Source organism: Opisthocomus hoazin, chromosome 5, assembly GCF_030867145.1.
Source record: "Opisthocomus hoazin isolate bOpiHoa1 chromosome 5, bOpiHoa1.hap1, whole genome shotgun sequence".
In the NCBI taxonomy this organism is placed as follows: Eukaryota; Metazoa; Chordata; class Aves; order Opisthocomiformes; family Opisthocomidae; genus Opisthocomus; species Opisthocomus hoazin.
In genome coordinates this window covers 58,459,409-58,673,515 of record NC_134418.1, presented here as the reverse complement: position 1 = coordinate 58,673,515, position 214,107 = coordinate 58,459,409, and the positions used below count along the sequence as shown (strand labels likewise).

General features: G+C 42.4%; 9 protein-coding genes and 2 long non-coding RNA genes across 18 annotated transcripts; 2 read left to right on the top strand and 9 right to left on the bottom strand.

The window, feature by feature from the left end:
- Nucleotides 1–13,272: 13,272 nt before the first annotated feature.
- On the bottom strand, nt 13,273–36,052 carry UBE2D3 (ubiquitin conjugating enzyme E2 D3). Of its 2 annotated transcripts, XM_075421439.1 has the most exons (8): nt 35,755–36,052; nt 21,406–21,469; nt 21,289–21,320; nt 18,674–18,751; nt 17,744–17,849; nt 16,303–16,396; nt 15,786–15,835; nt 13,273–14,765 (listed from the first exon to the last, which is right to left on the bottom strand). In XM_075421439.1, exons 1-7 carry the CDS (start codon nt 35,776–35,778, stop codon nt 15,787–15,789), a joined length of 447 nt encoding a protein of 148 aa, XP_075277554.1. In that variant the 5' UTR covers nt 35,779–36,052; the 3' UTR covers nt 13,273–14,765; nt 15,786. The 2 variants fall into 2 exon arrangements, with proteins under 2 accessions (XP_075277554.1, XP_075277555.1); XM_075421440.1 differs by lacking the exon at nt 15,786–15,835.
- Nucleotides 35,985–39,531, top strand: LOC142361438 (uncharacterized). The gene is made up of 4 exons (XR_012764046.1): nt 35,985–36,105; nt 37,457–37,640; nt 38,787–38,906; nt 39,013–39,531. It is a non-coding gene; the product is annotated as an uncharacterized LOC142361438 (long non-coding RNA).
- Nucleotides 39,532–39,562: 31 nt separating this feature from the next.
- LOC142361439 (uncharacterized) lies at nt 39,563–49,456 on the bottom strand. 2 transcript variants are annotated; one of them, XR_012764047.1, is made up of 3 exons: nt 49,373–49,456; nt 43,568–43,592; nt 39,563–41,747 (listed from the first exon to the last, which is right to left on the bottom strand). It is a non-coding gene; the product is annotated as an uncharacterized LOC142361439 (long non-coding RNA). The 2 variants fall into 2 exon arrangements; XR_012764048.1 differs by having other exon boundaries at nt 49,316–49,446.
- Nucleotides 49,457–49,579: 123 nt separating this feature from the next.
- Nucleotides 49,580–58,437, top strand: CISD2 (CDGSH iron sulfur domain 2). The gene is made up of 3 exons (XM_075421438.1): nt 49,580–49,756; nt 56,851–57,062; nt 58,082–58,437. The coding sequence occupies exons 1-3, from the start codon at nt 49,654–49,656 to the stop codon at nt 58,169–58,171; spliced, it is 405 nt and encodes a 134-aa protein (XP_075277553.1). The 5' UTR covers nt 49,580–49,653; the 3' UTR covers nt 58,172–58,437.
- Nucleotides 58,438–60,880: 2,443 nt separating this feature from the next.
- LOC104331650 (sodium/hydrogen exchanger 9B2) lies at nt 60,881–83,580 on the bottom strand. The gene is made up of 12 exons (XM_075421437.1): nt 83,064–83,580; nt 79,929–80,031; nt 78,201–78,384; nt 76,563–76,733; nt 73,694–73,836; nt 71,671–71,798; nt 70,618–70,793; nt 70,021–70,127; nt 68,679–68,828; nt 66,272–66,380; nt 65,909–66,045; nt 60,881–64,939 (listed from the first exon to the last, which is right to left on the bottom strand). The coding sequence occupies exons 2-12, from the start codon at nt 80,019–80,021 to the stop codon at nt 64,700–64,702; spliced, it is 1,638 nt and encodes a 545-aa protein (XP_075277552.1). The 5' UTR covers nt 80,022–80,031; nt 83,064–83,580; the 3' UTR covers nt 60,881–64,699.
- Nucleotides 83,581–85,974: 2,394 nt separating this feature from the next.
- Nucleotides 85,975–100,226, bottom strand: BDH2 (3-hydroxybutyrate dehydrogenase 2). 5 transcript variants are annotated; one of them, XM_075421431.1, is made up of 12 exons: nt 100,022–100,226; nt 98,841–98,994; nt 96,721–96,801; nt 95,206–95,284; nt 93,560–93,595; nt 91,954–92,050; nt 91,317–91,425; nt 90,099–90,159; nt 89,350–89,463; nt 88,756–88,814; nt 88,390–88,482; nt 85,975–87,183 (listed from the first exon to the last, which is right to left on the bottom strand). In XM_075421431.1, the coding sequence occupies exons 2-12, from the start codon at nt 98,955–98,957 to the stop codon at nt 87,130–87,132; spliced, it is 900 nt and encodes a 299-aa protein (XP_075277546.1). In that variant the 5' UTR covers nt 98,958–98,994; nt 100,022–100,226; the 3' UTR covers nt 85,975–87,129. The 5 variants fall into 5 exon arrangements, with proteins under 5 accessions (XP_075277546.1, XP_075277550.1, XP_075277547.1 ...); XM_075421435.1 differs by lacking the exon at nt 98,841–98,994; XM_075421432.1 differs by lacking the exon at nt 93,560–93,595 and having other exon boundaries at nt 100,022–100,225.
- Nucleotides 100,227–100,546: 320 nt separating this feature from the next.
- CENPE (centromere protein E) lies at nt 100,547–138,903 on the bottom strand. Its single transcript, XM_075421430.1, has 44 exons — nt 138,786–138,903; nt 138,346–138,437; nt 137,387–137,476; nt 137,192–137,310; nt 135,998–136,117; nt 134,946–135,027; nt 134,680–134,747; nt 134,530–134,601; nt 133,316–133,367; nt 132,421–132,508; nt 132,108–132,234; nt 131,335–131,454; nt 129,883–130,041; nt 129,371–129,515; nt 128,032–128,126; nt 127,656–127,712; nt 127,411–127,578; nt 125,264–125,338; nt 124,893–125,012; nt 124,404–124,538; nt 123,613–123,790; nt 122,998–123,152; nt 121,643–121,957; nt 120,478–120,789; nt 120,123–120,281; nt 119,021–119,227; nt 117,822–118,106; nt 117,552–117,710; nt 116,437–116,658; nt 115,420–115,578; nt 114,976–115,197; nt 113,806–113,943; nt 111,625–111,825; nt 111,396–111,542; nt 109,672–109,884; nt 108,368–108,577; nt 107,629–107,838; nt 105,922–106,143; nt 105,081–105,284; nt 104,378–104,490; nt 103,768–103,865; nt 103,058–103,220; nt 102,343–102,605; nt 100,547–101,457 (listed from the first exon to the last, which is right to left on the bottom strand). The coding sequence occupies exons 1-44, from the start codon at nt 138,839–138,841 to the stop codon at nt 101,360–101,362; spliced, it is 6,693 nt and encodes a 2,230-aa protein (XP_075277545.1). The 5' UTR covers nt 138,842–138,903; the 3' UTR covers nt 100,547–101,359.
- A 6,114-nt stretch (nt 138,904–145,017) lies between these two features.
- On the bottom strand, nt 145,018–152,234 carry LOC142361437 (radial spoke head protein 4 homolog A-like). The gene is made up of 6 exons (XM_075421428.1): nt 151,825–152,234; nt 150,806–151,034; nt 148,209–148,961; nt 146,889–147,042; nt 145,944–146,061; nt 145,018–145,300 (listed from the first exon to the last, which is right to left on the bottom strand). Exons 1-6 carry the CDS (start codon nt 152,091–152,093, stop codon nt 145,063–145,065), a joined length of 1,761 nt encoding a protein of 586 aa, XP_075277543.1. The 5' UTR covers nt 152,094–152,234; the 3' UTR covers nt 145,018–145,062.
- Nucleotides 152,235–159,680: 7,446 nt separating this feature from the next.
- LOC142361436 (radial spoke head protein 4 homolog A-like) lies at nt 159,681–166,897 on the bottom strand. Its single transcript, XM_075421427.1, has 6 exons — nt 166,488–166,897; nt 165,469–165,697; nt 162,872–163,624; nt 161,552–161,705; nt 160,607–160,724; nt 159,681–159,963 (listed from the first exon to the last, which is right to left on the bottom strand). The coding sequence occupies exons 1-6, from the start codon at nt 166,754–166,756 to the stop codon at nt 159,726–159,728; spliced, it is 1,761 nt and encodes a 586-aa protein (XP_075277542.1). The 5' UTR covers nt 166,757–166,897; the 3' UTR covers nt 159,681–159,725.
- A 7,446-nt stretch (nt 166,898–174,343) lies between these two features.
- LOC142361435 (radial spoke head protein 4 homolog A-like) lies at nt 174,344–181,566 on the bottom strand. Its single transcript, XM_075421426.1, has 6 exons — nt 181,157–181,566; nt 180,138–180,366; nt 177,541–178,293; nt 176,215–176,368; nt 175,270–175,387; nt 174,344–174,626 (listed from the first exon to the last, which is right to left on the bottom strand). Exons 1-6 carry the CDS (start codon nt 181,423–181,425, stop codon nt 174,389–174,391), a joined length of 1,761 nt encoding a protein of 586 aa, XP_075277541.1. The 5' UTR covers nt 181,426–181,566; the 3' UTR covers nt 174,344–174,388.
- Nucleotides 181,567–189,012: 7,446 nt separating this feature from the next.
- On the bottom strand, nt 189,013–200,776 carry LOC142361434 (radial spoke head protein 4 homolog A-like). Of its 2 annotated transcripts, none has more exons than XM_075421425.1 (5): nt 199,878–200,776; nt 192,210–192,962; nt 190,884–191,037; nt 189,939–190,056; nt 189,013–189,295 (listed from the first exon to the last, which is right to left on the bottom strand). In XM_075421425.1, the coding sequence occupies exons 2-5, from the start codon at nt 192,936–192,938 to the stop codon at nt 189,058–189,060; spliced, it is 1,239 nt and encodes a 412-aa protein (XP_075277540.1). In that variant the 5' UTR covers nt 192,939–192,962; nt 199,878–200,776; the 3' UTR covers nt 189,013–189,057. The 2 variants fall into 2 exon arrangements, with proteins under 2 accessions (XP_075277540.1, XP_075277538.1); XM_075421423.1 differs by lacking the exon at nt 199,878–200,776 and adding an exon at nt 194,807–195,028.
- Between the last annotated feature and the right edge of the window lie 13,331 nt (nt 200,777–214,107).

The window sequence follows — 214,107 nt, the reverse complement described above, 5'->3', positions numbered from 1 at the left end:
ATTTGCTATCTCAGAATACACTTAAGCGAGGAGGTAAAATATGCTTAAGTAACAGAAAACCTTGCAAATTCCTTTAAAGAAGTAACACTGCCAGTAGCGTCACTTATCTTCCTGTTACTATATAATTTTTTTCTTTTTAACAGAAGAGTCAGGTCACTGCACATACAAAGAAAGCAAACTGCTAAATGCATGTAGGTGCATACACGTGATTCTGCACAGAAGTGCAACCAACCCACAGCATTCAAAGAAAACCCAATTAACTGCAGGACTTTATTCAGTTTTTCCATGTCTGTCCTTATGTTTTCTTATTGTCTATAATTATAGACTGTAAAATTAGAGGAGGAAAGAATACATAAAGCACCTTGGGATGCCAAAGAGTTAATTACTTTTAACAACATATATACAATTCATACACCAAATCACATAAGAATAAAACGTGACTGACACAAAAAACATCCTGCTGCTCCTGGTATGCAGCACAGAGTGCAAGAGTGAACTGCAGACAAGAATAAGGATACCAGAGTTTTATTTTAGCTCCTCGCTTTCACACACCTAATTCAGCACACCATAAGAATCCACCCTAGATATGTCGTTAAAACATTACTGAACACGGTCAACATGCCTTTGTATTTTTGATCAAAATCCTTTTGAACTGACAACCCTTCAACACAACATAAAAATGCCAGTCCTTCCATTCATCTACCATATAAAGAAAAAGTACATGATATAATCAGAGGTATCTTTTTCCACCTGTGAGAGCACAGGGGGGCACAGTTCTGAGAAATACTGATCCAAGGAGAGAAACAGTAGCTGATTTTCTTTTTGTCACTGAAAAAATCTCTGCTACCATCTTCAAAAAGGCACGGCTGGGACCCATACGGTTTGGCAGCAGAAGTCTGTGCAGAAATGTAGCTGTTGGAACAGTTACTGTGTGTGTATTTTTAAGACTGAGCAACCCACATTCAATATATTGACTATCAGTTCAACTCCCAGGTATCTTTTAGTGAGGCTGGCAAAAAAAAAAGACTACCATCGTAGAAGACCGAGTTACCCCAACTGGCTTTCCATGTTGTAGAATTCAGTCAAAATTAGTATCTTCTCACCTTTAGAAGTTCAGACTATAAAATCGTTAATAGTAAAAAGCCTTGTTTCTGCCTGTTTCTGCCTTCATCTGTCAATAAGTAATGCTTTCAGGACAATCAATTCAGTGTGTTTTCCTTAAATTCACTCACACAACACTAAAAGCATTTAAACACTGTAGTGTTGCTTGAGAGATCTTGTAGGATATTATTTCTCAAGAAGCAGATTTAGAGAGAATTAAGTTTTAATGCTACCAAAGGACAACTGCAAGCTGGCCTTTTTTTTTTTTTTAATAAATCTTTTTCAGCAAGTCATGTGGTAGCTTCCCAGTAAGAAGGAAACTGCATTTCAATATGTTTACTGTACTTCCGTGTTTTCTTTGCCTTTTATTCTTTCTGCTGAAGGCTGACTGGAGCAACACACACAAAAAAACCTCAACCTAAAAACAATGCTGTAATTAAGTATTCTGAGAACACGCTGTTTCCTTGTTCAAGGCTTATAATTAAGTTAAATCATGTCTCATTTTCATGTCCCAGTTTTACGGTTTGTTTTTTGTTTGTTTGAGGGTATTTTTAAACAAATGACATTTTTGCTGTTTAAAGATACTAGAGTCTTAAAGGCTGTGGTTTTATCTTTTAAAATCTTAAGACAGAGAAAGATCTTTTGTGTGGCTTTCTTTTACTGTGTAGCATACTGAATTTCTTTCTGAAATGCCACAAATTTAGGAGGTTACTACAATTCTTACTTTGCGATACTGCAAGCAGATATTATTTATCAACTAAGACAAAAAGCTGAAGGCAAACCCATGCCTTTGGCTGTATTAGAATTCAGAGTAGTTCCATTGAAGCTGCCCAAATTCTGCCGTGTTAGTCCAGAAGTCTTTTGTTTCCAATTACTATGCAATCTCTATCATCACGACAGGCTGCTGCTGCTTTCTCTTTCAAATTCATGTTCCATGAGTTCACGAAAAGGTTTTAAAGGAACATGTTCTCACAGATTTGGCTGCAGTAGTTTAAGAGATTACTGCCCCCACCTGTCCACCCTGGACCATTCTTCTGCTGAAGGTTACCACCTCTGAAGCAGAACAGGACTCGTGTTCACAGCAGTCCATATCAGGGCTTGCCATCTCTTTTTGGAACCGTACAACCTTGCAGGTACCACCACCACAGACCACTTGTCAAAGATGCAACATAACTAAAGGATCATCTGCTTTGGGGAGTTTTTGTATAGATGCAGCAGTATCAATGCAGACGTGTTGGATAAATGCTGGTGTAAAACTGGACTGGTGTTTGCACGACTATAAGTACCTTAGAACAGCACGGCATGTCTGTGTGAAAGCCCTGCAGCTCCTCAGCATAGCGCCTGTCCTCTGTTTCATGCCTGTCTCTGCAAAACATAGAACTGCCATGGAAAATAGTTACTCTCTGGGCTGGAGTAAAGGTAGTATGGTGGACGGAGCCCTCCAGCTATGGATTGGTATAGGACAGAGAGAAAAAACACATTTCAGGCATTATTCTGTATTCATCTTGAATTTCATCCAAAAAAGATGTTAAAAATAAATTGAGGAAATAAATTAACATTGCTTTTAGATGAGGACACTATTAATACATCACTAGAAGAGAATGTTGTACTGGGCTATCATGAGCAAAATACAAAATGACAATCTAAGTGGTAGGCCTAATGTTTCTTTCATAATTGTTGTAAAGTCTGTAGGTCATTGCAAGGGGATTTCCTTAGCAAACAAAATTATTCAACACTAACAATCATGAGTAATTAGAAATACGTATGTGGAAGGGAAGCTACTGCTCCAGGCAAATCCTATATGGAGGGGAAAAAGCAAGAAATAGGTAAGAATAATTTTAAAATTGCATAAGCAGAAAGGCAGGTGATACCTTGAGTATACCCTTAAACTTCACCAGGTATGCCAGGGGCAAAAGCCTGTATTTATACCTCTACGTCACATCTTGTTTTGAGATGGGCTCAAACCACAGGATTTGGGTTTCTGGTCCCCACCTTCCATAGCACAGACACAAAAAGCACAAGGATCTTAAAAGCCAGCATGACAAGATTTCTAAAGACAAGTTCTTTAGAAGGTGGAATTCCCATAGCTTTTATTCTCTTCAATTTATACACAATTTTGAAACAATCCTAGTCGCTATATTAGATTATGTAACACTGACCATTGCCATTTACCCTTTGCCTGACAAGCAGCAAAGTCACTGTCTTAACACTAAGTATGGTGCTGTCCAAGCTCCCCGTAAACTATCATTAAAACAAATCTAGAATCAAAACTGATTCTCTGGCACTTACAGGAAATCAGTAGTGCGTATGGGGAGATTACAAAACAGCTTGCTTAGCCTTTCTTAAAGGTCTAAAACTAGACAGTCATCTGTGACCACAATACAACGTATGACTCGTCTCTAAATGCCTCCCTGAAAACGTGGGTATCGCAGGCAACAAACTGTTTCTCCCACGACGGAAGTTTGGGAGGCTTCACCGAGTCAAATGCACGCTGTGTACTTCTTGTGGCATCCTGCCAGCTGAGTGCAGGACATACCAAACGGATTACGATAAAGATGAAACATATACCCAGCCTGCTGTCTTAATGACTGCCTTCCGTGCAGGTGAGTATTATGAGAATGTCAACAAAAATTTATAGCTGATAAACTGGATGAGTAAACTTAAGTGGGTTTGGAGGTGCACTTCTTTTTCTAGCTCAGTCGCTCCAGACAAACCAGAGGGGCAGGTCAGAACCTCTGCTTCTCAGACCTTCAGTGGGGGTAACACACCTGGTTTCAGTGCTAGGACAAATTCTGTCCCTTCATCTCTGCAAAAGTGACCCTACTGCACGCATCAGCAAATACTCAAAGTAACTTTATGGAAAACAGGATACTCAAGAGATACTTTTTCCCCCCTCCTGAAAGATTAATGATTATTTCAGCACTTACAAGAACTCTTATCAATGAAGCCCCCACTGAATCGACTCAAGCCCCACAGATGCAACACCATAAGCCAAGAGCCTGCTGAGATATGACAAGATCTTCACTTGTCTAAACAGTTCCAGCGTGATCCCCTTAGTAACGGAATGGCATCCTCATGCAGCCCAGGATGCTACACGCTGTACAAACATCTCAGGAGTAAGCGTTAGAGACTGACTCATGCAGGTGCATCAGCCAGACATACTTTAATATGGACTCTATTTTTTTCTCCTGAAGGACTTAGTACATCAATGGCACTAAAAATACTGCTTTATACATACCCATCTGTAAAAAGAGCATTACATGCTCGATTCTTATTGTAACAAAAAGGAAAGACTACTGCAGAAAAAGAGAATAAGGAGTACTAGAAGGATCACAGAATATCTCAAGTTGGAAGGGACTCATAAGGATCATAAAGTCCAACTCCCTGCTCCCGACAGGACTACCTAAAACTAAACCACATGACTAGAAGTGTCATCCAGATGCTCCCTGAACTGACAGGCTCAGTGCTGCAACTACTTCCTTGGGGAGTCTGTTCCAGTGACCAACCACCCTCTCAGTGAAGAACCTTTTCCTGATGTCCAATCTGAACCTCTCCTGATGCAGCTTCATTCTATCTCCTCGTGTCCTGTCATACTCTTGTACTGTCCAACTACAAATTGGTACTAGCCAAAATTTTAGTATTTTGATACTTGCACTGGAAATGGGGAAGGCAGAAAATAGTTTTTTGGCTAGAAACTACATAATAAAGAGCCTCAGGAATCTGAGAAGAACCTTGTCTCTTCAGCTCAGTCCTTGGTGAAAGAAGGGCCCTGATCTCTTCAAGATGTAGCTACCTTAAGATACTACTCACACTCATTTTGTTTACAGCTAAATTCTCAGCCCAGTAGACCCAAATAATCTGGTGCTCAAATTATTGCCTGTACCTTTGATAGCTGCTAAGAGTGTCACAGTTCCATGGAAGAGCTCTGTTTCCTCACCGCTAGGACTGCAGATAGGCACAACGGCAGCGGCAGCATGTAAGAAAGGATCTAAAAACCACAAGAGATCACTGCCTGCAAGCCTCCAAGATTGTTTTGGCAAGTGCAAAGATCTTCAGCTAGTCTAAACTGGGACAGATCTACCGGAAGAAGGAAAGGTACACTGTAACTTCAATTAACCCTTTGCATATCAATATTCAGCGTGCATTCTGATGTTTATACAGTATTTCCCAAAAGTGCCACAATATTCTGAAAGTATTTAAAGTTTTAATTATTAGTGAGTTAAAGAGCAAACAGCCACCTAAGTTTCTGGCACTTTTTATATACTAGCAAAATAAAGAGCATTCAGCATACAATCATTTCCCAAGGTACGGTTCTCTGTTAGAAGGGCTTCTTCACCACAGGAAGCTATCATGACTCCAAAAAGTGATTAAGCACTTACAAGGTTTAAGATGCAAAATCATCTTGAAAACTTATCTGTCGATAAACATTCCATTATGTTGATTCAGCATTTTTTCAATACAGTTCGTCAGCAGTGGTCATATTGACAAATACAGTTTTATAGGCCTGGAGCTATGCCCTCAGGAATTCCACTCACACAAAAAGATACTTTATAAAAAAAAAGAAAATTAGGCAATTTAGTCTAATTAAGTAATTTACTATGCCTAGCAAGCTGACAAATAACAATTTTTCCTCAATATTCACCCCAGAGTCCTCCACACTTGGTCACAGCTGTGAAGGTTTAGCTGGAGGACAGAAGGGTACAACTGAGCTTCCTTCTGCCACCTCCTGCTTTGACAGTTAACAGCGGACAGCTCAACACCGACATGAGAAAGCCACTGCGTGGCTGGAGTCACACATTGTTCAGCAAACATCTTGGTGGCAATTTGGAGACTTTTCAAGACCTCTTGTTTTTTTATTCTGTTAATGCCAAGGATGCTGATCCGCTGTTTATCCTTTCAGCTTCCCGGCAATGACCCACAATCTTGTAACCACAAACTATGATTACTGCTACTTCCTCCTAGCACAACTCTTCTAGCAGAGCTTATCAGTTGGCTGCAGCTGGCTCAGAAGGTACAGCTGCCTGCCCCCTCCACTGTCCACACCCTAAATTATTCACCATGTATGTGTCAGCATATGCTACATGGTAACTCCTCTTTAAAAATTCAGTGAGACTGACAACATTGAGCTCTTCCCCTTCAACTCTCTGCCCCCCCTTATCTGCACTCCGGATTCCTAATTGTAATACATGGCAGTTGTTTCACCTATACTCATCTAACCTAAAGAATTAAGAAAGTTTAACCCCTTTTTTTCCTGTGTTTTTACAAGCTTTGCTCCCAACCAAAACCACTGCAGCAATTAATGGGGTAAGATTCTTTTCTAAGCTGCCCCTTCCCCCTTTCTTCCTGCTTTGCACCTCAAGAGGCATTACTTGCCCTAGCAATTGCATAAAATACTGGTTCATAATTCAGAAGCACTCGGAGTCCCCAGGCACTGCCTAGCTAAGTTACATGAAAAAGATTCCTCAGCGGGTACGGGAAGGCAGCAAACAGAAGCCCTGTCTGGCAGGGTAGGTGTATGTGCGAGAAAGGGGAAAAAAAGTTCAGGTCTCTAAAGGGTGGAGACAAACATTGCAGGGTAGCTGTGGGAAGGAAAACAAGGTTAGGAGGGCTGACTGGTCAACTACAGCCTACTTCTGTTTCGGGTCTCCTGCCCTGTGAACCAGAGATGTTTTAGCTTCAGTTAAGCAGCAAAAACGGCAACTTCTCTTTTCATCTTCCTTTTTTTCCTGCCTCCCCCCGTAAAGCACAGCATACTGCGTGTGTGGCCAGTACAATGCCACATCAGCCACGTTAAAAAAAAAAAAAAAAAAGCTGTTTCAAGGATATAGTTTTGCATCCAGAAGTTTCAAGGCAATTGGTCAATGGCTTTCCACAGGCCTGTCTTTTTATGTTTTCATTCTGAAAAGTTGGAATGTTTTTCTACATCAGTCGCATCAATATCGGAAGGAGTATTATGTGCAAAAATATTCTTCAGGGTTACCTGCGTTTTCTTAAAGCTTGAGTTTTCTCATATCATTTATGGTTATGCAAACACAATGCTTTTTCACTTCTTTCCCAATTTATAAAGTTAAGGCTATGAGAATTCAGATCCTTTGCACCAAAACAGTAATTCTGAGTGTGAAGTGCAGCACATATGAAGTAAGAGGGGAAAAAAAGCCTAGCTAAATTAAGTAACAGCCACCTAGCTACCTCGGCTCTAATTCAATTGCTTGTGATTGCATGATACCTTGAAGTGCAGCTTTCAGTGAATTTGGAACGGATTCTCAGGCAACGTAAATCATTATGTAAACCAGACTTAGAGATAGCCTCACGAAATACAACTCAAACTGTAAACCCATTAAAAGAGCAGCTAGTACAGTCAACAACAGAAACAGGGATCATGATTCACCGACACAAGGAAGTTCTACCTCTTAACGGTGGTTAGACTCACTGCCAGCACTTGTCCCATGGCAGCTTGTTACTAAGCTTAGAACTCTCTCCCAGGCAAACCATAAACTCCCAAACCAAAGGATTTTTATACCACAAAAATTGGGGTCAAAGGAGGCTTACACTAGTATACGTTGTACGTGCTTCACTGCACACTTTGACTTACACATTTCAGTTAACTTCGGCCTGCTTTTTATAGCACTACTACTCACCAATGGAACACTTTCGTCTTCTAAATGTATGAAACCCCCTTCATTATTTATGCAAAGCTAACTGTATTAAGCACCTCAACTACACAGAAATAATTATATCCCAAAGATTTTATAGTATTACTACTACTTTAACAAAATGCCATGACAGTTTGCAAAATAAGCTTATGCAAAGCCACGCTCGTTCTCTTTTGGGGGGCTTGCATTTATTTCTGAGACTTGCAGAATCACACAGAGGCTTAATACACACGAATGGCATGCTGCCTTTATAAGCTTATGCGGTAAGGTTTTCTATTCATTATAGCATCACTGAAGCAAGAAAGCCTTATCCAAACATCATGCACCTCAATTGCACCTATTTTAATTGAACTGGCTGATGTATTTCTATATGGTTTGACCTCTGGCCTCTCAAAAAAAAATAAAATCCCAAACTTCTCAGAGGTCACCACTGTGGGTTCTAATAGCAGTCCCCTGAAACTCTAAGGAATGAAATCCTCGCTGGGCTTCACAATAAGGAGAAAAACTAAGAAAGGGTGCAGTGGAAGAACCGAGGTATACAAAAGTTGAGCAAAACATGCAAACAAAAAACCGGCAGAATTTGTACTTCTAAGTTTGTCAAGGCACACACATCAACTAGAACAGTTAGATGTGCTTAAGAGGTGCAAGACTTTAAGAGACTTCACAGACATCGAGACTGAACACCACTCAGTCCCAAACACTAAATTCAGTTCTCCAGCCAACACTAATCCATTCTATAAAAGGATGTATCAGTGCCACGTTCCAGAAGCTGCCTTGTTCTCCACTAATTTGTTACCTGAGAACTCGTACACTCATACAGTCACTAACAGTGATCCTTTCCTCAACGCTCACCCGAGTACACAGACAAAATCTAGTACCTCATGAAGAGATCGGGACCTCTTGCTCTAGTAAGAGCATCCCAAACCTTGCAATAGGAAAAATAATAAAATAATGGTTATATTGAATAGATCCTTCAATTTCTAAGGCATCTGTGAATTAATTAACTTTTCTGCATTCGCTGTCTGAACAGGATTAATACCACGGCAAAGAATCTGTAAACCTTGTTTTAGCAAGAGTATCCTTCGCCAAAGAATGAACAGCTTCATACTGCATAGTGGTGTTTGCCAAAGCTATGACACATCTTCGCTATTCACCTTCACAAATTTGTCAGGAGGAAGGGTTTACAGACTCATGCTAAACTCTGTACATAAGGTTGCAAACTGCAGTTCCCAGCTGACGCCAAGATGATCTCAGTTGCATGTTCAGTAAAAAGTTGTGTTCCAGAAAATTCCCTTAAAAAAGACAGGACTCATGACTATATGAATGCAGTTTCGTTTCAGACTTGCATCTAACACTGTCAGGTAAGCAATGCTGTGGCTTAACTGGCCAGAGGGGAAAAAAATAGGCTTGATTTAGAAACAAGCACAGGCTTCTCTATTCCTCAGCACAGATGAAACTATCACATTCTCTGTCTATCAATGTTTTCCAAGATAAGAACATCAACAGTTAGGCAGCTCTTCAAGAACGCAGGGAACAGCTTAATTTCTCCATTCCCTCTAAGGAATCATGACATCACATCTCTCAGAGACTAAACTCAACTCACAATTCCCATCCCAGATAAATGTAAAGGCATTTCCAAATTCTGTCCCCGCAACCCTAGGACGCCAAAGCAGCTGGAAAAAAACCTGCCACCCAGCTCTGCAGCTACTGTTCTTCCCATGGGGACAAAGCAGTGTCATCATCATCTGAGCAACCGATCACTCTCTGGACAGGTTAAGTCTGCAACGGGACAACGTACAGTTAATACGATGATGAATGAAGTCCCGGCAGAAGCCACAATTGCCTGGATGATTGGCAAAGCCTACGATGCTTGAGTATTTCTGCTTGAAGCTCCTGAAGGGGCACCAATCTCAACAGCAGTCATTTAAAGAAAGCAGCCCACTCCCAGAGTCAGTCAGGTACAAACCCAGATCAAAGATCAGATAAAAGCTGTTGAAAACCAAAATATTCTGATCAACTTTTTACATCTCCTGATGAAGCTTCCTCCCCTCACAACCTAAAAGCCTTCACTGTTTGAAGAAGATACTGAATTCTCACAAACATTTCCAATGGACAGACAAAAAACGCTATTTTGGCCAAACAGAAAACCTGCCAAGTATTACTTTTCGCAGAGCTGTCCTATCACATTCACTTTCATTTCTGGCGTTTACCTCTAAAGATTACGCTTGTCACCTCTTCTAACCCAAAAGAGACAGACCGCTGCTCTAGCAATCGTTGCAGCAGTTACTGCTGCTCGCCTGGAAGCTAAACTGTTCCCCACAACTGAGTCGCATTAAACAAAGCACGTGTCACCTCACGGCAGCACAGAAAAAGTTGACAACTTCAAACTACCTCTGCAGAAGACAAAGTGCTTGCTTCTGGACGACACAGGAGACCAAAGTTACTGCAGCATTACCTAAGCAGAACGGTTCAGTCACAATTTATGGGCACTGGCTCAACAATCACACTGTCCTATACACACCTGCGCAAGCTCATCTCTACACTCTAAATCGCTCTTTCTAAGGCTATGTCTGAAATGCTACTCTTCAACAGGCTAACCTGAACACTTAAAATTACAATTTAATCAGCTATCTTATTCTGGATTATTTTGAAACCAGCTGGCTTTAGACAACAACACATTTGCACTTCACAGTAATATGGGCTGCTGGTCTTTACCTTCTGTACTTTCTCTTTACATCACCTATCTACCCAATTTTTGTTTCGTTCCCTGCATTGTTCCTGCACTGTTGCCAGTACATAAGCCCTCAGCCTTATACTGAAAATATTTTAGCCATAATTCCAACTATCTTTTAAATATGCAACAATTGCCTATCAATATCAGAATCCAACCGTTCTCCAGTTTATGTCCATTTTATATTTCTGTTGAAGGCACAGGGTTAAACAGCATGCTTTCAATGACACCAAGAGCTGAACGGCATAAAGCAAATTATTAGCAGTTTTTTGGTTTTCAGGCCTTAAGGAATTGGTGTAGTGTGCGTTCTAGTGAAATAACCTTTACACCTTATGATCGTTCATTGACCGTGGATTATTTCTCTCATTCCTGGGCTAATTTATTTCATTTAACTCCGAGACGATTGTCTAAGCCTAGTTTTCATGTATAAAATTACACACAAACCAGGGAAAGGAACTGAATTTAGATATTTCGGACACCTATAAGCACAGCAAGAAATCTTCAGCTAAACTCCAACTTATACTATGCATTTAAGTTTTTTTTGGGACTTGCGGGCTGAAGATGTCTTCTGAATCACTAGCCACATCTGATGGACCTATGGTATCTGCTTCAGATGATAATGCCTATAAAAACTATCTTTGATAACAATGAAGGATCTGAAATAAAATGGCTACAGAAAGCAGCTGAGGGGAGGCTGCAGGAAAGAATACAATAAAAAAGTTATTTGGAACATTTCTGGCTGTGAATGTTTAAACCATTAAGTTATGTTAATTAATGCTAATTCCTTTTTGCGTAAGCAACTGTCAGATCTACTAGGACTGGTGTAGTACATCTGCACACCTGTATACCAGACCGCAGTACAACGCCTCCATACCTATCAGACCTTACTGTTGAGGTCTGCTTAAAGCCAGACTTTTCAGAGTTAGCATTGATAATCTTTATACAAAAATTATGTACAGTGCAACTGAGCAGAATGGTTTCACACACACATATAAAAATGTGTTTTACTCATTTTTCAACCAATACAGAAGATGCTGTGTGCATCAGCAGACAGAGAAAGAAAAAAAAAAAACACTAATATCCCTAACCAATGCTACAGATCAAGTTTTTTCTGCATCCTGAAAAGATTTAAAAACCTGCTTAAATGCACTGGAAGTTTTTTCAAGTGAAATTTAAATATGCTGACTGGAATCATGTTGTCAAATTCAAACCCTGTTTAAACACAGTGAGAAAACTTTAAAAAAATACTCCAGAAACAGCACTGATGTGTAAGTTTCTTTCCTTGTTACATGTTTGTTAAAGTGCCTTAGCTTGACACTTTGTTCTTGATAAATACTCTCAAATAAAAGCCACTGGAAAAAAAAAAAAATATTTTGTTCAATCCAAGACTTTTAGGATGGAGTTGGCCCCTGTGTTCTAAAGCTATTCTTGCATTTACCAGCCTGAAGTAAGTCTTTTAGCAGAGCTGGACAGGACGACTCATTTCAGTGTTTTCCAAAGTCTTCATTTTTCACACGAAGTTCAAATTGAAAGTCTTTTTTCCCTTCCATGTGTTTCATAATCAACGTCTACTGTATACTTTTTAGACTATCTGTGGGTTTGGTAGGCAGATTACTCACTAAGGTAATCACTAATTAGGCTTCTTGTTTTGGTAAAAGTTCTTGCATCTTCCATAGTCTCCTTCTTAGTCCATGTTAACCAGCTCCTCCCATCATCCCCTGCTTGAACAGCAAGCCCAAATGTCACTGCTGCAGGAAGCCCGCGCGAGACACTACTGAGGCTGCTTCAAGGAGAAGACACCTGCCATTCCCCACTTCACAAAGATCAGTCTCGGCATGAGCTCTGGCACGCATATGTAACAGCTACAATTCACTCATCATTCTTTCATAAAAATAGACTTTCTAATTACAGAAAATTATCACAGAAGGACCATTACTGATGTACAAAAGAAATACAGGGGTCCCACAACATTTCCATTTTCCATGTAGTTTTTTTTACTCTCCTCTTCTTCCCTGACCTGGCCTCATCCACATCCCCTTGAGTTTTACAAAGCCTAGTGCCTTACATCTCACTAAACATCTTTCTCCTTGATCACATAACTAATTTCAGTGGCTATGACTCCCAAGACCAAGTAACAGAGCATCAAATTAACACAATTACCAAAAACGTGAGAATACACATTTGTAAGATTATCAATATAAACTTTTACCTCAGTTGTAATGCTACTGGCAGCTGTATTTTAAGTATATCCAACTTTCTGTCAAAATGGTGTAAGCAAAAATCTTTGGTTAGCAAAGCAGAAATACTGCATGAACTGCAGCTTCACCAACAAATTTCAGAACGTCATTTCAGCGAGGCATGCGCTGTTAAAGAGAGCCCAGGTTTTTACATTTCAAGCCAGCTAGACTTTAAAGTAAGTTCACTCTCATAGTTTAGAACCAGAACAAACCATGTCCAAACTACATATTCAAATTTTTATAAAAATTAAGGTTTAACATTTATTTTACATCTAGCTTTCCACATCCATGTGCGGACAAGGAATCAGAATGTACATAACTATAAGCAGTGCAAAAGTGGTGCCAGTGCGAAGTCACAGATGCACAATAAAGGGATAGTACAAGACTAGAGAAAATGAAGCTATGGATGTTAAGAATGGAGACCAAAAAAATCAAACAAGGAAAAATATGAAGGAAGAGGGCAGGAAGGAGGAGAGCTGGATGTTTAATAATGCCCTTGTTGCTGCAAAGAAACTAATGGCACAAGACAATGTTTCTTGTAGAACAAAAATCCAATAGCAATGAGTCTTTATTCACGTTTAGTCACCTGACATGAGGAAAGTGTCTGTTGCATTAAAATAGTCATCAATGTAAATGGCAGCATGGCTGAACAAGTCCTTTTCAATGGTAACGAACATCCCACATAAAGTCACTTCAACACAGCCTCATGACAATTCCCACATCAAAACAGTACTTTATTTTATATTTTTTTGCCTCATCATTACTCCCACATTAAGATCTTTCAGCTGTCAAGCGTACAAGGTGAAGAAAAAGGTTCTCAGCCAGCAAACGCAGGTGCATCAGGAAGTTATCTCCGCAATACACCACTTCAGGTCTGCTGGGTCCCAAGTCCATCCTTGAACGCTGGGCTCCCAGCACCACGTGTAGCACACCGCTAAGGCTACACTACTCTGTTAGCTTATTAATTCTGCATACATCAGGCCGAACAATGTGTCAACCTGCAACAGACTGAGCATTATAACTGAAAATTGCAAAAGATTCACTCTATAGAACTTTACATCATTATTTGATGTTAAACAATGAGGCAAATCCCAACAGTATATACAAAAACCAGCTTTGCTTTTACAAAAGATTTTGTTTCCCATATTGATTAATCCAGGCAGCTAACTCATTGGTTTATGCAACTTTATTGAAGAAAATAAATCAATTACTAGTAGAGCTATTAGTTGATCACTCATCCATTGACAACTTGCATCATTTATTCAGTGCTATATTAAACAGTGTTTTGGAAGACAGATTAACTAATAGCTCCAAGCCTCCTAACAAAATTTAAATGAATTACAAAAATGTTCTTAGACCCTATTTTGGAATACAAGGGATGTTTGACTTCCAATTTCCATTCTCTGTAAAACAAGAACTGGTCATTCCTTTATTGACATGCATAAGATACATCACATTTTCTGTTCTGCTGATGCTATAGATTCAGTACCAATTCTCCAGACACATCAGTTATGAGCAAAAGCATATAATAAAACCTCAGTTCTCTAACACTGGAAGGTTTGGAACAAGATGGATGTTGCTACAGCAATGTTACTTCTTTGATGGCAGAAAACTGAACATCCATCTCCCCTCCCCCCTTCAGGTGATATCTTCAGTATCTGTTAGAGCAGTGAGGAATGTTTGTTTTTAATCTCATAACCAAGTTAGAATGAAGACATTGGCCACATAATACACATGCTCCATTAAAAAAAATTCTGAATCTTGGGCAATTGTTCTTGTGTAACTACTTTACAGATTCTAAAAGCAGTTATTGTCCAAAGCTGGAAGAACTAAAGTCTTCTCAGATGAGCATGTGCATGAATGGAAGGAGGTAAACAAAAAAAAATAAAAAAGATGAGGTCTGATAGGGGAGCAGCCGGATAAGAAAATCAAAAAAGGAACAGTAATTTAAAGTTTATTCCAGCTATAATGCAGGTTATTCTGACTTTAAGGTAGCATCACATGGCATACTTCTGAGTCCATTCCCGAGATATTCTGTTGTACCTGCAAACAAAAACAGGAATTGAATTGGTGTCAGCATGAAAATGACAATTTCCTAAACAGGCAACGATTAAGTATCACTTTATCCCCATCTCCCTATTCTCACACTAAGAGAAGTCTCTTTCTATGCTAAGATACACTTGAACTGAAAAAACTGAGCAAATCTCTCCCTCGGCTAACTAAGATATTCTCTAATTTCTATGAAGCACTTCAAGACAAGCAGATTTGCTAAAAGTCTGTTGTGAAGAACTACTGAAGGGAAAGGAATAGGGACCACCTGGGTTTGGGAGAAGCAGGGGAGCATTCTGTTTAAATATTGTCCTTAGGCAAAGATTACAGAGTATAACATGCCATAAGTAAAGAGTACTTGGTTAATAATATCATTGGATCCGGAGTGTCAAATTTTCCACTTTAGAGTAAAACAACAGTAAGAATTTCTGCACACTTAGTCTTTTCTTTCCACATGAATATACTGCTCAAACAATTTTTAAAAAGGACATTAAAAGAATACTTAAGTACACTACTTCCACAGTAATTGAGCTGACAATTAGTTTTACTTAACGCCATGCTTGTCAGTAAGAAGTTAATTTTCAACTATACAAGCAGAACACAATCCCCATACATTTTCCTAGTTCATATGTAGAAGACAGACATTGCTGAATAACAGATCATCTAAATTCACTCACGTCTATGCATGAGGTCTCACTACAGGGCATCACTTTCAACAAAATTCTGACTAAATCTGGGTAAATACTTACCAGAACAAGCTGACAAGCTGGCTCAAAACTCAATAATTATTTCATACTATCTTTTTTTTTTGGCCATGCAAGAGCGGTATCTGTGAGAAATAGTGACTAGCCAATACATTTCACACTAACCACAGATCAAGCTGTTAAATATCCAGGTTCAGTAACTGGCGCATCCATTATCTGTTAGTTAATCCAGTGCCTTAGAGCATGCAGCACCCAAGTGCTGACAAGTTTCTATGTTGTTAAATGCACCATAATGTGCAGATATTCTTACCCTACAGCATAGCGTATTTCTCTGTCCACTCTCTTGCTAACCTATTGTACCTAATTGGACAAGTATATTCAGCATTAATATATATATAAACCAAAGTCTACTTCATATAATTCTATCTGTGCAAAATGTTAACACACACAAAAAATTGTTTGAACATGGACAGGAAAAGAGTTATGACTCCTTTTGTCAAGGGAAGCACCAAAATTAAAGGCCAAGCTGCTACCAAAAGAAACCACCAAAATAACAAAGCTATCTTTTCCTCAATATGAAGATCTAACTATATTCTATTTATGCAAGGAAAGAAAAAACTGGGCAATACATACTTTAAAGCACTGCCACCCATGTGAGAAGAAGAGAGTCTGCTTCACCCACAACTTTAAAGATACTAAGCCCTTTGTTTTTACATTATGCACTACCAAGAATAGGTGCTTCTTTGACTCACTCAACACAACTGCTGTCTGACAAAGCACTCTTCACAAAGTTTGTTAAAATATTAGTGTTACGCAACTGTACTTACTTGTCTCTGTCTGTTTTATAGATACGTGCAATCTCTGGCACTAGTGGGTCATCTGGATTTGGATCACATAACAGTGAACAAATGGATAAGAGAACTGCAAAAAACAAAGTCTCAATAGCAAAACAGGAGCAACTGTATCAGAAACAACGGAACACAGATCTTTGCATTAGTACAATGCCGGCACAGGAGAGAACCTAAAAAGCCTTTTCCTGCTGTATGCATAAAATAAATTTGTAACCCACTCTAAATAAAAAGCCCAGAATGACTTCAAAGTTTGTAACAACTATGTGTTGCCTATTTCCCAATACTTACAGCTGCCAGCAAGCATACACTAGAACAGCAGTGTTGTCCCCCCGCACTATGACACAATGTAGCAGCCAACAAAAGCGCATTATTATGTATTCAGATGACCAGCACATTCCATGGTTTTAATCACTCAAACTAGAACTTCTTCAAATCGTTAAAAAAAAAAAAAAAATCACACCAAATTCTTTCTCTGTTGTATGTAAGGTAGCAATAACCTGGTCTGCACTGATAGAACTACGCATATGTTCTAAAATAAAGGAGTAACACTGTGGTAGGCAGCTATGAGGACTTCATCCTCTACTCTCACAACAGCTTTGAAAGAAAAATAATAGTGACAGCATTAAAACATAGGGAATCCACATTTGAATCAAACTCCTCGGACAGACAGGAATTACAAGTTCTATAGACAAAGGAGCACTCTGATGGATCTTTTGAAGCTACATTCACCAGTGGCTTTGACACAAAACAAAATTTAATCATTGCTAAAATATTTGAAAATTAGCTGTTATTTACTATAGTAAAATGAGGAAAATCACAAAGCTTCTCTTGCAGCACAACATCAATTTATCCTGAAATAGAATCAGTAAGTTTAGTTCATGAAGTAATGTAATACAATGCCAGTGCGCAGTGGCAGAAAGCAACATGTATCAGTAACGGTTTTCTTTTATCCATCTACCACGCAGATATGCCAGTAAAACTCTGCATGCATTTCTAGACAGACTCAGTCAAAAAAATATGCAGATTTCATTATTAAAAACTGACTTTAAATTAATGCAAGTGTGTATCTACATGCACAGCTGCAAACAAGCCGTTTCTCACCCTTAGCTCAAACACCCTGCCAGAGGCCTGTTCCAGTCTGAACGCTGGCAGATTTCTCTGGGACCAAGCTAGTAAGCTCTGCTAAGAATACTGAAGCAAGTAAGTGGCCAGGCAAGGCTTTAAACAGCCATGTACCAGAAGGTGTTAGAAAAAACAAATATCCACTAAAAATGCAGGAAGATAACATTATCAAATTAGCAAAACACAGCCTAGAATGAGTAAGGGAAATCAAGAGACAGTAAGAACTCAAGACAATCAACGCTAGAAGCACTATATTCAACACAAGATGGAAACGTTTCTCCTTCACGAAAGTTACCTTTAGAAATAGTTAAAGCAGGAGACCACTGTGATCTTAGAATATCAAGACAAATGCTGCCATTACTGTTAATATTTGGATGATAGATTCTTGTTGTAAATGCAACCTGCAACAGAAAAAAAATATGCAGAGTGTGTTTTGGTCTATGACGGCAATGACGTCAGCCTTTCTTCTCAGTCAAGCTATTAGTCAACGCAATTTACTCCAAAAGAAAAGGATTAAGCAGTTAAACTGCATCAAATTCATGGAAATGCACCCAAGCTGCAACCTCTCAGCTTCCAGTTACCAGGCACTCTGTTTCAGAGAGGGCAAGTATGAGGCTGTGTTTTAACCACAGGTGCCTGCATCACGAAGACACTGAACAGAAGTGGCTGAACCACGGTAACACTGTTATTACAGAGCTAAAGAACTTCAAACATTGTGGTCACTCCAAGTCTGCACTTGCCTATTGACTGACAATTGGAAGAAAACGCTAGCAGCTGAGAAAGCTACCAAAAAAGCATATTTCAAAATTACTGCCAAATTCTAACAGATACCACCTTCACCATTTTAGGCACTCAGCAAGTTGATCCCTATCCATTGTGTCACATTCCTGTAGACCAACCCAAACAGCTACACTGTAATACCTAACAGTCCCCTCAGCAAGAATGCTAAAGCTAATGAGTTTTCCTATCAATTAAGCAAAACAGAAGTAAAACCAAACATCATTCCAACACAATCAGAATTCACATATACAAATTCGCTCCTAAAATATATGCTAGCACACCCATTCTTGTGGTAGTCAGAGGGACCTAGCCATCTAATATACTGTGAGAATGCATGAAAATAAGTGAGAACTTCACAGTATTACAACACAGGTGTTGACAATTTCTGTCCTGTACTAGTTTCTTTGAAGAGCACTAATTTCACAAACGAGAAAGCACTACTTACCTTAGGTGGTTTGAAAGGGTAGTCTGTAGGAAAGTGAATTGTCAAGAAGAATACACCACCCTGATATGGACTGTCATTCTGTCAAGGCAAACAAATAATTCTCCCATTATGATCTTTAGGACTAAATGTCACTGAAGGTGTTGTTTATAAATAAACAAATGGAGAGGAAATTTGTTTAAACAACTGAACTCTTTAATCCACCAATACAACAGAGATGCAGTCAGAATTCAGTAACTACTTCCTACGGTAAGCAATACAGAACAGATACAGGTCACTTTCTGTATGGACCTCTCTGAGCTAACGCTTCATAGAAAACAGCTTCTCTGGCAACCCACTCAGGAAAACTTGACTGAAGTATCCAAATGCCTCTGAGACAGCTCCAAGAAGTAATGTTAACAGAGCTGGGGTCCCGTCAGGTTCAAAATCCTCAAGTTCTGTGTTGGGAGCTCATTTGTTACAACCACCCAAGTTTACAGGCGGCCGTGGACAGCTCTAAGGGCCTCCCATTCCCTCCTAAGTTCTGCCCTTGGCTTAGGCATTGCTGAGCCCTGCAGAAAGCCTATGAATACACAGCTGACTCCTTGTTCCTTGCAAAAAAAAACCCAAACAAAACCAAAACCCCCTGCCAGCACCACCAAACAAACAAAAATAAAATCCATCAAGATTAAAATGAATTCTTCCTCCCTTTCTGTATTAGAAATTCACTGTAATCTAGTATGGAAGAGTATTTTACACTTCCCTGCTCCAAGGCAACAATTATGGGTGTAATTCATTCAGGCGTTAACTACCAGTAGTAAAGCAACGTGGAAGTAAAAAAGCTGACAGTAAGGAGAGAATAAATGGAGTGACTAAATAGGGCTTGCGTAAGTTACTAGTTACCAGGAGAAAGATCAAGGAAGTTTTTACTTGAAACTACAACTAAGTTTCTGAAGAGCTAACAATTTCATTGTTTAACCTTACCTAATTAATCAGGGCTAGCGAAAATGAACTTGAGACAGAGTACACTTCTCAATTATTTGTCAATTAAATTTTCATATTAATTGCAAGAACATTTCACCAATATAAAGAAATAACTACATCTCACTTAGTTCAATACCAGAAAATTAGATTCTGCAACACAAGACAAGGTACTCAAACCTGAAAACATGCAGGTTATACTCTAACCCAACCTTTGCTGAACACCTAGCAATCAAGCTGCCACCTCTTGTCAACAGATACTACGTGAGGCCTCGAGGAGCCAGAAAGCAACCCTGTTACCGCGTATATTCTGGAAATGTATTTTAGCAATTACAGAAACCCCTCTTAGAATGTGTTAAACCAATGCAAACTCTCTTAACATCTATCTAAGAAAATCACAGCCTGTATAATATCCTGTTGCAGAGGTGGAAGGCCAGATGATTGGTTCTACAATCCTCATCTGCTATTAAAGGCACTAAGCAACACCACAGTATCACTAGAACTACTAACACCACACTTCCGTCAGGATACTGCCCAATCTGGAAACAGGAATGCAGACCTTCTGACACTACAAAAACCATTCGGGGAAAAAGGAGCTGTACATTATTACATCAGAAGAGGAAGATAAACATCACAATCCCGATCTACATTCAACTGATACTTAATACCTTATGACCATGCAGACACCAGCCACATAAAATCTTACTCAGTGTAGTGCAGAACATTCTTTGCCATTTAAGAACAAATACAGCTATTAAACAACTTTATCTTTTTTGAGGCACCTAGTTACAATCAATGACGACCAGGGCTTTGGAATAGAGAGCCACTTTTCCAGTCAGGTGAACCTCTAATAAGCACATTTTCCGTAGCGATCTCCTCAAACCACACTTGTAGCTATACATAAAGTCAGCGTAATTCAGCATCACCGATATTCAGTTCCTACTCTGTAGCCTCACCAGAAGCATCATGTTGTGGCTGCAGGTCTATTGGCATCCAATATCTGTCTGAAGTTACAGAAGGTTTTGTTTTCTAAATATACATAACCAGCCCTGAGAACTCCAGATGTCAAGTATTTGCAGGTTATGTTTTCAGTAAAGACAAACATTTGCCTTCTCTAACAAGGCAAAAGTCACACTCAGGTTTCAGATGCTTATGGAATATCTAGCATAGACTTTTTTCCTCCAGTCGTAACTGGAACCTCACATGTCAGTGACTTTTTCCCTTCTATTCCTAAAAGAATTAAACATCTCAGTACAGGACACTAGACCAAATAAAGATTCCCTCTTCTGTTCCAAGATCCACACAAAAGCATCCCAACTAACTCCTGACACTGGGACCAGCTCCTAGTAGAAAGTTCTTGCCAGATTCAAGGTTTAGAAAACATTAAATGCATACAAAGTTTCTACATATTAATTGACAATGCGTAACATTGCTCTAGGGATCCTTTCAGCTGAAATACCTGTCCTCATACCAGATTCCAGCAATAAAATAATCATCATCAGACTTTTTTTTTCCCCCCTCCTTCATTTTGTTACTGTGAGGGCTACTACTTCTAGAACTAAAGCCTGATAAGGGGAGTTAAAACAAAAAACCCCACAGTTTCCTCCTGAGTAAGAACTACTAGTTTAATATTACATCACAAGAATTAGAATACTTACAGGTCCCATAATTGTGGCTTGCCAATGAAACACTACAAAAGAAAAACTCCGCATTATTATCTATGCATGATATGCTTTGAGTTAGCAGAGCAAAATATAAAACATAAGATTACTTACTGTCATCTCCAACGGGACCTGCTGAACACTGTGCTGGAGGATCACGGGCTAAGTCACTAAGTTCCTTTAGGAAAAAAAAAGAACAAAAAAAAAAAAAAAACAAAACAAAACCTGTTCAGAGAAGGAACACTAACGAACTCTATCATTTTCACTTCATTTCCAGCAAAAACCGTTCACAGTTTTTCCATATAAAAGCACAAAAGAATGTGCGGTAACCACCAGTAGAACCAATAGTTCAACACCAAAAACGTCTTCATAAAAGACAATGACCACTAACACCGGCTACGAAGGTAAACAGCTGCAATGACCATGCTTTTTCAAGTAAATATCACTACTGTAAAGACACTCCGGGCTGAAGCAGGGAGAGAAAGGTGAGCAGGACACAGAACCTAAAGTGGGCAAAAGTCTAACCACGTTCTGATCAGGACTGTCAAGGATTCAGTCTTAGCTAGAGAAGCCTGAAGTGGGAAGAGAGAAAGCTGCTGGTGAGTCTCCCAAGAAACAGAAAGCACTATGTATGTAACATCTGATATTAAAACTCAGAACAGAAAGAAAAAATAACCCAACACAGAAACTCAGTTTCATTTTGCCCACTACCTGCAGCAGATATATATCTTGCATAGTTTAAAGTAGACATTAAAATTAAAGAGGCTGACAAGCTTCGGAAACAGGCAAAATATCTGTATTTTTTATGTTCATCTTCACATTTAAGACAATTATGCCTTTAAAATTCTGAATAACTGAGCTGGACAAACATTTCCCTCCCTTCCCCATGAAAACAGTAACTTCAGATGGAGGATTCCTTGTGTAATATCAAGAACGCTGCGATTAATCAAAGAAGCTCAGCATTAATTTGTTTAAATGCTCCACAAGTTACTTGTTTGGACAGTGTCTTTTATACTCTCAGCTGAAGTATGTAACAGATACTTTCCCTCTTCCCTGCTCTCTTTTGAATCTAAAAACAGCTTCGGGAGCTTCTATAAACCTGCACTTTTCAAGGCATCTGAACATCATGAGAAACAGGAAACCTTCAGTCCCTCTCCCATCTATTAACACTCACACACAAGTTATTTTGCTACAAGTCTATACAAGCCATTAAAACAAGAACTTGCCATTACTTTGTCAGACATTAAGAAATCCAGGCATACCTATTATGCCAGAAACACACACATATTTGGACCGGACAGCTAACTGTTTTGTATACATCAGGGAAAGTCCTGATGTATATCCCTTGTAAGTTTCACAAATTCTGCACCTGCTAAACCTTTAGTAAGTGTAAGCCAACACAAAATTAGGAAAAAAAGAAGCTGAACACCTTATTCTTTGGTAAGAGCATAGCTCCTGCACACACAGAAAGACTAACACTACTTCACCAAGTAGAAGTCCATACATTAAAAAAACCCCAAAACAAAGCCCACACCAAAAAAACTCCCTCCCACAAACCCAAGAAAACTTAGTCCCACATCTCCCCTTCCTACATGTGCTAATTTTGATGAATTTTCCAATTAACCAGATTTCAGTTTTGCACTGGAATCACGCTGTTCTGTGAAACAGAATTGTATCAGTTTTGATAAGCAATGGCACAATGAAGTTAATATTGCAGATCATTTCACTGCTGCTGTTATTTAGAAGGGTGGACAACAGCTCTTTCCAGATCATCACAATAAACCCATTTACAGTGCACTTCTCTACACTCCCCAGTTTTCACTGGGGGTCCCTGTGACAGACTTATTTCTGCCCTGAAATAGCACTTATTAGGTTCATATGTTTTTCAGTACCCTCCAGAAAAAATTGCAGTTAGATTTATATTATCCATGTAAAGGCAAACAAGAAGTGTAGAAGAACCTTCAGAGAGAAGGCTTTTTAAAAACTATCACAGGGACTAATAACTATGAAAAGGCTCTTCATGCAGTTTATGAAAATTATAAAAATGAGTAGCAAGGACAAGAAAGATCAGCATAAAGTGGACTGTCAGAGGTACGTGCATAAGACGAGAGCTCTTCAAATGGTACTGCTACTCTCAGAGAAACAAGAAATCAGTACTCAGGATAAAAATAAGGTATTTTAACACAGCAGAAAAAATAGAGTATATCAATAATTCAACTAGGGAAAGCACATACAAGTAGGATTGCAAATGTAAGACAAGTACTAAATGTAATAAGTCCTGGTGGAAAATTTGCGCAAAAACCCCCTTCAGTAATACTAAGCGTAATTTACACGCTGAAACACATGAGCTTTAATACTGCAGTCTCCAGTCGTTTCAAAATACAAGTCCATACAGAGTTACCCCTTTTAACCACTTCAACTGTTCTAGAGCACAAACAAGCAGTGATTTTCATAAGCTAAAGGACCAAAGTTTTCTCTAGCCCAAAACACTTCAGTTAAAAAAAAAAAAAAAAAAACAACCAAAACCAAAAAAACCAACCAAAACCATAACACAGGAATTCGAGTAAACAAAGCAGTTCAAAATACAGATCAGGTTAGGAACACATGCTACATCACTTAGCATTTCAACCACAGAGCAGGTAATTCACCCACCAAATTCAGAGGGGAAGAAAAAAAAGCTGAGGTAGCACACATTCTTGTATTTGCTTCTCCTGGGTACTATGGTCAGAAGAGTAAAGTTTGTAGTAAAGCTGTTTGCTTCAGCAGAGCGTGAAGCGTTGTGGAAGAGCTGGGGCGAACCCGACGCACTGACAAGCTTTGCCTGCTCAGAGTCCCGCCGGGCCGACCTTGCCTCCCTGTCCAGAGTGCAGCCCTGCACACCTACCCGGAACGAGGGAGGCTTCTGGCAACAAGGGAGCAGAAAGTTCTCTAAAAAGTGCCTCCTGCTGAAAGCTACAACTCTGCCGAATCCAACAGGCAAACTGGAATAACTGGAAACTGAACAAGCGGGGGCACATGGGCTGTGACATTTGGAGCACAGCTGAAGCATTTCATTCAAGGAAAGGGAGGAGCTTTTTTTTTTTTTTAAAAGCTTCCCACTCAGCAGCAGAAACACAAAGTGACCTTCCTTCTCAGCTTAGCAATCAATTATTCTATAACAGCAAAAAATATTTAATCTGAAAAATATTTCTGACAGCATAAGTAAGCCAATCCATGAGCCAATCCAATTTAATTATTTTTTTTTAAATCAGCTCATAATTGTTCCCCTGCTTTGCCCCATTTCCCACCAAGAAGGTAAAGAACACATTAAGTTTCATGTTACAAAGCAGAGTTTAACTAGTATTTTAGAACTAAAAAAATGTTCCCAAGCATTGCTCTGTAAAATGTCTACGTATAAGGGCTTCACGCTTCTAACATTCCTTCTGCTGCAGGACTTACTACCTTCGACTTTGCTTCTTTTTGTTTACATTGTTTCAGTAGTGCTCTCCTTGGTCAAGAGGAGAGCACCAAGCTACACCGCAATCTTTCTTAAAAATCCCCAAAGGAGAACCCACATTTTCCTGGACTCAGCTGCTATAGTTTTTCACTTTACAGGCAGCTTAAGGGAAAAAAAAAAAGTTTCCCAATAAGCAAATTCCATATACTTTACATTAAAACAATAAGTCAAATTTGGTCCAGAGTGATGTGTGACATGCCTATCGGAAAGGATTAGTCTTGAATTACAACCATGACTAGTAGCTTCTGGCACTGCCAGAGGTTTCCGGTGTAGCTCCAGCGTATCACCATTTCTGTGTCCCAGTTTCCAAATATAAAGTTGTGACAGTTCCTACCTCTCCACAGGGATGATTAGTCACTTAGCATTTTACAGATTTAAACACTGTTTAAGGAGCAAGAGCCAGTGCTACTGTTGGAGGACAACGCAATGTAGCCTATACGAGAAGCAATACATCTACAATTTTGCAACAGTTTTGAAAAACTGAGAGATAACTGGAAACACAGCAACAGTACCCATCCCTGCAACAGACCCACCTGCTTTAACACAAATGCAGCACCACTGCCTTCTGCCAGTTTCACATTAAGTCTGTAGCAAGATGCAGTTTTATAGGCCCCATTCTCAATATTCTCTCTCTGCCCTTTCTCTATAAATTCATCAAGCAGCTAACCAAAAAGTAAGCTACTATTTTCAAGAAAAAAATGCTTATAAAAGCTAACTAATCTGCTTGTTTTGCACAAATATAATCTAAACTAACATAGAAAATACGGCTTATGCTTCAAGCGACGACCCAAAACATTGACATATGAGTTAATCCAGGACTACGATCCTACTATAAACCACAAAAGTGTCCTTATTTTTTTGACAGAAAAGCTGCTAAAAAACCCTCAAACAACTCTTCTTTACCAGCTATTTAAAAGATCATGGAAGTCATTTAAAGGATGAAGAAAATTTAAAGAGTGACAAAGAATACCTCATCCAAATACAGGTAAGCAAGACAGTGAAGAAAACACTTCAGGGAAATAGTTGCTTTCCTCACAGAATTTCAGGTCTTGGCATATTCAGAAAGAAATGTCAGTCTGACACCTACCAAGCTACCTTCTTGCAAGGTACCAAGTAGAGCAGCATCAGCAGCGGCTCCTTTTCTTCCCCTTTGTCAGAATTCATACTCCCTGTGGCACAACTGCTACATTTTTCTAGTTTAAGCTGGAAATAGCCAGAGCTTATTTTTAATGATAGAAGCAGCTGACTTAAATACAGAGTGGCAGAAGACCACTCCCACCAGTGTGACAGAAGATCACCCATTTTCCTTCACAGGCATAAACTCACAGTTAAGATTTAATATTGATTTGTAACACAATTATTTGTTAAAATAATATGTTGACGCTTTCTGGTTTGTAGTCAAGAAAGCATAATAGAAAAAGTGGGGTCAATTTGCTTTAAGTTCCCAGAGAATAACTTGTTCTACGTTGGCGGGCATGAAAGGTGATACGCAGTTATACCAGAAGTTCAAATAAAAAAAAAAAAAAAAAAGAAAAAGAACACTTAAGCCAAACAAAAAAAAAAAAATCAACATTTATTAATTTGAGTGCTTGTGTAACGTTGTCTGTGTCAAACAGGATATTTCACTCTTAAGCATCCAAAAATTCATCACTGCATTAGTCTTACTCAGTCACTCACAGCTGAAAACAGCTTTAAAAAAGCAGGAAGGATTGGAAGCAGCTATAAAGGGAGGGGAAGAACATTTAAGCCTGTTTGAAGATTAAGAAGTGTCAACCAGCAAAGAACTACTGCCTCATCCCACACACCTGCATTTGCAACATTCGTTTCAGCATGAAAATTAATTACCCCTGGAAGCAGAAAATAACAGTTTGGAAGAACACTGAACATGGACTTCGAAGCTGAATAAGCAAGCAATGGCACAATACACATCACAAGACAAGTGTAACCAGCAGAAAATTATCAGTTTCAAACAAGCCGGCCTTTTGGCTAACACTTAATAAATGGAAAAAACCCAATGTATAATGACAGTGCATAATACAGAAAGATGTAGGTTCCTCTTGTTAAAGAAAAGACATCAGAGCACATATGCAAAGAAAGCACAAGAAGAACAGCCACAGAAAACAGTGAGGGCCAAAGAGCACAGTTTGTAAGAAACCCAAAACCTTACCAGGAACGTAAGTTGTGATTGCCCCTATCTTGACTATTCTGCTTGTTCTATTTTTCACGGTTCTCCTTTCTCAAGCCTACAGCACTATATTTCTCAGACTACACACTGTATATTGTTTTTACAATGTCCAGCAACAATATCGTAATGGTATAGTAAAAGATAGAAATACTCATGTTTTAAGCCTCACACTCAAGGAACCAAACGCCAAACTGCTGTGCAACTGTAATTAAGTCACTTTGTGTGCTTGGACTGCGATACAAACTACTCGGATGACTACACGCTATCTTTTCAAAGAACCTACCTTTCTCAGTAGACCAGCCCTTTGTGAATGAGACTATTGTCTACAGTTCTTCTCATCTGTTCTGAAATTTGGAAGGTGTACAACGCAGGTAATGGTTTTCAGCACAACTCAGAGCTACCGCAGCCGAACTGGCTCTCCATTGTACTCCAACCTTTTGCAGAGCTGACCTTTAGCTGGACAGATCTGACTGGAAAAGGAGCTCAGTTACCAGCTTTGCTTCTCTGGTCACTCACTAAAGGCATTCAGAACAAACTTAGAAAAAAGGTGGCAACTACACACCTGTAAGTTGTGCTTAGAACTCAAAGGTATGGCTTGTTTCCCCTGACCTAACCAAAACCCACCGCAGCTGTCTTACGGTGAAGAAAATCTGACTGCTTCACACACGTCAATTCTGAGGTATTACAACAATTCATTCCCTGAAAATAAGAGAGCTATTAAAGCACATGCTCAGTGTAGGATCAGGGCTGCGTACGTTGACTGCAGTACGTTGAAGGGAAAAGTGTGAAGTGAAGCACTGGTTAATCACCTATCCATTCACTGATAACCGGGTATTTTAATTCTGGCATATCCAAGCTTTTGAACACCAGACCCTGAAACTTCGCATACTTTTCACTTGGGAGGTTTTTCCTGCAGGAACCATGCTGATCTTTGGTTCTGTAACGCCAGACTACAATGCAGACCTCAAAGAAGGTGGCAAGTAGTGTAAACGGGCCACAAAAGAAGCAGCAAGATTCACCTAGCTACATTAAACAGAACGACCAGGAGACAAAGGGACAGATTAAATTCAATATAGACAAATGCGAAGCGAAGCACTTGGAAAAAAGTTTGTATTCAAAGTAAGGCACTCTGGCCTGATGGTACCACTCAGGAATGGGATTTTGGCACTGTGGTAGACAATTTCACACAAACGTTAGCTTAACCCTCTCCTTAGATGCTGGGGTTTGGCAGCGTTACGGGAGGGCCTTCCAACACGGGGCACTGCAGCTTGTCGAGGACGCAGTAACATGCGGCACAGCCTCAGCCACCAGCGCTCCACACATCAACCAGAAGCAGCATCTGCACGTGCACTGCCCTGGACTCGATGCCACAGATGGCTCCTAGAGTCTGCCAAGCCTACGCAGACAACAACTTTGGGGACTGGTAGTCTACAGGACAAGGTTTTGTAGAAATCACAAGCAGCCTTAACTGGGTACTTCACCTAGGGAAGTCTACACTTTGTGAATAAAGGTACAAGAATCCTCCACATTCTCAAGGAAATCCATGGAAAGGTGGATTGTGTAACAGAAAGTTATCCAACTAATATTCTAACAAGTAACACCACATCTGTAATCAGTGTGGTGAATTCATTGTTTAGACGTAGTCCGATATATTATTCTAAAATTTAATTAACCTAATGAACTCTGAAAATCAGCTCTCCTTTCAAAAAGCTGTCTTGACTTTTACCAGTCCATGTTTTGTACAAATCCAAAGAAAAAGCTATTGCAATATAGGGGTATATTCTATGAACACAGCTATGTGGGGATGATTACACTAACTCATGTATGGCTGTACCATCACCCTATCATATTATGCTACTGCGTGTAACTACCCTTCATAATGGTTCTGTGTTTTGAACAGCTAATGGTAGAGATGTAAAGCTAAGGGCCGGTCTATAGGACTAGGTAAAGTTACACATGGAATCAGCTCACACTGAGTCAACAGAGCATTAAAAAAAAAGAAAATCAAAACCTGTTTCTGGAGCGCAGCTGCTCTTACAGTTGAATTCCACCTCAGCTATCTAGAAAACACTGATGTCTACAAGGGTCTTTAAAAAGCTCAAAAAAAAGGGGGGAGCGGGGGGGGGGGGGGATGAAGGGAAAACTGTTTAAAAGCACATTTATGAACAGACTGCAACCTGAATTCGGGGAATGGAAGAGGGCCATTGCTCATCTGGTAAATCATCATTCAGGAGATTCTCCTACATTATTTAAGGCAAGAAGAAATTAAAACTAAGGCTAAAAGGAAAAACAAAAGTTTTCAGTTATCTGATGTAGAGAATTATCTGGCATTATTACTGAAACAGGCCAGCAAAGGTTGGGAAATACTGCCTTGGAGCAGGACATTCACATTTACTAGATACCTAAAAGAGCTCTTGGAAGAGTTCACAGAATTGATGAGCACCTGGCCAACCTAACTCCAGGTTACAGAGGAAGCTCTCTATAAAGTCAACACAATCCTCCTGCCCTCCATCAGGAAGACCTCAAGCACTTCAGCATCTGCACTCAGTTCAGCTTGCAACTCTGGTGTCCAGATGCCTGTGGAAAGGATTAAACATTTGTCTCCTCCTTTTTTTTACTGGGCCCTAACATTTGCAAAGCATTCAGCAATCCTCCCATCTCGCCTTCTTAAAACCAGAATAAAAGACCATCACAATTACACTGGAAAAAACTGCAGGAGATCTTGATGATGTCTAGCACATCACACATCTCAAAGGGACGAGGTTCAGAACAAAGGCTTCCTTTACACAAAATTTTAATACTGAAGTTTACTGTTGCTAAGAAGGCTCTGGACAATGTTTAAATAACATACACAAAAAAATTCCCTCTATCTATTTCGCTTTCAGTCCTGAATCCTGCAATGCTCTATTTGGCTCATTTTTCAGTATTAAACCTTGCCTACATCCAAGTGTTTTATGAAGAGCTGCCAAAGGCATAAACGCCAATTTAAACGGATGAATGTAACTTTAACTGGTTTGGTGGTGTTTTTTTTTTGCAAGGCTTCCCCAACACAACCTACCGCATTTAACATATCAGGTAAGTACCACAGAAAAAGCCCCCTGAACAGAACATTTTTCTTTTTAAAAAAAGCTGCAGTACTTCCCATTTTAGAATTTGAGGTATTAAATTTAGATTCAAGAAGTTTACAGAACTGTCCAGCATGTGCAACTCTACACAATTTTAAGACCCTTCTGATAAAGCCAACAAAAGCAACTGCATACTGGCAGGTTACTACATCACATCAGTCACAGGGGAAAATGCATGCCTGTAACTCAGTCTTTTCAACGTAAGCTACAGCATCTTAGCCTAACTAAGCCTAACTTAAACTATCAACAAAAGTCAGCTTACATTGAGATATCAGACCTAATGCTGAAGTGCAAACCACACGTTCCCATCTGCCAGCTCTGATGCACAGAGCAGGAACCCATACAAGAACAGAGGGCAGACAGTTAAAGTGGCAAAACCTTAATACCTGCAACAGAAAGATTTATTGGAGATCACACACCAATGCCCTAATCTGAACTACACAAAAGCTCTACCCTTTTCCACTCCTCCTTACCAGCTGTCACTTGATGTCTCAAGACAAGGTTAAGAACCTCCATCCTCTCTCTCCTTCAACAATTCAACCCAGGGGGTGCATCAAAAAACATCCGCGGGTAGGGGATAATGCCAGGCTAGAGGTGGCCTCCACGAGGAACAGAGATGCCTTTGGCAAGAGGCAGTTTACTGCTCTGTATTCAACAGCTGCTACTTACAGCTGTTTACATCCTTCCCCCCCTCCTTCACCCATGAATGTGTGAGCGCAAAGACAGGCACGAGTGCTTTGGAGCTGGTTACAGACTGGGGAGGCAGTTGAAGGGAGCTCATTCTGTGGAGTTCTACATCAGCTCTTCTGTAGAAGAAACTCACACAGGGAATAATAGCAAAAGCACTGGCTTACTTTCAAAAGCTGATCTTTAGAAGCTGGAATGATCGTAAAGAAAATGTTGGCTGGACAACCTTTTTGCTCTGTACATTATCCCACCCAAACCCTTAACATACTGGAGAACTCTGTCTTTAAGGTATGCAAGAAGTACCTATCTAATGGAATATTGATCCCTGCAGCTCTGCACATTACCTAAGTGAAATTACGATCCCCTTCTCCCCCCATTCCAACACACACATTCAAAGATCTATGCTAACTGGGAACTTGTTTCACAAGCACAGTGCCCAATTAACAGGAGAAATCTTTTAAGTTACTGCAGTCCAAGCTTTCTAGCAAAGGAAGTATCAACTTCCCTCTCATAAAAAATGACCAGTTCTTAAAACATGTCCAAGACCTTAATAGTAAATGCTGGACTTGAATACACGTATCAAACCTACCCAATTAAGAAGCATTATTTCCATTTTAATGATATTCCTTTCACAGTATAAATGTCATTTCTGACTATTCATATAAGCTAAATCTTAAACAGAATGTAAGGGATGACAGCTTTCAACTGACGCTGAATAATTTTATTCCTACTTTTAAAAAACACCGAAGTTCTTTGATACCAATGCTTCCCAAACTCCATTACCAAAACCTCACGATTTAAAATCAACCACTGCCTTCTGACTCAACATGACCCTTCTAACCACCGAGTGCCACAGTTCTACTGTGTTACCTACTCAAGGCAGGACTGAAGTCTATCCCTGGATACTCAAAATAGTTGAAGTGAATTAACTAAAGTAAAAAAAGGCAATTTAATACATAGAGAGCATTCACAAAGGTTTAGAGCATTTTAAGTAAGCTTGTATCAACTACATTTCATTATCTAATTAATCTTAACTTTCAGAGCCCCTGGACAGACAAATCCAGACTTATTTCAAAGCGTAAGATCAATCATGTAACTTCAAGTTATTCAACTATTTTGAGTAAGCCAGCAAACTAAATCCAAGACTGCCAGCAAAAATATTGTAAATTTCATCCAGAGAAGAAAACTTGATTCCAAACAGCTTCTCCTAGTCAAGCCAATTTTTAAAAATCTCATACTAAGTTCAAAAGAAGAGAGTAGCAGTTTAAAACAAAAGTAATAAGCAGGCTTTGTAACACTAACTGAATCACCCCTACAAAACCTACAACTTTGGTTAAACTTATGCAGATCTCCATGCTGGCTTCATTGCTGCATATTACATTCAATCTCTGAAAAATATTACAGGTATCTCCAGGGTTAGCAGCATTTCTTATTGTGAACATTTGGAGGAGTGGGGTTAAAGTTGCAATTAATTATACATCTAGGAATAGTGCTGGAGGCTATAGCCTTGAGGAAAATAGTCATTTAGACTCCACCACTGGCAATGGAAGCCTTCTATCTGTACTTAAGTAGCAACAAACGGTTTTGCCACCCTCAGCTTTCAGCTTCCAGGATGCCAACTCCACTTACAATTTTCTAATAAAATACTCCAACGTAACGATGCTGGCTTGTGCTATGCTTTACCAAACGGACATAAGACACAGCAGGCACAAGTTTTCTTAAGAATTTCACAGACAAGACATTTCATGCATACATCTCCTGTATTAATTCTATTTTTAGCCTACCAAGATCACTACTTCGGCCTTCCATACTACCTCGCTTCAATGGATGTGTATAGCAGTGATAAAATGGATATATATCAATGATGTAACATTCCCAAGTTTTCTCAATTTTACACATTCCCACTTCCCTACTCCTACATAAATGTTTCCCTACTACCAGGTCATCACCATTTGCACCGGAAGCGCCAACATGCTGCAGCAATTACAGGATGTTCGTTAAACAGGTACCACTTAACACTTCAGACCAAGACAACATGCCACAAGCACGTATCAAGCATTTAGATACAAGCTCATAAATCAACATGAACTTGTCGAAAACTGGAGGGGGGAGAGGGAATTCAGGAAAAACGTCATCCTCAGGAAAGGAGTAGTTAAAATTAAGATGTAGGTTCACATTACTCCACGGCAAAAGCACGTGCTTGTTACAGTAAAACAACTGCGACTCTTGTGCAAAGCAAGCCGTATCAATAAAAACAGTTTTGCCAATCGAATGCAGTCTACCCTCAGGGCAGATGGCGCAGATGCGATGATGAGTTCCAGCACAACACAATCTTTCTGGGACTGGCTATGTACCTGGCAACTACCTCAGTTTGGAAAGCACTTTATAAAGGGTGTTCCAGAAGTAGAGAACCCAACACATAACACATGAATACTCATGTGTTTTCATTTCCAAGTCCAAAACAGAACTTGCCAGCTACGTTTTCAGTAGGGGTTTTTGTATTCTGAAGGTGTAACACACTTCGGATTAAATTTACACACACTAACACAGTCTGAAAGTCTGATCTCACCCCTATAATAAAGTATTTTATTTTGCTGGATACGTCCAAGTCCACAAAGAGAGAGTCAGCCAAACAGACTGAAAATACCTTTGCTGGTGCATCTGGGATGTCATCCGCTGCGGGAGACAATGAATTCCAGCCCTGACAGGTAATATCACAAGTCAGACTAAATCAGCTATACGTGATTACAATGTTCTGAGGTCCTGGTCTCTCTTTAGCCTGTTCTGATCTAGTGCCAACAACATACTACAAGGAAGCAGAGAGTTTCAAGGTCTGATCTACGACCTTACGACTGGAAGACAGGGGATTCCAGCCCACCAGTGACAGTGCCATTCTCTGGCTTTACCAGTAGGCCAGATGAAAATCTAAATTCACAACCACCTTACTACAAAATTGGCCCTGCTATTTTTGGATTTCAGCCTCAATCCCAGTAAACATTCGTACTGGAAACCATGCTTGGGAAAAAAAGCAACTTGCAAGCAACAGTTTCAGTGTAGCGAAACATCGCTTTCCAGGTTGGCAAATACAAAATCAAAACTGTAAACCCTAAGTGAATTTGGAAGTGTACCTTGTAGCACGGTGTGACTAAATTGATTAAAGACAGAACCTCAAAAAAAACCAAACAACAAAGAAACAAAAAACAAAAGAACCCTAACCCAACCATCTCACCAATCCTAAACTCCAGCACTGGGCAAAGGAAGAAGCTTGCTACTACACAGTGCCATGGATCGTAAGGACCAATACAGGGCAAGAGACTGCATACAACAGGCCAAAACCTTGAAGTCAGAGAGGTGACTTGTTGACTCCACAGTCACGCCGAATCATTTTCAGCTTCTGAACACTAGGTTACTATGTAAGTGGGGGTTCGCCTCGGTTTATATTTGACAATAAATTCTTACCTGCAGTGCCTGAACGTGTTTCATAAGCATGAGTTGATGACAAAGCACACCAGGACTATCCTAGCTGTGTTTCAACTCAAGTGATACCATCCACAAACACAGGAAAACAAGTTGTGATGGCAATTCAAAAAGAACTGTTTTAAAACTCTTGTGAGAGCGTAGCTGCAATTTGAAGACAATTAATTTCACCAGCACTAATCCGGAACAGATTTCAAATTTTCAGGGACAACAGAACTACCAGTAAAAAACCATACACAACCTCATTTTGATTAAAATTTGCCCACAAGCACTGCCAAAGAGACGTGAAATTACAGCCAGGCTAATAGGTGGCAAACTTCACACGCCGTCTATGAAAGGGGTTTTGTGTGCCGAAGCTCAGTCCGCCGATCCCAGGACGTGCTGACTTTCTGCCATCTTGGCAGGCTACGAGATGACCAAGAAACTCCTCTCCGCTCTCGATACGTAAACGCTCCACGTCGCCCGCGTAGGAGCGCAGGGATCGACAGCGACTTCCCGGTACCGCCACGGCGCTCCCGACCCCGTCCCACCCGCCCCCACGCCCCACAGCTGCCCCGGCCTCCTCACCCGGGAGAGCTTAGAAAGAAGGGAAAAATAAAGAAAGAAAGAAAGAGAGGGGAAAAAAAAAAGGGAAAATAAACGAACACCCTCACCCCCCGCCTTTCATCACCTCGGCATTTTTTCCGAGTTAGCCGCGAAGTTACTCCACCCGGCTCCGATTGTGCAACGGGGGGGCGGCGGCGGCGCGGTGCGCGCTCCCGCCCGGCGGTCCCCGGACGGCGGGAGGGCCCAGCCGGCCCCCCGAGGGGGGTGGGGGGGGAGGACGGCACCGCGGCAGCTGCTCCGGAGCCGGCGGCAGCGCGGACGTGCGTGTGTGCGTGTGTCATGTTATTGCAGAAAGCGAGGGATCCCGGAAAGAGCCCGAACTAGGCGAACCCGCCGCCATCTTACAATGCGGGAAAGAAGTTGCACGCCAGAGGGGAGAGGCCGGCCCGGGAGGCCGGCTGCCCGCCCCGGGGAGGGCGGCGATCGCACCGAAAGCTCCCCCCCGGCACACACACACCGGCGCCATCCGGGCCGGCCGGCGGCGGAGGGGCAGCGGCGGCGACACGACGGCCGCGCCGGGGCGGCTCCGGCTGGCGCTGACATTCGAGCGTCCCCGGGAGCTGCCGCTCCCCGCCCGTCAGAGCGGCGCCGCCCGCGCCCCGGCCCCAACCGAGCCCCCCGCCCCGGAGCCCCGGCCGACCTCCGAGGCCCCGGGCCTAGGTCCGGGAAGAGCCGCCTCACCGCCCCGGCCGGGCCGCGGCCTCGCCGGAAGGAGCCGGCCGCCGCCCGGCCTCGCTCCGCCGGCCTCCCTCCTCCCCGCCGAGCCCGGCCGGCGCGGCCCTCTCCGCCCGGGGCGGGGGCGAGGGGGGAAGGAAAGCATAAAAATAAAAAACGACCGGAGCGGGGACGGGCGGGGGGGCGGGCGGAGGAGGAGCCGCGGCGCTCACCTTGTTGATGCGTTTCAGCGCCATTGTGTGCGAGTGCCGCCGCCGCCGGGCCCGTCTGCGCGCCGCGGTGACTCCGCGCTCCGCTCGCACCGAGGGGGGGCCGGGAGGGAGGGAGCAAGCGAGGAGGAGGAGGGGGAGGAAGGCGGAGAGGGGGGAGGGGGCAGCTGCGCTTCTTCCTCCGGAAACAGCCGGGGGGGGCGCCCGACCGGAGCGCGGCGGCCGCCCAGAGCCCTGCCTGCCTGCGGGCAGCGGGGCCGTGCGCCGGGGAGGCTGCCGGGGGAGCGCTCCGCCCGCCGCGCCGCGCCGCTTCGCCGCCTCCCGTCACCGCCGGACGGAGGAAGAGTGTGTGGGGTAGGGGCGGGGGGAAGCCGAGAGGCGCGGCCCGCCCGAGAGAAAGGCCGAGACAGCCCCGCACCGCCGCTGGCCGGGCCCAGATGCGGCGGGAGGGCGAGGCGGGGAGGGGCGGGGCGAGAGACACGGCCGGCGCCAGCGCCCCGCCCCGAGGGCGATGAGGAAAAGGGGCGGGACAAGGGCCGCGGGGCTCAGGCGCTGCGCGTGCGTGCTGTGGCCCCGCCCCGCTGAAGCCGGGGGACGATCTCGCGAGCGGCCGCGCCGGCTCGCGGGGAGGGAGGTGCTGGAGCTGCCCGCGGGCTCACTGGCCAGGCCAGACCAGACCAGGCCAGGGCAGGGCAGGGCAGCGCCCCGCGGTGCCGCCGCACCGCTTCCCGCCGGCCCCGCCCGAGCAGCGCTGCCCGGCAGTGGCGCGGCGGGCGCAGGCCCGCGGCGGCGCGCACCGCTGACGACAAACCCCCGCCCGGCCGCCGCCCTCCCGCGAAATGGCGGCGGTGGCCGGGTCTACATCTGTGCGCTGACGCGGCGGCGCGGTATCCCTCCGCGCGTTCACCGACCCTCCCAGCTGTCTTGTCACCGGCGGACCGGCATCGCCCGCCCCCATGCTCGGCCGCCGTTCCCTCGTCCGGCCGGGTGCCCTGTGGCTGCGTGGCGGGCGGCCGGGCCGGGGCCATCGGATGGCGTCGTAACTGGCGGCGGTCGGTTCCGCGACGCTTCCAGCTCCGGGGGAGCTGCTCCTCCTGCGCCGCGCCGGTCGGCCGGCGGCTCCGGGCTGGGCTCCGTTTGGCCGCGGTGACACGCGAGCCCTGCCGCCGGGAAGGAGCAGCGGGGCCGGGCGGGCAGGCTGCCCGGGGTACGAGGGCCTGCGTCCCGCCAGCGGACACGGCGTTCGCTGCCCGGGGAGCGCGGGTACCCGATTAGCTAAACCCATTGCTGGCCTTCGTGATGGTGCCGTTACCGCACTGCTGCCGGTTTTCTTGCTATCTAATATGCTCATAATTACTTCTCTGGAGAAGGCGGCATATTCGAAAACCTGATGGTGTAACGGAGTTTTCAGTTTGAAGCTTGAGAACAGCCAGCGGTGAATGAAGGGAGCAATGCTCTTTTTTTATTTTAAAAATGGTACTGTAGTAGGACTGCCGTAGTTTTTTAGCATTCGTGTCATGTACGGGCTAGAGAAAAAAGAATGCCTTGGAAAGTCCAGTTACCTTTCAGCGATCGCCTAAACCATTCCCAGCAGCTTCCTTGCATGGTCTTCATTTTCTGTTTATTATTTTAATTGTACTCAACAGCATGTTCAGGAAGTGTAGTCCCAAACTGTTTCATTAATGTTCTTACCATCTTCATCAAGGATGTTGCTGAAAACCACCTTGCTGCTGTTCCTTGCCTGCTTTGGATTACGGGTGCTGTTCAGCTGCTCCAAATCACCAGCGTGTCTGTCTGTCTGTCCATCACAGACATCTTCCTCTGCCTTGTAAACTGCTTACAGACCTCCTGAACTTTTCCGTTACTGTTTGTCATCTCGGGAGATTTAGGTACTTAACAGTATTCTAGTTCTACATTTTTAATTATTATTTGAGATTAATGATCTCTAGTATCACCTTATATTAAGAGTTTTGATCTGGCTTGCGATTCACATTTTGTTGTATAACGAAAGGAATGAAGAACGGCACAAACGTACTGCTGACAGTGCGTATTTTCATAATTTTCCCTGCTAATTTAAGACAACTGGAATTGTTAATCTGGTAAATTCAAGTTTTGTTTGCCTGCCTTTCAACAGTTCCATGTTAAAATCAATAACTCTATCAGCATTTGACCCCAAATAGAATTCAAAATGTATTGGATAGTTCTTGTTTGCAGCCATTACTCAGGAACAGGTTTGCGTATTTTGTTTTAGTATACCTGTTTAGATAAATGCTTTATTACACTCACGGGTCATCTTTTTTTAAACAAATACATCAATTTAAATACACTTGGGAAAAAGAATAAAAAATAATGACTTGTGTAGGAATGAAAACCAAGATGCGTGCTCACAGTCCTGTGGCCATTTCTGCAAGTCACAGCACACAGTCCTGCTTGGAGAGCGTTACACTTCTCACCGTCATCTTTTTTTCCTCACACGATTTTAGCTCACAATTTATTTTCCCCTCAGCATCTGGAAATAAATGGGTTTTTTTACTTCAGTAGGAATACTCGGGCAGGTAAGGCCACGTAACCTTAATATATTGATGTGCCATACAAACAGTTTCTCACCTTTACCATACGCAGCAGGTGTACTATAATGCTGCTTGCACAGATGCCTCCTGTAGCGACAAGAGGCACAGATGATGGTTACTGAATATGGGCGTTGTAACTTGTGGAACTGCCCAGTCTGTTTGGGTTTGCTTCATTTTAATTTGGTTTTTGAAGCTGATCCTCAGAAGTGGGTGAAAGGCGGTATTACCATGTCTAATCCTTGTACGGTAGGGGAGTTGGATTAGATTTTCAGAGGTTTATTATGAAAAATAGCTCCGTAGATGTGGCACGGCAATAAACAGTTTGCACAAAAATACTGAGAAGAGACCAGCTCGCTTGAACTCCATCTTTGAACTTTGTTTGCTTTTTCAAGTATGGCATTGGAGAGCCCTGTGCAGCCAAGTGGGCAATACCCTTCAAAGGCTGAATTTGCCACTCTGTTTCAGGTGCTTTGTGGTGGTCTAGCAGCGCAAATATGAATAGAGATTGCCTTGATACGTTGTTGTAGTGCTTCCCCTCAGCATAGAGGGGACTGGAGGGAAAAGCAGCCCAGCCTTAGTTTAAAGGTTAGTGTCGCTTGCTTGCACATCAGTGTCGTTTTTTCACTTCTGCTTTCCTGAGACTAGCCATTTTTACCTTTTGAGCATGCTATTCTACCTGTCTTCAAAACAGATGGAGCAACTGAGCACCCTGGACACCAAGCAGCATTCCACACAGGATGCTTCATGTATCTGAGAGGAAAGGGGGAAACAAAATGCCAAATGTTTCCAAAAAGATCTTCCTTTCTAAGAAAGAAAGAAAACACTACTTCAACAAAAAGCAAGACATTCTTCTTATTAGTCCATCTGGTACATCATTAGTAGTTCCTGTCTGAAGGAGACGAAACACAACAGCTTCTGCTGCTGGAAAACAAAGCACTAAGAAGATGAACACACCAGCTTCTCCCTGTTTGCATGTACTACCAGGCCTCAATTTTCTCTTCAGTGTCCTGTCCAACTTGTTTTTCCTTTAATTATCATAAAGCAAGCTTGCAGTCAAATCCCTCTTTAATCTGAGCAAAACTCACCTTATCAGGGACCCTTGTGATTCAGTGGAGACCACAAAGAATAAGATCACAGAAGAAAGCTGATGAAATAAGATTGTTCCATCGGCTTTTTTTAACACAACAAATAAAAAGGCTGCATTTGCCAACCCCAGTGTGATTACATGACACTGGAAGAAAAACAGGCTTGGGGATGCCAGTGGGTTCCACCTGATCCGTGTTTTAAATACCAAAGACCAGCAGCCCTTCTTGTGTAGCTGGGGGCTTCTCCCCTTCAAGAAGCACGGCAAGGTCATAGTTACAGCCTTTGTGCTGCCTGCTCAGTTCCCTGGCTGTTACATCTGTTACCATTATGTCTCCTCCTGTTAGGAAGAAGAGGCAGCAAAACCCTTTCACATCCAGAGTCCAGCCCAAGGTCAATGTGTTAGGCAGCAGTTAGCTTTCTAAGGAATATTAGGTAAAAGGTAACTTTTGGTCTCATATTCCAGCTTGGCAGTTCTTCATCTCCCATTATTTCTTCGACAGCTTCTCTGACATTCTAACTGAAACAATTTCCCAGCTATTCCACCTTTCCTTTGTATAGTCGTTCTTTTTGTCTTATTGCTAGGTCATGGGGCAAAACACTGAGTTCCTACATTATCCATTTAAGTTGTTGCTGCTCAGTGTAGGGAGTTGTAAGGTCTAACTTTTTAAGTCCACATACAAGTCCCAGTGAAAAGCCCGAGTGCTTTGTTGAATAATGGCATGCTAAGGTTTCATGGCTTGTACGAGGTCGTGTGGGATTCACAAGAATATAAAATATTTCAGTAACTTACACTGAGATCAGCAGACCAAAGTTCGGCATAAAATCTTCCGGTGTTCAGGAGTTTGTTTAGCACTTGATTGTTTAGCACTTTTTTTAGCCTTGTAGTGACAAGATAGTTTTCTTTCAGTTAATGACTTTTCTCTTCTCTTGAAATCCTTACAGAAAGTGAGAGCTATTTTACAAGATGAAAGTTTTGACAACACAAAATTAATTATGTGATTTTCACAGACCTAAACAATGAAATCTCTGAAAATTGCTACAGGATATTTATTAGTATTCATACAGAGTATTCATTTTTTTCTAGCAAAAATACCATTTGATCTAAATGAAAAAGGTACTCCTTTCAAGTCAGCATCAGTTTGTGTCAACAAGAACATTCATTTTCTGTGCTGATTCATCCCTATGGATATTGAAGCCTGAAACTCAGATGAGCACGTGCACAGCCGTAATTACGATGCCAATTTTGAAAAACAAAAAGTTTTGTTGTCATGCAGTTACTAACTAACCTTTGTTTTCTTCTTTCGTATGAATTCTTTACATTCCTGAATAAACATAGATAATATATATATATATGTCAAAACAGCATCTTAAAATAGGGGTGCAAAGGGCTGAGCAATTAGTCATAGTTGCTAAAATAAGGTAACACAGGCTGAATTCAGCAGAAACCCCTCTCTGGAGCAATCAGAGTTTTAGCAACTTCAGTAGGCCAGGATACATCAGTTGGACATCTCTTCAAAAAAGGTGTTTAATGGTGACCTACTTTACCCCATCCCTTTGGAGGTGGTTGCTTTTCCTTGTTCTACCTGTTTTTTGACCCCTCAGGCTGTCTTCAGACTGCATGCTAAATCTGTAGGAGTTACATTGTTACCGAAAATGACCAACCTCTTAGAGCAGTTTTCAGCAATACTTAACTTGGCCTACCGTGTTTACTAAAGCAGACATCAGAGGACTCTCTGAAGCACTGTCAAGATATGTCTATTTTTTATGACTTTGACGTAATTGATTACTAGTCAGGTTTGGACCATCCTGATTTGGTTGCTGCTCCAGGATGCAAATGTACTAAGCAAACCACAACCTTTGAGGAGTGTCTGGGTTTAACAAATTATTTGACTACTGTACTTAATACACTGTAAAAGCTGCTAATGCAGATAAAATGTGAAGGATTAAAGTTAACTGTTCAAAGAGGCTAGCTAACATATTTCATAGGCTCCCTACTATAGGCAAAGGTGTTCAGACTTCGCAACATGTAGGCTTCCATTCACCTGGCTTGCGACATGCTAAGTACATTTTTAATTGTTTGATTAGAGTTACAGGGAATTAGGTAGCTTGAGATAATCAGGACACTGATGGTGTATATACTGAAGTATAAACTGCTTTTTATCTCAGGATGTTTCCACACAGAGATCAGCCAGTGTTTCCAGAAGACCTGGGGCAGGGACCCTCTGAGTTAGGAGCCCTAGTACCATTGACTTCCCAAATGGACTGCAGCAAACTACCTTTCTTGGTCATTCCCCATTCCGCTCAGGCAGTTCTGCCGGTGAATCCTTCAGATATTCGTACCTAAATAAACATTACACTTCAGCAGAGGTAGCAGGTTGACTTTCTGTCTCTCTTCATTTAGAGGCTTTTTTCCCTTGTACAACATTCTCTCCCCTCCCCCTTCTGTTTTATACAAAATAATGCTATGTTTCCCTGGGGAAATTATTACATAGTCTTGTAGATTGCAGTGTTTTAATTGTTTGATGCTGTATTGACTTAATTTAAAATAATGATTTAAGTAAATAAGAAAGTCCACAGAAATACTTCAGGGCTTTTTTTGTTTGTTTTGTCTTTGAGCTAACAGGAGTGTATGCTATGTATTTAGACAACAGATTTAACTAGCCAACTATCATGTGGTACTAGGAGTCATTTCACTTTTCTTTTTGTCCATTGGAGCAACGTCATCTTTAAAGATTTGGCTGATGTTTTCAGTTTTTGGTATGTCCCAGTTAACCATAAGATGTCCAAGAGCTTGCTTAGACCTCAGACATCCAGGTAATTACAGCAAAATGTATCTCTTAGAAGGAAGGAATATTATTCTTGTTTGCTGTCACACTGTAATTCAAGAAATACTGTGATGACTCGAAATCACCAATACTGAAATTAGCCACTCATTACACTGTTCACCATTATGGTTAGGGGGATGGATCAGGGCAGCATTTCTGAGAGGGTGGGTTGTGACACACACAGTAGTCATGAAACATGGTCAGGTGTTGGCAAGTTGTTGAAAATTTTGCAAATTATAAAGCAAAGCCAACCTAGCTTCTGCACTCTTGGCGACTTTTATTTTTCAAGGTCAAGCATGTTTTTCAGCCTTACAAGAAATATAACATAGATTTGTCACTTTTACAAGCAATAGATGTTAATTTGTTTCTATAAAGACAATTAATTTTTCCTTTGGATAATGGGACGTCATCTTAAAAAAAAAATCACTGAAAAATACTGGCTTAAGGGGTTGGTAGTAGGATCCAAGAAAATAATTTTTACAGTCTTAGTGACTTAAATTCAAGTTAACATGGAAAAAGATAATTTCTTAGTTGTTTTGACTATTTAGTGGACTATGTTAAATGATTTTATGATCTCTGTTTAGCTCCCATATTAGAAAAATAAACACTGCTGCAGTGAGGCATGGAGGACTCAGGTACTTCAAAACTAAATGATACGCTTACTCTTACATCATTCAGGACATTTGACAGTCTCAGACTGTTTTGGACATGTGAGGGACTGTGTGTGGCACCCATTTCTACCATACCCATTTTCTGAATAATTGTAACATTTCTAACCCTGAAGCTGTCAAAATAACTCACATAAAAGTGTAAAAAAAACCTGAATAAAAATAATTTAATTCCTGTTGGGGAAGCAGTTTAAAATGTTCTCAAGTATCTTAATAAACTAACTATAGACACCTATGACAAGACTAATTTTCAAGGAAAGACTTTCTGCTCTAAAAAAAAGGGGCACTAGCATCTTTTCCTAGTTTCCAACAACACTCTCCTAGCATGTTGTTCAAGATGAATGCCTCTTAGTTACCATGTATTTATTTTTCAGTTACTTTTTACCTTTCACAGTCATTAGGCTTACATTTCCTGTAAAGTAAGTTTTGTAAACTTTGAGGTGATATGTTTATATCCTACTTTTTGTGTTGATTCAAAGGGAAAAAAGAAACCGTTTTAAAAATATATATATATTTACAGACCTTACAGCTCCTTGTACGGGGGTGAAGTACAGAATTTATATAAAATTCTGGCAATATCTTGAAAAGTCAGTGAGGAATTAACTTACACATCTTCTAGGGAACAGCCAACTACCTAGATCTGGAAGCACACTGTGCTATAGCTCACCTGCAATCCAGAGGACAGGGAGTGCCTGGAAAAAACAGAAAAGAAAAAGCATTACTAAGATAGGCATAAAAGAGTCTACATTAATCTTACTTACCTGCTGTAGTACTATTCAATGTCATTGCCTTGGAATTAAGATAGCCACTTTTTCCCCACTTTCATCTCCATCTGTTATAGCTGTATTTGTTGTCTGAAACTGAAGAGGCTGGTGTTTTGGGTTTGGTTTTTTTGGGGTTTTTTTGCTCCTCTTTATTCTTGTGAGATGACAGAGAAGGGGTATGGGTTACTGTCAATGCCAGACCTCCATAACCTTGAAAAGGGGAGACAGGCTCAGAAATCTCCACAGCGCTGTTGTTACACAGCAGCCTGAGAAGAAATGATAAAATGCTGTTTCACTGCAATGTCAGGGGACATCGTGACACCGGAAGAACTTAAGAGCAGAGTGCAGTCATTGCAGAGATCGTGTACTCTGTCCTCAGCATGGGAAGCTAGTAGTTTTTCTGTGCTATAATTAGCCACTGCCAAGGAATGCACATTGCGTCACAGGAATTAGTCTTATGGCATTCTCACCTTTGCCTTCCAAAATGAAGGAAATATCTTTCAGTGACAGCTATTACACCAAGGAGTAGAGTACTAAGGGAACTAATACACCCTGAGTTGCCTGGTCAAGGATCTACAGTCTTCACTGATATCAAAGGTCAACGCAGTTTAAAAAGGAATGGTGAGTGGTCCCCTGCTGTGAATATATATTGACACATATATAGCTTCTTTCCCATGGAATTCCCATCATAAGAGAGAGGCTTGTAGTATTTTGATAGTGGTTTTACTTCACATCTGTTCATTTAGCAGTGTGTACTTCTGAGAGCATGTCGGCTTTGTCTAGTGTCGGTCCTTTAGCGTACGGGAGGATGTATCTGTTTTCCATCACTGCCGCTTCCTCCCACGGGACAATCTCGGGATTTTGCAGCCTGGTTTATTGCAACAAACCAGGCAGAACCTGCCACAAATCAGCAACATATCTGGTCTTTTATGAACATATTAGTGAATCCTAAGGATACTTGTGCTGATTTAAGTAAAACTGTTGTGAATTAGCAACTCGTTGGAAGCCAATAAAGTTCCAAATCTGTGCAAGTCTGTATGCGACCAGCGATCAGATCAGTCTGGATCCTCATGAGCAGTACGTACCGGATCAGCTACCTAATGTGGATGGAAGGGCTGGATGATTCATGTAATGGGTAATTTAAAAATCATTGCAATATTACATTTACTGTGTACTTTCTTGTGCATCATTACTGTTACTTGACAGAGGTTACTTACAATAGTTTCATGTCATGAAACTTGTTACTTTCTATACTTTAAATAAGGGCAGTTGAAATCAGTGACTTACTGTAACCAAGTGGATAGTCATAGTGTCTTTTTGTGCTATTTCTGCAAGTATTATAGTAGCTATAGAAACCACTACTGTGGACCAGTGCTAAACACTAGATTAAAAGACAGTTCCAGCTTGGAAAAAACATACAATGTAAGGAGAAAGTATCTGAACTTTATCTGGGGATAACTAGGAAGTTAGCACTGAATACACCTATTCTTTCTTGAGTTGAGGTTTTCTTCACCTTTTTTTTTTCATACCCAACTCATGGCTAACATTTCACACTCCCTAGCAGCAGTAGTCAGAAGAAATTAAAACGTTAAACCTGTGGCTGAGAGATCAGAGCATGGTATTTTTCTTGAATAAATAAAACCAGTGTCTACTGTCCTCCCATGCACAAAGTTGCCACATTGGAACTTGATCCAATTCTTAGAAATCTCGCCATTTTTCTTTACATTCCTGTTTTCATTCTTTTCACAAATTAATTTGCTAGAATCTGCAACAATAAATAGCATTCTAAGCCACAGGGAATTTAAAAATTCAACAGTAATTCATGCTATTAGTAAGGCACTACAGTTACTTACACAATTACAATAGCACCTGCTTTCAAAACTTAAAAGTTGCATTGTAAAATTCTTGGACATTAGTTAGATTAGAAAGTAGTATCATGCTAATGTAGTAGTAATTTCATAATATGAAAATTATGCTATCACAATATTACCTTACGGATTCTATTATAAATGTGATTTGTTTCCTTAATGCATTTTTCTCTCGAACATTTTGCCCACCACAGAATAGTAGATATTTTCAATAAACACCAGCAGAAGCCACTTAAGGTGCCAGTTCTCAGAGTCAAGTGGAAGCACAACAATCTCAGCTTTTCTCTAAGGACAATTAAGCCTCTGGATGTAAACATAAGAAATGAAAACCTAACCTGCATGCAATTGCAACCTGCTTGCAATGTTCGTAAGCATAAAATAGAGGAAGGTAACCTTACATATGTGGTCTTACGGTTTACGTTTTTAAGCCAGTCTCCTTATTTTTTGAGATTCAGTTATTTAATAGTCGGGTGTTGACAGTGCTGCGTAACATCACATGAAATGAATCACAGTTCCTACAGCCCTTCTGGGCTGTAATGATGTTGCTTGCTTTTGGGGAAGTGGAAGAGAGAGAGATGTTTGCATACAGCAAAAGCAGGAGCTAATCAAACCCCACTGTGAAATGATTCAAACACAAAGGGAGAGATCTAGCTTCCTCCTAGACAGAGGCTTGTGTTTGCTGATCACAGAAGCCAGCCCTTTGGTGACAGGATAGCTTTTAGTTGACAACAGTACTTTCACCTGCTGCAGAGATTATTCCAGGTGCTCAGTATGGAAAATGGCAATGCCAATTCCAAGCAAATGGTTTTAACAGCATAAGACATCCTGTTGATAGAAAAGCTCGTTACCATGAAACGGTGCTGTGCAAATTACTGTGCTACTTAGGCTTGTTTTAGAGATGGAAGGACAGCGTCTTTGCTACCTCAGAACCTTTCATCTTTTATCCTTACTGGTGTGTACTTTGTAAAATAAAATAAAAAAAAAAATTATAAAGGTTCTTTTCCTTTGCAAATCTTAGTATTCTATACAGACCAGTAAGTATTACCTCATTTTACAGCTGAATTAAAGGCACAGGGAAATTAAGCAATTTTTGAAAGGTAACAAGAGGAGGAACACAACCAGCTTCTCTGCACCTATGCTCAGTCTGTTGGACCAGGACCGACCATCTTGTGGATGCTGAAGGCAACTCTTATTTCTACTGCGAGCTGGACCAATGCAGCTATGTTGTAGTGACATTATGCTTGGCAGAATAAATTCTGCCAAATACAATCTGCATCTGCACCACAAACTTTTCTGCCATTCTCATCAAAGCACATATAGTAGTAAGTTAATTGGGCTGGTTCTCTTTTGGTCTGTGTTTTGGTAATTCCAAGTAAAAGACCTGAGCTAGCACTAACTATGTAGATCTCTTCATGTGGACTCCATGCTCCATCTTATCTGTAATGTTGTTGCTAGAGGAAAGATCCCAGTGATAGAGGATACCTACTGCTGAAAGCAATAATCATATTTCAGTATTGGTGCCCTACATATTTATGCTTGGGCTTTTTGTGCTGTTATTATTACAGCAACTCCTATCTAGCCGACCCAATACCAGAGTTTCAGTGGCCAAATTCAGCATGAAACAAGTAAGCAGAGGAGATCTCTACTTTTTAACAGTTCACTCAAGCTAAATATGCAGGAATGAATTGTTGCATAATACTCTCCCCAAAAAAGCTAGAAAATTTTCCAAATACCCAACAGTATTGAGATTTGAGGTAGGGTTGAAAAAGATGCTGATACAATCCTGAAGAAGCAATCTGCCTGTGGAATAAGAATGTCCACGTAGCATGTTAAACGTGTGTAACAGAAGGAAGATGTCACACCTGTCTGGTAAACCTCCTGAAGTTTACTGATCTTAAGTTATGACCCCATAACGTGATCCCTCAAGATGGACTACTGCATAAAACCCTGTCCTCTTCTGCAAAGATGGAGCAAGCCTGCAGCTTACATTTTCCCCCTTAGGTCAAACAAGAAGTCTGCAGCCAACTTGGAGAGTGACCACGCATCTCCTGTGCCCCAGTTCATACTGGATTTCTAATGACCATATTTTGCCTCCTCTGCTGTTAAGAATCTCATTCAGGCTTCATTTTCTTTATAGCTTTTCCATCATCTATGACTTCAGCCTTTCATATACCAAAACCGTTCATCACTCATGTCAACTGATGCCTATGCAGACACGAGAGGTGCAGTGAGAATGGCTCCTCTCTGCAACATGTGCAGATTGTCTAGCAGTGTGCCGAGTGGAGCGCTGATCAAAGGCAGCACTGTGGGGCTCCGGAGCTTCAGTGAAATGTCAGCTGTGCTCCCAGTATCACAGCTAGCATCTGGAGAAAGCTGGAAGAGCAAAAGAAAAGGAGGAGGAGGGAAAGTCAGAGACTCCTAACTTCAGTGTGAAGTCCTTTGATTCAGAACTGGAGGATTTACCTTACGTATCTTCAGCCTTATGTATTATTCCCTCTGAAAGTTTCACAAACAAGGTTACATCATGACATCTGATGTGTGATCTTTACGGAATAATCAAGCATTTTGCTCTTTCATTATCTTGTCTAATAGCAAGCATTTGCCTACACAAGAAGGAATCATCTTAGGACATCAGACATAGTCATTACCAGGATAAGCTTAGGTGAGGTAGGGAACTAAGATACTCTGAGATCACAGCAATATTTTCACTAGCTAAAGGTGATTCATCAGGAAATGTTAATGTAGGGTCACAGGTAGAAAAGTGATACTCAGGCCAGAAGCATAAACAAGCTGGATTTGTCTTAAACCCAGCTTTTTTTCTTTGGTTGGTTTTTTTGCCTTAGTTCTTTATGGTGATCTTAGCTTTTGGTTAAGATTGTCCTGAATCAATCATTAAAGCAAACTAATGAAAGAGAACTAGCACTAGCCTTGTATATCCTAGTCAGTACAAGGCAAAGATGACTGCTGAGTAGATTCAGCCGAAAACAGACCAGCAGGCTCATCTAACTCAATAAATACCTATAATTACTCTTTCATGGCTTTGCTCAACCCTGTTAACTTACCACAAACCTTCTTAATTACCAATTCTGGGCTGGCAGGAAAATGCACAGTTGATATGGGCAGATACAGTGTGGTTTCCGTACATCAAGGGAGGAGAGAGAACTGTGCTCTGGTCAAGATCACGTAAGGAAGGAGATCTGTCTTCTAGAAGGACTGTGCTGCTTCAGCTTTCCTGAAGATGCTCGTGCCCTGTGCTATATGCTATTAGCACTCGATGGATTCAGTCACAGCAGCACAGCATCTTGAACCAAGTGGTGCTGGACTCATGACCAAGGGATAAATGCAAGAGTTTTCAGGTCTCGGTTGGATTGTCTAAAATGAGCCGGAATGGCTGCATACTTCCCATTTTTCCATCTGGCTACACAGGGGCAATTTTCTATGACAAAATGACCAGTCTCATTGACATACAGTGAAATAAATACCGTGCTCAGAGATAAAGCTTGTTCTGCACAAACTACTGCCACACATGCGGCCGATGGGCCTCTCCCCGTAACATTAAACCTCTCGGCACTCACGTTACCCCACCTCAGAAGACATGTGATACCACATGAAAAACTTCATTCATATTAAGAAAAATTTTCAGCCTTTTACTTCAGTCTTCTTACGACTGTTGACACGAAATGCAACTTTAACGTGGCAGGGTGACGACGGGCCATATATATAGCCTATAAATCACAAGCAATGCGTTATTAAACCCGTACTCCCTAACCCCCCTCGCTGTACCTTCAAGCGAGGCCTGCCTTGGCCTGGGCAGGCCCCAGGGACCATCCGGGCACCCACCTCGCGTCAGGAGAGCCGCTGCCTCAGGCCCCGCCCCGCTGCCCACCGGCCTCCGCTCGCGGCGCCGCTCCTTCCCGCCCGAGACGGCCGGCGCCGCCCCCGCGCCGCCTCGCGGCGGCGGCGCCCCCCGAGCGGAGGGGATCCGGCCGTACGACTGAGCGCATGCGCGCGCCGGGCCCGCACCGGCGTCGCCCCGCCCCGCGGCGCGTGCGCGGCGGGAGTAGCCCGAGGAGGCGCGCGGTTAGGCGCGTTCCGCTCCCACTCTAACGACCTCCGCCGCCATGGTGCTGGAGACTCTGGCCCGCATTGTCAAGGTGCAGCTGCCCGCGTACCTCAGGCGCCTGCCGCTGCCCGAGAGCGTCGGCGGCTTCATCCGCCTCACAGGTAGGTGGGGGGGCGGCGGCGGCCTGGACCCCCGTGTCGCCCCTCTCCACCGCCCCTCCGGCGGCCCCGGGCGGTGTGAGGGGAGCGGCGGGGCCGGGCCAGGCCGGGCCGAGCGCCGCGCTTCTGCCTGGACTCCGGCACGTCCCCCGGGCCTGCCTCGCGTCGGGCTGCGGCTTCCCCTCCTGGCTCCGGGCATCGCTCGCTTGCTCTCGGCTGGGCTGAACAAGTTGTCTGTCATGGAGGAGGGGAACCCAACCGTTAAATCGCCGTTAAAGTGTTTCAGCAGGGAAATTGTCCGACCAGACGTTTAAGGTGCCCTGTGAGGTAGATGGTAACAGGCGGAGTACAACGTAGCGGTAGAATAAACCGTAGCAGGCGGGCTCATCAGCCCCAGCCCGGTTGTACTGTACTGAAGATTCCTCCCTGTGCGAGTACCAGCAAGTCAGAGGCCGCGCACATACACAAAATGGGATTTTAGCTGAAGGCTTTAAACGCTGCCTCTTCATTTGCTTAAAAGGTTAAAGAGGGCGTCTCTGCTGAATAAAAAATATCTGTTTCTGGGAGCTGGCTATGTACACAAATTAGGTGGGGTTTTTTATTTAATCATTTTTATAAGTATTTTCTGGGTGAGAGAGTGAAAATACTTATTCATTAGTCACAGCCCTTTCACAGGGCAAACAAGAAGAAAAACTAAATGCTAGCAAATTCTTCAGGTGATCAGTGTATTTCAGTGCAAACTGGAACTATCCGAGCCCAGGCTCAGCTGTGGTAGTACAGGCAGAACCTCAAGTAGTGTCAAATGACAAGATTCGTTTGGCAATAATAAATAAGAGGAATGCTCTAACAGAAACTCTGGAAATAGAGAAAGTCTTCAAAGTGTAGAATCAACCTTAAATGTTTGTCTTGCAGCACTAAGCTATATGGTTTTAACAGTGCTGGAAAATGATTTAATTTAGAACAGGCACAATTTATTTAAAACCAGGTTTGAGTACTTTTTTCCCAGCATGTTTATGCTGCTTGTAAACTTGAAGTCCCACTATCTTTCCCATGACAGGGAAACCAGTTTTAAATGAACCGTTCTTCTTTCCCCACATCTACTCTCTCATCTGAAAGTGCTGTTAATTTTATTTACCGAATGGAGAAATTCAGCAGCTACAAAGTTGGGAGGAAGGGGATGCAATCAGCTACCGAACAGTGCAGGTGCTCATATTCCTAGCATTTGGCAGTTTCCTATTGAAGTCATTGCCCTTTTAACCAGAAGTTGTACTTAAAATTTGTTAAGGTTGGTAATGCTTGAATTTAATCTGTTCTTGCTTCACTTGTCCAAACGCACATTTCTGTAACAGGATTATTTGTGCATTTCTTCTCTATTTATTCATACTACATAGTAGTAATATAATTTGTTCTGAAGACCTCTGTTCAGACCTTTTTTTTTTTTTTTTTTTTAATAGAATGATCAGTGGGGGAGAGCTCGTGTGCTGTCGTGTTATTTACCCCACTGACAGGTACTTCCTTGCATTTGGGGGGGAGAGCAAGAAACAAATAACTGAAACCTGAAGTGGAGACCAAACATGTGAAATGTCAGTCCCAAAAACATTAAACTAAGGTGAAAGAAGGAAACAAGCCAGAAATTGCATTGAGACCTGGTAGGATTTAATGAGCGTACCTGCAAAAAGTCCACTGTCTCTAGTTCTTAGTGATTTTGTTGACTGGTCTTGTGCCAAACACTCTAAAGAGGGGAAACAGAGGTATAATTAAAAATACATAGCTATAAAGACAACATTTTTACACTTTTCTCATTTTTTTTCAACAGTCAGCTAGACTAGACCAATATCTGTTGTCATGCGTATATATCTTCCCCTTAGGGTGGATGTGAATGGAAATGGAGGAAAAAACAGCAAAACTGTACAAAGTGCTTAACGTTATAGCATAGGGTAAATACAACATGGTGAGCCTTTTTAAAAGGAAATCATAGGATGCCGCATCCTAGGCACCTACATTAAAAAATGATCCTCTCTTAGAGCTTAAAAGTTATTGAAAGTCATTGAAGCCTCATTGCTCACTGAAGAGTCCTGTACTTCTCTGCACTCAGAGCTGCTGTCAGTCTGAAGTTTCATCTGAGAAAGCTAGGTTGCTTCAGCAAGTGCTGCCTCTTCTGTACTGTTGTTGTGGTCTTAATCTGTTATGTCCTAAAGTCAGAAGCCTCTAAGAGCAGGGGATTCCCAGTGCTGGGAGTTACTTTGCACCAGCAGCTTACAGGATCATATCCATTGAATTACAGTTAGTGAAAGACTATTAGATAATAGAGACAATTAGATTAATATTCTCTTTTGTGTTTACTGCTACTACAAATTACAGAGGAACATGTTCTTTGGTGAAGGACATATCAAACATGTCAAGCATTTTTCTTTGCTTCTTTTTGGAAAGTGAGAAATAGTATTGACCTTAAAATATCTAAAGTGCATTAGTAGTTGTCCTTTGGTGGCATCTGCTGAACTTAGTCAGGGACCAGCACTATAAAACACTCGCTAGCATAGGCCTTGTTCGCAAAGGCAGGCCAGAACCCAATTCTGGAACAGTGCAGTCCTTTGCTTGTTAGCTCTTGTATTGCTTCTGTAAACCTTCATTAGCTTCCAGGCGGATGCAGCTTCGGTTCCTGTAGTGCATCAGTTGTAGAAACAACAGACCGTAAGTATAGTGAGGATCCTTTTGTATAACATGTTGTAGAGTGTGCTGATTAAAAGTCTTGAGACACCCGTTGTCTGTTGTGACCTCACCAAATCACAACGAAAAACTGCTTGCTTGGAAAGAGGAAAACTGTTAACATCCAATGCAAAACTCCTGAAGGTAAAAGCAACAGGGAGGAAGGAAAGAATGTTTGACCTTGGGTTTGACAGTGGATATCTAAAGTGTGGTGCCACTGCTGCTCGGAAGCCTCTTTCAGTTTCTTGTCACAGCTACCTTACCCTTCTCTTCTCAAGTTTGCTGAAGAGTGTTGTCTCATGCCGGCATTGCTTTTTATCCTGCTATATGTCATTAAGACTGTATAGGCATTCACCTCAAAATAGCACGTGGTCACAATTTCAAGGTTTATGTAAGAATCTAGGTGGTAGACTTTCCATAACATAACACAGCCATGTGTGGGCTGTCTTACGCTTGGCCTGCATGTTAAGAGGAACTTTAATGTAACAGGCAGGAAGAGGACAGGTCTGTGGATCATCTTTTACAGTACTAAGGGACAGAAGGATGATAATGTGATAACAGAGTCTTCAGAACGCATCCGAACCATGAATTTTTCATTTGCAGAGTGGCTTGTTAACTTACCCATAGCTTTGCCTTTTAATTTATTTAAAGTGTGCTGTGTCACTAAAACGACTGTCATTTCTCTACTTTCGTAAACTAGTAGACATATTAAAGTGGTGTGTGCAGTCCTTTGTGTTTGTGTCGCAGTGAGAACACCCTTGAGAGACCAAAGCAAACAACAGAAAACACTTAGAACTGCTTATTAGTTCTGAAGAGAATGTAACTGAGTGCTCTGGTTTGGGCTGCGGCCGGCAACAAAAGCGCCACGCGGCCGCCCCTCCCCCTGCCGGGGTGGGGAGGAGAATGGGAAGAAAAAGGCAGAAACTGGTGGGTCGGGATAAGGGCAGTTTAACAGAACAGCAAACAAAGGGACCAGGAACAACAACGATACGGATAAGGGGAAAACACGACACAAACCGCACAACGTTCTCCCGGACTGCACTGCCGCTGTGCCCTCCCGAGCTGCGAGTGAGTTCCTGCCGTGCCGCTCCCCCCACGGGAACCCAGCGTGACGGCACATGGTATGGAATACCCGGCTCTGTTTGGCCAGGTGGGGTTGGGTCAGCCCGCCTGGCTGTGCCCCTTCCTGTATTCTGGTGAAAATTAATCCTGTCCTGGCCAAACCCAGGACACTTGAGTAATTTGAATTTGCATGAAGAATTTCATCAGTTTAGAGAATGTACAATCACAGTTCCAATCCTGACTTCGACTGGTAGCTAATACTTGTTAAAATTTTGGCTTGCAGTTGAGCTGTTACTGTAGGAAGCTGCTTTTGTGTCTGCACAGGTTCATTTCCACAGAAATTAGCTAAAACATAAATCAGAGTGAAAGGTATCAAAGGATTAGTGGGTGAAGGACAAGCAGGGACCACTTGCTTTGATTTGACCCTAGGTGGCTGGCCAGTCCATTTCTGTTCACAGTGTCTATGTTTGGGGTTTTTTTGGACTTGTTACTGTTGGATTAAAAGTTCAGACAACCTCTCCTCGAAAATGTAGCTGTGGCCTATGGTCTGTGGCCTCAGCTGCTTGGAATTCTTTGGGCATTCCTGTTTCAGTGATGTTGCTGATACTTTTCAGGACTTCTCTTTGGGATTGGTGTCTGACTAACACAAGTCAAGTTCGAAGACTAACCTCTCTGATAACTCTGCTCTCCATTTCTGGCTCCAAAGACTGCCTCTTCCCATGCAGCAGAACTGATAAAGAATCTTCAGAATCCATGTAATTGCTGAATTCTGAGTTAATTGCTCTGAAAACAGTCTTGTGAATTGCCTTACATCAGCTTCAGAAAGGTCTGAATGGCTTCAGAAACACAGAGCAGCTTGCAGTTGTAGGATTAGTTTGGGTGAAGCTTTTCTCCCATCCCTGCCCACTCAGTCCAAATATCTGTGACTTTTACTTTGTGACAGTATCTTGTCTCTCAGGCCCTAGAAGCATGGTCATGTTGATTTTTCAGTCTAAAAGTATGAGCTTCTGGCAGTCTTTTGGCAATAACAAGTCAGTTTATGATTAGTGTATGCATTGGTGTAATTGGGGGCTTTCCAGAGACTCCCAGATTAGATATATGTAAAGAAATAATTGGCTAGTGAGGACAAAACTATTTATCAGCAGTTAGCATGGTACAAATATTAGATAACAACCATGATAAATAATATCTTTGTACTTCCTGTTCCTGTTTGTTTCTGATTTCCTTTCTCAAAGGTTACAGCTGTCATGTTCCTGTTTCATTTGGATGAACCCAACTGGTTGTGCATCTCCCATAGACATGACTGCTGTTCCGATTTTGATGTTGTATCAGGGAGTTTGAAGCTGTATTGAGATGCCACTTGCTGTTTAGTTGCCAGTCTCTTTGAATGGCATTTAATTCTCATGTGAGACATTTCCTTTTTGTGTGTCAATCTTAGCCAGATTGCATTCCTCACCCACGATAGGTGCCCTGCTGCTGGTTATGGCACCTGTTGGAAAATATGCTTTGTCATAGAGTTCAGAGTAGCTTTGCAGAGATCTACCTCTTTACCAACAGTCAGGTTAGATACTCAATTTGGAAATCTTTTTCAGTGACCAAATATTTTTCCTCTCTTCTAAAGTATGTTCCAAGTCAGTCTTTCAGGTAAGGTCAGAAAGTGCATTTGGATTCCTATTCACGGAGTGTTCTGGAACAGCAACGACAGAAAGGACAAACAGGTACTGCTGTCCAGGAAACTCGGTATTTTCTGTAACTGAAAGTGTTTAAGTATCTCAGTGTTAATTGTTATTCTTTAGGCCCTACAGCTTGTTAGGGGAACTGAGAAAAGAGCAACAGAGACTAGTCTATTGCAGTGACTCTTAGCAAATTTTGTCAATTGCTGTGCAGAGGGACCATTGCAAGTGCAGGTATGGAAAGGCTACTGAAAGTTCTTGCAGTGCCTTTAGGATTTGTACAGTTGTGGTGCATTCCCAGATAAATGCAGTAAGTGTGGTTTTCATGTCAAAGGCTATAGAAAGCTCAAAGAACATAAAATTAGTCCCACAAAGTATTTTCATTACATGGTGTACTTTCAGAAAATTCAAATTATTAAGAAGCAGCCACTGTGTGCTAACTAGAAAAGTATTAGCATGAACATGTGCTCTATTATTACAAGTAAAATCAAGCTACACAGAATAATGTAATATCTGGGAGCTACAACCTACCTAGCATCCTTACCCTGGTCTATTGCATTTCTTTTCTTGTACATCTGAATCTCAAAAAACAAACTGTAGAACAACATTTTGCTGTGTTCTGATCCTAAATCATTTAACAAAGGAACTTGATTACAGTGTCTTGTCTCACAAAGTGCTTGTGCAGCTTTTTGTACTCCAGCTCATTACACTTCTTTGCTTCTCATTTTGAAATATTTTTAAACTCTCTTCCACTTCTTGGTGAGCATTTAGATTTAATGTATTGTCCAGAAATGTAGAAAAATGTTCTCTCCTTTATTGCACCATGGTACTTAAATTACACTGGAGCATCGTCACAGCTTGTTTTGCTGGAAAAGTGGATCCACCTTCAACATATATAGAACTTATGCCAGATGTTGATGAATTTCTTAAAAAGCCCAGTAAGTCTTTCTCTCACCAGTACGTGTAGATTTATAATGATGTAGCAAGGCAGCTAAGTCTGCAGAGGATACTTGAATCTCCTACCTGTACTGAAAAGAAGTTCCTCAGCCTGGTAAAAACCAATTTTCTGTGGCTTGACTTACCTGATCTCAGGACTTCTTCTGTGTTGCAGATCCCTGAGCAAACAGAGCTCTGAAAAATAAATAAAAACAAATAAAAGGAGGAAAACTTCAAGAAGCTAAAAATAATGAAATAAGCAATTAAAAACTGAATTATAAAACTTACTGAATGGTTCTTCATATACAGAATGTTAAGATACTGGCATTGAATATACTTACCGCATGTAATCACGCCCAGTTTGCTAGTACGCAGTGCTGGTGTACCTCCAGTGAGCAGAAACCCTGTAATTTTAGGGTTCCTTGCTTCAGTACGCCTTTCTTTTTGGATTTATTCTCTTCCATTGATTCGTCTTCTGGAGTGTTGACATGAAACTTCAGATGAAATTCTAGGAGTCAAACTTTTACCTTGGCTACAGTAAAACCCAGGTTTTAATCTGGGTCATCTTTCTTCTTAAGACTTACTCACAGAGTCTTGTTTGCCCTCAGAGCCTTGCTGACTGAGCAACCCCGATCCCTACCCTAAGTCATTTGAGAGTGGCTGATGCTGCACCATACTGAAGTGGTGTCAGGAGCCAATCTAAATTCCACCTGTCTTCAGTTTCAGAATGGCTGCGGTTATTGCCTTTCCTGGGCGTGCTGGCCTTGCTCGGTTACCTCGCTGTTCGTCCGTTCCTCCCCAAGAAGAAACAGCAAAAGGATAGCTTGATTAACCTCAAGATCCAGAAGGAAAATCCAAAAGTAGTGAATGAAATAAACATTGAAGATCTGTGCCTCACTAAAGCTTACTGCAGATGTTGGCGTTCCAAGACGGTAAGATGCTTTGTGCTACTGTAGGATTAGAGGTTGAAACTTGCATATTTTTATCAGTGCTTTGGTGGTGAATTGCTACATGTTGACCTGTTGCTTTTTTCTGAAGTTGGAACATGTTCTTGATTTTTGAGAGTGGCACAGTTCTTATTTTTCTCTACTGTAAACTTATCTAAATGCAGAAAGAAACTGTAGAAACTTGTAAGAAACATGGTAGGGTTTTTCTAGAAACACTTAGAGAGTGACTACCTGTGAGTAGATTAAAACCAAGCAAGCCTTGTTTAATATTTGGAAATATATTGCAACTAACTAGAAGATAACTATTTTACAAAAATGCTTAGAAGATGGTTCGTATTAGAATGAAAGTAAGGCCGCACCTGTGTTGGTGAGGGAGAGCGTATCCCCATCTGGTGCAAAGCAGCCAGTAGATGACTGGTTTGGGTAGTGCGTATCCCCCAAATCAATTAGATGTACATGAGTGTTTTTTGTTTACCCTCAATTTCTTTTGAATGTCCCAAGTGCACTCTGGTTTGTCCTTGCTGGACCGAATGCTTTCCTGTTTTAACAAAAAAATCTGCCCTGGACCTCACCCTCTCAATGATTCTCCCTTCAGAATAATCACTTCAGGAAAGTATTTCATCTTTTCTTAAACAGTACTTTGTGGCTGTAAATTATTAAATCTATTAAGAGCACTTTCACTAGTTCCGCAATAGACCTTAAACCACTCGTTGTGATGACTGCTTTGCTTGGTCTTCTTTCATGGGAAAGGCTTTGTCCCTAACTTTGTGTCTAAGAACAGCTATTGTAGGACCTCACAAACTTAGTTACCTGTTAGCAGTGTTTTTTTTCCAGTAGTAACATGTGTCCTGTGTCTGATAGGAGATGGGGAGTTTCATGCTGAAATGGGACACAGTAGGTGGAACTAGCGACATTACCAAAGTACTCTTGGCATAGGAAGAAGTAGAAAAATCACCATGCAGTTACTGTAGTTATACTAATTCCTCGTGTATGCTTTCTTCTAGTTCCCTGTCTGTGATGGCTCCCACAACAAGCACAATGAATTAACAGGGGATAATGTAGGTCCACTAATACTCAAGAAGAAAGAAGTGTAGCAGATGCTTAATCCACTAGATCATGACCGACAAAAAGTCTTTTTATACTGTAGTAGTTGCAAGGGACAGCATTTTATTATGTGATTGGTATGATTTAGTCTAATGATTGCTGTAGATTTCTTTTTGGAATAAACTGCATTTAGACAGTGTTAAATCTGTCGCTGTTTTCATACTTTATTCTGAGAAGAATTATGTCTGCTTTGTAAAGCTGTAAAGTAACTATCTTTGTAAATAAGTTATTTCAACAATAAAATTACTTCCTACAAGTAAGCCTTTTTTGTATGAACATGCAATTATAAAACTGTCACTATTTCCAAGTGACAAAGTGCATCATTCTGTTGATTCTGTTCTGCTGAGAGACACCATGTTTTATTCTGCTTTTCAGGAACAAATTTAAGTGCACTTAAGTGGGGGGAAAAATACACTAAGGTCATCCATTGCGAGTATACCTAAGCATACAACTGAGGGCAGGCAGCATCGTGATGTGAAGTTAACTCTGGGTGCGGGTCTGGGCTGTGTGGTGCGTGGGTGGGTGGGTTGGTAGCCTCACGCAGAACAGCCTGGCTCAGACAGACCCTGCGCAGCTGGGAAGTCGTATAGAGCGTCCTAGGTGGAGTGCTGCAGTCCCAGGGCAAATAAGCAAAACTATTGAGCAGGTCAGTTGCTGACATTGTCCCTTTATTTCAGGCCCCTGTGTTGATCATTTGTGAGCTCTTGTAAGAAAAGACAAACTTGCTTCTTACAAGTGAACTTGCACTTAGTTGCTACTTTTTGTAGCTGGAATTTTCATGGGAGGAACTGCTTAAGTGACAGAACCAAGAAAGCAGAGCTGAGCTGTATTCTTGACTTGTTACCTGTTCAGAATGATTATTTGGGCAAGTCAGAACTTTGCTGAGGCTTAATTTCAGATGCAGGTAAATAACTGCTACTGGTCTAACTGCTCGACTTCTAATTAATTCTTCTGAAGTGCTTTATTCTCTAATGAAAGACTCTATCTGTCAGTTGAAAAATGAAAATTTGATCCATGATACAATTTTAGACAATTGTACTGAGGCAGATTTCAGCTGTTCCTTAGCAGTGTTCCACCTGACCCGTTGTTAGGCAGGCAGGAAGCCCCAGAGCAGTCGGCCGTTGCCAAAGCTGGGCACCACAGTGCTGAAACAGAAAGCAAGGCGGAAGGCAGTTCTCACATAATGGCTCTCACAGCAGCAGTGGAACTACGGTAGACTGTTCCTCCTGCATTTCTAGGTACCTAAACCTCTTGCCTTGCAGCGAAAGACGGCAGATTAGGATACGATACTGTATTTTAAATGCCCACTTTCACAAAGCGTGCAGTAGAACCATGGTACAATCTCTAAATGCTTCACGATGGTCTTACCTTAATGGATAAGCAAAGCGCAAAACATCATATTAGGATGTAACATTTATAATAGAGGACAATCCATAATGTTACTAAGTGTCTTACACTCAGCCCTCACTTACAGATGCGGTATATTGAACACAGAGCCCCAGTTTTTGGGTTTGGTGAAGAAATTACTGTAAGAAATGTAAAAGCCCATCCTTAGATTTTTTTTTTTTTTTTCAGGCTTTAAAATCCACAGATTGTTGTAGCAGGCTGGTTTTATATACAAGTCTCTATGTGCTTCCAGCTTTTATCAGGATACTTTTGCATTCAAATAGTTTGATTTCCTCCGAAGTCTGAGAAGTAAACTAGATACATCAATCCTGTTCTCGCTTCCATTGCTCTACTCGGACAAACCCTGATAAGAGTAAGTAATACAGCAAATTTGGTTTTGTTTCTCCCACAGAGCTCTAAAAGGAGAACAACAGTGTAAGCTTTAACCTCTTGACTCCGTCTCTAGCACGGTTTGATTATGTAATTAATTTTTTCTCCCTGCTTGCTGTTAGATGAGATTGCTGCTAAATGATCTACAAATGTGGCTATGGAACAAATGGGTGGTGTTTTGCTTATGTCTAAAGGGGAATGGAACTCATTTGTAGTACGGGCCTGCAATAGCAGCACTCAGTCACGGTTCCTTTGTAGAAAGGACGTTTTAGTAATTTCCACAAGATAATAATAAAATGAAGATCACAAGCAAGACGAATGACTGTTTCCTTGCATTTCAAAATCTGTCAAGGTAATACCGTCTTTCATGGCCACGGAATTTTCTGTAGAAAATCTCAAAGAATTTACTAACTGGTTCAAAATACTTACCGAAAGTCTGCGGGGACAGATAGCTACAAGTGTCTGCAGAGCCCTGCATCTCACCAGCCATTGAGAGAGCTGAACCAGTTACCTGCTGGGATGTACCTGCCACGGGGTGATTTTTCTAACCTCATTTGGAAGCTCCACACAGAGAGATAAATTTGCCCCTAATGTTAATAAAGACCAGGACTGAGGCAATAGACCAGGTCTTCACAGTCTTGATGCAAAATCAGGGAAGTTGAACTTGACATGTCATGACATGTCTTTTTACTTTACAAGAACAGTAATGTCTATCTTTCTTTTGATTATGAATTTGAACAATAGTTATGATGGACTACAAACAAACTTGTAAAACAAATACTTTTAGAGAAAGGTATCTGACGTGGCAACTGCTAGGCAAAGTAAATGTAATTGAAGTGCAGCTGGCACAAAATTTGATCTCTTTCACTCCATTTATTTAAAAAGCAAAATGCAAATACTGTATCATTCACTGTTTTGTGGCTGTTGTACATGATCAGTCTTTCACCGTAAATTTTAGACTTCAGTCTAAATTCCCTAAAATGCCCAGTTTGGCTGAAAAAGAGAAAGAAAAGAGTGATGATGATTATGTTATTACTGCATCTTTGGCCTGTGCAACTCCCTGCTTCCAGATGGCCGATTTCTGTCTTTCCCCATATGCTGCCCCCTGTAATTCTCCCCACTGCTTGCCGCCAGGAACGCGCTGTGCCGTCAGGCCCTTCTGCTGCAGAGGTTCTCGTGAACCTTCTGGAACTGCACATACATACTGTGCTCAGTACTCTCCCACTTTACGCCTGTGATGATGTCTGCATGACAGTGGGACTCCTCTGGTTATAGTTTACTGCACATTGTGCTCTAATTTTATTTCCTGCAAATAAGAGACTGGCATGGCATAAAGATTTCATTGGCTTGAATTTATGCGTTATTCATGAATGATTTCATGGCATTTTGTTAAAAGGGAGGTGGTCTTAAATGTCATGACTTCACCTGCACAAATTCTGCTAAGAAGTAAAATTGTATCTCTCAAAGTTAACTGCTATTTAAAATCAGCTGAAATTGTCATGATACTTATTAAAAAACCCCAGTTTCATAGGTTCTTAGCCCCAACGTAACATATTTCTTTTCATGACAAGATGTAAGTGTTTCATACCTTTCCGGAAGGCAAGGAGCGGACCATTATCAAGCATTAATGCTGTTCATTTTAGATCTGCAGGTCTATGTAATAGTTTCAGCTTGATTCTTGTTGAAGATTTAATAACAGCAGAGGGAAAGGAGTCTTGTGAGAAACATATAGTGGCGAGGAAAGGAAAATTAATTCAATTTCATTTAGATTAGAGAACAAGATGACACTTTTCATTGGTATAGCTATTCAAGCGCTCAGAATGGTGGGAGTGAGCTAATGAATAAATTGAGAGTGCACTGAGGTTAAGGGAACACGATAAATCCAATTTATGAGATGCTGTTATGACGGTGAGCAAGTATTAGAGGCTATAAGCTTGCATGCTTAAGGTTGAGTTCAATTTTAAAGGGCTATAATCCTTATACGTCACACTTCTGGTATTGAACAGACTTCAAATTTGTCAGTGATCCCTCCCTGCAGGAGGATTCTACTTTCTATAAAACTTTATGAAAAAGTGAACTATATAAAGCTTCTACTCCTGTTTTATTCAAGCAGAATTATTTTACAGACAGTCACTGAGGAACTGAACACCATGTTCCCTCATCAGTTAGGTTTACAGACATTACAATTTCCAAATACAATAACCTGCTATTAAAACTACCCCTATTTAAGTAACAGAGTGCCTCCATTAGCCATGCAAAGTAGGCTGAACAGGCACAGAAGTCAGCGGCTGACACAATAACCGCCAGGCACAGCACCCTAACCATTCATCAGCACGCAGTTCAAAAGCATCTTCCTTTCTGGTCAGGGCACAGACACGAACCGAACTAAAGATTGTACATTCCCCATGGAAGTGGAGAGAACAGCAGTGCGTATAGTAGGAAAAATGTCAATGTGCTTGGCAACTGTTAGGGGAAAACTTACCAAAGAATTTCCTGGTATTTTTATGACTCTGCTGGAATTGCAGGCTGTGAACCTCCAGTATTTCTCAGGAAGCTTTCTTTTTGGCTTGGAGAGGAGGTCACACATACTGAGCTGTAATTAATTTGTATACAGAGGCATACGCGGACACTCTGCAAATAATAGTTTCAAACAGTTTTCTTTTAAAAGTATTCTGTACATTTTTGTGTAGCATACTAAAAGTGTAAAAGCTAAAATAGAATTGTTTAATTCTTACTTACTAATGCCAAAAACATCTATACACATCAAATATATTCTATACAGTATCCTGCAAAATGAGTTCAGTGAACTGCAGCATAGAAATCTGCAGGGAGGCATCGTCCACCTCAATTACAGGCATAATCTAACATCCTCACTAAAAAATAACAACAAATCCTTCCAGTTTCTGAGGGATGCTGTACTGACTCAGTGCCTCAGAACGGAGCTGGGAATGACCTACTTGGACCTAGTTACTTGTACAAAACGTAGCAGAATAGGAAAGATTTGCTGCTATCTGTCAATACAAAACCCTAACTGATACCGAAGCTAAAGGCAAGAGCAGGATTTTGCTCAACAGAGGAGGTTTACTCCTGGCTTTAGGACAGTCAAGGAGAAGAGAAAGGAAACTCTTCAGGAATGGGAAAATCAAACGTCAACTATGTTGCAACTGACTGTGCAGGAGGCAGCTATACTAAGCAAAATGAAGAAAACCACACTTGATCTTTTTGCTCCCCCTGGTGAAATGTTTTGGCAAACTATTCAACACCAGCATTGCCAGTCATTACCATGATCCACAGCCACACACAACCTGATTGTCTGGAGAGACCCACAGGATCTGTGCATATATGCTGAGGGTGCTAGCACTGTCCCCTGAACGCTGCTTCCTCGTGACATCTGCCTTCACACCACAGCCTTTCCAAAGGCAGGTGAGATGCCGCTCCTTTCGCTTTGTACCATCCCCCTCAGCACTGCATTTTCAAGGCTGTTCATTTAAAGTGTATTAGTTTTCTGCATCAGTCAGAGGTAAAAAATGCCCTGGCAAATCTGAGACCTCCACTCTCCACAGTCAATCCAGCCAGCCACCTCCTGGAAAAATGAGCACTAACTGTCCACATTTTTAGCAAATACCTGGTTTTCTTTGCTGCAGTTATCCAAAAGCAGAGATGAGAAGGGCCTGATCATGGCATTTTCTCAGCCAGATGAGTATTAACTTAGGACAAAGCAACAGGAGATCCTGGCTGACCCATGAATCTTGATTTGAGGTCTGCTGCTTTTGCCAGGTTCCCCAAAAGGAGCTGAGGAAGAAAGGCACAACTCATTGCCACCTTGGCTTTGCCCTGTCAGCAAACCCCACCTGAGAAGCGCTCTCCCCTCTGTCCTACAGTGGCCAGCACCAGAACATAGCCACTCTCAGTGGCCGGAGAGCTGGCTTTCCCTTCCTTGAGATGATGTTGTGCAAAGGCTGAGCTACACAGGTGAAGCAGCCGCCATCCCAATCCCACACAACCCTCTCCCAGTCATTATAGCCTCCCCACGACCCTCATCCCATTTTCAGGCTCAGTCCTTTTTTCTACCAGCACCAGTAGCCCCTGTATTACCACAGTCCCTGATGGACCCAACTGTCTCTTTCAGCACATCTGTTCAAACATCACTTGCTGTTTCTTGCTACGACCAGAGCCGACAGTCCCTTGAAGGCACAAAGCAGTGCACAAGCTGTGAGGAAGAACAGCGGCAGGGAAAGGCAAGCTTTGGAACCCGAATGATGAAGGAGAGGGAATCTCCAACCTGTGGCAGGACTCATTCACTGTGTGTCAGCAGTCCCTTATTCAGAAGTTGCATTCTTTGAGCTGTTGAACTTGTCATCTCACAGCCCAGTTTCAACCATCAAGAAGTTTTCCACGTTAGTCTCCATCTTCTTCTGATTATATTCAACCTCATCACTCCATGCCTGAACAATTCTGATCCTATCCCTGGCCTCACACCCACACATTTCAAGTAACCGTTGACTGCTAACTTCTCAGTAACTCACTGCCTGGTCAGCCTATTCACTGTATGTTTAGCTATTTCATCTCTTAAGGCACCATCAACACATAAAAATATTTTATAAAACGCCACCAGGGCTGCTTTAAAAATAGCAGACATAACTGACACTTGTTTTGGTTTCCTCCAGAAAGATTACAGATATGCTGTGTTTACTCAACAGAAATGTAAGGGCTGAAGGACCATATTCCTGTAGGTGTTTGTCTTACGCAGGTTCACAGGCCTCTGCCTCTTCTCCAACCTCAGCACCTTCCTCATCCTCCTTGCTATTTGTCTGAGCCTTCTGCAGAAGTCTGGGCCCTGCCAAGCCAATAACCAGGGCTCCAATGGGAGCGGTGATCAAGATAGCCAAGAAAGCTACTGTCAGTACATCCATTCCATACTTTTCCAGTTGCTCATCCTGATGACTTCTCGCTGTATCCAGGGCAAGGGAACCTATTGCAGCCTGCAGGAAAGAAAACATTGCTGAGATGGAGCAAGTCACTTTTAGCACTGAAAGAGGGGAAAAAGGGACTTATCATCAGTCAACATTTAACATAAATTTGACATTTTTAGTACATTGAACCTATTTGATTCTAGGCAGTACATAGAAAAGTAAATGTATTACACCTATGAGAAAAATTTTCGCTTGGCTACACTTTGAATTCCCTAAGTGAATGAGTTTACCTGGGTGGTTCCCTCCTGTGAAGAACATTGCTTAGCTGCCATCTTACCCACATTTCTGTAGAATGTGTGATTAATGAAATGGGTCAGTATATTGCTTCTTGCAGTTGTTAAAATGCCACACCTTGAGAATGTGTCCTGACAGCGGTCAACTAGTAGCAGCTTCTGAAAAATTAGTTCACAAATCTTGCAATAATCCTGGCCTGTTCTGATTATTAACTTTTGTTTGCAGATGGTATTGAGGCGAAGTCTAAATGACTAAATGATCACTAAAGGAGCAGGAATGCAGCCAGCCTGAGGCTTCTCTAGCAATATGGCGGTCAGACCACCCCTTACCAAAATGACTACAAACTGAAGACCCATTCTGAGTCTCTGCTGTGACCGTCCCTGCAGACACTTCATGTGGCATAAGAGGGAAACACTTTTGCCTTTGTTTTGAGAGTTCTCTGAATCTGTACGTAAAGGCACAACAACCTGCAATAGCTGAGAAATAGTTAAACCTCCTGTGCTATATGTACAGTTCTCTGTCACTATTACGAGTACAACCCTGGATGCAAGCAAAAGGCCTTCACACAAGAAGGCTCTCCATGCACTTTTCAAGCAGGCTTAGAGCAGTTTACAGTATGAACTGTCGACATACTACACTCTGCTGCTATTGAGCCTGATCCTGTTTACTGCCATGCTAGTTACGAGGAGCTTTGCCAAGGACAATAGATTTAGCCTGGAATGAAAGTGATGTTTAACTGTTTACCTGGACAGTGGCTTTGGGAATCCACGCCAATGAGACAAATACTTTCTCCTTGAAATTAAACCCAGCAAAACACACCATCAGGAACGTTGCTATGATTCGCACAATGAGGGCAATGCCTAATGTAGCAATGCAGAGCCCTGCAACAAAGACAAACACTTCTCAGTACTTTTGCGCATAGGTGCCTGAAGGGAATAAGCCTCCTAAAACTGTAGCTTTACAGTGGTGTTGGGTTTTGGTTGTTTTTTGGTTTGTTTTTTTTTGGGGGGGGCGGATATCAGCCGTAGTCTTCTTTGCTTTAGATTTCTTTATAGAGATTCTTTGGAAGGCAGAAATGAAAACTGGATAGTTAGCAAATGATCTTACCAACAGTTTCAGGCCTAAGAGATGCAACAGATACTTCTGCTCCAATCAGGCCAAAAAGAAAAGGCTGAAAGATATTCCATGCAACTGCGACAATTTTTTCTACTTCTTTCTGTAATGAATACAAAAATAATCTGTAAATTCACAAAAATATGGCCAAGTAGACACAACATCTAAGTAATCAGAGGACAAAGAGAAAACGTATCATAAAGATTGTCCAGAATGCTCCTCCTTCTTTGACCTAATACTAAGATTCAAAATCAGTCGCGCACCTTTTGAAGGTCAGAGTGTGTCTAGCTCTGCTAGTAAAGAAACGCTTGCTGTCTCCAGAAGAGAAAAATCACTGGTGTTTGAACAGTAACAGAGCAGTTTGCAGACAACAGAAGGAAAACAAAGCATAGTCGATTTTCAGCATTTAGGAAGACAATTTGAAGAGCTCTGCCATCAAGTTTCTGAGCCTTTAGGAACTGCATGCTTAAATGTGTTCTTCCATTTGTATCCGAGCAGTCAGACCTTCAGGATTCAGTCATGACCTACCTCTACTTGCACTGCACTCAGCCAGAGGCCTGTCTCCATGTGAGTGGGAGCAAAGTCAGACTGTGCAAGTCTGAAATGCTGTACTAGTAAAAAGTGTTGAACTTCCCAGTGTGATGTCCTGTACAGGGCAAAGCTACCTTTTCTCCTTGTGTTTGAACTTACCCAACAATCTTCCTAAAACAACTGCTTCCAGGATAAAGAGGAAACTTCCACTTATGTGAAAAAGTATACATAGCATATCTAGTGGCACTTCTTTTTTAATTAAGTAGGTTCTACAATAGCAAATGAACCTTCAGGCTGGAGCATGTGGAAAAATGCAGTGCTCTGTCACTTAATAATCAATCCAGGGTCTAGATATGTCCTGTCCTTGGTGTTCTCTCTGGGACTGATCCTGCAACAATCTTGCTCTTCAGTCAATGGAAAGGTAGATGACTGCAATACAAAAACTTCTGTAACCGTAGATAGAACAAGGTAGAAATACACAGGCTTCTAAACATTTTTCTTTATTTGCATCATTTCTCCTTGTTATCTCACCCTTTTCTTTTTTGGCAAAAGAATTAATCCTCTTTAAAGATGTCAGCATTATTTCAGTCTGTTTACTGCCCATTTAACTGCTCCAGCAATAGGTACAATGTTCCTTGTTCTCTGTGGACAGTATTTGCCAAGTGACTTCCACCAGGGACAGCATGAGACAGTGGTCTTTGAGAAGCTCAGCAGGAAAACCTTGGTAATATATTGAGTATACAGTATGCAGACATCTCTGACTGTATCTGATAAAAAAGAGGTAAGGCATTTGAAATCAACATCCTTAAGCCCAAGAAGCTTCATTCACTGATCAAAAGAATTTAAACCAAGCATTTACAGGCTGCACATAATGTTTTAAGGTCCTTCTTTCTGAAATGGTCTAAAAGCTTTTCAACAGAGCGCTTTATCAGTTGTACTGTCCTTAAGTAGTTAAGTCCCAAGATGAGTTTTTCTTCTCTTAAAATTGGATGACAATCTAATACTTTTAAATAGAAACCATGGTTTCTTTTTCATTGTTTTAACCAACCTTGAGATCTTACTGAAGTCAGGATCTAGATGGGGATAATAACATGAACTCTGCTATATCTGATCCCCTTTCTTTTCTCTTCTCCTACTGCATGTGGCAAGGCTACAGCTGTGGAGAGAAAGATGCCCTGAAAACACTGAGTGTAGATGGTATCAAGCAAAAGAGGCAGTGAGGCATGCCAAGGTACAAAAATGCAGCGGGGCAGCAACAGTAGGAGAAAGCAGTCTTAGCAGCTAAGAGAAAGTGACTAAAAACCGGTCTTTTGTATGGTTTTTGTATGGCCTTATATCACCATTTATTGTGGACACCCTGATCTCTAATTTATCCAGAATATGCTGGCTGGGATTTGGGAAAGATGAGAGAGGATGGTTAATTACTGTTTTCTACTTCATCCCCTAAAACCACCGGGAACAACAGCTCGGGGTATTCAGGCCATGCGTATTGTATTTGGACACTTGTTTGTAAATCTTACAATAAAGTGACTGTGTAAGGTTACAGACACTCACAGAGCTGGGACATACAGCTTTGGATTCCTAGTCAAATGCCTTGACAACTAAATCTCCTTTACAAGGCTTAAGATGTCTAAGAAAAGCTTGTGAGCATTTCTCTGCCAGCATGTTAGGCTCTGCATTGATATATATTCCCATACATGGTAACTTTCGATCATGCTGAATGTTAAAGACTTCCAAAATAAATGCAGAATGTGGGGGTTTTTTTAATCCATACAACTGCTAAACCTTCATAAAAGCATCATTACCACTCCTAACAAGCTGTACATTCAAAGGAGTTTTGATATGGTGTGCTTCTTATGTAAACATTCACCTTTTCATCAGACCATCCCACACCTGCAACAAAAGCTAAGACTAGTGTGCAGAGCCCTCCGGATCCAGGGAAGCCAAAGTAGATGCTTCCAAAAACAGCAAACATGGACAGCCCAAGTACAAAATATGTCCTTTTCCATGCCAGAGATGCCTGCAGCCAGGGAAAGAGACAAACAAACAAGCAAATTTCTTTTAGAAATGGAGGAGAAAAGTTACTTCTGTTGACGTTGAAAATAGCAATTTTAAAATAATAATTACCATTAACCATTGTGAAAGAATCAAAGCTTTCAAGTGAGACTTGAACTATTCAGTTGAGAGTTTTTTTGGACATCAACTCCTAAGAAAGTAAAATTCTGGAAAAGTAGTATTTTCTTTCTTCTGCCCATCCAAAATCGTATTGTCAAAAGGCTTCTTGTATCACAAGGAACAGGATGCTCTATTCTAACAGCCCTGCTTCAGCTCTGTGATAACAGGATTTTCTACCTGTACAGTCAAGTACTGGAACAGTTTATCCATGGAGAGGTGAAATCCTTGCCACTAGGTGTTTTTAAGGACAAGTCAAACAAACGTTTGACAGGGACAGTCTAATTTTATTTGCTCTCACAGCACAGTTATATCTCTGCCACTGTTCCCCATTTCTATTTATCTCTTTGGCTCCTGTACTGCACTGCTCATGTTATTTAATAAGAGGAAAATTTCACCCCACTGAGGACAACAGATGCTTTGCAAATTAACTTCAGTAGTTCAGAATGTATCTACTCTCTTCCATAATTTTCTGTTCACTTAATTGCCCCTTGATAGTAAATTCGTCTACCACTTTATGTATGTTTAATTTTTATTGAAAGTAACACATTCTAATTAGCATTAATGATATGCCCAATCACTTAAAGTCCACGATCTGTCTGCTTAACTTGTTTTTAATCTTAGGCTTACTGGAAACATCTTATACAATTAAATGTGTTGCACATCAATCCAACTGATGATTACTTTACCAACTGAAACAGGCATCAGACCTTTTCTGCTTTATGTGTGGACATTTCCACCGCCTTCAGTGAGAGCAGGATGGGTTCCAAACTTTGTATGAGGAAGGACTATGAGATCATACATTGTTATTGTTGCAGTAAACAAGTAATCGCCTATAAACCACACCATCACTTCACAGGCTTTGCAACTTGGAAGCTATTACTGCTGTACACAGCTTTCCCCAAAAGCAGCTTCATGTGAAGCTTGGAAATGAAGAACTTAAGAACACAATCCCTTAGCAAAGAATCTCTATTTTATAAGAAGGTTGTTTTTTGTTTTTTGGTGTTGTTTTTTTTTTTTTTTTTTAACTGGGTTTTTACCTGATCATGGCTTGGGAAATATCGAACAAACATTCCCAGAATCCCACCAGCTGCTATGCCAACAGCAACCTCCAGCACTCCACGGAGCACATTGTACAGAGCAGAACCTATTTGGCAAAAGAAAAACAGGTTCAGTAAGCCATACACAGATCCTTCATGCACACTGTAAGACCTGTAAGGACGATTCCAGGACAGTGTCTGCTTTAAATTACTTGCAGGTAAAGGGGTTCAGGAGGGAATCTATGACCCTGAAACAACTGGATATTGCAAGCTCATGCCAAGAAAGTGTGCCAAAGAAGCCACTGCGAGAACACTGCCAAACCCATGGAAATTTGAAAGCATTGTATGTTGGGCATATAGGGACCAGACTTGGCAGCTGAGGGAGCAGACAGGGAAAAATGTTCTCTGAAAGCTGATGTGACCCACAACTCAGAGCAGACAATGTTACACCAAGACTTTTAATCATAGGTAATTTCTCTCTCAATATTCAAGTCCACACATGAGCTTTATAAGGAGATGTCATTAAGTTACAAACCAGTCAGTCATAACAAAATATCACTGTTCTGTATTTCACCACGTACAGATTAACCAGCATACCAGAAGAGAAAGCCATCCCAAGGCAAGTGTTGAAGCCTGTAATAGCCAGAATGTCATCAATGCTGCCAGCTGCCATGAGCAAAGTTGGGACACCTTTCTCCACCCCATATCCCCCAGCTTGTAAAATCAGCATTGAGGGAACCACCACAGCAGGGGAGACTGCACCTAGAACAAAACTGAAAACACAGAGGTTCAGCCTCCCTTTAAAAGAAAGCACTGAACCAAAAAACTTCAAAATGTTCTGATCCCAATTTTTTTAAAGCATAAACAAACCTTTACCTGGGGTATTTTCCTCATCTTTCCCTGCTAAGTACAAGCAGGGCTATTTTCATGCAGATCTGCAAACAGCTTTTACTTCCTGCCCAACTCAATAGTATTAAAAGTAAAGGGCTCCACACTGCAGGCCAGTTATGCTCCCTGATGCATGCCTTGATTGTCCAATTCAGGAACCTGGTCTAGACATGCTTATGACTCAGTAGCCCAGTTCCTTCTCATAAAAATCAGTGCGTGGCAGAGAAGTTCATCCATCTTGCTCCAGTATGTGGGTCTGGACCAAGTCCCCCAGTTTAGATAGAAACAGATGGAGAAGGTTTCCTCTTCAAGAATATTACTGCAGAATATAACGTGCCATATCCTTATTTTTGACTTGTGACAGGAAAACTGTCCTGCATGCATCTCTCTGTGGGGAAATTCTGAATTCCAGCATGAAGATTCACCAAACTGTGGTATCATTTTCTGTCCCTAAAAGCCCCCTGTGTTGTGGCTAAGACTCAGGGATTGCACCATCCTTGTTCCTTCTTCAAGTGCCCAGATCACAAACACAGAAGAGTAATGATGCAAGTACTCCTCCACAGCTTGGAAATATGACCTTTAAATTAGCCACAGAGCCAGACATGAATGGTAAGCAAACAACCACAGGGGCTAAGTACAGCTTCCTAACTGGCATTAAACTGAGGTCTCTGCTTGGTGCTGAGTGCTAACTGCAGTTGGATCATTTAACTGTAGCATGAAAAGAGGCACCCTTGTCATACAGGAGAAGAGAGAGTACATTACCCTAGTATAAATCCCCATTGCCATGGCAAATGCATGAACAAGTAGGCAAGAACAGCAGCCGTGCATGTTTCTGAGATGCATGGTCCAAAAGAAAGCCGTAAACAGACTGCTTTGAGTTTCTTAAGAGCCTGCAATATAAAAGCACATTCAGACATCAGCATCAGTGCCCTTGGCTTTATAGAGAAGAAATATATTTACGATCTGATATGGTTTATTAAAATAATCCCTTCTGAGCTGCAGTACAGGATATGACAGCTTTACATGGCCTAAGCCAGAGACAGACTCAAGCACAACTGCATTTGGATACAGGATTCCAAGTGTGGCAGTGAAACCCACTGAACCTAGGTCTGACAAGGTTCCTGCACATAGTAGGAAGGAGTGGCAAAGAATTCTGTTTAGCTTCTTGTGCAGAGTAAAGTAAATGTGAGAGGCTGGACTGGCTGGGATCCATTTAAAAAGTGCACCCTCAACACAGCTGACTTACCCACAGTTACTTGAGGTCATTTGGTCCATCCACAAAAGATTTTGCTATAATCCTACAAGTTGCACGACCACCCCAAAAAAATTATCTCAAAACCCATGAACAAATCATGAAAAGTTGTAGACCTACATAAACTTGGTGCACGGAGCCAAGCATCTCTTTCAGCTGTCTCTCACTTGATATCCAGAGCAGATTAAGTTCCATCTGGCTCAGCAACTTCTATTAAAAAATTCTCTAAAACAAAGTATTTACTTGTAACAGCTGCCTTTAATAGTTAGTCACAAACACGACTCTGCTAGGACAGGTCCCTAATTTTGACATGAAAAAAAACCAAAAAAAAAAATGCGTTGCCCTATCTATCAGCACAGTTTATCCCAGCATAATTAGCGCTGAGAATCACCAAAGCAACCGACGTCTTTGTCTTCACAGCTTCAGCTACATGAGGAACAATTATAACTGCATCAAAGCTTTGCTACATAGAGTCCAAACGACAGTTTTGATTGCCACATGGGAGAAAAATTAGTCAAATTTAAGTTCTTTTGGCAAAAAAAGTTGTAATGGAAAAGAAAGAAGAGCAATCTCACAGAACTGGGCATCCAAGCTGTGTGTAACAACATACAGTCCGTGTTCATACAAGCTTCAATGTCTTGGAAAAAAGGATGATAGTAATCTAGGAAACCAGGCATTTTTCAAGAACAGCAAAACTATTTTCCTAAACACCTGAAGCATTGGCAACTCCCTAGTTTTCATCCTGGTTAAGAAAAATCAGGTTAGGCATTCTGAACTAGGTATACTTGACCCAAGTTTTATATAAACTTTATATAAACTTTCAGCAGCTCCTTAAATAGATAGGGACTTTATTTCAGCCAGCTGATTTTGATCAAGCAAAACCTTGCCTTCATTAATTTATGGAACATCATGATTCATAGTGTGTGGAGGAAGACTATTTTTTTGTTCATAGGAGCATTAGGGGCTGTGAAGCATTGTTTCTGTAGTGCAGCAGGACTCATCTTTGCAATTAATGTATTTGCATTAAAATGGCAGTGATTAAAAAAAAATAAAAGAAAAAAGTAAAAAAGACACACAGGTTTGGATTTTTCGGTTGGTTGGGTTTTTTTTTGACTGGTGTCAACACAAGCAACGCTCTCTTTCAAGGATTGGGGATCCCTTCCATTACTTTAGTTTGTCAATGTAAACTGACAAGGAGTTTGCCAGGGAGCATAAACTCTTCCTGACAGACCCTGATGGAGCACGTGTCCTCAAGATGTTCTGCTCACAACATTCAGGAAATTTCTTTAAGCCAAGGGTGAAAATATTCACAAAAGCAGTTTTCTTCAGGTATTTTTCAGATGGTTTGCCTACTCTACAAATCCAACTGCCAGTATTAATATATGATTATACAATAGAAATTACGCTTTCTGTAATGCTCTAGTCTGCAGATCCTCTAAGACTGAACAGTTCAATATTTATAACAGAACCAATTATTCTTTTTTTTTGAGGGCTGCTGTATAATTTGCCTCACACAAACGGCTGGTGACATACCTTTGGATCCAGGCCGAGTCCTGCTCGGGTCAAGATAATTGAAAGAGCAATATTCCTCAGTGCTGCAGACCAGCGTAGGTTTATCTGGACGATGTCACTAATGAACGGGGTATTTCGGATTAAGAAACTGGCAAGTAGCATCCCTTAAATGAAAGAGAACAAGCTCCCGTCAAATGATTTGCTTTTACTGCATTAAAAGCTTGCATAGAATTCTTAAAAATAGACACCATATTATGCATCTATGAGAGACAAAGAAACAACTCATGTTCTGAACCACTAGCTATGTTTTAACAACGGGGACTCAGGCATGGAAAGAGACAGACGTGTTTAAAGCAATGAAAAGTGGCCTAAGAACACACCAGGCCACCAATGAATAAATCTGCAGGATGCTGACACAGCTTTACTCTGAGTCAACACAATTTGGCTTTGTTCACCAGGTGCAGATCATACTTACCATAAGCAAAGACACTTCTGCATCCTTAAAGATATTTTTCTTGTTAGTTTATTTTAATATGAAAAGAGGAAGATCATCTAATATTGTGTTATTTATCTCAGAAGTTGGAAATTGTTAAAAATCCTCTTAGGTGTAAGAAATGCAGGTATCACAGGAACCATAATGCCGAGTTCATTGGGAAATATAATCTAAAACAGCTAATTGTGGACTAACTTAGACATTTTGAACTGCTCTGACAATATGACTCTTATGCAAAGAGGGGGAAAAAAGGGGGGAAAAAAATCAGGAACTTGCTCTTATGCTCTATTTGAGCTACTTGCAAGATCCAGCCTTTGCAAATATTAGCAAAACTCTCTATTCAGAGACTTCCTGCAAGGCTATCGGAACTGTAGTTCTGGAAGGATACAGAAAAGTACAGGAAAGGGCGACTTTAAATGTAGATCTGCAGAGATTCACTGTAGGTCCTGATGATTCAAAGATACATTTTTGGAGCATAATTTTGTATTAGCCATGTTAAGAAACAGGAAGACAAAAAAGACAAAAAGTAAACAAATACTGTGCTTAGGTTGGTCCCAGCTTGGTCTGAGCCTTGGCTGTGGACTTCATTTGCCCTGGAACATACTAAACTTTCAGTCATTGTTCTTCCCACCACCTCCCGAAAAAAAACAAACAGTGGCATAATTAATCTGCGGTACCTCAAGACAATTCTATCAGGCTAGCATAACAATCACGTGCTCTTTGCAATGCTTGCTTGAAGTCCAAGTCACTAGAGCTACCTTGATGTAGAAATCTACTTAATGCAAAAAACACCACCACAAAGGATATCTTCACGGTTCTGCTCCATGTTGCCTGCTGCAGAAACCTCTCTGCAACGTATACCGAAAATGTACTGTGTGACTATTGCAATAGCAATTTCACTCCTTTTTTCCTCAGACAGAGGCTCACTATAAGGTGCATAAGCGCTCAGCCAGCCACATTACACTCAACTGCACCTAGCACAAGCAGATTAAAGGCATGTAAGAGTACAAGATTTGTACTTTTAGTGTAAAGAAGAATATTCAAAGACATTGTCTATTTCTTCTTCTGACTCATGGATTTCTCCAGTTTTCCTCGAAGACTGGGGATCTGAGCAGTGAACTCTGTCCTAAGCAACTCTACAGACATGTGCTGTCATGCTTAAGTTTCTGTTGTTCAATATTACCTGTCTGGCAAGCAGTTTTATACTCAACTCGTAACTTTTAGATATGGACGTAATTAAAAAAAGCAGAATCCAAATGGTCATAAACTTTTTTTTTTTAAGCAGGGGTGTTTACTTAGAAAGGGCAGACTGCCTGTACATTACATTATTGCAAGCATGCATGCTATATGCAAACTCCCCTCCCTCGCATTTGAATTTTTTCTTGCTTGTGAAACTAAGCGGTGCAAGAACATGCGTGCTGCCTGGACAGAGCTGTACGTGCAGCCATCTAGCACCTCTGTAAACAGTGCTACTCCGAGGCAAAACACCAGCTAAGCAGGCTACAAAATCACATCCTTGCACTACAGGCAGGTATTTGTAGCCCACTCTGCCATGAAGTTTCATTGTGTGTCAACAGCTTTACTCATTTATGCACTAAGCATAGTAAGGGGGCAGCATACAGCTGGTGAGAAGAACCTCGAGCTTCACTTTTCAGCTTTGTTAGCGTCACGGTATTGTACTAAACTACCCAAAACCTCCTCTAAGAAAGAAGTCTGAAAAGGTTCTGATGATGTAAAAATTAACATCATTTTCATCTCCCATTTCTATTTTGCATTTTTGTGTAAAATAAAACGAGATGTCAATATGGAAAACAATGTTATGATTGATTCAAAGTGACTCTCTTTAAAAGAATTATTCCTGGTGGTAAATTTATTTTCTCAGGTTTCCATTATCTTGAGATAAAGGAAGGAGAAGAAAGAAATTGCTTTGGATTATTGGTAGTAGGGAATTCTGTAGTGTTTTCTTTGGAAAATGTTTTCATTGTGCAAGATACATGTGAAACAGCTCAGCAATAATTTCCTTGTGAATTAATTATTCTATTGTAACAGGAGGTCCAGTTTAAGACTCCTGTTTAGTAATATGAAAACCAAATTTTAAGTAATTGTGATAGAGGGTACTGAAGGACAATGACCTTTGAATCTGTAGGTACACAGCTCTCTGGCCCCCAAAGAAGTAAGAGGAGAGCCTCAGTAACATACAGGCTATGTCACTAGAGCCAGTCTGGGGAATTTTGCACCTTCTTGGAGAGAACCGATAAAAGTTACTTGCAAAAGCTACAGATTTTGAGCATGACGCAGTTTGTTTGTTCCCAGTCCGAAAATATATAGCATGCAGATATTACTTGACAGCTTAAACAACACAAATATGCAGGAAGAAAAGAAGGAAGATGATCTTACCCAGAAGAGCAGGGAGAGGAGGCAGCGTTCGTATTTTAATGAATCCAAAAATTTTACCTCCAATGACAGCAAAAAAATAAAGAAACAGAATTCCAAACAGGTTTCCACCTGGGAGACACTCAGTCCCAGTGATGGACCAAACCACAGCCCAAACCAGGACCACGATTGCAACTGGAACAAAATAAGAAATATTCATATTTAATCATCTCTCCGGGACAACTTTGTTCGCTATTAGATCACATTTGGTTTTCTACTGTGGAAAAAGGTACCAAGACTTTCAGAAATACCTTAAAAATCAGTTTAATCATAACAATGTGTTTAACCTTTGACATTCCCTAAACTAATGTTCTGATTTTATAGATACTAAGATACTTTTAAAAATGGTAACAGGAACATCATTAGGGACCAAGAAGTATGGCTGAGACTTGGGCCACCGAGGAAAGCACCTAACAGGCCCCAAACTTAAAGCAAAGACTTTCACTACCTTACCTTGCATTTCTTATCTTCCTTCAGCCACTTCAGAACTGCAGTAAGAATGTGCTGCTGTACAGCTTGGCATATCTTTTGAGCTAATGACTGCAGCTCCAGTCTAATTTTAAAATGAATTTAAGTATCATTTTTTGGCTGCATGTGCTTGTGCAATACATTGCTATCCCTGGGGAAAAAATCTGAAGAAGGTCATGTCTCTGGACAGCCTGAAGTCATACAGATACTTCCCTTGATACAGCAATCAAAGAGGAATAATACACAGGAAAAAAAAACCACACCTCTGAAAAATGGGAACATTAAGTGAAAATATTATGCTCTTCTCAGTTTCCCAAATCTGTTCCTACAGTTATCCAACAAGAACAGGAATGCATAGATATAAAAGCAGAAGACTGAAGGAGAAGCAAAAAATGTGTTGAATAAATCCCCCTTCTCATAATCCTAAGAAAGTGTATTACATTTTCAGATTGGATTTTTGTTGATCTTATTTGAACGTGACAGGTGACAAAAGGAAGACCAGTAGATTTCCAAACATAAAAGCCTAAGAATCCCAACTGAGAGAAAACAGAGGCTGTGGAAGCAGCCAACGCCACAGGAAATGTCTTTTGTTAGGAAATATCTGAAATAACTGGTTAGCCAGGCATTCTCTTCTGTGAGCCTTCAGTGCAGGGCAAATCTTCAACAGAATGGGTCAGTTTGCCTTGTAGTTAGGATTCTTGGCTTTGCAAGCTTGGGGTATTAAGAAACAAAAGAAGGTATCACTGCAAAGTCTCATACTTGTTGCCTTACGTCAACAAAAAGCCATCCAGTGTGCTAAAGATGCCACTGTGTTTATGACGTTTTCACACCAAAGCAAACTATCAAGTCAAGAATTAGGAGGTCTTTCTTCTGATGAAAACAATTTGCAATGCAAAAACGTGCCTACTATGTTAAATACAGCAGAGAGGATGGAGGAACAAAAACTATACGTTCAAATCTTTGTTTCATCTAATTCTGTTTTCTGCTAAAATATTGAAACGAAAGTGTGATGTGTAAACCACAGTTATTTCCCTTCATTATTTTCAAGGACAATGGATAGACATTATCACACCCAGAGAAACGAGCATTTTGTTTGCCATTTTTGCTTAATTAAACTCTGTCTTTCTTACATACCATTTGTCACTGTCTGGGCCAGTAAACCCTGAGGAGGACAAGTAAATATCTGCCTCCATTTTCTTGCAGGTATTGAAGACCCTGTTGTCGTTTCCGGAGGTTGCTGAGCACAATGATTCAAGAGAGCAGTTTCTTCCGTTTGTGTATTTCCATCAGTACCTTTGGCATCTACTGTTGGTCCCTCCTGAATGAAAACAGTGAGACTCCCTCAGAAGCAGCACGGTATACGTTTGAAATCAGCTGTGATGCACTAGATCCACACTTGTCTACAGATGACTACGTGAACTACACAATCACTGTAGGAATGGTCCAGCTTAGTAGTATATTTGGGATTTTTGGTTATGTGTTTCTTTTTGCATGGCACAAAGAAATGCACATGAGAGACTGTGAGACATTTGCCTTTTTACCTGCAACCAACAGGACTTCTGTCCCAATACAAACAGCACCTGTTCAGCAACAATATCAGCATATTTGACAAAGAAACATTAACAGGGCAGGTTCAGCTCGTCTTGTATATGAGCTAAATATTTATCAATATTTTGTAGTTTGATAAGGTTCTGCTTCCAGACTGCGTGTCACAATACAGTTAACGATTAGCATCGAACAGTGAGACAGTGTCTTTGATATAACTCCTAAATAACTTCTGTTGCAAAGCCTTGAACCAAAATAACAAAACCTCCTTGTGATTAGACAAAGATGAAAGAAACAGAACAGCTGGCCAGTGCAAGCGTTACTCACATGATCCATTGCTGGAAGGCTCAGGCCGGTAAGTCAAGGTAGAGATGGAGAAATACTACCCTGGGAGTTATTTCCTTGAAGAACGGTTCCCTGAAGCTGTCCTCTTATACTGACTCATCAACTTATCCGTATTCATAGCCAAAGCACTTTTTGACCATTTTTGGACATGTATCTCACTTAAATTTAGGGTCCTTATTTTTGACAAGTTAATCATCTACCTTCTGTTATGATTATTCACCTTCATGTCAGCTCATTGTCATTGTATGGACATGGAATTCTTGCCTATACTGTGGTTTGGCCCTCCTCCAGTAATACTTCCACATTTCCCATTATTTTTCTGTCTCATATCTCTCACTATATATAGATGTATATATATCTCCTTTACTCAGAGTCACAGTTGGAACACAAATCTTGTGAGCTTTTAACATGGAGTTGCATGGTTACCTACTCTGTGATTCTGTGATCACCAGCTACCCACGTGTATAAAGCTATGCCATACGGTGCTGATCTTTACAGTCAATATTATTTAGTTACTCTAAAGTGCGTTTTATACTAAGAATTTTATACTTACTTGCATTTACTGCAACTCTTTTTTATAAGCCACACTAGAAATACACACATGGAAGTTTAAAACGGCAGGGGTTTTTTATTTAAAAAAGGAAGAGATACATGAACAACTTTCAGCAAGTGCATAAATAGTCATAATTTGCAAGCAAAGAAGCAGTCTTAAGTCCGTTTAATTATATTCCATAGCTGATTGTAAAACTTACACTGATGCATTTTCCACTTCAAGCTGAAATTGCAACCAACAATTTCCAGCAATTCAACACACCACAGACTTTTAAAAACTGAACATTTGTTAATGTATGAAATTCCAGTTGAGGAGATTTCTCTTTCTGTTCCCTTCAGATGTAGGGATTTTAACAGATGTAGGAAGAAAAAGGAGGGCTCCTCTGACTAAAAGTGTACTTTGCGATCCTAATTAATTACCTCGCTTTTCTCATGCATGGGAATCATGCCATTTATCTCACATACTGATGGCTCAGAACCTTTATTGTCATTGACAATATCCTCCTTTACCATTGTTGTAAACCTAAAGAAAGCAACAAAGATAGAAAAGTTAGAAGCAAATAATATTAATTTCCTGATGCAAGACTTCTCAGTAATGTTGTTTTCTTCTGCATAGATCAGGTGAAAAAACTCTCACAGGCCAATTTAGAAGTAAATGGGTTTTGCATGCCTGTGTATGCTGTACAAAAGACAGAAACTACCAGAAGAGCAGTATTAAGCTTACCAAGTCACGCACTAAAAAAGATAAAATTAAAAAAACCTACGTTTTAGAATCATGGTGATCTGTGCTAACCTGTTGTTTCCTCTTGTCCTGGGTTTGGCCAGGACAGGGTTAATTTTCACCAGACTCCAGGAAGGGGCACAGACGGGGGGTGGGGGCTGACCCCACCTGGCCAAACAGAGCCCGGTATTCCATACCATGTGTCACGATTCCATACCATGTGTCACGATTCCATACCATATGTCACGATGGGTTCCGGTGGGGGGGGGCGGCGCGGCGGGAACGCTCTCGCGGCTCGGGAGGATGCGGCGCCGGTGTGGTCCGAGAGAGCGGGTCTGTTTTTGTCGTGTTTTCTCCTTATTTGTATCGTCGTTGTTCCTGTTTCCCTGTGTTTGCTGTTCTGTTAAACTGCCCTTATCCCGACCCACCGGTTTCTGCCTCTTTCTTTTCATTCTCCTCCGCACACCGGCGGGGGGAGGGGCGGCCGCGTGGCGCTTTTGTTGCCGGCGGCAGCCGAAACCAAAACACTTCTTTAAAAGTATGGCTGTATATATCTATCTATATCCATTTGTGGCTCCTATCAGCATGAGATAAAGGTTTATTTGCTGTCAACATCACTTACCCGGACCATTAATTCTGAAAGCGTCACAGGGCCTGTGTGCATGGCAGTGCAAGCAACAGTTTCATAAAGCTAAGAACAACAACTGTAGTTTCTAAAGCATACACACAAGGGGACACTTATCCCCTAACTGAAACCTGACCAGATCCAGCTTGATTTTTGGGGGAATTTTCAAGAATGTGGTCCTCTTAGACATCACTATTCACAAATGCATTGACTGAATATCCAAGAAACAGAAGATGCCTCTCTGAACTATGCACAACTTGCACTCTATGTTCAAGTGAGGCTGATAAAACATTGCTCTTTGTTACTGCTTATATGCCATGGAGACAGTTGTCCGAGTGGGAAACAAGGTCCAAGTTGCTTGTGGATAATTGTCACTATATTTACTCAGTCTAAGCAGCCTGCTTCTTGTCCCATAGACGCTAACAAGAGAGATGGCAGCGTACTGTTCTGTATGTCAGAATTTTTTTGTGTGCAAATATTTAATGTAGCTTTACAAGTCTGAGCCAGCAAGAGTTGTACGCACATATCTGAAGACAAGGCTTGCTAGTGTTCTTCTCTGTTACAGCAAAGGTGTGCGTACATTCTTCATCAACTACATTTCAGTGCTAACAGCATTTTCTTTAAGTCTTTTATGCTGCTCTGGCCGTATAAAACACCACTCAAGCTGAGCCAGAACTTTTGAGCTAAGAAATTCCTTCCTTGCTAAATTGCTGGGAGCAAGTCAAAGAGCCAATTCTCACAATTATCAAGCCTTCAGTTTATAATGATATGTTTGATATTTGGGAATGATTGATGCCATGAACAAAGACAGAGGCTTTTGTAACACTTAGGTCGTTTTGTCCGAGTTGTTCTGATATGAAACTGGCTTGAGACATGGCCAAGGCACAGAGGAAGAATACATTCTAAGGTAATAGTTTTGCTTTATTTCCTTTTTAAAAGTGTTAATTTACTCAAATTCCAGTAATTTTCTATATTTTTAATTACTACTTGTGGAACCAGCAAGTTGTAGTCTCAGAGTTTTTTAATTCAGTGATACTTTTGGTTTTTTTCATAGTATTGTTCATCCTTTCATTGGGGCTGGGAATCCACAAATACAAGCCTACAAACTGGAATAGCAAGTATCAGCAAGCTACCAGTGCCTCCCTCCTTCCCTTCGCCAACCACTTCCCCAGGGTATACGTACTTAATTTTGTAATTCTGAAATGGATGCATGTGGGTAAGGGACAGAAGGATATTGCTCTCCAAGGGCAACACCCTAGTTCTTGGGGTCATGCAGTTGTTGACACAAAATACGTTAATATTTCTGAGAAAGCCAGGTCCACCTCACAACAGCTTCAGCTCCTGCATGCTTTGCTCACAGTAGCGTATAGGAAAGAAAAGATCGACTCACCAAGGAGATGGGGTGTTCTGCTTAGCTGGAATGGCTTCAAGCCGTGAGTGAGGAGTCTGATAGTGTATGTGCTGCCCTTACCTGTTCTGGGACAGGTTTTCACCCTGCCAGGTTCTCGATACTGCTGCTTTCAAGCAACAGCCAGTTGGATTAACGAGACCAAAGGGGCACTTAAGTTCACTCACATCAGGGTGGGTTTTTCTGAGGGTTGGTAGTATTTGTTTGTTTAGGGTATTTTTTATTTAGGTTGTTTTTTGTAGGCTGGTTTTGTTTTTCAAGCTTCACCTCCTCTACAAACAAAATCAGCGATTGAGAAATCAGGCAGCAGAATTCATACCACAGGGTTAAGGCCTGTACCATGGAAACCAGCCAGCAACAGACTTATTTCAGTACCTCCCTGCAAAATATACTTTCCTTATTTTGAAACAAGAAAGGTTTCTATTCTGGGTTTTTATTAGACCCTCTCATTTTAATTGTTTTTAACGCGTAGGGCAGAGGAAAGCGAGGGAGAGCTGATGAGATGACTGACAGAGGCAGCCTGCATATGCCCGTATTATTAGCACTATCGCCCTGGTGACTGGCAACGTTCAGAAAAGAATATAAATAAAATACCACAACCGCCGCCAGAGAAACTAACATGGTGGGGGGAGAAAGAGACAACCCACACCTCTCATCACCATCCACACAAAGGCGCAAGGAAACCCTGACGCACCGTCCTTCCCCGCAGCTTCCCGCCGGCAAAGGCAGCTAACAGCCCCCACCTCCCCGCCCGCCGCTGCCCGCGGAGACCGAGATGAGCTAACGGGGCAGAAAGCTTACCTGGGGAGCGGCAGCACCGGGCGCGAAGGACGCGCTCCCCGTCCTTCAGCGCGGAGGCGGGAGGCGAGGACCCGCTGCCCGCGCAGCCTCCCTGTCAGGGCCGGTCCCTCAGCGCGGAGGCGCGAAGCGACGATCCGCTGCCCGCAAGCAGCCGCAGCTCGGTGCCAGCCCCGGCCCCTCCTCCCCTGCCGCCGGTACCGCGGTCCCTCCTCCGGAGCCGCAGCCTCACCAGCGCGGCAGTAAGCGGCGGGCCTGGAGCTGGGGCAGGCGCGGAGGCTTCCCGCCCTTCATCGCCTCCCGGGTGAGCGGGGCGCTGCCGGGCAGGCGGCAGGCCGGGAGGGGCGGCTGGAGCTGAGCTGTCAGACAGGCCTCGGGCTGTACCTGCACAGGAGGGAGCCGGACAGACCTCCTCTCTCCTTTTGCAAGCCGCGCTGGGGGCATGTGAAAGCAGATTCAAACGCCAGATGTTCCTACCTTGCTCCTGGCGGCATTACACAGAACTGAACTGACTAAAAAGCTGAAGGAACAAGAGCAGTTTTTTGATCAGATTAAATTTTCCAGAAGGACTTTGAATTGGGGAAGTCTCTTTTCCCCTCCTCCACAAGAGTAAAATTTGTCCTAGTCAAAAAACTCCTCTTCATATTATCACCGGAATAGAAGGAAAAGAAACAGAATTACCCAGTCCCATGAAAACAGACCAGGGAATTAGGGGGTCACAAGAGCATTAAGCAGCATTCTCTGCGCTAATAAGCTCTCTCTCTAAGCTAATAAGGCAAGAGACAGCAAGTGCCACTGGATATTTTATTCTTGGACCACTGAAAAACCCATATCTCTGTGCTTTTAGCACAACGTAAAAAGCAGACGGTATCCTCTTTTCTTGCAGGAGTGCTTTGACAAAACTGTGTGAGGAATGTCTGGATATTACAATCACCAGTCAGCTTAGAAGTGTTAACTAATAAAGTTCAATAGGCAACATGTGTAATGAATTTTTCTCTCAGATTCTTATTTTCAGAATACACAGAGCAAGCTTCCCTTGTTACTGCAGTAGGGTGATTCTCTTTCCAAGGTAAGCCTTCTACACCCAGCACAGAGGAAGGGCTTTGGCTTCCATGTATTAAACTCAAAGCATGGAAACAGGATCCTGCCAGCCTGAACTTTCAACATTTGAATTTACATCCGTGAACACTGATGAAACCATTTTGGACAACTCTGGATTTCTGCTTCAACTTGATACTTGGCTGCCAGGGTCACTTTATTGACATACCAGATATTCAAAAGTCCCATAAACAAACTACACAAGATCAGAATGTTCTAGCCATGATTAAAAGTTAAACCCATAGTGAGCCCGAGGAAGCCAAAATCCACAATACTTTCTCTTTTTAAAATTGAAAGTAAATGTAGCTTCTACAAATAAGAAGCCTGACTTTAACTAGACATTATATTTTAAACCAAATAATTTATATTATTGTTTCAGTTAATATTGAAAAGCTTAAGAATAATATTAAAAACATAGCAGTTGTTACAGAAACATGCAGAAAATATTGTACATTTTTCCCCGTGCTTCCTGTTTACCAATCAATTGTGCTTAGTGTTTATTCCTTAGTTCCTTCCCTCACATATATATGTATTTAAAATATATACGAAATTGCATACAGCTTCATTCACAACCTAGATATATGGAGCCATGTGCAATTTTTTAAGGTAATCATGTTTATAGCCAGTCAGCCCATGTCATTCATGTAAATTTTAACAACACGTTAACAAAACAAATAGTTTTGGAATTCAGATTTTTCATTGCCTTATATCTCTGGGTCAGGATCTATGCTTTTTTCCAGAGTATGAGACTTTATGAGAACAGTTTCCCCATTCATAAATCAAAAATACAATGTGCTATCATAATAAAAACATCAACACACACTCTTGTAGAGACAGTCCTTTTCAGAGAAACTTAGCCTTGTATTTTAGCATGAACTGTATTGATATTTGAGAATCAAGGAAGAGAATACCAAAGCCTAGCACCTAGCATACAGATTTGACAATATTTATCCAATATTAGTATATCTTTTTGAGGAGGAATATATTTGCTCTATCTAGAGTGGTAAAACCCACTCCTTTTGCTTGTGTGCCAGAAGTGAAGCATATTCACAAACATCCACCTGTGTATTTATAAGAATACTTCTTCCACGTACACCCCCATCCATGCCTACCCAGGGCAATGGTCTTGCATAATACCTTCTGTACACAGAAGGAAAAAAAAGATACAGTAATGATACTTCCAAGATGATTTTAGGAGTGATCTATATGATTAATGAAACAGTTCTGGCCTCTATTTCTCCCACGAGGACCTCTTTTGCACTAGTTGATGTACTCATTTTCTAACTGATTGTAAAAGTACACATGATTCTCTATGCTCGCTACATGATACAAGCTTTAGTCTTAAACATTAGAGCAAGCTCCTCTTCATCACTTTTGCTTCATGAAGACAGTGTCTAGAATTGTTATGTGCTTAAACAAAAAAAAACCCAACCCTCCCAAACTCCACAAAGTGGCCAGTCCTGCTGCTTCCAAAGGTAGCATGCTGCCCTGCGATTTGGTGCTTTTCCAGATTCTAACAACCTAACTTACCCAGGATCTGGAAAATGGACAGTGCAGTTGGAGAAGCTAGCTGTGCATGTACAGTGACTCTTTACTACACATGCAGGACATTTCATGTGCTCATACACCACGTATCTACAGTGCAGTTGTCTTGCACTGCCCGCTTTGGACCTTGTGGTGGGTTGACATTGGCTGCACACGAGATGCCCACCAAGCTGCTCTATCACTCCCGTCCTCAGCAGGACAGGCGGATGAGAAAACAAGATGGAAAAAGCCCCTCATGGCAGTTTAATAAAGCAAAAGCAAAAGCCGCACATGGAACAAAGGAAAACAAAAGCTTTATTCTCTACTTCCCATTAGCAGGCAATATCCAGCCATTTCCCAGGAAGTAGGGCTTCAGGACATGGAGTGACTCCTTCAGAACACAAATGTCTTAATAACGAGTGCCCCTTCTCCTCCTTTCTCTTAGCTTTTATTGCTGAGCAGATATCATACGGTATATGAAATATCCCTTGGGTCAGTTTGAGTCAGCTGCACTGATTGTGTCCTCTCCCAAGATCTTGCCCACCCCCCAGACTGCTAGGGAGGGGAAAATGTTGGAGAGTGCACCATGATGCTGTGCAAGCACTGCTCAGCAGTAGCCAGAACACTGCTGTGTTACCAGCACCTTTCTAGCTACCAACACAAAGCATAGCACTATGAGGGCTGCTATGGCGAAAATTAGGTCCATCTCAGCCAGACCCAATACAGATCTGTAAGTGTTGTCAGGCTTGGGATATATTCTTTTCAACAATTCAGACTGTTTTTCTATAGCTATTACAGTTATAAAACATTTTGCTAATAATATTAGAGAGCAGAAAGAACTTACTGAAGTACTTTGCAAAACAGAACATACTAGTTGCAAACTGTACTTGAAAGTATGTTCTCTAATCTATTACCAGTAAAAAAATGATTCAAACATTCAAATCTTCAAATTTTCTGTTATTTCTGCTTCCTTCTGTTTAAACCACACTTAGTTCAGGATCCGTTTGGCCGATTTAATAGTAGTAGCTCCGTTCTCTCTAGATAGCCTATCAATGCTAGTAGGAAATCTAATTGTGAATTATTAACTTCCAAATACTTTGCAGGATGAGAATAAAGGTAGTATTTAATTCATTGCACTCAGAATTTGTTACTTAGTATTTTGTCCTCTGAAATATTAAATGTTAAATTGCTATTCTTTCATGTTTTTGGAGTTATCTTTAAATAAACCCACGTGAAGTATGTTTTACTCTAGCATTTCACTACTTAAGGTAAAGTGAATCAGTAAGATCAATATAGAAAGAGATGATATAGCAGTAAAAATGCACCAAATTTGTTTTGAAAGACATCATATGAGTGAACTAAATCTTTGCAAGCTATCTTAACTGAGAAAGATGATTCTCACTTTTAGCTTTTCATAGGATGAATTTCCATTTGCAGGTAGGGTCAATCACAAGCTCCATCCTCCATCGATGATTAGTTCATTACCAGTCATGTAGGCAGACTGAAATTACATTAATAGTAACAATAATTTTAACTAATTTTTCATGGCTGTTAAGCACAAGGAAACACTTTTTTTTGAATTAGAAAAACTGCTTTCTTTTTATACAAGCACTTTTTTTTGTTTAAAGAAATAGCTGAACAAATAATATGTAAACAAATTTAGAAATGGAAGCCTTTCAGCTAACTTGGGGGAGTGTAGTATTATTAGAGGCATAAAGATGAGAATGCACCTCGAGTGTACAAATTCACATAAGCTAGACTTCAGATATCCTCACCTGCAGGAATAATACCTCACACTGTGATGTTATTAGGTCTGTTCAGCTGAGCAGGTCAGCCAATAATCTTATGGGGACTTAACTGAAAATTTAGATGGTGCAGAAAAGTGAGGTAAGCAACCGAGCTGTTGACATTCTCTGTATGCCAGTACTGAAGCGTACTGGAATATATTGGAAAACTGGAATCCTGTCTACATGTGATGAGACCGGAAAAAATCAGCAGCTTTACAGAAACACTAAAACTAAGATGAAAATGAGAAAGATTACTGACAGATAGCAATGTTAAGATTGAATTAATTCCATTAAAGTATTCTGTTACGCTCAGTAAGACCACTGGACAAGTCCAGAGGAATCCAGTCCAATTTTTGATTCATAGTAAGTTTATGGCATCTGAAATAACCTTGATGTGTGCTCATTAGCATTGGTAGTATTTGCAGTGGTCATTAAGAGTTTGGGGTCTATAACCTCAGGGGATCTGTTTCCCTTATGCCAAAAGGCTAGATTCACTCTGAGCATTAGCCCTTTTAGCTAATATTTCCAGCAGTTCTACACAAATATTTGCTCTTGAGTAGTGAAGGTAGGTGATGACATTCTACCTCCTTAAAACATGATCTAGCCATGGTGCAAACTTGGAAAAGCAGACAAGCCCACTTCTCCTGTCATTCAGGATGATCTGGGGTCAGTCAGTTTGCTCAGATGACATGAAACCACCAGGCTGTGGTATCAAATATATAACGCCTTAACAATCACTGTCAACGTTCAGAGTAATTTTTGTATTGTAGGTTGAACTCAGTAAATGATCGTTAGTTTTTATTTTTGTAATAATCCAGCTCAAAGACAATATAAATCCTCCTTAAACAAATTCACTCTAGTGTCACGCAGCAAAGGAGCACAGGATTCCGTGACAGGAAATTTTACCATTCCATACTTACTTCATCAGAGGCCAAGTACACAAAGAGATGGGCCACTTCTTCAGCAGTAGCCATCCTACCAGTCTTCTGTCTGGCTAGAAAGTCTTTCAATGCCTAGATAAACAAGACCATTTGGTATATAACAAAAATAAAGCAATTATTTTAATCTAATTAGTCTGACGTAAAAAATAATACTGGAAATAGGCCATAAGCCACAACTTCCTTTAGTACACTGGGTTATGTTATCATTGGTAATCTGAAATAAGGGACATTCTTGAGTCTGGGCAGAAATGCTGCCTTTTTTTTCTCTTTTTTTTTTTTTTTTTCTCTCCAGAGGGAGCTGAATATGTGTACACACATGACCAAACTAATAAATTGCTTTCTTACTTGTTCTGGGTTAGGCCAGGCTTTGATTCTTTGCTGTAAGGATGGTGTGTCAACAGTTCCTAAGCAAAGTTTAAAACTCAATGTTAAAAATCAACTGCATCTATTATCACGACAAAAAAATGCATTCATTGGTTCTATTTGTATGTCTTAACACTTATGTGTAACTTCATAGTATGATTCACGAGAAAGACTGCAAAACTATAAACATAGCATAGGACCAAATTTCAATAAGAAGCAAAATGTTTGAGAATTCAATGCAATACTTTTCAGATGGTCAGACAATGGCTATCCTGTCAGCTAGCCCTTGCTTGCTTCTAACTTCCAGACTACATCTTTGAAAATCAACATCAAAATATTATGTAATGCATACATTGCGTGCATGTGCTGGGTTAACAGACTAAACATACAGCTCTACAACAAAAGTAACAACTTTTAAATCTCAAATCTCAGAAGTGTTTCAAGCATGTCCTGTTCTTTTTGATTGCTAGGAACTTTAGTTGCCACTTGCAAGTCTATTCTTTGTTAATCATGTCAAACTAAATCAGGCCACTTGGCATCCCCTCCAAGTTTACAAAATGATGTAAGAAAACTTACCAGGACATATGCAGTTGCACCTGATGCCTTGTTCTATGAAATCAGCAGCCACAGACTTTGTTAGACCAATAACCGCTGCCTTTGAAGTACTATATACGCATCTGTTCACAACTCCTAAAAGAAGGTAAATGTGAAAGCAGCATAGAAACATAAAAAAGCACCAAGTTTGTTCAATATGCAGCTGCTTCTGGACTCCACCATTTCCTCCACAGTCTCTCCATAAGGGCGGGCTAACTAGAATGCTGACTGCCAGGATTCTACTCAGGCATACGCTAGGGTAAAGCGCACAATCTTTCCATAGTCTAAGTTTGGACAATAGTCTAGAAAAGTTAACAAAGCAAAGATTCAGGAGCAGCAGAGACCCATCTGTTAGTCACCACCAGGTTTCCTTGGGAAGCATAGCTACAGTGCTTATGCAATTGTCATTTCTTCATTGTTTCTCTGAAGAACATATGTAGCAACATATCACTGCAAGTAGTTCCTTTTTTTGTTAATACAAACTAGTAAAAGGGATGCTACAAAACATTCAGGACACAGATTCAAAAGCTCAAAAGGCAAGAATCTTAAATGTTTCTACAATTTTTCATCCGTGTCCTTGCACGTGTGTGCAAGTTGATGTGTTCCCTTTTTTTTAGCTGCATCCCTCCACAGGATTGGCAGTGTCCTCTAAATTTAAACTTGTGCAATATTCATGTTGTATTCCATCATCTTATAGATTTACATAAGGAACTCTCTAGCAAGCTACTGACCTTTAATGCTGGATGCCACAGAAGACATATTTATAATATTTCCAGATTTCTGTTTAAGCATCTGCAAAAGAATACTTATGTCATTCAAATGCAAACTATGTTGTCAGCTGCAGGTCCAGCAGAATAGCCCATAACAACCTGCAGGACAGCCCTACATGCAATTGATACACAGGGTAACAAAGCTTAATTGGCATGAATAGGTGCTTATCTCTTTTTGATCTATTGACTGAAGTAGTAAAGCAGAATCTGAAATTCTCACTAGGTTCTCTTAAGTCATCTCAGAGGTGAAGACTATGAGAGGAAAGGATTTTCTGCTTAGACACGTTTGAAGCATTGCCCTCTTGTCACCAAAGTTACCCTATGTAGACGTCTACTCATGCCATCTACCAATGCAGCAATTCACTGATCCCATTCACACCCTTCTTGCTTTGGAGAAGACTAAAACACAACTCTAGCGTCTTTGAATTGTAGTTACATTTCTTTAAGTTATAACCTTTTTATGCATCCCAAGATCAGAGATGCCCAAAGTTGCTACAGATAACTTTTGAAAAATGAAGATCAGCTAAGAAAAAAAACCCCAAACCAAAAAAACCCCCAAAAAACAAACAAAAAGGACTGGAACAACACTGAAAAAAGCAGCCATCATTCAGTCACAGTCACAGCTTCCATTTCTGGCCTTTGCATTCACAGGAATACAAACACCTTATTCAACCCACAGATATTTGTAGTCCTGAACCTAGTTATGTCAAACACAACAGATGTCCTCAAGCTGCTAGACTGTCTAACTGGATTGTTGTTCTGATATAACCAGCTTGTTGGCATCAGTGGCACTGAATTGCTTCACAAGATAGTTTCCAGATTTGCATAAAATTCATACAAATATACATATTTTATAAATACTTTGTAGGTGTGGTATTGTGCAGCTGTGTGCTATAGTATAACACGATAGTACTGTATTATAAGGGTTCCCTCACTGCTCTGCATATGAAGGATTTTAGTTATCTTCTCTGCCATATTCTTTATGGAGATTTTCTACTTGAAGGATTACACAATACAGAGAAAGTTTTAGAGTAGGATTGCTATAATCTAAATCACTCAAAGCAGCACACTTGCCTTTTTACCTCAAACCCCATGCTGTCACAGTGGCAACAACTTAGACCTCTCACACTTCAAACACAATGCAGCAGAGACCAAAAGTCATGGGCAACCAAGCCTTACCTTGGGAAGGAATGTCTTGATCATTAGATACATGCTGCGAACATTGAGGTTCATAGTGAAGTTCCAGTCTCGCTCTTCACACTCCAGAATTGTTCCATGATGAACAAACCTAGAACAAGTGCATGGAGTGGATCACTGCCTGTCTTTTCCATTTCTATAACTTTTTATGCATATTTTTCCCATTGCTATTTTGTAATAGCTAACCCTTCCAACCTTAAAAAGGAGGGACAAGAGCTCTTTTGAAGAAAGCAAGCAACAGTATATTTCTTCTGATGAGTATGAGGGACACAAGACAGATCAGATATGTGCAGAGATGTCTAGTAATAGGGAAATTAAAAAAGAGAGAGCACTGTCAGACCATCAGCTTTGCTCACTTGTGCCAGGAGGGCCAAAGCCATCAGTACAGGGCACCCAGAGAGTGTGGAAAACATAATGAATTCCAGAGCCATTCAGTCTTGGCCTGGGTAACACAGCTACGCACAAAAAGTTCAGAGTTGACAAAAACATAGGAAAATTTATATTAAAGATATAAAATGCTTCAAAACAAAAGAAATAAAATGCATTCAAGTAAAAGAAACTACTTCCAGAGGACAGGGAAAACTGTAAAAAGAAATAGGAACAAACAGAAGCTGGTTACCCTGCAATGTTACAGAGGACATCAACCCTTTCAATCTCCTTGGCCAGATTTTCTATCTGCTCCCTTTTGGTGACATCCAGAACCCGTATTTGAATGCCTAGAAAAACATGGTATTCATTTCAGTGTATTTGGGTAAGGATCAGCGGTTTATTTTTCTGAAGCGCTGAGGACTGAATCTACAATTCGTCAGTGCCCTGCCAGGAACAGTCCACTCTCAGTGGTTCACCACGACATGGAGACCGAGCAAGAGCTACACTCAATGATTAAGTCATTGCAATAGTTAAATCAAGACAGCAATGGAAAGCATGGCATGGTATTTAAGATTTCAGAAGGGAATGAAAAAATAGATCAGCTAATTTGATTGTCATACAGCATCACACATGCAAATAAGCTAATGTAGTTACCATAAAAACATTTCCAACAAATTTGAATTCCACTGTGCTCTTAAACTGGAGAACTACAGAGCCTGTATAATCATAACAAGCTTTCATGCCCACTATTATAGAATAACAACTACTTGAAACTAGTTACGTGTGTTAGCCACAACCACATTACATGCCATCTATCCATGCATAGTTGAGGATATGATGAACCAGCTTTATACCATTTAATTAATGAGAAAAAGTGATTTTGCATAAGCCAGTAGATTACATAACCTAGAACGATGTCATAGCCAAGACAATAGAAATGAAGATGCCGTGTAACAGATTGATGGCTTCTATCATAAAGGCTAGTTTAAAAACTTGATGCTCACGTTTTTGCAATTATTTGTTTATAATCACAGAAGAGGATTGGAAACATACTGCTTTTCACTATAAGCTTCTATGTATTTCAACCTCTGACAGCTCTCACTGTCAGCACTCACAGCACTGGCTGCGTCTGTGCTGTACCTTCAAGAAAGCCACTGATAAAGAAAAAAAAAAGGCAAAATCCCTTCTATTTTGTCCAGAGAAACTATCTCTGAAAGATCGAAAAACGTAATTACTGCAAAACAGGGTCAGGCTCAACTCTCCCGAACATTATGCGATAGAATCATCCTCTAGCAGAACTGCTTTAGGGCCACAGCCATGCCATCCCCTGGCCAGAAGCAAAAAGAACAAAGTAAAAGAACTGCTCTTCCAGATGAGCTGTAATATATGATATAATATAATCTACATGTTATTTTATCTCATTTTACTTAAGTAGCTTCCAGTAATCTAACACAACTAGCTTCGCTCACCCATGTCAAGGCTGAGTCCTTCCTATGGAATAGGGATACTTCATGGTACACTTTGCCTGCACCCTCACTCCATACTGTGTGTAGAGATTGAGCTGTGTCCCCTTCTCAAATACATAAACTTTTCACCCAAAGGAAACCTGGATGAGTGGAAAAGAAGGAATCAGGGTGTACTCCAGTAATTCACTTAGATACAATTAGGTTCCCAGGGCACTAAGCCTTGCTGCTGATCACCCTTTTGCCACAGCCTGGTCACAGCACACCCTGCATCTAGGATGAAGGGACATCCAATGCAGAACACACCTGTTCCTCAAAACTTTCTTTTTTTTTAAAACACAATTTAGTCACATGCAACTAGTGACACATAGACCAGTAAGTGTCTACAACTACCTGTTGAGAGACTGTAGAGAAGATGGAGCCAGACTCCTGAGAGGCCCACAGTGGAAGGATGAAAGGCAACAGAAAGAAGTTAGAACATGGGGAAAGTCTGACTGAACATAAGGTGTGTTTGGTTTTTGGTGGGGTTTTTGTGTTGTTTTTAAAATATCATTATTATTTTGAAACTACAAGAGTCATCACACTGGAACAGGGGCCTACAGAGGTTGAGGAAATTCCACCCTTGGCGATGTTCAGAACTTGACTCGCAGCCCTGAGCAATCTGCTCTAGCCAAACCCGCTTTGAGCAGTAGGCAGGACTAAATGGCCTCAAGAGGTTTCACCCAACATACAAGATTTTATGAAATACTGTAAAGCTGTCTGTAAAGCATCTGAGTGATCTCTGAATTATAGGAGAATTTGATTTAAAATGGATAAAAAACCTGTTTCTTTTGAAGCCAAACTGACAAATCCATGAACAGGCTTTACATGCCTTAATTAAATGATATAGACACTTTTGAAGAGATTTCTGTGTAACGATGTAATTAGACTACAGGCTGGTGATTAATATCAGCATTAGAATTACCTCTCCTGGATAAAATTCAAAGATCACAATGTGCCAAGCCTTGATGAATTATAGCTTAACTAATCACATGTCAAAAGGATGGAAATGGCTCTGAGTATATGGAAAATTACCTCTTTCCTTGTGAACACACTAGCAGAGGGAAAAAATGCACAGTTCAAAACATAACAGTTTCCTAAACACCCTCAGAACGAACCTGGAAAGTCCTGAAGTTCCTAAAGAATTACAAAGAGATTGCTTGTGGTGAACTCTAGTCAGTAGAGACCGAAGTTCACTCTAAAAGCTGTGCCAGAGAAAAATGTTTTTGCATATTTGACTGTCACCCTGTAATAGGAACTCATTAAATCGACTTCCTTCCATCAAATTAAGTTGGAAGCATTGTCAGTTGTGCAATATATCAAAGTCTTAGTTTTTATTTCAAGATTTTATTAAAAATCTATTTTTTTGAATGTCCCACACTTGTGTCACTAATGATTAAGAAATACAGCTATGTAAAACCTGGTCCTTGAAGTATGTTCCTGTGATGTCAGTAGGAAAGCAAGCATCAGGCCTGAGCATTTGTACAAACAGAACAGGCTTATCTAGTATTGGTGGAATTAGTTTCTGAAGACATGTGAATTCTACTAGACAGCTGTTCTTTCAATGCATTCCTTAGTAGGTATGGACTGTAAAAATACAAGTCACTATATCTACTTTCTGTACAGCTGGATGTTAGTTCTTGTGATCAGAGAAAAGCATCCCATGCCTTTTAGAGTGATATGTTTGACAATTTATCCTAGTGATCTCAAAAAGTAATTGAAATGGGTGCCATTCTGGGAAGCAGAAATCAACAAGAAACTCAAAGTTGTTCCACATGCCTGGAATAATACTCTGATATGCTGATGTTACAGTATTTTACATACTAAATCTCTGCCATTCCACACCACAGAATAAAGCAATGCCAACATCTAAAGAATTAGTCTGGATATTTACCATTTTTTCTGGCCTTTCGAAGTTTGCCCTATCCTCAAATTACATTTCAGCCAGTCTACAACAAAATTTGCAAGAGCTAAACTAATGCCTACTATAGGTCATTTACCTGGATACGTCACCAGTCCTTGCAGCTTAGACTCATTGATGTCTGTAGCAATAACTTTAGCTCCTTCTTTAGCAAAAGCCTGAATAATACAAGTAAGAGAAGCAGTTTATATTTAGATGTTCCAGACTGTACCAGAGAAAATCTGTTTTCCTCTCATTTCCTTTTTGGCTTGAAATAAAAGTTGGCTGAAGACAGTTGGATCTCTCACTTTTCATTCTGGACATGTCAGGAAGTAATGGGCATCAATTACTCCCGGAGACAGCTAAGTAAATATACATGACATAAGACAGGTTTAAAATCTTTTCCTTAAAGTAAGGAATCCATAAATAAAGCATGAGAACAGCAGCCACACTAAGACAACTGGTATTGTCGCCCTTATTAGCTTCATGTGTATTAGCAAGCATGTTACAAACATGTAGAACTAGAATTGTCTGCATTGTTGGATTTAAATGAAGTTATGTGATTTGACAGGTAAAGGCATGAGTCCTGAAAAAGGAATGGTGGTATATAAACTTTATGAAAATACTTTGCATCCGAATAATGGGAATAGAGCAATATTAAAAGCAGCACGACTTTTTTTTGATACTTAACCAGAGATATTCCTTCATTCTTGGTGCTCCCCTCAAAATCTGCTTTCTCTGCATTGTGATTACTGATAAATCAATAGCTAAGCTAACAAAGTAACCTCCATGTCAAAAGCATTCTGACATTGGGCATTGTAGCCCCTAATCTTCAAACTAAGTGTCTCAAGTGCAGTTTAAGAGGATAGTGGCATTAAACATGCCAGCCTTCTGTGGCCTGTTGGGTATTTACAATGTGAAATCATCAGGAAAATTACTTACTAACCAGTCTGGCAAAAATCCTCCTTACAGGAGCTTTTTCTGGCTTGTTGATTACTGAGCTAACTCTACTCGTCTCTCTATTTGCTATGGAAAAAGGAAGTAGCAAAAGAAGAACAGGTCAAAAGGAATTAAAAGTTCATCAGAAAGTTAAGACATAGGTTGAATTCTGTTCAACAGTAATTAAATAAAATTTGCAAAGGATTTCTCACAGTTGTTCACTATGAACAACATTGTAGCTGTGCTGTTAATATCATGTAGACTTGGTTATGTCAGCTATTAATGTAGATAAAACATCTTGGTTCTGCTGTAGATCTTTGCAGTATCCAGCCTTATAACAGGAAGTATTCCCCTTATCCTCCTTACCTTCTCCCAAAATAAAGCAGCAGAGATATCGGAGTAAACGTACAGACAGTACAGCCAGGTATTGTTAGAAAAGCCATTGCAGCTGTTGTCGGATCTTGCCCTTATCCTTGCCTAATATCACCCCTCAGAGCTGAAGACTTTCAGAAATTCAAACAGCACAAAGCATACATGATACAGTGAATTTTTCAGTGAGTAGTTCACTTCATCTATGGTTTATTAATTCAAGAACTTGTTTGGTGCAGGTGTCATTGGACAACCTAGCATTAGAGACCTCGCTTAGGTGCAGGAGAACAAACATTTTCCAACTTACTATAGCAGCTGCTCGTCCAATCCCCTGTGCTGCTGCAGACACCAGTATGATTTTCCCATCAAGCCGACCCATACTGCTGACCTGTGCAGACAGATGTCACAGAATCTTTAACGAAAAGGTGAGCCAACAATACTCCCTGACAATCAGATGCAAATACGTTCCAAAAACTAGACATGATTCAGAGAACCTCTGCCACCAAATCGTATCACAGATTGTCCTGTTTGGCTGCAGTGTGACCCCAAGTCATCCAGAGTTCTGAGGGGGGGACTGCCTCAACCAGATCAAAAGGCATTTGAGTTCAAAAGCCAAGCTTTATTATAACAGAAACTGGACCTTATTTTTCCTTAAACAGAAAAAGTCAAGATGAAACAGGAGTATAATAATAGTTTATAATCTAGTGTTTCCATGATCCATTGTGTTGTTAGAAAGCAGGTCTGTCTTCTACTCTGCTTAAACTACAAACTCGACAACTTCCTAGGTTGCAATAAATTCCACACGATACCCTGGCCTCGGTGTCTGCTCTGAATTATCTTGGGAATCTTCCAGCACAGCAGATTCCCAGCTCCAACAAGGCAGGATGGTGAGGAGGAATGAAGCTCTGTCCTGTCTCACCTCCCTCGTATTGCTTCCTCTCAGGGAACTGAGCATGCTTGGGGCAAGCAGCAGGGAACCTCTAGGAGGCTGAGACTATATATAGAAATACCTTACTCAATGTGTAGTAGCCAGAAGACAAAATGTAGCCCTCCTCTTCTGCCCAAGCACACGCTTGCTAATGCTGCATTATGTTTAAAGAAACACAGCATGTAGTTGCAGACAAACAAGTAAAAGCAAATGCCATCCCCTCACTTCTATGGATTCAAAAGTTTCCATCAGGGTTTTCGGTTATTTAAGGAGTAAGATACTTAATAGGATGTTTTAAATAACTGCCTAAAAAGTAAGGTCATTGTGTTCCAGTCAGAGTGTGATATCTAGTGTTTGTTAACAGGGTTCCCAATAAGCAAAACTTTTTGCACTTACATAATCCACAGAGCAAAATTTGTTTGTGTAGCTATGAGCGTATAAAGACTTCAAGTTCACACCTTTCAATACGTACGATGAATCCAACATAGAGTACTTCTCAGTGAATTTTAAGATAAGGATGCTGTTATCTCCCCTAGGTTAGCAGCCAGTGCTAGGTCCTCAAATCCACGCTGTGACTCAGATTACTGAGTCAAATTTAGTGTCCTACATCTTAAACCACATTATCTGATTTTGACAAGAAATTCTGTTTTCCCAGCAGCTTTTCCTGACAAGTTGCAGCAAAACCATTTCCCTGAAAGTTAGAGGTTCCACAAATCTTTAATTTTTAACTGAAAAATTCTTTCCATTTTAATATGAAAAACATTATCTCCTTTGTTTTAAAATCAGAATTACAGACTATGTTTCAAGACACTGAAATGTTTCACTGTAGGTTTTTCCCCCCATAACTGGGACACACATGCACACACACACAAAGAAACAAAAGCACAAACCAACCAACCAGTCTCCTAAGCAAACAGTAACTGAGATGCACCTTCCTATTTAGGGGAAAGCACAATACCTTAAAATCACCATTTAGGTTGGCTAGTAAAAAGGCGTCTCTTTGGCTGCCTCTGATAGTAGGCTATATTAGGTTGTTGTATGAGATCGGGCCTGTTTTAGCATAACCTTTTTGGATTGACAGGTGAAAAATACGAAGTTAACTGAGCAAAATGAGATTACACACACAGCTAGGTTGCACTGCCTCTCCAATGTACCAAGCTTTCCAAAATGGAACTCCTCACACATAAAATTCTGAGAAAGGTTCTATTATAGCAAGTCCCGAGTATCTCAATGATCTCAAAGTGTTCACTCAAGGCAGATGAAGCTTTTTCTTATTCTTTGTCGTCACATGTTTTCAGCGGGAAAACACCTCGATCGGTCCAAGTACTTCCCCCAATCACCTTAACACTTTAGAAGCAAAATGCACTGTAAATACATTTTTCAATCTAACAATCAGTTTTTATGATCATTTGCCACATCAATTCTATGACGCATTTAAAAATAACTATTAATACAGTCACTCACCAAGAGATCTGAAACAGCTCGTTATGTGGACTGACCTTTGTACATGAGGAAGTGTTACACTTTTTTTGATGTGCTTGTTGGGATTTGTAGTCTAACTGGTAAGTGTCTCTATATAAATGTAATTTCCTGTTGAAACATTGAGAAGCTGCCATCTAGTGAAAGTCAAGGTTTTACAAGTGTGATTTTCTCCTGCACAGGAAAGGACAAAAAAAGGGTCACCAGCATTGCTGTCCATTCCCCCTAAGGAATTCAAGAAATCAACAGGATTCCCAGCAGAAAAGGCCACAAGCATGTTTTTCTAAAGCACACTCTTTTTAATAATATAAGCTATCAAATTCCAAATTAGAATGATACTTGCATGATAAATTTTGTTGGTGTGGTTGTTTGGGTTTTTTTTGTTTTGTTTTGTTTTTTTTAAACTGGTGATTTACCAACTTATCTTCATCCGGTGGTTTAACTTATGTTTGTGAAGGCAGAGTTAATATCAGACTAGAAAATTCTAGAACAAACCAATTTAGTTATAAGCTCACACCAGACGTAAAGCTACCCTGACAGTATTCTTAAAGAATGCGGAATCCTGACTGAACTTCAGTTGGGCACATTTTCCTCAGAAAACCCATTGTTTGGATAAACTGGGACACGCACACACAAATTTCAGTAATATTATTTTGTCTTTCTGCTAAACTATGATAGCTTTTTAAGACTTTGTAAATCAGCTTCCCAGTAAACAAAATCTTTAATGACTAGGTTTTCTAAAAGCATTTATTCTTCTGTCCCTAACACCTTTTGCTTACTGAATTCAGACAGACCTCTTGCAATAGGTTCCTGTTTTTCAACTGACACCAGAAGTCTTCAAATTTGAGTCTCCAGAAATGTTCCAAACAAGCAATAATCAACAAAACACCCTTGAAATTGTATATAAAAGAAGTACATGTATACATACCTTGTTTCCCCCTTCTGTAAGGAAAAAGTCAATTTAATTCATTTATTAGAACACCAAAATGGATGAGATAAAAAAAAAAGCTGATAGCCAAAGGAAATACTGTTCAACCATAGTGGGAAATTGCAAAAAAGAAAATTCACTCCACCAAAACCACAAAACAACCCCCCCAGCCAACCCAAAAACAAACAAAATAAAACAAAATAAAAAACCCCACCACACAAAAACCAGTGCTTTGCACTTACCACTGTCAGGAAATAAATTGCTCCTACATACCTACAGCTGTGGCAGGAAAGGAGACATTGCAGTGCTGAACTCCGTAATAGTATTTAGAAGCTGTGTATTTTTGGCTAGCAATATCTTTAAAAGCTTCCCAAAACAGAGCTTTCTTCCTATAAAACAAGGATGATGCATTCAATGCAGATATCCTTGTTAGGTATGACTTTCTCATCTCATAATGATGATTTAATTCTTAACAGAGATGATCTTAGGTTTTGAATGTCAATATTCTATCTAGTTAGCAGTGGAGGGTGTGTGGGCAGGATCTATTTTCTAGACTTCAAACGTTTCCTGACAAAGATTTAGTCAGAAAGAAGAATTAATCAAAACACCGGTGACAGACTTGAGCAACAGTAAATTTCTGCATAAAGCAATTATTGCAGAAAGTTAGAGGACAGGGACAAGAAGTACAATAATGATGGAAGTGGCAAGAATACTATAGACACTGAATATTACGCTATGATGCAAGGATGTTGATTACAAGTGAAGTGACCAGCAAAAATATTTTTAAACACTTAGCACATTAACTTTTATTGTTAAAACAAACCTTCTTACACAAAACATACAAAAAAAGTCTCAGTGCAGATAAGCAGGCTAGTAAGATAGCCCGTCTTGCAGCCCTGATTGTCCAGTTTATTTTCCATTCACTAGAGTAGCAGAAAAGCATCAAGTCCATTGCTTACTACTAAAAAAATCCAATACACAACTTCAGACAGGAACTAGAAGTATATTGAAAGATGATGCAAACTGCAGTTACTCTTGGCACCGTAATTGGTTGAGCTGCAGAAATACTGTAAGGAGTTTAAGAGGAACCCTCGACTGTGTGCCCTATAAACAGAAAATGGCTAACTTCAGTTACGATGTCCAGATAGAGAGGTTAAAATTGTGGTGAAAATGCAGTTTTCTGCAGACTTAGAGAAAGCATAGTATAAAACCCCATATGCTGAGAAACAAAAAGCATAGTTCTTTCCAACTCAACAGCACTCTGAACAAATATCGACCACCCAGAAGTGGACTTGTTTAGGAATGACAGAAAAGTTTAAGACTGAGAGGTTTCACAGTAGATTAGTTTGTGATCCATTCCTTTTTCCATTTTGTTCTTCAATACATTGGCTTTTCTTTCTTTGCCATCCAAAAAACCCCACCAAAGTGGAACATCATCAGATCAGCAGGTTGTGGACAACATGACTGCTTTTCCATTTTTGCTCTTGTATTCCAGGTTTTCCAGCTGTGGGAAAAGTAGCAACTCCAAGATTTGGAGGGATTTGCACACCACTGGAGCTCCAGATTCCGGCTGCAGCCACTGCAAAGGCAGCTATAAAAAAATAGAGCACCTTATTGGGTGGTACACTCAGGGGTTTTCTCTTTCTCTGAAGTTCCACACCGGTGCTTGAGATGTTCTCCTGTGGGCTCTATTCCTGTAAGTCGTGTATCTATACAGAAGACAAGAACATTAAAGTAACACTTAAACTCTCCCAGTTAGACAAGCAGTACGAATACAGCAATTTAATCTTGACTAGTGTTTTAAATGTCACCTATCCAAGCTTGCCTCTGAGAAGCTTTGTGTTGTGAGGAAGTCTGTACTATTACCAAGCTGGCCATCACAAGAAACAGCAATGAGTCATACTCTTTCAGAAGTCTGCCATTAATACCCTGAAAACCTGCTTAACTCTTTAACATGTCTGCTGGGGCCTTCTGAGAGTTTTTAGAAGCAAGTGTAACGAGGGCAGTAGCATTAATATGCTAGCATAGAGATCACTAGAAAACTTCCCCAAAAGGCACCAGACCAGATATAAGAAATACTGAGTAGGGCTGAGGAACAGAAGTCATCAAAACAGCTATTACTGCAGCTGGAGCCAGGCGGACAGACAGATTGAATGTCAAAGACTAAAGTCTTAATAAGGAAATTCAGAACAAAGTTAACCAGCAGTTAGCTTTGAATAGTTTCGCCAGAAGTTCATGCTTAACCAATGTAAAGTTAGAAAGCAAAACATTTCAGAGCATCAGCTATGTAATAATGATATCCTGCTAATTCACTTTTTAAAGTCAGTCCTCAACACTTCCACTGCAGCAAAAGTCTGTATAACCTTCAGGGGTGAAGGACTCCTTTAAGTATTTAGGTTCTGTAAAGCATATATAAGCTTCACAGCTCCAGCTGGTCAGCCCTTCAACAGTCAGTTGACTCACCAAGAAAACTGTGTTATCGTGCAAGTTTCAGGTCTGCATACAGAAAGTACAGAGCATTTACCCTCAAGTCAGACCACCCCTTATATTTGCCTCTCCAAATCTTTATAGGACAACACCAGTGCATTACGTACCTGTTAGTGTACCCAAGCTGGAATTATCAAAGAAATTTGTTGGACAAGTCAGTGGTCGAGGCTTTGATATATCCTGAGCCACAGCCTCCTGAGAAATAGGTTCCTTGGAGGGTGAAGGCGTTTGCTCTTTAAGGGAATATGACACTGTCTTCCTTGGAGACCTTGGTACTGTCTCTTGAGTGGTTTCTCTTGAGGATCGTTCTTTCCATTTTAGTGCTCTTTCTTTCCATTTTCTAAGTTCCTCTTTCAGTTGAAGCTCATTACTGAAAAGAAAAAACAACACCCCAGTATTTAATTACGAAAAATTTAAAGCAGTGCCTTTAAATAAGAAAAAAATCCTGACAGCAGACAGTTCCTGTATCTTCAGATGACATACAACAGACACAGCAATGCAAGACCATATCTGTGTATCTTGCTTTGAGGCACAACTTTATTTTTTAAGCTAAAATTCCTTCTAACATACAAGTATATTTAAATATATCTTCTAGTCTTTACAAGATTCTTATGGAAGCAAGCAATTTAAAGTTCAAAAGCTGTAAAGATATAAACAATAAATCATTAGCTTTAAATAAGTTTTTGATGTGGAAGAATCTAGAATGTCTAAAATTAAAAATAGTTACTCACTTCTATAGGTCTCCCAGAGAGAAATGCTAATGACATGCATAATTAAATAAAACAAATGATTTGACACGTTGCTGATCAGCTTTACACTTACCTTAGTAGAAGGTCATTTTGTTTCTTCAGGTGCAAGTTCTCTTTCTGCAGCTTAGCTTGTTCAGATTTTAGAACAAGTATTTGTGTGCTCTGCACAATACCACTGCCACCACCACAAGTCAGAGGTATTTGGGATTGCTGAGGAGCTTCTTTTTCCAGCACCACTAGAAAACAGTTTCATATGGATGCACGCATTATTTGGACAATGCTTAAAGCCAAGTCAATATATTTTTTAGCCTATTGCTTCCTATGGTCTTACATGCAAAACCTCACTAGGTTCCAAGTACCTTTACAACAGCTATTCTTTTTTATACACAAACACACCTCCCAGTATTCACACTGCCAGGGAGATATTAAGAAACATAAAAGATTCTTCACTGAGCCATTTAGAGTTAAAATAGTTATAGTTTCAGGTATGTCATAATTATGATTAGAACTAGCTATTCGTATGTGAAGTCAGCCAAGGAAAAAAATGGCAACATAAGCTGCTACAGCTGCAGCTTACACAAGTGCAAACACAAAGAACTGCTGTGATTCTAATGCAGCATATGTGCAGCTAACATTTTACTTTCCATTTCATCTTCCAAAGCCCCCAATCCTCCTCCCACCCTTTGAGGTAAAAGGCCTGCATCTCAATCTGGACTTTAACCATATAACCTTAAAACGGAATGTTTAACATGAAAGAGTCCCTTAGATTTATCTTGAATTTACCAGTAACATCTTGCTCTTGCTGTGCTCTTCTAAGTTCTTCTTTTAGCTTTCTTAACTGTTGTTCTTGGTGTTCTGCAAGAGCTTTATAATTAGCAAGTCTATATTGGGCAGGAAGAGAGGAAGAAAAAAAAATTCTCAGTTTACTAGTTATTACAGTTGCAGGAGAGCTAGTTTGATTTCCAAATGAGCTATAAAACATACCCAAGTTATACAGGTAAAACTATATAAACCTGGCTGTCAGTTAGATTTCAGGTAAAATGCAGAAAACCAAAAGTTGGACTAGAATTAATCTCTGTATCTCTTCTCTCCAGTGGACTAAAGAGTGCTTTCAATTACTGCTTTCCCCTCACCTTTTTTTTTACCAGAGTAGTTATTTCACTTATGGCTGAACATGGGTTGGATGGGAAATTTTGGTGGGTGTATAGGGAAGGAGTTTTGTAATCAGCTTGAGATGTATATGGTTTTTACTTTCTCTGGAATCTAGCTACAAAAAAACGTAGGACACCTAAAGCTGAATGCTCACTTCTTATTCTGTGAAAAAAATATACAGAAAAGTAGAAGCTAAGAACTAAGTAGTTGAGAATTGTAACAAGGTAAAATTTGAACTTACTTCATATCAAAATAGTTAGATTGTTTCATTCTTTCCATATCATATTTTACCAATTGTGTTTTGAGATGATCAATTTCTTCTTTGTACAGCTCAGCACCTTTATCTAATTTTGCCTGAAAATAAAATGAAAGATTTAGTATGAAGAATGGCTTGTTGCTTAGCAATGACTTCAAGGGTTGCTTACTTTATATCTTTACTATGATGTGCTGGATTTTTCAGGACAAGACGGGGAGCAGAAGTTATTTTGGAGTAGGAATGCCCACGCTACCTACTAGCACTATAGCATTAGCTGGTATCCAAACTCTGGTGTATTACATGCAATTGTATTTTAGCAAGTTTTGCTGACTTGTTTGCAGATATAAGTCTGAGAATTTTGAACTAGTACGCAAATATATTACACAGAAAACAGCTCATGCTTCAGTTTCAAAATTTAAAAAAATTTTTTAGAATATTTCAGAAATGCATGATGTACAAGCAATAAATTTAGTTTCTAATATCAGGTATTCATTTTGGCTCTGAAGGCTACATTGGCAGAATGTGAAACTGCATGCTAAACAGGCGAGTAGAGTGTTTTACTCCAAGAATGCCATACAGAACAATAGACTGACTTTAGCGAGCTATGTTTCATCTACAGCTGTTCTCAAGCACACGCTCTCCCTCTCTCCGAGATCAGCAGGGAATGAGAAAAGTATTTCGCTCATACCTGGAGACTCTGATTCTCTGTTAAGGCAGTGCTGAGGCACTTCTCTGTCTCATTCAGTTTAGCTTGCAGTTGGGTGAGCTCACTTGTCGCTGTTTTTACTCTTATCTGTGCTTGTAACTTGTATATACAGTCATCTTTCTCTTTGACATTTTTTCCTACTTCACTTATTACATTTTCTAACTTCTGAATTTTTACTTCCATGGCCTATTGAGATACATCAACCAGTTATGAGTAGTTGTGCCAAGAGATATAACAGTAACAACACATGGTCATATTCTTAAGAAAAAACAAACAAAAACTCAAACCACACAAGAAATCCAACATTATAGGCTTTATGGCAACTTTTGGTGTCTACCTCATAGTTCTGTGTCACTTTTTAGTACTCTGGAACATTTAAGTCTAAGAAAGAAAAAGTGCTTTGAACAGGGGTAACTGCAACATAAAAAAATAGGACAGAGAAAAAGAGTCCTCAATTCTTGAGGTTAAAGACAGAATTCTTCTCCAGCTTCATAGTGAATGTGCCACATAATTAAAGGGAGCATCAGGCATATCACACAAACTCAATACTTCAAAAACAAATGGGAACATTTCACATGGATTTCTAAACTGACATCTATTTGTGTACATAAAACAGGTAGTTAAAATAATCACATTACAGGCAATAGCTCAAACTTTCACTCTGGGAATAAAAAAGCTACAAAAATAAAGTGCACTCTGGGCCAGCGTATTGTGTGGCACAGATTTACAGTTGCCATCAATCCTTATTTTCTTTTCAGTTTGAAGTATTCTCATTTAGAAGACAAGCATCAAAGAAATTTTCCTTAGAAACAAATATTGGTACCTTTATATCCTGTTCTGCACCCTTTAATTTGTTATGAAGCTTGTAGTTTTCCTCTTCTAATGCAAGACTGGCAGAGCCACCAGGGGCCAGTTGTTCTTTAAGAGTGTTTAGTTCCTGAAGCAACTCTTCACTTTTCTCTTTTTTCTGTTTCAATTCAACATCAGCATTTTTACAGTAATTGGCAGTTTTGGCATCCAGCTCTGAAGAAAGTTGAAGGAGTATCTGAAAATAAGTAGTGTCATAAAAATAAATGTTAAATATTTTTTGAATCAGTTAGAAATAAAAGTTAAAAAACAGAAAATATCTTGGCCTATATTAATTTCACATTATTGTTTCAGCATGCTATTTGAAGATGCTTGCTATCAGAAGTGGAATCACTAACCCTCAAAAGTTTGGTTTCATTTCCAAGAGAAGCGTAGGCAGAAAGGGGCACAAGAGAAGATTGCAAATTTACCAATATTTCTGCATTGACTCCAACGAGCACTAACATTACAGAAATTAAACAACTATATTGGAAGGATTTCTTGAATGTCAGTAATAAAAAAAGAACAATTATTCGCAGAAGTTTTGGCTAGAATGTATCCACTGACTAAAGTAACTGAAACCATTTGAGAGAAGACATACACATTGGACTGTTCTAGGAAGTCATACACTTACCATGCCAGATAAATAAAAACTTCATACTTGTGAGGAAATGACAACATTATACTAGATTTTTTTTTTGTTTGGTAAAAGCTTTGATCCACATAATGTGTCTGTCAGGGAGTTCTTCCAAAAAGCCTGCCAACATTGGGAAAACCTGAAGAAGCAAAGACTGGCTATTGACTTTACAGAAGAAACTTTTTAAAATAGGCTAAACTTAACAAGACAGGGCTGAGTCACAACACTGGGGGAAGGAGGGTGATGAGCTCTTCTACTTCAGATCCATACCAGTTGAAGGAATAATAGTACGAACAGATCAGGAACTTCCAGGATACACTTGTTAGGAAGACTGTTTCTAACAATGAATCAGAAGGCTAGTGGATTCCCTCCCACAATCTGTTTTTTGAGAAGTGTTCAATATATTTAATATATTTTTTCAGAGAGATGAAGTCTCATTAAATCCTGTTCATGATGCACTTAACCTTGTAAAACACTTGGTTGTCCACCTCCCCACCCCCCGCCAAGGGAGCAGGAGGTAAAAAGAGAAAGGAAGGCTGAACCACCTCTAGAATAACTTGACTTCCTAAATTCAGAAAAGGTATGAGAATATAAATTACCATTAAGCTTTTAAAATAGCTAAAGCAGATTTGATACAGTTGGCCTGAAGAGAGTAAACAATGTTGTGAGCATAAAGCATGGAGAAATTGATTGGATTGGGCTGCCAAGTTCTGCAAGCAAAGCTATATAACAATCTTGAACCTACGGTTTCCAGAATTCAGTCTAATAAAAATGCAAATAAACAACAGTGGCCCCCACTCCCCCATTTATTGGCTAGAAAGTCTTATACAAAGCAAGTTTCCAAGCTCGGATGCATGAGGAAAGAAGTCTTTAAAAGTCTTCTTTTAAGTATTCCTACATCTTACAGTTAAGTATGAATATGGTAAGCACTGATAATAATGAATAATCTTTAAATAGCCTTTTTGTGTTTTGTTTTCAATCAGATTAGAGGCATTTACAGAGTGCTTACACAGAATACATTTCTGATTAAAGAAGATTTAACTTTACCTTTGCTTTAGGAGTCCAGAAGTTAATGACTTGCAAAAGTCTTTCATTATCTTTCTTTAACTCTTCTTCAAGTTCCTCTGCATCACAGCGAGTTCCTGAACAAGCTTCCCAGAACTGTGTTGTTTCTTTTCTAGCACTTTCTTCCTGCTGCAACTCTGCCTCTATGCTGAGAAGTTCGCTTTCCATTTCTGATACATCTTTGAGAATGTTCTTTAAACAAAGATGGAATTCAAGTTTAAATATTGTTTTGATAACTGCATGTCTAAATAAACATTTTTCTCTTAGCTATCAATATTTGCAGAAAGTTTGCTTTAGCATCCAATTATCACATAAAAGGAATTTCGGTATACTTAAGTTAGACCCTACTGGGGAAAACAAGAAGACAACCTACATTCCTGGAGCAGGTGGGAAGGAGAAAAGGGAAAAAAACCATACATGTTAGTAAAAGTTTCTCATTGTTTTAGAAGCCATCTTGGTATTGAGTAGTATATATTTTACAGGGCAAATGAGTAAATAACCTTCCCACTATTTTATAAACTAATAATTTCACTTTTAGCCACTTTATAAAACAGAATCTTCATATTACAGAATTAGTAGCACTAAAAAATACTAATGTTACCCCCCTCTCCCAAGTGAATGATTAACAGATAAAAGCAATGCCATTAGATTAGCAACACCACATTACCCCATGCCTTGAAATACTCAAGTCTTTCTGCATGAAAATTGTTTCAAATGCTACCTCTGCATCCATGTGCAAATTCTGCAGAACTTCACTGATGTTTAACTCTTCTGAAGATATTTTATTCTGCTTCAAATAAAACTTCCTGAGATATTGAATCTGAGCTCGTAGCTGATCTTGTTTTCTCTTTTCCTCAAGCAATTCTATTTCATACATGTTAACAGTAGTATGATAGTCTCTTTTCTTCGAGCAAACACAACTGAACAGAAACTGTTGTAGAAGCAAAGGATATACCAGTGAGTATGATTTAAAGTGGTACCTGCATCCAGATAGAATTCCATATTTTATCATTCAATCTATTTACTCTCCTAGTCCATAGGTGTCCAGGACAACTAAAACATCAGTAAGAAAATTCAGTTCACACATGCTGTATAGTAATAGCATACAAGACTTTTTGCGGGGTCAGCATTTCTCAAGTAAACTATTTTTTTGTAGACTCCTGAAGAGGGCAAAAAGTCTAAAAGGCTCTAGACAGTGTTCCCTGAATCTAGACTTTGAAAAGTAAAGCTTTATTCTAGTCAAGATCACTACTTAAATCTTAAACATCTGCAACCATAAAGGTTGAAAGGCATCTATGGAAAAAAAGGAAAAAGATCAAAACGCCAAAACCCTAAGTGAAGTTATGAAATAAGGCTCTTTGGAATACTTGTTAAAGTTCTTAGTTAATGGATATTTATAGAAGCAACTGACTCTCAAGATCATATCCAGTATTTTTGTATACTGGACATGAACTTTGCCTTCTCCCTGGCCCTACTCCATCCTCCACAAACAAGAAAAACCCATAACATTTCATGGTAAATAAACAGAGAAAACTTTATGCAGAAATATACTAAACAATATGTTAACAGGAATTTTTTTTTCTGATAAGTGGAATCAGTTTCACCACTGAACTACAAATTGGGGAAGGTCTGCGAGGCTATAGAAGTTATAAAACTACCTGGATAGTTTTGCAGAGTAAACATGCATCTTGCATGTTTCTTTCCCCCACGCTAAAATATGTACTGAGGGACCCATAATTTGATCTATGGCGTACAGAAAGAATATTCATTTTCCCAGTTAAAATTGATTAACATTAATGAAATACGTGCAAAGCAGCTGAACTACAGTCAAAAACTAAGGTTAACTTCACTAAATAGTTCCAGTTTTCTAGGATTGTAAAGCATTTACTATTAATTTTCCACAAGATATGCATTCACAAAAATCAAAGTTATAGTATGTAGAATCCTAGCTGTTAATATTGAGAGCTTTTTAAAAAACTCAAAGTGATATGAAGCATCCACATATTCAGCATTCTAAGTTGGTACCTTCAGTTTGTTCAATAAACTCTGAAGATGACGATTTATTTTTTCATTTTCCGTTTGAAGTCTTTTGACTTGTTTACTCTGTTCTGATGAAAGCTGAGTCAGTATCACAGCTATCAGTTCTTTCCGACTATCCAGTTCATTCTTTAGTTTAAGAGACACCCTAGACAGACATTCATATCTCTTCCCCATATTTGGGAATTTCTCAAGAAGCTCCTAAATGCAAGTGAAACAAATTAATTCAGTCACAATGAAGAAAAGTGTGATTAGCTACAAACAGAAGCTTCAAACAAACCAACAGACTCCAGGACTAACCCCTACAGTATGCATTGGTTTTACAACAAAAAAGTTAATGGAACTTAGACTTCAGTTTTGACTTGCCACAGGAATATGACAAAAACACTAAGCCAGGCACAAAAGAAAAGAATTTTAGTTTTCCCAGAAAATCATATTTCATAAGCTCAAATTAGTTTAATAATTTAGACTGCCTAGCTACATTAAGGCCTGTAGATCAGGCCTGAAATGAAATCGTTGCCTGTTCACAAGTTTGCTAGCTGGACTGCCCTCAGGGTGGGCTCCAAAGTTGATCTACTTGGTCCTTTGTTGAAAGAAAGGGATCATGAAATCATTTCTAGCACTCTGCCATAAGAAAGGAGATGTGACCAAGCAGTGAGCAGGCTAAGTGCAATAGGTTTCAGGGCACTCCCAGTAAACTGCAGCTCAAGTATCACATATGAAGCTAGGTTACACATCTTTAAGTATAAAACTTCCTAGGTGAACTGCCTCCATCTTTGTTTTAGTTGAAAAAAGCAGGATTCACCAGCTTAACTCTTCACTCCACTGTAAAAGCATTGGAACTAACATATGCCCCATGTCCAACAGGAAATAAGTACAAGATACTAGAGAAAAATGCACAAGAAACAGGCAGACAAGATCTTAGCTATTACACAAGTAAAAAGGGGAGAGTGCCATTAAAAGGGATCAACTGATGCTGTTTGCTTCCCTCATTATTAGCTCTATACTGCTGACATAGGATAGAAATACAGTGTGAATGGGGAAAGCTATACATAACTGACTTTTGCAATTTGGTCCTTCGCCACTTTTTGTGTTAACTGAAGAAGCACTCGGGGTTTTTCTAGCATGTTTGTAATGACGCCCAAATCTGCTGCACAGATGTACAGACTGCAATATAATGATAGGCTTTAAAGTGTTTCATAGATATTCATAAATCCTGGTTTATTTAGGCTTTGAGTCAGTAGTACTTCTCACATCTGTGAGAAAGTGTACTCAGGACAGTTCATTAACGAAAGCTCAGAGGAATTACAGAAGCTTCCTATTTTGAGGACAGAAGCTATTTGATGAAACTAATTTATTGGAAGCCAACTTATTTTTAATGGGGAGTAATGGAAGGGAGGATTTGGGGGGGTGTTTTGCAAAAAGAAAATGGCAAAGCACTTCTACATGATTAGTTATTTTCATTGGGGTGGCTGGACAGTAATGAAATCAAGTTATATGTCTCAACTGATAAGTTCAATTTAACATTCTTGGAACAGAATGCATGGCCACTGAACAGCAACAGCAAATCAACTGATCCCATGGTTTGCAGTATCTTAGCAAGATATGCAAACAATTTTCTGGATTGTACACGGAAGCAAGATTTATGCTCCAGAAAAAATGGTATCAAGGTTTTACATGCATCTTTAAAATAAGCAGAGAAGTAAATTTACCTTAATTTTCAAGTTTTTCTCCTTCAGGCTATCATCAGCCATCTGCTCTGCATCATCTAGTGGATTCACCTGAATAGACATATCATTCAAGCTTCTCTGCTTCAGTTGGTCTAGAGCACATTCCAGTTTTGCATTTGTTTCAACACACTAAAATAAAAGCAGACATATTCAAGTACCATTGAAGAAAAGAAGTGATTAATAACTTAGGTATACAACTTGCAACACCAACCATCTCAGCATTTTTTTGCAATTCTGTCTTCAGCTGGTCCCGCTCAGAAATGACATCCTGGAGAAGTTTCTGTAACTCATCTTTTTCTTGATTAATTGATGAGATTTGTTCTTTAAGTTGGAAAGAGTGACTACTTCTTTCAGCCAATAACTGGTCTTTTTCACATGATACGCTATTTAGCGTCTCAGTTAACTGTTGAACCTATAATAAAGAGCGTAGGAAAAACAAGAACTATGATTTGGCCCTGGTCTCTACTCCTCTATGAAGTACTCAAATCAGTCGTGTCAAATACAAAGAACTCAATTTCCAATAACTCTAAAGTTCACACTATTAGCAAGAGAAGTTTAAAATAATTTCAGTGTTCTAATCATTCAAACAGAAATTAAAAGGAAGAGGAATAGCATTACACTCTGAGAACTCTACTCTAGTCAGCTTTGGTCTTCAGTAAAGCAAGAGTAAACAAACAAAAAGGCAGTCAACATATCACAGAATCACAGAATGGTAGGGGTTGGAAGGGACCTCTGTGGGTCATTAAGTCCAAACCCCCCTGCCGAAGCAGGGTCACCTACAGCAGGCTGCACAGGACCTCGTCCAGGCGGGTCTTGAATATCTCCAGAGAAGGAGACTCCACAACCTCCCTGGACAGCCTGTTCCAGTGCTCCGTCACCCTCAAAGTAAAGAAGTTCTTCCACATGTTCAGATGGAACTTCCTGTGCTTCAGTTTGTGCCCATTGCCCCTTGTTCTGTCACTAGGCACCACTGAAAAGAGTTTCGCCCCATCCTCCTGACACCCACACTTAAGATATTTATCAGCATATATTACATCCCCTCTCAGCCTTCTCTTCTCCAGGCTAAACAAGTCCAGCTCCCTCAGCCTCTCCTCGTAGGAGAGATGCTCCAGTCCCCTCACCACCCTTGTAGCCCTCTGCTGGACTCTCTCCAGTAGCTCCTCATCTTTCTTGAAGTGGAGAGCCCAGAACTGGACAGAGCACTCCAGATGAGGCCTCACTAGGGCAGTGCAGAGAGGAAGGAGAACCTCCCTTGACCTGCTGGCCACACTCCTCCTAATGCACCCCAGGGTCCCATTAGCCTTCTTGGCAGCCAGGGCACACTGCTGGCTCATGGTCAACTTGTCGTCCACCAGCACTCCCAGGTCCCTCTCCGCAGAGCTGCTCTACAGCACGTCTGCCCCAAGACTGTACTGATGCATGAGGTTGTTACTCCTCAGGTGCAGGACCCTGCACTTGCCCTTGTTGAACCTCATCAGGTTCCTCTCTGCCCAACTCTCCAGCCTGTCCAGGTCACGCTGAATGGCAGCACAGCCTTCTGGTGTATCCACCACTCCTCCCAGTTTGGTGTCGTCAGCAAACTTGCTGAGGGTACATTCTAACTCTTCATCCAGGTCATTGATGAAGAAGTTAAACAAGACTGGGCCCAGTACTGACCCCTGGGGGACACCACTAGTTACCAGCCTCCAACTAGACTCAGCGCCGCTGATGACAACCCTCTGAGTTCTGCCATTCAGCCGGTTCTCAATCCTTCTCACTGTCCATTTATCTAGCCCACGCTTCCTATATGGATATGGCCACGTCACAAGAAAGTGAAAAGAAATAGCAGATTAGCATAAGAGCTGGGCAATGGAATTGTCTTTATATCTGTTCTGATGATTAGAACAGTAACACATTTGCTAATCTGAAGCAATCTTAATTATACTCCTTGATATACAGACAAAGGAAGAGTTTGACAGGTGAAAAGTGAAGAATTGAAAACTGCAGACCGAGTTGGCAAGAGCTAAGTGCAAGACTTTCTACATAACAGATACAGTTTGAAAGTGTGAAAAGCACCATGGACTCCAAACCATCTTGGGTTCATACTGTCTATGCAGTCTGAATAAATACATGTACAGTTATGACTATTATTTTAAGACAGCACACATTGGATAAATCTGTGTCCATTCTAATGTAGTAACCAAGCCAGCTGGTTATGAGGCTGAGACACATTGAGGATGCTACATCTAAACATTACTGAAGAAACTTGTACAAAATCCTCTGCCCATGTTCACGCTTCACCCACAAAACTGATGCACCGAGAATTAAAAATTAAATAGAATTTGTCTTGCGCAAAAGTTTAGCACATCAGTGATAAAATGTCAGAAGACGGAATAGCTACTAAAACAAAAACCTTATTTGTTAGGCTGTCCTCCAAAATCTCTGACCGCCTCTGAACCTTTAACAAATGTTCTTCTCTTTCTTCAGCTTTGATCTTCTCATTGTTGAGTAGTTCCTGTTGCCACTTCAATTCCTTTTCAGTTTCCAGAATCTGGAGTAAAAACAGAGCAACAAGCAAACAATTAAGTTCTGAGATAGCATGTTAATCTACCTCTCACACACCAGAACGTTCAATAGTTCATAGGAGTCAAAATACTTGGCACAAAAAGCCTGCTTTAGTTTGAGTACAAGAAATTTCAAATTTTGTCTTTGAAAGTTTCTCCTTTCACTAAGAAAAGCATGCCAACTAGCATATTGATAAATCCTTAGTAAAGAACTAGACAAAGCATGCTACAAACACATTTGGACATTTTTTCTGCAATCCCTGTTTACACAGCCGAGTAACACACAAAGCAGAGATGTAATTTGAGTATGGTTCCCATCAAGAACTAGCTAAAAATTATTACACACAATTTTACGAGTTGGACAGTGGTCAGAGTGCTGTTAGATTATCTTTGATAATTTACTGTAGAAGAACTAGGATTCCTTTCACTAAACCTCTGAATTTCCAGTGAAGTTGAAATTTTACAGCAACACAATTGATAAAAACTGGTGAAGTGGAAGATATCGGTAGCGAGAGTAAGAGGAGTCTCCTCCCACCACAGATCTGAATTAACTACAGGTATTTGAAGCGATTACTTAATCTCTCAACAAGGACTGCTGCTCAGTGGATACCCCCCAATTCACTTGTCTTCACTGTTGCAAAGATATACCTCATCCAGAAGAGAAATAAAAGTCTCAGAATTTGTCAGCTTTAGTTTCAAAACTTTGGAGCTCAACTACGAAACATACTACTTCATCAAATTCATTAAAAATACCTGTTCAGTGTTTTGGTAATGAAACCCATGTATTTTCTGGCTCCTTTTTATTCCCACATAAAGTAGCCTCATATAACATTTTCAAAAGAATTTGCATACATCTTCAAATACCATTCCACGAAACAAAAGTACAGCATGTCAATATTCTTCAGTCTAGGTATATAACATTAATATTTATAAGAGATTTTTCAAGACAGCTTCAAGAATTAACCTTTTTCCTCTACCAAGCATTTATACTTATTATACTTTAATCAAAGATAAAGCACCTTATCAATGCTCTCCTGTAGGTTAATTTCCAGTTTGTTCTTCTCTGCTTGAATACCTTCCAGCATTTCCTGGAGCTGATCTCTCTCCTGTACTAACACATTACACTGTTTCTCCAGCTGTTGAAGTTTACTGCTTTCACTCTTAGTCTTTTCTTTCAGTTCTCCCAGCAGCTGGTGCCTTTCTTTAGTTACCAAATTTAATTCCTCATTCAACTTGACTACCTATTAAAAATATATTTTTTGAAAAGTATAAAGTCAACACATGACTTTTAGCAAAAACTCCTCTTCTGTTGCTTAATTATATTACCATGACATCATCTATTGGACCAATGCACCAGCACAAATATCACAAGTAAGTACCTGTTATTCTAATGAGTCCTTGAGGGGACATCCTCTAAATTATTTTGAAGAGTTGCTTATTACTGTACTTATTACTGTACTTGCCTTTTCTTTCAGTTTGTTTATTTCTTCATTTAGTTTTTCTTCAGTGTTTTGCAATTTCTCTTCTCCATTTGCTAGCATGTTCTTCTGGATATCAGCTTGCTCTTTCTGACACTTTAGTTCTTCCTGTAGACTTTCCATTTCTGTCAGAATTTTTAAGGACTGCAGAACAAGGTATCACATGGATGTTCACTCAGTATGACTAAGTTTTGCTTATCAGGAGTTAAGAATGATAAGTCAAAGCATTTGAATATCTATGAGAGAACTATTAGAATAATCATTCTTTTACTTCAGAAGAAAATCTCAGTTGTCATTCCCCCATGCCTAGTTTAAGAACTCCGAAGCAAGTCTTTAGAAATAGTCTTTAGCAAGGAGAGGAGAGAAAAAAGTTGAAAGAGAAAAAGAAAGATAATTAGTCAGAAGAGGAAAGGCAAAAATGTTGTGGCGAACAGATTATATAGATGACTTAAAAAAAACCCAAAACAACCCACCATGAAAGATATTCTTTACTTGTGTGGCAATTGCCACCAGTTACACGAACAATTTGTCCAACTGTTTAATATCAAGATGTAAAGCTAAAATTAAAGATTCGATAATCCCAGTTTGCTGACTTTAGTTTTTAAATTAGTCTGTCTACACATACTTAAGAGATCATTGGTCCTACTTGAGGTTTGCTAAAATTCATATGAAAGTTTTTGCTGCTTAAAATAATTTGCAGAGCTTCTCCTAGGAAAAAAACCTCAGACTTCCTTTTAACTTTAGAAATTATCAGCTTGATATTAACTGTACCTAAACATAGAGCTGCACAGTGACCAAAAGGGCAGAAAGAGGGTAGGGGGAAGACAAAAAATAGCAGAGAGTTTCCAAAATCCAGACTGGATTAGTAAACTAAATTTTTAGTACTACTGCTGTGAACAGTGAAGGGAGAGGAAAAGATACTGAATAGCAGAAGGCTTCATGACCAAAATAGAGTGGTACAACCTGCCTTCAGAACAATTATTTAAGAGATTTTATACATACTCTCTCCTTGCTTTCCTGACAGTCAGCCTTCAACTGATCTCTTTCAGCTTTACAAGTCTCTACGATTTGCTGTAGCTCATCTTTTGCCTTATTAAGTGAAGTGATTTTCTCAAGCTGCTGACAGATATGCTCCTTCATTGTTCTTTCAATTTGTTCTTTTTCTGACAGTAGTTTGCCATATTCAGAAGAGACATGAGTTAGGTTTTCAGTTACTTCAGTGAGCTGAAAGAACAAATAAGAACTAGCATTAATACTTCTGATTGACTCTAGAATGGGTAGAAGTAATTTGATAGTTAGTTTGGAAAAAATCCAGTAACATTCTAATTTAATAAATTTTGTTGTCCCAGTAATCAGGTTCTGATTTAAGAAGAGTGTTATTGGATCATATTTCACAAGCACTCTGTATATATGGGTTGTTATAATTGAATTATTGTACACCTCCATTAGTTTACTGCTATAGTAAACAAAGAAAGATATAACAACTTTGCGAAAATTCAATCAAATTTCAGTGCTTCTGTCTCATTGGTAGACAAAAATGAATGTATAAAAACCTACAGTCCACTATAATTCTATAAATGCAACTCCATTGCTGTATCCGCAGCAGATAGGCTTGATTCTAACACACATTAATGTCTTCTAAAAGCCACAATAGCTTCAGACATGAAAATAATAACTAGGTAAGAAATTTATTTATTATGCAGCAAGTTAAAGAATAAGCTAAACTGCCTTCAGTTGCTCAAATATCTTCAGAGTTATATAGCTAAAAGACATATTATTAGAATTTAAAAAAAGTTTTAAGACTTGGAAAAAGCACTGAGGTCAAAGAGCAGTATTGATTCCAAATAATATTCTGCCATTCAGCACTAAGGCACATTTAGTTATAAGTGAGGGCTGTAACTTGCAGGTCAGATAACATTTGATCATCTTTTCACTGTCTCTGTTTCTATGGAATTATTTCGAGAAGCAGAACAGAGGAAAAAAAAAAAAGAATTAAAAGTCTTCCCCTTAAGTTTCATTATGACATTTACTGAACTCTTACATACTGACGTCTGCAGAGGATATGGGTTGGCAATCCTGATAGAAGTTTTAGTTTACTTAACAAAACTGCACCTGACCTTCTGCTGCAGTTCATCAGTTGTTTCCCTCAATGCCTCTTGTGCTTTCAGGAGTTGATTTTCTTTCTCCGAAATACTTCCTTTCAGCTCCACAATAGTCTCCTGATGTTGTCCAAGGGAGTTATGAGCACATCTCAGCTCTTCCTGCATCTCTGAATTCTTTGGACACAACACAGTTAAAGCACATTAAAGCCCAATCAACACTTCCAAAATTTAAGACAGAAGTTTAGTAAAGCTGTTATCCTAAAGGAATAGGACTGTTCTTCTTGCCTTGCTAATTGTCTCCTGTACAGTTTCTCTTAGCCGGTCTCTCTCATTTCGGAGACTCTCCAGTTGCACTTTAAGATCATCATCTCCTCTTTCTGTCAGAGTGCTCACTTCCTGGCAGTTGTGCAGTTTTGGAATAAAATCCATTCTCCCCATTTTTTCACATTCCCTTTGACACTCATTGGCCTTCACTTCCTCCATTTCATGCAGTTTCCTTTGTGCCTGGCTCAGCTCTTCTCTCAGCAGAAATAATTCTTGCTCAATAGATTTTTCTTGAATCTGTAGTATCTGTTTTATACAGAGATAGAAGCCAACACATTTGGAGAAGCAGCTTTAAGAGAAACATATCTGATCTTTGACAGGTTGATTACATAAAAGAAACAGAAGTAATGCTTTAGAGAGATTTGTATTTTTTTTAGAGTAGTAAGATTAGATTGAACTCCACATGCAATTCAAGCTTCTTGAAATAAAAGATAGTAAAATTTGAAGCGAGGATTTCTGAAACAAGTTAGCGGAAGTAGAACTTCATGGCCATAGTTTAAGCCTGAGGGGGTAAAAAACCCTAAAGGAACAGGAAACTCAACAACAAGAAAACCTCCACAAATGAAACTACAGAGACCTTGTCCATATTTCTAGTCTCAATAGTAGATTATAATGCTATCAAGGCAATTATTTCCTTGAAATTTGTCCACTCTCTCCACATACATGAAAATATATGCACACACTTTACTTTTTTTGAAGTGTATATATATATACACATACACACATAAAGTGTATATACATATAACACATGTGCAATCAGCAAGTCCAGTTACAGAAAATGTTGGCAGCAATGTCCCTTAACATACACTGCCGGAAAAAAAACGTGAGTTCTATTTTTGAAAAAGCAGAACCACGCTTTTCAGATGAGCAATTTTTAGTTTAAACTACTTCAATTATAGAATCATGTCTCTGCAGATCAACTCAGAACATTGCCATCCTGCATCAAGTTAAAATTCTATGTACAGGAAAAATGTTTGTCATATCCTACTACTAGTTGTCCACATACAACAATATGGGTAAATATATTTCAGGTGAACCTGGTGTTTAATGGTCTGCAGTCAAGTAACAGGACCCTTTTCTCCAGTTTGTTTTGCAAGTTATTTTCACTTAAGTGAAAGTTTAAATAAGCATGCATTCCATTACAGCCTTAGCACAATTACCAAAGTTCCTTCCTCATACTCTTCTTTTTTCAAATGTAAACTGTCCAGCTTATCCTGCAATGAATTTCTCTCTTGCGTAAGGGAAAAGATTTGTTCCTTTAATGCTTGAAGCTGATCACTTTCTCTACAGTTATTTTCTGATTTTTCTTCAGCAAGCTGGTCTCTCTCTGATGTGACGATTTTTATTTCTTCTGTCATTTGTGTTATCTATAAAAAATGTGCAAAGACAGTATTTCCATCAATTCAAAACCAAAATTAAGTGCAAAAGTTGTTTGATTCACTCTGTTACAGTATTTTTAACATCAAACCACTGTCACCAAATTACAAAATCTCCAGAACTGACTCTTTGGCCTTTGTCACCTGTTTTATTTTAAATGGTAACCTTTTAGCAGTCTCTTCTGCAATATTGGTTGGATTTTTATCTAGAAAAAGTCTGAGAGGAAGAAGCAAAATAAGAAACACCTGCTGGATTATCTTTTACACATCTGTTCCACAATATGCAAATCCTGAACTTACAATCATTGACTTACTGGGTCTGACAGCTTATATAGTTCAAGAAAAATCCAGTCTCACATGCTACAGATTCTCCTTCTAGAGAAACTGTTCCACTGAAGGAACTGTGTAACAAACAATATTCTCAGAACCCTTCTTTGTCAGTTGTTGAACAAACAGGCACAAAACCCAGTGGATCAGTCTTCTGCTGTATGTTGGGAACTGAGCTGCCGTTTATAACCATGTGCTATACTTCTCACGTTGACTGAGTGTTATAAACCATTACTCTCCTTCCTATGTGTACGTAAGTTCTCTTATTCCATTTACCATCTAATGCCACCACTCAAATCCACAACCATGGGGCACACCAGTTAAGCAAAGGTTTGTCAGAGTGTACATTACACAGCTTGAAGCTCTACAGAACAGGTTAGCAACTGGTAAAGACTTGGATCAGACACTACTACTACTTTCTTGCCCACTGTCTACCAAAGGCCAAAAAATTTTCAAGGGACAAGCAGAAGAGACTATAATCAGAATAACTAGGCTTATTTTCAGTGTTAGAAAACACATTAAAAGCATTTTTGTTCTTAATTACTACATAATGTTTTACCCGCATTTCGAGTTCTTTAATGGTTTTCCCTAGCGCCTCTTCAACACTCAGAATCCGAGATTCTTTTTCAGAAATATTTTTTTCCAACTTCTTAACAGTGTCCTGGGATTGCTTGAGAGAACTCTGTGTATTTCTCAGTTCTTCATGTGCCAAAATATTCTTTAGAATAAGAGGAAGAAAATCCACAAAAGAAAACTCAAGTATTTTGCAGCTTTAGTAAGCACTCCTTGATTAAGAAAAAAAACTAGACCACACAAAACCCCACTCCCATGTATATTTCATTATAGTTTATAAGTGTTCTTACACTCTTCCCCTTAACACGTATGGTCCATTTCTATAAAGGCAGAATTCCTACCATTGAAACAGTGTCCTTTATATCCTCTTTGAGTTGGTCTGCCTCAGCTTGGAGACACTCCTCTTTTTGCTTCAGGTAATCTCTTTCCTGGGTTAGAATTTTTACTTCTTCCCGACATTCAGTAAGCTGCTGAAGAACTGCTTGGATCTCCGAATCCTTGGCCTCCAGTTTCAACTCCATAATCTTCTCTTGCTCTTTTAATTGCTCCATTTCATTTAACTTCTGCTGAGTCTGAATAAAATCTTCTCTTACCTCAAGAAGTTGTTTGTGCTCTGCCGTCTTTTCTTCCAGTTCTTTCATTTTGCTAGAGAGCTTTAGTTTGTAAAGAAAAAGACCAGACACTTTCATTGTAATGTAAAACTGCATAACGTGTACATGTTCTCACGGAATCTTATATTAGCTTAGAAAGCATGAGAGATGCTAGCATTCAACAAGAGAATAAGAAGTTCATAATTCCACTTTAAGTCACTGCTTATATTCTTGCCCACACTAAAAAAAGCATTCATTTATGAAACCTTCCTTGGTTTCTCCTTAGCAGCAAAGTTTTAGTGAAACATAACACCACACATGAAACTGTATCATAGCTTTGGAATTATTGAATTAGGAGTTATCAAACCCATAGCTGGAATATGACAGCCATATCAGTGCCAAAAACCTTGTCCAAAGCATGCATCTTTAGTTCTCTTCTTAAATGCTTTTTTTTTCTTTTCTAATTGCCAATTTATGCAGTGATTCTCTTTGGTTTGAAAGATCATCTGTTCTAAACAGACTCCAGTTCCTCATAAGGAAACTATGTTTCTATGACTTTAGATACAGTAAGTCATAGCAGCATATTTAAAAAAATCCTTGCACAATAAAGATATAACTGTAGAATGGGAAAAGAAGAATTAAAAGGTCAAGTACAGAAGAACATACAGCCTGGATTAAGACACACATTTCTTTGCCTATGAATAAAAAAAAGACTGTTGAGCAGCATAATTCTGTACCTTTATACACCTGGCACCAAATAAGTAATATCCACTCATGCTAGAGGAATTTCAGTGAGCATTTTAAATGTAATTTATACCTGTAAGACTACTTCTCAGAAAAAGGCTTTTTTCTTTCTTTTATATTGTGAATGAATTCCTCACGTGTTATCTGCAAAAAGGATCAAGCTGCCACTGACCTCCAATTTCACTTCATCCAAAGTTGTTTTAGATTCTTGTAGTTCTTTAGACAGAATATCTATTTGGAGCTTCATTTGTTCGTTGTTTTCTGACACAGCTGCATGTTTTTGCTCTAGTTCTTCATGGAGCTGTTTAAGTGCCACATATTCCTGATCAGACTTTACACGTTTAAGTTCTACACCTGCTAGATCGTATTTTGATTTTCCAATTTCTTCAGTCATATGCTTAAGTCTAACTTCATTATCAGCTACTTCAGAAAGCAGCTTTTCTTTTTCCAATTTTAATAAGCGTATCTCCTCACATTTTTCAAGAATCTGCCAAGAGAAAAGCAATATTAATAGTATTTTCTAACTCAGTATTTTTCATAGTTGCATAATAAAAAACATGCTCATATGCAGATATAGCAAGTGAAATACAGGCAAACACACAGCACTAGCACTGTACATTGGGTTTTGCTTTATTGGGAGGGAGCTGTCCAGCAAACAATCCTTCAGAGAGAAGCAAGACAGACAATTCCCTTCCAAAACCTTGAAACATCTCTAACACTTCAGATATTCTTTATATATTTCCTTTTTCCTATGTTTGAGCTAGGACTGGACTGATACTCCTCGCTGTAACTCCTAAACTGAATATTTAAATGTATCAATACTTTCTTCATGATTGTAAAGTTGTTAACAGCTAATTATGCTTTGTTTATTAGTGGAAGTAGACCACTGGAAGTGTTTGCAACTTCTTGCAAAGCATTCATGAGTTTGAGATTACTTGCCCTGGATGATTTTCACTGCACATACTTAGTAGCAGGTATTTAAGAATAAAGAAACCTAGAAAGTGTTTGCAAACAAACCCTTTAAGACCCATTTATAGCAAACAGTCTACTAAGCCCTGACCCGCCATGAAACAAAAGTTTCCTTACAAGTTTTTTAGAATTTGCAAGTTAGAGATTTAACTTCAAGCAGCATTTCTGCTAAGAGGTCTTGAAATTTTCTCTTTGCCCAATTAGACAAAAATTCAGTTTTAGTAATTCAGTAATTTAGTAATTCAGTAAACCAGGATCAAACACCATTATACATACACATACAGTTATCAGTGGTGACCATAGCAAATTGGCAGGCAAACGCTGGACTAGAAACTCATGTTAATTAGAGTAGGACTTTGTGACCTTAAATTTATTCCTATGTGCAAATATTAAATACCTGAGGAATCATAATTTAATGAACTTACTTGTAAAATCTCAGGTTATTTGATTCAAGACAACTTTTGGCTTTAAACTTTCATATCCAATAGGCCTCCATTAATCCTTTACCAGTCAAATACAATACAAAAACATGGAAAAAGTTAGATTTTTTTTGTTTACCTCTTTCTGCTGTATCTCAGCAGTATTTGGTAGAGACTGAAATTTTGATAGCTCATTTACTTGTTTTTGTAGAAGTGTATTCTCTTTCAACGCGTTTTCTAGTTCTCCTTTTAAGTCAGCTGTCTTCTTTTCCAGCTCCACAAAAGAGAGCAGATCTAGAGAATTAACAAGTTTAGATGTATAAGTGAGCATGAGAAAAAAATGTGTTTTAAATTGAGCAGAAGATTTACAATGCATTCTGGATGTCATATCAGTATAATTCTAGAAAAGTTTATTTTCCAGTGGACAACAATTAAAAGATGAAACTACTGGTCTGAGTTTGGTCATCACTTAGGTTAACATAGAGTTTATTTTAGATTCTCCCAAACAGCCTTCATTAACTTGACTGTCTTTGTGCAAAACACAAATCATTCCGTAAGCTGCAGTTTCCCAAATGGTTCAAGAAAGTGCTATAGCAGTTACTATGTGCCAGCAGTACCAGACACTGTAATATTTTATACTGACAGAAGCTCAAGTATTTGAGAAAACAAGAGCCAAAGTCTTCCCCATCCCGCCACCATTACAGGGAAGAGCAAGGAGAGGGGGAAAGCAAAGAAGCACCACCTGAAACAGTACCTTTTGGAACTTTACCCTCCATCAGTGCAGTTAGCCTTGTGTTTTCTTGAAATACAGACTGCAACTCTTTCTGCAAATCAGCTTGCATTTTTTTGTAACTGGCTTTTCCTGCTTCTATTTGACTTTGATAGAGTTGAACATCCTTTTCCATTTGCTTATAATTATTTAAGAGTTCATTCTTCAGAAAAACAAAACATGCAATTCACACACAAAATAAAAGTCTACTTGCTTAACATTTAAATATTGCATGTGTCACATTTCTCATTGTCACTCTGAACAACTGGGCCTCGATTAATATGGCAGAATAAATCATGGTTTAACTGCATCCATGTCAGAATCCTATAACAGAACATATCATGCCTTAGAGGTCAGGGCCATAACTACTTCCACTATTTTGTCTTTACTCCTGCAAAGCTCACATTAAGCTCCATCTCACTTCTCTGAGGTTCATGTCTCTTACTCTCTTTTGTTTACTGGTAGACTTAGGTTTGACATCTTATGATCTAGTAACTCCCGAAAGACTGATCATCTGCACGCTCTCTCTCTACTGCTAAACCTAAGACTAACCACCCACTCCTGTGGAAGAAGCCTCCATTTTTTAATCTATCTCCTGAAGACCTGTTTTCCATGAATTCCAAAATAAGAACATTACTTGGAGCATGAGTCATTAGTTTTCTGCAAGCAGCCTACCACATCTTATATTTATCGATTGCCTTCTTCACTAGTTTGGGGGCAAATAGGCCCTTAACAGCATTTTGTACAGCTATAAATGCAGTTCAACAAGTACTTGCCATCTTCTCCTTCAGCTCCAAATTTTCAGTTCTGAGGAAAGCAGATTCTTTTTTGGCATCCAAGGCTATGGTTTCACTGTCCAAGAGAGATTTATTCAGCTGCTGAATTTCCTCAATTAACTTATCAGAGTCTCCCTGAAGAGATAAGCACTCAAAGAAATCAAAATATATACAGCCAGAACAAAACAAATATGTTCATTATAATGCGGTTAAAATGTAAATACAGGTTCAGAAAACTGGGTAAGTTTAGTCTAAAAGGAACAGTAGCAAACTTGTTTGAAAGACAGGATAAAGAGCAGCATTTCCCATAGCTTTACTTCAGAGTACTGCTGTATGATAATATAAGAATTAGCATTTTAAGCTTTGTAAAAAAATTCGCTAACATTTGTAGGGAAGCAGATATCAATTACACCAAGGTTATACCACAATTTAACCCACCTCCAACAAAACCAAAACCATCTCTCAACCCAGCAGAAAATTAAAATTTACCACTGAAAAAGATGTCTCCTTTTCCGCTCCTGCTTTCTGTAATTCTTCCACACGATTCTGTAATATGTTTATTTTTTTCTCTTTCTCTGTCAGCTGTTCCAATTTGGCATTTATTTCTGCCTAAAAGTTGGAGAAAAGGGAAAAGGAAGATTCTAGTGCTCAGTTTGGTTTTTCAGGTAAGAATTGAACAAAAACCTGCTTCTCATGTAGTAAGTATTCAGGGATTTTAGGCATATCCTCCTTATAGCTGTAAAACTAACCACAGCCCAAAGATGTCTAGGTTGTCCCCAGCAGATACAGTGTTTCAAGACAAACCAACCAAGCACATTTCATACAAGTGTTATTGCATGTAAATTCATGGACAGGCTCACCTCAAGTTCCTCATTGTACACTTCAGCATTTGAAACTAGATTCTTTAAGTTGGTAATTTCATGCATTAGTTGTATCTGTGGAGCAAATTGAAGCAAAATTGCAGAGGATGTTAGAAAGCACCCACACCAGCAGCTTTAGTTGCCAACACCATGAAAATTCGCAAGGTTCATCTTGTATTTTCTTTTCTATTAGAGGGCAAACATATATACACATGCATATATATTTAAACAGCTACAAAGCAAGCTGCTACATATTCTTTCAAACTGATAGACGAGATGCAAAGCTGTTTTAGCTTCCCAGTAATTAGAAGGGATTCAAGTACAATTAAACTGCAACAGCTTGAAAAGCAAGAGCAACGTGATCAAAGCAATTAATGCAGCTACGACACTTCAAATTCTATTCAGTTTAAGCAGCTTTTTATGTCACAATGCATATATCTATTCACTAACACACCAAAACTGAGGTAAAGCGAGCCATGAACGCATTCAGTGGCATCCTCTGAAAGGAGGCACAAGACTAGAAAGAAGAGCATTTCTAAAATTGAAGAACTCTTTTTTTTTTTTCTTCAATCTTTGTAGATAAGCGCTTACTGTAAAACTTTTCGAACAAGTAGTTCTGTATAGTCACAAGCGTAGGTAAGGAGAAAATCCAATCTGCAATTTTAACATCAGTGAAAAGCTTTAAAACAAGTACTCTGCTGTGAGTATTTCTATCTAGTTAAGAGTATAGAGAGAAGAAAAACCGATTTGTAATCTTAAAATCGGAGGATGGTTGTACAACATACGGTACAATACTACTGTCAGAAGTCATTTATTGTTATTATACAGAATAATGGTTTTCCTGCATGTATCTGTGGTGATTTAAATTGTCGGATTTCAACTAATGTATTTAGTGAAGTATGTGAACTTTCAGTATTGCTGTAATGTAGCTGCTACATGGGTATCAACATATGCTTACATTTTATGGATTGTCTTCAGATACACATCTGAAAACATGAATAATTCAAAAAGCAATTCTTGTAATAGAAGCTACTTTAGAACATTGCATCTGTTATTAGATATACAAAAGCTTTGCAGGGAAAACTGTGAGGATTTTAAGTGCTGGCTGACAAGGAAGACAGTAAAATTATTCTAGCATACAAAGGGTCTTCTAAAAAGAATCTCAAATACTAGCTAAACTATAATCTACTATAGATCCATTTTGCTTGAGATCCATAAATCTTTGTAGGGAACACACCAGAAATGAGAGTTGATCTTGTTAAATTGAAACCTGAAACAATGACACACAAAGATGTAACTTCAGCTTCAACCTTAATTTCATGGTCAGAGGACATTACACAGACTAGCACGTACAAGTAATCTTACAGAGAAGGCATCAGGAAATAAATGGAAGAATACATCCACGTCTCAATATCTCAAGTTGTTGGTTTTGGAGTTTTGTTTGTTTTGTTATGGTTTTGGGGTTTGTTTGTTTTATTGTTTGGTTGGGTTTTTTCTGCACTGTGATTTATTTCACAGTCTAGCCCTTGGGCAGCTAGAGCATAATACAATAATACATATTTTAAGTTACAGAACCAGAGCATAAAACATTTGGACAAACAAGGTACATCTCCACTAACAGCACAAGGAGGTTAAGAGAACTGAAAGTCAGCATTTCTTGTATCGTAAGTTATCCAGTAGGTAGATTTACCTTTTCTGACCTCCTGGCACAAAATACAATGTTTCTGTTTTCCACAGATATTACTATTCACACTATTACTTTTAAATATTTTTTTACTGGGCTAGGTATGTTAAAAGTTAATGCTCACATAGTTCAGTAGATTACCAAAAGCCAAAGCTATTTTGGATTGTATACCAAGATGTTTTGCATAAGAAATATGTGAAATATAGTTTAGTAACCATACTTTAACTTCAATACATGTTTAATCAGACTTTAATATGCAGCTTTCCAAAAATTTAAGTCCGAATTTTACACTCAGAGTAAATGCAGTTTATATCCTGCGTTCATTCATTCTGTTGCTGAATGTAGCTTAACATGATCTGTTTGTGAATGAACATCCAACTATACGTACATTGAATAAACTCTCAAAAAAACATTTGAGCATAGAGAATTCTTATCTCTCTGTGCTTATTTCAATACACCTTACCTCATGATCTTTTTGTGTTTGTTTTTCCAGTGCTTCAAATTCATCCATTTCTATTTTTTCCTTCAGTCTCTCCTTAATTTCATTTATTTCTAGTTTCAGCTGCTCATTTTCCAGTACCAGGTTATTAAAGTTAGCTTGCAAGACATTGACCTCATTTACAGCAATATCCTGAAGAAGCACAAGAAACTTTAGAAGTTGTTGCTGCAATGTCAGATGTATTTCTAGAAAATACAGAACAGACTTACTTTTTCTAGTGCTAATGCTTCACAGAGCTGCACAGATTCTTCAAAGTCTCTCTGAGTCTAGAAAAAGAATCACTCTCAGTTAACTGATTGACAAGATCGAGCAGGTTTAGTATTATATTGCTTGTTGCTTGTCTTTTCACAGCTAGTTCTGTTTAAATGCCAAAGCTTACCGGATCATTCGCCACAAAACCCTTAGAATTATAGAACCACCCCACAAATTCAGAGAGATGACCAAGAGACTTTCTAACTAGTTATAATAATTCTTTAGACACACAGAAGAACATTGGTGTTCTACAGAAGACCAGGGCTGATCTTACCGAGAAAGATGTAATGTATACGCATGGTATTAGACAATCAAAGCAGATTATAATAATACCCAATTCATGTTAGGTCCAGCAGTCCATTCTACATCAGAAATTTGATCAGGAACCATCAGACATTGGTTGTCATGTACAGAATTCTCTAACATAGCTGAAAAGAAAGATGTATTAAAAAATAGAGTAGCAGTAGATTTTAAACTGGACTTCAAGAATTATTTTCTTATCAAAGAATTTTATCACATTGGAAACAATCATTCCATGGCAAAGATGTAGCACACCGAGTAGGACTTCTGAATCTCATTATTTTGTCTTATGAAAGGGAACAACACTGAACTCCAGTCCATATACTTATGCTGACCATCTTTTATCACAAGTTAATGAACACTAAACCAAATCCAGAATATACACTTAACTGCAGACTAGGAAAAGCGTCTAAGTGTCAGAGAAAGAACCACCCGACAGCATCCTGCAAGATTTAAAGAAAAAAGCACCCCAACGATCCACACACAAGCAAGAAAGCTTGACAGATAGGTAATAAGGCTGTAAGAAGATGCAGTTCAGCAACAATACTGTCCAATTATTCTCTTGTCTGCAGTTCAACTTTCTTTGTCCCTTGCTCCTCTAGTAAGTCCTTGATTTTTTCTGTATCTCCATCTGATCTTTGAGTAATGACTTCTCTATTCTGGTTGACATTTTTGGAAATTTCACACCCCCCTCCTCTTTAGGGGGGAAACACAGTTTGGATGGATAGTCTGTGTTCAAGAATAACTTTGGCTACTTTTACAAAAAAAAATGGGCATTGGGGTAGGCTCCACGGCAGAAGTATTTGTAGACCCTGCCTTTTACCTCACAGCTTTTACCTTTGGTTTTAACAAATTAAAAGACATGCAGTTTTGTTTGGGTTTGTTTGTTTGCTGTGGTTTTTTTTTTTTCCTTTCTTTCTTAAATTGTGCTATCAGAGTCAACTTATTCCCTTTGGAAAACTATGTAATGCTTGCAAAGTTATCCAACAGGAATTTGCTAGACGTCATTTCACCTGCCTTAGTAAGATTTATGCTTCCACTTTTAAAATAAAATGAACCTTATTTCCAGCACAAGAACAGCCAGTATTATTGTGTTAAAACTGCTTCCCTTCCAGGCAGCATTCTTTCCTGGCAGACAAATGTAATTTCCTTACAGGCTACAGGTAGTTCTTTCAAAACTGGGTTCATAGAACAATTTGAGTATTACAGTGCCAACTAAATGTAGCTTTCCTATTGTTAGCAAACTAATTTGCTTTTTAACTTCTATTTATTAAAAAGGAATTATTTCTCATGTCAAAGCTGCTTTGCAAAGTTGGTTTTTTTTTTTGTTTGTTTTTTTTTTTTTTTTTTTTTTTTTTTTAAAGTTACTTACAATCCTCCATGTCTGGTAGTGCTGACAGAGACATTTTCATTTTTTTTGTTTCAGTCAGCCTTGGTTTTTCGAACTCGTCAAAATAGCTCACATTCGTCTGGTTTATTTTACCAGGAGCCCAAGTAACTCTTCTTCTTCTCTTGGCCTTTAAAAACGTATTTACAGAAAAAGTGATACAACCAAAGCACTAAGTAGAGAGTAGATGTTGCATTAGGCTAGTTCTGTAACAGTACCAGCAGCTAACTAGACAGCGTTTTGCAGTTTCTTCAAAATTAAACTATAGCATAACAGTTTGAAAGCAAAAGACTCTGCAGCCTGTTCACTGCAAGGCAACATTGAGTTAATACTAACCCAGAAGTTATTTTAAAAGTTACCCCTTTAAAAACAGGAAAAATTATGTGAAAATTGCCTATCAAACTTTTTCTTCGTTGTCAAGATAACCCTATGTATTTAATATTGCCTTTTGCAAAGTATTTCAGAGTTAACAAATAAGATCTAGAACAGGTGCTTACTTTAGCCTTCTGATTTGAAGAAAAGGAGGCAGAAGTCACCAGCATCTCAGTTAAGTTTCGTATCCTATCTTCCTGTACTTTTTGAAGAGAATTTTTTTCTTCCAATAGCTGGGCCAATTGGTCTTTTTCCATTGCATGAATCTGAGTCTTTGAAGACACCTTCCATAAAAAGAATATTAATCAAACTGACATTTTAAGAGCACAAACTACTCCTACAGAAGAGACACAATTGCTAATATTTAAAAACAAATACACACATATATTCTTTTGAGTCTGGAAGAGCTGTCTTTAAAACTGACAATTTAGTCTACAGTTTACATGTAGACTTCGTATTTAAAGGAGTCAAAACCACCAAAAAGAATACAGCCTCAGATTTTTCTAGGGACAAAAAGAGTATTCTTTCAAGTATAACATGGTTTAAGATGATCTTCCTGTGGTGCCAGAAGCCTGAAGCTCTTTGAGAACTATGATTCAATTGTCAAATAACAGCAAGCTACTCTATTGCATCTGGTCTCTTATGTGAAGTACTGAAAATTTATGCTGTTGTAAAGCAGCTGCATTACAGTAGCTAGGTTTTTTGACAACTTTATTATAAGCTTACAATACTTTAGAGTAAGTTGAAGTTCAAATCGGATTCTCCAACAAACTATTCTGTACTTAAGTATTTTCCTTGCTACCTACTATCTCAGAAGATAGCAAACACACTTCTAGGTGCAAATTGATACTGCATATTAATTCTCTTTAAAAACAAGACATCAGATTTCTTTCCTTAAACCTCTCCCATGACTATTTTTTTCTATCTAAAAGAACAAGAAGGCATCTTTTGATGATTTAATTCACCAAAACAGTATATTCAGAATTGCGACTTTCCTGTGCTTTGCCTTTTGCTCCTCAACTCCTTAGATTTTTGGAGAAAGATGAACACATGAAAGACTACACTGCTTGGTGGGAAGTCACTATTGTTCATTTTCTAAATGTATCTTCTGCCTACACGTGATGTAAGGTTTGCCAGTGATCTTATGCAGTTGCAATTTCTTGCAACTCAAACTGAAGTTAAGCATCAGTAAGGTGGAAAATATTAAGTTGGAATCTTTAACTGCAATATAAGTTGTTGAATGTCAATTAATTATTCCTTTTGATCTGTTGCAATATTAAAGTATGCTATAAGGCACAACAAAGTTCTATTTCTTAAATACATTAACCTACATAAAGAACGCAATTCAGTTAGTTGATGTCATTTAGCGTTAGCTTTCACATAGGCATGTTGACTATCATCAGTGGTTCTAAAAATCCCACCACCTTTTCAATTTCTATTATCTCAATAGAAATGACAGATACCACTTTAAACAGTTCAACTATCCCTCCAAATTTAACTGGTTTTGGTTTAAAACAGAACATTTCCAAATAGCTATCACCACCAAGGATAGACTAATTTTAAAGTTTATTACATACTTCCTCCAGCTGCTTTTTCAAATCCAGAATTTCTTTGCGATATCTCTTCAGGAGGGCATCATCATCAAGTACTTCATTGACTTTCGGAGTATTCTTCATTCTTTTGGCTGTATTGGCAAACTAGAATAATATTCTCTCATGGGCAATAGTTAGAGAACAAATATATCATAAGACTTATGTCTCATATTTCCCAACAGAATTAAAGGGACAGTTTACTAGATAAAGAGTAACATAACAAAGGACACAAATATTTACATTTGCTTATTTCTCATGCGTTCTAAGCTTTGACAAGGCAAGTTTTCTTTGCTTAATACCTAAAAATTGAAGCCTAACATCTAAGCAAAAATATACCAAGTTATTCTTTATTTAATAAAAAGCTCACGAGATCACCAAAAAGGAAGACAATCCTACCTAAAGAATACAGTTCATGAATAGTCCAATTACTTCCCTTTCCGTAGGGCCTGTCTAACACCTTGTGTTAGCAAAGACTTGTAGTTCTGACAGTTTGGAAAAGGCAAGTGAGAAAACAGGTTCTCTACTGCCTGCAAGGTGAGAGAATGAGCTTTGCTCCAACTGCCAGAAACCTCTAGTTAGACAATCTAGTACATGATGACTGCTGCGAAAAGATAGTGTGTACAAACAAATATTCCAAGTTCCAAGTCCACAGAGAACCATTAGAAGATTCAAATGACTACAGATCCAGTAGATTACATTTTCCACTCCAACATGTCTACAATGAAGCCCTGAGTCAGAAAGCAGGTGAGAAGTTTTACCTGAAGAGTACTGAGTGTTTCATCAAAAGAAACAGGAGTAATTGTACAAATAATAACCGTCTTAGCATTTCCTCCAAGGGAGTTCTGCAGAATTCGAGTCAGCTTGCTGTCTCTGTAATTTATGAAGCTGACAAAGCGAAAGAAAAAATAGAGAAAGAATTAATATTTCTGTACAGAAAAAACAAGATATCTTCTTTTCTAGAAGTTATTCTAAATAGTTACCTACATAAAATAGGATTATCCACAAAGGATTTTAATTTCTTAGTTTATTGGTGACTTCTCTTAAAACAGGTATACAAACACAAGTGCTTACCCAGAAGGGTCATCACAAAGTTTTTTAATAACTTGACCCAGAATGAACAAGCTCCGGTTTATATTGCAGCCTTCTTTCAGTCGGACACCTAGATATCACACAGTAATTTTTTTTTTATTATTGAATTTTTAAATTTTAAACAACATTAAGATATATTTTCAATGTGTCAAGCTTCTGTGCTATGTTATGCTCAGAAGGATTATCCAAGAGTTAAATCTCAAGTGTCACAATGCACTATGACCCATCAGCAGCCAGTATCAAATCCCTTATAATAGCTGAAATGTATCAAAATAAGATAGTAATCTATAAGAAATAAACATTAATAATCTTTACATAGCAAGTAGCTGAGGCCATAGGAACTTTAATTTTGTTTCTTGTTTAAATTTTGCAAATGCCCATATTTACATGTGTTAAGTATACTAAGCCAGCTTTAGATACAACTTTTGGGTTAGTTATTCCTTGTAAGAGTGAATATTAACTTGCTTTCCTCTCTGATAACTTTTTTTTTGTTATGATAAAGGCATTTTCATGCAGCTTCATGTTGTCATTTTTAATAATCAAGTTTCCTCTGAGCTAAAGAGCGAGCCATCTATTCACTCTTCATGTTTACATGAGTCCCTGCAAGGTTCTAATGATTTCTTTGCTATACGTGAATCTTTATTGGTTCATCTTCATTCTATTAGTTCAGTGCATGACTGTTGCTGGACCCATTATTGTGGGAAAGGCATACTATCTAATTTACAGCATTTTCAGTATTTTGCTGAGTAGATTCTGCCCTACCAAGTGGAAAAGTAACACAATAGCACATAGATCAAATAATTTCCTTTCTACCATAGTCTCTCATAAGGGTTAATTAACAGAAGTGGTCATCGGGAGAGCCTCATATAACACTCACCTTCAGATCCTGTTTGACTAGCTCTTTCACTGCCTGCCAGATCTACCAAGTTCTGCAAATTCATTAAATATTTCACAGGTTAGTTCTGAGGCAATTTAGTTTTAGATCCTCTTAATTCTAGATCTCTCCTAAGAATTTCATAAGCTGAAGTTACACTTGGAAAAAAACAAGAGGTCTGTAATTATTGGAAGCAATCCACAGCTGCTACACACATACAAACCAATACTTTCAAGGTATGTAAGGACATGAAATAAGTTTGCATGAACTCTCTTAATACCACCCTGAACAGTATTTCAAACTTGCACTGCAATTCCCCTTACCTTCAGTAACAAAAAGGTGGGCTGACCCCACCTGGGCAAACAGAGCCCGGTATTCCATACCATGTGACGTCACGCTGGGTTCCGGTGGGGGTGGCGGGGTGGGGGGAACTCACTCTCGCGGCTTGGGAGCGTGCGGCGCTGGTGCGGTCCGAGAGAGTGGGTCTGTTTCTGTCGTGTTTTCTCCTTATCTGTATCGTTGTTGTTCCTGTTTCCCTCTGTTTGCTGTTCTGTTAAACTGCCCTTATCCCGACCCACCAGTTTCTGCCTCTTTCTTTTCATTCTCCTCCGCACGCCGGTGGGTGGAGGGGCGGCCGCGTGGCACTTTTGTTGCCGGCGGCAGCCGAAACCAAAGCAGTTGCTAGTATATGGAATATCCTAAGAGATGCTAAGTGGGGTTACTTCTGAAAAATTCATCTTCTGGCCATTGCAGCTGTAGCCCACACATTCTTTTAACAACTAAAGTTGAGGATAAGCGAAGCCTTAAGCTTACCCACTTTAAAAGTTATTTCACTGGGCTTGTCAGCGGTCAGGAACTGTGTGTAGGGGTCAGGAACTTGTCAGTAGAGGAAGCTGCGTTTAACAAAATGTAAGAGCACTCTGACAATAGCTCCTTATGTTCTTGACAAGGGCATAACATGCCCCAATCCAGCATGAATTGTCTAGGAATTATTCCCATGTCAGAATTCCCTTTGGTGGAAAGGTATCCTCTAGATAACATCCCAGGAATCTCCCTCTACACAGATAAGAAACACAATTTTGCTTAAGAAATATCCGATAGAAGAAGTTAACAGAGCATGCTTGTAATATCATTATAAAGTACCATTCTTCTCTCAAACAAGCAGTAACAGTAAATTCTCTAATGCCTTTTTAATAACTTCTTGGAGTACAGCTTACCAAGTGGGATACCATCACTGCTCCATCACAGTTTGCATTTGCAGGGTCACTTCGTTCTCTGCTTTCAATGATCTAGAGGAAGAGGGTGCAATAAAGTTTTTGTTACTTCAAAAAGAATAAAAACCCTCCAAATAGTGAAACAGCTTTTACCATTCTGAAGATAGTGTGAGAACGGCTGCTGTGTTCATTCATTTTTGTTTCTCCATAATGGCGATTTTCTGTAAAAAAAGCAATATTAGAATACTTCTGCTTATATTTTTATAAACTAGAGATAACAGACAAAAAGTACAATCTTAAAACTATCTGAAAAATATTGATTTCTGAATATGATCTCAAAGAGATACCCCATGATTCTAGGTATATCCAATTCATCAATGCTTTTCTAATATAGTAGCAACATTGGCTAAACAACTTACTTTCTCCTTTTCTGATCCATTCCATAACTTGTTCTGGGGCAACCACCACCTCTTCAATCAGATCTTCTACATACGTATTCCTCTTAAGAACAAGAACAGTAATAAATTTTACTGAACTCTAAAACTCACTTCAACACATTAAGTTAACATTACCAGCAATTATTATAGTGTTTTTTCCAGTTTGCTTCCTTCTTAAAATGAAGCAACATCAGTTGAATGTCTTTTTACTCTGAACACAAGGAAGGGGAAAGTTTTGACCTTTATCAGAACTGTAGCCTGAAGGCACAGGAATCAAACAAGAGAGATCTAGAAAGGTTCCTAAAAATAAAACTGGTAAAGGAAATATCCTTCTGGACATTTTCTGAGAGAATTCAGAAGCATCTTTCTCAGTAAATACTGTAAGATCATAATCATACAACTGATAAATATCCCTTCTTCCCAAGTTCCAAAAGCATTGATCATTTATGGCATTGAAAGAAAAAAAACCACCAAATGCAAATCACCAATTTTTACTATTTACTACAAAACTTGATGTAAAGAAACTGAAGATGGTATTAATATAGATTTATTTTTCCCTGCTGATCATAGTACTGAATAGTTCCAGTCTGATGGTTATTCTATGATTACAATAGAAGAAAAGTGTATCTACTTTGTAGATGATATGAAGATGGTATTAAAGTAACTCTGTATATCTGTTGAAGACTTCTAAGACATTGAGCTAGAGGCTTAATATCATGTTTGTAGAAATTTTATTAGCTAGACAGCTCCCAAATATTCACTGTCAAAGTTAAATAAAATGTACTATCCTGGAAAAGTTCAGGGATTACATCTACACTTACAAATATTTATAAAGATAAACCAGCAACAGCAAGGCCAACTTCACTGTTGTTATTCTACTACATCAAGTGTCCTTCAGTAATTCTGAAGATAACAATTACACAATTTGACACAGAAAAGTTTTCAACTAGATGCCACTGAAGGCTCCTATGTTTTTTCACTACTTCTTTTACTCCCAGCAAATACAATACTTACACTACGTAACATCCACTTACATTAACATCCTCACGAATTCCCAGAGGCTTCTTTTTCCTGATATCACAAAGCAAATCCGTAATGGTTTCATTGTAGATTTCCATGTAAGAAACCCTTAGCAAGAATTCTCTGTCCGGAATCTGATGTCCAAAAACACAAACAAACAAAATCCCACAGACTACTCAATGAACACCTTTTAATGTAAGCATTCTTAACTCAAAGTTATATGTTTAGATATCGTTCTACATATTTCTTTCCCCTCATCCTCTTTGCACATTAGCATCTACCAATACAGAATCAGTTTTCTTCTATCCCACCTCTTTCCAGCTGCATTAATGGTATATCACTTTTAGTAGGCTACAAGAGTAAGATAATTGCCCTACAGAAGCATGACAATAGTTCTCCCACTTAAATGCCTTTTCCATATCCGATTTCCTGCTGCTTAGGCTCTTTCCTCTCTCGTGTATCTAGTCTCTCTCTGCTTGCTTAGATTTACTTTGCTACTACTGCTTCTTCCCACGCCTCCCTGGTAGGGAATAGTGCGGTGAGGAAAGGCTGCACAATGGACTCAGGGACTACAGCACCACGGAAAGCTTTCTTGGCTTTAGTTACTTTTATAGACCCCCCCTAGTGTACTCTGCACCTCCTCAAAGGACCAATGACCATTTCACATAACTGACAACGATTACCTGAAATCCTCAAGGCAGAAGCAAGTGCTCTGCAGATGATGTTTTGGAAATCACTGTATTAACTTACACCTTATCCTTACTTCCTACTAGTATTGAGCAATTAGCCTATGATTCTTTTGAAAGCCTGAAATAAGTAAATTTAGTGTCATATTCTTCCCATTAGAAGAGTATTTAATACTGTTAAGTTTTTAAAGTTTTAAAATGGCAGAACAAACACAAAACTTCACATTACCTTATCTACCACATTAACGAGTGAGCATCTATTTCTACTTGTAATCAAGGTTTAGCATATTTGCAAGTTTAACAACACCCCCCAGTTTTGTTCTGATTCGATTCCAACTAATAGAGTCTGATTATCTCTTTTTAAACCATTCACCTTTGCAAGGCTAGCAAAGTAACCGCAACATATGGTCCAATACAAATTAATTTCTTTCATAAGCTCCTTGACACCAAAATTAACTTTTATGTAACAATCATGAATATTACTAGTCCTTTCAGTCACTTCAATGTAATGGAATTGCTCACCTCACAAATAATTTTGAAAACATGTTGAATTGCCTTAGGGATAACGCCCACAGAATCTTCATTTCCCATCATTGTGTATGTCTTCCCTGAAGCAGTCTGTCCATAAGCAAAAATTGTGCCTAGAAAGATCATTAAATTTTACTAATTATTTATGAAATACATTACAAGCAGGATTTAAGCAGTTTTAAAACTTACCATTATAACCTTGCACAGCTGACTGTATAATTGGAACAGCTACACCTTCATATAACTGCTGAGTGCTGTCACTCGAGTGAAAGACACGATCTTAAAAAAAAAATTACAACAAAGCATGTGAACCCATTGTATTGCAAGTCAAAAACTAGCGGTCATCTTACTTAGTATTGCTGACTTCAAATCCAATAAACGGGCATCAGATTGTTTGTAGGATAATTCAAACACAAAAAGTAATTGTGGCACTACTAATACAGGCTTTTTTTTTTTTAAAGAAATATTAAACACAGAACCAAGAAAGATACAATGACCACACAACAGACAAGTCAAAAAACTAAGAATGATGGATACAGTTAAATACTCATCCCATTTAATCCTAACAGCAGTTACAGCCAGTTTATCTATGAGGATTGTAAGCCCGACAAGACAGGCTACTTGTTAAAACTCCCAGCTTGGAGCGTGCCTTTATAGAATCTATAATTTGGGAAAAATCTTTGTAGCAGCTACATTTGTATTAACAAGTAGAGAGGATCAGGAGGAAGAGACTCAAAGTGATGCAGTTAGTTATGAGAACCTAACATCCACACTAGGCACTTTTCTAGTTTGGGTTCCCCTACCCTCTTCTCCCTAAATGCTCTGGACTAGCCCTTGTCTAGTCCATTTGTAACTGGAATACATATGAAAAGAATCCAGCTTGTGTTCCAAACCCACACTACAGCATAAGCCACAACAAAGAAAGCAATGTCCATCAGGAAACTGACTTCCAAATCACAGTCCTGGTACTGACTAAAACAGAAATCCTGCATCCCTGATTGCACTCCCTCGAAATTATAAAGTTGGGAAAAAAATTCAGGGACGTTGCAAAAAGCTAAGGTCATTAATGTTAGCTGATACATTCAAGGAGTACAGTAACGAAGGCCCACGTCAGCATCAAAATAAAATGACTGCTTGTATATTCTTACCGTAACTAAATACCTTTGTACCATTCACTTCGGAAATAGTATTATTCTCACTTTTCCAGTGGAACAACAATTTATCTTCTAGAGCATTTTCTCTATTAAAAAAAAAGGAGAGATGTTCGGTTAACTTCACTGGGTGAGGACTCAGCTCCCGTGAGGCGTGTCCGCCCCTCACCGCCAGCACCTCCATGCCCCAGGCCCTCGCCAGCCCCGGTTATCCCGACTCTCCCCTTCCTCCACGGCGACGGGCGCCGCGTTTGCGCCCCCGCCTCCCCCCCTTCGCAGGCGGCTGGCGGCGGTCCCGGGGGCCCAGCTGAAGGCGAGGGGGGCACAACACCACGCAGGGAAGCCAAGAGACGCGACAGGCCGCAGGCAGCGCCGCAGCCTCCCCTCAGGCAGGCCGGGGGCTCGGGCGCGGCCCTCCGGGCCAGACGGAGCCTCACCTGGCGATGAGCGGCCGCACACGCACGCAGACCGTCACGGCTCCCTCGTCCGCCATCCCCGCGGAGCGGCCCGGCCCAGCCCGGCCCGGCCCCGCGTCGCCCGTGACGGGGAAGCCGCTCGCTCCGTTCCCGCTCGCTCGCACCCAGGCCAGAAACGCACAGGCCCAACCGCCACCGGAGTTTGAACTTCTCCCGAGGACGCTTCCTATTGGCCCGCGCAGACCATGCGCCACGGCGGAGCGTACCACTCTCCAAGAGCTGACGGGGGGAACGGGGGTGGCAGGGAAAGTGTAGCGAGGGGCAGGTGGCTGAGGCGTCCCGCGACCCATCCCCGCCTGTCGAGAGCCCTGCGATGGTCGGCCGCTCTTCTCGGAGGAGTCCGCTTTGCGGTGCCGCCTCACGCGGCAGCAGCGGGGCGCCGGCGGCGGGGAGGGCGGCTGCCAAGGGCAGCCGGCAGAGAGCAAAAAAGGCATCATCCCTGCACGGGTCAACTAATTCATGACTTATTTATTAAAAGTACTGTTGTACTAGTATAGAAGGTATTCACTTGAGCAATAAAATGATTCTGATCGAGCACAAGATTGGGGTTCGTGAAGTCATTCACCACAAATGGCGCCCGAACGTGGGTTTTCGAACATGAAGATATTCGAACATAAAGATATGTGGATATAAAGATATTTGGATACGAAGATATTTGGAGTTGGAGATTATTACCAGTGGTGAACCACAGCTGGGACCAAGAGGAGAGACATATGCACGCATGCGCACACACAAGAGGAGACATCACCCTTCGCTGGAACGATTGAGGTGAGCAGCTGCAGATTTATAAGATGGGACAGTGAGCTACAAGGGAGCAAAACCTCCATCAAGAGATTTTACAGACAATTTTGAAAGAACAAGGGTCTGCAGTACCATTTACAAAGTTGGTTAAATTGTTAGTTTAGATAAGAGGCTATTGCTCGTGGTACCCTTCTCAGTTTCATATGATAGCTTGTTGTGGGCAAAGCTGGGGGGGGGAATTGCAGATGAAAAAAGACTTGCGGTTTGAAGTCCCTGACGAAATCATTATTACTTGGAAAACAGTGTATTCAGGTTTAAATGCTCTAAAACCTGCAGAAACTGTCTTACAAGCATCAGCTGCCCCTCCTCCGTTCTCACAAAAGCAGGAACAGACGGAGCTGCAGTCTTTTGAAACATTTAGTCCTGCGTAGGATGAAACCCCTAACTCAACACAGGGAATGCGGGGGGTAGATCCGCTAGAATCTGACGACCCTTTTGATCCCAGAGAAATCGACACCGAGGATGGACCTGATTTATACCCGCCGCTAACTCCGGTGAAGGTTACGGCAACCCCCGCCCCCTCAGCAGATGAAATTTTACAGGCACAATGACAAAAATCGATATCGCGTATGTCACTTATTAACCCCCCCCCCTTTTGCTCCTAAAACGCTCCCTTCTGCTCCTACACCCCCCTCTTTGGCTCCTACACAGCCTCTGACTCGTACGGGACCACTGAATGTTGTCAGACGGTCGAACGTATTATTAGATAAATGTAGGATTGATGCGCTCTGCAAAGGAGATGTTTCCATCCTTCAAGCTATGCCTGTAGTATATAAGCCTAACCAAGCCCCAGAGTATGCTTATTTACCATACGAGGTTATTAAAGAAGTTCAGAAATCCATACAAGAATATGGTCTCCAGGCTTCGTTACTATGAACCTTATACAGGCTATAGGAGAATCTTAACTCATGACCCCTTCTGACTGGCAATCAGTACTTAGCAAGCAAAAAAAACCTGCTATTGTGAGACAAATTGAACAAGAGGAAGCCGCTGAGATCTTGCTATTTCAGCTTGCAACCAAAAAAGGACAACAGGGTCCCTCTACAGCAGTCGGTGTACCCGACCTGAGATCAAAGCAGGGTGAATTCCAGCCTAAAACCGCGCAGTCCCTCCGACATAGCACAGCCTGCAGCGCCAGCAGTCACCACACCAGATGGGTCAGCGAACCTTACACCTGCTGGGGCACACGGCCCCCCGCGTGCCACGCCTTCCTGCCGAGCCAGTGGGCTCCCCTCGATCGGCAATCAGCGGCGCAGCCTGGCCCCCCTTCCCTGCCCCTGACGCGACCCGGAAACGGCGCGGCAAGAACCGTTTTCCTTATGTTCAAGCCCTTGGTTGGAAAAAGTGTGTACAATTCACTTACTGCAGTAGAATTCCTTGTGGACAAACAGCTGGCATTAGGTCACCTGGTACCATCTACTAGTCCATAGAACACCCCTAGATTTGTCATTCCAAAAAAAGTCTGGTAAATCTGCCCCGAGGCATGATGAATAGCCCTATGATTTGTCAGATAGTTGTGGATGCAGCACTAAAAGAAGTGCGGCAATCTTTCAATCAGATCTACTTATATCATTATATGGATGACGTCCTCCTTGCTGCTGAAACACAACATGTGCTGCTCACTGCTTTCGCTAAATTAGAATCGTCATTAAAGATCTTCGGTTACAGACAGCCCCAGAAAAGGTGCAGACAGAGCAGCCCTGGAAGTATCTGGGATGCTGAGCGAGCTGGCGGATGTCATTGCTGAGCCACCCTCCATCATCTTTGAGAGGTCCTGGAGGACAGGAGAGGTGCCCGAGGACTGGAGAAAGGCCAATGTCACTCCAATCTTCAAAAAGGGCAAGAAGGAGGACCCAGGGAACTACAGGCCAGTCAGCCTCATCTCCATCCCGGGAAAGGTGATGGAGCAGCTTATCCTGGAGCTCATTATCAAGCAAGCGGAGGAAAAGGTTATCAGGAGTAGTCAGCATGGATTCACCAAGGGGAAATCATGCCTGACCAATCTGATAGCTTTCTATGATGGCATGACTGGCTGGGTAGATGAGGGGAGAGCCGTGGATGTTGTCTACCTCGACTTCAGCAAGGCTTTTGACACGATCTCCCATAACATCCTCCTAGGGAAGCTCAGGAAGTGTGGGCTGGATGAGTGGTCAGCGAGATGGAATGAGAACTGGCTGAAAGGCAGAACTCAGAGGGTTGTCATCAGCGGCGCTGAGTCTAGTTGGAGGCCAGTAACTAGTGGTGTCCCCCAAGGGTCAGTACTGGGCCCAGTCTTGTTTAACTTCTTCATCAATGACCTGGATGAAGAGTTAGAATGTACCCTCCGCAAGTTTGCTGACGACACCAAACTGGGAGGAGTGGTGGATACACCAGAAGGCTGTGCTGCCATTCAGCGTGACCTGGACAGGCTGGAGAGTTGGGCAGAGAGGAACCTGATGAGGTTCAACAAGGGCAAGTGCAGGGTCCTGCACCTGGGGAGTAACAACCTCATGCATCAGTACAGGCTTGGAGCGGACCTGCTGGAGAGCAGCTCTGCGGAGAGGGACCTGGGTGTCCTGGTGGACGACAGGTTGACCATGAGCCAGCAGTGTGCCCTGGCTGCCAAGAAAGCTAATGGGATCCTGGGGTGCATTAGGAGGAGTGTGGCCAGTAGGTCGAGGGAGGTTCTCCTTCCCCTCTACACTGCCCTAGTAGGGTACTCTGTCCAGTTCTGGGCTCCCCACTTCAAGAAAGATGAGGAGCTGCTGGAAAGTCCAGCGGAGGGCTACGAGGATGGTGAGAGGACAGCAGCATCTCTCCTATGAGTAGAGGCTGAGGGAGCTGGGCTTGTTCAGCCTGGAGAAGGCTGAGAGGGGACCTAATAAATGTTTATAAAGATCTCAAGGGTGGGTGTCAGGAGGATGGGGCCAGTCTCTTTTCAGTGGTGCCCAGCGACAGAACAAGGGGCAATGGGCACAAATTGAAGCACAGGAAGTTCCGTCTGAACCTGAGGAAGAACTTCTTTACTTTGAGGGTGACGGAGCACTGGAACAGGCTGCCCAGGGAGGTTGTGGAGTCTCCTTCTCTGGAGATATTCAAGACCCGCCTGGACGAGGTCCTGTGCAGCCTGCTGTAGGTGACCCTGCTTCGGCAGGGGGGTTGGACTAGATGACCCACAGAGGTCCCTTCCAACCCCTACCATTCTGTGATTCTGCAAAACTTTTTACTTCACGAGTGTTCCCACAACCGTCGTGTATTGTTGACCAGGTCACCACTCTTCATGATCTACAAAAATTATTAGGAACAATTAATTGGGTGCGACCCCTTTTAGGCATCACAACTGAAGAGTTGTCCCCTCTATTTACCTTGTTGAAAGGGGACTCAGATTTGTCATCTTCCAGGAGATTGACACCACAAGTGAAAACTGTCTTGCGGAAAGATTTGGATAAAATCGCAACTTCCTTTGCCTCCAGAATCAATGTCAAGTGACCAGTAGATTTGTATAAAATTTATGCTTTTTTCCAGCCTTCTGCTCTTTTAGGTCGGTGGTGTGCTAACGAGCAGGAGTTGAAGACTCTGGAATGGATCTTTCTGTCTCATATGCCCATGAAAACATTAACCACAAAGGTAGACATGATAGTGTCCTTAACAGCACAAGGTTGGAATCGTTGTCAGCAATTGATAGGACGCGATCCTGATACTATTTACCTGCCGCTGGCTAAAGATGGCTTTGTGGTATTAAACAGGGAATCCTTATCGCTGCAAGCCGCTCTAGCTGATTATTGAAATGACGTACGCTATACCCTTCCACATCATAAGCTGTTACATTCCCTCTCTCGAATTCTGTCGCAGCCAAAGAACCGCTGTTTTCCTGTTCCTGTTAAAGGAGCACGAACAGTGTTTCTGGACGCATCAGGGAAAACACACAAAGCTGTGGTTGTGTGGAAACAAACAGATTCGTCACGTTGGCAATCATCTATTGTAATCGTTGAAGGATCCACACAAGTTGTTGCACTATCAGAGGCCTTGCACGCCTTTGAATTGCTTTCGAATGAAGCACTCAGTGCTGTCACAGATTCTGCAGATGTTGTGGGTATTGTTCAACGCATTGAAGATGCAATGATAAAAGAGGTCAATAACAAACAACTTTTTTCCTTGCTATTGAAATGAGCTACACTACTTAAAAATCGTGTACATGTATATTTCATAATGCATCTACGGTCACACACTACTCTACCAGGACCAATAACTGAAGGAAATGCTGTAGCAGACCAATTGACAATGGCAGCAGTACTGCCGCGCAGTTTTGAGCAAGCCCGATTATCTGACAACTTCTTTCATCAAAATGCCTCTTCCTTGCGTAAACAATTTGCTTTGTCTCGAGGGCAAGCCGCAGAAATTGTTTGCGTGTGCCCTGGTTGTCAATGTGTTACACCCATATCATCATATACAAGAGTGAACCCCCGTGGTTTACCAGCTAATGAGTTGTGGCAAAGTGATGTTACACATGTATCAACATGTGCTCGACTGCATTATGTACATGTTAGTGTGGATACTTTCTCAGGATTTCTGGTAGCCACTGCACGTACGGGAGAAAAGGCACGCGATGCGAAACACCACTGGCTAAGATGTTTTGCCACTATGGGCGTTCCAAAAACAATGAAAACTGATAATGGTCCAGCTATGTTTCGCAGACAATTTCTGTCTTCCTACAGGACCGGGGTACACAACATGTTACACGTATACTGCATTCTCCCACTGGACACAAGCCATTGTTGAACGTGTCCATGGGACCCTCAAAGCTATGGTAAATAAACAAAAAAGGGGGAATCCTATGGGCAGTGTTACCCCACAGGAACAGTTAGACAAAGCATTATATGTACTTCACTTTTTAAATCGTTCTGATCATCAATTATTTACAACAGCAGCTGACCACCAATTCGGGATGGTCCCTCCGTTTGTGGCTCGACCAAAAGTATGGTATAAAGAATTTGGGGAATCGCAATGGACAGGTCCTGCGGAACTAATAACGTGGGGAAGGGGGTACGTGTGTGCCACCGGAGTTTGAACTTCTCCCGAGGACGCTTCCTATTGGCCCGCGCAGACCATGCGCCACGGCGGAGCGTACCACTCTCCAAGCGCTGACGGGGGGAACGGGGGTGGCAGGGAAAGTGTAGCGAGGGGCAGGTGGCTGAGGCGTGCCGCGACCCCTCCCCGCCTGTCGAGAGCCCTGCGATGGTCGGCCGCTCTTCTCGGAGGAGTCGGCTTTGCGGTGGCGCCTCCCGCGGCAGCAGCGCGGCGCCGGCGGCGGGGAGGGCGGCTGCCAAGGGCAGCCGGCAGAGAGCAAAAAAGGCATCATCCCTGCACGGGTCAACTAATTCATGACTTATTTATTAAAAGTAGTATTCACGCTTAGATTTTTTTCTAAACAAAAATGTTCCCCCCGCTCCCCCGCCTTTTAGTCATCCTCCTCCTCTTCATCGTCCTCAGCAACGTCTTCCTCCTCTTCCTCGGCGGCAGCTGAGGCTTCTTCCCTGGCAGCCTGGAAGGCCAGCTCCTCTGCCAGAGTGGGGTCTCTCGTCTCGGTGATTTCGGGCCCGCTGGGGTACTCCGCTTGCGCTGGCGGCGGCAGGGCGGGAGTGTGGTTCTCTGGGCTGTATTTGTGACCCCAGCCAAAGTAAATGTTACCAAATTTCCTAAGAAAGAAAAGTGAAAGATCACACATTCTCCCCCTGACAAAACATCGGTGGATTCCTTACTCCGCTGTGCAAAAATTCCCTGTGGTGCAGATATCCTGCAACAGAAGTATTTAAAAGATGGCACCGTTTATTAGTATATCTTCCACTGAAAGGTCTCCAAATGCTAAAATGGTGAAGGCTGTGCTCTGTCACTGCACTACATTGCAATATGACTCCAACTTCACTCCGGTAACTTAGCGCCGCTTCTGACACCAGCTCCAGTGCCCATTTAAAAGCACGCAGCGGTAATGACTGTACCATGTGCAGTGGACACGAATGAACACTCGAACCACAGGATGTAGCTATTTTTGAAAAAAAGTACCACAGACTCAAGAATACAGGTTTTAAATCAAGGGCCGTGCCCAAATACTAACTGGACATTTACAGCCATCAACTTTATACTAGCCTTTCCAATGATTATTCATTTCCAGTCTTAAACACATATTTACTGTTGCTGTGCACGTTTAGGTGGCCCTCTCCATCAGTTTCCAGAAAAGTTAGAATTAGTGAATTAATAATAAAACAACCTTGACTTCATTAGAAAGGTATCTGTGTTTAGCATATACAGTCTGTGTTGTAACCACATCATCTAGAGACTCACTTGCCAGATGCAAAGGCGTACGCTCCGGGCCATCGGTTAGACTGGAGGACTGCGACAGCGTACTGCGGGATCAGGTTTGTAGAAGGCTGAGCTGTCCAAGCAGGGATGTTTTGAATTCCTGGAGGCAGCCAAACACACACAATCTATGAATAAATTGACTTAAGAGCCTCTACAAAATATTTAAGACTGAGCTACAAGACTTTCACAGAATTCCAGCAATGGCTGTATTAAGTTGCATGTTAGAAGAGCCTGAATTCGGAAACAATAAATGCAGGCACTGTGTTCAGACAGGTGGTTTGGATGTATGGGTAGGTATCACAGGAATGCCAATAGAGCCACGTACAGAAAAGATCATGCTCCTGAAATTCAGTAGTACTCACCGCTGTTTCCTTTGTCAAGGACTGTTTATGACTTACAGATAAATTATATAGTGATGTTTCACCTTGATCAAAGAATGGAGAGTAGGAAAATACTATTGATGTAATCTAACATTCAGGTTCCCGTATTCCCATGATTTGCTGCAGTAATATGCTACAGGATCTAAATTCTTACTTGTACATCTGTGTGTGTGTGTAAGTATATATATTTATTTATCTATGTGTGCACATGCACCTTTTTTTTTGTCCAAAACGATGATTGAAAAAGAACAACATATTTCATGTAGTGAGTTGTCCTGAACTTGCAGTAGCCTGACAAGTCTGCAGTAATTTTCCTCTTTATTCTCAACAAGATTGTTAACTAGTAAACCCAATTATTTCAGTTTTAATGTCAATACTCTTAACCATTTTGTTTTTGATCAGTTTCATGAAAGAATGTGCTGACCCTACAGGGGCAAATGATATTGCTCCATGAAGTGTCAGAGTCCTACAACTTCAAATGTTACTACCTACATGCCAACATTCCTAGTGGCTCTCTATCAAAAACTTCATATTCCATGAAGAATACCTTCATCTTCAGAGACTGGAGTGAGAAGAGGAGGTCCTGTTTCTTGCTGTAGTTCATCTGGCTTCTCTGCTTTTTCCTCCTCTTCTTCTTCTTCTTCTTCTTCTTCTTCTTCTTCCTCTGATTTTTGAAAAGGATTAAGCCAAACACAGCGACCCTATAATTGATATGGAAAAATAACAAATACATGTAACAAACACTGACAGAGTGCAAGCCAATGAAAACAACTGGCTCAGGCACACGCACACACAGTTAGGGGATGGGTGGGGGAAAGAGAAAAGAAAAATATTTATTCTGTAACTGGTATATTGTTGTCAGCATATTGTATCCTCTTGGCAGAGTGTTCCCTATATCCGTCATTCCTCCCTCATCCCTGCTTACTATTTCACAATAACCTTACACCTCTGTCATCAGCTTTTTGTTATTTCATAGTGTTCAGTTCCTTGACAGTTCAGTTTGTAACCTTGCTAGATTACCATTGTAAGAGGCTACCACTTATGGACTCTGCCCCTTCCTTTTAAAGTCTGCCTTGTTATTTAGCTACCAGTTAGAGGAACATAACAAAATGTTCTTAAGATTCTAGTGCATACAGATTTTACTTTTACAACTGTTGTTTTGCTGGTAATAATTTTAAACCTTATTTCCTACCATTTGCTGTTATTTTACATGAGCATTCTTGAATTGGTAGACTGGCCAGCAAGTCATCCAGCAATGACCATCAAATTAGTAATACCTCTTTCCACCACTAGCCTGATGCCACAAATATTTTATGCCACAATTTTACTTACAATATTTTGGTTTTGAGCTTTTTCGTTTTCATGTTTCACGGAAGAAAGTAAGCAACAAAAAATAAAGCAGAAGAAAGCATCAAATAAGTTCTCTTTAGCATACAATCATAAGCTATCTGCATTTTAGCATCCTACCAAAGAAAAGAGAATTTAAAACATTTCTTGTCAGCTAAGGACTTAAAAAAATAAAACCTAATACAGAAGATCACCAGAAATTATTGTTATCTATCATGGCCTAACTCCATACTGTTATCTACAGATAGGTTTTCACCTCAAGAACACACCACTGAAAAAAGTACTAAATCTAGAAGGTTCCTAAATATATATATATATATATATATATAAATATGTGCAGCAAATTTATGTATTATATACTATATCAAACATATTTTCTGTAGAAAAATATTCAGTCCAAAACTGTTCCTGGAGAATAGTTCAAATGTGCGGGTGGGGAGTGTCACTTACATTCTGAAACCCTACAAGTACTACAGTGTGAATGGTATCCGAGGAGCTTGTGAGCTATGCCAGAACATACCTGCCTTAGAATACTCTGTCCATGGTGTACCCACGCGGAGAGAGAATCCACCATTTCAGCCACAGAAAGAGGCTGAAAATCGGGGTTTTCTTCATATGTATCTCTTCCTCCTTCTGCCTCCTCCTCTTCGTCTCCTTCTTCCTCTGCAAACTGGTAAAATCCAATGGGAGAGATGTGGGTTCCCGCTGAGATGCGAGCTATCTGCGCACGCAGGTAATTGGCCTCATTTCCAGGGAACGGAGGAAAGCTCACAACAGGAGCATCCAGCCTACCAGTGAAGAACTTCTTGATTTTCCTGGCACAGACAATCTGGGCTGGTGTCAAGGGAGGCAACTTCACCCAGGGTTTGCCTGGTTCATTACAGACAAAGTAGACATATTTATTAGCCCCAGTCCCATTTTCTTCTTTTGGGATGACAGGTGGGGGCTTATAGGTGGACTTTGGTGGTTCATCTTCTTCTTTCTCCTCATCTTTGTCTTCGACCTCACCCATCCCTTTCCCTCCTTCCTCAGTACCTTCTTCCTCTTCTACTTCCGCGTCCTCTTCCCCCTCACGGTACTGTACTTCAGCTATAATATAGTTCATCTCTAGGCCCAAAATTTTGCCCCAGAAGCGACAGGTCTGGATTGGCTGAACACTAATAAGTTTTTTAAGGGCAAGGAATATGTGAAAGGATTCATCTTTGCTCAAGCCAATTCCAGCCTGTTCAAAATAAAAGGCTGTTTCCATCACATTAGGTAGAGGGGTCTCTCCCTGTGAAAGAAGACCTGGAGTTAGAGCTGAAGAACAGTATATTAATCTGTTTGAAAAATTAAACATGTTATCCACTGAATGTTATACTTCACTTTCCTGTAGTCCACTTGTTCTCTCAAAGTGTTTTGCACACATTGATTCACTACATCTTCCACTACCATTTACAGAAATTAAAAATGCCATTTTAAGGGTACAAAAGACAACACAGATGAACTGCAGCATTTAGAATACAGGATTTAAAAATTCAAACTCACTTTAATTGCTGAAAAATAAGGAAAGTCAGAATTCTTGCACAGGATCTCCAAAGGACTTCAGTGCTAGGGCATGTCAGCTATGTAAGAGACCTTGATGGTTGCAAACCATGTAAATGTGCTTCCTTGTATTTGTGGTAGATGCATTTGGGGAAAATATAATACATATCTTATGTGCTTAGACACCAGACCAGCAGTATTTGTCTGGAATTCATGTTTTTCTTTTGAACACCTTGGCATAAAGCTCCCTGAATTTCTTAAAATACTGGCCCCTGCTCTTACTAAAGTCCATAATAAGACTGCAGGTGGCTTCAGTGGAAGCAGAACTAGGCCAATACTGAAGATTTCATTAAATATTTCCATTCTCTATCATCCTTCTCTCATTTCACGGGGGTAGGTGATTATACCACACAGACAAAGATACTCGAAGTACACAGCAGGGTAGGGAATACGGAAGAAGTAGTGCTAATTTCATATGGAATCTCTTTGGCCCTTCCAGGTTTCTTCTATCAAAGCAAGATAGACAGGAGTACGAAAAATGCAAAATTCCTTTCTGAAATACCCTACTTTTTTCCATTTTTACCACGGTATACTGTTACTGTAAAATAAGTAATAGGATATGGAAAAGATGAAAGACTATGTCTTCTGTTGTTATTATTTGTATTCTGCAATGGCAGTTCACTTGAATATATACTGGTAACTTCATATGAAAATCAGCATCTTGTTCATTAGTTTCCCTTGGTTATTATAAGAATTCTATTTTTGTTGGATACAAATGCTTCTGCGTATAAGCAACAGAATACTGAAAAAAATCCCCTGTTTTAGTAAGTGGCTTTTCAATTCTAGTAGTTCTTCATTATATTTTTTTTCAGTTGGAGAAGGACAGTCTGGAACCACAGCTGGAGCTGGAAGGATCACAAAATTTGCCATGATCTTGTTCATTAGTTTCCCTTGGTTATTATGAGAATTCTATTTTTGTTGGATACAAATGCTTCTGCGTATAAGCAACAGAATACTGAAAAAAATCCCCTGTTTTAGTAAGTGGCTTTTCAATTCTAGTAGTTCTTCATTATATTTTTTTTCAGTTGGAGAAGGACAGTCTGGAACCACAGCTGGAGCTGGAAGGATCACAAAATTTGCCATTGTCTAATTTACAGTAGCAGCTGTGCACAATATTCTGGAACTGGTGTCCAGAATTGTGGTCACTTTAGGTAAAGAAATGTCACTTTTAGCTAAAGAAAAAAAATTTGGATGCAATATTCCATGTTGAACTGGCATGTGGGAGATACTGTAACCTTTACTTTCTGTTCATCATCTCTAGAACATCTATGATTTTAAAGGCTCAGGATATCAGATTTACTACAGGAAAAAATCCCAACTAAGTAACCAGATGGGTTTTCTTCTTCACAGCTAGACATGGGACCAAGTCGACTATGAAGAGCATACCTGGTACTGTGGCCGCAATTATTTTTAACGTCATGAGAGGCAATACTACACAAATCACAATTCCTCCCTTCCTCCTTTCCCTTCCTGCCATCCTCCCATCCATTCCCTGGTATATACAACATCTGTTTTTCTCTGGTAGTAACTCACTGTCTCTTCTTCCAGTTCTTCATCTCCTCCATCTGCCTTGAGGAACAAAGATTTACGCTTTTCTGCAGCTTCAAATGTTGGAAGAATCTCATGTTGATCTCGAAGAGTGTCCATTTTTTTCTGAAACTGAGCCCACTTGACATCCTTGCTGATATTCTCAATTATGTCTACTGCATTTGTGGGCTGCTCATCCAGGATCTTTGTTAGCATATTAGCAAGATGATCATATCTGTCATATAAATGTAAATATTATTGGCCTACTATACAAAAGTCTTAGAATATTATGTTTTTAATATCAAAAGTAGAAACTAATCACCTGTAGCTTTAGAGGAACCTCAGAGCTAGTTAGAAGAAAGGGGATCATGCAGCATTACGGGAAATTAGACTTGAAACTTGTGGATAGTTAGGGCTTGGCGGTCGGAAGATGTCGCGCTGTACGGAAAGCTAGGCCCCCCCCTCCTGTCCTGATAGCCAATAGCGTTTAGCCCATGACGTAAGCAGACAGAAGTGACGCTGTAAACCTAAGCTATATAATACTGTGCTACTTATCAATAAACGCCATTTGCTGTCCACCACATTGGTGTCTGCGAGCTGATGGCCCGAGCGGCCGGGGGGTAGGTCGCCGTGCCGTTCCTGAACCAGGTCGCCACGCCTATGAAGGCAACAGAAACTAGCCTGATTATTACATAGTTAGGGGTACTCCCATCTTCCATTTTTGGTATATACCACACCTGCCTCAGGAGCTGAAGCATTAATTTAATTTAAACTTGCTGTTAATCACATCAATGTCTCTTTGTCTCTGTAAACTGCCTTAGGAATTTTGGTTCTGAAAAATGTTGGACACACACGAGTATCACATAGCAGTGAATTATTGCCTTTATAACATGTTCACCCTTTCTATATATAACCCCTAGTATGCCTCCCGGTCTTAACATAACCCTCTGCTCATTTACTGTCACAACTTCTCCCTCCACTCGTACTTCCTACCCCTTTCAACTGTGTCCCTTTTTCAGACTTACAAGTTCAGGCCAGATGTTGTGCTGCTCTTCAGTAAATAGGCTTTTGCATTCTGAATTGCCAGCATTCGGGATTTGGGATCTGGTATCTGATCATCGTACGGACTGTATCCTGGCCGACAGAGACCATAACCTGGTTCATGTGGCTGACAGGGGCCATGCCCCCCTGCAGAGCCTTGGTAGGGATCTTGTCCTCCTGCGTATCTCTGACAGGCACTGTCTGGTTCCTGCGTTTGGTAAGGCTCTAATCCTAGTGCGTACGACTGATCCATGCTTTGCCTTGCCTCCTGCGCCCGACAAGAGCCTTGTCCCAGCGTGAACCTCTGGCTGATGTTTATTTCTGGCACCTGTAGCTTGCACGAGGCACCGAGCCGCCCCTCCGCCGCCGACCGCTCCTCCGCCCGTCGCGCAAAAACGCCTGCCGGCCGCGGGGGGGGGGCGGCCCAGGCACAGCGGGCGCGTTGCTAGGGACGCCGGCGGGGCGGGCGGGGCGAGGCCGGGGCGGGCCGCGGGGGCTTCCGTGGGGGCTCGGCGCCCCCGCCCGCTTCCCCCGCGCCGGGCTGAAGGCAGCGGCTGGGCCCGCGGCGCCGAGCACGCCCGCGGCAGCCGGGCCCTCGGGGCCGATCTCTGGTGCGCCTGGTTGGATCCTCCCCCCCCGCTGCCGGGCTGTGCGCTGTAAGCAAAAGTGGAACAAACTACCCAGGAAATACCCCCCCCCCAAAAAGACAGAGGGGAGCAGCTGTCCATTTGAGAGGGCTTTTGCTCACATCCTGCTTCATCACAGCTTCATCAAGCCTGTTTTGGGGTGGGTGCCCTGTGCAAAACGGGGATGATGCAAACCGGCATCTTCTCGGCAGAGCCAAGGTGGCAATTTGGCAATCAGATGCTTCCTACTCCCGGCCGTCTCTCGGCACCTGTTCACTCCCAGTTTTCTGGTTTAGGCACCTCGAGCTTTGCCTCCAACCGCCCCTGAGAGCGCAGCTGGCTCCCTGCTCCGCCTGGACCAACAGAGGAGCCTGTCAGAGGAAAGAAGGTAAAACCAGCTCGCTTTGGTTAAAATCAGAACTGACTCCAGCGTGTCCTGGCTTTACCTGTCTAATCCCACTGTGGCATTCAAAGATGTGCAGGCTCTCCTCAGGACACCGAAAAGCAAAGACAGCGAAAGAGAAAAGAGGCCTAGGGAGAGGAGAGGGAAAGCCAAGCAGAAAGAAAAAGGAGGAAGAGAGAAAACACTTTTGAGGATAGAAAACAGAAAAAACGCAGGAAGTTCCGGCAGGTCAGGAAGCCCAGGTGGGTACCAGGCACTGCTGCCCAGGTTTCCCAGCTCCCAGCACTGCTCTGAGTCAGTGCAAGTCGGTGGCAAGGGACGGCGAGGGATGGTGCTGCGCAGGGTGTGTAAAGAACTCCACGGCAGCTGCCCAGGTGCTCCCCATCGAGCCCTGCTGCGTGGCACAGGGGCACTGGGCATCTCTGCCTGCGCCCAGTGCTCGAAGGGCATCACCCATGGGGATCAGGCACCAGAGCCACCCCGCAGTCAGTGCCAGCAACAGCTGTGTGTTCTGGGCCTCCAACAATTCCTTGGCAAGTGTGTTCCCCAAAGAGAGGGGAACCCAGTCCTGCCTGCTGCTGCCTCTGTGGGTTTATCAGTGCTTTCTGGCTCTGTCATTGTAGGTGCCGTTTTCCTGTTTCTCGCTGAACCTGTGTGACTCCTGGGCTGCCCGCAGTCAACATTTGCAATAAAATGATCCTTTCTCTCTTCTGACTGTGTCTGCTGAACCATGTTCTGGGTGGGGAGATGTTGTTGTTTGGTGATGACTGGTAGAGGAGGAGTTTGGGATGGTCCCTTGTGCCAGCACCCTGGGGGTCAGCGGGCATCGGGGCTGAGTTCAGGGCCTTTGGGAGTCAAAGCGCAGCACAGTCCCGCAGGAGGTGGAGTCCGGACATCCCCTCTGTGTGGGAAACCGTGTCACCTGAGACAGAACAGCACTCTCTCATGACCCTGAAGGATCAGCGCATCTTTTCCCTCCCTTTGCCGTTCTCAGGAGATAAGCTGTTTTCACACATCCAGCTGCAAAAGATCCTGGAAAACAGCAACCGTGAACTGTCATTCGCAAAGCCACCAATCCAAAGCTGATTGCTCTAGTAACTATTGTACTAGTATAGAAGGTATTCACTTGAGCAATAAAATGATTCTGATCGAGCACAAGATTGGGGTTCGTGAAGTCATTCACCACAAATGGCGCCCGAACGTGGGTTTTCGAACATGAAGATATTCGAACATAAAGATATGTGGATATAAAGATATTTGGATACGAAGATATTTGGAGTTGGAGATTATTACCAGTGGTGAACCACAGCTGGGACCAAGAGGAGAGACATATGCACGCATGCGCACACACAAGAGGAGACATCACCCTTCGCTGGAACGATTGAGGTGAGCAGCTGCAGATTTATAAGATGGGACAGTGAGCTACAAGGGAGCAAAACCTCCATCAAGAGATTTTACAGACAATTTTGAAAGAACAAGGGTCTGCAGTACCATTTACAAAGTTGGTTAAATTGTTAGTTTAGATAAGAGGCTATTGCTCGTGGTACCCTTCTCAGTTTCATATGATAGCTTGTTGTGGGCAAAGCTGGGGGGGGGAATTGCAGATGAAAAAAGACTTGCGGTTTGAAGTCCCTGACGAAATCATTATTACTTGGAAAACAGTGTATTCAGGTTTAAATGCTCTAAAACCTGCAGAAACTGTCTTACAAGCATCAGCTGCCCCTCCTCCGTTCTCACAAAAGCAGGAACAGACGGAGCTGCAGTCTTTTGAAACATTTAGTCCTGCGTAGGATGAAACCCCTAACTCAACACAGGGAATGCGGGGGGTAGATCCGCTAGAATCTGACGACCCTTTTGATCCCAGAGAAATCGACACCGAGGATGGACCTGATTTATACCCGCCGCTAACTCCGGTGAAGGTTACGGCAACCCCCGCCCCCTCAGCAGATGAAATTTTACAGGCACAATGACAAAAATCGATATCGCGTATGTCACTTATTAACCCCCCCCCCTTTTGCTCCTAAAACGCTCCCTTCTGCTCCTACACCCCCCTCTTTGGCTCCTACACAGCCTCTGACTCGTACGGGACCACTGAATGTTGTCAGACGGTCGAACGTATTATTAGATAAATGTAGGATTGATGCGCTCTGCAAAGGAGATGTTTCCATCCTTCAAGCTATGCCTGTAGTATATAAGCCTAACCAAGCCCCAGAGTATGCTTATTTACCATACGAGGTTATTAAGGAAGTTCAGAAATCCATACAAGAATATGGTCTCCAGGCTTCGTTACTATGAACCTTATACAGGCTATAGGAGAATCTTAACTCATGACCCCTTCTGACTGGCAATCAGTACTTAGCAAGCAAAAAAAACCTGCTATTGTGAGACAAATTGAACAAGAGGAAGCCGCTGAGATCTTGCTATTTCAGCTTGCAACCAAAAAAGGACAACAGGGTCCCTCTACAGCAGTCGGTGTACCCGACCTGAGATCAAAGCAGGGTGAATTCCAGCCTAAAACCGCGCAGTCCCTCCGACATAGCACAGCCTGCAGCGCCAGCAGTCACCACACCAGATGGGTCAGCGAACCTTACACCTGCTGGGGCACACGGCCCCCCGCGTGCCACGCCTTCCTGCCGAGCCAGTGGGCTCCCCTCGATCGGCAATCAGCGGCGCAGCCTGGCCCCCCTTCCCTGCCCCTGACGCGACCCGGAAACAGCGCGGCAAGAACCGTTTTCCTTATGTTCAAGCCCTTGGTTGGAAAAAGTGTGTACAATTCACTTACTGCAGTAGAATTCCTTGTGGACAAACAGCTGGCATTAGGTCACCTGGTACCATCTACTAGTCCATAGAACACCCCTAGATTTGTCATTCCAAAAAAAGTCTGGTAAATCTGCCCCGAGGCATGATGAATAGCCCTATGATTTGTCAGATAGTTGTGGATGCAGCACTAAAAGAAGTGCGGCAATCTTTCAATCAGATCTACTTATATCATTATATGGATGACGTCCTCCTTGCTGCTGAAACACAACATGTGCTGCTCACTGCTTTCGCTAAATTAGAATCGTCATTAAAGATCTTCGGTTACAGACAGCCCCAGAAAAGGTGCAGACAGAGCAGCCCTGGAAGTATCTGGGATGCTGAGCGAGCTGGCGGATGTCATTGCTGAGCCACCCTCCATCATCTTTGAGAGGTCCTGGAGGACAGGAGAGGTGCCCGAGGACTGGAGAAAGGCCAATGTCACTCCAATCTTCAAAAAGGGCAAGAAGGAGGACCCAGGGAACTACAGGCCAGTCAGCCTCATCTCCATCCCGGGAAAGGTGATGGAGCAGCTTATCCTGGAGCTCATTATCAAGCAAGCGGAGGAAAAGGTTATCAGGAGTAGTCAGCATGGATTCACCAAGGGGAAATCATGCCTGACCAATCTGATAGCTTTCTATGATGGCATGACTGGCTGGGTAGATGAGGGGAGAGCCGTGGATGTTGTCTACCTCGACTTCAGCAAGGCTTTTGACACGGTCTCCCATAACATCCTCCTAGGGAAGCTCAGGAAGTGTGGGCTGGATGAGTGGTCAGCGAGATGGAATGAGAACTGGCTGAAAGGCAGAACTCAGAGGGTTGTCATCAGCGGCACTGAGTCTAGTTGGAGGCTGGTAACTAGTGGTGTCCCCCAGGGGTCAGTACTGGGCCCAGTCTTGTTTAACTTCTTCATCAATGACCTGGATGAAGAGTTAGAATGTACCCTCCGCAAGTTTGCTGACGACACCAAACTGGGAGGAGTGGTGGATACACCAGAAGGCTGTGCTGCCATTCAGCGTGACCTGGACAGGCTGGAGAGTTGGGCAGAGAGGAACCTGATGAGGTTCAACAAGGGCAAGTGCAGGGTCCTGCACCTGGGGAGTAACAACCTCATGCATCAGTACAGGCTTGGGGCGGACCTGCTGGAGAGCAGCTCTGCGGAGAGGGACCTGGGTGTCCTGGTGGACGACAGGTTGACCATGAGCCAGCAGTGTGCCCTGGCTGCCAAGAAAGCTAATGGGATCCTGGGGTGCATTAGGAGGAGTGTGGCCAGTAGGTCGAGGGAGGTTCTCCTTCCCCTCTACACTGCCCTAGTAGAGTACTCTGTCCAGTTCTGGGCTCCCCACTTCAAGAAAGATGAGGAGCTGCTGGAAAGTCCAGCGGAGGGCTACGAGGATGGTGAGAGGACAGCAGCATCTCTCCTATGAGTAGAGGCTGAGGGAGCTGGGCTTGTTCAGCCTGGAGAAGGCTGAGAGGGGACCTAATAAATGTTTATAAAGATCTCAAGGGTGGGTGTCAGGAGGATGGGGCCAGTCTCTTTTCAGTGGTGCCCAGCGACAGAACAAGGGGCAATGGGCACAAATTGAAGCACAGGAAGTTCCGTCTGAACCTGAGGAAGAACTTCTTTACTTTGAGGGTGACGGAGCACTGGAACAGGCTGCCCAGGGAGGTTGTGGAGTCTCCTTCTCTGGAGATATTCAAGACCCGCCTGGACGAGGTCCTGTGCAGCCTGCTGTAGGTGACCCTGCTTCGGCAGGGGGGTTGGACTAGATGACCCACAGAGGTCCCTTCCAACCCCTACCATTCTGTGATTCTGCAAAACTTTTTACTTCACGAGTGTTCCCACAACCGTCGTGTATTGTTGACCAGGTCACCACTCTTCATGATCTACAAAAATTATTAGGAACAATTAATTGGGTGCGACCCCTTTTAGGCATCACAACTGAAGAGTTGTCCCCTCTATTTACCTTGTTGAAAGGGGACTCAGATTTGTCATCTTCCAGGAGACTGACACCACAAGTGAAAACTGTCTTGCGGAAAGATTTGGATAAAATCGCAACTTCCTTTGCCTCCAGAATCAATGTCAAGTGACCAGTAGATTTGTATAAAATTTATGCTTTTTTCCAGCCTTCTGCTCTTTTAGGTCGGTGGTGTGCTAACGAGCAGGAGTTGAAGACTCTGGAATGGATCTTTCTGTCTCATATGCCCATGAAAACATTAACCACAAAGGTAGACATGATAGTGTCCTTAACAGCACAAGGTTGGAATCGTTGTCAGCAATTGATAGGACGCGATCCTGATACTATTTACCTGCCGCTGGCTAAAGATGGCTTTGTGGTATTAAACAGGGAATCCTTATCGCTGCAAGCCGCTCTAGCTGATTATTGAAATGACGTACGCTATACCCTTCCACATCATAAGCTGTTACATTCCCTCTCTCGAATTCTGTCGCAGCCAAAGAACCGCTGTTTTCCTGTTCCTGTTAAAGGAGCACGAACAGTGTTTCTGGACGCATCAGGGAAAACACACAAAGCTGTGGTTGTGTGGAAACAAACAGATTCGTCACGTTGGCAATCATCTATTGTAATCGTTGAAGGATCCACACAAGTTGTTGCACTATCAGAGGCCTTGCACGCCTTTGAATTGCTTTCGAATGAAGCACTCAGTGCTGTCACAGATTCTGCAGATGTTGTGGGTATTGTTCAACGCATTGAAGATGCAATGATAAAAGAGGTCAATAACAAACAACTTTTTTCCTTGCTATTGAAATGAGCTACACTACTTAAAAATCGTGTACATGTATATTTCATAATGCATCTACGGTCACACACTACTCTACCAGGACCAATAACTGAAGGAAATGCTGTAGCAGACCAATTGACAATGGCAGCAGTACTGCCGCGCAGTTTTGAGCAAGCCCGATTATCTGACAACTTCTTTCATCAAAATGCCTCTTCCTTGCGTAAACAATTTGCTTTGTCTCGAGGGCAAGCCGCAGAAATTGTTTGCGTGTGCCCTGGTTGTCAATGTGTTACACCCATATCATCATATACAAGAGTGAACCCCCGTGGTTTACCAGCTAATGAGTTGTGGCAAAGTGATGTTACACATGTATCAACATGTGCTCGACTGCATTATGTACATGTTAGTGTGGATACTTTCTCAGGATTTCTGGTAGCCACTGCACGTACGGGAGAAAAGGCACGCGATGCGAAACACCACTGGCTAAGATGTTTTGCCACTATGGGCGTTCCAAAAACAATGAAAACTGATAATGGTCCAGCTATGTTTCGCAGACAATTTCTGTCTTCCTACAGGACCGGGGTACACAACATGTTACACGTATACTGCATTCTCCCACTGGACACAAGCCATTGTTGAACGTGTCCATGGGACCCTCAAAGCTATGGTAAATAAACAAAAAAGGGGGAATCCTATGGGCAGTGTTACCCCACAGGAACAGTTAGACAAAGCATTATATGTACTTCACTTTTTAAATCGTTCTGATCATCAATTATTTACAACAGCAGCTGACCACCAATTCGGGATGGTCCCTCCGTTTGTGGCTCGACCAAAAGTATGGTATAAAGAATTTGGGGAATCGCAATGGACAGGTCCTGCGGAACTAATAACGTGGGGAAGGGGGTACGTGTGTGCCACCGGAGTTTGAACTTCTCCCGAGGACGCTTCCTATTGGCCCGCGCAGACCATGCGCCACGGCGGAGCGTACCACTCTCCAAGCGCTGACGGGGGGAACGGGGGTGGCAGGGAAAGTGTAGCGAGGGGCAGGTGGCTGAGGCGTGCCGCGACCCCTCCCCGCCTGTCGAGAGCCCTGCGATGGTCGGCCGCTCTTCTCGGAGGAGTCGGCTTTGCGGTGGCGCCTCCCGCGGCAGCAGCGCGGCGCCGGCGGCGGGGAGGGCGGCTGCCAAGGGCAGCCGGCAGAGAGCAAAAAAGGCATCATCCCTGCACGGGTCAACTAATTCATGACTTATTTATTAAAAGTAGTATTCACGCTTAGATTTTTTTCTAAACAAAAATGTTCCCCCCGCTCCCCCGCCTTTTAGTCATCCTCCTCCTCTTCATCGTCCTCAGCAACGTCTTCCTCCTCTTCCTCGGCGGCAGCTGAGGCTTCTTCCCTGGCAGCCTGGAAGGCCAGCTCCTCTGCCAGAGTGGGGTCTCTCGTCTCGGTGATTTCGGGCCCGCTGGGGTACTCCGCTTGCGCTGGCGGCGGCAGGGCGGGAGTGTGGTTCTCTGGGCTGTATTTGTGACCCCAGCCAAAGTAAATGTTACCAAATTTCCTAAGAAAGAAAAGTGAAAGATCACACATTCTCCCCCTGACAAAACATCGGTGGATTCCTTACTCCGCTGTGCAAAAATTCCCTGTGGTGCAGATATCCTGCAACAGAAGTATTTAAAAGATGGCACCGTTTATTAGTATATCTTCCACTGAAAGGTCTCCAAATGCTAAAATGGTGAAGGCTGTGCTCTGTCACTGCACTACATTGCAATATGACTCCAACTTCACTCCGGTAACTTAGCGCCGCTTCTGACACCAGCTCCAGTGCCCATTTAAAAGCACGCAGCGGTAATGACTGTACCATGTGCAGTGGACACGAATGAACACTCGAACCACAGGATGTAGCTATTTTTGAAAAAAAGTACCACAGACTCAAGAATACAGGTTTTAAATCAAGGGCCGTGCCCAAATACTAACTGGACATTTACAGCCATCAACTTTATACTAGCCTTTCCAATGATTATTCATTTCCAGTCTTAAACACATATTTACTGTTGCTGTGCACGTTTAGGTGGCCCTCTCCATCAGTTTCCAGAAAAGTTAGAATTAGTGAATTAATAATAAAACAACCTTGACTTCATTAGAAAGGTATCTGTGTTTAGCATATACAGTCTGTGTTGTAACCACATCATCTAGAGACTCACTTGCCAGATGCAAAGGCGTACGCTCCGGGCCATCGGTTAGACTGGAGGACTGCGACAGCGTACTGCGGGATCAGGTTTGTAGAAGGCTGAGCTGTCCAAGCAGGGATGTTTTGAATTCCTGGAGGCAGCCAAACACACACAATCTATGAATAAATTGACTTAAGAGCCTCTACAAAATATTTAAGACTGAGCTACAAGACTTTCACAGAATTCCAGCAATGGCTGTATTAAGTTGCATGTTAGAAGAGCCTGAATTCGGAAACAATAAATGCAGGCACTGTGTTCAGACAGGTGGTTTGGATGTATGGGTAGGTATCACAGGAATGCCAATAGAGCCACGTACAGAAAAGATCATGCTCCTGAAATTCAGTAGTACTCACCGCTGTTTCCTTTGTCAAGGACTGTTTATGACTTACAGATAAATTATATAGTGATGTTTCACCTTGATCAAAGAATGGAGAGTAGGAAAATACTATTGATGTAATCTAACATTCAGGTTCCCGTATTCCCATGATTTGCTGCAGTAATATGCTACAGGATCTAAATTCTTACTTGTACATCTGTGTGTGTGTGTAAGTATATATATTTATTTATCTATGTGTGCACATGCACCTTTTTTTTTGTCCAAAACGATGATTGAAAAAGAACAACATATTTCATGTAGTGAGTTGTCCTGAACTTGCAGTAGCCTGACAAGTCTGCAGTAATTTTCCTCTTTATTCTCAACAAGATTGTTAACTAGTAAACCCAATTATTTCAGTTTTAATGTCAATACTCTTAACCATTTTGTTTTTGATCAGTTTCATGAAAGAATGTGCTGACCCTACAGGGGCAAATGATATTGCTCCATGAAGTGTCAGAGTCCTACAACTTCAAATGTTACTACCTACATGCCAACATTCCTAGTGGCTCTCTATCAAAAACTTCATATTCCATGAAGAATACCTTCATCTTCAGAGACTGGAGTGAGAAGAGGAGGTCCTGTTTCTTGCTGTAGTTCATCTGGCTTCTCTGCTTTTTCCTCCTCTTCTTCTTCTTCTTCTTCTTCTTCTTCTTCTTCCTCTGATTTTTGAAAAGGATTAAGCCAAACACAGCGACCCTATAATTGATATGGAAAAATAACAAATACATGTAACAAACACTGACAGAGTGCAAGCCAATGAAAACAACTGGCTCAGGCACACGCACACACAGTTAGGGGATGGGTGGGGGAAAGAGAAAAGAAAAATATTTATTCTGTAACTGGTATATTGTTGTCAGCATATTGTATCCTCTTGGCAGAGTGTTCCCTATATCCGTCATTCCTCCCTCATCCCTGCTTACTATTTCACAATAACCTTACACCTCTGTCATCAGCTTTTTGTTATTTCATAGTGTTCAGTTCCTTGACAGTTCAGTTTGTAACCTTGCTAGATTACCATTGTAAGAGGCTACCACTTATGGACTCTGCCCCTTCCTTTTAAAGTCTGCCTTGTTATTTAGCTACCAGTTAGAGGAACATAACAAAATGTTCTTAAGATTCTAGTGCATACAGATTTTACTTTTACAACTGTTGTTTTGCTGGTAATAATTTTAAACCTTATTTCCTACCATTTGCTGTTATTTTACATGAGCATTCTTGAATTGGTAGACTGGCCAGCAAGTCATCCAGCAATGACCATCAAATTAGTAATACCTCTTTCCACCACTAGCCTGATGCCACAAATATTTTATGCCACAATTTTACTTACAATATTTTGGTTTTGAGCTTTTTCGTTTTCATGTTTCACGGAAGAAAGTAAGCAACAAAAAATAAAGCAGAAGAAAGCATCAAATAAGTTCTCTTTAGCATACAATCATAAGCTATCTGCATTTTAGCATCCTACCAAAGAAAAGAGAATTTAAAACATTTCTTGTCAGCTAAGGACTTAAAAAAATAAAACCTAATACAGAAGATCACCAGAAATTATTGTTATCTATCATGGCCTAACTCCATACTGTTATCTACAGATAGGTTTTCACCTCAAGAACACACCACTGAAAAAAGTACTAAATCTAGAAGGTTCCTAAATATATATATATATATATATATATAAATATGTGCAGCAAATTTATGTATTATATACTATATCAAACATATTTTCTGTAGAAAAATATTCAGTCCAAAACTGTTCCTGGAGAATAGTTCAAATGTGCGGGTGGGGAGTGTCACTTACATTCTGAAACCCTACAAGTACTACAGTGTGAATGGTATCCGAGGAGCTTGTGAGCTATGCCAGAACATACCTGCCTTAGAATACTCTGTCCATGGTGTACCCACGCGGAGAGAGAATCCACCATTTCAGCCACAGAAAGAGGCTGAAAATCGGGGTTTTCTTCATATGTATCTCTTCCTCCTTCTGCCTCCTCCTCTTCGTCTCCTTCTTCCTCTGCAAACTGGTAAAATCCAATGGGAGAGATGTGGGTTCCCGCTGAGATGCGAGCTATCTGCGCACGCAGGTAATTGGCCTCATTTCCAGGGAACGGAGGAAAGCTCACAACAGGAGCATCCAGCCTACCAGTGAAGAACTTCTTGATTTTCCTGGCACAGACAATCTGGGCTGGTGTCAAGGGAGGCAACTTCACCCAGGGTTTGCCTGGTTCATTACAGACAAAGTAGACATATTTATTAGCCCCAGTCCCATTTTCTTCTTTTGGGATGACAGGTGGGGGCTTATAGGTGGACTTTGGTGGTTCATCTTCTTCTTTCTCCTCATCTTTGTCTTCGACCTCACCCATCCCTTTCCCTCCTTCCTCAGTACCTTCTTCCTCTTCTACTTCCGCGTCCTCTTCCCCCTCACGGTACTGTACTTCAGCTATAATATAGTTCATCTCTAGGCCCAAAATTTTGCCCCAGAAGCGACAGGTCTGGATTGGCTGAACACTAATAAGTTTTTTAAGGGCAAGGAATATGTGAAAGGATTCATCTTTGCTCAAGCCAATTCCAGCCTGTTCAAAATAAAAGGCTGTTTCCATCACATTAGGTAGAGGGGTCTCTCCCTGTGAAAGAAGACCTGGAGTTAGAGCTGAAGAACAGTATATTAATCTGTTTGAAAAATTAAACATGTTATCCACTGAATGTTATACTTCACTTTCCTGTAGTCCACTTGTTCTCTCAAAGTGTTTTGCACACATTGATTCACTACATCTTCCACTACCATTTACAGAAATTAAAAATGCCATTTTAAGGGTACAAAAGACAACACAGATGAACTGCAGCATTTAGAATACAGGATTTAAAAATTCAAACTCACTTTAATTGCTGAAAAATAAGGAAAGTCAGAATTCTTGCACAGGATCTCCAAAGGACTTCAGTGCTAGGGCATGTCAGCTATGTAAGAGACCTTGATGGTTGCAAACCATGTAAATGTGCTTCCTTGTATTTGTGGTAGATGCATTTGGGGAAAATATAATACATATCTTATGTGCTTAGACACCAGACCAGCAGTATTTGTCTGGAATTCATGTTTTTCTTTTGAACACCTTGGCATAAAGCTCCCTGAATTTCTTAAAATACTGGCCCCTGCTCTTACTAAAGTCCATAATAAGACTGCAGGTGGCTTCAGTGGAAGCAGAACTAGGCCAATACTGAAGATTTCATTAAATATTTCCATTCTCTATCATCCTTCTCTCATTTCACGGGGGTAGGTGATTATACCACACAGACAAAGATACTCGAAGTACACAGCAGGGTAGGGAATACGGAAGAAGTAGTGCTAATTTCATATGGAATCTCTTTGGCCCTTCCAGGTTTCTTCTATCAAAGCAAGATAGACAGGAGTACGAAAAATGCAAAATTCCTTTCTGAAATACCCTACTTTTTTCCATTTTTACCACGGTATACTGTTACTGTAAAATAAGTAATAGGATATGGAAAAGATGAAAGACTATGTCTTCTGTTGTTATTATTTGTATTCTGCAATGGCAGTTCACTTGAATATATACTGGTAACTTCATATGAAAATCAGCATCTTGTTCATTAGTTTCCCTTGGTTATTATAAGAATTCTATTTTTGTTGGATACAAATGCTTCTGCGTATAAGCAACAGAATACTGAAAAAAATCCCCTGTTTTAGTAAGTGGCTTTTCAATTCTAGTAGTTCTTCATTATATTTTTTTTCAGTTGGAGAAGGACAGTCTGGAACCACAGCTGGAGCTGGAAGGATCACAAAATTTGCCATGATCTTGTTCATTAGTTTCCCTTGGTTATTATGAGAATTCTATTTTTGTTGGATACAAATGCTTCTGCGTATAAGCAACAGAATACTGAAAAAAATCCCCTGTTTTAGTAAGTGGCTTTTCAATTCTAGTAGTTCTTCATTATATTTTTTTTCAGTTGGAGAAGGACAGTCTGGAACCACAGCTGGAGCTGGAAGGATCACAAAATTTGCCATTGTCTAATTTACAGTAGCAGCTGTGCACAATATTCTGGAACTGGTGTCCAGAATTGTGGTCACTTTAGGTAAAGAAATGTCACTTTTAGCTAAAGAAAAAAAATTTGGATGCAATATTCCATGTTGAACTGGCATGTGGGAGATACTGTAACCTTTACTTTCTGTTCATCATCTCTAGAACATCTATGATTTTAAAGGCTCAGGATATCAGATTTACTACAGGAAAAAATCCCAACTAAGTAACCAGATGGGTTTTCTTCTTCACAGCTAGACATGGGACCAAGTCGACTATGAAGAGCATACCTGGTACTGTGGCCGCAATTATTTTTAACGTCATGAGAGGCAATACTACACAAATCACAATTCCTCCCTTCCTCCTTTCCCTTCCTGCCATCCTCCCATCCATTCCCTGGTATATACAACATCTGTTTTTCTCTGGTAGTAACTCACTGTCTCTTCTTCCAGTTCTTCATCTCCTCCATCTGCCTTGAGGAACAAAGATTTACGCTTTTCTGCAGCTTCAAATGTTGGAAGAATCTCATGTTGATCTCGAAGAGTGTCCATTTTTTTCTGAAACTGAGCCCACTTGACATCCTTGCTGATATTCTCAATTATGTCTACTGCATTTGTGGGCTGCTCATCCAGGATCTTTGTTAGCATATTAGCAAGATGATCATATCTGTCATATAAATGTAAATATTATTGGCCTACTATACAAAAGTCTTAGAATATTATGTTTTTAATATCAAAAGTAGAAACTAATCACCTGTAGCTTTAGAGGAACCTCAGAGCTAGTTAGAAGAAAGGGGATCATGCAGCATTACGGGAAATTAGACTTGAAACTTGTGGATAGTTAGGGCTTGGCGGTCGGAAGATGTCGCGCTGTACGGAAAGCTAGGCCCCCCCCTCCTGTCCTGATAGCCAATAGCGTTTAGCCCATGACGTAAGCAGACAGAAGTGACGCTGTAAACCTAAGCTATATAATACTGTGCTACTTATCAATAAACGCCATTTGCTGTCCACCACATTGGTGTCTGCGAGCTGATGGCCCGAGCGGCCGGGGGGTAGGTCGCCGTGCCGTTCCTGAACCAGGTCGCCACGCCTATGAAGGCAACAGAAACTAGCCTGATTATTACATAGTTAGGGGTACTCCCATCTTCCATTTTTGGTATATACCACACCTGCCTCAGGAGCTGAAGCATTAATTTAATTTAAACTTGCTGTTAATCACATCAATGTCTCTTTGTCTCTGTAAACTGCCTTAGGAATTTTGGTTCTGAAAAATGTTGGACACACACGAGTATCACATAGCAGTGAATTATTGCCTTTATAACATGTTCACCCTTTCTATATATAACCCCTAGTATGCCTCCCGGTCTTAACATAACCCTCTGCTCATTTACTGTCACAACTTCTCCCTCCACTCGTACTTCCTACCCCTTTCAACTGTGTCCCTTTTTCAGACTTACAAGTTCAGGCCAGATGTTGTGCTGCTCTTCAGTAAATAGGCTTTTGCATTCTGAATTGCCAGCATTCGGGATTTGGGATCTGGTATCTGATCATCGTACGGACTGTATCCTGGCCGACAGAGACCATAACCTGGTTCATGTGGCTGACAGGGGCCATGCCCCCCTGCAGAGCCTTGGTAGGGATCTTGTCCTCCTGCGTATCTCTGACAGGCACTGTCTGGTTCCTGCGTTTGGTAAGGCTCTAATCCTAGTGCGTACGACTGATCCATGCTTTGCCTTGCCTCCTGCGCCCGACAAGAGCCTTGTCCCAGCGTGAACCTCTGGCTGATGTTTATTTCTGGCACCTGTAGCTTGCACGAGGCACCGAGCCGCCCCTCCGCCGCCGACCGCTCCTCCGCCCGTCGCGCAAAAACGCCTGCCGGCCGCGGGGGGGGGGCGGCCCAGGCACAGCGGGCGCGTTGCTAGGGACGCCGGCGGGGCGGGCGGGGCGAGGCCGGGGCGGGCCGCGGGGGCTTCCGTGGGGGCTCGGCGCCCCCGCCCGCTTCCCCCGCGCCGGGCTGAAGGCAGCGGCTGGGCCCGCGGCGCCGAGCACGCCCGCGGCAGCCGGGCCCTCGGGGCCGATCTCTGGTGCGCCTGGTTGGATCCTCCCCCCCCGCTGCCGGGCTGTGCGCTGTAAGCAAAAGTGGAACAAACTACCCAGGAAATACCCCCCCCCCAAAAAGACAGAGGGGAGCAGCTGTCCATTTGAGAGGGCTTTTGCTCACATCCTGCTTCATCACAGCTTCATCAAGCCTGTTTTGGGGTGGGTGCCCTGTGCAAAACGGGGATGATGCAAACCGGCATCTTCTCGGCAGAGCCAAGGTGGCAATTTGGCAATCAGATGCTTCCTACTCCCGGCCGTCTCTCGGCACCTGTTCACTCCCAGTTTTCTGGTTTAGGCACCTCGAGCTTTGCCTCCAACCGCCCCTGAGAGCGCAGCTGGCTCCCTGCTCCGCCTGGACCAACAGAGGAGCCTGTCAGAGGAAAGAAGGTAAAACCAGCTCGCTTTGGTTAAAATCAGAACTGACTCCAGCGTGTCCTGGCTTTACCTGTCTAATCCCACTGTGGCATTCAAAGATGTGCAGGCTCTCCTCAGGACACCGAAAAGCAAAGACAGCGAAAGAGAAAAGAGGCCTAGGGAGAGGAGAGGGAAAGCCAAGCAGAAAGAAAAAGGAGGAAGAGAGAAAACACTTTTGAGGATAGAAAACAGAAAAAACGCAGGAAGTTCCGGCAGGTCAGGAAGCCCAGGTGGGTACCAGGCACTGCTGCCCAGGTTTCCCAGCTCCCAGCACTGCTCTGAGTCAGTGCAAGTCGGTGGCAAGGGACGGCGAGGGATGGTGCTGCGCAGGGTGTGTAAAGAACTCCACGGCAGCTGCCCAGGTGCTCCCCATCGAGCCCTGCTGCGTGGCACAGGGGCACTGGGCATCTCTGCCTGCGCCCAGTGCTCGAAGGGCATCACCCATGGGGATCAGGCACCAGAGCCACCCCGCAGTCAGTGCCAGCAACAGCTGTGTGTTCTGGGCCTCCAACAATTCCTTGGCAAGTGTGTTCCCCAAAGAGAGGGGAACCCAGTCCTGCCTGCTGCTGCCTCTGTGGGTTTATCAGTGCTTTCTGGCTCTGTCATTGTAGGTGCCGTTTTCCTGTTTCTCGCTGAACCTGTGTGACTCCTGGGCTGCCCGCAGTCAACATTTGCAATAAAATGATCCTTTCTCTCTTCTGACTGTGTCTGCTGAACCATGTTCTGGGTGGGGAGATGTTGTTGTTTGGTGATGACTGGTAGAGGAGGAGTTTGGGATGGTCCCTTGTGCCAGCACCCTGGGGGTCAGCGGGCATCGGGGCTGAGTTCAGGGCCTTTGGGAGTCAAAGCGCAGCACAGTCCCGCAGGAGGTGGAGTCCGGACATCCCCTCTGTGTGGGAAACCGTGTCACCTGAGACAGAACAGCACTCTCTCATGACCCTGAAGGATCAGCGCATCTTTTCCCTCCCTTTGCCGTTCTCAGGAGATAAGCTGTTTTCACACATCCAGCTGCAAAAGATCCTGGAAAACAGCAACCGTGAACTGTCATTCGCAAAGCCACCAATCCAAAGCTGATTGCTCTAGTAACTATTGTACTAGTATAGAAGGTATTCACTTGAGCAATAAAATGATTCTGATCGAGCACAAGATTGGGGTTCGTGAAGTCATTCACCACAAATGGCGCCCGAACGTGGGTTTTCGAACATGAAGATATTCGAACATAAAGATATGTGGATATAAAGATATTTGGATACGAAGATATTTGGAGTTGGAGATTATTACCAGTGGTGAACCACAGCTGGGACCAAGAGGAGAGACATATGCACGCATGCGCACACACAAGAGGAGACATCACCCTTCGCTGGAACGATTGAGGTGAGCAGCTGCAGATTTATAAGATGGGACAGTGAGCTACAAGGGAGCAAAACCTCCATCAAGAGATTTTACAGACAATTTTGAAAGAACAAGGGTCTGCAGTACCATTTACAAAGTTGGTTAAATTGTTAGTTTAGATAAGAGGCTATTGCTCGTGGTACCCTTCTCAGTTTCATATGATAGCTTGTTGTGGGCAAAGCTGGGGGGGGGAATTGCAGATGAAAAAAGACTTGCGGTTTGAAGTCCCTGACGAAATCATTATTACTTGGAAAACAGTGTATTCAGGTTTAAATGCTCTAAAACCTGCAGAAACTGTCTTACAAGCATCAGCTGCCCCTCCTCCGTTCTCACAAAAGCAGGAACAGACGGAGCTGCAGTCTTTTGAAACATTTAGTCCTGCGTAGGATGAAACCCCTAACTCAACACAGGGAATGCGGGGGGTAGATCCGCTAGAATCTGACGACCCTTTTGATCCCAGAGAAATCGACACCGAGGATGGACCTGATTTATACCCGCCGCTAACTCCGGTGAAGGTTACGGCAACCCCCGCCCCCTCAGCAGATGAAATTTTACAGGCACAATGACAAAAATCGATATCGCGTATGTCACTTATTAACCCCCCCCCCTTTTTCTCCTAAAACGCTCCCTTCTGCTCCTACACCCCCCTCTTTGGCTCCTACACAGCCTCTGACTCGTACGGGACCACTGAATGTTGTCAGACGGTCGAACGTATTATTAGATAAATGTAGGATTGATGCGCTCTGCAAAGGAGATGTTTCCATCCTTCAAGCTATGCCTGTAGTATATAAGCCTAACCAAGCCCCAGAGTATGCTTATTTACCATACGAGGTTATTAAGGAAGTTCAGAAATCCATACAAGAATATGGTCTCCAGGCTTCGTTACTATGAACCTTATACAGGCTATAGGAGAATCTTAACTCATGACCCCTTCTGACTGGCAATCAGTACTTAGCAAGCAAAAAAAACCTGCTATTGTGAGACAAATTGAACAAGAGGAAGCCGCTGAGATCTTGCTATTTCAGCTTGCAACCAAAAAAGGACAACAGGGTCCCTCTACAGCAGTCGGTGTACCCGACCTGAGATCAAAGCAGGGTGAATTCCAGCCTAAAACCGCGCAGTCCCTCCGACATAGCACAGCCTGCAGCGCCAGCAGTCACCACACCAGATGGGTCAGCGAACCTTACACCTGCTGGGGCACACGGCCCCCCGCGTGCCACGCCTTCCTGCCGAGCCAGTGGGCTCCCCTCGATCGGCAATCAGCGGCGCAGCCTGGCCCCCCTTCCCTGCCCCTGACGCGACCCGGAAACAGCGCGGCAAGAACCGTTTTCCTTATGTTCAAGCCCTTGGTTGGAAAAAGTGTGTACAATTCACTTACTGCAGTAGAATTCCTTGTGGACAAACAGCTGGCATTAGGTCACCTGGTACCATCTACTAGTCCATAGAACACCCCTAGATTTGTCATTCCAAAAAAAGTCTGGTAAATCTGCCCCGAGGCATGATGAATAGCCCTATGATTTGTCAGATAGTTGTGGATGCAGCACTAAAAGAAGTGCGGCAATCTTTCAATCAGATCTACTTATATCATTATATGGATGACGTCCTCCTTGCTGCTGAAACACAACATGTGCTGCTCACTGCTTTCGCTAAATTAGAATCGTCATTAAAGATCTTCGGTTACAGACAGCCCCAGAAAAGGTGCAGACAGAGCAGCCCTGGAAGTATCTGGGATGCTGAGCGAGCTGGCGGATGTCATTGCTGAGCCACCCTCCATCATCTTTGAGAGGTCCTGGAGGACAGGAGAGGTGCCCGAGGACTGGAGAAAGGCCAATGTCACTCCAATCTTCAAAAAGGGCAAGAAGGAGGACCCAGGGAACTACAGGCCAGTCAGCCTCATCTCCATCCCGGGAAAGGTGATGGAGCAGCTTATCCTGGAGCTCATTATCAAGCAAGCGGAGGAAAAGGTTATCAGGAGTAGTCAGCATGGATTCACCAAGGGGAAATCATGCCTGACCAATCTGATAGCTTTCTATGATGGCATGACTGGCTGGGTAGATGAGGGGAGAGCCGTGGATGTTGTCTACCTCGACTTCAGCAAGGCTTTTGACACGGTCTCCCATAACATCCTCCTAGGGAAGCTCAGGAAGTGTGGGCTGGATGAGTGGTCAGCGAGATGGAATGAGAACTGGCTGAAAGGCAGAACTCAGAGGGTTGTCATCAGCGGCACTGAGTCTAGTTGGAGGCTGGTAACTAGTGGTGTCCCCCAGGGGTCAGTACTGGGCCCAGTCTTGTTTAACTTCTTCATCAATGACCTGGATGAAGAGTTAGAATGTACCCTCCGCAAGTTTGCTGACGACACCAAACTGGGAGGAGTGGTGGATACACCAGAAGGCTGTGCTGCCATTCAGCGTGACCTGGACAGGCTGGAGAGTTGGGCAGAGAGGAACCTGATGAGGTTCAACAAGGGCAAGTGCAGGGTCCTGCACCTGGGGAGTAACAACCTCATGCATCAGTACAGGCTTGGGGCGGACCTGCTGGAGAGCAGCTCTGCGGAGAGGGACCTGGGTGTCCTGGTGGACGACAGGTTGACCATGAGCCAGCAGTGTGCCCTGGCTGCCAAGAAAGCTAATGGGATCCTGGGGTGCATTAGGAGGAGTGTGGCCAGTAGGTCGAGGGAGGTTCTCCTTCCCCTCTACACTGCCCTAGTAGAGTACTCTGTCCAGTTCTGGGCTCCCCACTTCAAGAAAGATGAGGAGCTGCTGGAAAGTCCAGCGGAGGGCTACGAGGATGGTGAGAGGACAGCAGCATCTCTCCTATGAGTAGAGGCTGAGGGAGCTGGGCTTGTTCAGCCTGGAGAAGGCTGAGAGGGGACCTAATAAATGTTTATAAAGATCTCAAGGGTGGGTGTCAGGAGGATGGGGCCAGTCTCTTTTCAGTGGTGCCCAGCGACAGAACAAGGGGCAATGGGCACAAATTGAAGCACAGGAAGTTCCGTCTGAACCTGAGGAAGAACTTCTTTACTTTGAGGGTGACGGAGCACTGGAACAGGCTGCCCAGGGAGGTTGTGGAGTCTCCTTCTCTGGAGATATTCAAGACCCGCCTGGACGAGGTCCTGTGCAGCCTGCTGTAGGTGACCCTGCTTCGGCAGGGGGGTTGGACTAGATGACCCACAGAGGTCCCTTCCAACCCCTACCATTCTGTGATTCTGCAAAACTTTTTACTTCACGAGTGTTCCCACAACCGTCGTGTATTGTTGACCAGGTCACCACTCTTCATGATCTACAAAAATTATTAGGAACAATTAATTGGGTGCGACCCCTTTTAGGCATCACAACTGAAGAGTTGTCCCCTCTATTTACCTTGTTGAAAGGGGACTCAGATTTGTCATCTTCCAGGAGACTGACACCACAAGTGAAAACTGTCTTGCGGAAAGATTTGGATAAAATCGCAACTTCCTTTGCCTCCAGAATCAATGTCAAGTGACCAGTAGATTTGTATAAAATTTATGCTTTTTTCCAGCCTTCTGCTCTTTTAGGTCGGTGGTGTGCTAACGAGCAGGAGTTGAAGACTCTGGAATGGATCTTTCTGTCTCATATGCCCATGAAAACATTAACCACAAAGGTAGACATGATAGTGTCCTTAACAGCACAAGGTTGGAATCGTTGTCAGCAATTGATAGGACGCGATCCTGATACTATTTACCTGCCGCTGGCTAAAGATGGCTTTGTGGTATTAAACAGGGAATCCTTATCGCTGCAAGCCGCTCTAGCTGATTATTGAAATGACGTACGCTATACCCTTCCACATCATAAGCTGTTACATTCCCTCTCTCGAATTCTGTCGCAGCCAAAGAACCGCTGTTTTCCTGTTCCTGTTAAAGGAGCACGAACAGTGTTTCTGGACGCATCAGGGAAAACACACAAAGCTGTGGTTGTGTGGAAACAAACAGATTCGTCACGTTGGCAATCATCTATTGTAATCGTTGAAGGATCCACACAAGTTGTTGCACTATCAGAGGCCTTGCACGCCTTTGAATTGCTTTCGAATGAAGCACTCAGTGCTGTCACAGATTCTGCAGATGTTGTGGGTATTGTTCAACGCATTGAAGATGCAATGATAAAAGAGGTCAATAACAAACAACTTTTTTCCTTGCTATTGAAATGAGCTACACTACTTAAAAATCGTGTACATGTATATTTCATAATGCATCTACGGTCACACACTACTCTACCAGGACCAATAACTGAAGGAAATGCTGTAGCAGACCAATTGACAATGGCAGCAGTACTGCCGCGCAGTTTTGAGCAAGCCCGATTATCTGACAACTTCTTTCATCAAAATGCCTCTTCCTTGCGTAAACAATTTGCTTTGTCTCGAGGGCAAGCCGCAGAAATTGTTTGCGTGTGCCCTGGTTGTCAATGTGTTACACCCATATCATCATATACAAGAGTGAACCCCCGTGGTTTACCAGCTAATGAGTTGTGGCAAAGTGATGTTACACATGTATCAACATGTGCTCGACTGCATTATGTACATGTTAGTGTGGATACTTTCTCAGGATTTCTGGTAGCCACTGCACGTACGGGAGAAAAGGCACGCGATGCGAAACACCACTGGCTAAGATGTTTTGCCACTATGGGCGTTCCAAAAACAATGAAAACTGATAATGGTCCAGCTATGTTTCGCAGACAATTTCTGTCTTCCTACAGGACCGGGGTACACAACATGTTACACGTATACTGCATTCTCCCACTGGACACAAGCCATTGTTGAACGTGTCCATGGGACCCTCAAAGCTATGGTAAATAAACAAAAAAGGGGGAATCCTATGGGCAGTGTTACCCCACAGGAACAGTTAGACAAAGCATTATATGTACTTCACTTTTTAAATCGTTCTGATCATCAATTATTTACAACAGCAGCTGACCACCAATTCGGGATGGTCCCTCCGTTTGTGGCTCGACCAAAAGTATGGTATAAAGAATTTGGGGAATCGCAATGGACAGGTCCTGCGGAACTAATAACGTGGGGAAGGGGGTACGTGTGTGCCACCGGAGTTTGAACTTCTCCCGAGGACGCTTCCTATTGGCCCGCGCAGACCATGCGCCACGGCGGAGCGTACCACTCTCCAAGCGCTGACGGGGGGAACGGGGGTGGCAGGGAAAGTGTAGCGAGGGGCAGGTGGCTGAGGCGTGCCGCGACCCCTCCCCGCCTGTCGAGAGCCCTGCGATGGTCGGCCGCTCTTCTCGGAGGAGTCGGCTTTGCGGTGGCGCCTCCCGCGGCAGCAGCGCGGCGCCGGCGGCGGGGAGGGCGGCTGCCAAGGGCAGCCGGCAGAGAGCAAAAAAGGCATCATCCCTGCACGGGTCAACTAATTCATGACTTATTTATTAAAAGTAGTATTCACGCTTAGATTTTTTTCTAAACAAAAATGTTCCCCCCGCTCCCCCGCCTTTTAGTCATCCTCCTCCTCTTCATCGTCCTCAGCAACGTCTTCCTCCTCTTCCTCGGCGGCAGCTGAGGCTTCTTCCCTGGCAGCCTGGAAGGCCAGCTCCTCTGCCAGAGTGGGGTCTCTCGTCTCGGTGATTTCGGGCCCGCTGGGGTACTCCGCTTGCGCTGGCGGCGGCAGGGCGGGAGTGTGGTTCTCTGGGCTGTATTTGTGACCCCAGCCAAAGTAAATGTTATCAAATTTCCTAAGAAAGAAAAGTGAAAGATCACACATTCTCCCCCTGACAAAACATCGGTGGATTCCTTACTCCGCTGTGCAAAAATTCCCTGTGGTGCAGATATCCTGCAACAGAAGTATTTAAAAGATGGCACCGTTTATTAGTATATCTTCCACTGAAAGGTCTCCAAATGCTAAAATGGTGAAGGCTGTGCTCTGTCACTGCACTACATTGCAATATGACTCCAACTTCACTCCGGTAACTTAGCGCCGCTTCTGACACCAGCTCCAGTGCCCATTTAAAAGCACGCAGCGGTAATGACTGTACCATGTGCAGTGGACACGAATGAACACTCGAACCACAGGATGTAGCTATTTTTGAAAAAAAGTACCACAGACTCAAGAATACAGGTTTTAAATCAAGGGCCGTGCCCAAATACTAACTGGACATTTACAGCCATCAACTTTATACTAGCCTTTCCAATGATTATTCATTTCCAGTCTTAAACACATATTTACTGTTGCTGTGCACGTTTAGGTGGCCCTCTCCATCAGTTTCCAGAAAAGTTAGAATTAGTGAATTAATAATAAAACAACCTTGACTTCATTAGAAAGGTATCTGTGTTTAGCATATACAGTCTGTGTTGTAACCACATCATCTAGAGACTCACTTGCCAGATGCAAAGGCGTACGCTCCGGGCCATCGGTTAGACTGGAGGACTGCGACAGCGTACTGCGGGATCAGGTTTGTAGAAGGCTGAGCTGTCCAAGCAGGGATGTTTTGAATTCCTGGAGGCAGCCAAACACACACAATCTATGAATAAATTGACTTAAGAGCCTCTACAAAATATTTAAGACTGAGCTACAAGACTTTCACAGAATTCCAGCAATGGCTGTATTAAGTTGCATGTTAGAAGAGCCTGAATTCGGAAACAATAAATGCAGGCACTGTGTTCAGACAGGTGGTTTGGATGTATGGGTAGGTATCACAGGAATGCCAATAGAGCCACGTACAGAAAAGATCATGCTCCTGAAATTCAGTAGTACTCACCGCTGTTTCCTTTGTCAAGGACTGTTTATGACTTACAGATAAATTATATAGTGATGTTTCACCTTGATCAAAGAATGGAGAGTAGGAAAATACTATTGATGTAATCTAACATTCAGGTTCCCGTATTCCCATGATTTGCTGCAGTAATATGCTACAGGATCTAAATTCTTACTTGTACATCTGTGTGTGTGTGTAAGTATATATATTTATTTATCTATGTGTGCACATGCACCTTTTTTTTTGTCCAAAACGATGATTGAAAAAGAACAACATATTTCATGTAGTGAGTTGTCCTGAACTTGCAGTAGCCTGACAAGTCTGCAGTAATTTTCCTCTTTATTCTCAACAAGATTGTTAACTAGTAAACCCAATTATTTCAGTTTTAATGTCAATACTCTTAACCATTTTGTTTTTGATCAGTTTCATGAAAGAATGTGCTGACCCTACAGGGGCAAATGATATTGCTCCATGAAGTGTCAGAGTCCTACAACTTCAAATGTTACTACCTACATGCCAACATTCCTAGTGGCTCTCTATCAAAAACTTCATATTCCATGAAGAATACCTTCATCTTCAGAGACTGGAGTGAGAAGAGGAGGTCCTGTTTCTTGCTGTAGTTCATCTGGCTTCTCTGCTTTTTCCTCCTCTTCTTCTTCTTCTTCTTCTTCTTCTTCTTCTTCCTCTGATTTTTGAAAAGGATTAAGCCAAACACAGCGACCCTATAATTGATATGGAAAAATAACAAATACATGTAACAAACACTGACAGAGTGCAAGCCAATGAAAACAACTGGCTCAGGCACACGCACACACAGTTAGGGGATGGGTGGGGGAAAGAGAAAAGAAAAATATTTATTCTGTAACTGGTATATTGTTGTCAGCATATTGTATCCTCTTGGCAGAGTGTTCCCTATATCCGTCATTCCTCCCTCATCCCTGCTTACTATTTCACAATAACCTTACACCTCTGTCATCAGCTTTTTGTTATTTCATAGTGTTCAGTTCCTTGACAGTTCAGTTTGTAACCTTGCTAGATTACCATTGTAAGAGGCTACCACTTATGGACTCTGCCCCTTCCTTTTAAAGTCTGCCTTGTTATTTAGCTACCAGTTAGAGGAACATAACAAAATGTTCTTAAGATTCTAGTGCATACAGATTTTACTTTTACAACTGTTGTTTTGCTGGTAATAATTTTAAACCTTATTTCCTACCATTTGCTGTTATTTTACATGAGCATTCTTGAATTGGTAGACTGGCCAGCAAGTCATCCAGCAATGACCATCAAATTAGTAATACCTCTTTCCACCACTAGCCTGATGCCACAAATATTTTATGCCACAATTTTACTTACAATATTTTGGTTTTGAGCTTTTTCGTTTTCATGTTTCACGGAAGAAAGTAAGCAACAAAAAATAAAGCAGAAGAAAGCATCAAATAAGTTCTCTTTAGCATACAATCATAAGCTATCTGCATTTTAGCATCCTACCAAAGAAAAGAGAATTTAAAACATTTCTTGTCAGCTAAGGACTTAAAAAAATAAAACCTAATACAGAAGATCACCAGAAATTATTGTTATCTATCATGGCCTAACTCCATACTGTTATCTACAGATAGGTTTTCACCTCAAGAACACACCACTGAAAAAAGTACTAAATCTAGAAGGTTCCTAAATATATATATATATATATATATATATATATAAATATGTGCAGCAAATTTATGTATTATATACTATATCAAACATATTTTCTGTAGAAAAATATTCAGTCCAAAACTGTTCCTGGAGAATAGTTCAAATGTGCGGGTGGGGAGTGTCACTTACATTCTGAAACCCTACAAGTACTACAGTGTGAATGGTATCCGAGGAGCTTGTGAGCTATGCCAGAACATACCTGCCTTAGAATACTCTGTCCATGGTGTACCCACGCGGAGAGAGAATCCACCATTTCAGCCACAGAAAGAGGCTGAAAATCGGGGTTTTCTTCATATGTATCTCTTCCTCCTTCTGCCTCCTCCTCTTCGTCTCCTTCTTCCTCTGCAAACTGGTAAAATCCAATGGGAGAGATGTGGGTTCCCGCTGAGATGCGAGCTATCTGCGCACGCAGGTAATTGGCCTCATTTCCAGGGAACGGAGGAAAGCTCACAACAGGAGCATCCAGCCTACCAGTGAAGAACTTCTTGATTTTCCTGGCACAGACAATCTGGGCTGGTGTCACTGGAGGCAACTTCACCCAGGGTTTGCCTGGCTCATTACAGACAAAGTAGACATATTTATTAGCCCCAGTCCCATTTTCTTCTTTTGGGATGACAGGTGGGGGCTTATAGGTGGACTTTGGTGGTTCATCTTCTTCTTTCTCCTCATCTTTGTCTTCGACCTCACCCATCCCTTTCCCTCCTTCCTCAGTACCTTCTTCCTCTTCTACTTCCGCGTCCTCTTCCCCCTCACGGTACTGTACTTCAGCTATAATATAGTTCATCTCTAGGCCCAAAATTTTGCCCCAGAAGCGACAGGTCTGGATTGGCTGAACACTAATAAGTTTTTTAAGGGCAAGGAATATGTGAAAGGATTCATCTTTGCTCAAGCCAATTCCAGCCTGTTCAAAATAAAAGGCTGTTTCCATCACATTAGGTAGAGGGGTCTCTCCCTGTGAAAGAAGACCTGGAGTTAGAGCTGAAGAACAGTATATTAATCTGTTTGAAAAATTAAACATGTTATCCACTGAATGTTATACTTCACTTTCCTGTAGTCCACTTGTTCTCTCAAAGTGTTTTGCACACATTGATTCACTACATCTTCCACTACCATTTACAGAAATTAAAAATGCCATTTTAAGGGTACAAAAGACAACACAGATGAACTGCAGCATTTAGAATACAGGATTTAAAAATTCAAACTCACTTTAATTGCTGAAAAATAAGGAAAGTCAGAATTCTTGCACAGGATCTCCAAAGGACTTCAGTGCTAGGGCATGTCAGCTATGTAAGAGACCTTGATGGTTGCAAACCATGTAAATGTGCTTCCTTGTATTTGTGGTAGATGCATTTGGGGAAAATATAATACATATCTTATGTGCTTAGACACCAGACCAGCAGTATTTGTCTGGAATTCATGTTTTTCTTTTGAACACCTTGGCATAAAGCTCCCTGAATTTCTTAAAATACTGGCCCCTGCTCTTACTAAAGTCCATAATAAGACTGCAGGTGGCTTCAGTGGAAGCAGAACTAGGCCAATACTGAAGATTTCATTAAATATTTCCATTCTCTATCATCCTTCTCTCATTTCACGGGGGTAGGTGATTATACCACACAGACAAAGATACTCGAAGTACACAGCAGGGTAGGGAATACGGAAGAAGTAGTGCTAATTTCATATGGAATCTCTTTGGCCCTTCCAGGTTTCTTCTATCAAAGCAAGATAGACAGGAGTACGAAAAATGCAAAATTCCTTTCTGAAATACCCTACTTTTTTCCATTTTTACCACGGTATACTGTTACTGTAAAATAAGTAATAGGATATGGAAAAGATGAAAGACTATGTCTTCTGTTGTTATTATTTGTATTCTGCAATGGCAGTTCACTTGAATATATACTGGTAACTTCATATGAAAATCAGCATCTTGTTCATTAGTTTCCCTTGGTTATTATAAGAATTCTATTTTTGTTGGATACAAATGCTTCTGCGTATAAGCAACAGAATACTGAAAAAAATCCCCTGTTTTAGTAAGTGGCTTTTCAATTCTAGTAGTTCTTCATTATATTTTTTTTCAGTTGGAGAAGGACAGTCTGGAACCACAGCTGGAGCTGGAAGGATCACAAAATTTGCCATGATCTTGTTCATTAGTTTCCCTTGGTTATTATGAGAATTCTATTTTTGTTGGATACAAATGCTTCTGCGTATAAGCAACAGAATACTGAAAAAAATCCCCTGTTTTAGTAAGTGGCTTTTCAATTCTAGTAGTTCTTCATTATATTTTTTTTCAGTTGGAGAAGGACAGTCTGGAACCACAGCTGGAGCTGGAAGGATCACAAAATTTGCCATTGTCTAATTTACAGTAGCAGCTGTGCACAATATTCTGGAACTGGTGTCCAGAATTGTGGTCACTTTAGGTAAAGAAATGTCACTTTTAGCTAAAGAAAAAAAATTTGGATGCAATATTCCATGTTGAACTGGCATGTGGGAGATACTGTAACCTTTACTTTCTGTTCATCATCTCTAGAACATCTATGATTTTAAAGGCTCAGGATATCAGATTTACTACAGGAAAAAATCCCAACTAAGTAACCAGATGGGTTTTCTTCTTCACAGCTAGACATGGGACCAAGTCGACTATGAAGAGCATACCTGGTACTGTGGCCGCAATTATTTTTAACGTCATGAGAGGCAATACTACACAAATCACAATTCCTCCCTTCCTCCTTTCCCTTCCTGCCATCCTCCCATCCATTCCCTGGTATATACAACATCTGTTTTTCTCTGGTAGTAACTCACTGTCTCTTCTTCCAGTTCTTCATCTCCTCCATCTGCCTTGAGGAACAAAGATTTACGCTTTTCTGCAGCTTCAAATGTTGGAAGAATCTCATGTTGATCTCGAAGAGTGTCCATTTTTTTCTGAAACTGAGCCCACTTGACATCCTTGCTGATATTCTCAATTATGTCTACTGCATTTGTGGGCTGCTCATCCAGGATCTTTGTTAGCATATTAGCAAGATGATCATATCTGTCATATAAATGTAAATATTATTGGCCTACTATACGAAAGTCTTAGAATATTATGTTTTTAATATCAAAAGTAGAAACTAATCACCTGTAGCTTTAGAGGAACCTCAGAGCTAGTTAGAAGAAAGGGGATCATGCAGCATTACGGGAAATTAGACTTGAAACTTGTGGATAGTTAGGGCTTGGCGGTCGGAAGATGTCGCGCTGTACGGAAAGCTAGGCCCCCCCCTCCTGTCCTGATAGCCAATAGCGTTTAGCCCATGACGTAAGCAGACAGAAGTGACGCTGTAAACCTAAGCTATATAATACTGTGCTACTTATCAATAAACGCCATTTGCTGTCCACCACATTGGTGTCTGCGAGCTGATGGCCCGAGCGGCCGGGGGGTAGGTCGCCGTGCCGTTCCTGAACCAGGTCGCCACGCCTATGAAGGCAACAGAAACTAGCCTGATTATTACATAGTTAGGGGTACTCCCATCTTCCATTTTTGGTATATACCACACCTGCCTCAGGAGCTGAAGCATTAATTTAATTTAAACTTGCTGTTAATCACATCAATGTCTCTTTGTCTCTGTAAACTGCCTTAGGAATTTTGGTTCTGAAAAATGTTGGACACACACGAGTATCACATAGCAGTGAATTATTGCCTTTATAACATGTTCACCCTTTCTATATATAACCCCTAGTATGCCTCCCGGTCTTAACATAACCCTCTGCTCATTTACTGTCACAACTTCTCCCTCCACTCGTACTTCCTACCCCTTTCAACTGTGTCCCTTTTTCAGACTTACAAGTTCAGGCCAGATGTTGTGCTGCTCTTCAGTAAATAGGCTTTTGCATTCTGAATTGCCAGCATTCGGGATTTGGGATCTGGTATCTGATCATCGTACGGACTGTATCCTGGCCGACAGAGACCATAACCTGGTTCATGTGGCTGACAGGGGCCATGCCCCCCTGCAGAGCCTTGGTAGGGATCTTGTCCTCCTGCGTATCTCTGACAGGCACTGTCTGGTTCCTGCGTTTGGTAAGGCTCTAATCCTAGTGCGTACGACTGATCCATGCTTTGCCTTGCCTCCTGCGCCCGACAAGAGCCTTGTCCCAGCGTGAACCTCTGGCTGATGTTTATTTCTGGCACCTGTAGCTTGCACGAGGCACCGAGCCGCCCCTCCGCCGCCGACCGCTCCTCCGCCCGTCGCGCAAAAACGCCTGCCGGCCGCGGGGGGGGGGCGGCCCAGGCACAGCGGGCGCGTTGCTAGGGACGCCGGCGGGGCGGGCGGGGCGAGGCCGGGGCGGGCCGCGGGGGCTTCCGTGGGGGCTCGGCGCCCCCGCCCGCTTCCCCCGCGCCGGGCTGAAGGCAGCGGCTGGGCCCGCGGCGCCGAGCACGCCCGCGGCAGCCGGGCCCTCGGGGCCGATCTCTGGTGCGCCTGGTTGGATCCTCCCCCCCCGCTGCCGGGCTGTGCGCTGTAAGCAAAAGTGGAACAAACTACCCAGGAAATACCCCCCCCCCAAAAAGACAGAGGGGAGCAGCTGTCCATTTGAGAGGGCTTTTGCTCACATCCTGCTTCATCACAGCTTCATCAAGCCTGTTTTGGGGTGGGTGCCCTGTGCAAAACGGGGATGATGCAAACCGGCATCTTCTCGGCAGAGCCAAGGTGGCAATTTGGCAATCAGATGCTTCCTACTCCCGGCCGTCTCTCGGCACCTGTTCACTCCCAGTTTTCTGGTTTAGGCACCTCGAGCTTTGCCTCCAACCGCCCCTGAGAGCGCAGCTGGCTCCCTGCTCCGCCTGGACCAACAGAGGAGCCTGTCAGAGGAAAGAAGGTAAAACCAGCTCGCTTTGGTTAAAATCAGAACTGACTCCAGCGTGTCCTGGCTTTACCTGTCTAATCCCACTGTGGCATTCAAAGATGTGCAGGCTCTCCTCAGGACACCGAAAAGCAAAGACAGCGAAAGAGAAAAGAGGCCTAGGGAGAGGAGAGGGAAAGCCAAGCAGAAAGAAAAAGGAGGAAGAGAGAAAACACTTTTGAGGATAGAAAACAGAAAAAACGCAGGAAGTTCCGGCAGGTCAGGAAGCCCAGGTGGGTACCAGGCACTGCTGCCCAGGTTTCCCAGCTCCCAGCACTGCTCTGAGTCAGTGCAAGTCGGTGGCAAGGGACGGCGAGGGATGGTGCTGCGCAGGGTGTGTAAAGAACTCCACGGCAGCTGCCCAGGTGCTCCCCATCGAGCCCTGCTGCGTGGCACAGGGGCACTGGGCATCTCTGCCTGCGCCCAGTGCTCGAAGGGCATCACCCATGGGGATCAGGCACCAGAGCCACCCCGCAGTCAGTGCCAGCAACAGCTGTGTGTTCTGGGCCTCCAACAATTCCTTGGCAAGTGTGTTCCCCAAAGAGAGGGGAACCCAGTCCTGCCTGCTGCTGCCTCTGTGGGTTTATCAGTGCTTTCTGGCTCTGTCATTGTAGGTGCCGTTTTCCTGTTTCTCGCTGAACCTGTGTGACTCCTGGGCTGCCCGCAGTCAACATTTGCAATAAAATGATCCTTTCTCTCTTCTGACTGTGTCTGCTGAACCATGTTCTGGGTGGGGAGATGTTGTTGTTTGGTGATGACTGGTAGAGGAGGAGTTTGGGATGGTCCCTTGTGCCAGCACCCTGGGGGTCAGCGGGCATTGGGGCTGAGTTCAGGGCCTTTGGGAGTCAAAGCGCAGCACAGTCCCGCAGGAGGTGGAGTCCGGACATCCCCTCTGTGTGGGAAACCATGTCACCTGAGACAGAACAGCACTCTCTCATGACCCTGAAGGATCAGCGCATCTTTTCCCTCCCTTTGCCGTTCTCAGGAGATAAGCTGTTTTCACACATCCAGCTGCAAAAGATCCTGGAAAACAGCAACCGTGAACTGTCATTCGCAAAGCCACCAATCCAAAGCTGATTGCTCTAGTAACTATTGTACTAGTATAGAAGGTATTCACTTGAGCAATAAAATGATTCTGATCGAGCACAAGATTGGGGTTCGTGAAGTCATTCACCACAAATGGCGCCCGAACGTGGGTTTTCGAACATGAAGATATTCGAACATAAAGATATGTGGATATAAAGATATTTGGATACGAAGATATTTGGAGTTGGAGATTATTACCAGTGGTGAACCACAGCTGGGACCAAGAGGAGAGACATATGCACGCATGCGCACACACAAGAGGAGACATCACCCTTCGCTGGAACGATTGAGGTGAGCAGCTGCAGATTTATAAGATGGGACAGTGAGCTACAAGGGAGCAAAACCTCCATCAAGAGATTTTACAGACAATTTTGAAAGAACAAGGGTCTGCAGTACCATTTACAAAGTTGGTTAAATTGTTAGTTTAGATAAGAGGCTATTGCTCGTGGTACCCTTCTCAGTTTCATATGATAGCTTGTTGTGGGCAAAGCTGGGGGGGGGAATTGCAGATGAAAAAAGACTTGCGGTTTGAAGTCCCTGACGAAATCATTATTACTTGGAAAACAGTGTATTCAGGTTTAAATGCTCTAAAACCTGCAGAAACTGTCTTACAAGCATCAGCTGCCCCTCCTCCGTTCTCACAAAAGCAGGAACAGACGGAGCTGCAGTCTTTTGAAACATTTAGTCCTGCGTAGGATGAAACCCCTAACTCAACACAGGGAATGCGGGGGGTAGATCCGCTAGAATCTGACGACCCTTTTGATCCCAGAGAAATCGACACCGAGGATGGACCTGATTTATACCCGCCGCTAACTCCGGTGAAGGTTACGGCAACCCCCGCCCCCTCAGCAGATGAAATTTTACAGGCACAATGACAAAAATCGATATCGCGTATGTCACTTATTAACCCCCCCCCCTTTTGCTCCTAAAACGCTCCCTTCTGCTCCTACACCCCCCTCTTTGGCTCCTACACAGCCTCTGACTCGTACGGGACCACTGAATGTTGTCAGACGGTCGAACGTATTATTAGATAAATGTAGGATTGATGCGCTCTGCAAAGGAGATGTTTCCATCCTTCAAGCTATGCCTGTAGTATATAAGCCTAACCAAGCCCCAGAGTATGCTTATTTACCATACGAGGTTATTAAGGAAGTTCAGAAATCCATACAAGAATATGGTCTCCAGGCTTCGTTACTATGAACCTTATACAGGCTATAGGAGAATCTTAACTCATGACCCCTTCTGACTGGCAATCAGTACTTAGCAAGCAAAAAAAACCTGCTATTGTGAGACAAATTGAACAAGAGGAAGCCGCTGAGATCTTGCTATTTCAGCTTGCAACCAAAAAAGGACAACAGGGTCCCTCTACAGCAGTCGGTGTACCCGACCTGAGATCAAAGCAGGGTGAATTCCAGCCTAAAACCGCGCAGTCCCTCCGACATAGCACAGCCTGCAGCGCCAGCAGTCACCACACCAGATGGGTCAGCGAACCTTACACCTGCTGGGGCACACGGCCCCCCGCGTGCCACGCCTTCCTGCCGAGCCAGTGGGCTCCCCTCGATCGGCAATCAGCGGCGCAGCCTGGCCCCCCTTCCCTGCCCCTGACGCGACCCGGAAACAGCGCGGCAAGAACCGTTTTCCTTATGTTCAAGCCCTTGGTTGGAAAAAGTGTGTACAATTCACTTACTGCAGTAGAATTCCTTGTGGACAAACAGCTGGCATTAGGTCACCTGGTACCATCTACTAGTCCATAGAACACCCCTAGATTTGTCATTCCAAAAAAAGTCTGGTAAATCTGCCCCGAGGCATGATGAATAGCCCTATGATTTGTCAGATAGTTGTGGATGCAGCACTAAAAGAAGTGCGGCAATCTTTCAATCAGATCTACTTATATCATTATATGGATGACGTCCTCCTTGCTGCTGAAACACAACATGTGCTGCTCACTGCTTTCGCTAAATTAGAATCGTCATTAAAGATCTTCGGTTACAGACAGCCCCAGAAAAGGTGCAGACAGAGCAGCCCTGGAAGTATCTGGGATGCTGAGCGAGCTGGCGGATGTCATTGCTGAGCCACCCTCCATCATCTTTGAGAGGTCCTGGAGGACAGGAGAGGTGCCCGAGGACTGGAGAAAGGCCAATGTCACTCCAATCTTCAAAAAGGGCAAGAAGGAGGACCCAGGGAACTACAGGCCAGTCAGCCTCATCTCCATCCCGGGAAAGGTGATGGAGCAGCTTATCCTGGAGCTCATTATCAAGCAAGCGGAGGAAAAGGTTATCAGGAGTAGTCAGCATGGATTCACCAAGGGGAAATCATGCCTGACCAATCTGATAGCTTTCTATGATGGCATGACTGGCTGGGTAGATGAGGGGAGAGCCGTGGATGTTGTCTACCTCGACTTCAGCAAGGCTTTTGACACGGTCTCCCATAACATCCTCCTAGGGAAGCTCAGGAAGTGTGGGCTGGATGAGTGGTCAGCGAGATGGAATGAGAACTGGCTGAAAGGCAGAACTCAGAGGGTTGTCATCAGCGGCACTGAGTCTAGTTGGAGGCTGGTAACTAGTGGTGTCCCCCAGGGGTCAGTACTGGGCCCAGTCTTGTTTAACTTCTTCATCAATGACCTGGATGAAGAGTTAGAATGTACCCTCCGCAAGTTTGCTGACGACACCAAACTGGGAGGAGTGGTGGATACACCAGAAGGCTGTGCTGCCATTCAGCGTGACCTGGACAGGCTGGAGAGTTGGGCAGAGAGGAACCTGATGAGGTTCAACAAGGGCAAGTGCAGGGTCCTGCACCTGGGGAGTAACAACCTCATGCATCAGTACAGGCTTGGGGCGGACCTGCTGGAGAGCAGCTCTGCGGAGAGGGACCTGGGTGTCCTGGTGGACGACAGGTTGACCATGAGCCAGCAGTGTGCCCTGGCTGCCAAGAAAGCTAATGGGATCCTGGGGTGCATTAGGAGGAGTGTGGCCAGTAGGTCGAGGGAGGTTCTCCTTCCCCTCTACACTGCCCTAGTAGAGTACTCTGTCCAGTTCTGGGCTCCCCACTTCAAGAAAGATGAGGAGCTGCTGGAAAGTCCAGCGGAGGGCTACGAGGATGGTGAGAGGACAGCAGCATCTCTCCTATGAGTAGAGGCTGAGGGAGCTGGGCTTGTTCAGCCTGGAGAAGGCTGAGAGGGGACCTAATAAATGTTTATAAAGATCTCAAGGGTGGGTGTCAGGAGGATGGGGCCAGTCTCTTTTCAGTGGTGCCCAGCGACAGAACAAGGGGCAATGGGCACAAATTGAAGCACAGGAAGTTCCGTCTGAACCTGAGGAAGAACTTCTTTACTTTGAGGGTGACGGAGCACTGGAACAGGCTGCCCAGGGAGGTTGTGGAGTCTCCTTCTCTGGAGATATTCAAGACCCGCCTGGACGAGGTCCTGTGCAGCCTGCTGTAGGTGACCCTGCTTCGGCAGGGGGGTTGGACTAGATGACCCACAGAGGTCCCTTCCAACCCCTACCATTCTGTGATTCTGCAAAACTTTTTACTTCACGAGTGTTCCCACAACCGTCGTGTATTGTTGACCAGGTCACCACTCTTCATGATCTACAAAAATTATTAGGAACAATTAATTGGGTGCGACCCCTTTTAGGCATCACAACTGAAGAGTTGTCCCCTCTATTTACCTTGTTGAAAGGGGACTCAGATTTGTCATCTTCCAGGAGATTGACACCACAAGTGAAAACTGTCTTGCGGAAAGATTTGGATAAAATCGCAACTTCCTTTGCCTCCAGAATCAATGTCAAGTGACCAGTAGATTTGTATAAAATTTATGCTTTTTTCCAGCCTTCTGCTCTTTTAGGTCGGTGGTGTGCTAACGAGCAGGAGTTGAAGACTCTGGAATGGATCTTTCTGTCTCATATGCCCATGAAAACATTAACCACAAAGGTAGACATGATAGTGTCCTTAACAGCACAAGGTTGGAATCGTTGTCAGCAATTGATAGGACGCGATCCTGATACTATTTACCTGCCGCTGGCTAAAGATGGCTTTGTGGTATTAAACAGGGAATCCTTATCGCTGCAAGCCGCTCTAGCTGATTATTGAAATGACGTACGCTATACCCTTCCACATCATAAGCTGTTACATTCCCTCTCTCGAATTCTGTCGCAGCCAAAGAACCGCTGTTTTCCTGTTCCTGTTAAAGGAGCACGAACAGTGTTTCTGGACGCATCAGGGAAAACACACAAAGCTGTGGTTGTGTGGAAACAAACAGATTCGTCACGTTGGCAATCATCTATTGTAATCGTTGAAGGATCCACACAAGTTGTTGCACTATCAGAGGCCTTGCACGCCTTTGAATTGCTTTCGAATGAAGCACTCAGTGCTGTCACAGATTCTGCAGATGTTGTGGGTATTGTTCAACGCATTGAAGATGCAATGATAAAAGAGGTCAATAACAAACAACTTTTTTCCTTGCTATTGAAATGAGCTACACTACTTAAAAATCGTGTACATGTATATTTCATAATGCATCTACGGTCACACACTACTCTACCAGGACCAATAACTGAAGGAAATGCTGTAGCAGACCAATTGACAATGGCAGCAGTACTGCCGCGCAGTTTTGAGCAAGCCCGATTATCTGACAACTTCTTTCATCAAAATGCCTCTTCCTTGCGTAAACAATTTGCTTTGTCTCGAGGGCAAGCCGCAGAAATTGTTTGCGTGTGCCCTGGTTGTCAATGTGTTACACCCATATCATCATATACAAGAGTGAACCCCCGTGGTTTACCAGCTAATGAGTTGTGGCAAAGTGATGTTACACATGTATCAACATGTGCTCGACTGCATTATGTACATGTTAGTGTGGATACTTTCTCAGGATTTCTGGTAGCCACTGCACGTACGGGAGAAAAGGCACGCGATGCGAAACACCACTGGCTAAGATGTTTTGCCACTATGGGCGTTCCAAAAACAATGAAAACTGATAATGGTCCAGCTATGTTTCGCAGACAATTTCTGTCTTCCTACAGGACCGGGGTACACAACATGTTACACGTATACTGCATTCTCCCACTGGACACAAGCCATTGTTGAACGTGTCCATGGGACCCTCAAAGCTATGGTAAATAAACAAAAAAGGGGGAATCCTATGGGCAGTGTTACCCCACAGGAACAGTTAGACAAAGCATTATATGTACTTCACTTTTTAAATCGTTCTGATCATCAATTATTTACAACAGCAGCTGACCACCAATTCGGGATGGTCCCTCCGTTTGTGGCTCGACCAAAAGTATGGTATAAAGAATTTGGGGAATCGCAATGGACAGGTCCTGCGGAACTAATAACGTGGGGAAGGGGGTACGTGTGTGCCACCGGAGTTTGAACTTCTCCCGAGGACGCTTCCTATTGGCCCGTGCAGACCATGCGCCACGGCGGAGCGTACCACTCTCCAAGCGCTGACGGGGGGAACGGGGGTGGCAGGGAAAGTGTAGCGAGGGGCAGGTGGCTGAGGCGTGCCGCGACCCCTCCCCGCCTGTCGAGAGCCCTGCGATGGTCGGCCGCTCTTCTCGGAGGAGTCGGCTTTGCGGTGGCGCCTCCCGCGGCAGCAGCGCGGCGCCGGCGGCGGGGAGGGCGGCTGCCAAGGGCAGCCGGCAGAGAGCAAAAAAGGCATCATCCCTGCACGGGTCAACTAATTCATGACTTATTTATTAAAAGTAGTATTCACGCTTAGATTTTTTTCTAAACAAAAATGTTCCCCCCGCTCCCCCGCCTTTTAGTCATCCTCCTCCTCTTCATCGTCCTCAGCAACGTCTTCCTCCTCTTCCTCGGCGGCAGCTGAGGCTTCTTCCCTGGCAGCCTGGAAGGCCAGCTCCTCTGCCAGAGTGGGGTCTCTCGTCTCGGTGATTTCGGGCCCGCTGGGGTACTCCGCTTGCGCTGGCGGCGGCAGGGCGGGAGTGTGGTTCTCTGGGCTGTATTTGTGACCCCAGCCAAAGTAAATGTTATCAAATTTCCTAAGAAAGAAAAGTGAAAGATCACACATTCTCCCCCTGACAAAACATCGGTGGATTCCTTACTCCGCTGTGCAAAAATTCCCTGTGGTGCAGATATCCTGCAACAGAAGTATTTAAAAGATGGCACCGTTTATTAGTATATCTTCCACTGAAAGGTCTCCAAATGCTAAAATGGTGAAGGCTGTGCTCTGTCACTGCACTACATTGCAATATGACTCCAACTTCACTCCGGTAACTTAGCGCCGCTTCTGACACCAGCTCCAGTGCCCATTTAAAAGCACGCAGCGGTAATGACTGTACCATGTGCAGTGGACACGAATGAACACTCGAACCACAGGATGTAGCTATTTTTGAAAAAAAGTACCACAGACTCAAGAATACAGGTTTTAAATCAAGGGCCGTGCCCAAATACTAACTGGACATTTACAGCCATCAACTTTATACTAGCCTTTCCAATGATTATTCATTTCCAGTCTTAAACACATATTTACTGTTGCTGTGCACGTTTAGGTGGCCCTCTCCATCAGTTTCCAGAAAAGTTAGAATTAGTGAATTAATAATAAAACAACCTTGACTTCATTAGAAAGGTATCTGTGTTTAGCATATACAGTCTGTGTTGTAACCACATCATCTAGAGACTCACTTGCCAGATGCAAAGGCGTACGCTCCGGGCCATCGGTTAGACTGGAGGACTGCGACAGCGTACTGCGGGATCAGGTTTGTAGAAGGCTGAGCTGTCCAAGCAGGGATGTTTTGAATTCCTGGAGGCAGCCAAACACACACAATCTATGAATAAATTGACTTAAGAGCCTCTACAAAATATTTAAGACTGAGCTACAAGACTTTCACAGAATTCCAGCAATGGCTGTATTAAGTTGCATGTTAGAAGAGCCTGAATTCGGAAACAATAAATGCAGGCACTGTGTTCAGACAGGTGGTTTGGATGTATGGGTAGGTATCACAGGAATGCCAATAGAGCCACGTACAGAAAAGATCATGCTCCTGAAATTCAGTAGTACTCACCGCTGTTTCCTTTGTCAAGGACTGTTTATGACTTACAGATAAATTATATAGTGATGTTTCACCTTGATCAAAGAATGGAGAGTAGGAAAATACTATTGATGTAATCTAACATTCAGGTTCCCGTATTCCCATGATTTGCTGCAGTAATATGCTACAGGATCTAAATTCTTACTTGTACATCTGTGTGTGTGTGTAAGTATATATATTTATTTATCTATGTGTGCACATGCACCTTTTTTTTTGTCCAAAACGATGATTGAAAAAGAACAACATATTTCATGTAGTGAGTTGTCCTGAACTTGCAGTAGCCTGACAAGTCTGCAGTAATTTTCCTCTTTATTCTCAACAAGATTGTTAACTAGTAAACCCAATTATTTCAGTTTTAATGTCAATACTCTTAACCATTTTGTTTTTGATCAGTTTCATGAAAGAATGTGCTGACCCTACAGGGGCAAATGATATTGCTCCATGAAGTGTCAGAGTCCTACAACTTCAAATGTTACTACCTACATGCCAACATTCCTAGTGGCTCTCTATCAAAAACTTCATATTCCATGAAGAATACCTTCATCTTCAGAGACTGGAGTGAGAAGAGGAGGTCCTGTTTCTTGCTGTAGTTCATCTGGCTTCTCTGCTTTTTCCTCCTCTTCTTCTTCTTCTTCTTCTTCTTCTTCTTCTTCCTCTGATTTTTGAAAAGGATTAAGCCAAACACAGCGACCCTATAATTGATATGGAAAAATAACAAATACATGTAACAAACACTGACAGAGTGCAAGCCAATGAAAACAACTGGCTCAGGCACACGCACACACAGTTAGGGGATGGGTGGGGGAAAGAGAAAAGAAAAATATTTATTCTGTAACTGGTATATTGTTGTCAGCATATTGTATCCTCTTGGCAGAGTGTTCCCTATATCCGTCATTCCTCCCTCATCCCTGCTTACTATTTCACAATAACCTTACACCTCTGTCATCAGCTTTTTGTTATTTCATAGTGTTCAGTTCCTTGACAGTTCAGTTTGTAACCTTGCTAGATTACCATTGTAAGAGGCTACCACTTATGGACTCTGCCCCTTCCTTTTAAAGTCTGCCTTGTTATTTAGCTACCAGTTAGAGGAACATAACAAAATGTTCTTAAGATTCTAGTGCATACAGATTTTACTTTTACAACTGTTGTTTTGCTGGTAATAATTTTAAACCTTATTTCCTACCATTTGCTGTTATTTTACATGAGCATTCTTGAATTGGTAGACTGGCCAGCAAGTCATCCAGCAATGACCATCAAATTAGTAATACCTCTTTCCACCACTAGCCTGATGCCACAAATATTTTATGCCACAATTTTACTTACAATATTTTGGTTTTGAGCTTTTTCGTTTTCATGTTTCACGGAAGAAAGTAAGCAACAAAAAATAAAGCAGAAGAAAGCATCAAATAAGTTCTCTTTAGCATACAATCATAAGCTATCTGCATTTTAGCATCCTACCAAAGAAAAGAGAATTTAAAACATTTCTTGTCAGCTAAGGACTTAAAAAAATAAAACCTAATACAGAAGATCACCAGAAATTATTGTTATCTATCATGGCCTAACTCCATACTGTTATCTACAGATAGGTTTTCACCTCAAGAACACACCACTGAAAAAAGTACTAAATCTAGAAGGTTCCTAAATATATATATATATATATATATATATATATAAATATGTGCAGCAAATTTATGTATTATATACTATATCAAACATATTTTCTGTAGAAAAATATTCAGTCCAAAACTGTTCCTGGAGAATAGTTCAAATGTGCGGGTGGGGAGTGTCACTTACATTCTGAAACCCTACAAGTACTACAGTGTGAATGGTATCCGAGGAGCTTGTGAGCTATGCCAGAACATACCTGCCTTAGAATACTCTGTCCATGGTGTACCCACGCGGAGAGAGAATCCACCATTTCAGCCACAGAAAGAGGCTGAAAATCGGGGTTTTCTTCATATGTATCTCTTCCTCCTTCTGCCTCCTCCTCTTCGTCTCCTTCTTCCTCTGCAAACTGGTAAAATCCAATGGGAGAGATGTGGGTTCCCGCTGAGATGCGAGCTATCTGCGCACGCAGGTAATTGGCCTCATTTCCAGGGAACGGAGGAAAGCTCACAACAGGAGCATCCAGCCTACCAGTGAAGAACTTCTTGATTTTCCTGGCACAGACAATCTGGGCTGGTGTCACTGGAGGCAACTTCACCCAGGGTTTGCCTGGCTCATTACAGACAAAGTAGACATATTTATTAGCCCCAGTCCCATTTTCTTCTTTTGGGATGACAGGTGGGGGCTTATAGGTGGACTTTGGTGGTTCATCTTCTTCTTTCTCCTCATCTTTGTCTTCGACCTCACCCATCCCTTTCCCTCCTTCCTCAGTACCTTCTTCCTCTTCTACTTCCGCGTCCTCTTCCCCCTCACGGTACTGTACTTCAGCTATAATATAGTTCATCTCTAGGCCCAAAATTTTGCCCCAGAAGCGACAGGTCTGGATTGGCTGAACACTAATAAGTTTTTTAAGGGCAAGGAATATGTGAAAGGATTCATCTTTGCTCAAGCCAATTCCAGCCTGTTCAAAATAAAAGGCTGTTTCCATCACATTAGGTAGAGGGGTCTCTCCCTGTGAAAGAAGACCTGGAGTTAGAGCTGAAGAACAGTATATTAATCTGTTTGAAAAATTAAACATGTTATCCACTGAATGTTATACTTCACTTTCCTGTAGTCCACTTGTTCTCTCAAAGTGTTTTGCACACATTGATTCACTACATCTTCCACTACCATTTACAGAAATTAAAAATGCCATTTTAAGGGTACAAAAGACAACACAGATGAACTGCAGCATTTAGAATACAGGATTTAAAAATTCAAACTCACTTTAATTGCTGAAAAATAAGGAAAGTCAGAATTCTTGCACAGGATCTCCAAAGGACTTCAGTGCTAGGGCATGTCAGCTATGTAAGAGACCTTGATGGTTGCAAACCATGTAAATGTGCTTCCTTGTATTTGTGGTAGATGCATTTGGGGAAAATATAATACATATCTTATGTGCTTAGACACCAGACCAGCAGTATTTGTCTGGAATTCATGTTTTTCTTTTGAACACCTTGGCATAAAGCTCCCTGAATTTCTTAAAATACTGGCCCCTGCTCTTACTAAAGTCCATAATAAGACTGCAGGTGGCTTCAGTGGAAGCAGAACTAGGCCAATACTGAAGATTTCATTAAATATTTCCATTCTCTATCATCCTTCTCTCATTTCACGGGGGTAGGTGATTATACCACACAGACAAAGATACTCGAAGTACACAGCAGGGTAGGGAATACGGAAGAAGTAGTGCTAATTTCATATGGAATCTCTTTGGCCCTTCCAGGTTTCTTCTATCAAAGCAAGATAGACAGGAGTACGAAAAATGCAAAATTCCTTTCTGAAATACCCTACTTTTTTCCATTTTTACCACGGTATACTGTTACTGTAAAATAAGTAATAGGATATGGAAAAGATGAAAGACTATGTCTTCTGTTGTTATTATTTGTATTCTGCAATGGCAGTTCACTTGAATATATACTGGTAACTTCATATGAAAATCAGCATCTTGTTCATTAGTTTCCCTTGGTTATTATAAGAATTCTATTTTTGTTGGATACAAATGCTTCTGCGTATAAGCAACAGAATACTGAAAAAAATCCCCTGTTTTAGTAAGTGGCTTTTCAATTCTAGTAGTTCTTCATTATATTTTTTTTCAGTTGGAGAAGGACAGTCTGGAACCACAGCTGGAGCTGGAAGGATCACAAAATTTGCCATGATCTTGTTCATTAGTTTCCCTTGGTTATTATGAGAATTCTATTTTTGTTGGATACAAATGCTTCTGCGTATAAGCAACAGAATACTGAAAAAAATCCCCTGTTTTAGTAAGTGGCTTTTCAATTCTAGTAGTTCTTCATTATATTTTTTTTCAGTTGGAGAAGGACAGTCTGGAACCACAGCTGGAGCTGGAAGGATCACAAAATTTGCCATTGTCTAATTTACAGTAGCAGCTGTGCACAATATTCTGGAACTGGTGTCCAGAATTGTGGTCACTTTAGGTAAAGAAATGTCACTTTTAGCTAAAGAAAAAAAATTTGGATGCAATATTCCATGTTGAACTGGCATGTGGGAGATACTGTAACCTTTACTTTCTGTTCATCATCTCTAGAACATCTATGATTTTAAAGGCTCAGGATATCAGATTTACTACAGGAAAAAATCCCAACTAAGTAACCAGATGGGTTTTCTTCTTCACAGCTAGACATGGGACCAAGTCGACTATGAAGAGCATACCTGGTACTGTGGCCGCAATTATTTTTAACGTCATGAGAGGCAATACTACACAAATCACAATTCCTCCCTTCCTCCTTTCCCTTCCTGCCATCCTCCCATCCATTCCCTGGTATATACAACATCTGTTTTTCTCTGGTAGTAACTCACTGTCTCTTCTTCCAGTTCTTCATCTCCTCCATCTGCCTTGAGGAACAAAGATTTACGCTTTTCTGCAGCTTCAAATGTTGGAAGAATCTCATGTTGATCTCGAAGAGTGTCCATTTTTTTCTGAAACTGAGCCCACTTGACATCCTTGCTGATATTCTCAATTATGTCTACTGCATTTGTGGGCTGCTCATCCAGGATCTTTGTTAGCATATTAGCAAGATGATCATATCTGTCATATAAATGTAAATATTATTGGCCTACTATACAAAAGTCTTAGAATATTACGTTTTTAATATCAAAAGTAGAAACTAATCACCTGTAGCTTTAGAGGAACCTCAGAGCTAGTTAGAAGAAAGGGGATCATGCAGCATTACGGGAAATTAGACTTGAAACTTGTGGATAGTTAGGGCTTGGCGGTCGGAAGATGTCGCGCTGTACGGAAAGCTAGGCCCCCCCCTCCTGTCCTGATAGCCAATAGCGTTTAGCCCATGACGTAAGCAGACGGAAGTGACGCTGTAAACCTAAGCTATATAATACTGTGCTACTTATCAATAAACGCCATTTGCTGTCCACCACATTGGTGTCTGCGAGCTGATGGCCCGAGCGGCCGGGGGGTAGGTCGCCGTGCCGTTCCTGAACCAGGTCGCCACGCCTATGAAGGCAACAAGTGGTGCCGAAACCCGGGAAAGACTCGCCTCGAATCGGGTGAACGGCGGCCGGAGCGGCAGGACCAGCCCGGCCGGGAGGATGCTCCCGGACCAACAAGGAGGATGGAAGCCCTTGTGAAGGTCGTATCGCAATTACATAAGCAGTGGGGTATTGATTGTAAGCCCAAAGATTTTACGCTTGCAGTTGCGAGGCTTTTGCAAATTGGGGTCATTGACCAGCCAGTGGATATTCTCCACCCTGAAGTGTGGGATAAGTGTACTAAAGCGTTAGCCGAGGAGACGATGTCCTCGGGTTGTGGGAAAAACCTTAAGTCGTGGGGGAAAGTCGTACAGGCCCTGCAGAAAGCTATACAAGAACAGGAGACCTGGAAGGCGGCAAAGAACTGTTTATTAGCTACCCCAAAATTGGGAATCGGGGCAGCCACACAGACTTTGCATCCTCCAGACGAGAACGGTTCTGCTGAGCCTAAAAATCAGCAAGAGGGCGACACGTCCCCTCAACTCCCGAACCTCGACCCGCTTACAGAGGGAGAGAAACAAGCCAAATCCTTCTGGGGCGGGTTAGCCGAGGAGGCTAGGGGCGCCGCGAAAGAAACAGAGTCTGAGGAAGTCTGGCCCACACCACCGCCCTATGCGCCCCAAGATGGCGCCGAGCACAAAGGAGAAGGGCGGGGCGAAAATTCCTTTCGCGATAACAGGGAGGAAGCGCTAAAGTTGTCAAGCGCACACAAACGGGAGGCGGAGGAGAACAGGGGGGAGAGGGGCGGTGGGAGCGCCCAAGAAGGGGAAAGGGGGGCGAGCGGGGGGCAGAGAGCCAATCAGAGCGTGCATTTCAAAAGATGCGCCTATGGGGTGGACACCCCGCCGAGCAGAGGGCGGGGCGGGTCCGGGGGGGAGGAGCAAAAGACAAAGCATTATATGTACTTCACTTTTTAAATCGTTCTGATCATCAATTATTTACAACAGCAGCTGACCACCAATTCGGGATGGTCCCTCCGTTTGTGGCTCGACCAAAAGTATGGTATAAAGAATTTGGGGAATCGCAATGGACAGGTCCTGTGGAACTAATAACGTGGGGAAGGGGGTATGTGTGTGTTCTTCTTTCAACAGGCCCTCTATGGCTACCAGCAAAATAGATGAAACCATATCATGAGGTGAAAGAACGCCACACAGAATCCGATGCCAGATATGACCACACTCACTCTCAAGGAGCAACCTCTGACGTGGAAGCGGAAGAGATCCACTGCGGATGATCCTATTACCTGGGGAAAACTGAACAAATTACAGCAAACACAAGTACTATGATGGCTGCAGTGGGTGCACCACCCACTCCGATTAATACCTTTCTTGCATATTTGGCAATTGTCTCCCACAACAGCTCTTTGTATAACGAAGCAATCTTGGAGGGCACGGTGCACGTGATTTTAGAACTGAGTTTGCGCAGAAGCAAAGGTCAACTAGCAAACACCCTGAGCAAAAGTATAAACCTTCATCTGAGGGCTCCTGACAACTGTCAGTAGACATGTACAAAGGATATTAATATATATTAAAAAAAAGGGGGGGGGGGGAAACGATAAGCACTTCTCAGAAATGTACTGATTATGTATGTTAACATGGCATAAATATCTAGTAGTAGTGTCTTTTCGGTACGCACATTTGGGTGGAACTATCCCCTGTGCGTCCAGTACTGCAGTAAAGAATGCCTGCTTTCTAGAACTCCAAAGTTAAGTTTTAGAGAGTGAATTATTTTCCGCTTTCCGGTAAGCACCCCAGATGGGACCTTGCTCCTGAACCTCAACGATCCGAGGGACCGCAGGACCTCTGGCCGGCACCGAGGTATTCTTGGGGAGAACCTCTGATCCCTAGACTGAGAAGTTCTGAGCAAGGACCATCAATAAGGTAAAGGCATTCTTCCAGTGCTCTTTCTTGTTCCCTGCCCGTTAGTTGTAGTGAAAGCTTCACAGCATTGGGCTGTATCCCTGGGGAGAAGGGAAAGTGCCCTTCCTAAAACGGAATTGAAAAGAAAGTACTCTTCCTGAAACCGAGCCTCAGGAATTTGTCTGTTAAATGTTGAATATTATTGCAAGTCTTGTCTATTTGCAATATTTGGATTTATGTTGAAAACTTGGCGTGCTTGTGCGTGTGCAGTCGCGACTATGCTTGTGTGGTTTTATGTGTTTGTTGTCACAGTCTTTGTATTTGTGTGATCTGATGGATTTATTTGGTTTCTGTGATCAAACGGATTTGTCTGGACTAAGTAACTGCTTTTGAGTCTTCCGGTTTGGTGAGTTCTGCAGGTATTGATTATTTCTGGTTTTTGACTTTGGACTGTTGCATTTGGACTCTGATTTATCGGGACTTCAGAAGCATTTGATGCAACAGGGAATAGATGTGGTGATGTTTGCAGATTTATGCTTTCATGTACATTGGTTTTAGCCTAAATAGTTAATGAGTCATGCTTCTAGATGCATTGATCTTTACCTAGGTGATTAATATAGATAGCCAATACTAAATGTTATGGACGTTTGTATGTGTGATGAGTATAGCTATAAACCAAGTGCAAATTTACTGAGCTCGTATCATTGATCCACCATTATTTCGACCCCTAACATGGGGCAATGCATCCCCTCCGATTGGCAAGAATGATATGTTGTGGTCAGGCAGTGCTTGGATCCCACCATCCAACACAGAAAGAAAATTGAATGCAAGTAAGTCAATCTATACCCATATGTGAGGTAACAGATTTGCTGTCAATATGTATCATTCTCAGGCTAATTTGATCTTTCTTCACGCCCAGCAGGTTATGGTGTGCACTTCACATCTATATGTCTTTTATTAGCATTTGGGTTCTTATGTCTGTTTTTAGTATTGTAGTTTATGTGGGCCTCTGAGAAAGTCGTAGAAAGCAGAAGGCCGAATTATGTCAGCTCTTATCATCAACAGTGTCTGGCTAAACAAAAAAGGGGCAGATGTGGGAAACCGTGTCACCTGAGACAGAACAGCACTCTCTCATGACCCTGAAGGATCAGCGCATCTTTTTCCTCCCTTTGCCGTTCTCAGGAGATAAGCTGTTTTCACACATCCAGCTGCAAAAGATCCTGGAGAACAGCAACCGTGAACTGGCATCCACAAAGCCACCAATCCAGAGCTGATTGCTCTAGTAACTATTGTACTAGTATAGAAGGTATTCACTTGAGCAATAAAATGATTCTGATCGAGCACAAGACTGGAGTCCGTGTCGTCAATCTCCTCATTGAGCAGCCTCTGGCTGCTACCCACCCGGGGCTCGTGGTAGCGCAGACACACGGGGTGCAAGTTTCAGTGTGAGGGAGAGGCACTGGAACGCCCATGGGGACCTGACAACCTCCTGCTGCTGCAGCTTGGGGAGCTCCCTACATGCAGATCCCAGCCAGGCCGGGGGCCGCTGCAGAAGCAAATCTCTCTGCGACCCTCTTGCCACCTGCGTGTGGGAGAAGAGGGCGTGACGACAGGGATCGTGAGAAATGCTAGCGCAGTAACTCTCTTTTGGTGATGTGAATTCCAGCTGGTGCCTACTGCGGGACCTCACTGCCCGTGTGGATGCTGAGGCCAAAGGAGGTGCCACAGGTCAGTGACTGTTGTGGGACGGCAAAGCCCCGCAGAGGACCACTGCTGACGGTGGTTGGGTGAATCGCCGAGTCATCCGTCTCCAAGCTGTGACCCAAAGAAGCAGCAGCAGCAGGAGCTTCTGCTGTGCTTTACTAGAGCCACTGGCCCTGTGTCGCGTTAATTTGGCAGAAAATAAACCCCCTTGCTCTCTAATGCTCTTCACCGGAGTGAGAGGCTAGGTGCGGCTAGGTTTAAATTCTGAGTGATATCCAATTTGCCACTACCAGCCCAGTCGCGTTTAATATGTATATTAAACTACCACGATTCTGGATACACTAATAGCAGTCTGCACCTTCAGTCCAGTCGTGCTCATGAACTAGCACGGCTGCATTTGGTCGCGTTCAGTGAGAAACTGTGACAACTGGCTACTTAAACAGTGCAGTTTTATTTGTGCAACAGATATATAGGTTTTTTGAATTGCCGGTGATAGTGACTGTCTGCAAGAAAGCACGTGCAAATGTAAAACGCGTGAAAAGATCATAAATAATACAGCCTGGCTATAAACATTAGGGAGAGAAAAGCGCTTAGTTTAAGTCTCACCCAAGGCGTCCCAAGGGGGGGAGAAGCAAGGCTCAGCCCGTCCGCCAATCCTGGTTGTCGGAGGCAGTCTGAGGTGGAGTTTCCCTTGACTTGCTCACGGTGTTATCTTCTTTTCCTCCGAAGATCTTCTTCTCCGAAAATCCCCCATTTCCCTGGCTATTTTTATAGCCTTTCTACCTTTAAGGTGGAGTTTGAGTGACTGTAGTCATACATACCTTTTATCATGATTGGTGTAAAATTCTCTCGCTTCACGTTTAAAGGTATAGTTTACGAAACATCGAGAGCGCAGACTCGAAGAGGGGTGGTCGCACCTCGGAGGCGGGTAGCCTTCAGGATGGAGGTGTGTTTTGGTATTAAAATGATATTAAAACGAGCAAAGTTCACGAGAGGATAGCATTTTGGCAAGGTTTCGAAAACCTGTTGGCTCAGAGGGCCAGATGAGCTGCTTATCAGTTCTAGAGAACCATTTCTTCCCGCTTTATCATCACGGAGCAGGGCCACGGAGTCTCCACTCCGTTCCGTCCTCTATGGTACATTGCAGGGAGTTGCTGTATGAGTGGATTCCTTGCATGCCTGCTGCAGCTGTGTCCCATCCTCAGAGCTCCTTTTGATTTCATGCTTTTCCTCAATGGGTGAACACTGCTACGTTTTTCATATAAACCTTAATTTTTAGATGTAAAACCTTAATTTTACTAATAATTCCACACCCTGGAAAGGCCAAAGGGCAGCTCTGGGACTCCAGCGGAGAGCCTTTCCCTTTCAGGTGCTGCTGGAGCAGTCTGCGGGCGAGCTGGAGTCTGTGTGGTAAGAGCCCTCTCCTGGCCTGCAGCTCATCTGGTGGGGTGGTGGGAGGCAGCCTGCTGCTGTTTGCGCTCCCATGCATAGCGCCCAGGGCTCATGACTTTCCCTCTGGCTTCGCCTTTTGCTAAAGCTGGCTGTGAAGGGAAGCACTCCCAAAGCAGGGAAAGAAAAGCAGGCTGGAGCACCTGTGTCTCGGGTCATCTCCGAGCTTGGAGGCTCTGGGAAGGGGCTGAGCAGCTCCCTGACAAGATCTGCTTTCCCGGCGCCTGCAGGAACTTGCTTGCTCTGCTGGACGAGCAAGCCCAGGTGGTGAAAGAGCTGAGGAAGGAGGTGGCACACCTGGCCGCGGAGATGAGCCACGTGAAGAAACTGATCCTGCGCTTTGGGAAAGAGGGCTGGGATGGGCAGGACCCCGCACAGGGTGCCAAGTTTAACTGGGCCACGCCTGGCAGCGGATGACTGCCCCAGTCCTTCTCGCGGTGCGCTGGGGACTCCGATAGTTCCGGCCTGGTCCCAGAGAGCGGTGAGACAGGAGTGCCCTCCCACGAGCAAGGTGGGCCCAGACCCACGGCCGCACTGTGGCTGTGGACACAAGCGCTCTTGCCGAGCCCTCGCTCTTCTCATCAGAAGGCTTTGAGCCTGGCAGCTGTTTGGACCAGGCTTGTCTTGCGCTTGCTGACACGGGCTCCTTGCCAGCACTCCGTGGTCACACTGAACAGCCTGCTGACACGGTGGTCTCCCGAGTTCACTCGTGACTTTCCCAGGAACTTCAGCACATGAGAATGGCAATGTCTGCGATGCCTTTGGAAGAGAGCGTCCGGATGTCTGCCTGGGTTCTGAAAAGTGCAGGTATGGATGCGGGCAGGCAGGTCTCGTTGTGCTCCTGCTTAGCACTGCCCAAAGGAGGCCGTGCTGCAGACCCTGCTCTGCGAGGGAGGGGGAGGTGAGACGAAATGCCAGTGCCCAACAGACCGCCTGTGGCAGAGCGGCTCTCCTGGGCTCACCCCAGTCCTGCCCTTGGGCCCCCCACAGGTGCCCCTGGCATGGCCCTGCCAGCACTGCTGTGCTCTCCCTCTCCACTGAGCTTTGCTTTGCTCTCCACACAGTGGGGCCTCAGCTTGGGCCCCCTGCCCTTGCCACGGGGGGTTGCAGTCTCCCAAGCGCCTGCAGACCTTCTCTCTGTGCGGCTGCGAGAGCGATGCTGCCAGTGGGCATGGGGATCCCCTCCTTTGGCCGGGGCACCTCTGAAGGAGTGGGGCCGGGCGCGGGACTGGCTGGCAGCCTTTGAAATGCCCTCCAAGCCTGGGGCCTCTGACAGTCAGCTGCTCTCTTCTCCCTTCAGGGGACACCATCGACCTGCAGCCATCGCCCAGGAGTTATGCAGGGCTCTGCAGCGTGTTCTGGTTCCTCCGTGATCTGAACCGTCTCGATACTTTTGTGCAGGTGTGGTAGCAGAAATCATCAGCGCTGCTTTTGTTCCTGCTGGTAAGGTGGAGGGCAAGCCCCAGGGTGTTTCCCCTCAGGACAAAGGTGTTGCTGATGCCCAGAAAGAAGAGAAAAGAAATTAAAAACTAGGAAAGCAAAGCGAGGCAAAGCAAAGTATAGCTAAAGGAAAGAAAAAGGAATGGAAAAAAGCAAAGAGAAGCAAAGGAAATAAGGCAAGAAAAGGAAAACAACACAAGAGGAAAAGAAATGAATAATAAGAAAAGCAAAGCGAAGCCAAGGAAAGCAATGCAAAGAATAAAATGCCAAACAAAGAAAGCAAAGAAGAGAAAAGGAAGGAAAAACAGGGAAAGCAATGCGAGGTAAAGCAGCCCTTCGTCACGTGTACTTGCTCATACTCTTGCCCATTCTTGGGAAACACAGGGTTTCCATGCGGCAGGCGTTTCTACATGCTTCTCAGGTTCTACACGACACCAGGGAACTAAGTCCTGTTAGGGAAATTCCCTTCCCCAACTCTGGTCTCGGTCAGGCTTTACAGCAGGAAAGTCTACCACCTTGCTTAATGCCTATTAGCTCACATTGTACCCTGCAAAGTAACGAGCTAGGGGAACTGCCCTGGAGACTTTGCTGTTGAGAGGCAGCAAGGTGGAAGCAGGCAGTTCTGAACACACCCAGGCAGGAGGAGGGCTGCTGCACTCGGGCAGCTGTTCCCACCCAGTCACTTTGCAGACAAGGGCAGCTCCACGTCAAAACTGCCCTTCTCACGGGCTGGAGGAGAAAAAGGGGATGCATTTGCTCTCCATCATCACGCAATTCGCATCACTCAACATTGTATTCTTCCCACTGACTACAGCCTTTGGTGCCTTTTCATGAACTAACGGCCCTAAAAGCTGCTCTGACCAATCTACCATCTCACCGGCAGTTTTGAGCATGCATCCCAGGGCGATGGGCAGGAGAAACGGACAAACTCATGGGTTGAGATAAAGACACATTAATATGACAACAATGGAAACACTAATACCAATACTACTGCCAATAATAATGAATATGCAAAACAAACAATATACAATACCATTTTCTCACTGCCCAATGACTGATTCGCAGTCAGTTCCTGAGCAGCAACAGCAGAACCCGTGGGTTTCCCCGAGCTCACAAATTTCACCGATTTCGCCAAACTCACAAAATCCACATAGCTTGCCAAACTCTGGGAAAATGACCAACCTGCCGGAAAAGTTCGAACCCCCACAAGAGAGAGACAACAGAATTTGAAAAAAAACTGGATCCCTGCCCCCTGCAAAACCTGTCTTTACCACCTGAGCATGACACCTTTGGTACAGACTCTTTCCATTGGCCAGCTTGGTTTCGCTGTCTGGCTCTGCTCCCTCCCAGCTCTGGCACACCTGCTCATCAGCAGAACATGGGAGGCTGGAGAAAGTCCTTGATTTCTTAGGAACAACTAAAACCACCACTCTTATCAACACTCTTCTCATACGCAACCCAAAACACAGCAGCTGCGGTGAGGGACACAAGCTCTAGCCCAGCCGAAACCAGGATGTCATCTTTGGGTTCCTGTCCAAATGGCGCAGATCCATTTCCTATGCTCTTTGGTAGCAAAAACACGAGGAAGCACTTGTTTACTCTGAGGATGGCGCAGCACTCCAACAGACTGCCCAGAAGCGTTGTGCAGTGTCCTTCTCCGGAGATCTTCAAAACCCGCCTGGACGCGGTCCTCTGCAGCCTGCTCTGGGGGAACATGCTTTGGGAGAGTGGTTGGAGCAGATGATCCCCAGAGGGCCCGACACTTGCTCTCGCCCACACAGGGCTGCAGATGAATCCGTCTGGCTGCTGCTTCAACCCCCGCCTCTTCCACACGGAGTGGGCCAGCACCCACCTGCCTCCACCGCCCACCCCCACGCTCGCCCACCGCATCGCTTCTCTGCCGGCTGCTGCCTTGTGGGGCCCCAGGGGCTGTGGGATCCCCCCGGCCTGGCCAGCCCCTGGGACCCCGCAGGGCCAACCACCACACCTCGCGCCCTCCAGAAATCAGAGGACACCGGTGGCCCCAGCTCCCCCGGTGCTGCGGACAGCCAGCCCCAGCTACCAGCATGTCCAGGGGAAGCCTGTGCAGATGCACACCTCTGGCGTGGCCACCCTTGTGGGGGCAACCCCAGAAACCCACATCTGCCCAGGCAGCGACGTCCCCCCCAGCCCCTCTCCTGCCCCCTGCTCCGTTGGAGACATGCCCAGTGACCTCTCAGTGTCTCTGGAAGAGGCCCTCAGGATCTTTGATTGCTCCCTGGACACTGAGCGGCTGAGCCAGGATGGTCCCGACAGCGGCCCCATGCCCGCGGACCCCACTGACACCGGCGCTGCCGTCCCCCCCTGCCCCTTGACCTCACTTGCGCTGCCCCAGGAGCTGCTCACCCCCGACTATACCGTCCCCGAGATCGCCTACGCCATCCTGGGCCTTGACCAGTTCGTCATGGGGCTGCAGCCCCACGAGCCCTGGGGGGATGCGGCCATGGATCTGCCCCCATCCCAGCCTGCCATGGCACAGCAGCGGGGCAGGAAGCGGGGGAGCAGCCCCTCGACAGAGCCACCCAGCAAGTGTCGGGCACTGGCAGGGAGCACAGGCTTGCCGGGGGGAGATTAGACCCACTGCAGGAATGGGGGGGGGAAGTGGGCGGGGAGGGGGAAGGAGGAGTGGGAGTGTGTATGGGGGGGGGTTAGAATAGCTTCATAGCACATTTTCTCTTGTTTATTTTTCCCATTAAAAGCTCTTTCTCCAGAACGGCTCCGTGCCTCTGTGGGAGGGCGAGGGAGCACAGGGGGCACCAGGAAACGGCACCAGAGAGGTGCAAAAGGTGCTGAGCCCCAGATTGGAGCCGGTGAGCCCCAGAGGGCACCAAGACCACCCGAGGGCCCATGAACATCCAGCGGGGCAGGCAGTGCCGGGGGGGACTCCCCTGTCCCCTTCCCCAGCGGAAGCAGCCCTTTGGCGGGGCAGCCAGCACGCACGCATCCTCGCGGGACTCACGGGCACGGCCCCAAGCACAAAGCAGCACGCAGCCCCTGGCACAAGGACAGACCCTGGGGGCTGGTGGGGGGACGGACAAACACGACAACAAGGGCTCCAACGCCTTCGTCTTCAACACAACCACTGTCCCCTCTGGCTGGGACCGGGCTCCGTGCAAAGCCCTTCAAAGCCTCAGAACAACCAAGCCCTTCCTCGGCTCCCACCGCGCTCAGCTCCGGAGCCCGGCTTTGCAAAACAACCCCAAATCACACCAACATGCCAAAGGATTTCTAATGGAAACACCAGTAGTAATGCATTCCTGAAAGGACCTGTGCTTTGGTGCAAAAGACAGATCCTTAGATGGGTTAGCTGTCTGCCAGACATTTGGGGGCTCGGTCTGACTTTGATCTTGAGATTTTGCCGTTTAGCAGGCCAGCACAACTGTGTGATCAACTAAATGCACTCCACAACAAAATGTGCAGAATTAACTGACCTGTGTTTTCGGCTTTGTCTGTGTCTTGGTTTCGGCTGCCGCCGGCAACAAAAGTGCCACGCGGCCGCCCCTCCCCCCGCCGGCGTGTGGAGGAGAATGGAAAGAAAGAGGCAGAAACTGCTGGGTCGGGATAAAGGCAGTTTAACAGAACAGCAAACAGAGGGAAACAGGAACAACAACGATACAAATCAGGAGAAAACACAACAACGAACCGTACGACTCAGACAGCCGCTCTCCCGAACAGCACTGGCGCCGCGCCCCCCAAGCTGCGAGAGAGTTCCCGCCGCGCTGCCCCCCCCCCACCGGAACCCAGCGTGACGACACATGGTATGGAATACCGGGCTCTGTTTGGCCAGGTGGGGTCAGCCCCCACCCCCCCGGCTGTGCCCCTTCCTGGAGTCCGGTGAAAATTAACCCTGTCCTGGCCAAACCCAGGACATTATCCACCCCTTGTTCCATACCATCTACGTCATGCCCAGGTCCCCCATTGTCCAGTTGATCACCACCACTTCTCCTGTCTCCAGATATCATTCCCTTAGTCTATGGATCATCACTCTAAAGTGTCCATTGAGTTCATTTAATCCATGACTTCGGGCTCCATCTGTCGTAATGGTCTTCGTGGCAGGAGAGGTGATGTGTGGTGATGGGCGGTCACTTGCTGCATCCGGAGCTCACGGCTGATGCATCTGGTGCGGCCCGTGCCCACAGTCTGCAGGAGATGTTGATCTTGATGAAGTTGCTGGATGCCAGTTGTTGAAAACCAGGTCCAGTTCCATCATCGCTGTGCTCTGCTAGGTTTTCATCGAAAAAGTCCATCCTTCTTTAATCTGAACGATACTTACTATACTATTACTGGTACAAAATATAATAATCATAACAGTGATAACAGATAGTGACAGGGTTATTTAACAATTAACTTTATACAATATATTTATGGACTATTCTCACCCAAAATTAAATCCCCATGAGGTACACATTAGACTTCCCCATCCTTCCGCATTACCCACCATGTACACCCAGGTCCTTGAGCAAAAGCAATCCCCCGGACGGGCTTGCGTTTGCCCAAGGCAGGACTAACCCAAACCGTCTTCCCTAACATGTTCCGCATGTGCACTACAGGGACTTTATCCCCTTCTACGGGGCGCTGAGGTTTTGACTGGGCAGGACCAGCCCGGTTGGTGGACCCTCTGGTGTTAACCAACCAGGTGGCCTTTGCTAAATGAGTATCCCAATTTTTGAAAGTCCCACCCCCCATTGCCCTCAAAGTGGTTTTTAGCAGCCCATTGTAACGTTCGATCTTTCCAGAGGCTGGTGCATGGTAGGGGATGTGATACACCCACTCAATACCGTGTTCTTTGGCCCAGGTGTCTATGAGGCTGTTGCGAAAATGAGTCCCGTTGTCCGACTCAATTCTTTCGGGAGTGCCATGTCGCCACAGGACTTGTTTTTCCAGGCCCAGGATGGTATTCCGGGCAGTGGCATGGGGCACAGGGTAGGTTTCCAGCCATCCGGTGGTGGCCTCCACCATTGTGAGCACATAGCACTTGCCTTGGCGGGTTTGTGGCAGTGTGATGTAGTCAATCTGCCAAGCCTCCCCGTATTTATATTTTAGCCATTGTCCTCCATACCACTGAGGCTTTACCCGCTTGGCTTGCTTGATTGCAGCGCATGTCTCACATTCATGGATAACCTGTGCGATAGTGTCCATGGTCAAGTCTACCCCTCGGTCATGAGCCCATCTGTATGTTGCGTCTCTTCCTTGGTAGCCCGAGGTGTCATGGGCCCACCGAGCTATAAAGAGTTCACCCTTACGTTGCCAGTCCAGATCCACCTGAGCCACTTCAATCTTAGCAGCCTGATCTACCTGGTGGTTGTTTTGATGTTCTTCAGTGGCCCGACTCTTAGGGATGTGGGCGTCCACGTGACGGACTTTTACAGCCAACTGCTCTAGCCGGGCAGCAATATCTTGCCACAATGGGGCAGCCCAGATAGGTTTGCCTCTGCGCTGCCAGTTGTTCTTCTTCCATTGCTGCAGCCACCCCCACAAGGCATTGGCCACCATCCAAGAGTCGGTGTAAAGATAGAGCACTGGCCACTTCTCTCGACTGGCAATGTCTAAAGCCAGCTGGATGGCTTTCACCTCTGCAAACTGGCTGGACTCACCTTCTCCCTCGGCAGTTTCTGCGACTTGTCATGTAGGGCTCCATACAGCAGCCTTCCACCTCCGCTGCTTCCCCACAATGCGACAGGACCCATCCGTGAACAGGGCATACTGTTTCTTATCTTCTGGCAGCTGGTTATACAGTGGGGCCTCTTCAGCACGTGTCACCTCCTCCTCTGGCGATGCTCCAAAATCTTTGCCTTCTGGCCAGTCCATGATTACCTCCAGAATTCCTGGGCGATTGGGGTTTCCCATTCGGGCGCGCTGGGTGATCAGCGCGACCCACTTACTCCACGTAGCATCGGTGGCATGATGCGTAGAGGGGACCCTCTCTTTGAACATCCAGCCCAGGACCGGCAATCGTGGAGCTAGGAGGAGCTGTGCTTCAGTGCCGACCACTTCTGAAGCAGCTCGAACGCCTTCATATGCTGCCAGAATCTCTTTTTCAGTGGGAGTATAGCGGGCCTCAGATCCTTTGTATCCCCGGCTCCAGAACCCCAGGGGTCGACCTCGAGTCTCCCCTGGTGCTTTCTGCCAGAGACTCCAGGTTGGGCCATTCTCCCCGGCTGCGGTGTAGAGCACGTTTTTAACATCTTGCCCTGACCGGACTGGACCAAGGGCTACGGCATGAACTATCTCCCGTTTAATCTGTTCAAATGCCTGTCGTTGCTCAGGGCCCCATTCAAAATCATTCTTCTTCCGGGTCACATGGTACAGAGGACTCACAATCTGGCTGTAATTTGGGATGTGCATCCACAACACCCAGAAAAGCCTGTGCTTCCTTTTTGCTGGTTGGTGGAGACATAGCTGCTATTTTGTTGATGACATCCATTGGGATTTGACGGCGCCCATCCTGCCATTTTATTCCCAAAAACTGGATCTCTTGAGCAGGTCCCTTGACTTTACTTCACTTAATGGCGAAACTGGCTTTCAGAAGGATTTGAACTATTTTCTCCCCTTTCTCAAAAACCTCCTCCGCAGTGTCACCCCATATAATGATGTCGTCGATGTACTGCAGATGTTCTGGAGCTTCACCTTTTTCCAGTGCAGTCTGGATTAGTCCATGGCAAATGGTGGGACTGTGTTTCCACCCCTGGGGCAGTCGGTTCCAGGTGTACTGGATGCCCCTCCAGGTGAAAGCAAACTGTGGCCTGCACTCTGCTGCCAAAGGGATGGAGAAGAATGCATTAGCAATGTCAATTGTAGCGTACCACTTGGCTGCCTTTGACTCCAGCTGATATTGAAGTTCTAGCATGTCTGGCACGGCAGCACTCAGTGGTGGTGTGACTTCATTCAGGCCACGGTAGTGTATTGTCAGTCTCCACTCTCCAGTAGATTTTCTCACTGGCCATATGGGACTATTAAAGGGTGAGCGAGTTTTCGTGATCACTCCTTGACTCTCCAGCTGGCAGATCAGCTGATGAATGGGGAGAAGGGAGTCTCGGTTGGTACGATACTGTCGCCGGTGCACCGTTGTGGTTGCGATGGGTACCTGTTGTTCTTCAACCGTCAGCAACCCCACAACGGAAGGATCCTCCGAGAGACCAGGCAAAATGGACAGCTGTTTAATTTCTTCCGTCTCCACAGCAGCTATGCCAAAAGCCCACCAATACCCCCTTCGGTCCTTGAAACACCCTCTCCTAAGATAGTCTATCCCAAGGATGCACGGAGCCTCGGGGGCAGTTACAATGGGGTGCTTCTGCCAGTCCTGCCCAGTGAGGCTCACTTCAGCCTCCAGTACACTCAGCTCTTGGTGTCACCGAAAATCCGGGAATAAAACCTCGTAACACCAATGTAGTGTTAAAAGGCAGGCATTCTTTATTGCGACGTCAGATGCACAGGGGATAATTCTGCCGAACGTGCATACCCCATACCCTTTCCGTGCAGTTTATATAGATCAAAATATACATATTCATCTGATTACATAAGCCCTTTCTTTCATAGTCAAATCAGTCCATTTTCATACACTCCTCCCACCCGCACTTGCGCAGTGCCTCCTAGTGGTGGTCATCGGGGGTCCTAAGATGAAGGCTTATCCTCTTCATCACAGTTTCTGCGCAAACTCAGTCCTCTTCTGGCTCTTGTCCCTGCGGCACGGGTCATCTTGACCAGTTCTAGGCACCTGCTGGTTTTAATTAAAACTAACTTCTTTGGGGAGAGCTGTATGACTTTTTGCTTCAATTAATTCACACAATAGATAGGTACCACAAATACACCTGCAATCATTTGGTAACGCTATTTCTATTAAAAATCCCTCTTCACCATTATTGTTTAACATTAATGATTACCTAGGGACTAAACCCTCTGTTCCCAGACCTAATGTCCAGATGGGTAGGGCTGTACAAGGGACATAGCAGCATTGTTCGTGCTTTATGATTAACTAATTCCATCACCGTGGTTACATTTCCCCCCTTTGGAAGTTTTGAAATAATTATCTTTTCAATACTTCAATAATTAAATTTTTTTTGATCATATAATGATTAAATACTATTAAAATATAATTTTCAAAATTACAACACTATACTTATAGTCCACTTGTTTCGCTATAGGGTGGTGGAAGTGTTACAACCAACTCATTAAGGTTTTGTCTTTTTGCAATAGCCTGAATAATCACTCGATTAAAAGCTGTTCTGTTGGTGAGTTCTTTTTTTAGACAATAATAAATGAGCAGTATTATTAAAACTACTACCAGTAAAAGCAGTCCTGTACCGACTAAAGATTTGACCTAAGAACTAATATTCCACCTGAATCCATTAAAAATTTTATCAAGCCAATTTTCTTGCATGTCTTGTTGAATTTTCCCATGGGACTGATTCTCTTACCGCCCTTGGGATTGGAAGACATGCAGTTATTTGGGTCACATTTCGTAAATTTGCAAATTCTTTTATAAGCCCAATCATTAAATTTTTTCTGGAGTCCTCCTTAGGAGGTATGTTAATTGTTCTGCTTTTATTGGCAGTGAATCAACGTTTTCTGTTCTTACTTCTAATACACTGAACAGTACTCTTATTATCATCAGTTTCCAGATCGAGATACAGTCTTCTCGCATTTTACAGCAATAACTACTCTTTTTAGATATATTTTAAAGTTAGTTTTGCAGTCTCTGGATCTTTATTGATGACTCTCCATGAAGGGGCCTTCTTCACTCGAGTGTAGTGTATCCACGGTTCCACCCCTTCTACTTTGATCGCAGTGTAAGTTGTTAACAGTACCTGAAAAGGTCCTTTTCACTTTTTCTGCAGTGGTTCAGAGTTCCAAGTCCTTATGTACATGAAATCACCTGGTTGATACTGATGCACAGGTGTATCCAAAGCAAGCGATCTGGCTAGCACAATGTATTTTCGGAGTGTTTCAAGTGTTTTTCCTAAAGAAACCAAATACATTTTTAAATCTGTTTCCCCTGCTATTTTTATATCCCCTGGGATTAAAGGAGTCTGATAAGGTTTGCCATACAAAATTTCGTATGGACTTACACCATCTTTAGATCTTGGTTGGATTCTGATTTTCAGAAGTGCTAATGGTAAAGCTTGTGGCCATTTTAAAGACACCTCTTGACAAATTTTACTTATTTGTCTTTTTAATGTTTGGTTCATTCTTTCAATTCTCCCACTTGATTGTGGCCTCCAGGGGGTATGTAAATCCCAATTTATTCTTAAAATTTTACTTACTTGCTGAACTATTTCTGCTACAAAATGTGGTCCCCTATCGGAAGACATGGCAATTGGTACCCCAAACCTTGGTATTATTTCTTTTAACAATATTTTAACTACTTCTCTCGCTTTGTTGGTGCGACAAGGAAAGGCTTCCAGCCATCCAGAAAAAGTATCAATTAATACTAATAGATACCTGAATCCATTCTGCCTGGGGAGTTCAGAAAAATCAACTTGCCAGTAATCTCCTGGAATGTTACCCTGTTTTGTTACCCCTAGGGGTGCCCTTTTCCGATTTAAAGGATTATTTTTGAGACAAATTGGACACTTAGCTATTATGGATTTAACTACTCTTGTCATTCCTACACACACCACAGATGATTTTAGGCTTGAGACCATAGCATCTACACCCCAATGTGTCTGTGTATGTTTTTCTTTCGCAAGTTCTAACATAACTTGCGGGGTTACAATTACCTGTTTTTCTGGCGTTACCCACCCCCCTTCTGTATTTTGTGATGCTTTCAATTGTTCTGCTAATTGTTCATCCAATTTACTGTGTATTTCAGATTTGGGATTTTTATTTGTTTTACTGGTACTAGTGCAAAGATACCTTGTTCAGCAGCCTCCTTTGCTGTTTTGTCTGCCAATCGATTACCTATGTTTACAGCTGTCCGACCAAATTGATGAGCCTTGCAGTGCATCACTGCCACTTCCTTTGGTTTCTGCGCCTCTTCGAGGAGCTGAAGGATTTCTTCTTTATGTTTTATCGATGAACCTTGGGCTGAGAGCAGTCCTCTTTCTTTCCAGATGGCTCCATGAGCATGAATTACACCAAATGCATATTTAGAGTCAGTCCATATATTTACCCTTTTTCCTTCTGCCATTCGCAAGGCTTGCCTCAATGCCACCAGTTCTGCTTTCTGTGCCGAGGTATTTGCAGGTAGCGTTCCTGACTCCAGTACCTCGGTCGTGGTGACAACAGCATATCCGGCCATTCGTCTTCCTTCTTTCACAAAGCTGCTTCCATCCGTGAACAATTCGAAATCAGGATTTTCCAGAGGCTCATCCCTCAGGTCCGGTCTGCTGGAATAGACTTGTTCAACAGTTAGCAGGCAGTCATGTTCTAGATTTTCTGTTGGATTTTTCGTTGACAGAAACATTGCTGGATTTACGATGGTTGTGGTTTTCAGTTCTACATCATCCTGCTCTAGCAAGACAACCTGATATTTCAGCATTCTGCTGGGGGACAGCTAATGACCCCCCTTTTGTTCTAGAACAGTTACCACCATGTGTGGTACATACACCACCATCTTTTGGCCCATAGTCAATTTTCAAGCTTTCTGAATCAGCAATACCGTCGCTGCCACAGCGCGCAAACATCCCGGCCATCCTTTACTCACGTTGTCAAGTTGTTTAAAGAAGTATCCTACTGGCTGCTTCCAGGATCCCAGACGTTGTGCCAGCACTCCAAGGGCCAGGTGTTGCCTCTCATGGACAAACAGTTTTCCAAATATTGTGGGGCTATTTTTAAATCCTTGTGGAAGTACAGTCCATGTCAGTTGCATCTTTCGTCCTGTTGCAGGGTTCTCTCATTCAAAAGCAAATATGCTTTGACTTTGTGCATCCAGAGGTATGCAAAAGAAGGCATCCTTTAAATCTAGTACAGTAAACCATTTATACTCCTCTTTCAGGGATGTCAATAAAGTATAGGGATTGGCTACTACTGGGTGTATATCTTGAACTATTTGATTAATAGCTCTTAGATCCTGGACTAGTCGATATTCCCGTCCCCCAGGTTTCTTTACCGGTAATATAGGTGTGTTGTATTCTGACTCGCATTCTACCAAAAGCCTATATTCTAAAAATTTTATGATTAACCCCTCTAATCCTTTTCGTGCCTCCCACTTAATAGGATATTATTTTTGTCTTACTGGTTTGGATCCAGGTTTTAAGGTCACTTTTACCAGTTCTGCCAATTTGGACTGTCCCGGAACTTCATTTGCTTAAACCAAGCGGGATTACTGCGTTTTCCACCTCTTCTGGAATTTGTTCCTCCTTAAAAGAATCCTGTAACACAAACACCCTTGCCTCTACGGCTTTTGATTCTGGTATCAATAATTCAATTTCTTTATTTTTTTTTTTTAAAGTTATTTGTGCCTCTAATTTGCTTAATAAATCTTGTCTTAACAAAGGCAACGGACATTCAGGCATATATAGAAACTGGTGAGTTACCCACTGTTTTCTCAATTTAAATTTCAACAGCTCTAAGAAAGATTAATTTTCTTTTTATTCTGTCGCACCAACAACATTTACAGATTTATGACTACATTTCCCTTTACATGTGTTTAATACCAAATAAGTGGTCCTTGTATTTATTAAAAATTTTACTTCCTCATTCCCTGTCTTCTCAGAGAGGGGCTTGGAGGGGAGAAGCCGATTCTGCTACCCCTCCCGCCTCGTCCTTCCCTGTGTCCTTCCCGAAACCGGGCTAAATCCTCTCGCACCCTCCCCCAGAGGGGAGGTGGAAGGGCTACCGATCTCCAATTCCTCTTCCTGATTATCCCCCCATCTCCGATGCGGTGCCACCATTAGCTCAACATCATCTTCCTTAGACTCAAATTTCAAACCCTCTTTCCCGACGCTACAAGCGGCGCAGCATTTCTTTGAACCTTTTTTACATTTTCCCTTTCCCAAAGCCATTACCATAGAACTATGCGGATGTATCCCACACTGCCTTTGCCATTCTGGATGATTTCTCAACGAGAAAAACAAATCTACATATGTCATTTCTTCCCATTTACCTTCCCTTTTTACAAAACAACATCAATTGCAAAATAGTATTATAACACAGTGTCTCGTCCTCCGGCCACTTCTTCCCGTC

What these genes read in the sequence shown, in the direction of transcription:
- CENPE (XM_075421430.1), bottom strand. Translation starts at nt 138,841, where the DNA reads ATGGCGGACGAGGGAGCCGTGACGGTCTGCGTGCGTGTGCGGCCGCTC. An exon ending in CTCACACTATCTTCAGAATG is followed by an intron (nt 134,602 to 134,679) that starts GTAAAAGCTGTT and finishes CTCTTCCTCTAG; the next exon opens with ATCATTGAAAGCAGAGAACG. An exon ending in ACTACCAGACATGGAGGATT is followed by an intron (nt 128,127 to 129,370) that starts GTAAGTAACTTT and finishes CTTTCTTTTCAG; the next exon opens with CTATGTTAGAGAATTCTGTA.
- BDH2 (XM_075421431.1), bottom strand. Translation starts at nt 98,957, where the DNA reads ATGGCAGCTTCTCAATGTTTCAACAGGAAATTACATTTATATAGAGAC. An exon ending in TCTCTACAGTCTCTCAACAG is followed by an intron (nt 92,051 to 93,559) that starts GTAGTTGTAGAC and finishes ATGTTTTTCTAG; the next exon opens with GCATTCAAATACGGGTTCTG. An exon ending in TGTACTTGGCCTCTGATGAA is followed by an intron (nt 87,184 to 88,389) that starts GTAAGTATGGAA and finishes ATGTAATTTCAG; the next exon opens with TCTGCCTACATGACTGGTAA.
- UBE2D3 (XM_075421439.1), bottom strand. Translation starts at nt 35,778, where the DNA reads ATGGCGCTGAAACGCATCAACAAG. An exon ending in CGCTGAAACGCATCAACAAG is followed by an intron (nt 21,470 to 35,754) that starts GTGAGCGCCGCG and finishes TTTTTCCTAAAG; the next exon opens with GAACTTAGTGACTTAGCCCG. An exon ending in TATAAAACAGACAGAGACAA is followed by an intron (nt 15,836 to 16,302) that starts GTAAGTACAGTT and finishes TTGTCCAATTAG; the next exon opens with GTACAATAGGTTAGCAAGAG.
- LOC142361436 (XM_075421427.1), bottom strand. Translation starts at nt 166,756, where the DNA reads ATGGATCAGTCGTACGCACTAGGATTAGAGCCTTACCAAACGCAGGAA. An exon ending in ACAACATCTGGCCTGAACTT is followed by an intron (nt 165,698 to 166,487) that starts GTAAGTCTGAAA and finishes TTTATATGACAG; the next exon opens with ATATGATCATCTTGCTAATA. An exon ending in TACGCCTTTGCATCTGGCAA is followed by an intron (nt 159,964 to 160,606) that starts GTGAGTCTCTAG and finishes TTTCTTTCTTAG; the next exon opens with GAAATTTGGTAACATTTACT.
- LOC142361437 (XM_075421428.1), bottom strand. Translation starts at nt 152,093, where the DNA reads ATGGATCAGTCGTACGCACTAGGATTAGAGCCTTACCAAACGCAGGAA. An exon ending in ACAACATCTGGCCTGAACTT is followed by an intron (nt 151,035 to 151,824) that starts GTAAGTCTGAAA and finishes TTTATATGACAG; the next exon opens with ATATGATCATCTTGCTAATA. An exon ending in TACGCCTTTGCATCTGGCAA is followed by an intron (nt 145,301 to 145,943) that starts GTGAGTCTCTAG and finishes TTTCTTTCTTAG; the next exon opens with GAAATTTGGTAACATTTACT.
- LOC104331650 (XM_075421437.1), bottom strand. Translation starts at nt 80,021, where the DNA reads ATGGTAAAGGAGGATATTGTCAATGACAATAAAGGTTCTGAGCCATCA. An exon ending in CAATGGGGATTTATACTAGG is followed by an intron (nt 70,794 to 71,670) that starts GTAATGTACTCT and finishes CTGTGTTTTCAG; the next exon opens with TTTTGTTCTAGGTGCAGTCT. An exon ending in TGGGATGGTCTGATGAAAAG is followed by an intron (nt 66,381 to 68,678) that starts GTGAATGTTTAC and finishes TATTCATTACAG; the next exon opens with AAAGAAGTAGAAAAAATTGT.
- LOC142361435 (XM_075421426.1), bottom strand. Translation starts at nt 181,425, where the DNA reads ATGGATCAGTCGTACGCACTAGGATTAGAGCCTTACCAAACGCAGGAA. An exon ending in AAGAACTGGAAGAAGAGACA is followed by an intron (nt 178,294 to 180,137) that starts GTGAGTTACTAC and finishes CTTCTTTCACAG; the next exon opens with GGAGAGACCCCTCTACCTAA. An exon ending in TACGCCTTTGCATCTGGCAA is followed by an intron (nt 174,627 to 175,269) that starts GTGAGTCTCTAG and finishes TTTCTTTCTTAG; the next exon opens with GAAATTTGATAACATTTACT.
- CISD2 (XM_075421438.1), top strand. Translation starts at nt 49,654, where the DNA reads ATGGTGCTGGAGACTCTGGCCCGCATTGTCAAGGTGCAGCTGCCCGCG. An exon ending in CGGCTTCATCCGCCTCACAG is followed by an intron (nt 49,757 to 56,850) that starts GTAGGTGGGGGG and finishes ACCTGTCTTCAG; the next exon opens with TTTCAGAATGGCTGCGGTTA. An exon ending in GATGTTGGCGTTCCAAGACG is followed by an intron (nt 57,063 to 58,081) that starts GTAAGATGCTTT and finishes GCTTTCTTCTAG; the next exon opens with TTCCCTGTCTGTGATGGCTC.
- LOC142361434 (XM_075421423.1), bottom strand. Translation starts at nt 195,016, where the DNA reads ATGCTAACAAAGATCCTGGATGAGCAGCCCACAAATGCAGTAGACATA. An exon ending in GACAGAGTATTCTAAGGCAG is followed by an intron (nt 191,038 to 192,209) that starts GTATGTTCTGGC and finishes TATCAATTATAG; the next exon opens with GGTCGCTGTGTTTGGCTTAA. An exon ending in TCCAGTCTCTGAAGATGAAG is followed by an intron (nt 190,057 to 190,883) that starts GTATTCTTCATG and finishes GGCTGCCTCCAG; the next exon opens with GAATTCAAAACATCCCTGCT.